At 43.9% G+C, this 215000-nt stretch overlaps 8 protein-coding genes and 3 long non-coding RNA genes across 29 annotated transcripts; 7 read left to right on the top strand and 4 right to left on the bottom strand.

Annotated features, from left to right (window-relative positions):
• Positions 1 to 11513: 11513 nt before the first annotated feature.
• Positions 11514 to 16780, bottom strand: nmi (N-myc (and STAT) interactor). 2 transcript variants are annotated; one of them, XM_060040120.1, is made up of 9 exons: positions 16618 to 16780; positions 16438 to 16506; positions 16180 to 16338; positions 15928 to 16044; positions 15638 to 15812; positions 14481 to 14587; positions 13438 to 13624; positions 13215 to 13318; positions 11514 to 12091 (listed from the first exon to the last, which is right to left on the bottom strand). In XM_060040120.1, the coding sequence occupies exons 1-9, from the start codon at positions 16630 to 16632 to the stop codon at positions 11906 to 11908; spliced, it is 1119 nt and encodes a 372-aa protein (XP_059896103.1). In that variant the 5' UTR covers positions 16633 to 16780; the 3' UTR covers positions 11514 to 11905. The 2 variants fall into 2 exon arrangements, with proteins under 2 accessions (XP_059896103.1, XP_059896104.1); XM_060040121.1 differs by lacking the exon at positions 11514 to 12091 and adding an exon at positions 12137 to 12294.
• Positions 16781 to 16795: 15 nt separating this feature from the next.
• Positions 16796 to 39570, top strand: LOC132448655 (protein mono-ADP-ribosyltransferase PARP14-like). Of its 6 annotated transcripts, none has more exons than XM_060040114.1 (25): positions 16796 to 17091; positions 22740 to 22843; positions 27572 to 27593; positions 27670 to 27834; positions 28275 to 28511; positions 28778 to 29014; positions 29748 to 31807; positions 31961 to 32069; positions 32168 to 32332; positions 32430 to 32597; positions 32713 to 32903; positions 33034 to 33070; positions 33312 to 33416; positions 33544 to 33606; positions 33837 to 34013; positions 34525 to 34697; positions 34845 to 34905; positions 35248 to 35367; positions 35568 to 35630; positions 35789 to 35965; positions 36297 to 36452; positions 36709 to 37338; positions 38265 to 38428; positions 38565 to 38739; positions 38869 to 39570. In XM_060040114.1, the coding sequence occupies exons 1-25, from the start codon at positions 16917 to 16919 to the stop codon at positions 39162 to 39164; spliced, it is 6030 nt and encodes a 2009-aa protein (XP_059896097.1). In that variant the 5' UTR covers positions 16796 to 16916; the 3' UTR covers positions 39165 to 39570. The 6 variants fall into 6 exon arrangements, with proteins under 6 accessions (XP_059896097.1, XP_059896096.1, XP_059896098.1 ...); XM_060040113.1 differs by having other exon boundaries at positions 36297 to 36494; XM_060040115.1 differs by lacking the exon at positions 36297 to 36452.
• Positions 39571 to 43226: 3656 nt separating this feature from the next.
• LOC132448654 (protein mono-ADP-ribosyltransferase PARP14-like) lies at positions 43227 to 66472 on the top strand. 6 transcript variants are annotated; one of them, XM_060040109.1, is made up of 26 exons: positions 43227 to 43545; positions 48487 to 48590; positions 51003 to 51024; positions 51120 to 51284; positions 52439 to 52675; positions 53076 to 53312; positions 53807 to 55866; positions 56015 to 56072; positions 56222 to 56323; positions 56411 to 56473; positions 56579 to 56746; positions 56862 to 57052; positions 57184 to 57220; positions 57453 to 57557; positions 57685 to 57747; positions 57973 to 58149; positions 58738 to 58910; positions 59055 to 59115; positions 59437 to 59556; positions 59783 to 59845; positions 59990 to 60166; positions 60327 to 60524; positions 60740 to 61369; positions 61945 to 62108; positions 63208 to 63382; positions 63519 to 66472. In XM_060040109.1, the coding sequence occupies exons 1-26, from the start codon at positions 43368 to 43370 to the stop codon at positions 63812 to 63814; spliced, it is 6024 nt and encodes a 2007-aa protein (XP_059896092.1). In that variant the 5' UTR covers positions 43227 to 43367; the 3' UTR covers positions 63815 to 66472. The 6 variants fall into 6 exon arrangements, with proteins under 6 accessions (XP_059896092.1, XP_059896090.1, XP_059896094.1 ...); XM_060040107.1 differs by having other exon boundaries at positions 56015 to 56123; XM_060040108.1 differs by having other exon boundaries at positions 43228 to 43545; positions 56015 to 56123; positions 60327 to 60482.
• Positions 66473 to 67379: 907 nt separating this feature from the next.
• On the top strand, positions 67380 to 73785 carry LOC132448323 (uncharacterized). The gene is made up of 4 exons (XM_060039488.1): positions 67380 to 67627; positions 70392 to 70591; positions 70857 to 71093; positions 71696 to 73785. The coding sequence occupies exons 2-4, from the start codon at positions 70426 to 70428 to the stop codon at positions 73783 to 73785; spliced, it is 2493 nt and encodes an 830-aa protein (XP_059895471.1). The 5' UTR covers positions 67380 to 67627; positions 70392 to 70425.
• A 4-nt stretch (positions 73786 to 73789) lies between these two features.
• LOC132448657 (protein mono-ADP-ribosyltransferase PARP15-like) lies at positions 73790 to 75547 on the top strand. The gene is made up of 3 exons (XM_060040122.1): positions 73790 to 74363; positions 74491 to 74665; positions 74795 to 75547. Exons 1-3 carry the CDS (start codon positions 74232 to 74234, stop codon positions 75088 to 75090), a joined length of 603 nt encoding a protein of 200 aa, XP_059896105.1. The 5' UTR covers positions 73790 to 74231; the 3' UTR covers positions 75091 to 75547.
• A 6138-nt stretch (positions 75548 to 81685) lies between these two features.
• On the top strand, positions 81686 to 109236 carry LOC132448322 (protein mono-ADP-ribosyltransferase PARP14-like). Its single transcript, XM_060039487.1, has 21 exons — positions 81686 to 81915; positions 85743 to 85846; positions 86728 to 86749; positions 86823 to 86972; positions 87409 to 87645; positions 88037 to 88273; positions 90366 to 91922; positions 92021 to 92122; positions 92210 to 92272; positions 92379 to 92546; positions 92663 to 92853; positions 92989 to 93079; positions 98572 to 98748; positions 100055 to 100174; positions 100345 to 100407; positions 102272 to 102448; positions 102837 to 102992; positions 106488 to 107117; positions 107662 to 107825; positions 107983 to 108157; positions 108278 to 109236. Exons 1-21 carry the CDS (start codon positions 81741 to 81743, stop codon positions 108571 to 108573), a joined length of 5055 nt encoding a protein of 1684 aa, XP_059895470.1. The 5' UTR covers positions 81686 to 81740; the 3' UTR covers positions 108574 to 109236.
• Positions 98563 to 99919, top strand: LOC132448658 (uncharacterized). The gene is made up of 3 exons (XR_009523404.1): positions 98563 to 98748; positions 99533 to 99696; positions 99862 to 99919. It is a non-coding gene; the product is annotated as an uncharacterized LOC132448658 (long non-coding RNA).
• A 4431-nt stretch (positions 109237 to 113667) lies between the features above and the next one.
• ubxn4 (UBX domain protein 4) lies at positions 113668 to 121963 on the top strand. The gene is made up of 13 exons (XM_060039624.1): positions 113668 to 113940; positions 114538 to 114640; positions 115006 to 115034; positions 115306 to 115424; positions 115645 to 115837; positions 116338 to 116473; positions 116968 to 117022; positions 117427 to 117591; positions 117938 to 118065; positions 118273 to 118375; positions 119166 to 119297; positions 120020 to 120219; positions 121183 to 121963. The coding sequence occupies exons 1-13, from the start codon at positions 113859 to 113861 to the stop codon at positions 121319 to 121321; spliced, it is 1584 nt and encodes a 527-aa protein (XP_059895607.1). The 5' UTR covers positions 113668 to 113858; the 3' UTR covers positions 121322 to 121963.
• Positions 118102 to 119166, bottom strand: LOC132448395 (uncharacterized). Its single transcript, XR_009523352.1, has 2 exons — positions 118595 to 119166; positions 118102 to 118405 (listed from the first exon to the last, which is right to left on the bottom strand). It is a non-coding gene; the product is annotated as an uncharacterized LOC132448395 (long non-coding RNA).
• A 3967-nt stretch (positions 121964 to 125930) lies between the features above and the next one.
• LOC132448391 (R3H domain-containing protein 1-like) lies at positions 125931 to 179926 on the bottom strand. 8 transcript variants are annotated; one of them, XM_060039616.1, is made up of 27 exons: positions 179777 to 179926; positions 152231 to 152538; positions 151047 to 151455; positions 149622 to 149657; positions 149015 to 149107; positions 147413 to 147545; positions 147042 to 147120; positions 146666 to 146725; positions 146186 to 146326; positions 145552 to 145660; positions 144736 to 144831; positions 144575 to 144603; positions 144410 to 144463; positions 143863 to 144080; positions 141570 to 141980; positions 139044 to 139210; positions 137983 to 138084; positions 136296 to 136586; positions 135507 to 135627; positions 133325 to 133482; positions 132796 to 132947; positions 131414 to 131521; positions 128955 to 129126; positions 128460 to 128604; positions 128257 to 128354; positions 128069 to 128143; positions 125931 to 127768 (listed from the first exon to the last, which is right to left on the bottom strand). In XM_060039616.1, the coding sequence occupies exons 3-27, from the start codon at positions 151413 to 151415 to the stop codon at positions 127766 to 127768; spliced, it is 3420 nt and encodes a 1139-aa protein (XP_059895599.1). In that variant the 5' UTR covers positions 151416 to 151455; positions 152231 to 152538; positions 179777 to 179926; the 3' UTR covers positions 125931 to 127765. The 8 variants fall into 8 exon arrangements, with proteins under 8 accessions (XP_059895599.1, XP_059895601.1, XP_059895600.1 ...); XM_060039618.1 differs by having other exon boundaries at positions 128955 to 129124; positions 131418 to 131521; XM_060039617.1 differs by lacking the exon at positions 179777 to 179926 and adding an exon at positions 157786 to 158189.
• A 12826-nt stretch (positions 179927 to 192752) lies between these two features.
• Positions 192753 to 196523, bottom strand: LOC132449018 (uncharacterized). Its single transcript, XR_009523481.1, has 3 exons — positions 195910 to 196523; positions 195740 to 195800; positions 192753 to 192863 (listed from the first exon to the last, which is right to left on the bottom strand). It is a non-coding gene; the product is annotated as an uncharacterized LOC132449018 (long non-coding RNA).
• Between the last annotated feature and the right edge of the window lie 18477 nt (positions 196524 to 215000).

The raw sequence follows: 215000 nt of genomic DNA, 5'->3' as shown, positions 1-215000 counted from the left end.
GTACATGTCAAGAACGCAAGTGAGGCAACAGCCCAAAGTGCATTTCAACGTTAATGGATCAAGAAATTGCAAGCAGTTTTTTTGTATTTAAAACAAACAATTCTGTTTGGTATGTCTAGTATAAGTCGTGAATATACATTTCTCAGGGGTTTAAACAAGAAAGCTGAATTACAATCCATTAAAAGCACCAAGTATGAAAAATGAGAGGATAATTCACGCTGTGTGTTGAAAAATCTCCATCAGTCCGATGAGATGCCATTTTTCTCTCATCAGGGGCCTCCCTCATCCCCCCATCCAGTTTGGCGAAACATTCTTCTTTCTCCTCCTCCTCTTCCTTCTCAGCACTTACCATGCACACATTAAACCTGTTGTACTCATGTCAAATTAATCCTAATTTATTTATAGCACTTACTCATGGCATTGACACATTTTAAAAAGACTCCACCGTCAATGTAAGCATAGTGTAGTGTTCCGTTGGTGCTCCACTTCCCAGCATGCCCCGGGGCAGAGTTGGGCATCTTTTTAATCAGTTAATTAGTGTGCTCTCACTAATCCTTTTTCATTTACTGTTGGGTTTTGTTGTTGTATTTGTAATTTAAGTTTAATTTCTTGTTGTGCTTCATTAAATGGTACTTTAATCTCTTGTGTTTCAAGAATTCTCTCTGCCTGAGTTGATGCCTCTAAACAAAACCCTGGACCGCATCATATAAGTAGAATTTGAACTTCAGTGAGGTAAAGGACACTGCATTGCTGATCTGGCAGGGAGGCTCTTGTTTAATTAGTGTATGAGTGCTACTTGGTAAAAGCTAGGGATGGTGTTGGATACCAAAAGGATATCCTTACTTGTGGAAAGCATGCGCTGACTCTAAAACACAGAGTGATGGAATATGATTCATATTTAATTTTTCAAATCATTTCTCTATGGGGAGGCTGTCTGGCTATTTGTTAAAAGCTTTTTTTAAGGTACGGTTGAATTGTTAGAATAACTGAATCTTAGGGTAACTTTATTCTTCCTCTAAATATCAGACCTCAAGAAAAAACAGTAGCCTAACTAAAACCCTGAGGATTGATTGATTTACCCTACTTTTTAAGTAAAAGCTGTTTTGATGACCACAGACTACTGGGATATGGCGAGAGGCATGGGGCCACATCCTGGTACATAGTGTGCACACCTGTATTTATATTACGATTATATTCATGTCTGTATACGGAAAACATGGAATTGCTGCTTTATTAACAAAATGCTGCTTGCTGGTCTTTAAGGTCCATTTGTTGTTTTGGTGGTCAGTCAAGGTTCCCTGGCAGCCAGCTAAACAGCACATATCTGGGTGCATTCATGCTGAGGGAATGTGAACAGAAAGACCACCACCAGCTGCCACTGGTGAATCCACCGCCTCTCTACGGTGTCCAAAAGATCTGTCAACCACTCCAAATCACTGTGTGAGGGCGTATTTTCTCTTCTCCAAACTACATTCCATAGCAAACAGAATGGAAGCGTGTGGTATTATAGTAAGGACAGACGAAAGGTGGCTTTCAGCGCGTTGAGTTGAAGGTTATCCACAGTTCAGCCTGCTTTTACATTTATTTATTTTAACTTAACAATTTATGTACATACTTCGTTAGAGGAGTACTTCTCCTCCAAATCAACATTTGACTCACAGAAACGAAGATAGACCTTGAATATGATACATAGGGATTCAACCTTCACATTTTCTTTTGTCTTACAGCCTGACAAAGAGTCATTAAAAAGTGAATGCCAAATGCATGCCTGGGGCTGGTATCATTAGAATATGACCCCTGTGATTGGCTACATTCACAGCTCAAGTCTCTCATTGTTTCACTGCTGTCTTCATGATTTTTTACCCACCGGCACAGACGAATAAGTTGATATTTCCCAGGTATTGTGCAACCCCATTTACTGGCAAATCCCAGATTTTAATATTCATGTGCAGTTGGGTGACAACGTGCCGTGGGGGCCAGACAAGTGGACGCACTTTGGGGTGGCTCTCCAGTGAGATTAATAAATGCTGGGGACAACCCCATGAGCACAGAGCCAGAGAGGTGGCCTTTGGTGCCCTGAAGCCAGATTAAATATTAATAAGAAGAGCTTGTCATTAAACGCTCCTCTCATAATACACTGTGAACTTCATTGGCTTCCACAGGAGGCCGGTCAGAGAACATGAGGATGGAAGCCTCGTCCTCCCTTAGCCAACCATTTGAAAGATTAGCTTCCGGAGGTCATTCCGGCTGGTGTCCTTCACAGCCAGCACACTGTATTGTCACTGTACAACGCTGATTCCCTAACTCAACTCCCACGTAAAAATAAGGAAAAGACTGAGAAAAAAAAAAGCACAAGCCTCTTTATTGTTTTGGTGCGTGTGTTGAAATGACAGGGTACTCGATGGAAATGACAGTAATTCAGTTCCCGCCTGTCAGGGACCGTGTGATGGGCCATTTGTCATTTTAACAGCTTCTATGATTAACAGGATCACTGGTTGAGTCATTGAAGTGTATTTTTTTTACTGCTTGTAACAAAGTGGGAGGAATATGGTGGTCCATTAGCCTCACTGAATGGCAGGGATTGTGGGTAATGGTCAAGCTGTGGCCAACAGTTCTTGATCCAGAATCCCCTAATGGATAAATCTCTATCATAGCAGTCATCTACATAATTATAGCCGCAGCGCCTGCTCATGTTTCGTATTCTGTTTGCCAACCCTTGATATGCCAACCATTTCACTGTAATTAAGTGATAAACTGCTCTAATATAAGCATATGCTCAATATGTCTGGCTACTCTTTATCCCTTCTATCTATCTCTCCCTATTCTCTCTCAAAGTCACATTCAGCCTCCACATTAAAAACAAAACAACACAAGAAGTCAGGAAGTCTTTTAGAGCGGTAACAATAGTGTGTGTTCTTCATGTTCGGATCAGATATGGAAATCTCGAAGAGAAAGTATCAAAGCAATGATTTCACCGCAGGTTATCAATGTCTTAACGCATATAGCACCATTAGTATGCCGCCGGGAGAATTGCAAATTGGTAAATGAGGGGTGACATTTCAAATGAAGGAACCCGTGTTAATGCTGATAAGAATTAATGTCATTTAATTGATGAACAGGGATACATTACTTATACTGCTCTAGATAAAAAAAAAAATGACCAATGCACTTTTCTGCTCCCATTGTTGAAATCCTTTGACCTTGTGTTTTTAAGTAAGAGGTCAGCTTCAATTGGTCAGAAAGGAAACGAGAGAAGGGATCATTAAATCCCTTCATGCTGCTGAAAAACCAAACAAGGTGCCAATATATATCTGATGGAACGCTAGGCCTGTGACCCCTGCTGACCCGGTCTGACCCTTGGGACCCTGGGGACCCCTGGCGCTAGCAGGGGGACACGACAGACACAATGCAAAATGTTTAGTCAAGCACACACATTTTTTATGCTAAAGTAACGTTTTGATACCTTTTGGAGAATCCTGGTTGATTATTGCTTTAACTCAGGTATGCGCTATCAAATATACAATACTCATTAATACTGTGGTATTGGACTGAGTTGTTGGGGAGGACCAAGTAGTACTCAAGTATAAAGGAAAGACTATTCTCCCCAATTTGGACTTATTAATTATTTCCTCACACTAAAACCCTTCGCTGGTGAAATTCAATATTAACCTAGTGTGCCTATTATTTGGCACACGGCAAGCTATTAGCTATATGTGCTTCTTCCTGTTAAGTAGCCCATTCATCTGGCTTATTTACCTGACAGGGATAGAATCGACTGTCGGGGTGGAAACAGTCTTTAATCCTTTAAAAACAAAGTTCATTCTTGTTTTTAATCCATTATAATCTATATTCATGCTTGTCTTGAATCCGTGCCTTTCACTGATTACTTCAATTTTTCATTTCAGTTGAGTTGGCGAGTTTAGCCTTTCTGCACATTCTCTGCTTCTTAATGTCAAAGATCCCTTCCGCAATGGACACGCATCATCTCTTCTGAGTTATGATGTCACATTTTACTGGAATGGCAGAACCCACCACGTTTACATATGACACAAAACACTGATAGGTTATTGCAAAATGAAAAACCCCAGCGCCAGCACGTGCTACCATGACATGTTTTTCATGTAACAAATAGCATCCAAGGAACTGAACATGGTGAATAATGTGAATCGCTCTGTGTGTAGGCATGTGTTTGGAACTGCTCTGACCTGCCCGCTTGGCCCTCGCCGGTGAGGATTATGATAGCGCAGAGCCCTCATTCCAGACGAATCTGATAACATAACTCTTGACTCTTGCAGCCGGGCGGCCACCCACGGAGCTCCACATGACCTTCACCCCCGGAAGCGAGCAGGGGAAACATTACTCCAAGAAGACCCACGGAGCCCCCCGGCCACCACGACACAGCGTCACGCCATAAATCGCCACGTTCACACTTTACTGACGCTAGCCGTTTGCCCCCCCCCCCCCGACTTTTCATCACTACCGACAAACAAGGTTCATCCATCAAGAGCAGTCGGCACGGAGACACACGCAGTTGAACCCTGCCGCCCTGCCGCCCGGTCTGTGTTTACCCGTCAACCCCCCCTCATGTCCTTGGGGACTTGTGCCTGGGTAGGGGTGAGAGCTTCTCGGACCGCTGGCGCTATGCTAGTAGGACCCAGGCCAGGTCAGCTAAAGACCCACGGCAGGAGGGGCCATCTGTCAATGGGGGGGGGGTATTGTAGGCAGGAGGAAGAACAGAACCGGGTGGGAGGGAACAAGGCCACATTGGAGTGCCTGGAGCCTCCGTTCTCCTCCCTCCCGAGTCCCTCCAGCATGGCCAAGGTCACGGCACCACCACCACCTGACGCTGACCCGCTTTCCACTTTGCTTATGACTAAACTGCAATTTCCTTTCGGGAAAACCCAGTGCGTTGTATACAGGCTGCTGTATTCGTTTCCCTTCTCCATGTAAATACAAATACATCCGCAAACATGCACATGTATACACCATTAATTTCGGTTAGCTAGCTACCAATAGCTTGTATCGTAGCTCTGGATAACAGGCTGTTCTGCCATTTTGTGAATCTACATTTATATGCTGCCTAGTATCTACCTACACCTATTTAATTTGCACATTTACAAAGCAATTGTATTTTGTTGCTTGCTTATGTTTTGGGGTCTGGCACCATTTGACAGTGGAATATGTGGTCGGGGGCCAGCTCTCCAACGGCAGTATGGACCTTCCTGGCAGAGCCTAACACTCCCTGAGGCGCCATTTGGTAGCCATTATGGTACGTCGAGGGGAAACAGGCAGTGATGATGGTGGTGCTGACGGTGGTGGTGTTGGTGGTGGTGGTGGTGGTGGGGGACAGAGGGCAGTGATGTCGTGCCATAGGGTAAGGCATAGCTGTTTTGGAGCAGCACATAGGAATCCATAGAAGAGTCAAGCCTTGTATGCTAGCCATTAGCCTTATCAGGCAATTTCAGCTGCACAACAACAGAGAGAGAAATACAAACACATTCAAACTCCTGAATCTCTTTGAAACGCAATCAGCTTTACTACAGCTCATCAACGTACACAAAGTCACCCAAATATAAAAACCAAACGAAATGTCTGAAACACAGCATTTCTAAGAGATGGCCTCTTTAAATTACTTTGAAGCCAATGATGCACCTATGCATAAATAATACCCAAATGATTACAGAGGAAGATAACAAGAAATATTAGAAGGAGCAGTGATGACTGGTCTACCGTCTGAGTTTGCTCAGCATAAACCAGGGGAAGAGTTGAATTAAGTTCTAGAAAGAGATTCTTAAGTCAAAGTACAGATATCTTACTTACTCATATACATCCATAGGAATATCACAAAAGTCATAAAGTAGTTGGCGCCACACAGGGGGCCACGCCTCCCTTTTTGAAAACCTCTGGCTAAGACCTATGCTATGACTTGTTTGGCTATGTTTAACAAGGGCCGGTACACTCAGACCCAGAGCAGCAGTGCAAAAAACTTGAGCAGTGTGGGCCAACTGCTGGTAAACCCTCGACTACACAATGCTTCACAGCTTGATTGCGGTTGTAAAGTCGCCATTGTGAATACCAAGTGGCCGTATCACATAGATCAACACGGTGCATGGAGCACTCTGCCGGAAGAAGTTATGGGAGGCCCGGAGAGGAGGAACAGGGACCCTAATGAGGTGGAGCCGTCGCGTCCAATACTTGTCGTCTGATAGGGCACGCTATAGCAGAGCATTGACATCTCTCTCTCGCTCTCTCTCTCCCTCTCGCTCTCTCTCTCTCTCTCTCTCTCTCTGTCTCTGTCTCTGTCACTGTCTCTGTCTCTGTCTCTCTCTCTGTCTCTGTCTCTGTCTCTGTCACTGTCACTGTCACTGTCACTGTCTCTGTCTCTCTCTCTGTCTCTCTCTCTGTCTCTGTCTCTGTCTCTATCTCTGTCACTGTCTCTGTGTGTCCCTGTCCCTCTTGTATTTTTAGTACTGTATCTACTAAAAATACAAGAGTATTGTACTGTATCTGTACCGGGATTATGTAAACATATACATATATATATATATGAAACTGAACTGCACCCAAGTGGATATTTTCATGTGGCGGTGGCCCAAACCTCAAATGACCAAGAGGCTTCAATTCCAATTTTCAGAGGGAGTTGATGATTTGTGATTGACAATGACAAGCTCAAACAAACCATAAGTCATGTGTATCTCTACTGCGATATGGTTATTGATCCATATAAACCGAGGCAGTATTACAGAGTGGACTGCCCAGCAGCTGCCACACTGCAACATGTGAGGAAATACAATCGGTGTGTTTGTGTGTGTGTCAGGGTTTGTGTGTGTGCGTACTGTATGCCTTTGTCTGCAGCTATCTCATGTATAAGGTGTGTGTGTGTGTGTGTGTGTGTATGTGTGTGTGTGTTTGTGTGCGCGTGTGTGCGTGCCTGCTGTATGCCTTCATCTGCAGATATCTCATGTATAAGGTGTGTGTGTGTGTGTGTGTGTGTGTGTGTGTGTGTGTCGTGTGCTTCTCCATGAGATTGAGAGAGCAGGATGAAACCAAAGACAGTTTAAAAGGACTGGAGAAAGGTGCAGATGGAGAAAAGTATTTATAGTACGGAGGCAGTTATCTGTATCACCTCTCAGCCGGCACTATCCAAGAGTAACGTAGTAAACGCCTAGCAAGGCACTCGTCTCCCCATAAATGCATCTTGTTTCCATAGTAACCTCTGTGCTGTGTGTTTACGGTGGACGCAACCCATTTCCTGGAGGTATGATTAAAGGATTTGTATCTATCATTTTTGTTTCACGGCAGCCGAGTCGAATACAAATTTGTAATTCGGATGTATAGATCGCCCAGGTGGCCATGAGTTTCTGTCTCAAAAAATGAAACTAAACTTAAATTAGGAGAGGGAGACAGAGTTTCTTATGTTTTATATATTGCTTACATTATTTAATTTATGCTATGTTTGGTGGCAGATGTACTGAAGAGGATTAGGGCCACACGTAAAAAAATAATTGAATTCTGACTTTATTCTCAGAATTCTGAGAAAAAAGTCTGAATTTAATTAAATTAACTTTAAAGTCAGAACTACGGGTATCTGTATGGACCAACCTCTGAGAATTCTGACTTTAAAGTCAGAATTCTGAGATTAAAGTATGACTTTAAAGTCAGAAATATTTTTTTTTTCTTATGTGTGGCCCTAATCCTCTTCCGTACAGATGCCACATGGATGGATGTCTTATTTATTGTGTAAACATTTAGGAAGTTGTTAAAAAACTTAAATATGGGTTAATGGCTAGTCAAACGATATGGAATAATGTATAGATTCAAACACCCAGATGTTGGATGTATTAATCCATGCAGTACTAGAAAATTCCTACATGTTGAGTGAAGACCTGCCCGAAACATTGCTATGCCTAGTTACAAGACATGTCAAAACATCCCTTCTGTTGATTGCAAAACTATTTTGTAGGAGTGCGTAGCAAAGTGTGGAAATGTTCCCAATTTGCATATATATTTTGATTCCGACTGACACCTGCCATGCAATGAAATGAATGTACTCACAGCATTGCAAAATTTAATTTATTACCGGTAGCATGTTTTTTTTTTAACTTCTCAGAATAAGAAAGAAAAAGAGAAGAGAATAACCGACTTCTCTGGGCCTGGACCTGAAATCCAAGCAAGAGGTGAGCAGGGACGTTTAGCTGGGGATGGGAGCCAGAATTCTGGCTGCTGGCCTCGGGATTGAAAAGGGCCTTACTAATGCGGCGTGGGCAGCCCCTCCTTCCCCCCAGTGGTGTTCTGGCGGCGGATGGGGATTTTCATTAGCACTGGTCCCCCTCCCCCCCCCCCGCCTCCCAGCACTGGCACACAAACACGAGACACAAGGCTGTTAGGCATCCTTAGAAAGCTTTACAAAGTGGAACATATGTCATAAAATTGTAGACAGTAGAGTGAATTAAATGTTTGATTATTAGAACAGTTGTGCGTGCCTTCATAAAAGCATTAAGGGGCCATTTCAGACTTGACAGCCACTGTGGGAAAGTATAGGCCCATTTTCACATTTGACATATTTTTAAGCGAGAAAGTCTATTTCTCACTGGATCACTCTCTGTCTCTATCTGTCCAGGACCAGTGCCAGTACCAGTGTGGTGTCGTTGTATATACATGCCTCTATAGGAGCTGGCTAAGGGGTGGACAACATTGAGGGTGGAGGTGGCAGAGAAGAGCACACCAGACCAGAGTGCTGCTGCACTTGGCTTCCGGTCAGTCAGTCAACCTGGTTTTCATTCATGCTATGCAGTTTCCGACCGTACTCTGCAAGGTACACAGCTGCAAGGGACAGCATTTACAGTTGTGTTTGGCTAGTAGTACTACTCACAGTAGTAGCCGTGGTAGAAGCAACATTAGTTGGAGCAAACATGGGACTGTGTGTGTGTGTGTGCACATACACATACATAAACACACACACACACACACACACACACACACACACACACACACACACACACACACACACACACACACACACACACACACACACACAAACAATCCACCCATCTCCCAGACATCCATCAGCTAATTTGGAATGTTAAAACAAAGGATTGTGTGCCAACAGGAAGGAATCTATCTTGGGGCCTGTGTGTTGCCATGGCGCCGGTGTGGGGGCCTAATCTGGCCGAATTCGCTTAGTGCCTGCATCTCCATCCCCAGGCCGCAGATGCAATAAGCAACCAATGAGCAGCTACAGAGTTTTTGTATAGGTGTGGGCCGAGGCCAGCTGTTTCGCCATGCGCTCCGCTCACTTCATGAATTATTCACGCCAGTGAGGCATTAATCTTGTTGAAAAAAGATGGCGCACAGGCAAAAGGCTAAATAATTCCAGCCCAAGACATTTGTGTGTTTCGCCTTGCTTTGTTTTGGTGTAGCGCTGGGGGTCGCCAGCAGATTGTTTCTTGGTCTCAGAGTGGTTGGGAGCATCTTGCATGGTTTTATTGAGCAATATCCCTCAACGCACAAATACAGAAGATAAGGAGGTGGGTGTTGAGGGAGATGGTTCGATGCAATTCACATTCATGTCTTTATCTTTTTCACTCTCTGTGTCAACTCACTCCATCTTAATATTATTGACTTGACGAGCCCTATAACACTCTTCTCCTCCCTCTCTCCCTTTCGCTCTCTGTCAATCTTCTCGATCTCTCTGTATATCGTAGCTAACTATTTTTCCTTTGTTTTGCTTTTTCACCTCACCACTGCATCCACTACAATAATGTCGGAAGAAAGCTGCCATTAAGCTACTATATATCTACAATTCCTTTCAAATGTATCTCTCGCTCTTCCAGCGCCGTGCTTCTCATACTTGTTCACAGTGGTGGGGCTGTGACCGAGAAACAAATAGCCTACAGTGGTGTAAACCTCCCGGTTTGGGATGTAAACCTCTGGGTCTGCGGTGTAAACCACCAGGTCTGCGATGTAAACCTCCAGGTCTTTCTGTGTAAACCTACAGGTCTACGGTGTAAACCTCCAGGTCTTTCTGTGTAAACCCCCAGGTCTGAGGTGTAAACCTCCAGGTCTTTCTGTGTAAACCCCCAGGTCTACAGTGTAAACCTCCAGGTCTTTCTGTGTAAACCTACAGGTCTACGGTGTAAACCTCCAGGTCTTTCTGTGTAAACCCCCAGGTCTACAGTGTAAACCTCCAGGTCTTTCTGTGTAAACCTACAGGTCTACGGTGTAAACCTCCAGGTCTTTCTGTGTAAACCTACAGGTCTACGGTGTAAACCTCCAGGTCTTTTTGTGTAAACCTACAGGTCTACGGTGTAAACCTCCAGGTCTTTCTGTGTAAACCTCCAGGTCTTTCTGTGTAAACCTACAGGTCTACGGTGTAAACCTCCAGGTCTTTCTGTGTAAACCTACAGGTCGGCGGCCAGGCTCTCGGAAAGCAGCCACAGGCCTGCTTGTCAGAAGACAGTTACGAGGTGCCCGGCTGGCACAGCGGAGAGAGGCGGCCGTTCTCTTCTTTGATTTACTTTACAAGAGTCTGCCAAGCGTGTCCGAAGCGGCCGAATCCATTAAGTTAGCGTGATAGTTTGGCTATCACCATACTTACCCACCCCCTAATAAAGTACAGCTGCTGGCAGCAAAGATCGTACTACATTAACTTTCCTTTTTAAAAATCCCAAATCATCGTGTTACGATAACCTCCATCCATACATCAAGTTACTGCTGCAGTTTGGTTAAACCGGATCATGATATTTTTTGGCCAATCAAGAGATGGCCTAGGTTGCACTTTTAGGGTTTTAGTTGTTAAATTAGCATTTGAAAGGAAGCATATCCCTGCAGTGAGCCATCTGAAAAAAAGTCTCAATGTATGAATTTCGCTTAATTTTCTTTTCCCTGCCTCTTGAGTTGTGCTAAACCTTTTGATCTTATGCTACCACCTAGTGGGCACATAGTGTAAGTAAAGATTCAATTTTCTCAGTTCTACAATCGATTGTGTATACAGAATGTAAAACTGATCCGGCAGTTTTACTTAGACAATCTTAATAATGTCCTTCACTTGTAATTAAGTAAAGTAGTAAAACATTGTAATCTAGCCAATGGTTTCCCAAAATGCTAAATTTCATCCATGTTGTCTTCATAAGGGAGCTGTGTCTAGTGAGTCATAATCATGTGTAAAAGTTGCCACGTCATGATGAAAGCATTGCTTGCTTGAGTGCATTAACTATTTCTGGTTTTAACTGACTGATATTGACGGATATTCTCATCCTCAATTGTAAATAATGTAATTATTCTTATAGGCTTCAGTGAAATTTGGTTATATGATATGATGGTTATATTTCACTGGATTCTATAGTATGCTTTCTTTATGGGAGCGGCTAATAACAATCAGTTAAAAAAATATTATTAAGGAATTCAACTTTTTCTCACTTGCTTAAAACATGAGATGTCATTATGTTTGTCAACATATGCCACAGGGCACTCAATCTATACGCGTAGGAGAAGACAACAATTTGTAGTCGTCCCAAGGTTTATTTTGTGCTTTTATTGATGTTATTTGCCCTGGTTTCTGTTTTTAACCTTTACACAGGAGAAATCCTTAATTTTGTGTTTGTTCCATTGTTCTATGCACTTAATATAATTGATATATAAACGAACTTATTAATATAACATTATTCATATGTATGTCTGTTGCAAATTTAGCTTTAAAGCCAAACTCATCAACTATGTTCCTGAGTTTTCCTCTTCTGGAAAACGAAATATAACCTGTATATTATGATTTGAAAGCCTTGAATAATAGCAAAAACGTAGCTACATAGAACAGCGAAAACCCACCACATTCAACTTTTATTTTTTAAGATACTATAGGCCTAGCGCCATTTCACACTTCTCCATTGGAAATCATGATTGAAGTCAATTATATGACATCAAACAAGGCCAGCAGCTCCTTGCCCCTGGAGATGTACTTGATGCTCTCAATCTCCCCGCCAGAGTTGGTCTGCTTCTGGAAGAAGATCTCCAGGATGTCTGCCATGTCTTCCTCATCTTCCACGTCCCTGATTTTGTCCAGCAGAACAGTCCTCTCTGGGGCGCCACAAAAGGCCTGTGGTGGGGAAGTATCAGAGGTCGGTTAGGTCAGAGTTTCCCCAACAGCTCTTTGACGTAATAGAGCAATACGTTGATCGCTATTCAGGGCTATCGATTTTATACTTTTTCATATGGTGTCACTCTTAACAAATTTGGTCGCGTTGGCTTTTTCACTGCTTTGTCCCAGTATTGGCATGTTCTTTGTCATGGACCATCCGTCTGTATATATTCATTTGAAAAGATGAACTTACTTTAAATTATTGTATTTATTGCACAGGTGGTTTTCTTTTCGCCAGTGCCTCAACATCTCTTTCCTCATATAATTAGGTAATTTACTACAGTTACGATTTTTATTTTTATTTTCTGGTGATCCGTCATTCTGAATGATGGATCAAAGAAGGTGTTATTTTAGTGTATTTGTTTGCCGGATCTTATCTTGAATAGCTCTAGTGCTGCGGCGCAATCCACTTAAAACTTGCAGTGTACAAACAAGCTTTATTTGCTGTGTTTTCACTGGAACCTAAATGGGTTGTGTTTCCAATGATAGCGCTCACACCAGCACTGCCACTCTGTGGCGTCTAGCTCTGCCCAAAATGTTCATTACACCCATTCATATACAACACAGAGCCGGCACCTTAAATGGGATTTTCCAACGGGTTTCGTTCTTTCTCTTGCCCTGACGCGGCACTCTGTTGCTGCTGTGTTACCGCTTTACATTGAAGCTCTGTAGTAACAGAGTCGCGCTCGGACCAAAAGTGGATCCAAAAGCCAGTGACTTTCTCCACACACTGGTGATTTTTTTTTTCTTTTTGAAGCGTTATTCCGTTAAAACATGTGAGCAAACCAATTTAACCATTTCATGATTTAAATGGGATAAAATTACGACCTCAACTAATGTCTGCGTCGCGACAGCCCGGTTACATTGTTGGGAAAAACCATAGCCTTTAAGAATCTTTATTCAAAAAAGGCATACTGGGGAAAAGGGCTACATAGGAATAACTACCTGGCATCCACATAATAAATGGTCGCAGTCTTGGCCCCGTTATTAATAAAACTTAAGGAACTATGTATTCAACACAACAACCACAATGAATCAATTGTGATCAAAGCTGACAGAGACAGCCATTTCTACATCTTACCTGGAACCCATCCAGATGGTATTGGATCACAGGTTCAACCTTTATAGTCACATGTGCGTCCAAATCAACACTGTACATGCCAATCAAAGCCAGTCGCTCAGCAACTAGACCAGAGAAAATGGGTTATAAATTATTATTTGCTACATAGAAGTATACATGATTATTTATAATCATCATATCTTTTATTCTGTCAGTGACACACAAACACACACAGACAGTCTACCTCCAGTATTGAGGAAGGTGACTTTGCCCGTGCCGGTGTCTGGGTCATACTCCACCCTCTCCACCTCTCCTCCTCCTCTGCTAGGCCTGGAGAAACTGGACTCCAGGTGACCTCTGATCGCCTCCTGGCTCATGTCAGACCGCACACCAGAGAACTTCAACGCCTTCTTTGACACGTCAAGCTGGATCTAGTGTGGGGCAATAAAAAAAAAGTGATTACAGAGTTTCTTTAAATGATCAAAGCGTAGCATGGCTTTAAAGGAATAATAAAGGCTAAAGAATGTTGAGATGGTTGTAAAACGTTTAACAGGAATTTAACAATTCCTTCCATGATATATTTTTCTGATGCAAAATGTTCATCTTTCTTGTTATTTGTCGTGTCAGGCTTCCTGCGTTTGGCTTCAGTGGGCTATTTTCCTACGGTACCCAGAATGACTTTCGGTATCCCCCTCTATTTTGAGATGGGGGATTTGGCCATGACTTTACTAGCGAGCAGAGAAAGCGAGTGAAAATTAGCAAAGAAGATTCCTTGGTGCGCAGTACCCGTTTGTGAAAATTGCAACAAGATAAGACTCAACATGATAACAAGTCTAATCACTTAATGATAAGATTTGCTATGACAATAACAATTCTCATATAGAACCAGTAAGGAAGAGTCCAGTAGTTCACTTAAAGGCATAGGTTTTGCAAACAAATACCATGATATCTTTAGATTAGGACTGATTCTGTAAAATGTATGTCATCTATAGAAATGAATGTGGGAAATTGAAATACAAAAAAAATAATGAACTGTATGATAGGACCCTGGGTTATATATCTTAAGTGTTTAAGACTAGTTTATCTTTATTGTACAGTTCGGTTTTTTGTTTGTTGCAAAAAGACTTAATCTCTTATTTATTGAATCAAATTGAGCTGATGCTTTAAACATGCTTTATAGCACATGATCTTGGTAAATTCACGTCAACCCCATGGAAGTTACAGATAAGTACATTTCAATTTTGTAAACACGGTTAAGGTTAGAGTTTAAAGAGAAAAGAACAGTACCCCGAACTTGACAGCAGACCCCAGGGTCAGACTCTTTGGTATCACATCTAATGTATCCTTCTCAACAGGAACAGGGCACTTGGCCATCCTCAGAATCTGGGAAGCCACTGGAAATGATCAGTCAGGAGATAGAAACAGGTTAAGAAGGATTCAGAAGAATACAAAGTAGAACTGAACTACAATTGAAGTTTTGGTCTCAGAACAATTGTCCGAGAACATGTCCAGGTTTTCAGCTTGTGCAACATGTGTTAGGAAAGTAGCTAGATGATCAATCATCTTGTTACAGGTGGGTTGGTAGACATTAATAGTGATTTATTAGCAACTTTATCCCCTAAAATTAATGTATTTAAGAACTACACTTTGTAAATGGCACTTGGCATGCCATGTGATTTGAACCCGCCTTGACATAAAAAGCAGAACAATTAGCAGACTCTATCAGTTGGGTTGTCAGCAACGCTTTGCCTGGAAACCATAAACGTTATGATCTGCCCCTGTGTTTAACTTTGACCATATCCTCCTGGGTGGTGATCCTTCAAACCTAGTCAATTCGCTGATGTCAGTCGGCTGTCAGCCACAGGCAGACAGCCGAACTTCGTGCTCTCATGCAATCCCAATGAGAGCGACACGAACTTCGTCTGAGCAAAAAAAAATAAAAAAAGTAAAAAAAAAAAAAAAAATTCATGTGCACGCAGAGACTATGGCGGCCGAAATTAGACTATGGCGAGGCGCCATAGTCTCGTCAACAACCTGTTGCCATGCCTAGCCCCAACCTCTTTCACAGCCCTCCATCCGGGGGTTAAAACAAAGGGTTAACCATCGCACTTTGCAGCAGGTACAAGTAAAAGTATCTTCATTATCATACCGATATAGTGAGAACATTCTTTGTAAGAGTACTGTTGCAGAACGATCCCATTACAGGGTAACTCGCGAGGGTTGTGTCTGACTAGGGCCGACCAATATTCATTAAATATGAGACATGAAACGGTGCTGTCCACCATTCTGTCACCACGCCTACAAACACAATTACTGTTTTTTTTCCACAATTCACGCAGAGGGGGATAATGAATTAGCATATCTTCTGTATATTTAATTTAGACATTTAATATGGTACAACGATAGCGATAGGACAATGCACGCATAGTGCGACGATGGCTTACCTTTCTTTTCTTCGAAGGTGATGAGTGCCTGTCCTCCGGTGAGTACCGTGGTTGGTCTCTCTGTGATGGTGTGGTATCCACTGATGTGCTCGCCCACCTCGCCCACCTCGCTGTCCTCCTCTTCCTTTAGCACTTCACTAAACTTTAGCTTAATGTCAGGAATCTTGGCACTGAACTGGATGGACGTAGAAACACAACATATTTATAGAGGGCTGCAGCTATTTCAGTCCAATCACAGATTTTATATCAATTGATGTATATCAAATCAACATTCATTGACTGTTTGGTACCTTTAATTGCTCTGTTAATTGATCAACCCGGGTTCTTTTTAAATCTAAAGCATCTTTGCGGCCACTTAGTCGGTCCATCAAATGCTTATTTTCCTTCTGAAGTCTGAGGATGTCACCCTATGCAGTTCGAAAAAAGTAGTTGACAACTCATTTACTGATATTTGTTGCATGGCATTTCAGTGCACTAAATATGTAACACAAAAAACAACAAATCCTAAACCTAGCCTATGTGACTGTTTAAAGCAGGCTGACCTCTATGGCAAACGTGGCCTTGTTGCATTCCTCCAGATATTTATTTTGCTGTTCAAGAGCAGCATTCATGTCATTATTCGCCTTGGTCTTGGCCTTCTCTTGCTTGGTTGCTTCCAGAACGAGGTCGGCTTTCACACATGTGGCCTCTTCCACTTTACCCTTCAAAATATACAGGGTTACAGCTAGTCGGAGGCAACCACAAATAAGTTCAAGCATAGGGAAACACCATTGACTTATTTGAGCTAGGGCCAGGCCTACCTTCCACATTTCCAGCTCTTTTAATGCATCGGCGATTTCCCCTCCTTCCTCGCCACTGCCAGCATTAAGCTGAAGAAAACAATGCAGGCCTGTTATCATCGTTGAACGCGTTAACAATTGTTTTTTAGCCAGCAATACAATACGTATGTTCCACCAGAAGACGCCTTTCGTCGTGTTTACCGTGAAGTGGTTCATCGTGTTCGTCGATCAGTATCGTTGATACTGTGATCAAAAACAAGTGTCAGAATTGTGTTTTATTCTAATAGGTTATAAGTGCACCAATTAAGAACACGACAAGAATAGTTTACAAATCGGTCAAGATTACTTACCGAGTAGGCTCGTTGTTTTAGTCAATAGGGGGCGGAGAGTAGGCATTGCCTGGAACAGAAAACGAAACAGAAAGCGAACCCAAGGGGTTTTCCAACCCATTGGCAAAGCTCAGATTAATGTACGATGCTGTGTTTTCTGAACGATGAGGAATGGCAGGGAAAACTCTTATTTTGGAGGGTCTAACTGCCGATTTGGATGACCAAATCAAATCAAAGTTGGCATTGTACTTCAAAAACAAGAGGCGATCTGGAGGCGAGATATCAGAACTCCGTGCAGATCCGACTGATGAAAGAAGAGTTGTACTTGTCTATGTCGACGACAAAGGTAGGTAGCCTACTACAAATTATGTGTTTGAACCAGGGCTGTCAAACGATTACTATTTTGAATCAGGATTAACCGCATAGTATCGGTGAGTTAACAAGCGATTAAACACATTTTTTCAATTATATTTTTCCAATATTTATGTATATCAAATTATGTATCAAGTGGAACAATTATTGTGGCCTGAGCATTATTTAAACCACTTCAAGGCTCCACCCAGGGGAAAAATACTATAGTTTACAGCATTTAGGCCAACTACAGTACAGCCTGGCAAGCCAGACCCATATCAGAAGCTGGCAGTGTGGGCGGGATGAACGGGAGGGAGTTCCTACAGCTTAAAGGGACACTGTGTAAAAATTACTCCCATCTAGTGGTACAATTGTATATTGCATTCAAACTAATAGTGCTCGCTTGTCCAAAAACTACGGTGGGCAGTATGTGCCAAGAAGCTGTGACATGACACCTACTAGGCTACCTCATCGAGTCATTCGAGTGATGATGAGGTTCGTGGACAACTGGACAAATTAGATGGACAAATGAGATCAGGTTTATTGACCAAGCATTCTTACAGACAACGAACTTGACTCCAGCAGTTGTGGACTTTCCAACATGACAAATAACTATACAGATGATAAATAACAGTAGGTCATTTAATGTCAGATTACATAAAATGTCATAACATAAAAGTTCACATAGCCTTTGGTAGTCTTGGAGTTACCGATAATCAAAACAATAATTCCCATAATGCGTGCGGCTGAGCACGCATCCTAATCAACGCATTGTAACCCGTTGATTTCAACAATGTAACAGTATTCTAAATACCAACAATTTACATTGTAACTAATGGAATCAAATCAAAATCCAATCAAATCAAATCAAATTTATTGTCATTTTGTTGATTGAACAACAAAACGAGAAGGCGTTTCTCACGGATCAAGATCAACATACATTTCAAACAAACAAACAAACAAACGTCCCAATGATGAATAAATAAATAAATAATAAATAAAGTCCAGTGAGAAGATCTGGGACGCTGGTGCATTGAGCATCCTGACAGCTTGAGGTAGGAAGCTGTTCCGCAGCCTGGTGGTGGAGCATCTTAAGCTGCGATAGCGTTTCTTGGAGGGTAGGAGCTGAAAGAAGCTGTTCAGTTTGTTTACGTCCACCCCGTCTCTGCTGCTTCCTCCTCCGGGCAGTTGCGGGCACGGTGTCACAGTGTCCGTTAGTATCCTGTGTTTGCGTAGTATGTCCAGATGCCAGCGAATGCCAGTGATGTTACTCGCTCTCAATGTCCTAATGTTTAATATTGTTTCCCTGTCATAAACTACGTTCGTCGTGGGACGTCTCACACTCAAACATTCAATCTCAATCTCACAGATCTCAAGAGGGGCCGCTGCGACTGTGCGCGCCGCCAGTTAGTCGCCCGGCAACGAGTTTACTTCCTCGTCTCCTATCCTGTTCCTAATTCCTCCTCTCGATCTTCTTTTCCTCCGTATTGTCTTCTTTATCAGAGTTGTTGGTATAAAATCCAGTTGTTCGGGTGATAAATCAACTGTCTCGCAAGCGAGTTGAAGCTCCAGAAGGTCCGCTCTAGCCTATAAGTGCGTCTCGGTGGATTTGGATACGTGGTGACCACAGCAGAGAATAAACCTCCATAACTTGATGAAGAATGGCTTTTGAATTCCTCCAACGCATTTGACAGTATCCATAAGTCATAAGAATATTGTCACGATTTAAACTCGACAAAAATGTGAAAAAGTAAATTAAATATGTAATAAAGTAGCCTTTCAATGACGAGTCGCTCAAACATAGCGCCCCGCATCTCGTTGGCATGAAAAACCATGTTATACATGCTTTGCTTACACATCGTCGTTTTTTTGGCGACGATGATTCCTTCTCCTGTGGCGTGGCATAACTATGGTCTTTGAAAAAAATGCGGTGCATGTTCAAATTTGCCGGTAAAACTCGTCTCGCTAAACTAAGCTCTGTTCCACCGTCACGCTGGCTCAGAGTGAAAACGCGTTTGCAATTCCTGTACGACGTAGTGCTTTTTGACCCTCTCGGCAGCTCATAGACCGGAAGAAAATGGAAGCCTCCATGAAGCTTACCCGTCCTATGTAACCATATTGATATTAATATTAATTATTCTTCGCTCAGGAGGATAAGTGAGATTTTTGGCAGAGATAATTTTACACCAATGAGGACTTATTTATGAATGAATATGTTGATTTGAGGTAATAAATTACTCAAAATATTACATAGTGTCCCTTTAATGAAAGTTACATTTAAGACTTTTTAAGACTTTTTAATGCCACTTGAAAGGAAATTTAAGACCAACGACACAATAAACACTCGTAGAAATTTTTATTTGAACATATTTCCATTATCAGTAGGCTTTTTGGACAGAAACAAAAATGACCTCTTGCGCACCGACGGCCGTAAAACAAATGTTTTGTTGGTTCCGCTCTCGTGATTGCGCAACATTACTGCTATTGATTTATATTAGGGCTGTAACGATACACCCACTCACGATTCGGTTTGTATCACGATTATTGACCCACGGTTCGATGCATCCCACGATTTTTTTTAATTTAAAAAGCATTTTATTTCAACAACACTTACATAATAACAATTAACTTAATGTCACATTTAATAACAAATCATTTGGAACACTGAACAGATTTGAACAGAAAGAATACTATTAAAGTATAGCTAAATTAATAAATAAATAACCAAAGATTGAAGTTGGAGCAAAAACCCTAAACTAGTTTGGAGGTTTAGTCAAATATCCTATTGGCGCTTCTTATTAGGCTATGCAGCTTAAATAATGACATAATCAGGCCGTATAGAATGTGTGTGAGTGACGTCAGCGAGTGAGTGGACGAGCGAGGAGAGCGAGCGGTAGCGGTTTGTCTAGTGAAGAAGCGAACGAGTCCGGTAGAATAAAGTACCCATCCTGTCAATAATCGGTGGCCGCTTCATTCCGACCTATAAGCAGACCAACTGCCGGTCAAATCACACAAAACAATAGAGACAGGGATCACACAGGCAATTTTTTTCAGCTTGGCCCACTCTGGATAAATGTCGTTCATATCGCATATGAGGACTTCGACGGCTGTGGGGAAATGAAATCCTCTGTAGCCACGGAGAGCTGTCATCACAGAGAGGACATCTCGTCGCAAACTTACGGCATCGATAAGAGGGGGCGGTGTCAGCAGACTATTATTAGAAAATTTCAACCTGACAATTTGACCGGAGAGTTAGAAAGGTCGTATTGCGCTTCTGCCTTCTCACACTGCGAGACAGGTTCGTGGCTTTGAGTGTTGCGAATTCGGTTTCGATACGCATATGTTACAGCCCTAATTTATATATATAAAAAATGTTAACTATTCTTTTTTAGATTTGAGACTAATTACAATCATAAAATCCTACTTACCATGTGTAAACATTTTTAAGACTTTTGAAAGATGGATTTAAGAATTTTTAATGCTATTTAAGGCCTTATTTTTCAATTTATGAATTTAAGACTTTTTAAGGATCCGCGGGAACCCTGACAGTTGTCTTTCAAGTTCCCTCTGCACGCAATAGGATACCGCTACAACCAATCAGAGCAACGAAGAAGGTGACGTAGTCAGACATTAAAAAGAGTAAAAAAGTAAAGTAAGTAATTAAGTAAAAAGAGACATTTTTAATTGAATAGCAACGATGACAAGACGGAAAACAGGTAACTTATCAAGGTAATTTTCCCGGTATCTGAGAGGAGATACGTCATCTCCGAACATCCGGTGGAGTTTCGGCGGTGTTCGGAAGCGTTTCCACATACGTATGTTTTTCGTGTCCGTGCTTCCGTAAATTTACGGAAGGAGTCGCTAGTGTTTTACGTACGGGCATGAATTTATTTACGGACAAAAGATGTTAGGAGAAATCAGCGGATTGCTTACTCCGGGTAGGAAATGAGTGCCGAAATGAAGGAGTTCAAGTACCTCGGGGTCTTGTTCGCGAGTGAGGGTACTATGGAGCGTGAGATTGGCCGGAGAATCGGAGCAGCGGGGGCGGTATTGCGTTCGCTTTACCGCACCATTGTGACGAAAAGAGAGCTGAGCCGCAAGGCAAAGCTCTCGATCTACCGGTCGATCTTCGTTCCTATCCTCACCTATGGTCATGAGGGCTGGGTGATGACCGAAAGGACGAGATCGCGGGTACAAGCGGCCGAGATGAGTTTTCTCAGAAGGGTGGCTGGCGTCTCCCTAACTCGGATTAGAGCCGCTGCTCCTTTACTTAGAAAGGAGTCAGCTGAGGTGGTTCGGGTATCTGGTAAGGATGCCCACTGGGCGCCTTCCTTGGGAGGTGTTTCAGGCACGTCCAGTGGGGAGGAGACCTCGGGGAAGACCCAGGACTAGTTGGAGAGATTATATCTCAACACTGGCCTGGGAACGCCTCGGGATCCCCCCGTCAGAGTTGGTCAATGTGGCCCGGGAAAGGGAAGTCTGGGGCCCCCTGCATGAGCTGCTCCCCCCGCGACCCGACCCCGGATAAGCGGATAGGAGACCGGTACTTTGGAACATGAGGATCGACATATACAGAGATAAAAACAAAACCAACAGGCTTGGAAAGAGATCGCTGAGGAGTTTGGCCTGCAAGGTACTTAGCCTACAAGTTTTGTGAAAAACATAAAAACTTTCATACTGTATCTCCGTAAAACGACGGCGAAAGTTAATTTTTTTGAACGTATATTACGGACATACCGGACAGAAATTTTACGGAGGGGAGAAGTCTCGGAGGAAAAACGGACATTACGGAGAATCACATAGGAATGAATGGACTTTCGGTCGGAGACGGTTGGATCGCATACGAGAATGTACGTATGTGGAAACGAGGCAAGGCGTTCTACGCATAGCTGTACAGCGTGTGTAGTACGGTCAAGTCGTAGACACTGAACAGAAATAGTATGTACTAAGTATTCGGATTCAGCCCAGGTCTTACTGAAGGCATTTAATGGTCAAAATATTATTAATAAATATTTGAATATTAATATTAATAAACAAACAAATTTCGAATATTATTTTTGGGCAAAAGTCAAAGCCCTAATGTCTAGTATTATAATCCCTTGGCCGGTTGTGGGCAGGTGGTGGGCCAGGCCGATCAGAATTTTCCCGGTGGCTTTTAGTGCCCCACTCCGCCCCTGGAACCAACTGATATTGAGGGAGTTTTATTGACTCACTCAGTGTGGGGGTTGAATATTAAACTTACGGAACACCACATATTTGGGAATTGTAAACGGGCAGTTACTTAGTAGATTGTATACCAACAGTTACAGGTGTAGTTATATTCAAATAAGTAGCACCACAGATTTGGGAATTGTAAACAGGCTGTCACTTACTGCAAGTATAATTTAATGTAAAGTAGGCTAAGTGGAACAAAAAAAAAAAAAATTAATTCTGATATGAATGTTGACATTCTTTGGGCAAAACCTTTCAAAATCACAGTAAAAAAAATATATATATATATAGAGAACGTGCGTTAATGTGTTAATATTTATTGTCACGTTAAAAAGATTGCGTTTACGTGTTATTATCGCACTAATTTGAAAAGCCCTAGTTTTAACGTTTGGTCTTGCTGGATTCTAATTATGTTGGTTTTTCTTTTCCTAGATCGAAATGAAGTTTTGTCGAGAAAGACTCATCAGGTTGATCTCAAAGGTTCACTGGGGGTAGTAACACTGCACGTTACACTGCCACAGGATGTCAAGCCAGAGGTAAATCACAAATGGCACCACATTGATAAGATACGTTTAAAGGGACACTGTGTAAAAATTACTCCCATCTAGTGGTACAATTTTATATTGCATTCAAACTAATAGTGCTCGCTTGTCCAAAAACTACGGTGGGCAGTATGTGCCAAGAAGCTGTGACATGACACCTACTAGGCTACCTCATCGAGTCATTCGAGTGATGATGAGGTTCGTGGACAACTGGACAAATCAAATCAAATCAAATCAAATCAAATTTATTGTCATTTTGTTGATTGAACAACAAAACGAGAAGGCGTTTCTCACGGATCAAGATCAACATACATTTCAAACAAACAAACAAACAAACGTCCCAATGATGAATAAATAAATAAATAATAAATAAATAATAAATAAAGTCCAGTGAGAAGATCTGGGACGCTGGTGCATTGAGCATCCTGACAGCTTGAGGTAGGAAGCTGTTCCGCAGCCTGGTGGTGGAGCATCTTAAGCTGCGATAGCGTTTCTTGGAGGGTAGGAGCTGAAAGAAGCTGTTCAGTTTGTTTACGTCCAACCCGTCTCTGCTGCTTCCTCCTCCGGGCAGTTGCGGGCACGGTGTCACAGTGTCCGTTAGTATCCTGTGTTTGCGTAGTATGTCCAGATGCCAGCGAATGCCAGTGATGTTACTCGCTCTCAATGTCCTAATGTTTAATATTGTTTCCCTGTCATAAACTACGTTCGTAGGACGTCTCACACATTCAATCTCAATCTCACAGATCTCAAGTGGGGCCGCTGCGACTGTACGCGCCGCCAGTTAGTCGCCCCAGTCGGCAACGAGTTTATTTCCTCGTCTCCTATCCTGTTCCTAATTCCTCCTCTCGATCTTCTTTTCCTCCGTATTGTCTTCTTTATCAGAGTTGTTGGTATGAAATCCAGTTGTTCGGGTGATAAATCAACTGTCTGGCAAGCGAGTTGAAGCTCCAGAAGGTCCGCTCTAGCGTAAGTGCGTCTCGGTGGATTTGGATACGTGGTGACCCCAGCAGAGAATAAACCTCCATAACTTGATGAAGAATGGCTTTTGAATTCCTCCAACGCATTTGACAGTATCCATAAGTCATAAGAATATTGTCACGATTAAAACTCGACAAAAATATGAAAAAGTAAATTAAATATGTAATAAAGTAGCCTTTCAATGACAAGTCGCTCAAACATAGGAGCGCCCATCTCGTTGCCATGGAAAACCATGTTATACATGCTTACACATCGTCGTTTTTTTGGCGTCGATGATTCCTTCTCCTGTGGCGTGGCATAACTATGGTCTTTCAAACAAATGCGGTGCATGTTCAAATTTGCCGGTAAAACTCGTCTCGCTAAACTAAGCTCTGTTCCACCGTCACGCTGGCTCAGAGTGAAAACGCGTTTGCAATTCCTGTACGACGTAGTGCTTTTTGACCCTCTCGGCAGCTCATAGACCGGAAGAAAATGGAAGCCTCCATGAAGCTTACCCGTCCTATGTAACCATATTGATATTAATATTAATTATTCTTCGCTCAGGAGGATAAGTGAGATTTTTGGCAGAGATCATTTTACACCAATGAGGACTTATTTATGAATGAATATGTTGATTTGAGGTAATAAATTACTCAAAATATTACATAGTGTCCCTTTAAATGACATGCGTTTAAAGTACAAGGCGTCGGGCTGCAGACCCATAGCCTCAGGCCCCACTCCAGCGTTGGGACGCATCTCCATCGTCTCCAAGAATATTGTGTACTAGTATAACAGATGTACTAGTATTACTCGTTGTGATGAAGCATGCCGATTTTCCTGTCAAGAGAAATGCAGCGAATGCTTCCATAAGTATTGAATGACAATTAATGGGACTCCTCAGTATCTCACAGGTAAGGTGTGGTTATGAGCAGTGTGTGTGCAGGCACAGCCTGTGTGCAGTTGTAAACATTTCATAGTGATTCCTGAAAGTTCAGAAATATTGCTATTTAGTCAAAGTTAAATAGTAATTTCATTACTCCAAATCAATATATTACCTCTAGGTGGCAGTAGAAGCTCATTAACAGGTAAAGAACAAAGAAACTAAATTGCGAAGACAAGTGAGCTGGTCACGTTGCCCGAATTTCACGCAGGCAATCGCCAGTGCGGCAATGGTTAATCCCTGACAGAGGCAAAGGTAAACAGAACGCAAGTGTACACAACATGTACAGCTACTGATCTGAACGGGCGTCTGGCAAAGTATAATTTAATCTGAAAGGAAACCCTCAACCCTCATTGCACAGGGTTTATACAGAAATTCTTGAGTTGAATTTAGGCCTACTACCTTTTAATACAATTTTTAATACCTTCACAATATTTTTTAATACCAGCACGACTTCAAGAGAGAGACCATAGGAGTTGGATTAATCAAGATGTCCCAACGAGACTTGGTCCATAGTTTTTACAATATGTCACAAAGTAGACATAGACAGAGAGTGCCAGAGAGAGTGTTTTTGTGTCCAGTGTTGAAGTTAAGTTATAATTACCTCGTTAATATTGTTATTACAGTGCAAAGGTTTTACATGAAAAAGTACTGCCTAGTAACGCGTTACACACAACACTAGCCGCGTTTACATGGACACTTCTGATCCGATTCAATTTCTAATCGGAATAGATCTATTCCTATCATGCAATCCGAATGTACTGTATGGCATTTACAAAAGTGGTAAGCTTACGTTCGTATGTCTCTGGCGCACAACCGTTATGTGCCATATGCCATATTTCTGCATCCGGTACGACATGAACTAGGGCGTGGCTAGGCTCCCATGATGCGGAAGCATATCTCTCCTTGATGTTGCCCTGCGCCATTGAGCAGTTTACATAGGAATGAATGGGCACTATTTTGGAATCCGGTGTCCATTCTATAATAGTAGCCTATGTCCATGGTACCAACCCATACAAACTCTCTACACTCATATCGCAAAAAAACATTCCGAAGTCATGGAAATGGGTTTGACGGTGGAGGTGGGCCTGACGCCGCATTCACACTAGAGGAGTGTTCACTCTCCTGGTAATAACGAGACGGCTCGCCAGGGATGACGCTCACTTGGCTGTTTCAGACTACACGATTCTCAGATATTACTGCGATTTGAGGGTTATGATAGCTATTAGCACGTCAACAGCTGTTGGCTCCAAACTTACCGGGTAGGTCAAGGGCGTCTGCTATTTCTCGCCAGGCTGTTTCCCTTCACCCTATCGTGGAACTCCTTGTGGACACGTCGAAAATACAGGGACGTTGCTGCCACATTTCAACCAAAGTTATCTACATAATGTTCTATTTTCTCTTGTTTTCTTTATTAGCATTCTTCTTCTTGCTATTGATCGTTTTCATTTTGGTAGTTAATGTGTACTCAGTGTAATGCAGTGAAGTCAGTTGGTAAACACTGCGCGTGAGCTCCCGCTGTTCGTAGGGTTCCCTCACGCAACTGGGGGCGGGGTTCCCTCATGTCAACAATTGATACATCATGCGATTCCCCAAAAACTTCTGACATGCCAAACTTTCGTTGTGGGGTTTTCGAATGTCGCAGACGAAAACATTGCATATCGCAAGGATGTCACATTACAAGACCTCATCTCGTCACCGACTTTTCAAAATCGTGTGTACGACTTGCAAATTTGTCTGTGACGAACGAATCAGGGCAAAATCGGGCTGAAATCGTGTAGTCTGAACCAGCCTACGCGTGTTCCCGACAGCGACCGCTCATGTTCACTTGAGCGGAAAAAAAACGGTTGGGAATCTAAAAGTCCTTCAGAGCAGGGGTTTTATATCCAATAAAACTCAGAACTAACCAGAACTTAGTAGAATCAGTTTCAAGTTTGAATGCCTTTATTTCCTTGATGCCTATCACCTACTATACTTTTGCTTTTATTTATGAGAGAAGCACATACAGAATTGCCACTCTATGGAAGGCAACACTTCTCTTTATCTAGAGCTGGTTTACCAGTACACAAAACTGTTTAAAACTGAGCAAAGTCGATGCCAGCAGACAGTTACTACGTCAATCATTAGTTATATGATGGTTGATTCTTTTATATTGGCTAAAACGTTCATGTTCCGCCTATTCATGCCACTAGTAAACCATTCCAACTGGGGCCGAGTTGCCGAACGGAAGTAGAATCATAACGGCGTCATGAGGTGTCGTTCAGGCGAACTTTCCGACGCCGACGGATGACCGAGGGCATGTCTGACGTACAGCCTGCAGCCAATCAAATCGCTTTCCGCTACAAAGTTGATGTGTGGATATAAATACAAAAGATGACACAAACAACAGGTGACAGGGGAGGTCCAAAATATATAATACCGTTATGGGCTTTTTGACGCATCCATGTGTTTTGCCGGGTTGTATTACAAAGGCGATTTCATTGGCCAGTGTATTTGAATATATTTGCATAACGCGATCTGATTGGCCGACGAATCCATCGTTGCCTGAAAAGTTGAACATTTCTCAACTTTTTGACGCAGCCCACGGAGCCGACAGAACAAATGGAGCCACAATGCATTTCGAGAGCATCCCATGCAAAGTCAATCAGATCCGTCGAAGGACGGAGGTAGTGTGAATGTGCCTTGAGCCTGGAGGTCTGCAGCTAGGCCCGTTTCTAACATGTAGCTGATTTAGATTGACTACAACATAGTCTTGGGTCCTTCATGTGTCACATGTGTATCATATCATGCCTGCTTAATAACAAACATGTGCCCTCCTTCTACAGCCTGTGTTATCTTCTGAAGAAGGTAAGTTCCATTTTCACTCACTGTGAAATTTTCATTGACAAGGGATTCAAATGATGTGATATATTGACCTTTTCAGACTTCGTCTGCTATGACGAGGCAAAGGAAGACGCGGCACTACTGCGTGTCACCAGTGAGCGCTGCCGGGAGTCCCTCGAGATGTTCTTTGAACAGTGTATCAAAGATCCTATTCTTAGAAAACATGGGAAAAACACATGGATCCTACAAATGTCAAATAAATCAGGTAATCCAATTATTAAAAACAAGCAAGGTGATACTAGTATGGGATTATCATGCACTCTGCACTGACAGGGTTTATCAATGATAATCATTCATGTGAATGCCAATTCACATGACTGCAAATAATTATAAGTAGATTATAAATACTAGCAATGCTTCATCCAATCAGTATACTTGATTTATCAAGTCTCATGATATAGAAGTCATGTTTGAAAGACCTACTCAATGTGATAATGCAGCATAGATATACGTACTTTTCATAGCAGCTTGTAAATATCAGCTAACAAGTAATTTGAATCTTCATTATCTTTTCACACACGCACACACATGGTTTCACACACACACACACACACACACACACACACACTCGCACGCACACATGCATGCATGCACGCACGCTCTCTCACAAACACACACACACACACACATAAAAAAAACCCACAGACATGGAAAGTGTGTGTGCCAGCAATCCGCAGCAGTATGGCATATCGGTGGATGTGTACGAAGGAAAGGAGGAAGAAGACTTGGTGGACAGTCGACGTTATGTCCTCAGCGGCTTGGACGACTGCTGCCCCTCCGACACCATCTCCATGTACATCCACAGCTGCAGCCAACGGGCGGAGCACAGCTGGGAGGCCGTGGGTGGAGACAGCATCGTGGTGACCTTCAAAGAGGACATAGGTGGGTACCAGTAACTACAAAGTGACCAGACCTTAAAGGCTCAAAGGAAAACAAATCAACTGTTTATTTCATAAAGTGATGTTGGGTTGGTTACACAGTAGCGTTATGCATACGATGTATAAATATGGACTCAAATTGACCTGATTGAAAATAAGTACATTTCTTTGCTTTCATTAGTCGGTAACAGTGTGTAAATTGAGTAACAACAATGATAATTTCCGTGTTTATCTATTATATCTAATCTAAGAATGTGTGTGTGCCTGCAGATGGGTGCCAATTCATGACAAAAACTTTCACCAAGAGGTTTAACAACAAAAAGATTGAGGCCTGTCATTTGGAACTGACCAAATCTGTTATCGTACAAGGAGACATGAGTCAAATGTCTGAACAATTCCTTACACTGTATTTCTCAGACAAAATGAGGAGTGGAGGGGACATAATTAAGTCTTTTGTCCATGTCAACCAAAACAAAAGCATTGTAATTACCTTTGAAGACTGGAAGGGTAAGCTCAACTCTTAAAAATGTCACATTTCACATTTAACTTACAGTATGTCCTGTTACATTGTGTAATCGATTGGTTGTGTACATTTTGATTGATAATAATTAAAATGGCAATCTCAAAGATTTTCCTGTTAATAAATGTCCCTAACTATCTATCACTGATAAATTATTGCTTATTGCCAAAGGTATCGCCAAAGACAACAAAACTTAAATATTAGAGATTGCTACTTTAAAGGCTCACACTACTGGTTATTATGATGAACAAAGATATTTATGTATGGATAGTATGCGTATCATTACACAATACGGTGAAAATAGGCAAGGCAAGGCAAGGCAACTTTATTTATATAGCACTTTTCATACACAAGGCAGACTCAAAGTGCTTCACATATAAACATTGTCATACAATAAAATAATAGATAAGTAAAAGAAAACATGCAAGAAATGAGTAAAATAGAAAGTGCAATGTATTTAAGAGAAAATTAAATTGAAAGTTAAAAAGGCTTTTTAAAATTGAAAGTGCAGTGTATTTAAGATCAGATCAACAGTCTCTCTCTCTAATACTGTCTTTAGTGACATTACTGATGATTACATTGTTGATACAGTAAAAATAACCATTGTTTTAAAACTGTTGAGGATGACCATGATAATTATAATAAGTTCATAGTTATCCTTATTATTCAGTTTATTTTCGTTCATTTCTATAATTTGATATAACTCTCTCCTTTCAATAGTTGCTCAGAGGGTGGCTGAACGCAAACACACTGTGATGGAAAAAGTGCTTGTTGCACAACTCTTCTACCCTGACCTCCAGTGGGTTTTGACAGGACAAACACACCTCCAGGACAATTTCTCAACTGATATTGCCATCCCAGTCACACCTGACCTCCTGAGTTTTATCAATCGCAATGAGATCTTTCGAGAGGAGCTCTCATCTGCGCTTCAAAGGGTCCAGGCAATAGTTTCCTTCAACATTATCTCCAAACACCCACAATTAGAGCTGAAGATGTCATTGAACAAGTATTCCCTCGGTCATTTCCGGCATGGCCCCTCCTGGGAGACTAATGCTCGAAGAGAGGTTCAGACTCACTTGGAGAAGTACATTGTGGAGCACATCCCAATGAAGGCTGAGGTCTGGCAGAGAGTTAAGGGTAGTTGTCCCGAAGTCAATGTGGCTACCGCCCTCATCTCCTTTAAAATCTGCTCCTCAGAGTTATTGGTTGTCGGGAGATGGGAGGAAGTAGAGACACTTGTGAAGGAGATCAAGAGCAAGATGGAAAAGGCCAGTGATGAGCTCCATGTAGTGAAAAACACCATAGAGAAAGAGATCCAATTCGACTCCAAAGAAATGTTAGACCTCACGTTGGATCTTGTTAGGGATGAATTGGTAAATGTGGACCTATCCAAAAATAATGAACACTTTACCATACATCTTAAGGGGCTCAGTGAAAAGGTGGAAATGGCAGAAACCCTAATCCAAAAAGTCCAAGATACTTTGACTTCCAAAAAGCTTGATTCTTCCCAAAACCTTGTACAGTTTTTGCAGTCCCTTGACTTAACGAAGTTCCAAAATGATCACTTTTCTCTTGACAACATTGTCGCTGTTGTCATCTGTGGCAAGGAGTCTGTCACAGTTCTCGCTAAGAAGGGAGACATTGTCAGGGCTGAAAATAAACTGAAGGAGGTAATCAAGCAAGAAGCTCTTTCTATTTCCGGGGAGTACAACAAGGAAAAATTTGGTGAGCAATGGAAAACCTTTAATGCGGAACTCAAAAAGGAACTTGATGCTACTCAGAACTCTCAAAATGTTCTCATTGAGTTTTCAGAGGACAAAATTAAATTATGTGGATTCCGTTCTGTGGTCGACATTGTCATTGCCAAGGTTAAGGGATGTCTTGAGAACAAGAAAGTAGTGACAAAAGACATCCCTCTGAAAACACTGCAGGAGGTTGAATTTGTTGAGTCTTTCATGAATCTCCCAGCGGATCCTCAGCTCAAAGCCTTGGGGGTCACCGTTTTGCCCTGCCGATCTCCACAATCTCCATGCCTCAAAGTCACAGCTACAAGTGATCAAATCAAAGAGGCCATACATGTGGTGAAAAGTCACATCAAAACAATAGCAACCAGAAAGTACATGTACTCAAAAGCTGGTGAGGCAAAGATCCTGAAAGATAATATCTCTTTACTCAAGATGCAGGCGAAAGGCTTGTGCTGCAATCTCAAACTATCAGAACAAAATATCCCTCAGCGGTTCAGCTATTATCTTAAGGGCGGTGTGACATTGACACTTTCTCAGGGTAATATTGCCGAACAGACTTCAGACGTTTTAATTTGTCCACTAGTCAACACGTCCTTCAACAATCCTGTTGCACAGCAATTTCTAAAAAATGGAGGACCTGAGATTAAAAATGCTATCGTTCGACTTGAGAGGTTGAAGCAGAGTCTTGTCACGGGAGATGTGATCATGACCATTGTGGGCACTCTAAAGTCCAAAAGGCTCATATATGCAGCAATCCCAGTTTGGGGAAAAAGCAATTCAGATCTGAACTCCACACACCTTGTGACAGCAGTCTTGCAAAGTCTTTTGAAGGGTGCCAACCACCAGTGTGGCTCTTTGGGCATGCCAGCACTAGGATGTGGAACTTTTGGATGTCCAGTAAAAGACAGCTGTGAAGCAATAATGAAGGGAATAAGTGGCTTCATTGGTTTGGGTTGTGGATCAATGACCACCATTCATCTGACTGAGTCTGATCCCAAAACAGTTGAGGGATTTAAATCTGCCCTTGAAAGCTTGGTAGGTGGTTCATTTAATTAATTTTTTGGGTCAAGCTGTATTTTAACAAATTGCTAATGTGAATTTTGGTCCTAAGTCCAATGTTCATTATGAAAATGATTGATGTTATCAAGTGACACTTTTTCAAACTCTGCTTCTTACCTTGTGACACAGGGTTACCATCCAACAGATCCCACCAAAACCAAGATACCACTCATTCCTTCCTCACCAGGTGCCTCCCAAACTGTAGCCCTTCCACCTCTGCAAGTGTCAAACACAATAGGTAATGCATTTTTATCTACGTTAGAAAGGAGCAGTGCTCAAGGACTAATGACCACAATGAGATTTATTTTGTAAATGTTTTCAATTGTATCATGCCAGTGATTGGAAGAGTCTCTGTGATCTTAAAGAAGGCAGACATCACTAAGGAAAATGTAGATGTCATCGTGAATTCAAGCAACAAGAATCTAGATCTGAACACTGGTGTGTCTGGGGACATCCTTAAGGCAGCTGGACAATCTTTGGTGGATGAATGCAAAATACATGGTAACTCTATAAGCAAGATCCTAGAACAACATTTTTAAGTCCATCTGAAATTTTCAAACAAAAATTCAACATAACCATTTTAACCATATTTTCATAGGTCCCCAGGCTGTTGGCAATGTTGTGCTCACGGGTGGTGGAAACCTGAACTGTAAACATATCGCTCATATTGCCGGACCTGCAAAGACAACTGCATCTATACTCCAGGTTCTTCAGCTGTGTGAAAGCAAGCAAGCTGCCACTGTGTCTGTTCCTACCATTGGCACAGGTGAAATAATATGTTAATATTCAGCATCTTTCTCAGTTCCAAAACATCATCCACATATACAAACTTCAAAATGAACCGGTGTATTGTACTGAACACCATGACAATTTTCTGATAGGAAAAGGTGGCTGTCTCCCTGAGGATTCTGCGAAGGCCATTCTACAGGGCTTGAGACAACATATATTATGCACTCCCTTATCCAGCCTTAAAACGATCTTTGTAGTGGCCTATGAAGACCGGACTTATGAAAGCATAAAGAAGTATTTCATCAAGCCGAGATATAGTAAAACCTTCAGGGACGGCATACAAGTAAGAATAATTGACTATTATTTAAGTATTTTAGCTTTTATGGTAGTTCATTGATTCACTTGTCATTTGTAATAAATGTATACCCCTTAGTTTTAATTGAGGTATTTTTTGTTTGTTACTGCTTTTGTAGATGATGGCTGTACCGGTTGCACTACCTCTGAATCAAGGTTTTTTCTTATTCTTCTTTAAATGCCCATTTAGGCTGAATGAAAAACTCTAGCAGTTGTAGAAGTCCTTACGATTCCACAAAGTTCAACTAAAAGTGAATCTGTACCAATAGATTTGTACAATTATTGCATTTATTTGCGGTTACTAGAATTTGCTTAAAGTTTAAAGCATATATTACATACTTGTCACATGTGACACTAATGTGTCTTAAAAGGAACTATCTTTTGTATTCAACTCTAGTTAAGATCAAGAGTGCCTTGATTGAACTGAAGAAAGGAAACATAACTGCAGAAACTGTGAAAGCCATTGTCAACAGTACAAATGAGGATGTAAACTTAAAAAATGGTTTGTCACAATTTCATTATTATTTTTTATTGTGTGGTGTGAGAACTGAATGGTGTCTTCCCAGTAATGCAAACTCTTAGACCAAATCTCTGAGTGATCTTAAAGTGATTCTAATGTGCTTAACTAGGTGTGTCTGGGGCCATTTTGAATGCTGCTGGATCTGCAGTTGAAGTTGAGTGTGTCAAAATTCGTAAGTATCTGCCCCTTTTAGCATATACACATAAAAATGGCAATAAATATTCTAAGAAATAAAGAAATTCCTACAGATATAATAAATTTGAACAATGAGGATAGTTTAACTACTGGCATGAACTTTATTATGATATGTACCTAGTTAAGGAGCACGTTGTCCTCAGAATATAAGTTAAATTGTGAACTCCAATTGATTGAATGCGACAGACTCACTTTTTCTTGTCCAAGGACCCCTGAGAGGCAACGATGCAGGAGTGACCAGCGGAGGAAGCCTGCAGTGTGACTTCATCATCCACATAGTAGGCCCGAAAAGTTTGGAGCAGGCTGTTGAGCGTGTGAAGAATGTGCTGAAGCACTGTGAGGATAAAAAGATCCCCTCCGTGTCATTCCCTGCCATTGGAACTGGTAATTCATACAGCAGATCTTCATGGCTTGGTGCTAGATTCAGGCTGGGTATCACCACTGATTTCCCCAACCGATGCCATTTTGATTCATACAGTCCTTATTTTATTTTATTTCATAAAATTCAATATAAAATAATCGGTAAGGGATATTTCAGTTGGATATGGATATGAAAGTGGTTCCCAGAGAGTACTTTACTGTACTGTAAATTATATAAGGAATCCTCTAACCTGGTGCATTGTTAAAAGGATCAATGTTTACATGAGGAATTGTCCTCAAAGCATTTCAATTAATGTCATTTTTATTTAACATGACCACAGTACAGCAGTCACACAACTGTCTCTTCAGTGTCCAAAAAGACAATAAAATGACTTAAAATTATATAATAAAAATAATAATTAATCTCTGGATTTGATCAATCGATTTGATCCGATTCGTTATTTGAACCCAGCCCTAATCTAACTGAATTAAAGTAATGTAAAATAGTATACTAATAAGGCTTCTGTTGTTGCAGGCGGGGGTGGAATGAAATTCCAAGATTCTGTTTTTGCTCTGCTGTCTGGCATTGAAGCCCATTTTTCAAAGCATAAATTCAGTGCTCTGAAGCAGATCTTCCTAGTGGTTGACCAGGTCAAGGCCATGAAAGAGTGTCAGCAGGTCCTCCTTTCCTGGACACAGGTGACACAAGTATGTAAATTGTCGATTCTATATTTATGAGCAGCCTTTGTCAACAGGGAAGATCAGAATAATGAAAGTAATTATTAAAATTGTCATCAGCATTATTATGAAGAAATATGTTATCATACTTGCTGTCCAACCTTGTTTATCAATAAGGATCTGTGTGATGATGACGACAGCAATAATGAATCTTCCGGTGACGATGATAATTCAGGAGGTCAGACATTTATTTTACTTTTTGTTGTTCAATACAAAACTTGAAATTATAAATTCAAACATGCTTGTTATAGTAACCACATATTATTAATCTCATAGCATAATTGTCTGTCATATTTTTGCCAAATAGTGATATGTAACCTAAATCTACTCTCCTATTGCTGCTGATTCACTGTGCTTCATTGGCTATATCCTATGCCAAACAGAGTGCTTTTTACATTCCATAATCACTATCTGCCTAAGTGATCTATTGGACATAGGCAATTATGCTATGAGGCTTACGATATGCAGTGTTTGCATGATTACAAAATTGCTTACGTCTGCTGTCTCTCCCTCACTTTAGCGACCACTGCTGAAATGTTCATTGGGCGGGTGAAAGTGAAACTGTTTTGTGGTGACATAACAAAGGAAAAAACGGATGCTATCGTCAGTAGTACCAACGCTAGCCTGAATCTAAATTCAGGTAAACAATTCAATGGCAGACATTTTGGCCAAAATATTCATCATAGGCCTATAACTATACTAAGTTAGCATTTGGTTAACCAAATTTAGCATCTGAAGACTATCGATGCTATTATTTTTCCAAGTTAACAACCCTATAACCCCAGGACATCAGAGGAACTAAAAATAAAAATAAAGGTGTACTTCACTCTTTCTTTACAGGTGTGTCAGGAGCTATTCTCAACGCAGCTGGACAAGCAGTGGTTGATGAATGCAACAATTTAGGTAAATTACAAATTAAAATGACATTTGTATCTTATTTTGATTAAATTATTGTAGCTTTCAATGGGATTACTTTTCAGACCTATTCACAACTTGTTGGATACATTCTTAAAAAATGTGTGCTTTTGAATGCGCAATTGTGTTTCTTCTTTGATTTGAAGGTAATCAACCTGGTGATGGTGTGGTCATCACCAAACCTGGCAACCTTACAGCAAAACACATCATTCACATGGTGGGCCAGACCAAGGTGAAAGACATTATCAGCTCCATGCTCAAGGTCTTCAAGATGTGCGAGGACCATAAAATCCAGTCGGTTTCCTTTCCAGCACTTAGCACAGGTAGGCCGACATATTGCCAGTATTGCTCATCTCTCACATTCATCTTTAGGATAAAAAAAGGTGTTCTAAATTGACAATTCTATTAGTCATTGAGTGACAAATAAAAAGCACAAACATTCTGGAATCATCAATATATCAAACTTATGTAGAATATATAATGATGAATAAAGTTACTTGTACAATACGGTCCAGACAAGTCTTGAGTCAGACTGCTGTGGGAAAAAAATCTATCTTGTGGTTCATGAATATTAGCATTTTATTGCTCCTTTGGTTGTACCTTTAGTGATGTAACTAGAACAATTAGTATTTCTGATTGCTTACTTTTTCCCAGGTGCTGGAAAACTGTGTGCTGTGGATGTTGGCAATGCAATGGTCACTGCAGTAGAAGACCACATAAAAATGACCAAAACACCGTCCCTTAAGGATGTCCATATAGTGATTTTCCAAACCAACATGTTCCAGGATTTTCGGAAGAGCTTGAAGAAATGTAAGATATTGACACCAACGGTTAAAAGAGTGACAGCACAGGGTAAACAAATCCATCCAAACTTCTGAATCCATCTTTGGGGGTTAAGGTTTCTGCTGTATCTTTCTGCGCTAGAATCTAGAGGCAGATCTAATATAAGATTCACCAATTGATGGTCTCTTGTTCTACTTCATACTATTCCATACCATTGCCTTATAATTGATGTAGCTTTATTATTTTACCTTACATTAATGAGTAAACTCTATTGTCATTGCAGCAAAAATAAGTGCCCCCCAGGGAGGAGCTGTGGCCCCTACCCAGCAGCCTTCCATGTGTCTGGCAGGTGCCTGCGGGGATGTGTCCTTCCCCAAAGTGAATGTTGAGGTTCTTGGCTGCTGTTCGAGTGACCTGGCAAACGTCAAAAAACTTGTGGATGATTTGGTGACGAAAGAGTGGAAGCTGCACCACATCAGCTCCCCCTACCTAGCCCTCCTTCTCCCCTCAGAGAAACAGGCCATCGTGGCTCTCAGCCGGAGCCTCCAGGTGTGCGTCAGTGTGTCGGCCCCGGACAAGGCGACCATGTCTGGGAAGGAGGCCGACGTCCTGACCATGGTTCTCCAGATCGAGAAGGATCTGCAAAAGGCCAAGGAGCGTGCGACCCGGCAGGAAGAAGAGAAGAGGCTGTGGAAGACGGTGCGCTGGGAGGTCTGCGACAGGGAGGCCTGGGCAGAACTGGACCCGTCTGTCAGTTTAGATCTTGAGCACGCCTTGCATAAGAAAGTGCCGAGCATCAGCTACACCCTGCAGAACCAGACCTACACTGTGAACCTGGACAAGATGGAGCGGACCGGCAGGAATGGAACCATCGCTAGAATAAAGAGGACCCTCAAGGCTGGTTCTGAAATAGGTACAGTCCCTTATAATAAAGTTTATTTTATTATTGTTTGGTCACTGACGGTTGGTTGCATTAATTGCATTAACTCCTTGGGTCTCCAAGGAGACAGGGGCATCAGAAGAAAATAAGTCGCACCCAACTTACTTTTCTGACTCATCACACACAATGTTTGCATCGGCGTCATCTGTAGAGATTAAAATAAGTTTAGCGAGGTACAAGTTTGTTTGTTTGGTCCACAATTGTGCCATTTCTTAGGACATCTTATGCCGCGTTTCCACTGCAGGGTGCGGAACGGATCGGATCGCAAAGGTGCGGTAGGGAGGGGGCGGTATAGCCCAGCTCAGTTCCGAGCTGGGCTCAGTCCCGAGCGTTTCCACTGCCGACAGTACCCTTTGTAGTAGGCCGGATGTCGATCGCCGCGGCAGCTACGTAAACATCGTAAACAACGTCTTCCTCCCCAAGAATGCAGACGAACGTCTCCACCTCCTTGTTCGCCCAAGCAAGCGTTTTACGCGACATGTTAATTGTAAAGAATAATACCTCAAGGCTACTGTTTGTTTGTCTTTATCCCCGTGTCAAACGGAAGTGATGATTCTGTCGACCAATCAACGGAGGGGGTGTGTAGCTAGAATTTCCCGGGACCCTTTCAGGCGTCTCGTCTCGTTTTCAGTACCCCAACGGAGGAGTCCTGAAAACGAGGCCAAAACGGGTACGGCTAAGTCCCGGTCACGCCCACTTTTGGCGGTGGAAACGGTACCTGATCCGCACCTTTGCGATCCGATCCGTTCCGCACCCTGCAGTGGAAACGCGCCATTACTTAGGCTGAGTAATACCATATTACTTTTCCGCATGAGGTGTGCTAACCCCTTAAGATGTTGGGCTTACAAAACATGCGATAGCAAAGCATTAACATGTGTCTTGAATGTGTCATGTCTTAGCTGTCATAGAGCCACCAAGGAATTGGGACAGGATGGATGACAAGACTCTGGACATAGTGGATCTGTCTCCAAGCTCTGAACAGTACAAACGGGTTCAGGCAAATTTCCTGCAAACATCCAAAGATCCCAATAGTGCCACCTCTGCAACATTTACAGTGGTCAAGGTAAGGAGGAAGCATTTCAGATAAATAGGTAGATAGACAAACAGTTGCGCAAAGCATTAAATTGACAGTTGGAGATATAATTATCTCACCTTCTCTCGTGTGACTAATAATATAAATATTAACAATATTAATACAGATACAGAGGATTCAGAGCAAAGACCAATGGCAGAGATACGCTGTGAAAAAACAGATGCTTGATAAGAAATATCCCCGTAACAAGAATGAGATGGACCTTTACCACGGCACTACAGCTAAGATCTGCCAAAAGGTCAACAGCAATGGCTTCAACAGAAGCTTCTGTGGAAGAAACGGTGAGAGATGCATCTGCACACACATACACACAAACACAAGTGTGTAAATCTATTTTTTATTTATTCTATTTTCCTCAAGATAATCATTGTTCCTTTGTTTGTATTATAATTTCTTTGCATTCTCCACAGCTACTGTTTACGGCAACGGAACCTATTTTGCCAAGCAATCCTGGTACTCGTGCAACGACACATACTCTAACCCGGACGCCCAGGGGCTGAAGTACATGTACCAGGCTCGGGTGCTGGTGGGGAAGCCCTGCCTGGGGACTCCTGGCATGGTGGAGCCGGCCCCCCTGGACCCCAATAACCCCTACTCCGGCCTCCACGACTGTGCAGTAGATAACGTCCAGAGCCCCTTCATTTATGTGGTGTTCTGCGATGCAGGGGCATACCCCGATTACCTCATCAGCTTCAAGGCTTCTTGAAGCTGCACTCCACCACGCATTCTTTTAAAGGATTTGTATAATTACTCAAATATCATTCAAATGGACTGCCATATTCAAGCTCTTCTCTTTTCAGATTTTAGATAAGTAAAACAATCATGGGAGAATTATTTTTTCAGGGATTGCTTTGTCAATATTTTTTTATATATTCTCCCTTTTATATAATCCAATTGATAATTTAAATTATTTAAAAAGACTGTCCTACTGAATTTGTTCTGTTGACTATCAGAAACTCTTATTTAAAAGGAATGTGTTGATCCTGTTGTTTTAATGTGAAACAATCCAAGGTCAATATATATAGCGAGTTAAATCACAATTAGCCACATTTATTATAATATATATTTTTTTTTCTGCGAAAAACTTTTGCAATAAATCATGGTGCACCTGGGATCATATCTAAAGAATGTCCAAATAATGCATTTAACCATAAATGCGTCGTTCTTGAAATATAATGAGCTATATATGAATATAAAAAATCACCTCAAATCAACCTATAAAAATGTGTGTGGTGTAAATGCTCAAATTGTATGATCAAAATGTATGAGGACAAAAGTTTGTTGATAAATAATGAATAATTAACCTCAAGGAAACTTAAGGAGCTAGTGAACCCAAACCGTTTAGTTTATTTTGACGTCATTCGCAATGTAATTTAAAAGCACTACGCTACCCAAAATCCTAAAATGTAACACAGCGTCTTTGATTGGTGGAATTCGCTGTTACTATGGAAACCTTTACCGCGCCCTCAGTAGTCAAGTCGTCGATTGCTGCAACCACTGGCTCCTTCGTTTACCACTGAGCAACCAGGATTTCCCTTTCTGACATGATGCGGTTTTTAGAGATGAGGACAAGATCTCTCCAAAGGGGTGAAAATCATTTAGTGTTTCATATAGTGTATATAGTGTTGTCATCGACGTGGCAATTTGAGAGTCTGTTGGGCGCCCCTCAAAGCAACGTTCATCCCCATTATGTAAGGGATAATGTATAGAACGCCAGTCATTATCGGGAAAATTAAGCCCCGACAGGGCACACAGGACACCGACGCGAAGCAGAGGTGTCTTGCCTCGCCCAGAAGCGCTCTACACAATATCCCGCTTATTACATGGCTACTTGCCAAAACTAAAAAATAACTTCACACAGTGTGTCTTTTTGCAATTACCATTCGTATGGTTGATCCGCAGAGAAATAGTCTGCATAAGACGTTGACGTCGCTAAGCAACCGAATACGCTGGGATTGATAAGTTACCGGACTACTCGTGGAGTGATACCAAAGACGTGAATCAGAGGTAAAAAATGAATTTTCCTTGACAGCGGTCATTATATGCTTAGCAACGGTCAATTATCGAAAAATAATTCACTGCCGGAAGTCGGGAAGGCCCATGCAAGTGAACGGAACGATCCACAGCATTGAGGAGAGCCGTGTAATAAGTTATAAATAACGGACCAAAACAGTATTAAGGTCAGTGTTCATCCATTTATAAAGCATTTACTTTGCAATTACTGTTTTAAATGCCATGGCTAGGGCAAATGCTGCTATGGGGCAAATGCTGCTATGCCCTAGCCATGGCTAGGGCAAATGCTGCTATGTACTCACATCAAAAGACATTGAATATTGCCCTCCACTGAAAAAGAGTCAGTTTCCACATTCATTTGTTAGCACTACAGTATATTAATACAAATATAGAAAATACAATTTAAAAAATAGATCTAAACATAGTATAAAATGCACACCTACAGGTGTGAAGTTACTTGATATTAATTATCTCAAATTAGTTATAGTAAGTGAGTACTTTTGAATAGTTACCTTACGTAATTAAACCCATATTACAACTCCAGTGCTCATCAAAACCCTTAATGGTGCTACATAATGATATTTGGAACATTAATATAACAGCAATCAAATTAGAAATGCTGTTTACTGGCCTTTGCTAGGGAAAATGCTTTCCCCAGCTCGGGTGCCCACATTTTTTCGGTTGTGAGCTACTTTCAAAATGACCAGGTCAAAATGATCCACCTACATTAAAGCTTATGCTATTAAATGCTAAACATGTATACCTGTTACCTGTCTTCCAAGTGCCTCGTGGCACATAGGGCCTTTTCAGAACCTTTCCATTTCTCTCGGTCCACTGCTGCATCTCGCACCTCTTCCCATGAGCCCAAGCCACCATTGCCTCCTCTCTTTCTCCACGGCCCTTCTCCACAATGTCCAAGGTCTTCCTCTCCTTCTTTTCCCTTCCGGTGCCCACGTCATTGCCACACTGCCATCACTTTCTAAATTTTGCCTCATGATATGGCCGATCATCTTCCATTCATTTATTTATATACTGAGTACATACTCTGATGACTTTTGCACCTAATTGAGTCTGCCAGGGTTGCATAGTCCGGACAGTAGCAGCTGGAAGCTATAGGCTCAAGCAGGCTTCCAAATGAGCATCAGTGATGGTGGAATGGTATTTGGACTTACTAATGATCATGTGGGAAAAAGGCTGACTGGCAAGTAGAGCCAAATAATGCAGTCAAGGAGATAGCATGATTCCTCATGTATGGATACTTTTCCTATGTGAGTAAGTTCCCAAATTGTCCATGAGCCCTGGACTTAAAGGGGCAGTTCGGAATTGTGCACATCGGACCTCTTTTCCAAGTGAGCCATTGCCTAGCACCAGCGATCTCTGCAACTAGAACGACTGAAATAAACGTGTAGAAAACGGTCTCCAATGATAAATAACACACTGGCTCACTTGGAAAGGAGGTCCGATGTCCCAACTACCCCTTTAAGCTTAATATCAGCTTGTATTGTCAAAAACTCACCTTCCACTGCAGATGTGTTCAGTGCTGTTCATTTATTTATTTTAGAACATAAATGTAGTGATTGGCTCGATTGGGGGCGGCATGAGCACAAAAAAGTCATCTACGCCAATAAGCAGTTTTCTATGATCCATCTCATACCCATGTGTGGGGAATTGGCATATTGGCGCCCCATCCGGCTGCAGGCGTCCCTGCTTGCTGAGAAGGTGCCGTGCACAGAAGCTGAGGAAGGGGAGGGGAGGGGGACAGTTCACCTCTGCGTCTTCCCAAATGGGGGGGGGGACAAGGTGAAGAGATTGGTATTGGGGGGACAAGGGGGGGGGACGGGGTATAAACTGTTAGCGCGGATTGAAATTCCTATTGAAGACCTGCAGGTTTATGCGTTAAACATACGGAGGAACGCGCCCTGACCCAACATTGCATGAGACGTTCAACTCAGCTAAAATCGCCACCCAACATCATCCAAAATTTGATGTCAACAGACCAAAAATAGTCGGAAAGCCTATAGGCCTACTATAGATAGTTAATGTGACTGTTGGCAGGTAGGCTTATTTCTTCTGCCTACCTTTCACAGCTGAATAATAATTCTAAGGAATGAAACGAACGTTCAGACATTCATTGGAAAAAACTGTGCACAACATGCTGCTTTCCGTGAGAGTCAGGTACCAATGGAAGAGAAAGGGAACATCTCACTTATAAAAGGTGTCATCAGTCACACGTGAATCCATGCCATATTTGGCGCAACATCGCCTCCTCCTGGACAAATACAGCTACATGCATTCATACATGAATGGCACGCGCCTGGTATAGAGCAATACTCTAGTTGGGCCAAAGTCAGTCACACCTCGATTTTCTTGCAATTGAGAAATAAAAGGTTCTCCTTCACTCGTATTGTTATGATGAAACATGGCTGTTTGTGCCTCCCCCGTTTTTCTAAAACATTCTCTTTAACTTGTGGAACTTGTTTCTTCTACAGGAGCATACTATCGTGTCACAATCTCTTGGCAGAATATGAATGGCATTTTAACTTAGCGGAACAACACTTAGCCCTCTATAGGGTCGGATTTATCTCAAACCCTTAACACACTTGTGGTTCCACTTTACCTTTCACAATATTATAGAGTAGGCCTATGAAAGCTAGTAGGAGACAACCTCAAATAAGTTTAAGCATGCAGGTAAACAACATGGAATTACAGCTATAGAAAACCATGCATGCCTGTTTTTTTTCATCAAAGTAGGCTGTCGTTGTTTTTGTCAATAGGAGGCGGGCATTATTTGGAAAACGAAACAGAAAGCAAACCCAAGGGGTTTTCGCACCCATTGGCAAAAGAACGCTTACATTAAAGTGCGATCTGCGACGCAGTGTATTCTGAATGTTAAGCAATGACAGGGAAAACTCTTATTCTGGAGGGTCTAACTGCCGACTTGGACGATCAAATCAAATCAAAGTTATCATCGTACTTCAAAATCAAGAGGCGATCTGGAGGAGGCGAGATATCAGAACTCTACGCAGATCCAACCGATAAAAGAAGAGTTGTACTGGTCTATGTCGATGACAAAGGTAGGAACTATAAATTACGTGTTTTAAGGTGCGTATTGGAAGTTAGATACTGCAGTGAAGAATCATATAGGAAAAAAAATCGAATACACGATTATTTAGTTTTTATTAATAAATCTACACTACAAGTGGCATCGTGAGCCGTTTTTGTGATACAATTTTACTTCCGCATCTCAAACGCTCGTTTTCGAGCGTGACGTAGGAATTGGTAGACGGACGTTCTAATCATCATAGACTACATAGGCAACATAACAACAATAGATAACAGTTTCGGACCACTTCCGTACAATTTTGAGCCAGCTAGCCGTGAGGGAGAACAGCAACCACCTAAAAGGGGGAGACACCATGGCAATAGGAGGGAAATAGAGTTGTGGTGTCAGGAGAATTATGGTGAACCAGGAGCGGCTGAACATCAACACGGCCACGGAGGAAGAGCTCATGACCCTGCCCGGGGTCAACCGCCCCGTGGCGCGGAGCATCGTGGAGTACCGGGACTGCATCGGGGGCTTCAAGAAGGTGGAGGACCTAGCGCTGGTGAGTGGGATAGGCGCCACCAAACTGGAGATTATTAAAGTGGAGATCTGCGTGTCGAGTAGGACCAGTTCGTCGCAGCACTCCCCTGCCCTATACCACGAAGCTCGCTGAACATACCCAGGCTTTCTTGGGAAAACCTGGCTCGACAGACCCGCAACTCGCAATCAGAGTTAAATGGTACCACGAAGCTCACTTTAGATTCAATTAGTAGAACCAGGTTTTCCGCTTTAGGTTCAGTGCGCGTTCACGTGAAAGGGGCGTTTTTTGCGTCATTTTTCTCACCTTTACGATAGATCAAGCACTAGTCTATATGAGTTTGAAAAGATTCTGCATATTGTCTGTAAAATAACTATGCCAAATGCAGAATTGTTCGCCATTAATCCAAATAGAATGATGATGATTTAAAAATGCATAAGCAACGTCCATCCTGCCTTATTCTATCATTTAGGGAATTCACTTTAAATACACCCTATTTAAGAAATGTATAGCATGTTTTCGACCGCTGAGAGGTAGCGGCTGTAGCGTAGTGGATTAGTATAAGACCCGAACGCCAGCGACCGGGGTTCAAATTCGCCGGTCTATCATCATGCATTTTACCCCCATGTGGTGCCAGCACGGCCTTGAAAATATGGGTTCAAGTTCGAAATAAGCACAAAAATATAATTCCATAAGCTTTAGTGAATAAGTATTCCATATGCATGAGAATTAGGACTTTTTATGCTTCACATAAATTTGCATCACTTGGGAGTCGAACCCCCCGCGCAGAAATTCAAGACTGACGCGCTACCTCCACTCTAGCACACTGTCACGGAGATACAATGCGCAACAGTAATCATTGTCTACATAAGGTCCAAAAGGACGATCAAATAACGAACACCCTCTGATGAGAATCTGTATCTCTCATGAAGAACCCCAATTTCGTTGTTTGCACAATGACAATAAAGTCTGAAATCTGAATATCGTCAGACAATGCCAAGGGATCGGTTCTGTCCCGTAAAACCCTCTGTCTCCGGAGAGACGCCTGTACGAGAAGTGCGCCGGGGTCCACGGGAACACCCACAAATGGTGACGCCATTGTCAGAGGAGGGGCTAGGAAGCTGCGCACGCCGATTTAAGTAGCCGATCTCCGGCTAGACTAAGCCGAAAAACTGCTCCCGACCAGGTTTGGTTGCGAGCATAAGTCACCATGGTGATACAGCGACGCTAAAAGAGATCGACTTTCGTGGTACAACTAACCCAGGCTTGGAGCTCAACATACCTCGCTAACCCTCTAAGCGAGCTTCGTGGTACAGGGCCCAGGTTTGGTTGCGACCATAAGTCACCATGGTGATACAGCGACGCTAAAAGAGATCGACTTTCTTGGTACAACTAACCCAGGCTTGGAGCTCAACATACCTCGCTAACCCTCTAAGCGAGCTTCGTGGTACAGGGCTCCCGTCCTCCCTGCGGAGAGAACAGGTGTTGTGCCGAATTTTCGACCCCCCCGCATATTACGACCCCCCTTCGCGTGAACGCGCATTCGCTTATTGTCAACGCCCCATACTTTAATTTAGTTCGAGGCGCTCTTCCTTCCGACAATATTAGTCTAAATTAGTGTTTATATTCTATCACAACATCACAAGTTGAGCAACTTATCACAGAAAGCGATGGCATATTTTAGATTGTAAGTTTGAAGACGAACACATCGCAATGGAACCTCCGACGGCGACGACCCATGTACGCTACAACATTCACGATAATGAACTACGAGAGCACTTACATACGTAATAGTTAAAAGTAATACATTGATGCATTATGTTATTTACTCATATTAATTTTGACAACCTCTTGGTAGCCTACCCTGGAAAGCACATTTAACTGTGACTGATCCAAAACTAAGGAAATCCTTTATAGGTAGGCCTACAGACTCACTGAGCACAGCCTCGCCTTCGAGACTGGATATATTCAATATCCAGCCAATTTAGCCTGCCATATTCATCACCCATCTCCTATTTCTTGTTTGCAAAGTCTGAGAAACGTATTGACGGTCGAGTGTTGAGTGTTACTGAAAAGACAACATTTTCTTCATTATGAAGTCTTCGGCTTTGAACTTCAGGTGACCATTCTCCAATTATCACGAAAGTTTAGGTGAGTGACAGCTCACAGGCCTCTGGTGGCCTGTGAAGGATATTGGATATATTCAATATATATTGAATGTATCCAATATATATTTTGGATGCATTGAATATATATTGAATATATATATATATATATATATATATATATATATATATATATATATATATATATATATATATATATATATCCAGCCAATTTAGCCTGCCATATTCAACCCCCCCGCCTATTTCCTGTTTGCAAAGTCTGAGACACTTCAATTTTTTTGGGCTTACATCGTTAGGTCACAGGATGTGACTGTAGAAATGTCAGACGTGTAGTCACAACAGGGGACATTTGGCAGGTGTGTGTGTGTGTGTGTGTGTGTGTGTGTGTGTGTGTGTGTGTGTGTGTGTGTGTGTGTGTGTGTGTGTGTGTGTGTGTGTGTGTGTGTGGGGGGGGGGCGTTGTATTCTCACAGCCAATTCATGCCGGCAGAATTACTCACTCATTCAAAATGCTCCCAGTGTTGATGCCTACCATGTCAATATATTGAACAGTACACATTATGAATATGTGTATGGATGTACATATGTATATGTATGCATGAAGTAATTGCAATTAACAACTTCTGACTTTGAGGAATATTCTAGAATAGACTTCCTTTCCGAAATCCTATATAACATCAACAGATATCAAAGTTGAACACACATTACATTAATGAGCCCTTCAAAAGTTTGGTGCAAGTACAAAAGTAGTGTATACATTTACATTTTTTTGTGATAATAACCTGACTGTAAGGAATACGAAGGATGCCAAGAATAGGTTTCAAGCGCAGAGCATGATAGAATGTTTATTAACACAATTCCCAAGAAGGAGGCTGGAGATGGGTCAAGGGACAGGCAGGAGGTCATACACAGGAAATTTGATGGGTAGGCGAAGTCCAGGCAGGGAGCAGGCTAGGAGTCGGAGACTACATTAGTCAGGCAAACTGGTCGATGCACGGTAATCCATTATATATAGGTAATATTAAAAAAAGGCACAGTACGGTTGTGGTGAAAACAAACAAGAAATAGGAGATGGGTGATGAATATGGCAGGCTAAATTGGCTGGATATTGAATATATCCAGTATATACAGTATATATTCAATATATCGAAAATATATATTGGATATATTCAATATATATCCAATATATCCAATATCCTTCACTCTCTCGAAGGCGAGGCTGTGCTCACTGAGTCTGTACCTAGTAAAGGATTTCCTTAGTTTTGGATCAGTCACAGTTAAATGTGCTTTCCAGGGTAGGCTACCAAGAGGTTGTCAAAATTAATATGAGTAAATAAAATAATGCATTAATGTATTACTTTTAACTATTACGTATGTAAGTGCTCCCGTAGTTCATTATCGTGAATGTTGTAGCGTACATGGGTCGTCGCCGTCGGAGATTGCGATGTGTTCGTCTTCAAACTTACAATCTAAAATATGCCATCGCTTTCTGTGATAAGTTGCTCAACTTGTGATGTTGTGATAGAATATAAACACTAATTTAGACTAATATTGTCGGAAGGAAGAGCGCCTCGAACTAATTGAAAGTATGGGGCGTTGACAATAAGCGAATGAGCGTTCACGCGAATGAGCGTTCACGCGAAGGGGGGTCGTAATATGCGGGGGGGGGTCGAAATTCGGCACAACACCCGGGCCGCGGTGCGCCTGGCCACCTGGGACCTTCAGCGCTGCTCCAGTGAAAAGGCCAACAACCCTGGCGTCAAAGAGGTCGTGTGTATGCCCCTACTGGAGAACGAGTGAGTACAACTAACGTGAGGGTTTGCAGGCTCGAAAGCCTGCTCCATCCTTTCTCCGATCGGGGAAACTGTGAAATCGGAGATGGTCGGACAGGAGGTCGGAGTTTGAACAACCCCCACAGATACAAAACCTCATCTCGTCGATTAGAAAAACCCAAAAACCACAGGGGGGGGAATACAAGACCCCTCACCGCGGTAACTACTCACAACTACGCATAGAGCTGAGGCAGCAACAGCGACCGCGTCTACCAATTCCTACGTAATATGACGCGTTTGACGTATCACATAAAAAAACAACGGTTTTTGAAGCCTTGCTCAAAATAGTCACTTTATAACTGGATTTTTTGCCGATATACTTTTTTAAACTGATAAAATCCTGCATTTTAATTTCAAAGAGCAATTTTCAGAGAATTTTATGTATAAATATTTTTAAAAACATTAACTTCCAATACGCACTTTAACTTTTAGCCTCAACTGGATTGCTGGTAATTATGTTTGTTATTCCTTTCCTAGTTCGAAACGAAGTTTTGTCGAGAAAGACTCATCAAGTTGATCTCAAAGGGTCACTGGGGGTAGTAACACTGCATGTTACACTGCCAGAGGATGTCAAGTCAGAGGTAAATCACAAATAGCACCACATTGTCCAGATACGTAACATGCGTTAAAAGCCCATAGCGTCCAGCTGCATACCAAAAGCCTCAGGCCCACCTCCAGCGTTGGCACGCATCTCCGTAGTCAGGACTCAGGAGAGGCGATTTCTCTAAGAATGCAAGGGTAGCTCGGCTTCTCCTAAAATGTAAAAAAATTAATGGTAAAATATTAGAGCTGTCAGTTAAACGCGTTATTAACGGCGTTAACGCAAACCAATTTTAACGGCGTTAAAAAAATTATCGCGCGATTAACGCAAATATTTTATTTACAAAAAAAGAAAAGCATAGCAGCAGTAGCCTGACTGCTATGTTCAAATGACATTTGTTCAAAGCAGTCGTTTAATTGCACTATAGGCTCTTTTTTTGTATCGTCCTGTTTTGATCAGTATATGCCAATGTTGTTATCAATAAAAAATAATTTGCACAAGACAAGCCGATGCACTTCACCATGTTGATAAGAGAATTAAAATGAGAAGAATTATGGGACAAAAAAATCAAGGGATATTTAGCATAGAAAAAGAATTTGCGATTAATCGCGATTAATCGTGAGTTAACTATGACATTAATGCGATTAATCACGATTAAATATTTTAATCGCTTGACAGCTCTATAAAATATATATGCTGGTGTTGTGTTAACATTTCATTGATGCGTTAGAACACGTCCATCTCGAAGAGGAGTTCCGTCAGAATCCGCTGCTTATCCCAGGTCGACTGACTCGATTTCCCTCATACATTCCCGTAGCGTCAAAGTGCATTTTGCCTGCTGAAGCTCAGCGTCAATCGACTTCATGGGGCTGCATAGAACAGCTTTTTTTAGTGCGTCGAAAGTCTACGGTAATTGGATAATGCTGCGATTATGTCACACCCACGGACGCTCAGCATCTCTGGGGAGAAGGGTCTGGCTGCAGCCTGTAGTATGACATGGACATCAACATCCAACTGCTCAACTGCTACGTCAATCAATCCCTTCTTCCGTCTGCCACGAACACGGCAGCTGTGGGGAGGCGTGGTTTATCCCCGGGCTTGGGAAGTTTCAATCTCTTTCAATCTCTTCTTTCAATACCTAAACCTAACCTTAAACCGAACCACTACCTATCCCTAACCCTAACCACAACTACCCTAACCCTAATCACTACCTATCCCTAATCACTACTACGCTAACCCTAACCCTGCTGCGATAGCTTGTTAGTTCTTGATTTTGGATGTTTGATGTTCTTTCCGTTACGTCGTAAAAATATATAATTTACCAAGCTACATGGAAAATAATTCATCATGAAAAATGTCCAACTATATCGACGTTTAAAATGGACATAATTTCCTACTCAAATCATCGCTGGCATAAAACCATGGACCTATCACGTAGCAGATGACCAGTTGGACGTGGATGCTCCATGTCCTACAGGCTGCAGCCAGACATTATATTCTCTGGGGATAAATGGAGGAGTGGCCTGGCCTGGACGCTGGTCTTCTGCGTGATGATTGGAGGGTCTGCGAAAAACTGAGTTGCTGTTTGATTTACAGCAATTTTGAACTATAAAACGTTGCCGTAGCTCTCTTTAGTTCTCAGTCCCATCGTGGATTTTGCAAGCGAGTCGAAAGACAAACTGCAACCTATTTCTTGATATTAGCAAGGCGAAATTGCCAGACAATTTTCATCGTACATTTCATACACTTATACACACAATTCCTTGATTCAGTTTAACAACATTCCCACATTTCCTTGTTAGAGTTCAACATTGTTTTGGTGGTTGGCCATCACTTTGATTCAGGGAGCCTGAGGTCTGAACTTCAACTCCTGTATTCAGATCAGGACTTGTAGGGTGACAAGGGAAAGCTGTGTGATTTCTTGGTGTCAGATGAATTATGAATTCAAGTGTTTTCAATACATTTATAAATGATTGATGTTTATGTGGTTGAATGTAGTTATTATTAAGGTAAAGTCATTACTTAATCAACCAGCACTTATTTTATCTTTTGTTCATTGATACAGTAAGCTTGGGTGCCGCACACAGCATCTGAGCTGAAAAGACAGCCTAGCAAAAAGGAACGCTATCATTACGATCTATTATAATTAGGAAAATCAATTCAGAATTAATTTGCCAGAAACGTCTACCAGAAACAAAGTTCTCCTTTGCTGGGACCCACGGTGGAAATCACTAGCGTAAGAACATTTCAGACGTCACTTCCTTCTCCAAGTTGGTGACCAGAACCGATCAGACCGTGGAGGTGGTTCTGAGCCTGGAGATCTGCAGCTAGATCCTTCTCCGAATTTGTAGCTGATTTAGAGTGATTGACAACATAGCCTTGGGTCCTTCATGTGTCACATGTGTATCATATCATGCCTACTTAATAATAAACATGTGCCCTCCTTCTACAGCCCGTGTTATCTTCTGAAGCAGGTAAGGTCCATCTTCTGAAGCAGGTAAGGTCCATTTTCACTCCCTGTTTTCATTGACATAGAGATTCAACTGATATGATATAATGAACTTTTCAGACTTCGTCTGCTATGACGAGGCAAAGGAAGACGCGGCACTACTGCGTGTCACCAGTGAGCGCTGCCGGGAGTCCCTTGAGATGTTCTTTGAGCAGTGTATCAAAGATCCTATTCTTAGAAAACATGGGAAAAACACATGGATCCTACAAACGTCCAATAAAGCAGGTAATCAAATTGTTAAAACAAGCACAGTGATACTAGTATGGGATTATCATGTATAAATAGTGAGAAAATAGTTAAATAATAGTAAATAGTGTAAAAAGCAGATCTGCTGTTACAAGTGGTAAAAATAAATTATCTAAATAAGAAAAGACTATTCAAAGCCTGAACGGCAGAGGGAACGAAAGATTTCTTAAAAAAATTCCGTCTGGCTCTATGGACCCGAAATCTCTGTCCAGACGGGAGCAGCTCGAAGGCTGAATGAAGTGAATGTCAGGGGTCTATGGTTACTTTATTAGCCTTCCTGATCACTGCTCTATCAAATATTGTTGGGAGTGGTTTTTGTGACTTGCCAATCACCTTCCCTGCAATTTTAGTTATTTTGGTGAGTTAGTTTTTATTTAAAACACTCAGGTTCCCATACCAGGCAGATTTAATAAAATAAAGTATTCGACCTGGCTTCTATAGGTCATCTCGAGTATGTGCTGGCTGAAATCAAAACTCAACTTCCTGATTAAAAACAGTCTTTGGTTGGCTCTTTCAAAAATGCTGCTTGTGTTCTGATTACAATTTAGGTTATGTTCAATTATTGTGCCTAAGTATTTAAATTGTTTCACCTGTTCAACTGGCAGGTTGTTAAGGATGACAGGGGGGTTGTTGCCGTCCCCACTGGTTTTTGATCTTATTATAACTTATTTTGTTTTGACCACATTGATTTCTAACTTTCTTGATAGACACCAGTCCTGAAGGACACTGTATTGGCTGAGGTATGCCTCCTCATGTGTGGCCTCATCCTTCAGGAGGAGGCCAGCCAGGGACATGTCATCTGCACATTTAAAAAGTTTAATGTTACTGCTGTGACTATTGGTGTAGATCGAGAACAATATAGGAGACAGCACACAACCTTCCACCAGTGTTTAAAACAAGCTCAACAGAGTAGACCCCATTCATAAAAACTCTCTGAGGGCGGTCAGTTAAAAAACTAGATATACTGTATGTACTCACTTTGTATAACAGCTTGTGAACATAAACTCTTTTTTTTTTAATTTTAATCTTCAATCTCTTTCCAAATACACACACGCACGCACACACACACACACACACACACACACACACACACACACACACACACACACACACACACACACAAACCCCCACAGATATGGAAAGTGTATGTGCCAGCAATCTGCAGCAGTATGGCATATCAGTTGAGGTGTACAAGGAGAAGGAGGAGGATGGCTTGGTGGACAGACGGCGGTTTGTCCTCAGCGGCTTGGACGACTGCTGCCCCTCCGACACCATCTCCATGTACATCCACAGCTGCAGCCAACGGGCGGGGCACAGCTGGGAGGCCGTGGGTGGAGACAGCATCGTGGTCACCTTCAAAGAGGACATAGGTGGGTACCAGTTAGTACAAAGTGACCAGACCTTAAATGCTCAAAGGAAAACCAAAATAACTTCTTTGAGATGAAAAGTGATGTTGGCTGGGTTACATAGTAGCGTTAGGATCTATCTGGGTTAAAATCGTGGCTTAAATGCGTAACGATTTACAAGATGTATAAATATGGAGTCAAATTGTCCTCTATAGGTGACAGGCAATTTGGGGTTACCAGATACATAAAAAACTAAGCGTTCTGGCAAAACCCCCCTTGTAACATGGATTTGATTGAAAATAAGTACATGTGTTTGCTTCCATCAGTGTCGGTAAGGTAACAGTATATGTAAATTGAGTAACAACTATGATAACTACTGTGTTTATCTATTATATCTAATATAACAATGTGTGTGTGCCTGCAGATGGGTGCCAATTCATGACAAAAACTTTCACCAAGAGGTTTAACAGCAAAAAGATTGAGGCCTGTCGTTTGGAACTGACCAAATCTGTTATTGTACAAGGAGACATGAGTCAAATTTCTGAAGAATTCCTTACACTGTATTTCTCCAACAAAATGAGGAGTGGAGGGGACATAATTAAGGCTTTTGCCCATGTCAACCAAAACAAAAGCATTGTAATTACCTTTGAAGACTGGAAGGGTAAGCTCAACTGTTAAAAATGTCACATTTCACATTTAACTTATATTATTTCCTGTTATGTCGTGTAATCGATTTGTTGTGCACATTTTGTTTAATAATAATTAAAGTGGCAATCTCAAAGATTCTCCTGTTAATAAATGTCCCTGACTATCTATCTATTGCTGAAAATTATTGCTTATTGCCAAAGGTATCGCCAAAGACAACAAAACTGAATTCTTTGAGAATGCTACTTTAAAGGCTCACATTACTGGTTATTATGATGAACAAAGATACTTATGTATGGCTAATGTGCATATCATTACACAGCACGGGGAAAATACTGTCTACAGTGACATTACTGATACATACATTGTTAATACAGTAAAAATAACCGTTGTTTTAAAAATGTTGAGGATGACCATGATAATTATAATAATTTCATAGTTATTATTATTATTATTGATTATTTTGTAGTTCATTTCTATAATTTGATATAACTCTCTCCTTTTCCATAGTTGCTCAGAGGGTAGCTGAACGCAAACACACTCTGATGAAAAAGGAACTTGTGGCACAACTCTTCTACCCTGACCTCCAGTGGGTTTTGACAGGACAAACACACCTCCAGGACAATTTATCAACTGATATTGCCATCCCAGTCACACCTGACCTCCTGAGATTTGTCAGTTGCAATGAGATCTTTCGAGAAGAGCTCACGTCTGCGCTTCAAAGGGTCGAAGCAATGGTTTCCTTCAACTTTGACTCCAAACACCCACAATTGGAGCTGAAGATGTCAATGAACAAGTATTCATTGGGTCTTCTCCGGCATGGCTCCTCCTGGGAGAGTAATGCTCGAAGAGAGGTTCAGACCCACTTGGAGAAGTGCATGGTGGAGCACATCCCAATGAAGGCTGAGGTCTGGCAGGCAGTTAAGGGTAGTTGTCCCGAAGTCAATGTTGCTACCGCCCTCATCTCCTATAAAATCTGCTCCTCAGAGTTAGTGGTTGTCGGGAGATGGGAGGAAGTAGAGACACTTGTGAAGGAGATCAAGAGCAAGATGGAAAAGGCCATAGATGAGCTCAAAGTAGTGATAAACACCATAGAGAAAGAGATCCAACTCGACTCCAAAGAAAGGCTAGATCTCACGTTAGATCTTGTTAGGGATGAATTGGGGAATTTGGACCAATCCAAAAATAATGAAAACTTTACCATACATCTTAAGGGGCTCAGTGAAAAGGTGCAAACGGCAGAAACCCGAATCCAAGAAGTCCAAGATACTTTGATTTCCAAAAAGCTTGATTCTTCCCATAACCTTATACAGTTTTTGCAGTCCCTTGACTTAACGAAGTTCCGAAATGATCACTTTTCTCTGGACAACATTGTCGCTGTTGTGATCTGTGGCAAGGAGTCTGTCTCAGTTCTCGCTAAGAAGGGCGACATTGACAGGGCCGAAAATAAACTCAAGGAGGTAATCAAGCAAGAAGCTCTTTCTATTTCCGAGGAGTACAACAAGGAAACCTTTGGTGAGCAATGGAAAACTTTTTACGCGGAACTCAAAAAGGAACTTGAATCTACTCAGAACTCGCAAAATGTTCTCATTGAATATTCAGGGGACAAAATTGAATTATGTGGATTCCGTTCTGTGGTCGACAATGTCATTGCCAAGGTTAAGGGATGTCTTGAGAACAAGAAAGTAGTGACAGAAGACATCACTCTGAAAACGCTGCGGGAGGTTGAATTTGTTGAGTCTTTCATGAATCTCCCAGCGGATCCTCAGCTCAAAGCCTTGGGGGTCACCATTTTGCCCTGCCGATCTCCACAATCTCCATGTCTCAAAGTCACAGCTACACGTGATCATATCAAAGAAGCCATAGATGTGGTGAATAGTCACATCAGAACAATAACAACCACAAAGTACATGTACTCAAAAGCTGGTGAGGCAAAGATCCTGAAAAATAATAACTCTTTACTCAAGATGCAGGCGAAAGGCTTGAGCTGTAATCTTGAACTATCAGAACAAAATATCACTCAGCGGTTCAGCTATGATCTCAAGGGTGGTGTGACATTGACACTTGCTCAGGGTAATATTGCCAAACAGACTTCAGACGTTTTGATTTGTCCACTGGTCAACATGTCCTATAACAATCCTGTTGCACAGCAATTCCTAGAAAATGGAGGACCCGAGATAAAAAATGCTATTGATGGATTTGAGAAGGCGAAGCAGAGTCTTTTGGCCGGAGATGTGATCATGACCAATGCGGGCACTCTAAAATCCAAAAAGCTCATATACGCAGCAATCCCAGTTTGGGGAAAAAGTATTTCAGATCTGAATTCTACGTACCTTGTGAGAGCAGTTTTACAAAGTCTTGTGAAGGGTTCCAACCACCATTGTGGCTCATTGGGCATGCCAGCACTAGGATGTGGAACCTTTGGGTTCCCGATAAAAGACAGCTGTGAAGCAATAATGAAAGGGATAAATAGCTTCATTGGTTTGGGTTGTGGATCAATGGAGACCATTCATCTGACTGAGTCTGATCCCAAAACAGTTGAAGGATTTAAATCTGCCCTTGAAAGCTTGGTAGGTGGTTCATTTTAAAACAATTTGGCACAAGTTGTATTTTCACAAATTGCTAATGTGAATTTGAAAAGTCCAATGTTCATTATGAAAATGATTGATGTTATCAAGTGACACTTTTTCAAACTCTGCTTCTTACCTTTTGACACAGGGTTACCATCCAACTGATCCCACCAAAACCAAGATACCACTCATTCCTTCCTCACCAGGTGCCTCCCATATTGGACCCCTTCCATCTCTACAAGCGTCAAACACAATAGGTAATGGATATTTATCTACGTTAGAGAGGAGCAATGCTCAAGGACTAATGACCACAATGAGATTTATTTTGTAAATGTTTTCATTTGTATCACGCCAGTGATTGGAAGAGTCTCTGTGATCTTGAAGAAGGCAGACATCACTCAGGAGAATGTAGATGTCATCGTGAATTCAAGCAACCAGAATCTAGATCTGAACACTGGTAGTTCTTTGTTCTTTTCTTATGAATATTTCCATAAGTCCATTCAGCCTAGTAACAAGATTTCATCTATCATGCTATGCTTCACAGGTGTGTCTGGGGACATCCTTAAGGCAGCTGGACAATCTGTGGTGGATGAATGCAAAAAACACGGTAACTCTACAAGCAAGATCCTAGAATAACATTTTTAAAGAGGTCCATCTGATATTTGCAATTAAAAATTCAACATAACCATTCTCAACATCGGGATTTTTATAGGTCCCCAGGCTGTTGGCAATGTTGCGCTCACGGGTGGTGGAAACCTGAACTGTAAACATATCGCTCATATTGCCGGACCTGCAAAGACAAATGCATCTATACTACAGGTTCTTCAGCTGTGTGAAAGCAAGCAAGCTGCCACTGTGTCTGTTCCTACCATTGGCACAGGTGAAATAATATGTTAATATTCAGCATCTTTCTCAGTTCCACAACATAATCCACATATACAAACTTCAAAAGGAACCAGTGTATTGTACTGAACACCATGACAATTTTCTTGTAGGAAAAGGTGGCTGTCTCCCTGAGGATTCTGCGAAGGCCATGCTACAGGGCTTGAGACAACATATATTATGCACTCCCTTATCCAGCCTTAAAACGATATTTTTAGTGGCCTTTGAAGACCGGACTTATGAAATCATAAAGAAGTATTTCAATAAGCTGAGATATAGTAAAACCCTCAGGGCCGGCATACAAGTAAGTTTAATTGATGATTAATTTAAGTATTTTAGCTTTTATGGTAGTTCGTTGATTCACTTGTCATTGGTAATAAATGTATACCCCTTAGTTTTAATTGAGGTATTTTCTGTTTTTTACTGCTTTTGTAGATGATGGCTGTACCGGTTGCACTACCTCTGAATCAAGGTTTTTTCTTATTCTTCTTTAAATGCCCATTTAGGCTGAATGAAAAACTCCAGCAGTTGTAGAAGTCCACAAAGTTCAACTAAAAGTTAATCTGTACCAATAGATTTGTACAATTATTGCATTTATTCGCGGTTACTAGAATTTGCTTAAAGTTTAAAGCATATATTACATACTTGTCACATGTGACACTAATGTGTCTTAAAAAGGAACTATCTTTTGTATTCAACTCTAGTTAAGATCAAGAGTGCCTTGATTGAACTGAAGCAAGGAAACATAACTGCAGAAACTGTGAAAGCCATTGTCAACAGTACAAATGAGGATGTGAACTTAAAAAATGGTTTGTCACAAGTTCATTATTATTTTTTATTGTGTGGTGTGAGAACTGAATGGTGTCTTCCCAGTAATGCAAACTCTTAGACCAAATCTCTGAGTGATCTTAAAGTGATTCTAATGTGCTTAACAAGGTGTGTCTGGGGCCATTTTTAATGCTGCTGGATCTGCAGTTGAAGTTGAGTGCGCCAAAATTCGTAAGTATCGGCCCCTTTTAGCATACACAAAAATGGAAATAAATATTCTAAGAAATAAAGAAATTCCTACAGAAATAAAGAATTTGAACGATGAGGATAGTTTAACTATTTGCATTAACTTTATTATGATATGTACCGAGCATGTTGCCGAGCATGTTGTCCTCAGAATATAAATTGTGCACTTCAATTGAATGATTGTGACAGACTTACTTTTTCTTGCCCAAGGACCCCTGAGGAGCAACAATGCAGGAGTGACCAGCGGAGGAAGCCTGCAGTGTGACTTCATCATCCACATAGTAGGCCCGAAAAGTTTGAAGCAGGCTGTTGAGCGTGTGAAGAATGTGCTGAAGCACTGTGAGGATAAAAATATCCCCTCCGTGTCATTCCCTGCGATTGGAACTGGTAATTCATACAGCGGATCTTCATGGCTTGATGCTAGTTTCAGGCTGGGTATCACCACTGATTTCCCCAACCGAAACCATTTAGATTCATGAAGTCCTTATTTTATTTATTAGCACTTTTAGATCATTTAATTGATATAAAGTGCATTATAAATACAATTTATTATTATTATTATTATTATTATTATTATTATTTGATTTCATCAAATTCAATATTAAATAATCAGTAAGGGATATTTCAGTTGGATATGGATACGAAAGTGGTTCCCAGAGAAATTTGCTGTACTCTAAATTGTATAAGGAATCCTCTAACTTGGTGCATTGTTAAAAATATCAATGTTTACATTAAGAATTGCCTCCAAAGCAGTTAAATTAATGTCATTTTTATTTAAAATGACCAACACACTACAGCAGTCAACACAACTGTCTTTTCAGTGTCTAAAAGGCACTAAAATGCCAATAAAAATATTAATTAATCTCTGGATTTGATGAATCGACTTGAATCCGATTTGTTATTTGAACCCAGCCCTAATCTAACTGAAGTAAAGTAATGTAAAATAGTATACTAATAAGGCTTCTGTTGTTGCAGGCAGGGGTGGAATGAAATTCCAAGATTCTGTTTTTGCTCTGCTGTCTGGCATTGAAGCCCATTTTTCAAAGCATAAATTCAGTGCTCTGAAGCAGATCTTCCTAGTGGTTGACCATTTCAAGGCCTTGAAAGAGTGTCAGCAGGTCCTCCTTTCCTGGACACAGGTGACACAAGTATGTCAATTGTCGATTCTATATTTATGAGCAGCCTTTGTCAACAGGGAAGATCAGAATAATGAAAGTAATTATTAAAATTGTCATCAGCATTATTATGAAGAAATAAGTAATCATACTTGCTGTCCAAACTTTATCAATAAGGATATGGTTGATGATGACGACAGCAGTAATGACTCTTCCGGTGACGAAGATAACTCAGGAGGTCAGGCATGTTTATTTTACTTTTTGTTATAAATACAACACTTGAATAACCCTAACCACATATCGTTAATCTCATATCATAATTGTCTTATTTTTGCCAAATTGTGATATGTAATCTAAATCTACTCTCCTATAGCTACTGATTCACTGTGCTCCATTGGCTATATCCTAAGCCAATCAGAGTGCTTTTTACATTCCATAATCACTATGCTAAGTCATGTATTGGACGTAGGCAATTATGCTATGAGGCTAATGATATGCAGTGCTTGCATGATCACAAAATTGCTTACATCTGCTGACATCTGTTTCTCCCTCACTCTAGCGACCACTGCTGAAATGTTGATCAGGCCGGTGAAAGTGAAACTGTTTTGTGGTGACATAACAAAGGAAAAAACGGATGCTATCGTCAGTAGTACCAACACTAGCCTGAATCTCAATTCAGGTAAACAATTCAATGGCAGACATTTTGGCCAAATTAATCATCATATAACTATACTAATTTTGCATTTGGTTAGCCCAATTTAGCATCTGAAGCTAAATATAAATATATATAATAGCATTTGATGCTATTATTTTTCCAATGTACGAAAAATGTTAACAACTCTATACCCCCTGGACATCAAAGGAACTAAAAATAAAAATAACAGTATACTCATTTTTCTTTACAGGTGTGTCAGGAGCTATTCTCAGTGCAGCTGGACAAACAGTGGTTGATGAATGCAACAATTTAGGTAAATGACAAATTATTTTGTCATTATTTTTGATCAAATTATTGTAGTTTTCGAAGGGATTACTTTTCAGACCTATTCACAACTCGTTGGATACATTCTTAAAAATGTGGGCTTTTGGATTAGCAATTGTGTTTCTTCTTTAAGGTAATCAACCTGGTGATGGTGTGGTCATCACCAAACCTGGCAACCTTGCAGCAAAACACATCATTCACATGGTGGGCCAGACCAAGTCGAAAGACATTATCAGCTCCATGCTCAAGGTCTTCAAGATGTGCGAGGACCATAAAATCCAGTCGGTTTCCTTTCCAGCACTTGGCACAGGTAGGCTGACATATTGCCGGTATTGCTCATCTTTCACATTCATCTTTGCGATAAAAAAAGGTGATATAAATTGAGAATTCCATATCTTGTTGTTCATGAATATAAGCATTTTATTGCTCCTTCGGTAGTACCGGATTTCTGATAACTTACTTTTTCCCAGGTGTTGGAAAACTGTGTGCTGTGGATGTTGGCAATGCAATGGTCACTGCAGTAGAAGAACACATAAAAATGACCAAAACAACGTCCCTTAAGGATGTTCATATAGTGATTTTCCAAACCACCATGTTCCAGGATTTTCGGAAGAGCTTGAAGAAATGTAAGAAAGTGACACCAACGGTTAAAAAACTGACAGCACAGGGTAAACACATCCATACAAACTTCTGAATCCATCTTTGGGGGTTAAGGTTTCTGCTGTATCTTTCTGCACTACAATCTAGAGGCAGATCTAATATAAAATTCACCAATATTTGCTTTGAATCACGTTTGTTGATGGTCTATTATTCTACTTAATACCATTCCATACCCTTTATTATATTACTTTACATTAATAAGTATACTCTATTGTCATTGCAGCAAAAATAAGTGCCTCCCAGGGAGGATCTGTGGCCCCTACCCAGCAGCCTTCCATGTGTCTGGCAGGTGCCTGCGGGGATGTGTCCTTCCCTAAAGTGGAGGTTGAGGTTCTTGGCTGCTGTTCGAGTGACCTGGCAAACGTCAAAAAACTTGTGGATGACCTGGTGACGAAAGAGTGGAAGCTGCACCACATCAGCTCCCCCTACCTAGCCCTCCTCCTCCCCTCAGAGAAACAGGCCATCGTGGCTCTCAGCCGGAGCCTCCAGGTGTGCGTCAGTGTGTCGGCCCCGGACAAGGCCACCGTGTCTGGGAAGGAGGCCGACGTCCTGACCATGGTTCTCCAGATCGAGAAGCATCTGCAAAAGGCCAAGGAGCGTGCGACCCGGCAGGAAGAAGAGAAGAGGCTGTGGAAGACGGTGCGCTGGGAGGTCTGCGACAGGGAGGCCTGGGCAGAACTGGACCCGTCTGTCAGTATAGATCTTGAGCACGCCCTGCATAAGAAAGAGCAGAGCATCAGCTACACCCTGCAGAACCAGACCTACACTGTGAACCTGGACAAGATGGAGCGGACCGACAGGAATGGAACCATCGCTAGAATAAAGAGGACCCTGAAGGCTGGTTCTGAAATAGGTACAATCCCTTATAATACACTTTTGTGAGTAAAGCGGGCGATATACTTAAAAACAAGTTATTTTATTGTCCTGTTGCATACAAACTTCTTCTACACTCAATGTGGTTTGGTTTGGTCACTGGTTGGTTGTATTAATTAAGACCAGTGGGGTCTTTAAGGAGACTGGGACATCAGATGAAAATAAGTCACACCCAACTTACTTTTCTGACTCGTCATCACACACAATGTTTGCATCGCTGTCATCTGCAGAGATTTATATTATACATATTATACCACCAGATATGAGTGTGATTAGCATTATAAGCACAGATATGGGGCCGATTTTCGGAAATGGCTTGTAAGGCTAATCACACTCACACCTGGTGGTATAATATGTTCCTTTTAAATAAGTTGGGCGAGGTATAAATTTGTTTGTTTGGTCAACAATAGTGCAATTTCGTTCTTATGACATCTTGCTTAGGCTCAGTAATACCGCATTTCTTTTCCACATGAAGTATGCTGACCCCTTAAGATGTTAAATGCTAAAAATGCGATAGCGAAGCATTAACATGTGTCTTGATGTGTCATGTCTTAGCTGTCATAGAGCCACCACCAAAATGGGATAGGATGGATAACAAGACTCTGGACATAGTGGATCTGTCTCCAACCTCTGAACAGTACAAAAAGGTTCAGGCAAATTTCCTGCAAACATCCAAACGTCCCACTACGGCCACCCCTGCAACATTTTCAGTGGTTAAGGTGAGGAGGAATAGGGGTCGGCGGTATATCAATATTTGAAATATATCGATATCTTTTCAAACGAGATATGGGACGAGACGCTATCGTCAACATCGATATAGTTCATTTGCGTTGAAATGACAGAGCATTTGATTTAAAAAAAGCGGTTCCGAGCCGCGTCTGCCGTCTGCTATTTCCTCACTCTGCTTCAGAGTCCTGCTTCAAGGCCTCACGTGCAAATAAAGAAATCATTATTAGTGACACATCTACGACATATGCCTGCATTTTAAAATCATGAGAGCAGTGCTGGAGCGGAGCCCCCGGCCCCAACCCGTGAAGTGAGCTTGAGTGTCAGCGGAGTGCACTATCAGACGTAGAGGATTCCACTGATGAGGCCTTGCAGTATTGGGACGAAGTTGCTGCTTACATTGATTACAATACACCTAAAGATAACTCTTTTGGTGTGTTATCGTGGTGGGGAGAGCACGGCCGTTAATTTCCCAGTATTGCCCAGATTGCCAGAATTATCCTCGCCATCCCTGCTCAGTGCCTCAAACGCAGCAAGCGATCGAGACTTCTCAGGTGCTGGATATGATATTCAGGGGCGGAGGAGTCAACTAAAACCCTCCACAGTGGATGATGTGCTTTATTTTCACAGCAGTGTAAAGCACGACACCAAACACCAGATAGTGTAATTCCCCGGCCTTCCATCTAATCTGTCTAATTTATAGAGGCTCTGGTCGGGTGTGGAATAACACCCAAATTTAGAATTGAGTTTGCAATCAGCAAGGCAGGTTAACGAGCACAGCAACGCAGGCAGGCTGGAAATGAAAGCACAGTGGCGCCTTCAATGTAGAATGACGATTTGGAGCGTGGCATCTGCAACAAATTGATTGCGTCAACAAATATGTATCTTAGATCGACATTCTGCTTGAAAATATCGAGACAGGACTTTTGGTCCATATCGCCCAGCCCTAGGTGGAAACATTTTAGTTAATTAGGTAGATAGACAAATACGTGCGCAAAGCAATAAATTGACAGTTTGAAATATTTAGTTGTTTTTCATTCATATGGACCTTCTCTCGTGTGACTAATAATACAAATAACAATTATAATACAGATCCAGAGGATTCAGAGCAAAGACCAATGGCAGAGATACGCTTTGCAAAAACAGGTGCTTGATGAGAAATATCCCCATAACAAGAATGAGATGGACCTTTACCACGGCACTACAGCTGAGATTTGCCAAAAGGTCAACAGCAATGGCTTCAACAGAAGCTTCTGTGGAAGAAACGGTGAGAGATGCCTCTGCACACACATACACACTCACACAAGTGTGTTTTAATACTTCTATTTCATATTTAGTTCATTTTCCTCAAGAAAATCATTGTTCCTTTGTTTTTGTTATAATTTCTTTGCATTTCTCCACAGCCACTCTGTACGGCAACGGAACGTATTTTGCCAAGCGATCCTGGTACTCGTGCAACGACAAATACTCTAACCCGGACGCCCAGGGGCTGAAGTACATGTACCAGGCTCGGGTGCTGGTGGGGATGCCCTGCCTGGGGACTCCTGGCATGGTGGAGCCAGCCCCCCTGGACCCCAATAACCCTTACTCTGGCCTCCACGACTGTGCAGTAAATAACGTCCAGAGCCCCTTCATTTATGTGGTGTTCAGCGATGCAGGGGCATACCCCGATTACCTCATCAGCTACAAGGCTTCTTGATAAGGGTTAGGGTAAGGGTTTCTTGACAAAGCTGCATACCACCACGCATTATTAAAAGTAATTACTCAAATTTTCATTAATTGACTGGCATATTCAAGTTTTTCTCTTTTCAGATTTCGGATAAGTAAAACAGTCACAGGAGATTTTTCTTTTTCAGATATTGCTTTGTAAAGTAATTTTTAAGATTTTCCCTTTCATATGATTCAATTGATAGTTCAAATTAGATTAAAATTGGCCGTTATATTGTACTTTTTGTTTGTTCTTTCACTGTTCTGTTGGCTACTAGACTACTACTGCACGACTAAACTTTTCTTAAATAAAAATAATGTGTTGATGCCGTAATCTATTATAATTGGCTTTTAGGACATTTTATTCAATGGCCAATCAATCATGGTGCACCTTGAATCATGTCTAAACAATATTTGAAAAAAGCATTTAATCATAAATGTTGATCACTTTCTTTCTTGACATGTAAATTGTCCTCCATGGTTCATTTCGTCAACAGACCGTTTCTAGAATACGAATTCAAAATGCTGTAAAGATTTTAGTGTATGGTGTAAAAGCTCAAATTGAATGAACAAAATGTGGGAGAAAAACCTCTGAATGGTTAAACTAACAGGGCATTTTGGGAAAAGACCACACATTAGCATTAGGATGATATTTATTGTTTAAAAGCATACAGAAACTTGTTAATTAATAAATAATAACTAGAATGTGTTTCGTCCTAAAGAACTGCGAGTGTGTGGTTGCTAAAAAGCTAACGTCCAGCTAACGTCAGCGCTAACATCACCGCTGCCTGAACGTCGTAAAAAGTAGTTCAATTCGGTGGGAAATGACACCAAATCTGGCAACCCTGCCTGCATGTCCTCCACACTCTAACCTCAGCGTAAATCAATGGTACCAATTGAAAACGATGCCGATATGGAACTTAAACTGTGATTCTGAAAAAAGTATAAAAGGTAATCGAAATTCATTTTTCAGATTATTGAAGATACAAGTGTGTTGATTTGTAGGAAAACATAATATGAATACGTAACTGGAATACGAGACTGAATTCACATGTTTAAAACTGACAATCGCAACCACACTCGTTTCCTTAGTAACCACACCTCTGTGGGAACCGGCAGAACTGGCCTTAATGGGCGCGGGAGCGGTGATTGCAGTCAGGAACAAAGGAACGTACCATGTCGCTGACAACAATTGATACACTATTATGAAACACTATACAAATACGCACACACACACACAATATATGACAAAACTTGTATTAACTAGCCGTGCCCATAATGAGATGTACTTTCTCTGTACCACCATTTGTACCACGTTGGTCCTTTTAATGTCGATTTAAAATGCTCTTACACACTTAATTACATTGCTGCTTTAATCCGGTCACCAATTTATGCATTGCACGGCCTTGCTGTGCGTGCAATACAATGTAAAGTTGTGTTGTTTGTTTTTGAGCGGGTTTGCTAAAGAGACAAATGTAGCAAACCATAACAATGACTATGGGCCCTATTTTAACAGTCTGAAACGCAAGTGAGAAGCGCCAAGCACAAGTAGCTTTGTGGGCGGTTCTATGGCGATGTTGCCACACACATATGATATGCGGTAACTGTGGTTCTATTTAATGATCTACGCAATACATTAACAAACATAGTTTCTTACCAGTATTGTATCCATTATCGTTATCGACTTGTGTTCCTAATATGCATGTTTCCCCCTGTTAATATACATTGCCATGGACTGTATTATGCGTTACGTGTTAAGTTTGCGTGTGTTTAAACAGTTGGATGCACACACGTGCTCATGCATTCATTCATTCTTTTTAACACTCAGTCACGGTGAAACAAAGTTTTCTCACGATCAAATAGCCCAAAGTTATGGGCTTGTACACGATGTCTGTGTCAAGAAAAGATGTGTCTGCTGTACGGTGTTGGCAGATGCATTGATTTAAAAGTACAACTTATTACCGCTGTATCAGCTGTTCTTTCACAAATTATTTATTAATATAATTAATGTGTGGCTATGTCGATGAGAGAAGCAAAATGTATGCGCGAGGTGCACAAGCAACATTATGCATGCGCCCTTAAAATACCATCTGAACAACACGCCACTGACTTTAAACCAGGTATTTCCTGGTTTGGGGCGCAAGTGATTTCTGAAACGGCAAAATAGCACCAGGGAAAGTTTGCGCCAGAATACTTCTCCTCCTTTCGCCGAACCGCCCCTTGGGGCGCAAGATCATTCCCTAATTTACCGACGCGTGGTGGTGGAGGGAAAAGAACGCTCTGAGCCAGTTGCAAACTAGCAACAATACATGCGTCAGTGTAGAAAGTAAATTGCGCCGGATGCAAGATAGGGCCCTAAGTCTTACAAGTCAGGTAATTACGTAACAAAAGCAACACGCGCAGGTGGTGTACGAGGCATCTCGAACAAAACATAAGTAAATGCAGAACGGCAGTGGGAGACACAAGGGGTGTCCAATTTCAAAGCCTGTAGTATAGAGCTTTGTGATTGGCCAAGGGCATGTTGCGGGAAGCCACACAATGGGGATATAACGCGATCCCTGATGACTGTTCAGGAATTCTTCACAAACAAACTCGGGTTTGGTTGTTACTCTATGCAAGTTGTAATAAAGCCTTAATCTTTCAAACCTAATCCTTCTCAACCTCTCGTATTTTGTTAGCATTAGATTGTGGATTTTTATCCACAACATCTCCACGTGTGGCCAATAGACTTGATTCTAGGGCAGAGCTAAGGCTGCCTAAAGAAGAACCAGGAAGCTTGTAAGTAAGTTACATTTTTGTATTGGAAAAAAAAAGGAGCCGCATATTATCTTGCTGCTGGTGGGTATTGTTGGGAAAAACGGTCTGTCTAGCTACTGGACCAGATAAAATGAGACGGAGAGGTAATAAAGTCTATCGGCACGAGGACCTTGGATTTATTAAGTAAAGTGGCAACGGTTATACAGAGTCATAAAGCGTGAGAGATCGAATATGTCTAAGTCCCTAATCAGCGCTGATGGTTCGTCTGGAGCTTCGCCTCCGTGGAAGGTCTGCTTCAGAAGAAGGTGAAGAGTCCCTGTGTGATGCAGTCTTATGCTGTATTCTCCTCTCGATGAGGTGTGTGCGTTTGAGATGTGTGCGGTTCTGTGTGTTTTGGCTCCCAGGCCCTGAGAGAGCTTCGTAACGGGGAGAGTTCCTCGTGTCTCTGGTGTGATAAATTAAAACGGGGGAGTGCCCCCCCGAAGTGTCTCGTGTCGTGTGTGATAATTTAATGTGGCTCTCAGGCCCCTAGTATGGGCAGAGGTATCTCTTGGTTCCTCCTAACGGGGAAGAGCTCTCAAAATGTCTCCTGTGTGATAAATTAATGTGGCTCTCCCGTTCTGGAGATGATACTGGTGCATTGTCTGAGTGTCCACCATCTGTCTGCCTGGGAGATGGGGCCTTCAGCTCCGGCCTTGACCTGACTATATATTATCATGTTTGTGTTATGTGTTCGTTGGGTTTAGAGCAAGAGTCGACTATATATTAATGTGTCCATGTGATGTGCTCATCAGGTTATTTTTCCCAACAGTATAGAAACAAACTCAAACTCATGTTTTTAGCATTTAAGTTGGTAGAGCTGATTCTACCTCTCTGTTCTTAGGGTTAGGGTTAGTATGTGGGCAATCTGCCAGTTTCGTTTACCAGTTGACATTTGACATAATTCTAGGGCGGAGTTACGGCCGCTTATAAAGAAGAACCAGGAAGCTGGTGAGTTGGTTCAATTTTTTTTGTTTTGAAGAAGGAGCTGCAAGTTATCTTGCTGCTGGTGAGTATAGAAACTAACTTAAAATCGTGTGTTTAGCAATTTAGTTTGAAGAGCTAATTCTAACTCTCTGTTCTTAGATAGTTGGCATTCAGCCAGTTGCGGTAACCAGGTGTTGACAATAGACTAGAATGTAGGGTGGATCCAAACCTGCCTGAGCTGGGTGTGAGCACTTTGTAAGATACAGGGAAAGCTTCCAATGAGAAGTGCATGAATGCATGAAGGTAATATTATTGCCTTTTATTTTACAATTGTAAATTGCGTGTTTGAAGGGGAATTTGGAACAAAGGCAGTATGAGTCTCTGTTGTGCGCACTTGCGTTGCGCTTCCGTGGTTCCTTTATCCAGGGGAATCCCTGGGGATTTCTGGGGAAGCAACAGGTAAGGTCCATACATGGAAAGATGTGTCACACTGTAGAATTAAGTAACCCCTTACTGGCAAGGGTGATGTCTCCAATGGTAGAGATAAATGAGCTGCAACGCCAATTGTTAGAGACATGCGATATAGCCAAAACAAGGGCATTCTTACGGTTATTCATAGTGCCAGCCAAACAAAGAACCAGTCGAAGAAAGACATAGGGAGTCTCTCTGCAGCAGTCCCTCGAGGAAGACCTGCAACTACTTCTCCTCCCACCCAATCGTAGCTACATGCCTTACCTCCATCATCGTCAGGAAATATGTCACCGGAGGAGTACGCTACCGAGGACCCTCTGCTCGGCGCCGCAACCCACCCAACTGCGCTACCCAACGATCTCTACCTCCACTGACCTCGAAGGGATGGGGCGGGGGGACTCTGGAGCTGTCACGAAGGCAGACTCCATCTCAGCCATCACCTCCCTCCTGACTCTCCACTTCCTGGCCCTTACAGCAACTTGGATCCCCACAAAGGACACTGCCAGTCCACGCAGTCCCCTTCACTCCTTTCTATCAAGCTCTACATTGCGGTGATCCACTAGGTCTCTTCCGTGACTTATTCGATGAGATGGATGCCCTCCACAGCTGCTCATTGTCCTGGGTGACTTCATAACATCACTACCTTTGACCTAACACTTTTTCCTCTTTTCCTCCCACCAACGGGGCCAGGAACCAATTTGACCTTTGGACTCCCTCCGTCCCTTCCACTCTAGACCAGCATGATCCTTAACCCCCCCCCCCCCCGCCCCTTGACCCGATCCCCTCATAATTTTTCCAGGCTGTCCCGAACGACATCCTGCCATTCCTCATCCACTCCTCATCAACCCTCATCAACTCCTCATCAACCCTCGACCCTGCTTTCTTCTTAAATTCCTTTCTAAAACTTTGGAACATTCCCTCTATACAGCTGTCTTATTTCCAAAAATAAAAACAGTTTAACCTCCTCGATCAGTCATACTTCAAGACTGCAAGCTCCACTGACACGGCACCCCTCTTGGGGACTGAGGCGCTCCCTGCCAACAGAGCTCGTTCTCATTTTCCTTGACCTGTTCCTTGAACCAGAGTATCCTCCTCGCTGGCCTGATGCGCTGAATAGCACCAATCAGGTCACATGAAATGGCTCCTTGTCCAAACCCTGCAATATTGACACCGATTTCCCTCAAGGCCTACTACTGGGACACCTTCTGTTCTCCTTAAATACTATCACTGCTAAACTATTTCTCTGACGTCTTAAACTGATTGAAATATGCATCTCAGAATGTCTGGCAGACATTAGCAATTGGGCGACTGCCCATCACCTGAAGCTTAACCTCAAGACTGAGCTCCTCCTTTTGCCAGTTAAGGACTGCCCCCACATGGACTTATTGTTCGCTGTCAAGGACATTGTGGTACCATCAACAACAGCATGGAACCTTTGTGTGGTACTGGGCAATCAGCTATGCTGCATCAGCACATCACCATGGTGGCCTGATGCTGCAGATTTGCTCTCTACAACATCTGCAGGATCCTGCTCTTCCTCATGAGGGAAAGAGCTCAGCTCTTGGTCTAAGCACAGTCCTATTGTATGTTGTACGTCCTGGCACTTAAAAATAGTACTTAGCATCATGTAACGTCTTATCCTAGCTGTCTTTGTTGTATACGGGTTAACGTAGCGATTGTGTTTGCTTGGTACTTGTTTCTATGAACATCCTTATGCCGCGTTTCCACTGCAGGGTGCGGAACGGATCGGATCGCAAAGGTGCGGTAGGGAGGGGGCGGTATAGCCCAGCTCAGTTCCGAGGTCGCGTTTCCACTGCCGACAGTACCCTTTGAGGTAGGCCGGATGTCGATCGCCGCGGCAGCTACGTAAACATCGTAAAAAACGTCTTCCTCCCCAAGAATGCAGACGAACGTCCCCACCTCCTTATTCGCCCAAGCAAGCGTTTTACGCGACAAGTTAATTGTAAAGAATAATACCTCGAGGCTACTGTTCGTTTGTATTTATCCCCGCGTCACCCGGAAGTGACGATTCTGTCGACCAATCAACGGCGGGGGGGTGTAGCTAGAATTTCACGGGACCCTTTCAGGCGTCTCGTCTAGTTTGCGGTACCCCAACGGAGGAGTCCCGAGAACGGGCCGGAACGGGTACGGCAAAGTCCGGGTCACGCCCACTTTTGGCGGTGGAAACGCGACCCGACCCGCACCTTTGCGATCCGATCCGTTCCGCACCCTGCAGTGGAAACGCGCCATTACTGTACCATGAGCGATATATTTTTGTCTCTTTCTTCTGATGACTAATTGAAAGTCTCTTTTGATAAAAGCATCTGCTAAATGCCCAAAATGTTAATCAAAATACATGTATTTACTCTCTGCAGAACTGCTTAAAATGTCAACTCTCAACTAATTTGAATGGAGGAAGACTTGCTGGACAGACGGTATGTCCTCAGCGGCTTTGACGACCGCTGCCCCTCCGACACCATCTCCATGTACATCCACAGCTGCAGCCACGGGGCGGAGCACAGCTGGGAGGCTGCAGGTGGAGACAGCATCGTGGTCACATTTGAAGAGGACATAGGTGGGTACCAGTTGACACAAAGTGACCAGACCCAAAATGCTCAAAAGAAAACCAAAATAACTTGAGATGAAAAGGGATTTTGATAAAGTTTTGATTAATTAAGCGTTCTGGCCCAACACCCCCCTGCAACATGGATTTGATGTAAAATATGTATAGAAAATTTCCTATAAAATGTCTTGTGTCTTTACCAATATGTGTACATTTGGTAACAATTATCTCAACTTCTTTGTATCTATTTAACCTAAGAATGTGTGTGTGCCTGCAGATGGACACCAATTCATGCAGAAAACTTTAACCAAGAGGTTTAACGAAAAAAGGATTGAGGCTTGTCGTTTGGAACTGACCAAATCTGTTATTGTACATGTAGACATTAGTCAATTTTCTGAAGGATACCTTGCAGTGTATTTCGCATTGGAAATGATGAGTGGAGGGGACATGTTTAAGTCCTTGGTCCGGGCCTACCGAAACAATAGCATTGTTATTACCTATGAAGACTGGAAAGGTAAGGTCAAATTTGACTTATGTTCTGTTACATTGTTTAATCGATTGGTTGTTTAATGATAGTTAAAGTGACAATATTGAATATTTTCCTGTTAATAAATGTCTGTTAAGCCCCTATCCATCGCTGAATGAGATAACAATGGTTATTGAGCCTTTTGCCCACAAATAAAAGCCTTTGAATTTGAAGTATTATTAGTGTTACAAACTGGTTGTTAATGGTGAGTTTGTATCCCTGGGGCAAAAATGACCGCCAAAGGCAGTGTGGCATTGCCAACTTCAATTGGTGTTGGACCTCTCTGTCCATTTTTGCTATCCACATGGTCACCAACAGGCGCAGACAAAAATATCTTTGGATGCAATTGGCTAGGCCTTCAACCAATCAAAGCAATGTTGGAAAAAGCTTAAAGTGCTAAGCTTTTTCCAGTTGCACGGTATCATTACAATACAGTGCAAATACTGTCTTATATCACTGAAATTTCTAAATTTTGAAATACAGTTAAAAGGAAATGTACTTTTCTGCCTCATAATAGTCGGGAATGACCATTAGGGTTATAATTGGTGGTCTTTCAATTTTATAATTTCTGATTCTCTTCTTTTCCACAGTTGCTCAGAGGGTGGCTGAACGCAAACACACTCTGAAGGAAAAAGAGCTTGTTGCACAACTCTTCTACCCTGACTTCCAGTGGGTTCTGAAAGGGAAAACACCCCATCGGTCAAAGTTCTCAACTGATATAGCCATTCTAGTCCCACCCGAACTCCTGAGTTTTATCAGTCACACTGAGATATTCAGAGAAGAGCTCACATCTGCACTTCAAAGGGTCCATGCAATGGTTTCCTTCAACATTATCTCCAAGCACCCACAATTGGAGCTGAAGATATCAATGAGCAAGAATTTATTGGGTCATCTCCGGCATGGCCCCGCTTGGGAGACTAATGCTCGAATAGAGGTTCGGACCATCTTGGAGAGATACATTGTGGAGCACATCCCAATGAAGGCTGAGGTCTGGCAGAGAGTTAAGGGTGGTTGTCCCGAAGTCAATGCTGCTACCGCCCTCATCTCTTTTAAAATCTGCACCTCAGAGTTAGTGGTTGTCAGGAGACGGGTGGAAGGGGAGACACTTGCCTTGCTCAAGATCATGAGCAAGATGGAAAAGGCCAAAGATGAGCGGCAAGTAGTGAATAGCACCATCGATCTCGAGGTGTTCCTTGAAAAGGTGCAAACAGCAGAACTCCTAATCTATCAAATCCAAGAAATATTGACTTTCAAAAAGCTTGATTCTTCCTATCACCTTGCAAGGTTTTTGGAACCCCTTGATTTACATAATTTCCAATATTATAACTTTTATCAGGACAACATTGTGGCCGTACTGATCTGTGGCAAAGATTCTGTCACAGTTCTCGCTAAGAAGGGCGATATTGACAGAGCTGAATATAAACTCAAGGAGGTAATCAAGCAAGCATCCCTTTACATTTCCGGGGAGTACAATAAGGAAACCTTTGGTGGGCAATGGAAAACCTTTCATGCAGAACTAAAAAAGGAGAACTTTCGAAATGTTCTCATCGAACTTTCAGGAGACAAAATGGACCTTTGTGGATTCCGTTCTGAGGTCGACAATGTCATTGCCCAGGTTAAGGGATTTCTTGAGAACAAGAAAGTAGTGACAGAAGACGTCCCTCTGAAAACATGTCAGGAGGTTGAATTTGTTGAGTCCTTCATGAAACTCTCAGCGGATCCTCAGCTCAAAGCCTTGGGGGTCACCATTTTGTCCTGCCGATATCCACAATCTCCATGTTTCAAAGTCACAGCTGCAAGTGATCATATCAAAGAAGCCATAAATGTGGTGAATAGGTACATAAGAACAGTAGAAACTAGAAATTGCATGTACTCCAAAGCTGGTGAGGCAAAGATCCTGAAAAATAATAAATTGTTACTCAAAATGCTGGCAAAAGGCTTGGGCTGCAATCTCGAACTATCAGAACAAAATATCAGCTATGATCTTAAGGGCGGTGTGACATTGACACTTTCTCAGGGTAATGTTGCCAAACAGACTTCAGACGTCATTACAGTCAAAATAAGTGCACCCCAGGGATGTCTGGCAAGTGCTTGCAGGGATGTGTCCTTCCCTAAAGTGGAGGTTGAGGTTCTTGGCTGCTGTTCGAGTGCCCTGGCAAACGTCAAAAAACTTGTGGATGACCTGGTGACGAAAGAGTGGAAGCTGCTCCAAATCAGCTCCCCCTACCTAGCCCTCCTCCTCCCCTCAGAGAAACAGGCCATCGTGGCTCTCAGCCGGAGCCTCCAGGTGTGCGTCAGTGTGTCGGCCCCGGACAAGGCCACCGTGTCTGGGAAGGAGGCCGACGCCCTGGCCATGGTTCTCCAGATCGAGAAGCATCTGCAAAAGGCCAAGGAGCGTGCGACCCGGCAGGAAGAAGAGAAGAGGCTGTGGAAGACGGTGCGCTGGGAGGTCTGCGACAGGGAGGCCTGGGCAGAACTGGACCCGTCTGTCAGTATAGATCTTGAGCACGCCTTGCATAAGAAAGAGCAGCGCATCAGCTACACCCTGCAGAACCAGACCTACACTGTGAACCTGGACAAGATGGAGCGGACCGACAGGAATGGAACCATCGCTAGAATAAAGAGGACCCTGAAGGCTGGTTCTGAAATAGGTACAGTCCCTTATAATACACTTTTGTGAGTAAAGCGGGCAGCATACTTAGAAACAAGTTTATTGAATTGTCCTGTTGCATGCAAACTTCTATACTCAATGTGGTTTGGTTGGTCACTGACGGTTAGTTGCATTAATTAAGACCAGTTGGGTCTCCAAGGAGACGGGGACATCAGAGGAAAATAAGTCGCACCCAACTTACTTTTCTGACTCATCACACACAATGTTTGCAGAGCCATCATCTGCAGAGATTAAAATACATTTGGCGAGGTACGAGTTTGTTTGGTCCTCAATTGTGCCATTTTGTTCTTACGACATCTTACTTAGGCTGAGTAATACCGTATTACTTTTCCACATGAAGTATGCTGACCCCTTAAGCTGTAGGGCGTACTAGAAATACGATAGCAAAGCATTAAAATGTGTCTTGAATATGTCATGTCTTGGCTGTCATAGAGCCACCAACAAATTGGGACAGGATGGATAAAAAGACTCTGAAAATAGTGGATCTGTCTCCAAGCTCCGAACAGTACAAACGGGTTCAGGCAAATTTCCTGCAAACATCCAAAGTTCCCAATACGGCAACCTCTGCAACATTTACAGTGGTCAAGGTAAGAAGAGATAAATAGGTAGATTGACAAACAGTTGCGAAAAAGCAGTAAATTGACAGTTGGAGATATATTTATGTCACCTTCTCTCGTGTGACTAATAATATAAATATTAACAATATTAATTCAGATACAGAGGATTCAGAGCAAAGACCAATGGCAGATATACGCTGTGAAAAAACATATGCTTGAAAAGAAATATCCCCGTAACAAGAATGAGATGGACCTTTACCACGGCACTACAGCTGAGATCTGCCAAAAGGTCAACAGCAATGGCTTCAACAGAAGCTTCTGTGGAAGAAACGGTTAGAGATGCCTCTGCACACACATACACACAAACACAAGTGTGCTTTAATACTTGTGTTTCATATTTATTCCACAAGAAAATCATTGTTCCTTTGTTTGTGTTATAATTTCTTTGCATTTCTCCACAGCCACTCAGTACGGCAACGGAACCTATTTTGCCAAGCAATCCTGGTACTCGTGCGACGACACGTACTCTAACCCGGACGCCCAGGGGCTGAAGTACATGTACCAGGCTCGGGTGCTGGTGGGGATGCCCTGCCTGGGGACTCCTGGCATGGTGGAGCCGGCCCCCCTGGACCCCAGTAACCCCTACTCCGGCCTCCACGACTGTGCAGTCGATAACGTCCAGAACCCCTTCATTTATGTGGTGTTCAGCGATGCAGGGGCATACCCCGATTACCTCATCAGCTTCAAGGAGTCTTGATAAGGGTTAGGGTAAGGGTTTCTTGACAAAGCTGCACTCCACCAAGCATTATTTAAAAGGATAAGTGTAATTACTCAAATGTCATTCAAATGGACTGCCATATTCAAACTCTTCTAAGTAAAACAATCATGGGAGAATATTTTTATCAGGTATTGCTTCGTCAATCCTTTTTTTTATCTTTTCCCTTTTATATAATCCAATTGATAATACAAATGACATTTAAATTGATCGTCCTACTTTACTTGTTCTGTTGACACTTTTCTCTTAAACAAATGTGTTGATCCTGTTGTTTTAATGTGAACAATCCAAGGTCAGTATATAGCAAGTTAAATCACAATATGCCGCAATCTATTATAATTGGCTTCTTTCTTTTTACTGCGAAAAGCTGTTGCAATCGATCATAGTGCACCTCGAATCATATCTAAACAATATTTCAAATAAAGCATTTAACCATAAATGTTTCTTACTTGAAATGTAAAGAGTCCTCCATGATTCATATGTTCAACAAAACGTTTCTAGACTAAACATCCCAAAACCTATAAACACTCAAGTGTGTGGTGTAGAAAGCTTAAATTGTATGAACAAAATGTGGACAGAAGTTTTTTAATTAATAATGAATAATTCACTACGAGGAAACCTAAGGAGTGAACCCAAACCGTTTTGTTTTTTTAACGCGGTAATATATGTATTATTGTCAACATAAAACGAATCACGAATAAAACATGTCTGAAAACGTGTTTATTCACAATGTTACGTAAAAGCACTACACTACCCAAAATCTTAAAGTGTAACATGGCGTCTTTGATTGGTGGAATTCGCTGTTACTATGGAAACCTTTACCGCGCCCGCGGTAGTCAAGTCGTCGATTACTGCAACTACTGGACTCCTTCGTTGACCACAGAGCAGGGATGGGCAACTGGCGGCCCGCATCCTCACTCAGTCAGGCCCGCACATAATCAAAAAAAAAAAAAAAACTTTTTAGAATTGATCGAGTTACAGAAAACTCGGTCAAGAAAGATGAGAAGAATTCATAGAATTCAAAGGCAAACCCATGCGTCTAGTTTGCTTAGAAAGGATATCAGTCATTAAAGATATCCACATAAGTCGCTACTACAACTACTACAACTGCAATGAATGATGTCACATTCAGTTTTGTGACATCATTGAATGATGATGTATGTGAGCCCTTTGCACTGATAAAAATACTAACCATTCATGTGGCTGTTTGAGCATGCAAACCATGAAATAAATTGTTGGTTCAATTAACATACCGTTCATAGGTTATGATTCTGGAAGATTTTTTAGGTGTGTAACTTTTATTGTGTAACTTCTCTCAGCTTATATTTAGTTGAAGTGTGCAGTCATGTGGCCCTCTGATGGTTATGATGAAAAATGTGGCCCTCTTTATCATGAAAGTTGCCCATCCCTGCCACAGAGCAACCAGGATTTCCCTTTCTGACATGATGCGGTTTTTAGAGATGAGGACAAGAGTCTTCAAAGGGGTGAAAATCACTTAGTGTTTCATATAGTGTATATAGCGTCATTGACGTGGCGATATGAGTCTGTTGGGGCCCTAGGAAAAAATTCATAGGGGCCCCCGCCAACAAACGTCCATCACCATTATGTTATAAATAATCTGCACAAATATAAGGCCAGTGTCCCTTCATGCATAAAGCATTTATTTTTCAAATGCTGTTTTACATGCCATGGCTAGTGCCAATGCTGCTATGTACTCACATCAAAAGACATCGAATATTGCACTCCACTGAAAAAGAGCCAGTGTTCACAACATTTGTTACCACTATATTAGCCGAATACAAATATATATTAAAAAAACAGATTAAACATAGTATAAAATGCACACCTAACACAGGTGTGAATTGACTTGGTATTAATTACCTCAAATTAGTTACAGCAATTTAGTACTTTTGAATAGTTTCCTTAGGTAATTTTATTAGCTCTTTGGTCAACTGTTGTTGTTTTTTAAATGTGCTGTACGAATAAATGTACTTTTACATTCACATTACAATGCTACAATTACAATTACCAGTGCTCATCAAAACCCTTAATGGTGCTACATATGGTATTCCGAACATTAATATAACAGCAAACAAACTGCAAATGCTGTTTACTGGCCTTTGCTAGGGCAAATGCATTCCCTGGCTCAGGGATGCCCACACTTTTTCTGGCCTGTGGGCCAGAGGGGAAAAGAATAGACATAAAAGGCACAGCATTACTTAAACCCCAGCTAAAACATTTTTTACCACATTTCCCTCATCAGGGATGGCCTCAGGAAGGGGAAGTAAATCTGCCTGGGCTTGACCAGGGAGAGCATGAGAGGCCTCCAGCCCAGCATGTGGGGCTCCAAGCGGGGGGGGGTTCACCTATCAAGCACACACACACCCACTCAAACACGCACAAAGGCAACACAAGATTAATCAAAGTACCTATGGTTAACAAATGGACACAGAGAATGATTTAATGCATTTCATTACATTTATTTTGATCATTGACAATGCAGAATTCTGATAACAAAATTGAATGCACTACGCAAAGATTAAGGCCATGCATTCATTTTTTCATTACCTTCTTTATTCCTCTCAGACATACTCTAGGGTAGAAACACACACAAATACAGCACATTAGTTACTGTGTTTATATACCTGGATTTTAAATATATAATATAAATATAGAATAATATTTTTTGACACATTGCGGCAACTTGGCTAATCTACTTGAAAATTGCCAAAAACAATGCGTAAATGCTTCTATTCACACGACTGATATAAAAATTAGGCCTATGCACATTACTTGCATGAATAGGTTAATCATCAAATTGTTGGTTTCTCCATTAAGTAGTTTATAATTTACGTGAACAGAGAACGGCAACTTACCTCTAGGAAGAAAATCGCACAATATTGGACCCTGGACATATTATAAAATGGACAACGGATTCCAAAATGGCGCCTATTCATTCCTATGTAAACTGCTCAATGGCGCAGGGCAACATCAAGGAGAGATATGCTTCCGCATCATGGGTCCATAGCCACGCCCTACTTCATGACGTACCGGATGCAGAAATATTCTTGTTTTTTTAGCATTGTAGCATTAAGCGAGAGGTCTGAGGCTGAGCGATCGCAGTCGCATTGTTTACCGACCATGGAAGTACAGGTTACTTTTCCCCTGATGATTCTCTATATGTTTAACAATTATTATTTTTGATTTGTTTGCACCTTTTTGACTTTATAAGAAAAGCAACTTGTATATACCTTTTTGAATGTTAAAACAGAAATAATAATTACCACTCGTTTTTTTATATATTTCTGTTTCTGAAACGAGAATCAAATGCCCAATATATACACAGACCCATCAGCCTGTGTACCCAGGAAACTCACAAGGTGTTAGGAAGCAAAGGAGTCTCTGAAATGACCCCACATGGTATCATGGACCCATTATGTGTGGGTGCAATAAATAAGACAGATATGATGGTGGTGGCGGTGCCGGCAGGTTTCAAATACAAGTAATACTGAAACAGAATCTCAAACTTGATCCTGAAATGTATTGAACATGAAATATTGTACATCGATTGCGGCTGTGGTCGCAATCGATGGAGGAGGCAGTCAGGTGTGCAGGAAGACAACAACAGGAGTATGATGGACAGGGATCTGACATGGACAGGGAATTTTTTTATTGAAACATTCAGAGGAAATCAGGCCTACTGTAGGCCTATGTAAATAAGATTAAAGATGTCTAGGATAGTATGAATGATAACTTATTGATGGGCACCTTTCAGGCCACTTAAGCACACCTTACATGCATAATTAATAAAATATTAAAAACACTTGGGTGGAGCATGTTTGTCACTTATGTGAAAGCTGGAGTAACGGAATAAGATGCAGCTGGGCAGGGCGCCGAGAGGTGATTCATGAGGCATGATGGTGGCACAGCAGACAAGTAGGCCTACAGGAGCATGATGGACTGGGATCTGATGAGGAAACAACGATTTTCTAACTTAAGATAAAATCTACTCTGAAGTTTCCAGTTTCTGCAAACAGAAGAGGGGTTTAGTTAAGGCTTTAAAACGCTTGAGGTGGCGTTTTGAAAAGAAAAACATGCATTTTTTTAGGACATGGCATAAAGATAATTATGAGCCTCTGATTGATATCCAGACATTTTTTGCGGAGACACATTCCTGTTCCCCACTTGTATTGGAGTGAACGGAGATATCTACTTCTGGGTCCCTTGAATCGAGGGACCCGTCTACAGCCCGCTTAAAAAGCTGCAATACCAGGCTTTGCCGCTGAGCCCTGGTGGATTGCGGAAGTATGCACTTGGGGGGGGCTTGTATAGAGTGGCGAAGTCACGCCCCTTCCGGTAGAGCTCATGGGACCTATGAGATCGAAAAATATGAATGTGCGTCAATGGAGAGAAAATAATTATTTTCTGGTCCCAGTCTTTATATGCCCTGGATTACACATATGTTGTTTGTGGATTTAAATGATAATTTTTCATGCAAAGAAAACTAAAAAAATTCGTGAAGAAGTTTGATAATTTTAGGTTTTATGTGAGGCCGCTTTGTGAACTACAGCTCTTCGCTGCTCTCGACGCATATGATATACGTCACCACACCCGCACTTGGAATTCGGCACAGAGATGGCGATCTCTGCTCCACTTCACCACTTTTTTTCAAGGTGAGAATAAAAGCATAGAAAGAGGTGAAAACCACTATAAGTCGGGGCAAGTGGAGAGTTTTAGTTATGTGCCATCTCTATGTGCCATCTCTGTGCCGAGTTCCAAGTGCGGGTGTGGTGACGTATATCATTGACCCAATGTAGGACTGCGGTCAAGTCAGCTATCATTCGTTCATCCGCGGTTAAGCTAGCCACCACACGCTTTCAAAATAAAAGCCTCAGAATTTAGAAGGGGGGGCCCACAACCAACCTCAAAAAAAAGAAGGAAAGGAAGAAAATCATCATATTTTCTATTTTCTTTTATTTTGTACACAAACAGAGTTGAAGCAAGACAAGTCTGAACGCGTAAATACAATTAAGTGTTAGGAGAAGGGTTGCGAAAAGAATTTACCCAAGCGGCTCAAATAAAAGAAAAAGTGAAAAGACGCAGGTAAGTATTTTTAAGACCTGTGAGAAGAAGTCAATAAGTAGGACTGTGTTAGAAGCGTGTGATTTGGAGAACAATCTATCTTTTCTCTCTCATAGACTCACTCTCTCTCGCTCTCCCCCTCTCTCTCTCTCTCTTTTAAAATTAAAAACTGTCTCTGACATTGCTTATATAATGTGTGTGTGTGTGTGTGTGTGTGTGTGTGTGTGTGTGTGTGTGTGTGTGTGTGTGTGTGTGTGTATGTGTGCATGTCTGTGTATGCCACCTTGCCTTGGCTTCTTTCTGAATAGCTGCCTGAAAGGGTTTAACAAGATAAGAAGGAAGAAACACGAGAAGAATCAAACCCAACAAGATGACTCATTGACGAGAAATGAAGGAAGAAAATACCCTGTCTATTAGAGAATCACACAACAGTACAAACATGCTTACCCTAACTCTGAATATTCTGAGGACACTGTACTCAGCAGATTATCTTTACCTACCTATCCACCATGTCAGTATTTTTTTTCTCTGTTCTCTTTTAAAAATCAGATGAGGTGGGCCCCATACATATCTCCACCTTCGGCGCCCAATTTGCTAAATCCGCCACTGAGTGGGTGCCTACTCCTTTTGCTAAGGCACATAGCCTATAGCAAGTAGAGCATTGAAGATGTTAAAAAGTTTGGGTCGGTTATTGTTCACGTGTGTGTGTGTGTGCGTGCGTGCCTGCCTGCCTGCCTGCCTGCCTGCCTGCGTGCGTGTGTGTGTGTGTGTGTGTGTGTGTGTGTGTGTGTGTGTGTGTGTAATTATGGTTATCAGTAGATCATTTGTTTTGTTCATAATTAAATTATTTAAACAAAATGATTGTATTTTGTGTCTTTGTTGAAAACATCCAAAGTGCAAGTGGGAAAAGTAAGTAAAGAGTCTAATAGCCTACCATAATATGTGTCTGTGCAGTTATGCCTCAGTAACCAATGTCCAAGTTTTGTTTTAGCCAATTGGTTACTCAAGCTAGGCATATTCCTAGACTCCTATATTGGTTTAGGACTGGCTCTCCAAGAGTTCCTTTGTTTGTACATATTCAGACGCATACAATTTTACAAAGACTTTTGTGTGATTATGTTTGAGTGTTTTCTTTAAAAAATATCTCCTGTAAGTCAATATCATGGTATTCTATGGCAGGCCTATATGGAAGGCACATTAGAGGGGTGTCTGGCCTATCAGTTCATTTGGCATGGGGATACACATCTGACCTTCATGATTTGACCAAATGTATTATAATAGCTGAAATTGAGGGCCACGTGTGTGTCTAAAAAGCATTCCGAGAATGAAAGTAGCACGAGCTTGTCGACATGTTAAGGATAACAACCACTTCATTTCATATATCCGCCTACTCTCGTTTCAACCAATCAGATACAATGATGGAAAACCGCCCACCCCGTGTATATCTGTCCACTGCCCCACTGCCTGTTCTGCAGAGACCTATACTTATACCCATTGGCAAAACAGAGCTCACACTAAAGTGCGATGCTGTGTATTCTGAATGTTGAGGAATGGCAGGGAAAACTCTTATTTTGGAGGGTCTAACTGCTGATTTAAACGATCAAATCAAATCAAAGTTAGCATTGTACTTCCAAAACAAGAGGCGATCTGGAGGTGAGATATCAGAACTCCGGGCAGATCCGACCGATAAAAGAAGAATTGTACTTGTCCATGTCAACGACAAAGGTAGGAAATTACGCGTTTTATCTGGGGCTGTCAAACAATTACAATTTTGATCTTTAATCACGATTAACCGCATAGTATCGGTGAATTAACAAGCGATTAATCACATTTTTTAATTATATTTTAAATCCACTCAAATTGAGATATCAAATGGAACAAGTGATCTTGCATGTAATTGCCGTAACAAGCAGTTCCTTAGTACAATTGTAAAGCAACAGTTATTACATGTGTAGATATATTCAAATAAGTAGCACCACAGATTTTGGAATTGTGAACAGGCTGTCACTTACTGCAAGTAGCCTATAAGTAAGGGATAATGCCCGACGAGGTGTCCATTATCAGGAATTAATGGACGACGTGGAGGCGTGAACCGTCCGACGCGAAGCGGAGGACGGTTGCCTCCGCGAAGTCCATTAATTCCTGATAATGGACACCTCGAAGGGCATTATCCCGCTTATACCACGGTCACTTACCAACGGTGACCAAATTAAGACCATTAATTTATATTTTCATGCGTTTTACAATCTGAATATAAAGTTTTCCACAAAACATACATTTGTTTCCCTGGTTACGCCTGAGGGTCCGACTAATACCCGGAACCACCATTACACGCCCGGTTGGGTTCTCATGCAACGGAAACGTTGTTCACTCCTCCAGTAATTAGGACGGACCATAGCTACTACGACTTTAGAACAGGAGGTAGCGGGAGGTATTATAGTCCGCTGAGCTTTGTTTTGTTTCCCGTTGCTATGGTTACTACTATTTTAGAGACGATACGCCAGCTAGCGCATTAATTGAGAACGGTAAACAGACAATTTGACGGAACTACTTGTCCAGGTGTCCGTATATCAGGAGTCAATGCACACCCTGCATCCAATCAGAATCGAGTATTCCCGCAGACCGTGGTATAAATGAAAGTAAGTGGAACAAAAAGAAGAAAATGAATTCTGATATGAATGTTAAGCAAAACCTTTCAAATTCAAAGTATAAATATAGCTGCATGCAGCAATGTGGGTGTCAAGCATAATTGGACTCGATAAGCTAATTCTGCCAGACGGACGTAATCGGCTGGGTGGCTACATGACGACCTTCTCGGTAATCGGTAAACTTACTCTGCCGGACGGAGGTAATCGGCTAGGTTGCTACATTATGACCGTCTCGGTAATCGGTAATAACGACGGCAGGTGGGATGAAGTACAGCATTATGCGAGTACGCGTGAATGGAGACAAAATGGAAAAATGACCCTACCTAGTGGTAAGGGCCCATGACGAACGTCTCGGTAATCGGAAAACTAACTCTGCCGGACGGACGTAATCGGCTGGGTGGCTACACTACGACCGTATCGGTAATCGGACGGACGTAATTGGCTAGGTGGCTACATGACGACCGTCTCGGTAATCAGTAATAACGACAGCTGGTGGAATGAACTCCAGCGTTATGCGAGTATGCGTCAATGTTTACCAAATGGAGAAATTACCCTACCTAGAGGTAAGGGCGCATTATCGTCTGCCCGTCAGAACAAATGACACAAATACATAGGGGTATTCGGAACATATCCCTAACAGAGACACAATGTTAACAAGCATCCGTTCTTGAGGTGGTTCATGAAGCATCTAATGCAGTTAGAATTGCAGTTTATATTGTAAGTGGGCGGAATGGTAAATGAAGTCATTGTTGTTTGACGTCTTTTGACGAGGTCAAAGGTCACCAAATTGTTTGGCTGTCCCCAGAATGATGTCATGAGTCTATGTAGAAAGTTTGGCTACGTTATGTTAAACTAAAGAGTTGCTGAGAACAGGTTTACTTCCTGTTAGGCGGCTTTGCTGTCAAGTTTGATTGGCTGTCACGGCCAAATGGTTTGGAATTAGAAAAAGCTGTTTGGCAGGTTTGTTCGGCTTGTTCTGAAGATCATATAGGGCAAGTTTCATGATGATTGGACATAATCTAGCAAGTTTGGCTATGATATGTTAAAGTGTTACTGAGAACAGGCTTACTTCCTGTTAGGCGGCTTTGCCTTCAAGTTTGATTGGCTATCACGGCCAAAAGGTTTAGAATTTGAACAAGCACTTTGGCACGTTTGTTCAGCTTGGTCTGATGATCACATATGGCAAGGTTCATGATGATCGGACATAATTTGTGGCCTGTGGATATGTAATGTTTATATTGACCACTTTCAACATGGCGGCCAGGCTTTGCCGTCAAGTTTGATTGGCTGTCACGGCCAAACGGTTTTGAATTAGAAAATGCTGTTTGGCAAATTTGTTCGGCTTGGTCTGAAGATCATATAATGCAAGAATCATGATGATTGTACATAATCTGTGGCCTGTGGATATTAGGGATGTGTCGGTCGCGACTGATTCGTTACAACGAACTAATCCCGAACGTGAACGACAAGAACTGGTTCCCCAAAACAAGAAGAACTTGTTCTTTGATTCTTTTTTTTTAACATAAACCAAACATATGGTCACGTAAATAAAATATACAAACGAACAGAGCTCCGTCTCCCCGCGACTTATATTGATTGAGTCTACAACTTTCTCAAAGATTCAGCCAATGAGAGGTAGCAATGGTGTTGGAATGGCACCTGGGTAAACCAATGACAAGGCGGTACCGTCGAATATGCGCGCTTTCTCTGTCTGACGTATCTTGGGTCATACCATTCGACGTGGGGCCAATCATATATCCCCCTACATTTTTTCGAAAATAGACTTGACCTCCATCTGTTTATTGGATAAACGCATTTCCCAATCCCAGGAGTCTTTGCTCCATTCTACGTCAATTTAAGAACAAACAAAGAAATTAAACAGCTGTTCGTATTTTTTATTTATGACCATGCAAGTTCTTTAATGCCTGAACAATGAAGAATTAAATGTAAAGTAAAATAAAATTATAAATGTAAAACCATGAATGAAATATAGAGAGTAAGCAAGTGGTATAAATATTGGTGGGACGTTCGATATACTATGAAGCAGGCATCTCCAAACGGCGGACTGCGTTCTTGACGGTCCTATCCGGATCCATGACCAATTAAAAAAAAATTATAAAAAAATGTTTTTTTATTTTTTATTTTTTTTAGGATGTAATGTGACGTAACGAACGAATCAAAACGACCGAATCAAATAAAAAAATCGTTATAGTGAACTGAACTGAAAGAACTAGTTCCCGGAAAAGAATAATTTTGCCCATCCCTAGTGGATGTAATATTGATATTGACAACTTTCATCATGGCAGCTAATTTCTGATGTTGCAATGGGAAAAAAATTATTAGCTAAATGGGGCGGTCTGACAGTATCACCAAGCATTGAAAATAAGTTTGAAATACAGTCATGTTACGAGAGAGGAGTTAAAACACGTCTTTGTTAATTATAGCGCCCCCTAGAGGTCAATGGTCACCAAATTTATTGCATGCCCTTGCTATGTCGTCATTGTTCTGTTATGATATGTCAAAGGACTGCTGAGAAATCGGCTTAATTGCAATTTGGCGGCTTTTCCGCCAAATTTCTTCGCCTGTCGCGGGCAATCGGTTTTGAATTTAAATATGCACTCAAGTTTTTTTATCAAGCATTTTCGCAACATTTCACCAAGGTGTTCAATGGGCTGCCATAGACTCCCATGACAGAATAATAATAGGAATTCATACAAAAACAATAGGTTACATACGAAAAATAAAGAGAACGTAAGTTAATGCGTTAACATAAGGCTATATTAATCGCCTTAAAAAGATTGCGTTAACGCGTTATATCGCGCTAATTTTAACAGCCCTAGTTTTAAGGTATGGTCTTACTGGATTCTAAGGCGTTTGTAATTATGTTGTTTTTTCTTTTCCTAGATCGAAACGAAGTTTTGTCGAGAAAGAATCATCAAGTTGATCTCAAAGGGTCACTGGGGGTAGTAACACTGCACGTTACACTGCCACAGGATGTCAAGCCAGAGGTAAATCACAAATAGCAGTAGCACCACATTGTTAAGATACGTGTAAATGACATGCGTTTAAAGTAGGCCTAAAATAGCTTCGGGCTGCAGACCCATAGCCTCAGGCACAACTCCAGCGTTGGGACGCATCTCCATCGTCTCCAAGAATATCGTTTGTAAAGGTGGACAATATTGCGCAGTAGGCTACAACGTTTTATCGCACTTATCGATAATAAATAAGTAATAAATTAATGTATTATATTCTGGTGAGCCATCCGGGAATAACCAGACGGGAGCTCAGGTTAAAGGAGTTTAAATTCTTGTGCAACAGATATGCTGGTAATGACGAACTGGTTGTGATGAAGCATGCCGATTTTCCGGTCAGAGAAATGCAGCGAATGCTTAAGTTCCAAGTATTAAATGACAATTAAGGGGACTCTTCAGTATCGGGTCACTGGTAAGGTGTGGTTATGAGCATAGGTATGCGCAGGCGAAGGTTAAGAACAACAACAAGCAAAGAATAAAGAAACTAAATTGCAGAGACAAGTGAGCTGGTCACGGTGACGTTGCCCGACTTTCACGAAGGCAATCGCCAGTGCGGCGATGGTTAATCCCTGACAGAGGCAGAGGTAAATATAACGCAAGTTTACACAAAATGTGCGGCTACAGATCTGAGCGGGCGTCTGGCAAAGTATAATTTAATCTGAGAGGAAACCCTGAAATCGCAAAAAACTATCCAGACGTCACAGAGAGGGGTCTGACGGTGGAGGTCGGTCTGAGCCTGGAGATCTGCGGCTAGACCCGTCCCTAAAATGTATTTGGTTACTATTTTGGTCCTTCATGTGTCACATGTGTATCATATCACGCCTGTTTAATAATAAACATGTGCCCTCCTTCTACAGCCTGTGTTATCTTCTGAAGCAGGTAGGTAAAATGTTCACCCACTGTTTTCATTGACACAGAGATTCAAATGATATGATATGATGACCTTTTTCAGACTTCGTCTGCAATGACGAGGCACTACTGCGTGTCACCAGTGAGCGCTGCCGGGAGTCCCTCGAGATGTTCTTTGAACAGTGTATCAGGGATCCTATTCTTAGAAAACATGGGAAAAACACATGGATCCTCCAAACGTCCCATAAAGCAGGTAATCAAATTATTAAAACAAGCAAGGGGATAATTGTATGGGATTATCATGCACTCATGATCTGCACTGACAGGGTTTATCAATAATGATAATATTTCATGTGAATGCCAATTCTCATGAATGACACATGTAAAATAATTACTGATAGTAATTAAGGTGCAAGGAAGACAATGCTTTATCCAATCAGGATACTTGATTTCCCTTATTTTTCAGGATATAGAAGTCATGTCTGAAATACAGACTCAATGTTATAATACAATAAAGAATTATGTACTCTCTTTCCACACACACACACACACACGCACACACACACACACACACACACACACACACACACACACACACACACACACACACACACACACACACACACACACACACACACACACACACACACACACACACACACACACACACACATACACACACCCCACAGACATGGAAAGTGTGGCTGCCAGCAATCCGCAGCAGTATGGCATATTGGTGGAAGTGTACAAGGAGAAGGAGGACGTTGGCTTGTTGGACAGACGCCGGTTTGTCCTCAGCGGCTTGGACGACTGCTGCCCCTCCGACACCATCTCCATGTACATCCACAGGTGCAGCCAACGGGCGGAGCACAGCTGGGAGGCCGTGGGTGGAGACAGCATCGTGGTCATCTTCAAAGAGGAAATAAGTGGGTACCAGTTGGTACAAAGTAACCAGACCTTAGATGCTCAAATGAAAACCAAAATGACCAAGAGATGAAAAATTGATGTTGGCTGGGGTACAAAGTAGCGATATTGATCTATCCGGGTTTGAATCGTGACTTAAATGCACAATAATTGACAAGATGTATAAATATGGAGTCAAATTTACATCTATTGGTGACTGGAAGTTTGGGGTTACCAGGTAAAGTCAATTAAGCGTTCTGGCAACACCCAACCTGCAACATGTATTTTCTGTAAATTAGTAGGCTACGTTACTTTGCTTTCATTGGACTGTCAGAAACAGTGTGTAAATTGAGTAACAACTATCATAACTTCTGTGTTTATCTATTTAATATAAGAATGCGTGTGTGCCTGCAGATGGACACCAATTCATGCAGAAGACTTTCACAGAGAAGTTCAACAACAAAAAGATTGAGGCTTGTCGTTTGGAACTGACCAAATCTGTAATTGTACAAGGAGACATGAGTCAAATTTCTGAAGGATTCCTTATACTGTATTTTTCCAGACCATGGAGAAGTGGAGGGGACGTAATTAAGTCCTTTGTCCATCTCAACCAAAAAAAAAGCATTGTAATTACCTTTGGAGATTGGAAGGGTAAGCTCAACTTTAAAAAATGTCCCATTTCACATTTAACGATCGATTGGTCGTGTACATTTTGTTAGATAATAATTAGATAATAATAAATAAATCATCCAAAGTGCAAATGAATGCTTATGCCAAATGTATCGCCAAAAGAAGATTGCTACTTTCAAGGTAGCATGGTCCTACCAGACTCTCGTAATTAATTTTGTCTGTTGAAGTTTAAAACTATTGGATCTGCCCAGTGCCACTCTGGATCTGTCCTAACCATTCGCTAACGTTTGGTCGGGAATCACGTTGCGCGCAGGCTGTAAACAAACCAAACATTGTGCGTTAAGATGTCCGTCAAGGAGAGCTGACTTTAGCGTCATTGTTCTCAGCCACTCCCTCTGTTCGCTGATTGGACGCAGAAAATTTGGACAAAGAATACCGACTAACCTACCGCAGACCCAGACGTAGTACAGAAGGGAAATTAAAGTTGAGCAGAAGTACCCAGGCGGGCGGAGCCAGGCTACTTTCAAGGTCCCATGGCATGAAAATTTCATTTTATGAGGTTTTCTACGAGCACTAGGCATCCTGCTCCGCCTTTGAAAAAGTGAAAGCTCCGATGCACCGATTTGGAATTTGGCCCCATATGTCGTCATAATTGGCCAGGTTACCTCCCCTTTCTCTGCTTTGCCCGCCCAGAGAATTTGGCCCGCCAATGAGACAATGAGCTATGACCGGTCGAGCGCCAAATGTGTGTTTGTAAAGTGTTGTAAACTTCTGTGTTATTTGGGTAACCGTTCTGCTGTTATTGTTATGGCGCGTAGCACGCAACATAAGGTAAGGTTTGCGTAAAGTTCCACTTTGGTGAAAAGACTAGACTGCTTTGGGTTCTCTGACGTCTCTTGTACTTCCACAACGAGACTCGTAGAGGGGGTTGTCTCGGCCATGGTTGAGAAGGAATAGGGGAAAAGGAACTTTGGCTTTGAAGTCCTCCTGAATACCAGGGCAAGCCCCAGCAGCGGGGCTCCGGCGGGAGATAATCGCGGGCAACAATCCCTTTCTCCTCCATGTTGCGTTTCAATCTGGACTTCAGGGAATCAAAGCCAAAGCTCCTTTCCCGCCAATCCTTCTCAACCATGGCCGAGGTAACCCCCACTACAAGTCTCGTTGTGGAAGTACGGGGAGTCCGCAAACCGCAACATTCCCTTTCTCCTCCATTGTCGACGCTCAGTCTGTACTTCAGATTGACGTGGAAGTGGAAGAACCAGAGACGTCGGAGAACCCGACGCAGTCGCTTGAGATTCATAATATCATCTGGAGGCGCACACAGCTTTCGGCCGTGATAATATATATTATATTAGGCTATATAGATCTGTATATTATATTTTAGTTATAGAGCTCCAGGACTCCCACCGGAGCAACCGGAGTATTCTAGAATATTTTATGAAACACGGCCAAAAGCTGTGTGCAGATAATATGAATAAACGACTGCGTCTCTGGTACTACATCATTGCTCCTTTAGCGCTCGTGTGACCTACCAGTAACACCGGTAACACGGTAACGTCAAAATTCATACCGTTGCGCAAATGCACACCGGTGTACTCTCTATACTGTTTATACCATACACCAATAAGTCCCACCCACTGGCACTGATCTGTAATAGGTCTGTAACGTCAGTGGGTCCCACCCCCTAGGCGGGTTTGAAATTGAGGAGTGCTTTTTAAGAGCTTTAAATTATGCAAAAATCCTAATTTTGCGTCATTTAAAACAGGAAGTGTTAGAGGTAGATATGGAACCCTCCCGTCTTAGGGGAAAATAATGGAATGATGCAAGACCAAAATATGACTTGGTTTCGAACGATACAAAGCTTAATGCAAATCGTGTCAAAAAGTGTCCCTTTAAAGGCATTACTGGTTCATGATGATGAACAAAGACATTTAGGCTTATGTGGGTATCATTACACAGTGCGGTGAAAAAACTGTCTGTAATGACACATTTCTTGCACAAGAACAGTCTTTTGAAAATTTGAGGATGACCATGATGATTATAATAAATTCATAATTATTATTATTATTTAGTTCATTTCTATGATTTGATCTAACTCTCTGCTTTTCCATAGTTGCTCAGACGGTGGCTGAACTCAAACACACTGTGATGGAGAAGGAGCTTGTTGTACAACTCTTCTACCCTGACCTCCAGTGGGTTTTGACAGGACAAAGACATCACCGGTCAAAATCCTCAACCGATATAGCTATCCCAGTCGAACCTGACCTCCTGAGTTTTATCAGTCGCAATGAGATCCTTCGCGGAGAGCTCACATATGCCCTTCAAAGGGTCCATGCGATGGTTACATTCAACATTTTCTCCAAGCACCCACAATTGGAACTGAAGATGTCAATGAACAAGTATTCACTGGGCCTGCTCCGGCATGGCCCCTCCTGGGAGACTAATGCTCGAAGAGTAGTTCAGACCATCTTGGAGAAGTACATTGTAGAGCACATCCCAATGGAGGCTGAGGTCTGGCAGGCAGTTAAGGGTAGTTGTCCGGAAGTCAATGTGGCTACCGCCCTCATCTCTTTTAAATTGTGCTCCTCAGAGTTAGTGGTTGTCGGGAGATGGGAGGAAGTCGAGACACTTGTGAAGGCGATCAAGAGCAAGATGGAAAAGGCCAGAGATGAGCTCCATGTAGTGAATAACACCATCGAGAAAGAGATCCAATTTGACTCCAAAGAAATGTTAGATCTCACCTTGGATCTTGTTAGGGATGAATTGGTAAATGTGGACCTATCCAAAAATAATGAACACTTTACCATACATCTTAAGGGGCTCAGTGAAAAGGTGCAAACGGCAGAAACCCGAATCCAAGAAGTCCAAGATACTTTGACTTCCAAAAAGCTTGATTCTTCCCATAACCTTATACTGTTTTTGCAGTCCCTTGACTTACAGAAGTTCCAAAGTGATCACTTTTCTCTGGACAACATTGTTGCTGTTGTGATCTGTACCAAACAGTTTGTCTCAGTTCTCGCTAAGAAGGGCGACATTGACAGGGTTGAAAAGAAGCTCAAGAAGGTAATCAAGCAAGAAGCTCTTTCTATTTCCGGGAAGTACAATAAGGAAAGCTTTGATGAGCAATGGAAAACCTTTCATGCAGCCCTAAAAAAGGAACTTGAATCTACCCAGAACTCTCAAAATGTTCTCATTGAATTTTCAGGGGACAAAATTGAATTATGTGGATTCAGTTCTGTGGTTGACGATGTCATTGCCAAGGTGAAGGCATTTCTTGAGAACAAGAAAGTGGTAACAGAAGATGTCCCTCTGAAAACGTTGCAGGAGGTTGAATTTGTTGAGTCTTTCATGAAACTCTCAGCGGATCTTCTGCTCAAAGCCTTGGGAGTCACCATATTGCCCTGCAGATCTCCACAATCTCCATGTCTCAAAGTCACAGCTACAAGTGATCAAATCAAAGAGGCCATACATGTGGTGAATAGGCACATAAGGACAATAACAACCAGAAAGTACATGTACTCCAAAGCTGGTGAGGCAAAGATCCTGAAAAATAATAAATCGTTACTCAAGATGGAGGCGAAAAACTTGGGCTTCAATCTTGAACTATCAGCCACACTAGATGCCTCCAAAACTTTAGCTCTTCCGTCTCTACAAGTGTCAAACACAATAGGTAAGGGATTTGTATCTACATTAAAAAGGAGCAATGCTCAAGGAATAATGACCACAATGAGATTTATTTAGTAAATGTTTTCATTTGTATCATCCCAGTGATTGGAAGAGTCTCTGTGATCTTGAAGAAGGCAGACATCACTAAGGAGATCGTAGATGTCATCGTGAATTCAAGCAACCAGAATCTAGATCTGAACACCGGTTGCTCTTCACTGTTCTTTTCTTATGAATATTTCAAAGGCATTCACCCTTGTAACAAAATTTAATCTTTTACGCTATGCTTCACAGGTGTGTCTGGGGAGATCTTAAAGGCAGCTGGACAATCTGTTGTGGATGAATGCAAAAAAAACGGTAACTCTACAAACAAGATCATAGAACAACATTTTGAAATTCTTCCCTCTGATACATTTATTCACAAAATTCAACATAATCATTCTCAACACCGGGATTTTCATAGGTCCCCAGCCTGTTGGCAATGTTGTGCTCACAGGCGGAGGAAGCCTGAACTGTAAACATATCGCTCATATTGCTGGAGCTCCAAAGATCACAGTATCGATACTGAAGGTCCTTCAGCTGTGTGAAGGCAAGCAAGCTGCATCTGTGTCCATTCCTACCATTGGCACAGGTAAAATAAAATGTTAATATTCAGCATCTTTTTCAGTTCCACAACATCATCTACATATACACAACTTCAAAAGGAACCGGTGTATTGTACTGAACACCATGACAATTTTCTTGTAGGAAGGGGTGGCTGTCTCCCTGAGGATTCTGCGAAGGCCATTCTACAGGGCTTGAGACAACATATATTATGCACTCCCTTATCCAGCCTAAAAACGATCTTTGTAGTGGCCATTGAAGACAGGACATATGACAGCTTAAAGAAGTATTTCAACAAGCCGAGATATAGTAAAACCCTCAGGGCCGGCATACTGGTAAGAATAATTGATGATTAATTTAAGTATTTTAGCTATAAGGGTAGTTCATTGATTCACTTGTCATTAATAATTAATTAATTCATACCCCTTAGTTTTAATTGAGGGATTTGCTGATTGTTATTGCTTTTATAGATGATGGCTGTACCGGTTGCGCTACCACTGAATCAAGGTTTTTTATTTTTCTTCTTTAAATGCCCATTTATGATTATTGAAAAACCTAGCAGTTGTAAAAGTCCATACAATTCCACAAAGTTTTGCTAGAAATTATACTGTACCCATTGATCTGTTAAATTACTAGCAATATTGCATTTACTTGCTGTTACTATAATTTGCTTCAAGTTTAAAACATGGTTGGCTTTGTATTCATATTTGTCACATGTGACAGTAATATGTCTTAAAAAAATCTATATTTTGTATTTGACGCTAGTTAAGATCAAGGATGCCTTGATTAACCTGAAGCAAGGGAACATAACTGCAGAAACTGTGAAAGCCATTGTCAACAGTACAAACGAGGATGTCAACTTGAAAAACGGTTGGTTACGCATTCATAGTTATTTTTATTTTATGGTGTGAGAACTTTATGGTGTCTCCCCAGTAATGCAAAATCTTAACCCAAATCTCTGAATGATCTCAAAGAGATTCTAATGTGATTTACAAGGTGTGTCTGGGGCCATTTTAACTGCTGCTGGATCTGCAATTGATCTGCAAGTCGAGTGTGCCAGAATTCGTAAGTATCTGCCCCTTTTAGCATACACATAAAAATGTGTATGCTAAGAGAACAAATAAACAGCTGTGTTTTCTAAAACTGTGTGTTTTTAAAGATGTTTATGAGATGAGATGCTCATGTTCTTTTACACATTTTAAACATAATTTTTAAACATTTTAAACCAGGGCTTGAAAACAAAATTATTTTTCAATTGTTCCACTCCGAACGGAACCGGTATATTTAACGTTTTCGTTCTTGCGCGTTCCAGAATGAATGGAAAAAGCTCCCGCAAGGGCTGAGATGGCAGAGGACAGCTGATTTGGTACGGAACAACAGCTGTTCGCTTCCACAGGGAAAAACAAAGTAACTCCAACTTACTTACGCCTTCTAATTAACGTTCAAAAGCTATTAAATCTTCAACTAAATATGCAGATACTGTCAAAATCGGTTTCAGGGAGTATATAGGGATTATTAATGTTGTTTTTGATGGTGCGTTTTTCTGGAATGAGTATTCGAATATTCGCTCGGAAAAACCAACGAGTATTCGAAGCCTGAAAAATGGCATTCGGGCCAGCCCTAATTGTTATTGACAGTCAGACTCGATTTTTGAAATGAGTGTTTTATAATCTGGCATTTATCAAATAGCTGTGGGTAGACAGCAGTGAGGGCTGTCATCAGGGAGCAGGCGGGCTGTCTGATCATGTCATTGAAACTTGGACGCGGACGCAGGTTAAGGGCACGCCCACCAACAAGAAACAATGCAAAGGCGATATAGTGGACTCGGTTAATTTAGCTCACGTTACCTTTGTCGAAGATAGAGCTCAGTGCAACTGTTGCTTCCAAATCGCCTCTCGCCAGGGTGGTGGTGGGAATTTGTGACAACTGAGCTTAGCGGGCGGCGAAGTGAACGCGGCAACCGGAAATATTTTAATTTTTTCATGAAATAGGCTATGCTTTTGTGAAATGCATAGGCTATTTAGAGAACGAACAAAAACGTCATTAACCGGTTTTGGGGATTTCAGAATAACGTTTCTGTTCCGGAACAGTTGAAGATTTGGTTTTCGTTTCCATTTCCGTTCCACGTAAAATTCCGTTCGTTTTCGGTTTTCGTTTTCATTCCTTGAACCGATTCGGAGCCCTGGTTTAAACATCTTTGTGCGTTTTTAAAGATAGTTTAATAATTTAAAGGCCCACTATGCAGGATCAGGCATTTCTTCGCTGTTTTCTTGGTTTGGCACGCACTTTTCTCTACACAGCGCCCCTACAGCTTCGTAGTAGATAATTTACATCACTGTCGTAACAACTCGTTGACGACACTTCCACATGCACTTCTACGCAAACCATGTGCATTTGTTTTCAAAGAAGCCGGCGAATGCGTGGAGCCATGTCCGAAGTAGATGTTCATAAAGTGTAGACAAGGTTATAAATTTTTTAAATGGTGTATTTGTATTGCAATAAACAGAAATCCATCCTTGTTTATAGTTGACGGGGAGAATTTATATCCTAGATTAATATTGTTTTATCTTAGGTTGAACAGAAAAATCAGTGTAAGAGTGTTGGCCAACATAATAATCTGAATAAACAAGAACCTGGATTTGGGGATTCAGCCTGTATCTGGGGGACGAGACAGACGAACAGCAAAACACCCATGGAAACAAAGGCGTTTCCATGGTTGCAACCAAGCAAGCTAGAAACATACAGGGCTTACAACAAAACGGTCGAGAAAACACATTTTTACAGGGCTCTCAACAAAATGGTTGAGCAAACACATTTGTACAGAGTCTATCAACATCAAGAATACCACGAAGACAAAGTTCACTCAAGGGTACTTTCAATTTCAAAAGCAACATGGCCAAGTCGGCGTCTGATTTGGAGTCTTTTTCTTTCAGTTCACGCTATTTCTGAAAAACTTGCCCAACGTTTACTCGTGTCTGGCCTCTCTGTCGGTCAGTCTCCCTTTTCTCTTCTGTTCCTCCGACATTGGGTTTCTCTGTCTCTTTTTATTCGGCTGATCTATGATGAATCTAACAATCCCTTAGTTACTTGTGTTTATATCGAGCCGGGTGTTTGGGGGTCTGTGCCGTAAAGCAATTTGTTACTTCGCGAGACCCGAGACTCCCGCGAGAGTGGGCGGCGGGTCGCCGGCAGAAACCTATTCCCTTTCTCCACCAAGATGCGCAATGGGGAGTTGAAACAACGAACAATCGAACAAAAATGTATAATAGAACCATCGCAATGACTTTTAGCCTGTTATATTAAGGTAAATCAAGCCAAAAAAGTTGCATAGTTCCCCTTTCACTCGTGTCTGGTCTCATTTCTGGTCCATTCTTCTTTTGTTCCACCGACAGTGGCCTCTTGGGTCCATTATCAGTCGATTGATCCATGATGAATGCAACAATTGCCTCGCAACTGGCTGTTAATATCTAGCCGGTGCCATGTTTGGGGGTGTGTCTGTGCCGTAAAGCATTTTCGAAACTACAATCTGACTACATTTTCGAGGCGTGATTGGATACTTCCGCTGCGTCACATCCGGATTGTGTCGGTCCGAACAGAGCAAGTTGCATATGCGCTTTTTCCCTTGGAGAGGCGACAAGGGGCAATGACCCACCCACCAAACGACCCAGAAATGGTTGCAGAACCATCAGAATAACTCTCAACCTGCATAATTAATGTAATTTTGGCTAAAAAAGTTGCATAGTGGGCCTTTAACACTTAAATTTGACGCTGGAGTCGGCAGGTCTCATACCGGCATTAGCTAGCACCTCTTTGCAAAAGACTGTGGCAGGGAAGCATTTTCAGAACCAAGTTTTTTCTCACGTCGCGCCCCATGAGAAAAAACTCTGGCACCAGCCTTTCGAGTGTCACTTGTGATGTTATTCCCTGTCTCGTAGCACTTAAAGCGTTCCCGTTCGTCTTTGTGATTGTGTCATGTAATTTGCTAGTCGTTGTTTATTGTAAGCCACATTAGCCTCTTTAGCAAACCAGCTCGGAAACAAACAACCCAAAATTACATTGTATTGCACGCAGAGCAAGACCGTGCACTGCAAGACCGTGCAGTGCACGGTCTTGCAGTGCCCCCAAAAGGGGGCGTGCCTCCATGCCAGAAAGCTGGGAGATTTCCCCACTCGCAACTCGGAAGGCTGGTGTCCGAGGCATCTGGAACACACCATAAGTCTGAGCAAGGGTTAGGAATTCATGCCCACCGAGAACACCCCTCAATAAGTTTGTGAAACAGCTTGTTTGCGCTTAAACTACTTCCGTAATAGTGTGACGTCAGGTGCTGCTGAAGTGCAGAAGTCGCGCCTTCCTGCTACCCACAATGTTTAAAACTGACCAATCACAGTAGACTTAGCCTAGCCTTAAAGGTGCCATGGCATGAAAATCTCACTTTATGAGGTTTTCTAACATAAATATGTGTTCCCCTATAGCCTGCCCATGGTCCCCCAGTGGCTAAAACTTGCGTTCGGTGTAAAACGTGCACTAGGTGTTCTGCTCGCCTTTGGAAAAACGGAGGCTCAAGCGCGCTGATTTTGACTGTGGTTTCATATGTCATCACATAGCATCTAAGCTCCTCCCCTTACTCTGCCTGGCCCGCCCAGAGAATTTGGCCCGCCAATGAGACAAGACCGTGCGAGCGCCACATGTGTGTGTGTGTGTGTGTGTGAATACACACACTGTAACGTCTCTTGTATTTCCACAACAAGACTGTAGTGGGGGTTATCTCAGCCATGGTTGAGAAGGAATTGGAGGAAAGGAACTTTGGCTTCGACTCCCTGAAGTACATGAACTGCGACATGCCGCCGGTTGCCGCGAGGCACCACCGCCGTGAAGCACCACCGCCCGGCAGCGGTCAGCCGGCAGCAGGCAGCCCGCGGGATATCTATGTATTATATATTATTTAGATATAGAGCTCCAGGACTGTAACACAAGTGTTGTACACTTCCTTGTTATTTGGATAACCGTTCTGCTTTTGGTGTTATGGCGCATAACACGTCGGACTCTCGTCTCTGGTATTTCTACAACGAGACTCGTATTGGGGGTTATCTCAGCCATGGTTGAGAATGAATTGGGGGAAAGGATGTTTGGCTTTGACTCCCTCAAGAACATGAACCACGACATGGAGGAGAAAGGGATTGTTGGCCGCGAATGTCTCCCGCTTGAGCCCCGCTTCCCGCTGCCGAGGGACCGCTGCCGAGGGACCACCGCCTCGGCGCTGCAGGAGGCGGAGGTGCCTAAGTGCTGCCCGGCAACAATCCCTTTATCCCCCATGTCGCGGTTCAGTCTACTTCAGATTGCTGTGGACGTGGAAGAACCAGGAACGTCAGAGAATCCAACGCGGCCGTTTGAGATTCATAATATCGGCTCACACAGCTTTTGGCCGTGATAATATTTATATGATATAGATATCTATGTATATGATATCATTTAGATATAGAGCTCCAGGTCTCCCGTGTGTTCTAGAATATTTACAGAACACGGCTAAAGGCTGTGTGCACCTCGCCATTGCGATACATCCACTGTAAACAGAGCGCATGGTACCGTGGCTGCAAGCTGCTCAGGGCCACACCCCCACCCTCCTCCTTGACCCGCCTCGCTCCTCCTCATTTGCATTGTAGCTACATACACCAAAACAGAGCATTTGGGGGAAGCTCAATGTGCGACTGGCTCGGAGTGGCTGTAACTCTGCACCACGGCTGAATTTCGGGAACGTCTTTGAATACTGTGTTAGTGGCCCACTAATACCTATATCAAAGCATCCATAAAATAGCATGTCATGGCACCTTTAAAGCCATATCATAGAAACAACGTTTTTTGAAAGATGCTGAAATTGGTTTTGCAGAAATGAACAGTGTGAGAATAATAAGGGGTATTTTTTAACATGCAGGCATTTAATCCAACTAAAGTAGTGCCCCCAAATGCAATTATTAATCTTAAAAAGCATGATATGGGATCTTTAAACTGCACACCAATTGTAGTGATTGTGACAGACTTTATTTTACTTGCCCAAGGACCACTGAGGGGAAACGATGCAGGTGTGACCAGCGGAGGAAGACTGCAGTGTGACTTCATCATCCACATAGTGGGCCCGAGAACTGTGGAGCAGGCTGTTGAGCGTGTGAAGAATGTGCTGAAGCACTGCGAGGATAGATGGATCACCTCCGTGTCATTCCCTGCCATTGGAACTGGTAATACATTGCTTGACACTAGTTTCAAGCTTATTATTATTTTCACGGATTTCGCAAATTGATTCAATTTTTATTCATCAGGTCACACTATTAGATTTTAATTAATCATATTCAATATTAATCAATCGGTGAGGGATATTTCATTTGGATCTGGATACGAACTTTACTGTGCTGTAAATTGTATAAGGAATCCTCTAACCTTGTAGCCTGGCTATTGCCAGACCAAGGTCAATCGTAGATTGCACGTTGGTCTGGGGAGGCTGCTGTAATTTTTCTTCAGCACAAGAGGCGTGATCAACGGGCCTAGTTCAACTGACTCTGTATGCAATTGGCTGCTTGCTGTCGCTTCCCTGTCGCCATTGTGTTAAACCAGCCAATAGCGCGAAGCCAGCTTGGTGATTGGCTCCCGCAAATACGCATCGGAAGCAGAAAGAAATGTATTGCTCTTCTTCAGACCCTTCTGCAGGGCGAATTCAATTCGCCGGCAGATTGGGCTGGGGGTACCCAGTCTACCAACCTGGTGCATTATTTAAAATATCAATGATTTCATTACGAATTGCCCCCAACGCAGTTATACTTTTTTTATTTAATGTGACCAACACACTACAGAGGTCAAAAGAACTGTCTATTCAGGGTCCCATACAAAAAATAAGAGAAAAGGCCAACAAAATTAATAATTGATCTCTCTGGATTTGGTGAATCGATTAAAATCTGATTTTTAATTTTAACCCAGTGCTAATCTAGTTGAGGTAAAGAAAAACTAACTCTGCTTCTTATCTTGCAGGCGGTTGTGGAATGAAGTTCACAGAATCTGTTACTGCCCTGCTATTGGGCATTGAAACCCATTTATCAAAGCATAAATTCAGTGCTCTGAAGCAGATCTTCCTAGTGGTTGACCAGGTCAAGGCGATGCAAGAGGGTCAGCAGGTCTTCCAAGCCTGGACACAAGTATGTCAATTGTAGAATGTTTATTCTACACCCTGCCTGTCAAAAGGGCAGATCAGAATAATTAAAGTAATTATTAAAATTGTAAATACAATATTATTCATATCAGTTTTAGTATGAAAAGATATGTAATAATACTACTGATTTCCAACCTTGTTTATGTTTAAGGGTACGGCTGATGATGATGACAGCAGTAATGACTCTTCCTGTGACGAAGATGGAGGAGGCAAGACGTTAATTTTACTTTTTGTTCTTAAAAACAACGCATAACATAAAACATACATGTCATAGAAATGTCACAGAATTTGCATGATTACAAATTTGCTTATGTCTGCAAACTTATTTTTCTCCATCACTCTAGCAACCACTGCTGAAAGGTTGATCGGGCCGGTGAAAGTGAAACTGTTTTGCGGTGACATAACAAAGGAAAAAACGGATGCTATCGTCAGTAGTACCAACGCTAGCCTGAATCTCAATTCAGGTAAAGAATTCAATGGCACAAATTTAGGCCAAAAAATACATTAAGTGAGCATTTGTTAAGCACAATTTATTACCTGAAGGCTATTGATAGTAAGATTTTTCATATAACAACTGTATACACTAAGGACATCCAAGGAAGAACGTAAATAACAGTTTACATTTTCTTTACAGGTGTGTCAGGAGCTATTCTCAGAGCAGCTGGACAAGCAGTGGTTGATGAATGCAACAATTTAGGTAAATTACTTCAAATTCTAATTATATTTCTATCTTCTTTTGGTTAAAGGACACATATTATGGGGTTTTTCCAACAAGTAAACATAGTATATGAGTTCCAGAAAACATGTTTTTGAATCTGATTGCTGGAAACAGCTTTTAGGAAAAAATATCTTTCCTACCGCTATAAATATCTTGCCTACCGCCCTCTGTTTCAGTCCCTTCAGAATGCTGTTTCTGGTGTCTGTATGTTTAATGCAAATGAGCTGCTGCCCATTGCTTAAAAGTGAGCTCTCAGAGTGAACCACAGCATGGAGGAGAAGTGATTTTTGCCGTTTGTGGACTCCTGGAGCTCTATATCTATATAATAATAATAATAATAATGACAGAATATATAGGTATCTATATAATATAATGTCTAACATCACGGCCAAAAGCTATGTGCACCTCCGATTCGTTTTTTATAACGCTTTTCTAAATACTCAAAGACACTTTAAAATAAGAAAGGAATACATACAGACAGTACAGGCAATCAAACAAAAGGGAAAAAAATAGACAACACCACAACAATAGGCAACACATTAAGAGAGCGGGAGAGAGTGGAAGATGGCGGAGGATGATTTGTCAAATGTTGTAGGTGGTCCTGAAGTGATAGGTTTTAAGTTGACTTTTGAATGAACAGAGTGTATTAGAGTATTGGATGGCCAGAGGGAGGGAGTTCCAGAGGGTAGGGGCGGCGATGGCGAATGCTCTGTCCCCCAGGGTGCGATACTTGGTCTTGGTGATGGAGGTGAGAAGGTTGGCATCAGCGGAGCGTTGGCGGCGAGTGGGGGAGTGGCGATGGAGGAGATCTGTTATGTACGAGGGTGCAAAGATGTTTAGCGCTTTGTAGGTGGTGAGGAGAATCTTGGAATTGAGGCATTGTTTTATTAGAAGCCAATGAAGTTGACGGAGGATGGGAGTAATGTGTTCTCTGGAGGGGGAGTTAGTAAGCAGTCGGGCAGCAGAGTTTTGTACATATTGCAACTTTTGAAGAATAGTGGAGGGGCGGCCATACAGAATGCTATTGCAATAGTCGAGTCTGCAAGTGATGAAGGCGTGGATTAGTGTTTCGGCAGCTGAGGATGAAAGGGTGGGTCGAAGGCGTGCAATGTTGCGGAGGTGAAAGAAGGATATTTTTCTGACATTATGCATCTGACGTTTCTAGTACTCCCACAACACGTAAAGACTCGTGCTGGGGGTTATCTCGGCCATGGTTGAGAAGAATTGGGGGAAAGGAATTTTAGCTTTGACTCTCTGAAGTACAGATTGAACTGCGACATGGAGGAGAAAGGGATTGCACTCCCAAAGCTGAGCAGCCAGACTGCCGCCGAGCACCCCCGACGGAGCTGCCAGACTGCTGCCGAAGCTCAGGGAGTCACATGGCAAACTGACAAATTAGACATTGATTTTGTATGGAATCTCCCTGCTTCTGAAATGCGTGAACATCTCTGCCCAGCGCTCGTCCCCTGGTCCACAAAATCGTATCTATGCTCTGATTGGAGGGGGGTGGGGAAGTGGGTGGTAATATTAAAATGCCCCCTTCCTATGTAGGAGAGCTGCCGAAACTGACTCGCTCGTTTGGTAACTGTAGGCGGGGTACTTTAAAAAATGCGTAACTCACTCAAAACATCATTTACGGACTAATTTCTTACGTGTGGGAGCACCAGAGGCCCAAAACAACACCCCAAATCCCAGGAAAAGTGTATCTTAATGTGTGCAATTTAAGTCATTGTAGGTTTCAAAAGGTCTACTTTTAAATTGAGACCTATTGACAACTCGCTAAATTCATTTTTACAAATGTGGGCTTTTGGATATGGAATTCAGTCTCTACTTTGATTTAAAGGTAATCAACCTGGTGATGGTGTGGTCATCACCAAACCTGGCCACCTTTCAGCCAAACACATCATTCACATGGTGGGCCAGAACAAGGAGGAAGACATCATCAGCTCCATGCTCAAGGTCTTCAAGATATGCGAGGACCATCAAATCCAGTCTGTTTCCTTTCCAGCACTTGGCACGGGTAGGCCGATATTTTGCCGGTGTTGCTCATCTCACACATGAATCATTGCAATGAATGTGTTTTTTTTTTAATCGACAATTCGATTCGTCATTTCGTGACAAAAAATAAGACAACTATTCTGCAATCATCAATATATCAAATATATTGTAGAATATATAATGGTGAATAAAGTTATTAATACAATACGCTGTAATCAGAATCAGAGATTGATGTAGACCGGATTGTTGAGTCACGGATCCTGCCGTGGGAAACAAACTTTGTGTTTTCCAGGAATATAAGCATTCTATAGCTCCTTTGGTAGTACCTAGAACAAGAACAGTCAAACGTATGTCTTTACGTTTACGTATGCCTTGTCAAAATAATTTTCTAATTGCTAACTTTTTCCCAGGTTCTGGAAATCTGTGTGCTGTGGATGTTGGAAATGCAATGGTCACGGCTGTAGAAGAACACATAAAAATTACCAAAACACCGTCCCTTAAGGATGTCCATATTGTGATTTTCCAAACCAACATGTTCCAGGACTTTTGGAAGAGCATTAATAAATGTAAGAAAGTGACACTGGCAGTTAAAAAAGTGAAAGCACAGGATATACACATCCATCCAAACTTCTAAATCCATCTTCAGTGGTTAAGGTTTCTGCTGTATCTTTCTGCACTAGAATCTAGAGGCAGAACTAACATAAAATTCACCAATATTTGCTTTGAATCATGTATGTTAATGGTCTATTGTTCTACTTTGTGCCATTCCATACCCTTGCATTATAATTAGGGGTGCAACGGATCACAAAGCTCACGGTTCGGATCGGGTCACGGTTTTTGAGTGACGGGTCGGATCGTTTTCGGATCAACAATTAGGTAATAATCCTGCTTCCTCTAAGCATGGTCAATATTTAAAAAATGTGCAATCTGAGGCATTATTCCTTCTTTTTAACATGGATAGGATAGTAAATAATCCCTTAGCCTGGATTTACAATTCAGGATGTCTGCATTGCCTGGGGAGAGTTTAGAGTCTACACTCTCCCAAGGCAATGCAGACATCCTTATCTTCTTTTTTTTAGTTTGGTAGCGAAATACAGTTTCTGTGGTGTTTTATTTGGCATTTTGTAAATCCATTGATTTCGGTTCGGAGACTCATTGCTCATTGCAAGGGGGGTTGGTTGTAGTCTTTTCGCTCGGTTTTAGCCCTACTGTTGATACGGCGAACCGAGCGAAAAGACTACAACCAAACCTAAACACGTCCGGTTCCGGTTCCGGTTCCGGTTTACGTTTCAATGGGATTTACGGAACGCCAAATAAAACACAACAGAAACTGTATTTCGCTACGATACTTGATGATGTTGTTGATACCGGAATTGTCCTCTAAACATGCGCTGATCACGTCAACGCACAACTTTTTTTTTTTTATCAGCTGATCCGCGGATCACTTGCGTCCCGAACCGTGATGGTTGATCCGTACGGATCACGGGAAACCCGTGAACCGTTGCACCACTAATCAGGGGCGATTCTAGGGTCAGAGCTTTAGGGGTGCTGAGCACTCAATGAGCCCCACTGCCACACCACCCACCCTTTTTTCACACAAAAACTAAAAATATGTCTATTGAAAAATAACTTTATCATTTTAACATTGGTTCAACTAACTCAAAAAATTGTTTTTCTTTTTTTGGAGCCCTTTCCAGAGCACCATCTTTATTGTGACAGTTCACACAGCCCCCTGTAACAAACACAAAACTCTCTTCACTCAGCTGGTTTTACTGACCGTTAACTCCATGTGCCTCATTTTGTATCAACAGTCATTAGATTAGATTAGATTAGATAAGATTCAATTTTATTGTCATTGAACAAAGTAACAGGTACTTGGACAACAAAATGCAAGTCATCTTCTGCAAATTATTTACAAATGGCCATCTCTAATCTACTTGGTTGCACACCTGTCTGAACTTTCATAAAACAAGCTTCACATCTAGAGCAAGAAAAAGAAGGTAAACCCAAAAAGTTAAAAATACTTTACCCAGGACTTGAAAATACTTAGAAATTGAATATATACAAAAAGAAAGAGAGGGAAATCTTTGATAGTACTTCCCCTGAATCCCCATCTGGCTCTTCCATGTATGCAGGTAATACACTCTACTTTGGGAGAGTTAATCTATGTCGCCGAACTTTGAGGGTGGCAAACCTGTCAATGACCCTTTGGTGTTCAATTCTTTCAAGCAACTCCTACTCAATGGACATCACAGCTAGGTGCTGGAGTCTGCTTTGGCCTATGGTCCTCCTGAGCCATGTATGGAGCCGACGCAAGGCACTAAAAGACCGCTCACATGTACAGCTGCTAACTGGTATTGTCAAGGCAACCTGCATAACAGCTTTCAGTGAAGGGAACATTTCAGAATCTAGGAGTTTGTACACTGCTAGCATGTCCTGAACTGTACCTGCCTCACTCTTGCGCTTTCTCCTTCTCCATCTTTCTCTCTTTCCCTTGACACTGACAATAATACACAAATATATTGCAGGAGAGTTGAGGTCAGTTTGTCATGTCAAATTTTTTTTATGGAGACCATTTACAGATTCTAAGAATATGATCAAAGGCACACAGAGGCGTGTCATTTTAAATATCTTTATTATTATTATTATTGGGCTTAGAAACACAATAATGTTTTAATCACAAATTCCTTTCACAAGAGAAGCTGTTCTCCATTGCGGGTTTGAAAAAAGAAAGAAAGCAGGGGACCTTTGCCTACATAAGTAATTTGATACAACATAGAGATAGCTGGTTTATATTTATGTTACTTTAGCTTAACACTTTTCAGAAAAAAAAGAAAAAGAAGATCCCTAGTCTCTCACCTGAATCCGTCTTTTTTCTTTTAAAGAATTGTCGTATGTCCATTGCTCACTGGCAGGCCACACACACACACACACACACACACACACACACACACACACACACACACACACACACACACACACACACACACACACACACACACACACACACACACACACAGAGTGTAACGCTAGGAGTTAGCATATACTACTACGCCTGCCTGCATGAATGTTATGTGATTATTATTGTTGCAAAGCCTGGTTCAGGTTAAATCCTCTGTAAAACATGAATGAATACAGCAAAAGAAAAACATTTAACTTTAATCATTGTCTAGTTTGATATTCAGACACAACTGAAAAATAACTGATATAAATCTATGAATAAATAACAATTTATTAAAAAAGCCACAGTGAGTGTTTTCACACATACTGGTGGTATACAGTGCTATGTCGTTTCGTTTTTCAGCTGTACACACGTATGTTTTCACTTGGGTCCAAACGCCGCACCACCGGCAGGGCTTCATGTTTCCATGACCACACACACACACACACACACACACACACACACACACACACACACACACACACACACACACACACACACACACACACACACACACACACACACACACACACACACACACACCAGAAAAGACACGCCTGACGTCATGTTGACATGACTCCCGATTGTTAAAATGAGTCTCAAAGTAACGATAAACTTTAACAACAGAGACACACGTACGCACTACACAGGTAGGCTACTTGTGGCGCTGCTGTTTTTGCTTAATAAATGGACCGCTCCAGTTCGACGGTAGCCGTGCTATTGGTGCTAACCGGGCTACCGAGCTAACTGGTAAACGGTGCCTGGACTCCAGCACTCACCGGAGCGTTGCAGGTACAGAAGAGAAGGAGTGGGTGAGAAGAGGATGATACCATTTGCTAAGCGGGGATGTTTTCATTTTCGTCCTTAACATATTCCTTTTAAACCACAAACTACAGAGTATGTTTTGGACATTATTTAACAATTTCAAAGACAATCTTTCTTCAAATTTTTTTAGAATAACAACATTTCTTACTCCCAAGTTTTAGGGGTGCTGAGCCCCTTTTTAGGGGTGCTTCAGCACCCCTAAAAATGGGCTAGCCTCGCCCCTGCCACTAATTATAATTGATATAGCTTTATTATTTTACCTTTCATTAATATGTATGCTCTATTGTCATTGCAGCAAAAATAAGTGCCCCCCAGGGAGGAGCTGTGGCCCCTACCCAGCAGCCTTCCATGTGTCTGGCAAGTGCTTGCAGGGATGTGTCCTTCCCCAAAGTGGAGGTTGAGGTTCTTGGCTGCTGTTCGAGTGACCTGGCAAACGTCAAAAAACTTGTGGATGACCTGGTGACAAATGAGTGGAAGATGCACCAGATCAGCTCCTCCTACCTGGCCCTCCTCCTCCCCTCAGAGAAACAGGCCATCGTGGCTCTCAGCCGGAGCCTCCAGGTGTGCGTCAGTGTGTCGGCCCCGGACAAGGCCACCGTGTCTGGGAAGGAGGCCGACGCCCTGGCCATGGTTCTCCAGATCGAGAAGCATCTGCAAAAGGCCAAGGAGCGTGCGACCCGGCAGGAAGAAGAGAAGAGGCTGTGGAAGACGGTGCGCTGGGAGGTCTGCGACAGGGAGGCCTGGGCAGAACTGGACCCGTCTGTCAGTATAGATCTTGAGCACGCCTTGCATAAGAAAGAGCAGCGCATCAGCTACACCCTGCAGAACCAGACCTACACTGTGAACCTGGACAAGATGGAGCGGACCGGCAGGAATGGAACCATCGCTAGAATAAAGAGGACCCTGAAGGCTGGTTCTGAAATAGGTACAGTCCCTTATAATACACTTTTGTGAGGGGCTAAAGCAGGCGGCATACTTTGAAACAAGTTTATTTTATTTTCCTGTTGAATACAAACATGTAATGTACTCAATGTGCTGTTGTTTGGTCACTGACGGTTGGTTGCATTACTTGCCTAATTAATGCAACCAACCATCAGTGACCAAACAACAGCACATTGAGTACATAACACGTTTGTATTCAGCAGGAAAATAAAATAAACTAGGATGAAAATAAGTCGCACCCGACTTACTTCTCTGACTCATCACACACGATATTTGCTTTCCTGTCATCTGCTGAGACATCTTACTTAGGCTGAGTACTTACTCAGTACTTATTTACTACTCAGCCAAAATATTTTTTCTGCATGAAGTAGCTGACCCCTGAAGAGGTTGGGCTTGGTGACAAAAACATTAATTTACATTCCAAATGTGTATTTCTATTATATATTAATTTAGGGTATACTGGAGCTAGAAATGAAATAATCAGAAAAAAAAGCATCAACATATGTCTTGAATGTCTCATGTCTTAGCTGTCATAGAGCCACCAACAAATTGGGACAGGATGGATGACAAGACTCTAGACATAGTGGATCTGTCTCCAACCTCCCAACAGTACAAACAGGTTCAAGCTAATTTCCTGGAAACATCCAAAAATCCCTATAGTGTCACCTCTGCAACATTTACAGTGGTCAAGGTAAGGAGGAAGCATTTCAGATAAATTGGTAGATAGAAAAACTGTTGTGCAAAGCAATAAATTGAAAGTTGGAGAGATATATATTTAGCTTGTTATGTATTCATATGGACCTTCTCTCGTGTGACTAATAATACAACAATTAACAATTATAATACAGATCCAGAGGATTCAGAGCAAAGACCAATGGCAGAGATACGCTGTGAAAAAGCAGATGCTTGACAAGAAATATCCCCAGAACATGAATGAGATGGACCTTTACCACGGCACAACAGCTGAGACTTGCCAAAAGGTCAACAGTAATGGCTTCAACAGAAGCTTCTGTGGAAAAAATGGTTAGAGATGCATCTGCACACACATACACACTCACACAAGTGTTAATACTTCTATTTCATATTTAATCTTTTTTCCTGTGTCTTTCATGTGTGTTAAAAATTTTTTGCATTTGTACACAGGCACTCAGCACGGCAACGGAACCTATTTTGCCAAGCACTCCTGGTTCTCATGCAAATACAAATACTCTTACCCGGACGACCAGGGGCTGAAGTACATGTACCAGGCTCGGGTGCTGGTGGGGATGCCCTGCCTGGGGACTCCTGGCATGGTGGAGCCGGCCCCCCTGGACCCCAGTAATCCCCTCTGCGGCCTCCACGACTGTGCAGTAAATAACGTCCGGAACCCCACCATTTATGTGGTGTTCAGCGATGCAGGGGCATACCCCGATTACCTCATCAGCTTCAAGAAGTCTTGACAAAGCTGCACTCCTTCTGTACCTGTGAAGGGCTAACAAATACATTCCTTATTGAATTGAATAGCACTCAACCGCATATATTTTAGAAGGATACGTGTAGTAACATGTTAATTATATTACAAAATAACGCGGGAATAATAATTTGTGTGTCTATCTCAAACAATTGTATGTGTTCTTTATTTGACGTCTTTGTCTATGCCCAGAGATACCTAGTTTCTATGAAATATTACTCAAATTACCTTCAAATCGACCATTGTCAAGCTCTTCTCTTTGCAGATTTTGGATAGGTAAAACGATCTTGGGGTAATATTTTTTTCAGGTATTGCTTCGTCATTTAAGTTTCTATATATCTTTTATATAATCCAATTGATAGTTGAAATTACATCTAAATTGACCGTAATCTTTGCACTATATCAGTGCAGGGCTGCCAAGTTTCAAAAACTCCAGCCAATCAGATCGCTTGAAAACCTGTTCCTATCAGATCACTTTATGTAGAAATAAGTAAAGTGTGTGTTCATATGCTCAATGTTATAATTTCATGTTCTAAATTGGTTTGGTTTATTTTCAACATGTGGCACTTCAAAACAATCAGATTTGGGTCCTTCTTTTGTTTAATCTTGACTGCTGATGGCTTTCTTGAAATGTATTGAATCCATGGACCTATCCATGGACAGAAAACGGCTAATAAAACGCTTGAGGTGGCGTTTTGAAAAGAGAAAATGTACATTGTTTTAGTACATGATATAAAGATAATTATGAGCCTTTGATTGAAATCAAGAAATTTTTTGCGGAGAAACATTCCTGCTTCCCAACTTGTATTGGAGTGAACGAGGATATCTACTTCTGGGCCCCTTGAATTGAGGGACCCGTCCACAGCCCGCTAAAACCATAGACATGGCTAAAACGACTGCAATACCAGGTTTGGCCGCCGAGCACTGGTGGATTGCGGAAGTATGCACTGTTCCTGGGGGCTTCACACTTCCGTGTATGGTGAAACGGTCTTGATAAACAAAAGTAGAAGATATACTTCCGTTTCATTATTTTGGACTTCAATGTAAAAGCTCAAATTTTACGACAAAATGTAGCTGATTAACCTCGGAACGAATAAACCGATGGAGATTTTGTGGGAATTGATATAAGTATACAAGTATCCCACAAATTGCTTGAACTATTTATTTCATTCCATTGTTTCGTTGATATGCATTATTGAAAAGTTTCAAGCATATGGATTTAATGCAATATCCACAAACAGTTCAAAATGGTACCATGAAATGTCTTGTTTATTGTATTAACCAGTTCATTTCTCTTTTGCGAAAGTCACCAAAAGCTTCCAGTCAGCCAAGAGCTTCCATGGAAACTTTCTACCCATGTTAAATAGATTTAGTTGGCAGTTCCTTTTCTGCCCATTCTTTTTTAAACTTGTGGAAGCACTTTGCAGTACTGGGAGACACCATTTCTAACGGCAATGGAGCGAGATTCTAAAAATATCAAAAGATGCCCAAAGCAAATACCTTTAACCCATAGTTGTGTTTTATCAAATTAAAAAAAGTCAGTTTCATTGACCACAAATTGAGCAGAAATATTTTGCATACAAATCTTTAAATAGTTTAACCACATTAAGAAAAATACATTTGTTAATTTTTTTTATTAGTGAAGCCACAAGTTTTGCACATTATCCAAACAGAATACCTGAAATGTTGATATTTCAACCCTTTCGGGTTAAAACAAGAGAAAAGGACAACCTAACAAGAGTGAAAAGTTTGGGTTAGGTGACCTATAGTTCAAAGATGTCCCTGGTCAGGTAGACTAAATGAAAGTGTATTCCCAATTGCTCCAGGACATTTGTGTAATTTACTTGTGAGCTCTCCCTCAAGCCTAGAGAGACATCAGTGTTGAACCACCAACTGAAAGAGGGTATTTGCCATTAGTATGAGTGACAACATTTCATGGCTATTAATTTAGTTCATTATATTTAGCCGATTTGAATAGACTTTTCTAGCAGGTGAGGCTGTCAAAGAGGCTGTCAAAGTTCACTCATTCACACAAGGTTTATTGAGAACTATGATTACTGATATTACCATTTTCGAATCAAGCGATTTATTGGAATAATTGTCTTTGTCACCCTGTAGTCATGCCATCAAATCTGTTGGGCAAAGTACCGCTACTGATTAATCCAGTAGACTCACCAGTCAAGTCCCCCTAGTTAGAAAATGGAAGAAACCCAGTTAGTCATGTTAATTATTCTGTTGTTACAAATGAAGACTAATACTTTCCACATATTGCGATCCAAGTTACTGGCTGCAGTCTTGGATTTTATAGTTCTATATGAATAGATTCAATTTACTAAACTATTAATCATGCTTCAGAAGAATTAACCTTTCTTGGATGGCAGATCTACCACAAGCCTCCATTGCCACAACCTCCAGATGGCTTACGACCTACGGCAACTCCTCGACTACTGCAAGCCAACAAATTGGCTCTTGCACACCAGACATGCTCCAATACACAAGTCAGCTAATGGCCTACAAGGAAATGCTGAAGCTAGTGTTAGTGATGGCGATAGAAATGGACAAGCTTGCGTGTACAAATATGCAACTAGAATTGCAAGGTTCACAACCCAGTTGCATAAGTGGTCACAACCGTTGGATTGTAAGCAAAGGTAAAAAAAAAAAAATAGAAACTTCCCACAAACTAGTCAACATGGTCAATTGAAAGCCTGTACAAAACGACCCTGGAATAGTCAAATGCAGCTTTACTGCGGATGAATTAAGCCAAATTGCATAAACATCCAATGGTAAAAAGTATACAAATGCAATCAAGGTTGCACTCACACTAGGCCATCTGGCCGTGACCGTCACAACTGTGGCCTGGCCACGGTAGGCTCTTGTACATACGCCATCACGTCGCTAGCATCCAAACAATTCTACCAAACCTTCACCAACTAGTGAAAAATGGAACAAAACTTTAGCACACACCCAGTGACTAATCACCTTGTCCATGGGTGTTCCAACGTGGTTTACCAGAGGGCCTTGTGGACTTAAAGTAAGCCACACATTTGACAGAGACAGCACGGAATGACGTTAAACTAAGCTAATCTACAGGGTGCTAGTGCAATTACATGAGCATTTTGCACAATATTTGTACTCCAATGCTACGTAAAGCAGGCTTCTTCAGAAACCCGTAGCCTGCTACATTGAAGGGCAACTGTAACAAATCCTGACCAAGACCGAAAGATGGCTCTGGAAGCCACTACGGCCCACGCAGCAGATTACTGCGTGGACCGTGGTGGCTTCCAGATCAACCCTTCGGTGGACCATTCATACACATGTATTCCGAGGATGTTTTGAAGACACTGGAGTCCCATGGCACTAGATTCCTTTGAAGACTAAGTTGGTATGGGGGGGCCCAAAGGGGGCCCCCCCATAGATCTTGTCAGTCATCTAACACCTGTTAAGAAAAACACACACATCACAAGATACAAATCAGCAAAGCTAGGTTAACAAACAGCGGCGACATGCATGTCAAGGTGCAAAGAGCAGGGATACTGATGGCTTGTGTCCGAGGAGACAGCCCAAAAACGTCAACATTTAATAAAAGAAAATAACTTTTACTCACTGCGGTGGTCTGTTTCGAAGTGCCATGTTGGTAGCAATATTTGTCTGGGCTGTTCAGTCAAATGCCCACAAAAACAAACACGCAACAACGCATACTTTCAGTTTGTATAAAGTGACAATAGTGATCTGCAATCTAGATCAAAAACTTTCAACCCTCACTAAACTCAACCTCGATTGACACAGGCCGATGCGAAAAGTAAACCAAACCCTTTGTGTTCACCTTTAATATAGGGGTGCGTGACAGGTGATCTCAATTAAGAGCTAATCAGAAAGAACACACTGATTGGCCATGAGTGAGACGTTCAAAACGAGGACGAGGATTTAACGGAATTGTTACCATTCAAATTCAAATTTCTTTATTATTGGATAGGGTATGATATCAATGATTTGGGCTTTGAGTAGGCCTATATTTCTTAAATATATTTCTTACATTTTTTCACCCCTTCGCCTTTTGAATATGAAATCTATAATCTCAGCCTCTCTATAATTTGCCCAACACATATTTTATTGTTCAAATAACATCCCATCCTTATTTTGCCATTCATATTGAATCTTTACTGTCTTTCATTGTACAACACAATCATCTAATAATTATTCATACCGCTCTTCCATCTCCTTGGCTGCATTAAGACGAGGCTCGGGTCAGAGCAAAGATCGGGATCCACACATGATAAGGGATAAAGTTATTTATTAGAATAAAGTAAGTATCATGAAATCTGTAAAGGGATTAGTGTAGCGTATGGAAGATTAGAAAATGTGCGATTATATGGTTTGGACAGAAAACCAGTACCAAAATCACAAGGACAGACCGAGCCAGAACGGAGGAAACTTACCCAGACAGACAAAACAAATACTGGGAACAACAAACCATCTTTACGATGTTGGAAATACCCAAACAAAATGCAACAAACCAAACCTGAACAGCAAACCAACATATGTGACCAACCAACTGAACTACTGACCAAACACACAATTCTTTCGACTAGCCTATGTATATGGGCAGTGGAAAGTGTGCTGTGGGGATGTTGAATAGTGTTAACATAAAACAAAACATGGAACCAATCCAAAGGTCCAAAACCTTAAGGAACCACCCTAAAGAGAACCCAAGAGGGACCCGTCCACACTGGTGGATTGCGGAAGTATGCACTGTTCCTGGGGGCTTCACACTTCCGTGTATGGTGAAACGGTCTTGATAAACAAAAGTTGTAGACGATATACTTCCGTTTCATTATTTTGGACTTCAATGTAAAAGCTCAAATTGTATGACGAAATGTAGCTGATAAACCCCGGAATGTATAAACCGATGGAGATTTTGTGGGAATACAACACGCTAGAATTATGATAATATTTATTGTTTGAAGGCGGAGAGAAGCTGTTAATAATGATAATCAATCATCATAATTAAGGGTTTACAATTTTTTACTTTGGAGTCTTAATGTATTTGTCATATTTGTGTTACCTGATTGCAGTTCAATGGACACAACATTTGTGGGAATACGTTTGAGCTTTTAATTTTGAAACCATCATATACCGGAAGTCCTATATATACTGCGGAGTAGATGTTAGCTGTATGTTCTCGGTTAGCGTCAGTAACTTTGACTTGGTTTTAAAGATTAATGTAACTAGTCAGTGGGGTTAAAGATACAGAAAGAGACAACATATTCTACAAATATGCGTTGGTTTGAAGGCTCCATTCCTGCTGCCATTGCCTCCGCCAAACAACAGAGTTTGGTGTTTGTCGTTGTGATCACAGGTATGTTTCTAGATGTTCTAGCTAGCTATAGTGTCCAGCGCAGCACACAGATTAACGATGTTTACCAGCTGTCACCCTTTAATACACAAACACTTTAAAGAAATGACAACTGGTGTGCTATTGTTGCTTGCGTTATAGAATATAAGACATATCAACGAGTTCCCAAGCTATGCGTTTGCTTCCGATGACTACACTGTTACACAGAGCAGTGTCATCCAGAAATGAAAGGAACGAAACTTTAAATATCAATGGAGTTTGGCTTTAGAGTCATGGTCCTGCAATTTCTTGGCTTATATCCCCGGTAGACCCGTGCATGACCTGTACATCCACGTCATGAACGGGGCGACCCTCTATTATGTAGTTGGATTTGACCATTTCCGATCTTTCATTAACCAGCTTTTTCCACACACGAACAATAATATCAGCCAGCAATAATACCATCGGCATTCATCCGACCCTCTCATTTCTATCCGTCTGTAAACATACAATCTCAAAAATGCAATGCCATATAATTGTGGTGGTCTAACCTTAGTGGAGTTGGTATGGAGACAATATGATAACACAATTGCTTCTCGGAATTCCTCACACCTCCAAAAGGCGAAGATGAGCAGTCCGCGCAGTTGCAATCGAGCTGGGAGGAAGACAAAGTGTCAGAAGCGGCACATAATTGCTGTGTGGCAATAAAAGTGGATGCAAAGAGGTATGGAAGTACATGTGAAAGAATCACATGAAGACTTGCTGCATGCAGTCTCCAGTGAATACTTCCTTCAGGACTGTTAACTGAATGTAAATTAGCACTTCAGGATGAGTAGAGTATGCACATTTGCCTCATGAGGTATAAAGAGCGGTTGATATTGTAATAGACAGTAAAACCCACAAGCATTACAATGCTGTATATTTCTGAGAAAAGATTAACGTTTCAACATTCAGAATGTATTGACACTAGTTGTTTGATTGTTTTTATGTGTTCAAAGTATTTGACCAATACAGCAGTTAAATCTGAATATAACTTGAACAAAAATGTATGCAACTTTGGACTTTCTGACTCTGCTTTGTCTTTTGCAGTGAGACATGCACACAATTCTCCCAGATCTGTATCCTTCTGTTGGGTTACCCAACCAGAATTCTATTGCTAATAATGCTTCCCCCAGAGAGCAGGCATGCCAGGCCTGCTCCTGGTATGTCAGATGGGTGACGCAACATGATCGCTTATAATCCTAAAAGTGTATTCATCTATGCGTCTATCAACTTGTGTTTCAATTTGACACAAAAAAAGAGAAGCTTCCACTGCCCCACACACTAGTGTAGTTCAAACCCTTCTAATGGTGAGCTCTGATGCAAGGTTGTGCCTTAACATCATTGAAGACCCTGTGGTGTGCGTACCATCAAGCTTCTTCATCGGGGAGAACGGGATTCCTCTGGAGGTCGTCGCTGGCAGTGTGTCTGCAGAGGAACTCCTCAAGAGGATTACCAAAGTCCAACAGGTAAGGGGAGTTGCAAAGGTAGCAAAATATAGAAAATATACTATCCTGGTGCTGGTTGGGACGAAAACACCCATCATCATTGACAAAGAGAGGTCGCATATCTTGATCATTTGTCTCTACTATGACTTGCTTTTTGTTCAGAGATGTTTATGGCACACTAATCAAGCCCGAATTTGCCTTCAACTGTGCATTAATTCCCCGCCTCGGTCTCTTCTGTCAGATGCACCTTGAGCAGATTAGCAGCGGTGGAGCGGCAATGCCAGAAGTTCCCATGGAGACCACAATGTCCGCCTGCGTAGTGCCAGAACCCATCCTGGCACCTGCAGCAGCAGAAGACCCTGCTGCTTCTCCTCCAGAGGCTGGGAGGAGCACACCCCTGCCATCTAATGCCACAGCCGCAGGCCCTTCAAAAGGTCAGTGACGAGGGGAACACAAACATCTGGGGCAGGGAGAGCCAGCTTACTACAGCTCCAGGAGTAGCGAAAGCCATCCCCAATGAGTGGCATTTATCTCTGTGGTCACTTTTCATTATATAGTGTTGGATTAAAGCGTGAAGCTGCCTCCAGTGTATTTCTCTTCCTATTTTTCCCGGAGTGGACATTTAAAAGGACATACTTGACGGATAATGTTATATTTCCTACACATTTAAAAAATATTTGTGTCTCTGTAGCGTACCCCATGCTCAGTGTGTTGTAAAACATAGAAACTCCACATCAAGGAAAGCCTTAATGCTATTCAGTAAGCTTAAAAGCCCCACTCTGGAGTAGACTTATTCTTTTTTGTTTTATTGATCTATTCAATTCTTTTCCCAACCTTTTTCAACCATGCTGCACCATCAATGCGATTTGTCTTTGATACATTGCCGATTTTACCCTCCGCATTTGTGTGGATAAACTCACTTCATTCTGCCCAGAACCTCTCTCAAGGCAAGCGGGAGGAGCCGGCTCCCATTCGGAGGCAGCCGCCCCCGGGGAGGAGAAGAGTTCATCGTCAGACGAGGCCGCGCACAGCTCTCAGCCCCAGGAGAACCTCGACACAAAGGTGGACAGGTAGGACTGTGGACACGTGCATACGCTCATGCTCTCAGACAACGGCTGCACTGTGGAGCCCATCGGTAAAATGTATGTATGAACTGTGGCGGATTACGATTTAAAGCTGCTGTTGGTAAGATTGGATGAGGGTTACAAAGACGGAGAACAGTATTTGTTTATAAACTAACCCCCTGTCCTGCCCCCTCCCTCCCAACGTCAGTGGGAAGACGGGGCTCAACTGTGATGACTTTATGCACTCATGATTTACAGGCAAAATAGATGTCCTCAATCAGGGAGAAGAGGCCCTGGTTGGTAAGAGATGCCCTGGTTGGTAAGAGATGAACTGGGATTGGTCAAAATGTAAATGGTCTAATAAGGCAGGTGCAACCGCATTTCCCTCATTTCACAGGAGGAGCATTTCACTCTAATAGCTGACGGATGCAATCAAATGATTGTTTTAATCCTCGCAAACTACAGTAGAAAGCTTTGTGTGTTGTGTTTCTACTGCTCAGGTTGACAAAGAAACTGGAGGACAGACGAGAGCAGAAAAAGAAGGGAGAGGAAGAGGTACGCGTTTTGTCATTTTATTTACTGTGCAAGTATTGACAAACCTTTTCTGTTGGCCAAGACGAGTACCCCTCTGACATGTCATACGTTTATGAGCACCCTTTATAACCGTCAAACTAGTCACAATCCCTTATCACAATATTGTTGAACCTAAACTAAATAGCAATACATTTATGACACTTCGAGAGACTGTATAGTTCATATTTGTAACGTGGATATGATCATTCTTATTTTCACCGAACTTTTTACAGAAAGTAAAGCTTTATTTTCCTAACCCTTGTATTCGGTAGTTAAGGTTCATACTGATATGCTCACCATGCAAAGCGAGGGCCAGGACAAGGAAGGGGACGAGGTGAGCGGGTGCGGTGTGGTCACGTGACGGCCGCGAGCGTTGTGTCCCCCAGGAGGAGGTCCGTAGGGAGATGGAGCGGAGGAAGCAGGGCAAGGAGATGCTGGACTTCAAGAAGCAGCAGGAGGACGACAAGACCCGCCGCATCATGGACGAGAGGAACAGGGAGAAGGCGGAGGAGAAGGCCGCCAGGGACCGCGTGAAGCAGCAGATCGCCTTGGTAACACACACACACACACACACACACACACACACACACACACACACACACACACACACACACACACACACACACACACACACACACACACACTCTTTTTCTCTCACTCGCTTCCATACTCTTTGTTACCTATGGTGTAGGCCGACCAATAAGCGCGGCTATTGCACATTTGACAGACAATATAACGGTGACTTTGGGTTGCAAGTTCTATTTTTAAAGTCTTACTAGTTATTTTTGGACAAAATGAACTCTTTCTCACCTTGCCGGTTGTCACGGCAGAAGCCCCCTCTCGGTTCGGGTCTTGACGCAGCATAAGCTCGGGGTCATTCATGCGCGTTGTCCACAGGACCGGGCAGACAGAGCGGCCCGCTACGCCAAGAACCAGGAGGAGGTGGAGGCCGCCAGGCAGGCGGCGCTGCAGGCCAGGCAGGTGGAGCAGGAGGCGAAGAAGGATGCTGCAGTCCGGGAGCGGAGGTGAGCCTCTGGGGTTCTCATTAAATGTGCTGCAAGTTTTTGGTCCTTTACACTAGCATGACCTCTGTTTAATTCACGTCAATGGACAACACGGCACAAAGTGCACAGATTTATCCGTTTGCGCAAGTCCAGTTATTTAAATCGTTTAATTGTTGAAATGAGAAGAAAGTGTAAGTTCCTTCAATTTGTGTGCGTGTTCGTTCACAGTGCCGTAGCGAGGATACAGTTCCGTCTGCCGGACGGCTCCTTCTTCACCAATCAGTTTCCTGCAGAGAGCCTGCTGCGAGACGCCCGGGAGTTTGCGGTCCAGGTCAGAGGGCCAATCCGGCACACAGCCCACCTATGCAAAATGAAAGCTTGCAAGAACTCTCGTAGAGCATTCAACTGTTTTCGAAATTTTGCCAGGTCACCGTTTAGACGGGACAAAAAATATATAGTATTGGTTCTTGGTTATATTAGTTTGGTTCTGTTGTATTTGTTCATCTGAAGGCCAAACAGTTTTCTACGTCATGTGTCGCCGTGGTCACACCTTCGAATTGCCTGAATTGTGACCGAACAGAAGTAATCTGCTCCTCGTCCAGTCCAGTCATCAGTGAGGGTGTTGGACAGCTGAAAAACAGGGCGCTGTAACGCATATAAACAGCTCGACACCGTTTCTCCTTTACCGACGGTGGAGGGAACCACACATCTAGTTAAATTGTCTTCCATTTGTATCTTACCCTGTATGCTGGCCTTGGGCAAAGTGTCCCTGGCAGCACACAGTGTTCTGGCTCATCCAATAAACCCTCCTAATTCCCCAAAACAGTGCATCTGACATGCACCAACAACCTTCACCGCCATTTAAATAAATAATAATGTGGTTGTTCACTGCATTCCTCACCGGGATAAGGCATAGTTCCTTCTTAAGGGCAAGTCCTCAGCTCATAATAAGAAGGGCGGCCGTGAGGAGACATGCTACCTAGTGGTTTATTGTTCTGGGTCGAGGCCTCCTTAAAGAGTTGTCCTGCAGCCGCCTCACTGTTCATGTCGCGTGGGCGGCGCTCCAGCACCCGTCGGTGGCCTCTTTTGACACGCTTCCCCTTCGTTTTGTTTCTCCTCAGGAGACGGGCCATCGCTACGGTAACTTCTCCATGGCGACCATGTTCCCGCGCCGCGAGTTCACCAGCGAGGACCTCAACAAGAGCCTGCTGGAGCTGGAGCTGGCCCCCAGTGCCTCTGTAGTGCTGCTCCCAGTGAGTGCACCACCACCACCACCATCTTATACCAATCCACGTGAACGGTTCAGTTGTATCTTGGTGCAGCATTTGTCTTATTCGTTTTTTTTCCTTCGTGGAATTGTCGTCAGGTCACATGTTTGTGCCCAGCTTGTCACATGGCCAGGCCCTCAGGAACCTCCCATTATTGATCCTCAATGCTGTTTAGATCCCACTGAGTCACGAGTGTGAAGTCGATTGTGTACACACACACACACACACACACACACACACACACACCCCCCCTAGCAGTTTTGTTATGATCAGGCCCCTGAGGCCGGTTGTAACTCCAGGTGTGAACAAAATAAGGTGTACGGAATTTCCCAGCACGCAAAAGGGGCATAATGACTCCTCTCAAAGCCGAACTGTGTCAGACAAAATAAACACTGCGTGTTTGTTTTCGACTTGGCACGGCTTGTGACATGGCCGTCATCTCCGACCACACTCTAGGATGCATGGGAGTTGCCCCGGCGAACTCGATAACGACAACCGTGTCGGCGTACGCATGGTCCATTTCACCAACCACCTTTTGTGTCGCACGCATGTCTGTGGTACAGGGACGCTCCAGCCGGGGTTGCTTCCCTCTAGAGCTGGTCATCTGAGACCCAGGGTATATCGCTGGCACGTGTCTTGGTGTGGCTCCTCTGAAAGGTCCTGGCAGTGAACGTGTCGCCCCGCTGTGTCTCGCCCCAACCGTGTAGCAGTCGAGCAGAGCGTCCAACACGGTGCGCCAGGCCCAAGGAGGCGGCTTCTGGGCCATCCTGGAACACATCCTCTCCCCACTGCTGGCCGTCTGGAGGTACATCAGCGGCCTCATCGCCCCAAGCCCACCCCCTCCGGCCGGGGAGGCCACCGGCAGTGGGCCCGCCCAGCCTGGTGCCTCCGGGGGCCAACCAAACAGGTGAGCGGAGGGGCATTCAGGCATACACCTCCTTAAGACTTTTTCCCAAGTGGTGGTGATCTTTCCCGATGGAAAGTTTCTTAAATACACAATGCGATGAGCGTTCTTGTCTTGTTGAGGTTCAGAATTTCGACCAAGAGTGAAGAATTGACTAAACCTGAAAAATGTAGAACTATGTTGCACATCACATGATTCTCACCTTCAGATATGGCCTGCCTGCACAGGCCACTTAGTGGCTATAAGTATTTATTTCTTTATTTTCTTGCTTTCTGGCGTTTCCATGCCTGATGTACTTCAACACATTGCACAAGGCAGAGGATGTTGGTCGTTAATTAACCATGAAGTTCTCTGCCTATCGCCACCCAATGTTATGTTCTGCAGACCAAAACGCTGATGATTATCTTATACCCCTATTGATTCTGTGTCAATCTAGCATCCTCTTAGGTACATTTCACTCTATCGAATCGCCCCTATACAAATGAGTAACTTGAACGGGATAACAAAATGATTTTCTCGATGGAAAGTAAAATGGCATAACAAATATTCTAAAATACGATTCTGCACTGAGAGCTGTCGGTGGTTGGATCATGTTTTGGTAATACACTGGCCAACCACAGGATGGTGCTGTCGGGTTGTATTTGTATTCTTGACTCATGTTCGTTATCATAGTAGCTTCTTTAGAACGAACCCTAGAATCTCACACGTTTGTCATCAATTGAATTATCTAAAGCTAACATTGTTAATTTCAGATTAAGTTGGATCTTATGAATAGAAAGGTGCTAGGGGAGATTTGAGATTTGTAAAGAGACATAAATACTACCACAAAAAAGCTCCTACATTTCCCCGCCATTGAGAAGTACCAATAGTTGCTGTCATTTCCATCCAATGAGTCTTGAATGATTGATCTTAACTCTTAACCTACAGCACCTTTTTACTAAATAATCCATTCATTCCGTCACACAGAGAAACCCTTCGCAAGCGCACACATGAGAAGCGGCAAGAGGAGTTCAAGAAAGACGGCAAAATCTACAGACTACGGACACAGGAGGACAGCGAGGACGACACAAACACCTGGAACGGCAACTCCACCCAGCAGATGTAGTGCCCCCCCAGCTGCTTCTACCTGTCTCTTATCCCCCCCCCCCCCGTCCTCTGTATTCCTGTATCCCCCCCCCTCCCCCCCCCAAGTAACGAGGCGTGGGAGGTCTGTCAAGTGCGCGACTGACTTTTTAATGCATTCTGCTGAATTCTAGGGCTATGTTTATGCAGGTTTTGGCCGTTATGCTCTTTCCTGTTCATGACTGCTCCCGCTTGTCGCCTGCATGGGTAGATAATAATCTAGCTAGACCTCCTTTGGGCTTGGGGTGTGTGTCTGTCTGTATGAGTGAGCGAGTTATGGGGCGAGACAGCGGGGGTCTTATTATATAATAACGGTGAGTTTCTGGAGGTCTTCAGTGGCCAGTAACTCGTAAAGAAGATACTAGTTTGCAGCCGAAGGAAGAGTGATGTGTGTTATTTAATATAGCAGTAACCCTCAGATGTATAAAATGCTCTAAATTAAACTGCGTGAGGGGTTCTGAATGCGTTGTCTCTGTAGCTGTTGGTTTTCTACCACAAATTTTGCCGGACATCATGGTGCAGTACGGGCAGAACGTTGTTTCTACAAATTAAAAAACGATGGACGACCACTGTATGGCTCTGATTTAGCCCTGAGGAAAACAAAGTGCCCTGTTTTTTCAATGAACTCCGAGTCATGTCGTTCTTTTAAGATGCATACGCACAGCTTATTTCTCCATATCCAAGATGCAGGAAGAAAGATAAAATCAATACAAATAATCTTGAAAGGAATCAATTCAAAATACATGAATCAAAGAATGAACTATGCCTTTAAAATGCATGTATCTAAACACAGCATTACCTGGATGTTTTGTCTCAAATCGTAGATTCTTCTTTAGATTTTAATTATAGCAGTTGTATTGTATTTTTCAAGATATGTTCCTGTTGATTTAAATTGGTTCACTTTCTGTATATCCTAATGTAATGTTGCAATTTAAATGCCTCAGATTAAGTTAGATCACACCACAATAAACATGAAAGCAAGAGCATTTATTGGTTTCAGCTAAAATATTAAATTTTTGGCAGAAATGTTGAGTTTGCAAATTGTGGTCTACTTATTGTATTTTAGTGTGACGTGGTTTATCCCAAGCCACAGCCAGGAGGGGGTCAAGCTCAGTCTATAGCCTACATAACAAACTGACAAAGCATTCAGAGAAGACAGTCAGTCTTCAATTCATGGGGTAGGATACATTACGTATATATGAGATGACACTTCACCCTTTAACTAGCTACATTCTGGACTCCCTCGCATTAAAAGGCTGGGAGTGAGTTAAACAAACAATATCTGGATTCATGATACTAATCTAAAAATGCTACTTTGGTGCACATACCATCCGATTAATTGTCAGTGGCCCCCCCACCCACAGCGTTGAGAATTAATGGAGGACAATGGGGTAGGTTGATGGCATGTACTGAGAAAATGAGGATGTTAGCCATAATCATGTCTGTGACATTGCACACAGTAGCAAAACCTGCACATAAAAACTTGTTATAAAGATTAGAAAAAATTAACCCTAATATATTTTTACTAACATTGGCCTCAACGATCAATACATATAACAGATCGCAATAAAGTATATGACTATTCACTTGATTCAACCTCATTACTAGTTGCTACTAAATTCTACACACTTGACCTTTAAACTTGCGATATGTAAATAATGTTAATAAATATCAAATTACTCACTGGCCACAAGATGGCGCTGTGGTCGTATTCCTATCCTTGTGGAAAAAATGAAGATGAGAGTCGGATGATGATAATAAAGCCATCAGTCTAGTAATTATCCTCATATAGGCATTATGGTTCAAATCACGGTTTATAAAAAAGTAATTACCCACAGATATCTACTTTGTCAAGAAAGCCGAGGTGGTTGAGTTCTTTCACAAGAAATGTTCTGATGGCGGCTCATACTAGCAGGTCAGGCCATGCCAATAGGCATATTATGGTCCATCCTTTTATTACTGCAAATACACACCGAAACGGTTATTTGGTATTCCCACTTGTATTTTTGTACTGTAAACAGCCCAAGAGCTAGGCCATTTCCCCCAATGCCCAACCTATTTGATAGATAATAACGTCCTTAGTAAAATTGGTCCTAGAGACAATGAAGTTGTGATCAGAACGGACTAGAGGGTTTTCGCAGATGGTACTCACATATTTTGTACTTTCATCCAAGGGTGGCAAAGCATTAGGAGATGTAGAGCTTCCAAGAAACAAACCGGGAAACCCTGGACATTGTCCATTTTCTTGTATAAACTCATGGCTTAGAAATTGAAGCAAAACTAATGTCAAATATAGGCCCCATGTGTAGTTGACAAATGGACACAGAGGTATATAGCATGCTCGATCTAGAGCTTGATCATGAAGAGCACACATCAACATATTTGGGACCAATAGTTTCAGGCGAATTATGAGTATGCTATGTGCAGATAGATTAGCTAGCTAGAACACTATTAATACCAGATATATTGCAATGATTGGAACTCATCTTCCGTTGAATCGAAACCGCGACTAGGATTCCTACACCTTTTATCGCAGGTAAATCCACCAGAAAGCCTTCTATAAGACTTCAGAACACACAAGGTTTTTAATAACATCCTTTGGTTGCCAATGAGCTTTTTTCCCAGATGTCACAATTCATTTTATGACATCGGCCATGATGAGTGTTGGATGGTGAACAGTTGACTGGAGTTTTGACTGGACTAAAGAATAATCAGTGACTATGGGTTGGCATCTTCATCCAGCTGGATCTTTCTCCTAAGTGGCCCACCGAAGTATAATTGGTTTAAGAGAACAACATTAATTCCTCCCCCACTTTCAGCTTGCACAGTAGGCCTACAAGTGCAGGCCAGGGCAGATTACAATGGAGTAGGCGGGCAGCCTATCCACGAGGCAAAGTAGATAAGTCAAAATTTCAGATTTTATTTGTATTTTCCCTTTGAGGGCGACCAGCGTCTACCTAAAGGTGGCGCCCTAGGCGACCACCTATTTGCAAGGGGTCGGCAACCTTCACTATCAAAAGAGCCATTTCTAGTTCCTTCCACCAAATAAAATGTGTCTGGAGCCACAAAACCTATTCGACCCCTAAAATGAAGATAACACAGCATCTAACGTTTTATATTTATTTATACTACATAGCCTATAAAATAACCAATAGTTTGTTGCATTTATGAAATGTGTTTGCATAGGATGTGACGTTTACTTTAGTTAACAAAAGTTTACTTTTTTTTTTTCACACTTTATTTTTCTATTTTTGTGTCACAGTATCACCTTGATCTCCAATATGACGTGTTCCCTTTGAAAATAAGTAGTTAATTTTATTTTTTTTTCCTCGACGCTACTTGGAGCCGCTGCAGAGGTTGAACAGACGCAGGTTTCCGACCCCTATGCCTTTGGCCTGCCCTAAACATGTAGGCTATATCGGCCGTGGTTGAGCACCGTGAGTTTCATTACCATCATGTACCATTTCGCCTGCATATTTCTGTCAGCATGTGTAACTCGGCAAGTGCTCGCAAGCATACCGATATTATAGACCGATGGAGACGGGAAGGGGGGCGCAGATAGAGGTTAGGCAAGCCTCAGACGATCGACGACGTTGGACCTTCTGCAGGTCACGGGGTGGCGAAAGAAGGGAAGGTGGCCTGCTTAGGAAAGTGCTCTGGGACATAGCGACCTTGCAATTTATCGGCCGTTGTCAAATTGCAGCGTCTATCTTATTGTGCTTGGAGATGTTCCCTCCACACGCACTGGGTTTTGTGTTTAGGGCTACTTACCGATGAAGCCCAAAATATGTCCGTATCGCCATTAAATCAACGGAAATCAGCGGATATTAAAATATCCGCTTTAAAAATGACTTGACGGTGCACAAACGGCTTAATGTGTTGTCCGGTGTCCTATGGTGAAGTGGAAGAATAGAATAGAATAAGCGGCAGTCTGAATGGATGACCATAACCAAACAACCCATGGGTCATTTACCAGAGGAATTTCCCCGTCGCTCAATTGCACCGGGTTGACGCGTAGCCGCGTGACCCTCCAGATGTTAACCTAATTACGCATTAATAATCTCCCGCTCTGGGTGGAATAATGCCTTCGCTTCTCGGGCGGACACGAGCCCGTGCCTCGAGGGGAGCAGCTCATTTGATCCGTTTTCACCACTTTCTGCCTAGCGCCGTCTCCTCCGGGCTCTGCGCGAGGGCCACGGGCTGCTGGATTTCCTTGTGCCAAATTGCTTTGACGGTATTGGAGACAAAAATATTACCATGGAGGGCAGCTCGCCGTTTCACGAGATTAGGCTGGTGGGAGGTTAATGTAGCAGCCAAATAACCCCATAAAACGGAAATTGAGATGAATTGTGCACTGTAACGACTAATTTAGGCAAGACCCTCATATTGGCATACGAATGCACACATCTTTAGAAAACCAAGCACTTGGCATATCTGCCGACATTCAGCGGGTAATATTTCGTTGTGTTGATGAAAATACATTTTAATCGCAGATAAACATCAAACATTTGCACTTGATTTTGACAAATATAGCTGGAACTCTCGCGAGAGACTTTTGGAAAGGCCTTCCTGGTCTGGGAAAAAACACATAATTTGGTGTAAACATTTATTGGTTTTCAAACTGAAATAAAAATGACTTGCACCAGCATTGAAGAGCCTTTCAGAATCCACATTTTCTTTGAGCGAAACAAAATGAACAAAAGAAAGTGAGATATCTATATTTATAGACATCTATAGCTATACATAGCTATAGATAAATATATCTATAGATATATATATATTCTGTTGTATAAATGTGCAAATGTTTTTATTTTCCAGTGACCCAGTAGGTTTAATGCAAGACCTTCTGATGACAGATTTGACACTATTGGCCTTGTACTGGGGAAAGACGAGATAGGTGGATGGGAAAGTTTTGAAAGCGGAGGTTTGCCAAGATAAAACATTGGGTGGTGGAGTGTTTTCTTTCCCTATGTGTTGAACTTTGTTTCATTAAATTAAAAACCAGGGCAAGGAAGAAAACCAAAAAGCCATCGTCATTCTCACCTGTGCCTGTGACCAACACGTATAATGTTGCCTGTGATTGGATTCTTCAGCTACTATATAAATTATTTACAATAAACGGGTCTTTTACATACACAGACAGGTGTCTTCCTTTGCGTGTGTGTCTATGTGGAGAGTAAAGCAGTAGACTCGGGAAAGAAGGCACGACAGTAGACCCATTGTGTAGCAGAGGGAGGGGTGTGTGTGTGTGTGTGTGTGTGTGTGTGTGTGTGTGTGTGTGTGTGTGTGTGTGTGTGTGTGTGTGTGTGTGTGTGTGTGTGTGTGTGTGTGTGTGTGTGTGTGTGTGTGTGTGGCGTTGTTCTGACCACAAGAGTCTGGGCGTTATTGTGATGTATGAGTGAGGGTCGTACTTGGATACCCTGCCCCCTTCCCCACACACACCTGTGGGTTTGGGCTTGGGGAGATGGGAAGGCTTTGGTGGAGCTTAGCTTAGAGAGAGAGCGAGAGCAGAGTGTAAGAGAGGCAGCAGAGACACTCCAGAACAGGACAGGCTTTTCACAGGCACCGCCATTGAACCGAGCATCAGCTCAAATTCAAAAATATAATTTTATAAAGCAACAAAAACAAAAACAATTTTTAAAAAGGAAAACAAAGGAGAGGGGGAAATAAAACCAGACTTGCCTTTTGATATGTTCGATTTCTTTCTTCGACAAGGGCAGAAAGCGATTTCAATTAGAAATATATTAACGGCATGTTTTGGGGGTTTTGGGGGGCTGAGGCAGGGGCCCGGGGAACAGAATATTGGTGCATTTTCAGCTGTGTTTTTCATGTCCACCGATTTTTTGCGCAGATCTACAAAGACAAAACATTCCCCAAAAAAGAGTCTACAAATCAAGTGTAAAAACAAACCCGTCCTACGACAAACCAACGAGGAGCGCAAGGGATGCTGGGAGGACCACCGCGGAGCCGGGCTACCGGTGTGGGGGGGGGGGGGCGCGACATGGGCCGAGGGGTGGCGGGAGGGGGAGGGGGCGCGACTGTCCTTAAAAAGGTTTGTTTGTTTGTTTGTTTTTAAAGCCAGAGGTCTGATGATGGTCGCTGCCGTTCCGCTGCAACAACAACAACAACCACCACCACCACCACCACAGCGCCCCCCCTGTGTTTGGGGGCCGGTCCACCCCGGACCGACGACAGCTGGGCCAGGAGCCCTGCTCGTAGCGAGTCTGAGTGCGGGGGACTTGCGGGAGACGTGAGGGGTGGATTTATGTTGGTCACCACCGGCCCCTTTGCCGACATTCCTGGTGGTGGCGGTGGTGGTGGTGGCGGTGGTGGCGATGGGCGGGGCCTAGGGGGTCCTGGGGGTCCCCCTCGCTCCGGCACCCACCTGGTGTTCGCGGCAGCTCGGTCACCTCCAGGACGCGCCGGCTCACTGCAGGAGGCGAGAGAAGAGGGCCACATTCATCAGGGCCACACAGAAAACAGGGCCGCCATCTTTCAATGCAAATTTTCCGTTTGTCCTCAATGATCGTCCATCCTCGGGGCGTCTGAGGGACGCCGGGTAACAAGGTGAGCTTTACGGATGATCGCGCTTGGGATTTGATCATTATGCCCCGAAAAAAACAGGATACATTATTTCCGGACGATATTAATGCAATGTAGTATAAACTCGTCATGACCTCTTTTCGGTTTTTGATCATCATTTTAAATTCACGAGACGGGATTTGCTTACACTGAGATCGGTGGACAGAGCTTTCCTCGGCGGCTTCCTCCCGCGCCCGCCGCCATGCCTCATTCCCATCGGCACCTGGCAGAGGGAGGAAAGGGGCGGAGTCACATACGGGAAGGATATGGACCAATCAGAAGCAGGACGTTTGGCAGTGGTTACAGAGCGAACCGTCAACCGGCTGCGTTGGGTACCTGGTGGCCGGGCATCATCGGGGGCGCGTGGAGGAGGGGGGGACGGATCTGTGGGTTGTACTGGAGGGGCTGCCCGAGCAGCGGGTACCGCGTGTCACCTAAGAACCAAGACCCGACACATTTAGCTTCCACCGGTGCGGACACACGTATGCTCGATAAAGGTTACCCCCACTCAAGGCACAGGCCGTGTGAACGGGTCTTACCGTGGCCGGGCAGGAAGGGTCGGGAGAACTGTGGCATAAGCGGGGCGGAGGACAGACCAGGACGGAGGTTCTTCACATTGGTCAGGTGGGTGGGCGTGGGCGACTGGGCGGGCGAGGTGGCGGGGCTGCCCAGCTGAGGACTGCTCTGGGGTTCAAAGTCAACACTCGGTCAGCTGGTTTGGTGACGTTTTTGAATTCTCCTTATGAATGTATTCTATTGGGCATATGCACTTCATTTACAGAGAGTCCTTGGGTGCCCTGAAAGCGCTTTTAAAATAAAACGTATTATTATTATTATTAATAATTAATAATTAATAATTAATAATTATTAATAATTATTCATTATGAATTATTATCATCAAAATTAAAAATCACCCATCAAATTGTTGCTATGAAGAGCAATATGCGTGTGCGCGTTTGTGGCCCCTTCTCACCCATCGGCTGCACCCACGCATGACAACGTGCGGGTCAAACCAGGGCGAGGGGCCGGCTTACCTGCGAGGTGTCGAGGGACGAAAGCTCTGCGGACTTGGGCAGCCTCTGGTGGTCCAGACTGTAGTACTTGTGGTGCTTCCACTGGGGGGGGGAGTGGGGGCGCGGCTGCTGGCCGTGGGGGAGCGTCAGCTGCATCATCACCATGCCGCCGCCCGGGGGAGGGGGGACACCTGTCGGCAGGGGGGCACACCCGCACGCGTTAAAAGCGGATAGCGCCCGCCGCCAGGTTAGCGGCCGCCAGGTGGGTGGGTGGAGCGACAGCTCTCCGGACACACACGGGCGTCGGAAATGTGAGTGACTGGGAAGAGGGGGGGACCACTCGCAGCGGATATTCAAATAGAAGAGACACTTCCAACGTTGGAATATTTAATTGGGTCCAGTTATGACGTGCACATTTAATGAGGAAGGATGACTAAAACGTGCCAGTGTGCCTGAATCTCTAAATGATTTGAGTAAGTCGATGTACTACGAGCCGCATGCAGCAACGCACACCATCTTATCGCAAAGATAAGCATGTTGATCGGCACCAGGCCAAAAACAGCCTCGAAACTTTTGCCTGAAGGTCGTAAGCCGGTCCCCAGGAAACCTGCGACGTCAGGTCCCGGCTATTGCATTCAGTGGCAGGGTACGAGCCCGTTATTATACTGCTGCTTTTAAAGCGGCTGTTTGTCGAGTCACGCGGCGGCGTCCTCTGCAGACACTGCGTCTGCGTTTCAAGGGCAGCCGTGGTGTAAATACCACATAATCACATCAGAGAACTTAAACCCGACTTCCATTTGAACAGCGGGCTAAAAGAGCTTTTTACCATTTAATGTTTTTCCATATTTTAGGAAGGTGTCGACGGCGCAGCGCCCTCGAGCCGTTATTCCCGACACGTCTGCTCTGTTCCCGGTGTGAATAATGGGACGACCGTTCGGGAAAGACTGCTTTTATGTTCAGAGTCGAATTCACGACGACTCAAATTAGTGAAACGTGAGCAAAACGGGAGCCAAGACAAAGTCATGTAATCGTCTGGGAAGTCAAGGAAAATCCCCCAAAAAGTGGAGTAATTAACTACGCTTTTGTTTCAATCAAGCACGATCCGATGCCGAGTTGGCAGAGAGCGAGTGACAACACGGAGCTCTCAACGGTGGACGGCCGGGGAGAATCTAAACGTTAGCGAACGTTAGTGAACATTGAAAAACGGAGTTCGCCTTGAAACCCACTCCGCCGCTGGATAATCCCCGCACAGAATTAAAAACATTCTGACCACCTGCTTGGGTAGAGCAATCCAATTTTGGCGTGCTAAGGAACATTTGCCTCCACGGTATAATTAGCTCCCGAAGAAGGAGAGGGGGGGGGCATAAAAGCAGCAAATTAGAATTCAGAGATCCAGCGGTTCCCTTCAATAAGGACCTGGCCGGGCAGAAAGCTGCAGAGGAATGACTTTTTAATTACCACCCCATATCTGTTCAATAATTAGATCGTTAGGGCTGGAGAGTGTAATTTCAATTAGCACCTTGAAGGCCTCTTTGACGCACACACACCCACAGCCGAAATGGAATTGGGGGGGGGGGGGGGGGGGGGCAAAGCAGCAGAAGAAGGAGAGCGGATCACAGTCGCCGAGACGTCTACATCACTACCGTCCTTTTGTTTGCACCTTGCATTATTGGGCTTGGCTTTGGAGATGAGAATCTAGCTCGCCCCCTTCAGCTTTGAATGGAGTCAATCCATTTTGATTTGCCAGAGAATCTCGTTGTGAGGTAATTTCTCTTGATGACAGGCTCTCCTTTTGTCTCGTGAAATCTAATTTCCAGGGCTGGAGGAGAGGATCTTGTGCTTTGGAGAGGAGAGCACCGCGGACACTGCCGGGGCTTAATAAGGGGGCCAGAGGGCATCAACCGTGGCAAAGCCAAAGAGCCCACGCGCCCACGCACACACACTCACCCCCCTTTCCCTGTTAAATAATCAGTGCACTTTTGGTAGATGTTGGATTCATCAGTGGTGTTGCTAGTCTCAACATGCGCCATCCTTTGCTGCTAGTCACAACATATGCAGATGTTCCAAATAAAAACAATTAAAAGGAGGGGGAAGAAAAGACGGATGACTTTCTGCATTTCCTCCTGTGGAAACCAATTCAATTCAAAAGCCACACGCATTCACCATCATGTGGTACTTGTGAAACGTATTGACCGCCACCGATCGACCTAGCTCGGCTTATATTGGACATGTGCTCAAGCTCGTCTCAATTGGACAAGTAAAACGATAAAAAACACCCATGCGCATAATCCAAACAGCAACCATTTTTTCTATAATCTGCTGTTCTTTAGGTGTAGCATATTTTAGGACCCAAATAACACTGAGGTGTATTCGCGACATGACGGACCAGATAAAACTCCAGACCACGTCCGGAACCGGTCAGAGAGAGGACGCGCCCGTCGGCGGTGGGAGGCGGCCACGCGGGGGGGGGGGGCTGGTAGGTACCTGAGCACTGCTGGGTGGGGTGCTGCTGGGGGGCGCAGGGCGACGAGGCTCGCGGGAACTGCATCTGCTCCGAGCCGGGAGGGGGCAGGAACCCCATGGAGGAGCTGAGCGGGGGGGGGGGGGGGAAGAGACGGAGACAGAGACGGAGACAGAGAGACATGAGCAGCTTGACTGGCACGTTGTTTTTCTCCTTCTTATAAAGCGGGATAAAAACAGGCTTAATTAGCTGAGCGGAAGGGGGGGGGGGGACCCAGGCGATCCATGTCATCCCACCGCATGAGAACCACGATAAATATCCCCGCCAGGTGCCGGTGGGGCCAATCTCTGGGTGGCGGAGGAGTGAGTGTGGGGGGGGGGGGGTGCAGATCCAATTTTCAACGAAAAATCGAAACAAATCAACGGCCATGGGCATTTATCATAACACATCACCGCGGTAACCAAATTGCGGCCGCGCCGCGCCTCAGATGTGCGGCTTTGGCGAGGCTCCCGGGCGCTGATTTAATAAGGACACCGGGAGCCAGGTGAACGGTGATGCGTCAGCCCGAAGGCCCACGGGCAGCTGCCGGAGACGGGCGCCGCGAGGAATAGCGCCGCGTCGGCGCAGCGGGGGCCGGGCGTGAAGGATGGCAGGCAGAGAGCGCCGCTCACCACACGGGACCGCGGCGGTTATATTAAGACCCACTGGATATCTGCTCTTATTAATCATCCAGAGCGTGGCCTACTAAAAAAAAAGGGGGAGGGGGGGGGGAGTGTAGCAGATGGCGCTGGGTGCAGTTGAGCTGCGGCGCCTCAAAACGTTGCTTGGTGATGACAGAATGAACAAACGGGTGCGGTGAGTGAGCGGTGGCGTTCTGACAGAGCGCGCTCCCTGCGCGGGATGGGCGCCCCCGGAGCTAACCGATGTCCTCGCCGTGTATCACAATGCGTGTCAAAATGTTAGAAGCCCGCCCATTATCTTGTGCCGCGCCGATATCTGACCCTACAGCGGAAGGGAGTGCTTTACTATTTTAATTCACCGTTAAGCCATATTACGGGAGGTTTAAATATTTCGCGTAGCAGCCTGTTCTGAAACCAGCATGTTTTCTGTTTGACTGGACAAGAGGGCGATATATTAAATAGCTACGAGTAGACAAGGAAGCAAAGCAAGAGTTATTAAGGCTACGGGTGAACCACGGGTTAAGATTGTGCCGTGGATTTGATGAAACATCACAGATTGAGTTGCTTATTAATCATGGTGGCGCATTGTGTGGGAGGGGGCTCAGTCTGTCCGCGTAGGCTGTCGGTACAAGCTGCGATCAGCACATCCTGTGCAGGGAGCTCAGTTGGTCACAACCCCGTCTCTAGCGTCTTATGGGCGGCGGCGGCGGCGGCGGCGTACCCCATTGAGTTCTGTTGGCTGGGCGTTAAAACACTGTAGAACACCTGGACACCCGAGCCAGGCATGGGGCCCTGGTTAGACTGGCTGGGGATGAGGACGGGCTGCTGGTAGGACTGCTGGGGCACAGCCTGGGACCCCTGGGGCATGGACACCTGCCACACACACACACACACACACACACACACACACACACACACACACACACACACACACACACACACACACACACACACACACACACACACACACACACACACACACACACACAGTTATAGCCTGGGGATAGGTTTTGCCTTTACACGTATTTTTACAGACGGGAAAGTTACAACAAGCTAACTGTGTGATTGCTTTTATTTTTAATGAGGAAAATCAAAAGCATTCCTGAATTCCCAAGACTGTGCTGGATTCAAATGAGGTCAAACTAATCAGGCTCGAGCAGCATATCTTGATGATCGTTTCCTTTTTAAGGACGGGAACACCACAAAAAAAAGCACACAAAAACCCTTCTCGTTTGTAAGGGAACACGCACCTGATAAGACTGCATGGGAAACTGGACCATCATGCTTTGCATCTGATTTCCCATATTGCTGTGCTGGCCGCTGACCATGTTTTGACCCTGTGGCTGTTGTACAGCCATCATACTCTGTGGGTAGCTCTGCGCTTGGCTTGGCATCACAGTTTGGTAACCTGGAAGGGAACGGGCAAGGGAAAAGACACGTCTGAGCTTCAGCACAACGTTTAGACAAGCCGACAGATTGTGACTGCCGAGCGCAATACAGGGAACCAGCGACGATAGGGTTTTGATGAACGCAGTCTACCATCAAAGTATTATTCCTTCAACACAACAAAACATTGAAAAAAAAAAAAAAAAGTACACGAGAAAACCAATAACATGAAATCACATTATAAAGATCCTTGGACCGGTTGGGTTCGACACGTTTTCTTGCTTTTCATCTTTCTATTGCCGACGTATCAGTGTCAAAGGCAGCGGGCAGCGTGTGCACCGACAGAAGTGCTACCGGCGAGGGGAAAAATTCAATACGTACACAAACACATGGAATAATATCTCTCCCTTCACTGCAGATGGGAAACAGCACAGACAGGTGAAAATAAATAAATAATAACAATAATAAAATCAAGCCGATAGCAGCCATGTGCAGGCTGGGGGTTTGGTGGGCAATTTTCAATTTTCTCCCAGCTTTGGGTGAGAGCGACGGCAATCAATTCAGCCGAGATGAGACGGGAAGTGGGACAAAGGGACCGGGAGGCCCCTGCAGGGCGAAGAGGAGGCCGGCCGAGGCTATTTTTAGGGCCCCGTTGTCTCGCTTTCATTTAGGGACCCAGCACAAATCCTATATAGAATTAAACATTCTCTCAGCGGGCTATTGAGCGGTGAGACAAAAAAGAAATCCAACCTTGGTCAGACCCACTTGACAATTGTATCCATCAGTTCACAACCCATCTGACCTGGTGCTCAAAGAGGGTTCCAAGGAGCGTTGTGAAGCATCAGACCGCCATCTCTACCACCTCCCCATCATATTATTAGTGTCCGTCGACACAAAACCCATGCATGGCGCTCTTCTACAAAGCAACACAACGTCCAGCTCAGTGAGAAGCCTAGCCCCCAAAAGACAGTGCAGCAAAACATGCTGTACTCGCACCCGTGAAGATCCATTAGTAAATCAGGATGTTTAGGCAAGGGTGAGCGACTCCTTTATTACAACCATGCATCATAACGCCAAGCGTTTGGAAATGAGAGCAAACGCGCGTGCACACAAAAATCGTTTTCTTTTTTTTTTACTGACGGGAGACGGAAAAATCGGAAATTACGCAAAACAGTTTGGGTGCTCAGTGCCGGATCTTCTGCCGTCCAGGAGAAGAAGAGGAGGAGGAGGAGGAGGAGGAGGAAGGAGGGGCAGGAAAAGAGACCGGTTCACTGTGAGAATCATAGGGCCTCTCAGACAGCGCCCCGGCCCCGTCCCCAGACACTCAGCGCGCCGACACCGGCCGAACCAGCACCCCGCGTGGACCACCTGGAAACACTCACAGGGCAGCTCGGGAAAGACAAAAGACCCCAACACCTCGCATCTCGTTTCTCCCAAATAAAAAGCACCGAAAACACTTGCGTCCCCGTACCCCCCCCGCCACCCGCACCGCATATCCATCCTCCCAGAGTAAAGAGCAGCGCTAGGGAGGAAACAATGCCCCTCGTGTCAGACAAGGAGGCAAGATAATGGCACGGGAAGAAAAGCCAGTGCGGCGCCGGTGTAATTAGCCCCGTGCACCACGTCTCCGCCCCCCGCCGGGGGGGGGAGGGGGGGGAGGCTGGGGCCCCCGCCGCAGTGCCTGAGAGGGGTCCATTGTGGGGCTGCCACGGGGACACATAACCGGAGCAAACACGGGGCTGATGAGAGCCTCCCAAACAAACAAACAAAGAAGAACAGACAACACCACAAGGTAAACACCTCACAGGGAGAGGACGGCGGGGAGGGAGAACAACACAAACAATGAACAATAACGGGAGGAAAAATAAGGGCTACGGACGACGTTAACCCAGGAAAAAGCTAATGTGGCACACAAGGTCAGGGAAATAGACAAATGGCTCCCCGCCACGGAAAGAAATTAAACACCCATTTAAAGACACTGGTGGGGGGGGGGGGGGGGGGGGGGGGAGTCTGGGTGTCTCAGATTACTTCCCCCGGGGTAATTACCTGTCTGCTGGGAGGGGTTGATGGTCTGGCTGTGGGGGCCGCTGTACTGGACCGTGCCCACCGGCCGGTACGGCTGGCTGGAAAGAGGGTACTGTCCAGGCGCACAGTAGCAGGCCGGCATCTGAGGAGACAAGGAGGGGGGTGTGAGCAGGGGCACCGGTCGAAGCCTACATGGGACGCTCCGATGTCAGCAGAGCCCCGCTAGGCCCCCCCCCCCCCCCCCCTTCTCTGTGGTAAAGTGCGATAAGGCCTCCTCGCTTTTGCGTTTTGTTATTTCGCCAATTAGGGAGGGGAATACAATGAGTACTTTTTTAAGATCCGTGGGTCGCCGACTCGACGACAAGCGAAAAAGATGGTGCGTTACTTAATCTGGTCTATTATCCTAACGCAGGTACCCCCGCATTAAGTTTTCATAGGCAAGATTGGCAATTACTTATTTTATTGAACCAATGGTTCGTGAAATAGAGAGACCCGATTTAGCGTCGCAAAACAAGCATTTCAGATGTGCAGCAGATTAGGGCTTTTGTGTTAACTGCTCAAATCTCCCACAAAAATCCATTGGCGCGGATTAGAGGAAACAAAACAAGCACCAAGCACCCCTTAACCGCAGAACATTTCACGGATGCGTACGGAAATCACGGTGTTCCGCTGAAGAGCAACGGCAGACAAACGGAACAAACAATAGAAAAAAGTAAAACATGACACGACGAGGACGGCTAATGGTTATGCTGTTGTCAAGTCGTCATGGTTACGGGGGGGGGGGGGTGGGGGGACGGACGACGTTCCTACCTGCTGCATGGGTTGTTGCATGTACGCTTGCTGCTGCTGCTGCATGGAGGGCTGGTTGACGGCTTGGGGGGCGGCGTTGGAGTAGGCGGGGCCCGCCACAGACTGTCCTGGGGGCGGGGCCACCATGTAGCCTGCCGGCGGCGGCTGCTGCAGCTGCTGCTGCTGCTGCTGCGGGGGGGGGGGCTGGAGCACCACGGAGGTGGGGTACATGGCAGTGTGTGCCTCCCGGCTCTCACTCGACGGCTGGCGGCCCAGCCCCATGTGGCTGAACTGGGGCCCCAGGTTGTCTTGCTGCGGGGCCCCGGAGAGAGGGAGAGGGAGGGCAGAGGAACAACAAAGCGCGTGCGTCAGAAAGGACCCAATGACATGCTGGCGTTGCTGCAACAGCTGAACGATTTGAATAAATGATTTGGGGGGATAATGGGGGGGGGGGGGGGGTATTTTTACAACGTGGTTTACGTTCGTCGTCCTGGAACGGCGACGGGCCGTTTTGGGAATATCAGCGATTCTATTCAGAGAAATATTCAATTTAACATCTGCCGCCGGATTAATTATTCATAAGTGCCTTCTACAAATTTAAAACCCTCATCAGCGGTTCAAGGGGATTTCACTAAGGCAGGCAGGTCGGCGGTGTGGCAGACTGTCATCAGGCGGGTAAAGGGCAGCCCAGCCCATTCATAATGACGCCATTACTCGTGTATCGACAGCTCAGCTCGACCACGTCAACGTCGACGCTCAACTCTTCATCTGCTTTTAAAAAGCCTCTTAAAATGCAAACTATGTAGATGAGACGTGGGTGAATTTAAAAAAAACTCTAAATCATATCCGTCTCAATCAAAATTTCATCACGTTTCCAAAATTGATACTGATATACATATAATGGATTTAATGATCCGCTGACAAGACACCCAACACATCAATTTCTCGTGTTTGTTTTTGCCAGCGAGTACACCCTGCCTACCGCCCCTGGTTTTCCAGTTACGAGTCATCCATCATAATCCATGTCAAATTATACAGCCCGATCCCAGTTGGCGGGGAGCAGTGCCTGGGAAGCGAGCCCCCTCTTGGGCCCGGGCACCGCGGGATACACACTCGCTACAAACAAAGACAGCCTCTTGATACGTCTTCAGACACGATGAGAACGCATTGATCACGCTTCATGAATGACAACCGACGCCGAGAGAGCCGCGAAGCGCGCGCTTAATGGGACAGGGGGAATATGGTTAAAGAACTGGATATCTTCCTCCATTAGCGTCGTGTCGACCCACAGTGCATCACTAGGAGATGCCGTTATGCGGTCTGGCAGGACTAGATACTCAGCTACTACTCTAAGCTTTAGTCTGACAAAAAAAATACCAAACACTAGAGAACCTAACTCACACGTTAGACTGAATGTCATCCATGAATGATATTATGGTGTATTTCACCATGATAATAAATATTCCAGCCTCGTTCTTTAGGCATGTCTTTGAATATTCCCCCTGCCCTCCCAAAAAAAGTTTTGCACGATGACTACCGAAGGACCCTGTGAAAACACCAAGTGAGGGACGCTCGACCACAGGAAGATAAGAAGACAAAGAGGGACCAGAAGTGTGTGTGTGTGTGTGGGGGTGGGGGGGGGGGGCACCACAGTGGAAGAGGAGGGGCAGGGGGATGAGGGGAGAGAAGAGAGAAGAAAGGCAGGTACCACAGTGTATGGTTGGTTAGGGGAGACGGAGAGGAGCTGCGGTGTGTAAGAGACCGTCGAGTACTGGACAGGCTGAGTGGAGGGCTGGAAGGACCGGACCGGCTGAGAGAACACACACACACACACACACACACAGATCCCACACGTAGAGCACACAAACACACACACCCACACACACACGAAGAGAGAGAGGAGAAAAGATTTATTTTTTAGACGAGGACAAGAGTGGAAGAAGGGGAGGGGGAGGAGGGGGAGGAGGGGGAGGAGGGGCTAGGCAACGGGTGGTTTAGTAATAGACGGGATATGGATCCTGTCTCAGTAAATTAAACATTTAAAGAAGAAGAGCTAAGTGTCCTAGTGGAGCAAGCAGAGGAAAGGGATATTGGTAGAGGCAAGAAGTATAAAAGGCACGGGCAAAGAGCAAATATGTGAAATAGCCAGTGGAAGCAGTCTGCGAGGAAATGGTAATGAAGAGAAAAGTCCCCTCGTCAGTGGAAACATTTTTCAATCAGGAGTAATGAAAATCCTCGTTGGCTTGTGCAAAATCTCTCTAATCTGCATGAACCTCATCAGCCCGGGTCCCTCTGAACTCGATGGCGCACTTGTCTCCCAAGTAATCACAAGGGATTCGCTTCCCCCCCTCCGAAAGAAACTGCCCTTCTGTTCTGCCCCCGTAGGTTGTGTGGCAAACAGAGGGGTCGACGCCATTCCCAGTCCTGCCATTAACTTTAATGAAGCCCAACCCTTAACACCCCCCCCCCCCCCCCCCCCCCCCCCCCCCACCCCCGGCTAAATGGAAAAATAAATACAACAGATAAAGTTAAGTTGACAAGGAGCAACACCGTGGCGGTGGTGAAAGGATGAACGTACGTGTGTGTGTGTGTGTGTGTGTGTGTGCGATTGTACACGCAAGTAAGTGCAAGTGCGCACAGTAGTTTCTATTTCTGGTTACAATTTAATTATGTGCAGTGCTGTGCAACATGTTGGCCATCCAGGAAGTAATTGGGTGCGTGTGCGTGGCAGGGTCGGCGGAGAGCGAGGACGGTGGGCGTGGGGCGGACCTGGGAGAGGAGGTGGTTGGCCGGCTGGTGCTGGTGGGGGCCGGGCTGGGCGGAGGGGGGTGGCGGCGCGGACAGAGGGGGGTGGGACTGCTGACTCCTTCCCTGCTGGGAGGCCAGGCCAGGGTTGTACACCACCGCCGTGCCGTCTGGGTTGACAAAGGGCTGGCCTGAAAAGAGGAGAGTGGGGGGGGGGGAGAGGGGGGAGAGGGGGGAGACAATGGATTAAAGTCAAAAAATGAATCCGCCTTTGGTTAATGGCTGCATACATGAATAAATAGGGACCCGGGGCTGTCTCAATTGAACATCAAAATTCGGACTTGGCGTCCGTCCTGTGAGTGCGTTGGAATCTATTAACCGATGGGACTGGGCTTTCTCATGCATCCGTCTGCCTGAGTCTATGGGTAGATTTGACCAACTTCCAAAAATCAAATCACGGTTTTCTTTTCAAACTCTGATGTATACACTCAACTTTGAGTTAGGTTTATCCTAACGTGGTAATACTTGTAAATACCATCAGGATCTCAAAAACAAAAAGTGTAGTGAACAGGTAAAACAAACGACGCATCATTGCCAATTATGCACCAAATCTAACGTAATCGTCATCCACTGTAACCAAATGAAGCCAGGGCCATCAAGGCATCAAATGTACTGCTTTACATCTGCCGAGACGTCTTTACTATAATAGATCAGCAATTGGGATTCGCATTAGCGATGCCCGCCTTCACTAGTGTTTCCCTGAAGCAGTTCAGAGCCCCACGGTCCAGCACCGCACTTCTGCGGACGCCTTCAAAGTTAATATTTACGTTTGCCTAAGCCTGGAATACGAGGGACAATACAGTCAAGGCACATTGGGTGCGAGAACCACAAAAGATCCAGCTTAAGACTTGTTCAAGTCATTTTTTGTCAACATTTATTATAATTCCTCCCTCCCTCCCCCGTCTTACTCGAGGTTTATTATCTGAATTGCTAATGAAAAATAATACGCCTAGTCCTCTTACGAATTTCCTGTGCTGATATTTCATGAATCCATTCATGCGTGAAATCCGCGAAAATGTTCACAAGGAGCTACAGGCGGATAGTGAGCACACGCTTTTGAAAAGATATCTTTCTGTCGCGGCGGCGGCGGCGAAAGAATAGGAGTGTGCTTGACAGGAAGTAATTAACGCCCATTTATCCGTGCGCCGGTGTACCATTAGCATTCTGCCGGGCTCCTTCCCTTGTTCCCGTTACCGGCGAGGCGAGGGATCAGCGAAAATCCACAAGAATGTGCTCCGCCAGCGCCATCAAACCTCCCCAGGCTCGGAGACGCTCTAATCTACGCCTCCCGCGCGCAAAAGGAGCGCGTCTGCAATCGAGGGGGGGGGGGGGGGGGGGGTTTTGTTAAACTCCTTCGTAATAAAAACGTTACTTCCAGTCCGAGCCTCTGCTCCTCAAGACGACGTCACGCTGACCCAGGAAAAAAAACACCTTGTCGTTACGGTTTGTGCGCCCGCAGGTAGTCAAATTAACTCTGGGGAGGGGGGGGGCGGGGGTGGATTTGTGGCACGCTATAAAGAGTTCCTATTTGCAGACTCCTTACGAAAGGTCAATAAGCACTTTCACACCCTGGTTGACTTCGAAAGGAAAAAAGGGAACGATAGAAAAACGCATTAGCGCCAACCCGTCCAGGCCGGCCTTATCAGGCCTGTGCATATTTAAAAAAGGTGCACGCCGCTAAGGAGGAATACATTAGGCATGTGGAGGGCCACGCCGTCAATTTCTCCTCTATATTCAATTAGGTGTACAGTACGGCTTCATCATTTGTGTCCGAGCAAACCCCGGCGGAATGTGTTTGGGCCGTCGCCGGCTATATTGATCTTGCTAGACGGCTATCATTTTTCAAAGTGCCGACGGAGGCGATCCGCAGCACGGGGGTGGGAGGGAGGGAGATCGAGCGGGGAGACGTGTGTGGGGGGGGAGTGTGGGATCTCATTTGCATGTAAGGCTCATCATTAGATGTAGACCTCCGTGTGGATTTGGAAGGATTTGCCGACCAGAGACAGCGCGTTGCTCTGTCTTTTTTTCTGAAAAAGGGCAATCAAAGCGGCACAACTACTTTTAATTATTTTACTCGGAGAGAAAAGACTCGTGACTTAATGGCTTAGAACTTGCGCATTAATAATGCATGATGCTCAGGTGCTCTCCTGAATGGACCCCGCAATTGAGTTGGCAGGGGGGGAAAACAAAGAAAACACACCCCTCAACCACGGCAACTCTCGTTCAGAGGATTTATTTCCTCCAGAGTCTATCCAAGGAAGAAAAAACAGCAAGAGTTGGGCCCGAGGTGAAATTACCATAGCGACGTGAGTACGGTTAGTTTGAAGGTTAAAAGGAGCAGAAAAACACACACTCCTACAAAACACACACACTACCGCGCAGGCAGTCAAAGCGAGAGACCGACCCCTCCGAAGGCAAAGCCAACAACAGGGGAGGGATTGGGCTAGTCCCCCTGGTGGGGGGGGGGGGGGGGGGTCAGAGGTTACCAACCTGTGTGCGGGTTGACCAGGATGCTGCCTGGGGGTATTCCTGCGGCTTCCAGCGGAAGCAAATAGTAGCTAGTAGTGTTAGTCGTGGAGGTCGGTAGCGACGGTGGCTGCGTCGGTTGAGGAAGAGGAGGAAGAGAAGGAAGAGGAAGAGGCAGAGGCAGAGGCAGAGGAAGAGGCAGAGGAGGCGGCAGGGCCGGGGCAGTCACGACGGCCGCCGCCGCCGCCGCTGCTCCGCTCCGGCCCACCTCGTACGACATGGAGCTACTAGTGCAGAGGAGCGGGTAGGCCACCGGCCCCGCCCCCCCGTGGCCCGCCGGCTGGCTGGGCGGCGGCGGCGGCGGGGCGGGGAAGGGCGGCTGGGAGCGGGAGAGCGATCCCGTAGAGGAGCCTATGCTACTAGACGACTCGGAACCTGGGGGAGAAGGAGGGGGAGGAGGAGAAGGAAGGCCTTAAACCTCCGGTGCAGAGCAAAGACCTCATGCATTAAGAGGGATGGGGGGAGTGGGGGGGGGGGGGGGGGGGGGGGGGGGGGGGGGGGGGGGGAACATGCAAGGGCGTTGGTAGGATGGAAATGGCATGAAGGGCGATGAAAGCGATGGCTGCCGACACGGTGAGAAGGACAAGAGGCTGGTGGGAGCGGTTAAAGCGACTGCGGTCGGGAGCCATGTGCGCCACATTGAGGTCAAATATCGCCGCGGAATTTATAAATCTAATTATAATGAATTATATCTAATTATCTATGGTAATTACCCATGGGAGAGCTGCTGCCATAAAGCGGGTCTGGGAGCATAATGATGTCACTAGCTTCGTAGCTTGACATGAGATGTCATCTTTTCCATTAACGTCTAGGAGCCGTCTCCCTGCGTCTCTCCCGATACACGCCGTGGCAAGGGCACGTGCTCAAGCTCGTTTACCGATGGGACAATAAAAGGTAATGTGATAGAATGGGGCGAACGTAACTCTTTTGATGGGTCAATAAAAATCCATTGTTTGCATTGGCAAAACAATGTTTTTACTTGGGGGACGGACGGACGGGGGGGACGGACGGACGGACGGACGGACGGACGGACGGACGGACGGACGGACGGACGGACACTGCAGCCGTGTCAAGTCACCCATGGATCTCAACAGACTCCTACGTTACATCGGTCAAGGTGGCTTCTTGTTCATTCGTTAACATACAAGTCAACTTGGAGCAGCGCAGCTTTCGGAGAGGGAGCCCACAGCGAGGAAATGAAACAATTTGCAACGCAAAAACATGAAAAGCGAAAGGAGTTTTATGATACAGCAGGAACGGTGAAAAAATGCTAGGGTGAGCGAGTGCACCAAAAGCAGAGGCGGGAGAGGTTGGGTGGGCCGCAGTGTTCGGCGCGCCCTGCTACGGAGACCTCAGCAGGTGCCCGGGGAGCAAGAGAAGCGCTACATCAATGTCCTGGTCCTGAGCCCCGGACAAGCAAACCAAAAAAAATAAATAAATCGGATTGATGCGATGCAGGCCGGGCTGATTAAAAATGCATGGATTTCATTTTATTCTCGCCCCTGCCTGCAACCCCTGCTTGTACTCGTACAGAGTAAAGCAGATTCCAACAACTCAAATGAATGTAATAAATAAACGTAAAACTCAAACAATATGGTGCAGCGACAACAAAGAGCCAGGACCACGGGCTTTGCCTTTGGCAGATGCAGTTGACTCTGGACTGGCACTCTCTGGCCAGTCCCGGGCTGAGGTGAGCGAAGCGCCAGCAGCCAAAGCCATTGGATGAATGTGTGGTTGTCTGTGGCAGGCAGTGAAACGTCACCGGCCAGGATTGGTTGGTGACAAATGGTTGTTTTTCTCTGCATGCCGGGTAGCAAACGTTTACATCAAGCCGCTCAAGTCAGCCCTTGCATCTTTAATCTTTCTGAAGTGAGATGGTCAATGGAATAAGTTTCAGTCTCAGCAACAACAGCCTGAGTGAAACCATGGCTTGTACAATTAATAGCCATGTACACAAGGCAATTTTCTGCATTTAATTATCTATATTTCTTAAAGCTTATTTTTTATTACTAGGGTTAAAAACACAGGGAAAACACCCACCGTGTTGTAACCTTGAACAAAGCCATTTTCTCTCTTTCTGATTGGCCACGAGACTTCACATGGTCGTGTTTGGATGCAAACATGGTTGCGCGCGCGCGTGCGTGCGTGCGTGGGACCCTTTAGGTTCTGAGAGCTGGGCGCTGTGTGTGGTGCGGGCCGTGGCCGCGCGGCGGCCGTGGCCGCGCGGCGGCCGTGGCCGCGCGGCGGCCGTGCTCACCGGTCTTGGAGAGGCGGCCCATGCTCTTGCTGCTGGCGGAGCTGTCCCCGCGCATGAGCACGGAGATGCCGCTGAAGCTGCTGGCCTTGGTCATGGCCGGCCTGAGGTTGCGGTTGGAGCTGTCCGAGTCCGTGCTGCTCCACGGCCGCGGGTCGCCGTACTTTGGCTCGTTCTCCGAGCTGCTCTGGCGGCTGTTGGCCGAGCGCCCGTCCTTTAACCTGGAAGAACACCGCTTGCCGGTTAACCACGTGCTGGTGGACCAGATTGAAATGATCCGAGACATGTGTTGAACTACAGCGGACACGTGCTCCTGCAGAAGGTTTACTCATGGTTCAGTCAACTTAAAATGAAAATGAATAAATTAATCCACTGTTTGTTGCTACCAAATATGTGAAAATCAAACATGTGTTGACACATTTGGTATCTATTTGTGCGTGGCTCTAAAACAAACCAAGGTTCCACTGTACGGTTGACTCAATAGCTATATTATACATCTATCTTTGCTCCGTGCATTCATTTTTCTGTTTTGGGGAGGAAAAAAGCTCACCTAAATACTTGGCGTCTCTGCTGGGTGCTGTTGCAGACGTCATCTTCTTGTATCCTGGGGGCATACAATATTTTCCTTAAACCGGAGCCAAGCTGTTAGAAAACGTGCGTGTTTTACTCAGATAGACCTCGTCAGATCATCAACCCCCTTGAGGGTGGGACGTACCTTTTATCGAGTGCAAAGCCGTCATGACCCTAAAACACAGAAACACCCCAAAAAGTTAAAAGAGGGCCGAGTGCATTTGACAAAAAAAAGCAAAACACGTGTTCATGGACAGATGGGACGGCCGCGGTCCATTTGCTGAAGGGGAAAAGGGGGGCACTTGCATCTTGAGCGAATATCCTGTCTCTTGCCCGCTGGTACTCCTCCTCACGCTCCTCGATGGACTTGCTCCTTCGGTCGTCTTTCAGCCGCATGCGCATCTGCAACAAAAACACACGACGCCATGTTGGAGAACGGGCTCGGGTGGGGCACCTCCCCATTATCACACTGCAGGGCTCGTTTGAGTTCCAGAATATTCATTAAAAAAAAACAACGCGCGGATCGGTCCACATCAATGTTTTAGTCTAGCGTTGTAATAAAATTTCATTTGGCTTATCATAAGGGGTATGGTTCAAATAGATTGCTTGTAGGAGTAATATCCTTTCATTTTGCCATGTATCTGATGGACAAAGTAGTAAAAAAAAAAATTTCTCCTAAATAAAGTCTCAAAACGCCCGTTAGATTCATCCTTGAGGCAGTGTGAATATGAATTGGGTATTGTGATACGATAGTTTTTCTTCAATGATTAATTCTGCTCCCTGCTCAGAGCTTGTTTTAATTAATGGCGAGAATGATAATAATTCGAGAGCAAATGGGACGATTTCTCTCCTTATCTCCATGCACACACAAACACACACGCACGCACGTGCACGCAGACGCACACAAACACACACACGCATTAAATCACACACATCCCAGGGCCTGGGGAGTGAAGATAGCAACTCTAACGTCAGCGTTTCAACAGCTAACAGACCAGACAAACACTGAAAGGAAGGTTTTTTTTCCCCTTCACGTCTGGTACGAGGCAGATTGCCTGTCTGCAGTGGTGTTGAGCAGGTGTGCAGGTGTGCAGGTGTGTGCGTGCGCGTGTGTACACCCACCATGTTTTCATCCCTGTCTGAGCTGGAGTTGTCCCTTTTGAGAATGTAGCGTTTCTGGAAGTCATCCGTCTTGTCATCTTTAATGTGTTCCGAGAACTTCTGATCAGGTCTGCGGGGCGGGGGGGGGGGGGGGGGGGGGGCGGTCAACATTTAAAGTAGTCACAGGGGTGTGCAGGAATAAAACCTAAGATGTGCACGTCTCATAAAACCCAGCTTCCCCTTGCAACACCTCCACCCACACCCCATAGCAATATTGAAAATCGCAGATAATTAAGTTTCCACTCAGCCCCCGACCCCCACCCCATAAAAAAAATCATTTTGCCAGGGCTGCACGGAAAAAAATCTGTTTTGCCGGCACGGAAGATATGGGCGTCTGTAATTTCTGCAAGTCTAAGCCGTTTGAATTAAAGCAGGTTGAGAAATTCAATTCCTCGAGCAGAGGCGAGAGAATGATTGTGTGTGAAGAGGTGTGTGTGTGTGTGTTCAGAGATGTGTGTGAGTTCAGAGGTGTGTGTGTGTGTTCAGAGGTGTGTGTGTGTTCAGAGGTGTGTGTGCGCGCGCGCGCGTGCGTGCGTGTGTGTGTAGAGGTATGTTTAGAGGTGTGTGTGTGTGCGTGTCTGTACACATTACTCACATTCTGGTATTGCTAGTTTTGTTGATGATGACAGATTTGCCGGTCTGATCGACATTGTGATCCAGGCCGAAGTACGCAGCGACTCTGTGCAGCAGCATTCTATGGTAGGAGGTCATCGGAGGGAACTTCCTCTTCTGGCTTCTGAGGGAGAAGGAAAACACGGTAAATGGATGGTGGGGGGGCTAAGGACCATAGAGAGAGATAGAGAGCGCGGGAAGGGAAGAGAAGCGAGCGAGAGGAAAAGCGCAAGAGAGCGCGAGAGAGGGAACGAGAGAACTAAATCAATAATTAAGTGCGGACTAAAAGAAGACGATTAGAAAGGGGTTTCTTAAGCGGCGGTGGCGTGGCGGCCGCCCGCGGTCAGATCTCATTAGCACTGCCGGCGCGCAGACCCGTCTCTGGGAAATTATGCACGGTTTAATAGAGCCGACAGGGGCGCAAGCTTATTCCGTGGAAATGTGACCCAAAAATACAACTTACTCGTTATTACTGATGAAGTCGAGGATGTCCTGCTCCAGCTTCAGCAGCATCATTCTGTCCCTGGGTGGGATTTACAGAACAAAGAATTATTCACAGACTCTTTCAAAGACATTATGACATGGTGGCTTCCTAGACAGTTTTTGTAAGCGCTAGGGTTAGAAACAGGGGAAATAACGACCATATGGCTCTTTAAGCGGAACTTAAAACACCCCGTTAGATGACGAGGCCCCTTATGCAGGGCACGGTATAACAGGTACACCAGTACCGCTCCAGAAAGACAGATAATTTGTCTTATAAGCGTGGTCCTCATCCCAGCAAACACAGTGGACTGGCCCCAGCCATCAAAGACTCTTTCAGCGGGTTTGTGTGTACACACCTGGGGTTGTTTTTTAGCGTGTTCACCAAGAACTCGTGGAGATCAATCCCTGTGGAGTCTGTGTATTCCTGACTCGAGTCTGGAGGAAAAAGGAGGGAGGGAGGGAGGGGAAAGGGGGAGGGAATAGCAGGCTTGGTTAGAGATGGTCATTGGTAGATATTTTTTGTTCTAGTCTTAAAGGAATAGCGTACCGAAAGTACATGCAATGCGAGTTGCCAACGAACAAAACACAAATGAGTCTTTATGTTTGGGATGCCTTAACCACCGGTGTTCATGGTTACGAGCCCACCTGCTGGACCTCATTATCACCAACCCTTAAATGGATGGCGATAACGAGCCCCAACAGGCGGCAGTGTCGGGAGCACCCCCACCTCGAGACAACAGCTTCCTGGTCAGCTTCTCGGGCCGCTCCTGCTTGTCTCCGGCCTTCTCCTGCTCATTCTTGGTTGGGGTCGGAGGTTCCTCTTTGTCTAACGATTGGCTCAGCTTGATGGAAATTTCAGCCTACAAGATAATGCAAAAATATAAATGACGAAATGTGACACGGCCAATGTTTTCAAGACCCCACGTTCGATGGTTAATTTTTTTACCAACAAAAATTGGTAAACAATGAATAAACATTATTCAGCTGAAATACAAATGAATAGTGTTCGCCGGGATCTGCATTGGGTACGGCCAAACCCAAGCAGTCCAGATTCTAATACAAGGACCATGGAAGCCAACGTGGCCAAGAGTGTGCAACCCTTGCGGTTTGAATTTGAGGGTGTCAGCAGCAACCATTCATCAGTAGACGCCTAAAGGCTGTTCTGGCGGAACAAAGACAGAGGGGTGGGAGAATACAAACTCAAAAACGTAGGATAAAACTAAAACTATACCCAAGTACTAACAGCCTGCGGGGAGTATGCTCAGTTTTACAATTTATTTATTTCCCTTTCTTTTACTACTGGGACCAACACAAACAGTGCTGAAGGGTTAGTTTCCAAAGTTCCTCGCTAGTACTCCGTTAACCAGGCGAGCGGTGTGGTAGCCAGGCGGGGGCACCCTGAGAAAGCCCCCATCTGTATCAGTGAAGTGGCAGATTGTGCCACTCTCAATCCCCAACGCTCCAGACAAAACGTGACCCTACGGAGCGCGGGCCCCGGCAGATTTTCCCTCCGTACCCCCATTCACTCCTTATTAAAGAGAATCTGCAGGCTATAAAAGGCCTTCCATTTCACCATTCAGCGCGGATACAAAAGCAGTGCCGAGCGGAACAAGCCGGCAACAGGCTGTTGTTTTTGGTTCTCTTTTTCGTGATAAGTGGGGGCCAAAGCTGTGGTGTTTACACAGTGGACAATGGCGGCCTGGAGTAAATAGCATCTAGTTAGCGACCGGCTCAACGTGCAGGAGGTGAGGAAAGAGGGTCTTAAAAGAAACCCTATTCAAGCCCCGTTGTCAATCATAATACGATACAGGGGAATATGTTAGGACATTTTTAAAAAAGGCACAAAGAACTGAAAGCACTCGTGTAAAGTGCATTTTTTCTTCAGTAGACAGTGTAATAGAGATGATCTTTCCTTTACGGTAATAGAGCCACACTACCCAACATCCAAAATGTTGTCCCAAGCCTGTTCCAGGTTTCAAACCTTACTTTTACACTGGGCAAAATGAGTCCGACCTCAGCAAAGGAGCAGATCTGTGAGACTTTACAACCGACTCACTTTAGGGTTTAAGTGCAGCTGCTCTGTAACACCCCTTTCTGCACCATGTGTTTGAACGTTATGGGGCGATGAAAACATTTCAGAAGCACTCATGGGCAGTGAAATGTCGTTGGGCCCCAAACTCCAGCTGTGTGGTGGAAGAAGTTGTGGGTTGGCTGGGGTAGGGTGGGGGGCTTATGGGTGAAGGACCAACAGGAGATGGGTGGTAGGAGGGGATAGGAAGAGGAGGGAGAGAATAGAGAGGGAGAGGAGGGGGGGGGGGGAGAGTTTTACCTGGTGTTCTCCAGGCAGATCAGTGGTAAAAGGGGGAGAGGAGGACTCTTCGCAAACAGCCAGGCTCCGAACTAACTTTAACTTTGAGTTAGACTGGGGGAGAGTGGTGAGGGTTAAGAAGAGTCAGGATGGGACAAGAGAGATGACACCACCACACCAAGCACAACCGAGGAATAGGGGGTTCGTTTTCAAAGAAAATAAAAAGGGTTGGAAATTAAAAGTCAAGCTCAGTTAGAAAGGAAACCATTTCCCCGTGCGATGCAAGCACAAACCCAAATTACGGATGAATTATCGATTGTTGATTTTTAAATACAATACAAAATGACACACTTGGTCAAAGATGCAGCATTGTTAAGTGAGTCATGAGTCCAAGTAGGTGCATGAAATGTAGAAGACAAGAAAATAACAAAAATGCATCTACAGATACTCTGAATACCCGATACTCCTGAACACGACATGTCATTATCCATTACAAGATACATTTCCAAAAGCCAAACTCACAAATGCAAGTCACACAAAACACAAAAATCCATCTACATGGAACGAGATGGGAGCGGGTTGGATGACAAGCAAACACCGGTTACAGACATGCCTCTTGCGACTGTACCTTGGCCCGTTTTCCTGACTGTCCAGGTGTTTGCCGCTGTACGGTGGTAGGCAATGAGACAAAATGGATCAGATGAGACGGTGAGCGGCACACGGCACCAACGTCCTCAATGGCCTTCAACAGCGACCGTCAAATCCATTTCAAATCTACAGCGTACGACCGCGATGCGCTCTCTCGGTGTGCGCGTGTTCGTGTGTCTGTGTGTGTTTTTCAAATCTTTTTGTACAGACGGAATGGCTCGATCGTTCAAGGTCACAAGTCTGTTCCAAGTCATCTAAAAGGCGGTCACACTATGCAAGCATCAAAGTGGCACTCCTTGTCCAGCTGCGAACAACAGGATTAGAGGTTCTGCAGGGAGATGGTGCAGAGGATAAAACCCTGAGGGCTGATTGGTCGCGAAGGTGTGGCGCCACAAAAGTTTGCCTTTTTTTTTTTTAGAGCGAGAATATCGGCCATCTATGGGGAGCCGGTCACAAACGGCTATTCTCAGCATCCCGTGTGCAGCGAGCCAAGGCGCGCAGCGAAAGTGGCGGCAGCAGATGGCGGCGATGACATCCGTTGTGCCGCCCCAAAGAGGTGGCGGTATGGGAGGCATTGGTTGGATGCGCAGGGAATCTTATTTGATGTGAGCTCATGGCACATGAAAACACCGGAGACGGGGGGGGGGGGGGGGAGAGAGAGAGAGAGAGGCAGGGGGGGCTTTCACGGCGGGTAGAACTGGTGCACAAAAGTACTAAAGGGGAAAAAGCATGCAGAGATCAGAATGCTTTGAGGGCTATTTAAGAAGAGGTGCATGCTGGGAAATGTCCCCGCATCGACGCGGTTGTGTGCCGGTAGAAATGTTTTTTTAAATAAAAAAGGGCCGGCCGTCACACGTCGCCCTCCCTCACAGCAGCGCTGCGGCCACCATTTTAACCTTCAAGCGTACAATAATAACGGGGCCGTGGTTTCTGTGGTACGGCCTCTGCAGGTTCTCATAACTCAATTATCTGACAATTGATTGGTTGTGCTTCGCCAGGAGACTCCCAAGGGCCCCTGAGCCCCGTGTTGTATCGGAAAGCAATTATTTCTCCTCTACTGCTCCGCTCGCCATTACTAAGCCCAATAATGGAGCCAACACCCCCCCCCCCCCCCCCCCCCGACGTCCCCTGTTCTGCCCCCCACACATCCCCTGAATGTCCCTTAGCACATATACCTTTAGTTCACTCCCATGGCACACAACAGGGGCCCCTTCAAGCTGAAACCCCAGACCTACTATGAGCAAATTGGAGTGGCTCAAGGTTGATTGGAGTCCTTGATGGGGACGCTGGGTGCACGGAGAAAAAAAGAACAGGCAAGGGCCTACGGGGAAGAGCGGGGGGGCCTCAACACTACACCAGAGGGCCTCGAGAGAGAGGGGGACCTGAAGACCCCGGAGCTCCTTACCTGAGTGTCGTTCCTGTCGGGGATGCAGCTGGCGTCCCTGCCGGGCTGGGGGGAAGGCGGGAGCAGGGGCGGCGTCGGCTGGGACAAGGGCGGAGGCGGAGCCTGGGCTTGGGGCGGAGCCTCCGAGGTGGGCGCGGGCTCGTCGGCCGGCAGCTGGGGCGGGGGCTCCCTGCCGTCGCTCTTGGTGGGGCTGACGGTGGCGCCGTCGGGGATGTTCTCGTCGCTGGCGGAGGCGGCGGCGGTGGTGGGGGTGGCGGCGGCGGCGGCGATGACGACAGCCACGGCCGGCGCGGCGCGGTTCTCCTCCGTCTCTAGGCCTCTCATAGTGTTGCGAGTCTCTTTTACAGTGACAGTTTCAGACATCCTCATGAGAGAAGGCTACTTGGAGCGTCTACCAAGAGCTGGAGACCTGAGGGGGGAGGGGGGTGAGAGAGGATGACCCATGAATGATATCGCTTTGGAGGACATTTTGCCATTCAAGCACCGTCGTTCTTAACCTAAACACTTTCTTTTAAAAAAGGGGGACTTTTGAACGTGTGATTCCAGACTTCGCTTCAAGGCCCCCCCGCCCCCATTAAACTGAAGGGCGGCCCCAGCCGCGTCTGAAGACACGCGGTGCGTAGCCAAACCCCCCCCTGCACCCAGGGGAACGTGACTGCGCTCCCGTTCCCCGGGCGCTAATGAGTTGCGGCTCTGAAACAAGCCTCTGTGAAGGCGTTACGGGGCCTGGAGTTATGCACGCGTGGCACTGTGCTGAGGACATGTCACAACTCTTGACAGTTTGCGATGATTGGGGGGGGGGGGGTGTCGGCCCCAGATGGCGCATCGATCCCTGACACGCCACAGCAGGCTGCGCTCGGATACAATGTCGACACTCCCGCATGCACCCTGGGCCCCCCTGCACCACACCGCGGGGGGTCTCTGGTGGCCCCCGGGGAGCCTTCCTTCTTAACACTTGGGAACGGAGGGAAGTAATAAAGCCACCTCCCCCCTCCCCATCAGTCATCTCCCCTGGCAACCTGCCACCACACTGGGATCCTTGACATCACCTCCAACACCCTTCTCGTCAGAAATGCGGTCCGGCCTGTCTACGTGTGTGCGCCTTCAGCCTCCGCCGCATGGCTAACGGTGGAGAAACCGACACCCATAATGCGTGTGTGCGAGTGTGGACGCCCGGCGCTCACCGGCTGTGCTGCTGCGGCTGGGTGCGGGCCGTGCGGTGACGTGGCGCCAGAGAGGAGGCTGAAGCCCGCAGGGTCCCTGTGAGCACTGCTGCTGCTGCTGCTGCTGCTGGTGCTGCTGCTGCTGCCGCTGCTGCCGTGGTGGTCGTCGAGGTGGTGCTGGTGGCGTGTGCGTTGGTCACCCAGGTGGCGGCTTGTCGTGTTGCGCGTGCTGGAAGCCCTGAGGAGGAGGCCCATGTCCCCATCAACAGCGCTGGGTCCAGCTCACAACGGCGTCGGCCTCTGGCAAGCCTCTCATGCCCCTTGGTGACCTTGGAGAGGAACAACGACAGAGTAAGACCGGAGGCAAATTTTTTGTTTGGATGAAAACCTCCACGATCGCCACATTTGCATTAATGCGTCTACCTTGATGTTCGTCTGCATTAATGTCTGATCTTAAAGCTGCTTGAGAGATTTAAAAAAAATCACAGGTCATTTCTACTGTTTGCGCAGCGCACCGAGTCCCTGTAAGCTACGTGTGAGCTACGTGCTCCCAGGCCAAGCCGGAGAGGTGCGGCAGCCCGCGAGCCCCATCTCGTATTCAGGAAGGAGGACCGCTCATCTCAGGGGTCAGTCAGAAGGTCAGGCTGAGTTTAGGTGAGCACCTGTGAAAATATGTTTCCTAGGGAACCAGGTGTCGAGGTAGATTGAGAGTTTTAACTTTCTGCACGCCTGAAGGCTGCCTAACCCCTCCGTCTGCACAAAACTTTATGTTACGATGATCGTGATTCTAAAAGGGTATTTTATCGCCCCCGACGCACAAAACCATGTCCGACCGACACAAGACGAGCACATCCCGATGAAACATAAAGAGACCGCCTGCTCGTCAGCCATTTTAGAAAGGCATTTTGGATGGCCGGGAACAGTTAGGTAAACACTCGCTGGCTTCTAACTCGGGCGAAAGTAGCGCATTTATCACGCCAATGGAGCCGACACAGGGGCTGCTGCATTATTTAAAGTGCTGATGGCCTCGGCTGATTGGAATTCATGAGGCAAGGCAGACTGGAGCTGGTAGTACACCGTCAATAGAGTGGACAGGTGTGAGCGAGCAGAAACACACACACACACACACCAACAATAATACACTCCAACAATGCAAAATCCCCATTATTACAAATCGGAACCCATCCGATTTGTTCGCGTACCAATTGCATGTACACACGCCGGTCTTGTACTTGTGTTGCACACACGAGCGCGCACGAACTGCGGTGTGGCATCAATCCCGTCCATCAGGTGCGTGTGGAACATGTCAGTCCTTTGCCACCCTCGCCGCCCGAGTGACAGGCCTTCCTACCCCCGTCCTCCCAAACACTCACGTCCCGACTCTCACCTGGCCGCCAAATAACGCAGACCCACCGGTCAAGGGCACCCGGTCCTTCTGAGGCAGCGATTTGCCTCCTCGCTGCACAGGGTGCTCTCGATATCATAGCGTTTAGACTTGAAATCGGTTGCCTCAGGGAATCGTAGGATCGCCGTGAATGTATGCCAGAGGATACACATCGATAGTAGACACTGCTGGCGCTCAGAGTAAGAACCTCGCAGTGATATACTCCTTCCGTATCGCGCGGGCCCCCCCATCCTTCCCTCTCATCCCTCTCCAACCTCACCACCAACAGCACAGAGAGGCTCGGAGAGAGAGAAAAAGAGAGAGGGAGCGAGAGGTGCTGAGAGCGGGAGGGAGAGAGAGAGCGAGCTGCTGAGAGCGCGAGGGAGCTAGAGAGAGAGATTGAGATTTGAGGCAGAATAAACACGCCTACGCCTGGTCGACCTTTTCTCTCCAACGCCCCCGCAGTGAGGTCTCCACAGATGGAGCCTCTCTGGGACGGATCGACTCAGGGAGGGGGTGATGGCTGATGGGAGGGGGGGGGGGCTGCTTTAGAGGAAAAGGCTACGAGTGCTATGAAGCACCAATAGGAAGCCACATTACAAAAGAGCCCTTTTTCTTTTTTTCCACGAGATAAAATAAAAGGATCTAAAAAAAAACGTGGCGACTTTGTTTCCGACATCGCCACACAATTTACAGTTGACAGATGGAGCAGTTTACAGAGCGCCGTATCAGAGGAGGCCAATCGCCGTGTCGTTCTCCGGGCAGAAATACAAAAGGGAAGGCCCGCACTCCCGGTGCACGTTATGCCTCCGGGGGCTACTGCGCCCCGCCACCCAACCACTCAACCCTTCCTTCCACTCTCCTTTTATAGGCGGGGGTGCGGGAAGAGATATTGGCAGCCCAGCCAATTTGTGCTACAACATGTAGTCGTGGATACTTCTCGCCGGGTGCAGCGGAGCATAGCGCGATGGCCAGACACTGGCCGAGTGGGATGGAGCAGGTTCAGGGCTAACGACTGGGGTGCGGAATGGGGGTAGGTGAGGCTGTGCACGGAAATCATCAGATGAAACCCGGGATCAGGGCAGAAGCACCCCATCAGGAGCGGTTGCCTTCTACGGGGTGTGTGAGTGCGTCCGGTGCAAGCTTCCGCAGTAGTTTGTCCATCGAGCGACTGCCGGAGTAGTAGTTAGACATTTTTTTCTTGTATTGCGCGGAGAACAGATCTCGGGGAAGATACAAATGAGCTACCCGTGTCCGTGTCGGCGAGTGACAGCTCGCCGCGGCTCGGTTATTGATTGTGCTGGGGCTGGATAAATAAGCCAGCGACGTGTCCCGTCGGCTGTAAAATGAGAGCAGTAGTGGTGGCATCTCACACTGCGAGCCCTCAACTGATGGCGATGACAGCCGGCGGGATAGGAAAGGGGGGAGGGGGGGATATGGGGATTCAATCTCGCACTACACTGAAAAAATTATCCAAGACGGCTAGTGATGTCTTGGTTAAAAGCAACCAATAAAAATGTATCTTCTTTGCATATTGAAGTTTTAACCAATTTCTGTTCATATTTTATGTAAAAAAAGAAAAAAAACGACCAAGAGTGAAAAACAATGTTAAGAAGGAAAAGATATGCCTATAGTCAGTTTCAAATGAACACACACAGACTTGAGGACAAATACACTGGGGTACAGCGTCCTTATTAAATATAATCCCCCTTAGCACTGAGTGAACCATTATTATTTCAAAGTCAATTAAGAGTTATGGATGATTGGCAGATGTATGGTGTCGCGGATGAATACAAATGCAGAGAGCGGTGGAGCGTTGAAGCCCCGCCTCCCTGCACAGGACGAAGGGGAGGGGAGGGAGGGCGATGAAAGGCAAAAAAAAAAAAAAAAAAGGAAAAACTCGTCCCTGCTGGTGGGGGTCTGACTCTTTAACTGCATCCTTTCAGAGCGATACTCTCTCGGCCTGAGACACACCGAGTTCCTTGGCTTTGGATCCACACAAGCCGAGACCTCACGCTGTTCCATTCAAAAAGGCAAAGATTCCAACGCACACGCACGCACACCTCAATGTGCGCGAATCGCACTGGGGCATGGACCTTATTGATGCCTGTGAATTAAGAGATAAAATAGTCCTGAGGCAAAGGGAGGGGGTTGCTTTTGCCTACCTACCTAAACCCAATTCCATCTGTTCCCACACTCTAAGCTGCCCTGATCAAAAGCAACAATGTTCCAAGACAGCGGGGAGAACATAACACACAGCAGCCCGGTCACTCCTATGGAAAATTCACATTCACAGACATGTGGATTCAAAGAGTGAGTCGACTCACTCTTTGAATTTTTTTCTTCAAAATAAAATAATAAAAGTATTTATGCACAAGCAAAGATTTAAAAACGACACATTAAATAATGAGTTAAAATATGACTGCAGATTTAATTCCAATTTACCATTGACAAACTGTTAAATTAAGAAATAAAGTGAGATTTTCGTATAGATTTTTTTGTAAATGCTAGACTATTTTTTTTTCATGAGCCATTTTGCTGGAAGGCGTCCGTCAATCAACCCACAAGAGAATGACTGCTGTATGAACGCTATTAAGAACTTCCCGTGGAGGTTAAACGTGTGCCCAGGCTACATTCAGGCAGCAATTATACCACTTAATTGCCTTCGTGAGCCTGATATTCCCTTGCCTTTTCCTTTAATCTTAATGCAATTTTGTCTGTTCCTGCCCAGTGTTAAGCACTATCTGGAGTGGATCTCTTGGGTTGGCTGCGGATCGGGCTCACACACACACACACACACACACACACACACACACACACACACACACACACACACACACACACACACACACACACACACACACACACACACACACACACACACACACACACACACACACACACACACACACACACACACCTACCTACCTACCCTCCCCCCGCACCCCCCCTGAGAGAACAATTGATCAAAAGAAACAATGGCATAATGGTGACGTTTTATTCAAACATTTAAATTTACAAGTTTAAGACACAGACCCTTTATTAGACGCCCGATTACCGGTTCTCCGGCAGTGGGAACCATCTACTGCCACGGACAGCCATTAACTAGACAAAACCAAACAACCAATAATTTGCATTCTCCTCCCTTTCTTTTTGTCCCCCCCCGGGACTTAATTGCCCCCCGCCTCGTCTCAAATCATATTCAGTGTCTAGAAAAGCTCAGGCACAAGTTGCGCCGCTCTACCAATTAAGCCTCGGTTCAGACATACTTAGCATAAAAATAATTTGCTAATGGTTCCCCCAAGGCAGACTACATGACTAGGAGCCGCTGCAATTACCAATGAGCCATCACCATCGGAAACCGGGGAAACGCGGAGAGACGATCGCTATGGCCTCTCACCAGCCCAATTGACCTTATTGAATTTAGACAAAAGGCAAATTTCCATTTTCCGTTGTCAAATTAAAAATACTCAAGTGTTTAATGACGGTGTGACTCGAGAAACCTTTTGAATGTCTCACAGAGAGCACAAGTCTTGCGGCTAACGGGACTTTCAAGCATGTCAAGAAAAAAAACACTTTGTCAGCGAGCCTCGTATACATGGCCTCAAATCTAGCCCGGAACGGGCATTCACAATTTGAAGAATGCAAAGCCTGACGCTCACCCTGTTGCATGCGTTTCCCACTCTCGGCCCCGTGTGCCAGTACAACAAGGGAGGAAGGAGGGTGAATTAGAAAGTCAGCGAGCGCTTTGGGTCCTAAGACCGCCGCGCTTTTCGCGCCACATGAAAAAGAAAGGAGAGGGGGGGTGCCGCACAGACAAGGTTTTCCCTTCCTCACAGCCCCTTCTCGTCTCCGGTCTACCCTCTCTAACACGGCTGTTTGGGCGGGAAAGAGCCCATGTGAAAGCTTCAGCATGCTGCGTGAACGGCAATCATTTTAACAGGCTCGGAGATCTATGTGGCAAACAAAAGAAATAGGCAAGCAGGTTAAAAATGTAAATGTGTGGAACTTTATAAACGTGTTGAAACGTGTGCCCCGTCAACCCCTGTGCACTTACTCATTTCCGAAAGCCAACACATTTTTCTGCAACAGTGACCCCAGATAAAAGGCGAGCAACACAGGAATGCAAAACAAATGCAAAATGCCTAAAAAATTAATACAGGCGATCGACAAGTTTCTACAACGCACATACCTGCCACATTGTAGCCTCCATTATTTCCATTGGTCAGGGGTTTAGTTTCCATAGTACCAGAGGCTGCATTGGGTGGCAACGTCGCTGCTCAGAGAAACGGTCCCTGACACAGCCCCCCGTTCAGCTCCCGCTCCCCTGCACTTCTCTCCCTCCGTCTATCTCTCTCTCTCTCTCTCACTGTCTCTCTCTCTCTCACTCTCCCCTCCGTCTCTAGCGCCTGCGTCGCTCCGCGCGCAGCTCTATCTCCGTCTGTGCTCCGGTGGCTCGGCGCTCATGGTCGAGACTCTCACTCCGGAGCCTCGGAGACAGCGCCAAATCAACGGCTGGGCTGCGTGATGTCAGCAGCCGGCTCAGCCACTCAGGTTGCTCGACGCCGGCTGCCGTCGCGTCACTGGCTAAATTGAGCTCTTCATTAGCGATACGGACGCTGCCGAAAAAAGGTGCTGAGTGGGAGTCGTGGGAGGTTTACCTATACCTCAAGCCCTCCCCCGTTTCTCCCACCCCTCCCCCCCACCCCACATATTATGAGCACCGCCCCCCTCCACCGGACGAAAAAAAAAAAAAAAAAGAGTTGTGTAAGATGGTCCATGTTGGACTGGAGTGCTGTTCTTTCCGAAAGAAAGCAAAGAAACTTAAACTGGCAAACTTTGACTAGGGTTACAGCTACCTGTTTGTAAGCAAATCGCCATAGCGATTGAATGTTACTTACTGATTCACTTGACTGGTTCAGCACTACGCATCAGTGGAATTCACGACATATTAAAACATCGTAGACTATGCATACACATTATCTACATAATAGGGGCACTGCCCGTCTCTGAATTTTGAAGTCGCCTCGTGAGACCATCCTGATATTCATGGTTCACGTGGAATATCAATCTGGCATCAGTTAGGCAGCAATTGATTTCCAGACATAGGCGCAGACTCAATTTGAAAAATACCCTCAAGAAAATAAAACTCTTTTGCACTCTTGACAATTGCCGAAGTCTGTTGGAACAAAGGCTGAAATAATATTCAATGTTTTAGTTCGGCAGACTGTGCCATCCTTTTGAAACACCCTCCTCTAGGTCTTTAAATTTAAAATTTTGGCAAGACTCTTTCAGGGGATGGAGGCAAATGTTGCGTTTAAGAGAGAAACTGTATGTGAACTTGTGAAATTAGGGTGGTCGCACAGGGGACTACCGACTTGACAGCTCAATAAGAGTACTTTTTGATAAACTATAAAATAAAAACTTTGGCAACTAGGTTACCGAAGCAAACTGACGTGACATGCAAGCTAAATCACACCATAACATTTGAAGATGACGGAGGTCAATTCTAAAGATATTCTACAGAAATCAGGCCGCTTCATTGAGCGATCTAAAGAAGGATACGAACCGCACAATCAGCGGTCCATTTCACGTTGTATAGCGGTGTTGATCGCTGGGAACAGACAAGGGTTCGCCTACCCAATATCTTTCTAACTTTAACCCGGTTTGATGAGTTCAATATGTGATGGCTCCATTAACACTTGACTTATTATTTTGTTGATTTACAATCAATTGCCTCTAAAACAAATCTGAGTAAGTCAACAAACACATCTTGTTCAATACATTTTTCCTCACGCTGTAGCACAATGGGTATTTGTTATGATTCAATCTCATTAGATCAACAGTCATTAGTTATTTTGCAATGATAATTTTCCCTTACCCATGATTATATTTTGTACAATTCCAATGTCGTTAAATAAAACTAAGACAGCACGGTTCAATAGAGATTTGAGTAGACCCAGTTCTCTAAATGATATTTCACTACATTTCAGAGTACAGCCCTGAGATCAGATAGAGTATTAATATGGATTGAATTAACCATAGTGGTTGACCACCTACTGGAGTAGGGATAATGTTTAGGCTTCAACAAAGAGTCCAGCATGAGCCTACTAGGTCTTGAATCTAGCAAACACAATAGCATGTCTTCAAGAACGCATTTGTGAGAATAGCAAGGCTTCTCACGGGAAACACACATAAAAAACATAGTTACACACTTCACAGGCTATGTGAGTGATAGCCTATAAATAAACTATAAACTGAAGACCCAATTAAAAACACAAATGAATGCATGAAATAAACATGCACTTAAATGTAGCGACATTCAGCACAGAGCAATCCAGGGGCTAAGGAAACGGCGTCTTTAGTTCCCCAGGGGGAAAAAAAGTTTAAAAAAAACTCCACGCCACAAATAATTACTGCATACTGTGCAACATGACGTATTGTAAACAAATACGACTTTCGTACCTTCTGTATTACCGTTTTGCAAGGGCCCCCCCCTCCCTGCACACTCTTCACATCTCCCTCCCCGCCACCACTAATAATATATTACCATGTCTCTGACGAGGCGTCATCACGAGCTGTTGTGTTCATTAAATTTGCTTACATTATTCAGCGCCGACATGGGGAGTTGCATGCGACGTGAGATGATGTTTGGCAATAACAGTGTAGAAAAGCGACCGTAATAAGCAGATGATGGAGAAAAAAAATTATCCGAATCCAATTATGAGATTGGGGGGGAAACAAGCACTTAAAAGAGAAGGAAAGACTTCATCCAAGTGCTACTATGAAAATCTGTTGCATTTAAATGGCTGGGATAAGTCCAAGATTAATACACATCTCCTCAAGGCTCGATGTGCTCGTCATGTTTGCGTCGGCTGTCGAAATACTGTCCAACATGCCAATGTCAGGCCACAATATATTCACTATAGCAACTTGAGGTTTGTTCACATGTTATTGTTGACGGATTGCAGGCAGCAGTGCATTATAGGCGTGAAGTAAAAGCCCGATGCGGCACTAGTTTGTTCCAAAACCCACCATTTTGACTGAACCAAAATGTCTACCTAATGTTGAGTATATTGGGGTTTTCAGTGCCCCGCAACATTCAAGTTTAATATTGACTTTATCAGAGCCATTCAAATTACATTGTTTGCTTATACCATGCAAATCACGATTGTCTTTCCTAAGCATTACCCTCCAGCCTTTCACATTTTTAACAGGAGAGAATCTTAAAATATTCCATGAAATTAAAGTTGTGATTCAAAACTTGGAAATGTACACAATGGCGGCAAACCAGCTACGTTGTCGTACTCAAAGCAACTTGGTTTATTACAACATTATTACAACAATTTGACGCCGTGGCCACTGGTTCAAGTAAGGCAAGCATGTCAAGTTAAGAAGAATGGATGGTCATTTACATTGGAAACATTAATTACACGTGATCAAGACATTTTCATGTGCTGTCGTTTCCATCCCGTTCTTCCTACAGATACTCTCAAGCTCCCATCTGGCAAAGTGCTTTTTGAAACCAACAGCCAATGTTACAGTGAGAGTGCTGGCGTTTGACACTGCCTGTACCACTGATTGAGTACTTTTGGTTAAACTGGTGGCTTTGATTAAAGGCTTTGATTCAAGACCTTTAATAAAGCCTACTGAAACATTTAGATGCTTTTTCTGCAAGATCACAAGGGCAAATATCGGTGTTATTTCATTCCCAATGTGACAAGGAAATAGAAAACAAATGTAAAGATTAATATATCGAAATTGGAGACATGGTATTGAAATGCAACAGCAATATGGGATTGATCGGTTTTGGTGGTAAAGCGAGGACACGGGTATGTAAATATGAAAATATGGTGGTTTTACACCATTGAGTTCCCCAAGCCAAGCCACAACATCTCTACCTCAGAAAATGTTGAAAACTATTGGGTCCGCAATTAAATACTTGATCAACAGACAACCAATCCCAATAGATTATTCTCGGTCAAGTATAATTTCTTGCTTTCAAATGTGTCCAATTACAGAAGCAATAATGTCAGTTTACTTGACCTTAAAATATTAAGGAAAAAGGAGTACAGCATTAACAATGTAAACATTGAAAACAACCAACACTAATTGGATTCCTCAGAGAAGGGAATATAAAAAGATGTGCACATTAGCAATTACCAATAATCAGATAAAACCTGAGTTTTATCACACTCACATAAATGTGAGTGTGTATGTACAAAGCTTTCCCCAACAGGGCTGTACAGAATACAGAGACTGACTAAATGATTGAACTCCAACAATACCACTGACACTGATGTTCTGCAGCATCTCAGAACAATGCTAAGCGTTTGAAAATGGGATCTCTGCTGCCTCTGCCATCAAGGACAGTGTTGTATGGGTTCCCAGTGATGACAAAGGACAAAATAAGGCCAATTTCACAACTTTCAAGAAACTCACTCAAGAGTAGAGAGTAAACAACCGCTTACAGCTACACTCAGCTTAATTGTACCCCAATAACTTACAGCCAGGAACACGCTGTGGAAGCCTCTCATTCACATAACCAGGGACGACGGATAAAGATGTCAGCTGCTGTGATATTGGTCGCAACCTCATGAAAGCCCATTGGGGAACAATATTTCTTCCTCTAAATCCCATCTCCAGAAGGTCATCCAGAGTATCCCTTCTTGCGACAGCCCAAGTTGAGTCACTATGTGGGTGTGGCAGGGTAGCAGAATAGAGTCATGTCATGAGGGGAAGTCAAAGGAATGATGTAATTTTGGGTGATTTAAGGATAATGGATCAATAACAAATCTTCAAGCACACAACTCATCAAGCCTGGAGTGTCATTACATCTCTCCCCTTATCAACTGTCCATAACATCCAGGCCATTAAATCGGTAATGAAAAACATACACAACAGTTCCCCTTAAAATTAAACCTCTTGACTACTTTACCAAGATTGGGGATTAAGTTAATTGCTGTGATGCTGTAACACGCATGACATCCCAAAGCAGGGGTTGATAAGGTAAACCCAGCCACAGCACAGTCTCCCCCTTTCTCAAGTGAGAGGAGTCTGTACAGCACAGATGCCCTCTCAGCGGTCCACACCTCAGTGAGCTGACTGATCAGTTATAAGTATTCCATTGGAATATAGATGGGAGTTTAACCGTGATACACACCCCCGGCGACCAGGGCGGCTGCCACTGCAGTGCGAGTAATTGGGGAATATTCACTCATACTAATTAATCAAAGGCAAACGCAAGCTGGCGAGAAAATTGATTCCAATTAGTACCAGTTTGTGCAAGCTCCCCAAGAAACCCAAGAATGGAATGCCAATAATAACATATTCCGCAAGAACAGCACATATTTTCTAATGTTTTAACTTTTATTTTGGTGGCGATAATATTGGTTATAATGTAGCAGTTGTGCTATGCAACCTGGTGTGCCAAATTAGCATATCATTCGTGGAGCTGGAGCAAAACACCAAATTGGGAGAGTAGCAAGAGTGGAGCATAAAACTCATTTAGCTAGATCCGCACATCTCTTAAATATAGCCATAAGTAGTCCTGGGTGCTAATGCCAAGGATATATCATTTACGAGCCATTCAGAATAATCCATCCAGTCCATCAGAGGACGGCAAGACTTCAACACCACACTAATCACATGACTATCTAATTGCCCTCGCCGGCTCCCAGGAGGAGAAAATGATCCAGCGCTGGCGTTATTCAATTAAAAAGGAACATGTGTCAAGCGCAGCTCCAGCGTATACGAATTATAACCCAATATTCATAATGAATCTAGGATTGTGTCACTTTGCAGCTCATTATAGATAGTAATAAGTTGAAAAGGTAACGTTAACATGGAGCTATGCGCTAAAAATAACTCTTAGGAAAACAAGGTGTTCCTGTAAATATACCCGAATTTTTTTAGGAAAAAACCCTTCGGTATTTGGCTCTTAAAGAAAGTCCATCGAGCCTACTATAAGTATACTTTTTTTACGATAACACACCCAGGAACAAATTACATATGATTATCATAATGCATTACCGTTTCAACTTAAGATGGTGGCCAACTGATTCAACATGTGCAGTTCTTCATGGCAGAGTTTCACAGAAAAAGAGCGGTTTGGTTAGTCCAAGAGGAAACAAACGCCCTAGTTGCACGGTGGATTGACTCACCTTCAAACAACCTGTCCTGTGCATTTAATTGTATTTTAAAGCAGACATGCATGCCTTTGATGGTAAATCTACCTCAAAGTAAAACTGATTGTATTAGCCTGCACTCATTTACAGCATAAAAGGAACACCTGGTGCCAGACAGCCTGGATTATTGGCAAAACGTCCTTACAAATCATACAATGCCAGATAATTCAAACTAAAGAAACTGATAATGACAGGTCTGAATGGAGCACTTGGTTGGATCAGGTGAATTTGGTTCATTAGGGTATACATAGCTTGGCTTAACTCGTACTTAAAATACAAATTTCCCCATTATTGGAGTCAAGTTAATTTATTAAGTTTTATGAATTGATGGATCAATATTTGAACCATTATGTTGATTCAGATCTTTGCTGATACTGAGGACAGAATGATTACATACAAAACGAGATACTGAGTATGTTATCATTCACGGATAACAATTCTCTTTGAAAGATCCCGATGGAGCACTGTTGAGTTACTTTTGCAATGAGATTCCTCATTAGAGCCAACCTGAAAGATGCCTCATTGTTGGTCGAAAAGTGTTTTGATCAGCTCTCAACAAGCTTTCATAGGTTACTGTATAAACACTGAACATGGACTAGTTCATGTGATTGCATCTATTTCCGGAATGGAGTGGTGTGGATATCTGATTATGCGCATGAGTAGAATGAATTCCCCTTCCTGAAACTGTAGAGTATGGGTCTCAAAAGGTTTCATAACCAGTTTACGGTCAGGCAAAAAAAAATGCTTTAGTGTAAACTTGGAATTTAAAATACTGGTTGTAACCATAACCAGGTTAGAATTTGTGAAGAGGGAGGCAAAATTAAAATATAATAAGAAATCTAACTTTTGACAACATATAAATTGTGAAGGAGATGAGTGAAGGCGCCTGGAGAACTAGGTCTTGATAACAGCAAATTTTAACAAATGTGGCTTCATGGAACGGGTGGCCCGCTATGAAGCCACTTCAGTGACTTGGCAGGCAAAATCACGCTGGCTCAGCTTAGGAGAAGAGAAACCGAGAAGCACATCTAACCAAGCATGTTGTCACACCCACTTTTTTTTTTTTACTCAGTCCACACTTAGTGATTTGGAGATTGAGCCATTAACAGATGGCATACTTACAAAAAAAAAAGAAAAAAAGCTGTGGAGTCGAGCAGCATCGATATAACCGCATCCAAAAACATTTAATGAGGAGTGAAGCCACCAGCCAGAAGATTCCCCCAGCCTTCTGTAAGTGCCTATTCTAGGTTCCATCACTCCTCCTCCACAATGGAATCTGCATCGATGTGGTTGTGGCTCGGCTTTGGAAGGAGGATCATTACAACTAAACAGGTGCAGACCGACTAAAAATAAGAAAAATGTACGCCTTAACAGAAAAAGATCGAAGAAGTTTTCATTCCACTTCTGACTATTATTCTTATTCTTATTTGAAGGTGGGTCCACAGGTCCTTGCCCCTCCCCATTTCATACGGGTACTTGAATCTCTAAGTATCAATTTCCCCATTTAAGGCACAGACAGCTTCTCAGAGACAGTAGGGAAAGGAGCCTGAATAACTGAATGCTGAACAGACATCACATTTAGTTCAGTACTTCAAACCCTGTGTTCGAATTCAATAACACCCCATTTCCCCTGCCGACGAACAGAACTTGTAAAATAAAATAAAACCAAGTACGGTACAAGTTCAAAAACGATTTCTTTCAAGACCCAACATGGTCTTAGCATAATGGGAGAAGCCACCACTTTCACCCATTGTTTATTCATTGTTTTATTCTGATAATTGATTAACATTATACCCACACACAACTGCCAAGCATTGGGCAAGACCTTGAATTGCAGTATCTCCTCCCCCACTTTGCTGACAACGAAACAAAAGACATCAAAGTGTTTCACATCACTCATGTCTCTCCGACACTATAGCAGGAAAGAAAGAGGAGAGAGAGAGAAAAGAACCAGAAGAAGAAAAATGAAAAAGAAATGTCCATCAAATAATTATAGCTTGTCCTGGGTTTTCAGAATGCTGTTGTCTTTTTCAGACACAAAAAAAAAAAGTGAGTGATAAAAAAACAAAACAAACAGCCAGCATTCAGATTGAAAACACCTGGCGAGGGGGCTTGTGAGACAACACAGCGTTCGACCAATTCATTTGCATAATAAAGAGAGCTTAATGGCAGCGTTTACTAATTAAGCCTCAAATTGTAATTTGCTTACAGAAAAGGGACAAATAAAAGGGACAGAGAGGGAGAAAGGCGAGCAAACACTAGGAGACAAACACCATTATTTACACACCACCCCCTCCCTCCCCCCAAGGACATACTGATTCCTGAACATTTCCGAGATATAAATAAATAAAAGAGAGAGAGAGAGAGAGAGAGAGAGAGAGAGAGAGAGAGAGAGAGAGAGAGAGAGAGAGAGAGAGAGAGAGAGAGAGAGAGAGAGAGAGAGAGAGAGAGAGAGAGAGAGAGAGAGAGAGAGAGAGAGAGAGAGAGAGAGAGAGAGAGAGAGAGCTAATGAGGTCCCTCGGGTGTGAGGAGATCCATCTCCGTTTGCTTGAGAACGTGACAGAGCTCCTGTGGACACGGTTCCATCCTCATTAGACGTGAGGGGGGGGGGGGGGGGGGGGGGGGAGAACCTGCGGCTGCAGCCGACACACTGGCTGCTGCATGTGTCACCGAGCGGTGACACGCCGCTCCGTGCCGCCCTGACACGCTCGCTGAGACGGAGGACAGGTTGGTGCAGGGGGAGGAGGGGGAGGGAGAGGACGGATGGGGGGGGGGGGTTGGCACACAGGGGGAGTGGCGGGAACTGTGGGACAGTGTGCGTAATGCATCCCGACAACTAAACACTGGCTTGCATCCCTTGTGTCTGCTCCACTTGAACGTCAAATATTATGTAGGAGTCACAACGTTGCCCGGTGTCTGGATGGACAATCACAGCACAGGAATATGACAATGGTGGTAACATTCCGTCACAGCACGAGAAAACCGACCAAAGACATCGGAGGAATGGTGTTGTCGGAGACGAACAACAGTGTTTCTCGCAGAACACGAGCCCAAGGTGAACTAAGCTTTGACTTGACTGGAAACAACCTCTGGTACACCATCTATTGATCCAAAGATCACTCCACCACAGGCTTTATATAGGACCTTGGTTTCCTAGCAACAGCAACATGCCAACACCACCATTTCTCACACACGCACACACACACACACACATAGTCAGACACACACAAATAAGATTGGGCACAGCTAATGTCTAATGCCCACTGACTAGATTGATATCCCAGAGGAGAGCACCTGCTTCGAGACCACAGCGTCTTTCTTGCAATATGTTTCAGTCAACAATTCCTGAAGGAGGAGAGGTGACCTTTCAGTAAGGCAGGTATGGCGCACAGAGGAGCGACTAAGGAAAAAGGGCAACAACTATTTGTCGAGGACTACCCAGTCTTTTAAAGGACTGGAACATTCCCGGTCCTCTTCCAATTCCTGGTCCACTAATGTGTGAAAGAAAGGGGGGAGGGGGCTCCCTTCCAGACAGAGCCGCTTTCTTGGTGAAACCGCATAAGTCTTGTGCGTTTCGGCCGACCGTCCAGACGGATCCGGCACCCTAAACCGCACTTTTCTGAAACCACCTCCCAGGGTGGTTTCAAATATATCCGGACCTATGCGGACTCGTGTTAGGATTTGTGTGGACGCATGAAACGCAAACGGTGACGTCATCGCCCCACCTCTCGACCCTCTAGCCTTTAGTGATTGGCTGGCCCGCGGCGTCTCAGAGCGACAACAATGATGGCGGACTACATGCTTGCGACGATACTACAGCAGATAATGTCCCTTGTTGGGGGTTCCTAATGCAATATTTACTGTTGCTCTTCTAACAAAATAAGCTAAAAGGGATTAAGGACAGACGCATCAAATCTAATTAGATCCTCCGCGAAGCGCTACCAGCAGCGCCCCTTATGGGCCTGGAATGTGTAATACAGCGTTTCTACAACTCGATGCTGTTTCGCAATGAATCTGTCTTAACAGAGATATTCCTGAACCGCATAAAACGAAAACTGATCGTTTTCGTCCGTATGGACGGGGCCTTAATTAGAAAGACATAGGAAAGATAGGTAGCAGTTAGAGCCCGGCTCATCAGCTACAACAATGGCTTGGTGTATGTTCTGGGGAAACGGCATAGTAGATATAATAAAAAGGAGAGTCCCATTGCTGTTGCCAGCACTCACGAAAGGCCTCGTCAATTCAAATTACTTTGTCAGAACCAACTGTTGTCTAATAAAAAATATATATATATCCAGCTGACAAATCATTATAAAAGGGGTTCGCAATCCACAAAGACACTTTGGTTTGAAACACATTATTATATTATGAATCTTTTTTTAACCTTGGCTTCTGGTGGGTGTTCCCTTTCACTGCACCATCCGGCAGCAGACTATTGGAAATTTCTATCCTCCGGCCACCACAGCTTGCACCTTAATATTGTTGAAATTTAATTGGTTCTGTGACCCAGTTTTGGAAGATGGATAGTGTGTGATTGAGGAGGCATTTATCCATGCCACACAAGAAGGATAGCGGTGTGTCTGTAATAGTTTTACAACCCACAGCTGGGTCAGTCCAAAAGGTGGCCACACTGTGACTGAAGCATGAACCTGAACTAGAGTGAAACTTGCTTTTCCTCACCAGTGAAAATATAGGTCTCTTCTTTCAATGTGCCACACGTTTCGTAAAAGCCAGAGGACATAAATAAAAAATAAACCAAAAAGGGGGAACATCTTTCAGCGGTGTCTTAGGCAACGTCGCTTTCAGAACCCTAATGGTAGTACGAGTATAAGACGCACTGCCAGTGAAACGTATAGATAATAGTTAAACACTAGAGCCCGACCGATATATCGGCAGGCCGATATTATCGGCCGATATTAGGCATTTTTCTAACTATTCGGTATCGGCATTTATAATGGCCGATAAATGAATATAAAAAAAAAAAAAAAAAAAAAAAAAAAAATTGTCCACCAGAGGGCGCTCTAACGCCCAAACCCGCCGATTCAGCCAGTTAGGCAGAGTGAATGACGGAGATCGACGGAGATCATCGGTGTTGTTCATGTGTGCAAGTGTGTTCATGGTAAATTGGCAACTGTCACGAGACATACATTGCTTGAATAACAATTAAAAGAACATCCCCATCAATTCTCTAAAGTCGATAAGCATGACTTAATTCATGACTACCATGTCCAGTTTTACTGTTGTTACGTGTTAGCTGAGAGTGAAAAGGATTTAAAGGATAACTACAAATAACCAATGTTAGGGAAATATGTTTGTTTTGTTGCGCGTTTCTGGATTTTTTTTTAATATATATCGGCCGATATATCGGCATATCGGTTTTTTAAAATCACAAAATATTCGTATCGGTATCGGCCTTAAATATTCTATATCGGTCGGGCTCTATTAAACACATAACCTTAGCTATGAATAGTGCTCTTATTTTTCTGGGGGTAATGTGTAGGCTTCTAATGATAAGCGCTACACAGGAGAAGAAAGGTTTCAGAAGGCGACAGACCCACTATACTGACCCAGAGAGCAGAAGTAACCCCTTAAGAAAGCCGTGGCATGTTACTCAGATATCGCTTGTTAAGACAAGGAAAATGCTGCCACAATTGTGATTAATGTGTATGTGAGGTAGTATGATTTGGTTCTGATGCCATTGAGATTTCAGTGAGCCCTACTGCGTGTCTAATTAGTACATTGTTAGTGGACCCACAAAGAGTGATTTGCTTTCAGGGGCCGAGGCCTCTAGCAACTGATTTCTCATTCACAGTAGGAGTTCGCTGGGGTTTGCGTGCCATGGCTATTTTTCAAATTGCCCGACAGGAACCAGCTGTGTGCAGATCTCAATCACATTAAGACTCGGGTCTGTGATTCCAGAATCTTCTTCGTTTATTTGACAAAATATAAAACTGTCAGTACTGATGACCAACAACGTCTACCTGCATTCAGCTTAACAAGAAAAAAAAAAAGTGCATTGGAAGCATCACAGTCACACAAGCATTTAATGCCTCTAGAGAAGGGGGTATGTAGACATAAAAACACCAAAAAGGCCAAATAGTCCAGACTGGGAAAAGACCAGATGGGGACGGCCAGTGGATTAAGAGTTAGTGGACCCAGTGAGAGGGTCTTTGGATGTATCTGGTGTTTGCACTGGTCACCAGACTGCTAGGCCTAAAAAAAAAAAAAGTTTGGTTCCTGTTGGTTGTCAGTTGAGGTCATGGGTAGGTAGGGAATTTATTTTATTTTTTTATTTTATTTTTTCCAGCGGCAGCGAATGATAGGTAGGTTGTTTTCATTTAAAAACGAGAAAATTCGCTCATCCTTGTACAGAATGAAGAGGTGCTGTACCAAAACGTGATTATAGTTTGCATAAAAAAAAAAAAAAAAAAATTGACAGGGTCGGTCGGAAACCGGAACCAAACAAAAAAAAGGTTTAGGCCCAATGACTTCCTGGGGATGGTGGGGAGATGTACATCAAGTTCCAACCAATACCGAGAGCCCGTGGGTTGTCCCCGTGCCATTAATAATCAGTTGACAGATACAGGCCAGGGAAGGAGGGCGGGACAGTGGTAAACAAAACCAAGGATCAGATTAGTTGTAATGCCATTCGAGAACATTACTAGTGCTGTAACAAAAGGAGTCAAACCAAAGACCGATTCTATAGGTTTTTTTCTTTGATTATCTATCTGAAGCAATAGGGGTTGATCAGACTCTGTATTAAGATATGCTGAACCATTAGTTTGTCTTAAGAAATGTGGTCGTTAACTGGAGCCACAACAGTAAAGTAAATCTCCCTTTCAGAACATGCTAATAAACGCCAACAATACAACCATATCTTGCAGTAGCATCAATTCAAAGCATTTAGTAGCCCACCATAAAAAAAAGGGAGGTTTTGTCAGCAGGTATCCATTCTTATCTGTAATGCGTTGACAGGTCGGATTTATAACAATGTGAAGTAGGGTTGGCCGTTCCTGGTTTTACCAGTAAGGTATTGAGGGCTTATATCGATTTCATTTTATGCAAACCGACTGTACTGGCATTTGTCATTAAAAGATGTTCTGGCAAATTAAAAACAGGTTGGGCTGGTCAAACATTTATCAAACCAGTTTGATACTCCAACACTGAACTGTACAGATAGATCCATCTTTACCAACATATGGCACACATGGGTCTATGACGAAACTGCTGACAGGTGGAACATAGAGTTATAACTGCCTGGCACAAACTAGACTGTGTGGACGGCAATATTTTTACAAACACAGCATATCACACACCCTCAAAATTCTCAATTCTCAAAAATGTACCTCACACAAATTGCAGTTTCGATCTTGCGACTGAAGTGTAAACAAACATGGCGGATGGTGGCCATGCTATAACATTGCTAACCTTTCAATGTTGTTTTTTTTCAGAACAGCCTATATAACTACTGAAGAACTATGTAGAAAGTCATGGAGAAGGTGTGTTAATGGACTGATAAAGCATTGCGCCTATTGTGTTTCTGGCAACACGTTAACTCACTTGAATCTGAACCACGCAAACTTAAATATCACTGCCAGGCAATGTAAAAATTTGTTTACACGTTAAGAGACAGATGTGCACATCCCGCTTAGTGCCAAGCATTTACCTCACATTTACTTTCCTTTACCAAAAGGAAGATTGTATTGCTTTTAAATCACAAGCAGGTGGTGATAGCTCAGCTAAACAGCAAGTACCTTCATTGAATGTGTATGCAGAAAGTGAGCTGTAGGTGATTTTGTTTTTAAGATGGTGACATGGGAAGGATGAATGAAGACAGCCGCATGCAACAATAAGTTCACATCTCAGTGTAGGCTACAAACACGATTAACTATTTACAAGTGCAAAAACGCTAACATATTCTTTCTGCTGACCACTTGTTTTTTATCCAGACAAAAGCCTCGTAAGGACATTTCCTCTGCGTCTCTCTCGTAGATCGCACCATCTTTCTACGTTTAATACAACTGCATGCATCACCTTCTCTCACACGATCAGCAGCTCGCAGATTTCACTTTCTCTTCAGTTAGAACTGCTCATGATGATATCGGTGCGTTGTCTCTATGGAGACAGCGCAGCAACACCTCTACCCAAGCCCCCGCCCCCGGAACCGTCGCATTTACAACGGAATGAAACCCAATAAACTGCCAATGTGTGCAGGGTTCGGGAGGGTAAATTGTAGGGCTGCAACTAACGATTACTTTAATAATCGATTAATCTGTAGATTATTTTTTCGATGAATCTTATAAAAAAAAATTGACATTTGTAATTAGGCCTGGGTAAAAAGATCGATTTAATCGATTTTGGATCGATTTCGTTTAAATTTCACGCTATCGATTCACAGGGCATGAGATTTTTTTTTTTTTTTTTTTTTTTTTTTGTAAATATGTTGAAAAAATATGAATTTAAGGAGTTTTATAATACTTGAATATTTTATCTTAAATGGTATAATCTTTACAATGGTTATATTTATATCTTTTAGGAAGATGGAGGCAGTTTTGTTTATAGTTGCCTGGATTGTCATTAATGTAGCCTACAAAATAAAAATGTCTTTTGCAGTGTGTTGCATGGAGATAATTTCATTAATATAATGAATTAGGCAGGCCATCACGTTGAATAGAATGTAAAATCTTGCTAAGGATGTTAATTAACAGTCACAACTACAAGATTTTAGTCACAATTAATGATTTTAGTGATGAATTAATGATGATAGCCTATAAAGAATATTTCCTTACAACTTAAGAAAATTATCATTCAATCTAGGAGCAGATGGAACCGATTCGGATTGAATCGAATCGAATCGTGATTAATCGATTTAAAGCCTTCAGAATCGAAATCGAATCGATTCAGGAACTTGGCCATGATACCCAGCCCTATTTGTAATTGCTGCAGACTGAAGTGTAAATACACCAGGTTATTGCTCCAACGTCCTGGAACTATTAAAAGTAATATACAATTATAAAAAAATAAAAAAACATAAACACAAAAAAAAACATACAATGTATGATATACATTTATATTAGGGCCCGACCGATTAATCGGCCTGCCGATTTAATCGGCCGATTATAGCCTTTTTGAAAATAATCGACATCTGCCGAAAAGACGCCGATTACAACCGATTTTATTTATTTTTTTAAATGTTATTGCATTTAGTATCCAGATTGCGCTCCTACTCGCCTAGCTAACTAACAACTTTAGCTGGAGTAAAAAAGAGGAGATTGAATTTTACCGTACAACATGAAAGCACGCTCGCTCAGGCAGCTGCGCGCTCACCTCACCAATGTACACAAGACGCGTTGTTTGAGCATGTTGTGCCTGTTTTTCTTTAGGTCCCAGGCCATGTTAATTTGTTATACTGTAGACTAACGGTGAGACCATACTGCTCAGCACGCACGTGTTAGTCACTGCTCACGAGCGCAGCACATTGGGAGTTAGTTATTTATTTTACATTTTAAATTACACTAATTTTTGACTGTAAATGTATTCTAAAACACTCAAAGGTTCTGCATTCAATTCACATATTCGTCAAAAGTGTTTAAAGTATATTTAATGTATCAAAAACTACGTTTTATATGCTTTTTTCTTCTTTTTTTTTTTAATCGGCCGATTAAATCGTAATCGGAATTTTTATCTGAAAATAATCTGCATCGGCACTCAAAAATCAATATCGGTTGGGCCCTAATTTATATATATATATATATATATATATATATATTTTAGGGATGCACCAAATATTCGGCCACCGAACAAGTTCGGCCGAAAATGGCCCAAAACATAGTGTTCGGTTTCGGCCGAAGGAGTAAAAAGGCCGAACATAATAAACCGAACATTTTTTTTTTTTATATAAAAATAAATAAAATTTACTCATTTATTTAAAGGTACATTGTTCTTAGATTCTTGCTATAATGTCTGCTGGAATGTTAGAAAACGTTCAGTATTAAATAAATATTTTGTATCAAATTTGGAATTTTTTTTTTTTATAGAAAAGCAAGACAAAAAAGTTTATAAAGGACATTTAATTGTTTGATTTATGCAATGGTGAAAAATTAAAGCAAAATGAATGAAAAACATTAAAAGCCACATTCGGTATTCGGTTTCGGCCTTCGGCCAACTGTTTCAGTATATTCGGTTTCGGTTTCGGCCAAGAATTTTAATTTCGGTGCATCCCTAATATATATATACACACACACACACACAGTATATAAGGGATGTCCATGGTTAACCGATAAGATCTTTAACCGTTAAATACTAACGGTTAAAAATAAATTAAATCATCTTAATTTCTCAGATGACCGATCGTTAAATTTTCTTGATGTTGATACCATTTTCTAGACTCTTTAACGATCCAAGCCTTTATTGATACCACTATTGATACTTTTCTATTATTTTGTTGAAATAGAACTTGTATTATTGCTTTAATTGATGATTTGATGATCATAGCTCAAGATAGGATGTTAAACTGGTCATAATTCCATTTTATATTGCTGGGAAAACAAGGTTTCGCCCAAATCTCAATTATAATTTTTTTTGTATTGCATTGGAACACATCAATCATATTACCGAGCTGACCTGAACACATCACATTTTACACTGTTTGCTACTTTTTTTTAAGCTAACTAGCTCTATATCCTGCCGATTTTAACATGGATTTAAAAACTGGATTACTATTTCTAACTGAGGGGACTTTCTACACCGTCCGGTTGTGTGATTACTACCGCTGCTTTGAATGACTGTTGATGCACGCGGTGCCGAATCCGATCCCGTCTGCACACCGTCTGCAGCAGCAGCAGCTGACAGAGTTTTTGGTTGGACTAGACGGATACTTAGTTGAAGGAGATTTTTTTAACCCAACGACAGTGAAGGTACAACACTTTTATATCGGCCTACAGTCCAGGGTTAAGATATGACCAAAATACAAACTGTGGTTGCTCACACTAAAGCTCGCTGTGGGCGTGCATTAACCATGAACCAACCTGTCGTGGCTGGCTGTAAACAGTGCCGGGCCTACGAGTGACGTATTAATCGCGCGACTCAACGAATCGATGACCAAATTCGTTGCCAACGCTTTTAGCAATCGATTTTATCGATTGTTGTAGCAGCCCTAGCAAATTGGGGTGCTAGCTCAAGCAGGCAATTTACCTCGGGCAGTGTAATGGCTCCGACCATTCCGCAAAAAAGGCGTGCATAAAACGTCATATTTGGCTGTGTATGAACGCTCAGTGAGAGAGGGCTGTATCTGTGTAGAACGGCTCCAAATAAGCAACTAAGTCAGTAAAGTGCAATTGTGTTCTGTGTTGTTCTACATTGTTGTTCTACTAAGCAGAGGATGCGTGGTGATGACGTATATACAAGAGGCAACCGTACTCCGAGTCCGGCCCAGTTGAGATTTCCTAGTGTGAGCACAGGCCAGCGGCACAGCGGGGGGGAGGCAATCGTACTTGAGTACGGTATAGGTCAACTTTTCCTAGTGTGAATGCGCCCTTAGTGGAGTCATTGAAGGGAGTCATGGGATTCTTTCAGTTAGATACTCACAAAGTAAAGCTTATTTTGGCAGTTTTTCCCAAATTATTGAAATGTGAAAAGAAACTGCCCACACACACAGATCAAACATTGACCTCACAAGACAGGTTGATAAATAATGAGTGCCAAAACTACTATTTCAATACATCTGCAACAAAAAATCCGCCCTACATGGGAACACTGCCGAGTGTTTTAAAATATATTTCATTTTCATCTAAAATCCTTTGCAATTACAATATAGGTCTGCAGTGATTAGTAAATCGACAGAAAATCATATTTTGATCAGTTTAAATAAAAATTTACGAAAAAAGATTTCCTTCTTTGTGCTCAATTCATATATTTAGTAATACAGTTCTGCTTAGGAATAGCTCAGTTTTTCTTGGCTGCTTGTCAGAGAAAGCAATTACATTTAAGACATCACTTTGGACTCTGGTCACTTTTGAGTGCATTTTCTATCATTGATTCATTAACCAAAAAATAAAGTTAGCAACTATGAAAATAATGGTTGGTTGATGCCCTAGTTTACGATATAAGATATTGCGCACCTCTAATCTACAGTGTGCACCACAAATTTTTTTATCAATTGCTACAACCCAAAAGCTCACTACAGTTCATTATACAATCAATATGGTCCTCTCTCAGCCATAATGCAAGCTGTGTTAGCTGCAGGCCACTGTATTAAGTTTCACCTTGAACCAACAAAGGCAACAAAAAAGGGCTCACATCAACAAACTTATGGAGTGCTTTGCAAATTGGCTTAAATGCCTACCAGCGAGAGCGTTGACCTTATAGATTAGCCAGTGACACCTGACCCTGTTCAGCAATTGGATAGTCTCTGAGCTTCTAAACATCCTCTATGTCATGAAGGTAGTAGTAGTTACTTACAATTTAAAATCCAACCAGATAACCTATGAACACTAGGGCTGTAACGATACGCGTATTGAAACCGAAATCGCGACACGCGCCACGAACCTGTCTCGCGGTGTGAGAAGGCAGAAGCGCGATACGCCCTTTCTAACTCTCCGGTCAAATTGTCAGATTGAAATTTGCTAATAATTTGTCTAAATAATAGTCTGCTGACACCGCCCCCTCTTATCGATGCCGTAATTATGCGACGAGATGCCCTCTCTGTGATGACAGCTCTCCGTGGCTACGGAGGATTGCATTTCTCCACAGCCGTCGAAGTCCTCATTTGACGACATTTATCCAGAGTGGGCCAAGCGCGAAAAAAATTGCCTTTGGGATCCCTGTCTCTATTGTTTTGTGTGATTTGACCGGCAGTTTGTCTGCTTATAGGTCGGAATGAAGCGGCCACCGATTATTGACAGGATGGGTACTTTATTCTACCGGACTCGTTCGCTTCTTCACTAGACGCACACGCTACCGCTCGCTCTCCTCGCTCGTCCACTCACTCGCTGACGTCACTCACACACACACATACTGCCATTCTCGCGCACACACATAGGCCTACCTTACTCGTAACACTATGCCTCGTTATTGCGACGTTCGTGGTTCATGTTTTTTCTCATCTATTGAAAGTTAGGATATTAAACATGTTGCATTCTATACAGCCTCATTATTTAAGCTACATAGTCTAATAAGAAGCGCTAATAGGATATTTGACTAAACCAACCAAACTAGTTGAGGGTTTTTGCCTACCTGCAAGCATCCTCCAACTGCAATCTTTGGTTATTTATTTATTAATTTAGCTATACTTTAATAGTATTCTTTCTGTTCAAATCTGTTCAGTGTTCCAAATTATTTGTTATTAAATGTTACATTAAGTTAATTGTTGTTTAAATAAAATTATTGTTGTTTAAATAAAATGCTTTTTAAATTAAAAAAAATCGTGGGATGTATCGAACCGTGGGTCAAAAATCGTGATACAAACCGAATCGTGAGTTTGTGTATCGTTACAGCCCTAATGAACACTAAAGTAAAAAGTTGGTTGCGTTTTATGCTCCAGACTTTCTAAAACAAAATGTCAGAGAGTTGAACAGGTGGTTCATCAAATGGACAGAAATGTTTTGGGGAAAAACTCAACATATTGCTTTCCGGTAGCGGTCAATAATACAGCAATAACAGCATATTGCGATCCTGGCTTTTATCATGCTTTGGTCTTGCTACCGAATAAGAACAGTTGAGGAAACAGTATTAGTGCCTAGTGAGACCACAAACAAAGTGTTGCTTGACACAACGCAAGAACATCTGAGCGGAACTATGATTGGGCATCAATGGCGGTATGGTAGGTTAGGTTATGCATGATATGTTAAATGTGTAGACAGCTGAGGTACTATGGGCTTGACTGTCCTTTTAATCATAGAAATCACAGCCCACAACCCAGAATGCGTTCTACAATGGGAGGGACTGTTATTAGGTTACGTTTCACACCCACAACAAATCCTCCCATAGTTCAATTTAAATCACACTTGGAGCAGGTCTTGTGAACTTTGGAATTGTTGGTGGGTTGAACTTCTAGTTAGAAAGTCGTTTTAATATTTCAAAACAGAAAATTAGGGGAGGTGATAGTTCTGGTGCAATGGTGTGCTCTTAAAAGGTAAAAAGGCTTAATTGATTCTATTCTTCAAGTCTAGATTAGGTAAACCTGTGGCATATACAGGCTTTAAACAGATATATACACGCACTGTATTCTACTTGTAAAGAGTATTCAAATAACTTCCACCTTGCTTGTATTTTAATCCTACAAACACTAAACATGCGCAGACAAAACAGACCAGGGTTAATCCCCTGAATATCACTGATATAACAGGTCTAAGCACTGTCAGTGTACCATGTCCATAGGCCTTGCACTATTTAAATTACGGATATGCGTCTAGTCTCCATGGCAAGTAGAAAACACAACAATAATGACATTTTCTGCAGAAAGGAGTTCATCAACCAATCCTAATGCTATTCGTTTTCGACCTCGCATTGTTAAGAAACATGTTTTTCCTTCTTTAACATATTTTAGAAATCAGGAGGAAATAAAAAGATATGCAAATAAAAAGATAAACTCATTTGTGGTGTAGAATAATGTCTGAGAAATGAATTAGTAAATACGAGTAACGACTAGATCAGATAAAAATACTGTAAGAAATAACTACTCTCCACAACCAAATAATTGTGGATAGATTACCAGAGAAACAGCCTTAATTTCTGCGAAGTCAACAGTGTTTCCACTACGATTTCCTTAGGCCTGAAGTAGTTGTAGGGGTTACTTGTCAATTTTATGCAAAGCAGATAAACAAACATATCAGTGCATTTAGAGGTTTACAAAACAACCTTCATTATAAACATATAGTTACAATAAAAGTGATTTACGACGTGAACTACAATATAAACTAATGAGCATCCTAATTTGTACACTGACCAGGGACCTATAACATAAGTGTTGTATGTCATGCAAATGTATTAGGAGTAGGAACGGCAAAGCTTTAGTCTTCAGTAAAACTGTAAGAAGACACCCTCGTATTGGAGAAATAGATTATGTATTCTATAACATTCAAGTATTATTTCGCACCTCTCAAACATGATGTAACGCCGCCTAAAATAGTTTCGACGCAGAAAATAGTGTGAACCCCATTTAAAAGCGTAGCAGGCCTCACATGGTAGGACATACGTTTAGCTTTCCCAGCTAGCTAGCTACATACTGTACAATCTTGGCTAGCAAGGTGTAGGAGGCCATACACCGCTCCACCGTCAAACTCGCAGGGTACATATGTTGCATATGGTTTGACGATACTTAAGGAATACAATGAACAACACATGAATTGTACATATTTTGGACCCACGTGTCAGTTTGACAGCAGCTTTGTTTTCATTTGACTCGCTAGTAAGCAATCTAGTTGGCTAGCCAATCATAATTAGCCGAAGTAGCACAAGGCCTCATACAACCAAACCACATACAGTCCATAAGTGTGGTGTCAACAACGTGTCCCACACCGCACTCAGTGCTTGAAAGGACACTATACTTGTTAAAATGAAACCGCAATACAGCCCGCCAGCGACATCACTATCGGCACTACGAATTGAGTTAATGAAAGCGGTCAGTCAGTAAGCTTGTAGAACAGAAAACCTCTCAACTTATCAGATGTCAGCACTCAGCACTTTTCTACATGATGTTGCTCTTGTCGGAACATGAGAGTAGGCCAAGTGTATTAAATAGGTTGGAGGGTGACTTCAGAGTATCGATGATTGTATATAATATACATAGAACAGCCGTTTCATGCTTTACAAACAAGCAAACTTTGCCATGCATGAATGCTATTGGGTACATGCTATTAGCTACTTTACTTAGCATTGGGGCTAATGTATGAACGTAGCTAGGCTAACAGCCACAAGCGCATTTAATGTTCACGATCACAGAATATTGCCACAATGGTTTGATTTACTGTCCTCGTTATACCAACAAGATCTGCTTACCTTTACTGTTTGCCCGTGTTACAAGTTGATGGGTAGTGGGAGGCTTTATATTTTCTCTCTTTACAGTCTGAATCGGCAGCATTAGAGCATAGCGAAGGGCAGGCAGAGCGTCTGCAGCAGCTGGCCGGTGGAGGGCGGAGGGGAAGAGTAAAACATATGGAATGACATCTTTCCTGTCCAATCACTTCGTAGACAATACTTATATTTTTCTTTAATATTCATTGCTTCATCTTGATTAAACAAAACTGTGTGCAAGCAGAAATGTATGGCACAAACCCCAATGACGTTTAATAAATGAGGTGGTGGAACTCCCCCCTCACCCCAACAGCAATGTCCAAACTTTGCGTAGGACAATATTCAATGCTGTATTGATCCCAGATGGGAAATTTGCAAGTTACCAGCTCATCAAGCGGGAATTTGTCCCATAAAGGGCCTTATAACGGTTGTCCTGGTTTATATTCATGTAGGTAGGCTAAGGCAGATATAATTTCCCTGACAATGACCTTTGCTGTTCAAAGGAAAGATTACCCCCTTGAAAGTTTATTGATAAATAATATATTAAAAACGAATATGGAGCTGTATTTATTTAAAAAAAAAACTGTAATTTTAACAATACAGAACAGACTAGATTTACCGTTTAAGATAATAAATAAAAAACTCGAAAGTGGCCATAAGGTAGCCTATACATCTGGCAGACCTCAATGCTGTAATGTGTCATAACTCTGAAATTCCACACATCAATGTTTACAAGAGCAAATTTGGCGGTTAACTAAAAAAAAATGGCCTTAAATACCATGGGGTTGTTGTTTGGACAAAACCTTTACTCAGATATGGTTGGCAAACAATAAGTGAAGATGACCTTGTCTCATTTATGTAGTAAAAAAATTACACTTGGACAAGGACACAGTAACTTAAAATCTGTTTACTGATACAGTACGCACAGCCCCTCAGCGAAGCCAAACGTACAGTTCAGGGCAGATCAACCATGCCACTATTCCCCAAAATAGCAGTGCTGTATCAGAGGGCAACTTCTGACATGCTCACTTCTAGGATGACTAAAGCAATATGGAGTCCTGTAACTGTTATTTTACATAACAACTGTGTGGGAGGCCGCTGCTCATCATGAGAGCACAGAGCGGAGAGAGCTCTCTCTTTTTGAGCTGAGGAGATGTGTGTGTGGGCAGTCACCTACCCAAAAAGACTTTGGCATGGTGTCATAGAGTGTGGGTTTCACTCTTTAAAAATGATGGCACAGTCACCATAAGCACTTCAGTGCAAGGGTGTTTATTTGGTGAACCCAGCACTGTGTATAAAGGAAAAAAAAATAAAAAATCTTGGTGGTATGTGAAAGGGACATTTCTTGATTGATTTTCCACAATGATGGACTTTTGGTGAGAGCTCTGTCGATCTGTTTAGGACCCCAAAACCCAGAGCTACAACGTAGTGGAACAGATAGAGAGAGATGTGCAAAGCACTGCAAGTAATTGATAAGTTGATATGTTTTACTGCTGACTGCCCAAAGGTAACATAAACATTTGGAAATTGTGTTGTAATTGAGTTATTGACTGGCATTACGGTTGACTCTATGGGCCCTATTTTAACGGTCTGAAACGCAAGTGAGAAGCACCAAGCGCAAGTAGCTTTGTGGGCGGTTCTATGGCATGTTGCTATTTTACCGGCGCATTAATGACTCTTGCGCCCGACGCAAATCTAAAAAGGGTTGTTCTGAACTGAAGTAGCCTAATTACCCGTAGGTGTGGTTTGGGCGTAACGTGCAATAAACCAATGAGAGTGCCAGCTCCCATCCCCTTTAAGAGCCATGAGCGCATTTGAATCTGACGAGTAGATATTTTGACAGCGCGTTTGCAGTCTCCGATGAGACAGATGCATGACCACATGAATTTCAAACTTCAAATGGCTCAGTTTATGGCCAAATAATATGGCCTAATTCACACATGGAATAGCGTTATCTTCCACAACTTCAGAAATACTGAGTCCTCAAATAAATTTCGGCAAAGAAAACTTAACACACATAAAACACATCATACATAGACAAAACCGTCTAAAAACACATCTTTTTAAACAGACATTTTCAATCTAATTCATTGTCTCCCACCCATTTCACCCCACTTGTGTAAATTGTTTCAATGTATCTTGTTCTTGTTTTTTTTGTTTTTTTTAAACAGTAAGGTGACCTTGAGTGCTATTAAATGCGCCCTCAAATAACATTTATTATTATTATTATTATTATTATTATTATAAGATAGGGCCCTATATGTTTGGATTTATCAGATTTAATCGAGGCTAACCATAGCAAGGCTCGTACTGTTTGCCGATTACGATCGAGTAACATAAAAAGTGTGTGTATGCTTTACCTCAACCTTATTCATAACCATTAAAGGGTATGTCTTCTCCATCACTGTACCGCTCCTGAGATGCCAATGGATGGCGGCCGTGACAAGTAGTCGTCTTTAAATTGTCTCCTGGGCGATGACACACTTTGAACCTGAATGGTTGGAGTCAAGGTACCACCGGGTCACTCCGGGCTTCCGGTCTTTCATGGCCTGTATCCAGGTCAAGTCCAAGTCCTTCACATCCCCCTCAACGGGCAGAAGTGAAGCTTTACATCCTACCAGCTGGCCATGATTTTTCAAAAAGGGTTTTGAGGGTCCCTGCCTAGTCCCTGGACTAGGCAGGACTAAACATGGACTAAACATAACAAATCATCATCTACAATCAAAAGAAAATGAATGGTATCAACCAGCAACGAGCGTGGGATGTGCTGTGTACTACACCCGATTCATTATTTTGACCAAACATAGATGCGTCAGGCCATATCTGGGCTCCCCGCTGCCGTAACGGCCAGGTTAAAATTGAATAACAGGCAGTTTCCTTGCCTCCAGCAAGGCCATGCCCGCAGCTGTACGGAAATCATAGCCACGGCCCAATCCCCCAAAGCCTTAAGTGCATTCTGTATTTAACAGGCCGCTGCCCCGGCAAAAATGTAATGAAACTAATATCTGATACTTATGGTAGATGCTGCGGCATTTTTAACACATAGTCTACTATTGAAACCCAGTGTAACTAATGCAGCAATGTGTCTGTGTAACATAGCCTCTGCAAATTGGGATACAAAACATATTGGAACACATCGTAACGATGTCCAAGTGCTTTAGGCTGTAGTTTTACTTTAACTCAACCATAACCAGATAATGTGATGCCCACTCTGACATACAAGGGAGAGTATGTCATGAGAGCAGACATGAAAGAAAATGTATTTTAGTTTTTTAATGTCCTACACACATGGGGTTAGTATTTGCATGAATATAGAAATATGTGGTTACTTGGATTGTCCTATTTTTCCAAACACTGTTAATCCTTCTGAAAAGCAAAAGCATGTTATATTAGGGTGGTTGAGAAGGTTAATTGTAGAAAATTACAAACTATTTTGTCTTATCGTTGCAATATCATCCACTTTTGCAGAAGAGATACGAGGAGTGCATCAATTGATGTGAATCTGATGTGTTCACACACTGCTCAAGTGTAGATAGAACACACCGGTGGTTCAAAAAATAAAGAAATAAAATAAAAATCCCCTTTGTGTCCCAGAACAATACAGTCATCAACAGGATGTGACAGCCTTTGGCTTATCTTGCCGCTCCATGTTGATGGCTAGCCTGGCTTTACAGCCGCAGCCCAATGGACTGACACCCCATATACAGTTATTGTCTCCTGATCCTTCACTGACAGTGCAAATCCATGTCTGGGCTGTCACCACCCTGAGCGCTCACAACAAACCCCAACAGAGCGGATTTCTGATGCCCCTTCTGCTTCTCCTAAATACGTCTTCTCCTTCGGGGGCTCCATGTGTCCCTGCGCTTGTGGCTTTCACCACGGACAGATCGTAACCCCTTTCCACAGCACTCGTTATTTATCTGTAAATTGATCGGCTACCCATTCCTGGGAAGCCTCTACCCACCCTCACCACTCACACCTCCTCCCCATCGCACAGGGGTAGGCTTTAGCCTGCTCTCATTTGGAGCCGCTTTAGGTTCATATAATGGAGCAATCTACCCCCCTCTGAGTGTTTATGGAACCCCTGATGGCTATTGCAAGCGGTTGTCATTTTAGAGAAATTCCGAGCATATTGGCACCCTGAATCGACTCGGTTCTCAGAAATGGTTGACCCAACTGATCGTATTTACCTCACTGTTGATAGGTTTTGTATCATCACCTCACCGCCAAGGGGATTCAGATTATGCTCCAATACCAATATCAACTTTTTTTCCCCCACCATTATCCAAGAGTAAGGTGTTTCATTGAAGACTAAAGATTGCGTTTACGCGGCCCGATGATCCGTTTAGTCTTGAACGCTGCCTTAAATATGTGTGGGCTTGGGCCGTTTTTGTTGCACATGGTAATCAGTGTTTTTCCTGCACATTTAATCGTCATTATTGGAACTAGTTGCATGACGGTTTTTCTACCGTGGAACACGCAGTACAAACTGATGACAGAGCGTGGAAGTGGATTTGCAAGGCAAAATACATCAGATGGTATTGCCAAGCTGTGTCTGTCCTTTTGGCAAAGTTTGGTCTTAACAATGCATGCTTAATTTCATAAAACAGCGGATCTGGTGACAGCAGCATAAGTGATGAGAAAAAACAGAATCCCCAAAATTTCAATTAAACAGGCATTTTCATTGTGGCATTTTCCAGGGCCTTTACAGGAATAGCCAGGAAAGTGACTGTGTTTTGGGTGAGTAGGAGTGTGGGAGCAATGTATTTTATGTGTGGAGCCCCAGTTGTGATTCACCTCCGCTGGGTGAGGGCCAGGATAACGTCGGGACACCTACACCCTCAGCCCACTCTCTCCATAGCTGCGTTGCCCCTCAGGCAGTTAATGCACATAAAAGGAGTAAAAGGAGGATAAGGAGGAGGGGTACACAGGGACGGAAATAAAACATCTCTCTCTGTATCCCTTTACGTTCTGCTCTGATGAAATGTTCTGGTGTCCGTGGATTGGCAATGCCTGCTTTACACAGAAAGCTATTGGCTGTGTAAAATAATTGAAAAATATAAAAATGTGCACATAATTCGAAGAACGTTAGTTCTTTGTTTATCAAGACACTTGTCAACAGGATGGAAGAAAAACATAGCCAGCGTCAAGGTTTTCAAAACTTGATGGTTGTCAGCCCTCACACACACCTTGCACCTTCCTCCCTTCTTAACCTTTCCACGGTAGAATTCGCTGCACTGCATGAATGTGATTCATCTGATGGGGAAAGCTGTACAGGGATCCCGCTGCCAAGGAATTGAACACCCCCAGACCCCCGCATTCCTACACACTCTTAACACCCACCCACCTCCCTCTCAGCCAAAGCTTCTTAAAACAAGTTACAAACCAGGAACTGGAGCGCTTGGCTTCTTTCAACAGCCATTGATTTTGCTTCTTGGAGCCATAGCAGGCAAGCACCCCTAGGGTGCTCTGGCCATTACACCAATGGGGAGAAGTCTCCCAGTTTGTCTGTTCTGTGTCCTTTTTACTTCCTCCGAATGAGGCCATGTCAAGGTCCAGAAACAATGAATGGCTCTCTTTCCATCCCCTCTGGAAATGTCTGCCTTGCGCCTTGCCACAAGGGCCATGCGTTTCTGACATAAAGCAGACCACCACGGTGATCCCTGCAGCATAACCAAATCGAATGACAAGACAGCTGCAATAAAGCATGACAGGAACGCCGGTGAACCCGACAGAGAAAGGTGTATTGAAGGGAAGGTAAAGGGCAGCTGTGCTCAAAGGAGAGATACAATTACATTTGTGGAGGCCAAGCCAAGTGGAAATGGAGCTACTGCCTAGCAATTACCGGAGAACATGCAAATTGGAGCCCAACGTGGCAAGCATAAGTGATGGAACTGACATAGAATGGAAATAGGCACGTATAGACAGTTGTTTTCGGTAGAACAGCACTGCACAGACCCAGGCGCCCACCAACAATTAAGGGAAGTAATTAGTTTGAGGCGTGAGCTTGAGTTGCCGTGGCATCAATGGCTATCTTCTTGATGAACCTGATGGATCGTAGCACAGCGTGTTGGCGACATTACAGAATGACAGACTTAGACTAAGGTAGCAGAGGGTGTATTTAAATGTTGAATTGTGCCTTTATCTTATTTCCCTGTGCTTTTCCTGTCCAATGGTGTCAGCATCCGGCGCCAGGTTCTTCACAAAAGGCTAATAAAGAACCCGAGTGTGGCACCAGGGGCAGAAGTGAGCTGCTGATTTCATGTAACACCATTAACTCCACCGCCAGCAGATGCCCTCTCCCAGTCCTGTATCGGGGCGAGTTCAGCACGGCAAGGCACACACACCGGTTTCATTTATCATTTCCTTCTGCAGGGAGAAATAAATCACGGGCCGACAAACAGCGCTGAGTGTCCGCGCAACAATTGATCCGTCACGTCACGCCAAAGTGCAGTGTCACAGAATTTTAAAGTGTATCATAGGGCGAGACAACGGATGAATTATAGGCCCTGTGCCTTTAATGAATTGTCTTTCCTCAGGGGGTGTGATTATCTTGTAGAGTTCAATGAGTGGTTGTCACCAGATGGGACCCGGGCGCACTGTGGTTTCTGCAAAGCCAGGCCCTCGTGTCTTGGGAAGATAACATTTAGAAGTTCTGCATGCTGTTGTCAGGCAACTGCGGCGCAGTATGCCTGCTGTTTGGGGAAGACAGAGATGATTAATGCTCAGGGAGGCAGTCGTCACCTGAGTGAGAGTTATCCATTGTTGCTTCTCACATCCAGCTGAGTCCCTAGAGTTTCATCAATTAACCAAACGTGAAGAAACGACCGGCAAAATATGGTCTTGTTTCTAGATTCTAGAGCCTCTGACAAGAGATATGGAAAATAGCCTATTATAATTGTCCCTGAATCCAACGATATATATATATATATGAATATATATACATATACATATATATATCTTTTATATATATATACATATACATATATATATCTTTTATATATATATACATATATATATGGTTGCATGGTGTTTAATGAAGCTAAATACGTCAATGCGGAAAGTACAAAACTGACTGCGGTAATGAAACCACCATTGAAGGTAATAAAGCCGACAGCCTTGATTTAGCGGATCCTCGCCAAACAGATGATTGCCGTCTGGTGAAAGGGAGGATAACAATAGCTGATAAGAAATAATTATTATATTGATAATGTACATTATGCGTGGAGGTTTTCTGAATGGCACCGATTCAAGGGTTCACTTTTACTTCGGTCCACTTCGACTAGTTGAATGTAAAAGAAATGGTATGGCTGTGTGAATGCTTTGATCACACTTGTTCTAGAGATGTAGCTCCGGCAACTCGTGGTGCGTTTAATTGTGGCGATGAACAAGAAGTGATAATGAAGAAAGCCAGGGTTTTACAAATAAGGTGTCAGGACGCCGTCTGGAGCATAAGAAAATGAAGGATTTGAAAGCAAACTCCTTTTGCAACACGTCTATTTTCTAACATAGTGAGGATGCTGCCTCCTCCATACTTTGATTTCTTTCTTGTTTTGGTGTCTTGAGGAGACATGTTACTTATCAAACATGAAAAGAAACAACCTGAGTGTTGACCTAGCGCCAAAGCTTTCAACGCTATTTTTTGTCTGTCTTCTATATGGAAACCCTTGAAAAGAATGCCCAATGATTTCATTCCATTCAAACATTATGGACAAATTAATGTTCAAAAGACTTAGAAATGAAGGAATGTTTATACATTCAGTATAATGGGAAATAGAGCAGAGGCTGGAGAGGACATATCATTGAGATTATTGGATCATATCCAGTCCTGAGGCCTATATTGTCCCACTGTTGTTGAGCCTTTATTAAATGTGGGGCCGTCACTCGCCGCCACAGACAGATTTTGCCTCCAGAAACACTATTTATTAACATGGCCCTTTTGTAATCTGCTCACAATCCAAATTGATTAATCTCAATTTGACAGGTCGCTGTATTCCCCGTAATTAAGTCCAATCATCACATTAATATTCTCTGTGCGTTGCATGGATTCTTATGAACTCGGACTGGTGAGGCTGTCAGTGCTGCCATATCTTATTAGCGCTCCGAGATCACTTAAAAAAAAGGTTCAACGGAGAGAGAAGAGAGGTAAGACAATAAAGGGGGTTTACTTTTGATCTCACTATAGAAACTTCCAATGGAATTTAACAAGCGGGCCCATTTTCACAGAACAAAGCTCATTTTAAATGATGTGTAATGTTGGATTTCCTCATTATCTGGCGAGTGAGGGCTTTCCGACGCCTTGGGTTTACACTAAGTCACTCCCCGTTTCTCTTTGTTCATAATGGCTGCTTTCCGAATCCAACCCATTTTTAAATGACAAACCATTTGCAAGTCTTTGGTCCTGCCGCTCAGGCACCAGTGTGTCAATACTGATCGATAGACATCTAGGAGTATGTCGCCAGGGGACTAAAAGCTTGCAGAACTTCCCTGCGACGCCTGCTGTAATGGACACAGGGGTGGCTGGGTCAGTGTGGCCCGAGGAATCTTTACCAAGAACAAAGTCTGGCTTCTCTCGTTCTCTGTATCAAACAACAGCACAGTCACACCGAGCCAAAGAATCCAAGACTTGCGTTATACTTTTGATGTTTGTTTTAAATAAAGATCGAGAACAAGTGTTTCTCATTAATGATGGTGCAAAATGTCAGGCACTCGACGGAAGCTCAGGCAAGCAAGGTGACATTTATTCTCGTCGGCTCCGCCTTCATCGGTGCGGTGGCAAAGCTGTCCTTGACACCGTCTCCTCCTTACTTTCTTTTTTCTGTCGGTCGTTCAATTAACCTTTGCACAGATTAAAATGTTATCCTCCGCCGCCTGAAATTAGAGAATGGAGGCAGGCCGTGTTAGCTCCTCATACAGCAGAGGGCTAGGCGTGCAACTGACGAGGTTGCCACACTCATTAAGTGAAGACGGCCCCTTTGTTGGTTTTTCTTGGTCAAAGCATCGTGAGCGGTATAAGCGCTAACAGGTTGCCAGTCTTTTCGCAGAAGCCCGCTGCTTGTCTTGGCACGACTCTGACAAATCGCTGGGGCCAGATTATGGAGCTCAGCTGCCGACGCAAGTCCTCCGCCTGTTGCTGTAGTCCCGCGCCCAGCGCCTGGCCCGCACAGCTCTCCGCCATCCCTCCAGCTTTTTGACATCTTTACAAAGACAAAAAGGAGGCGGGGGGGTATTTATGTATGTGTGTATGAGTCTGTATGTGTGTGTGCGACTGTGATTGCATGTGCATGCACTTCTATTGTGTAAAGATTGTTAGGAGAAGTAGTCTCAAGGGAGAGGAAAATCAATAAAACCAAGCTTAGCTGTCATGCTGGGACTTTCAATGTCGATCCAAAATGAACATATTAAAGTGATGCACTAATGCACTCACTAGCATGAACAAAATGTTCTGATGGAAATTGCAGCCGATTCTTAAAGAGTAGGCGGACATGTCCACGACCACAACTCCCCCAAATGGGGTTGGACGATTGCGTTTTAACTGCAGGTTCAACGCAGAAACATTTTAAATCAGACATAATGGTTGGTAAAAGGCGTACTTTTTAAACACTCAGAAACTTACAACGGTTTATTGTTCTATTCTTTTTTATATCAAATGTGAGGTATTTTTGCATTGAGAAAGGGCAAAACTTTGTTTCATTTGAGAGATTTCAAACCGTTTATCTCGTTTCTTAATATTAACTGGATGAGGATGCCTACCAGGCTGCAGCAGAAATAAAGCACCTCGATTCACAAGCAATAACAGGGATTTATTGTTATTCTGGGAAGACCCCTATACCTCCTGATGTTGTGATTCTTCCCTCCCCAGCGCCAAAGAGCAACGTATCGTAAAGGGAATCGCTTGGAACACATCCACAGCCTCGAAGCTCTCCAGACGATGGCTTTTCATCGCTCTAAGCGGACTTGACAAAAAAGGTCAGGAAAATACACTCTTGTCTCTTGTACCTCATCATTGTGTCTCCATCACAAACACCTACCTGCACACACACACACACACACACACACACACACACACCCACACCCACACCCACACACACACACACACACACACTGTCCTCCCTCTTCACCCCCGTCAGGGGCTGCCCGTACACGTATACATGAACACCGTTTGTCAGCGGAGAGCCCCCACAACCTAAAACCGCTGACACTTGGCTTTATGAAAGATTGATGTGGTGCCGCCATCCTCCCCCACACCGTCACTTTTTATCCCCTGGTGTTTTGTCAGAATCTTTTTTTTTGAAAAGCAGGTGCAATCCCTGTTTGCTATCTTATACTCTGAATGTTGTATGACTGCCGAGTGCAACAGCACCAGGGGGGCTGACTACTTCAGGAAATGGTGCTTTAACTATGTTCCATCTTAGCCACACAATCGACTTGGCCCAAAGTGCACAGCAAACACTGCAGCGGAAAGTGGTGATGCTTCTTAATGAATGACACTTTTAAATGTGTGAATCCATAGTGACCAACCTGCTGTGAACCTGGACCGAGATGAGATCAGATTCTTTAAAGAAGGGGCTTAATTTTAGCTTCTTGGAAGAATGGCAACTGTTCCTTTAACAGACTGATGTTTAATGACCTAAAATGTGATTGAGAAAATTTTATTAGGTGAGTGCTGCATGCAGCGCGCTCAACTATTGTTCTTCGTAAGTTTTATTAGGTGAGTGCTGCATGCAGCGCTCAACTATTGTTGAGCGCTGTTTTATTCTTTCTTTCTTTCTTTCTTTCTTTTCTTTATTATTCTCTACAAACTTTGGGACCTATCTCCTTCCTCAATTTTTCACCTAGAGACTCCATTCAAATTATCAGATATTCAGAATAGCTTGGAATTGCCCACTTCTTTTCATATTTTTTAAATATTTTATGCTTTTTAAGATATCCTACTATCTTTTTTTTAACATGGGACTCAATGGGAGGACGACAGAGCCGTCCTCAGATACTTCAACTGTTTAAGACGTAACTAAATCAATTTCTAACCGTTTATCTTCGTTCAAACATTTTAACAAATCTACACACTTGTATCTTCAATAATATCCAAACGGAATTTCGATATCATTTAAACTTTCTTCAGAATCACAGTTCTAGTTGCAAACCGCCCCGCCCATGTCACGCATGTCACACGCCAAGCCCTGCCTAGAGAGTACACTACGTCATCGTGGTTTATTCAGGGACAGTCGGGATTTCATAAATTCGGTCAAAGCAGGGCCTGGATTTGCCTGGATGTAGGATTTAATGTTGTTCTTCCTATAGTAGCTACTACATAAACGTTTACTAAACAAACGTTTCAAGATAAATGGAAATATTGAATTACTTGAAATGATTATTGATGTGAGGACACATTATTCCACTATAGCAACAATGTAGCCTAAAATAATTTTTTAGACTGAGAATTTTTTGTAACCACTTTTTAGCCAAGCTCAATCTGTTAACCTCTCTGTTTAGCTGTATTCATACTGACTATTTTATTTAATCAAATACTTACCTTTGTCAGACGGTTTTAGGCCTATCTCCTGATCAGCCCTCTCTAAAATATTGCATTTCTATAGAGGGCATCCAGTACACCACCATCTTTGGTACTTTCATCTTTTGTTATCTTATCTGTATTATACCTGACCTATTTTCTCACCCATACTGGGTCATGTCCTATGTATTGATGTGTCATAACCTTTGGTACTGTATGTGCCTGTTTGTGTGGAGTGTATTTTGGGACTTGTCCAGGTAATCAAGGGCAGTGGTACAAAACAAATGCAACCCCTTCCATGGAATATCATAATGATTGAATAAAGCCAATGATATATAGCAAATAATGAAAAACATTACCAAAAGAAAAGTTTATATTATTTAGCAACAATGAACACTCTTCTGATCAAACTATGTAATGCAGACCAAGCCATTCCCCTGCAAAAAAAAGTACAATTATTATCTTTACATCCTGCAGTGAAGAAATGGGAGATGTCCACCACTGCCTTTTTTTCTTGATCCATGAAAATGTTATGAAGTGGATGATCCTGGTGGTTGTTCTGAATGGCCTCTCACATCTTCAGTGTACATCTCTCCACCACCAAGAAGTTTACCCAGCTGCCTTGTATCTTTGTGTGTGATGATACCTCACCAGCAGACTGGAAAAAACGACAAACTTGCTACCTCAGATTGATAAATTATCTGCGGCATCTTACTACAGATAAAATGACTCAAGGACTCAAGAATACATTTTTCATTTATTAAATTAACAATATAATATAATCTGTAACCATGATGACTTAAATTGAAGGGAAACATCTTCGATGGTGCCCTCCATTTAAGGACAGCATGGGCATGGGAAACATCTTCAGAATCATCTTCTCTGTCACTCCTGAGCATAACATGTTACTAAATTTTTCATAGTTAGCATATTCTTGAGCATAGTTGCAGCAGGATTGGGTGTGAGCAATACACGCAAACATTTGTAAAAAATCAAATCAAATATTGTTAAGATATCTTTGAGATGAATGTTCATTGTAGTTACTTGGAAGACAGAATGACTACAAGCTATCAGTGATATTTTCAAAAAATACTCATCCTTCATGATGCAAAGCCTGCAAGACCAGTTCAGGCAGACGACTCAAGTTGCGCCCATCCTGATCAGCTGATCAGTCACATGCTCTCCTCATCCAAATAAGGCGGGCTATTTAAACCCCCCAGCTTACCTGCACATCCCTGGCTATAATGTTGCTGACAAAATATTTCTTACATTAGAGCTATTGACAGCCTCACACAAGTACGGCATGTGCTTCTGTAGACCACATACCGTACTTGTTATGTGTAGGGGAAAAGGGGGGGGAATTTTTTTTTCCCCTCAGAAATATTTTACAGTAAATTCAGAGTGATCATACCTCCATGGCAGGCTTTCCCATCCAAGTGGTTTCTGAGATGGTACTGTAGACTGTGAGGTTGTGTTGTCCGAAAGGGACAACAAGGACGAGTCACACGCCTCTGCTGTGGGAAACACTGGCTCCTCGCTGGCCAGGAAATAGGTGGGATGCTGAACAAGAACCGAAGAACAATTGACCATTAGATTCAAGGTACACAAGGACTATTAGCATTATTTTACATCATTCACATTAATTCATTCAACATTTCAACGTTACATAACTTCCTATTATTTTTTGCTATCGCATAAGACTTTGTCACGTTTGTCATTTTCGATATAAAGTTACGCACACACACACACACACACACACACACACACACACACACACACACACACACACACACACACACACACACACACACACACACACACACACACACACACACACACACACACACACACACTTTAGTGTAGGATTTATCACACATGTTGAATGCTGACAATTAAGTTGCCAAAATACCCAAACATTGCAACAATATAACTTTTTCTCTTAACTTTGCTATCTCACAAGACTTTGTCACATTCGTCACTTTCGATATAACCTTACACACACGTGCGGACGGACACGCGCACACACACACACACACACACACACACACACACACACACACACACACACACACACACACACACACACACACACACACACACACACACACACACACACACACACACACACACACACCCTCTGCAGGGAAATACATTTGACGTTTCAGATTCTTCAGTTCAATTCTATTTACATTTCTGCATTTTTAGCAATTATTTGCGCTTTTCATTCAGCGGTCACTTTATTTTTTTTTCCAACCATTTACATTTTCTTAAATGGTGTGCAATTTTACATTGTTTACTCCATTTAGACTTTTGAACTTTTGTTCAAAACCCTTCACTTGATTTAAGCCATTTAACGTTTCTTTATGTCTTAATCAATGTGGCTTTATTACAAAATATTTTCAACCTCACATTGCACTACAGCACACACCGCATTTTCTGCAGGAAATGCTTTTTCTAGTTCTTCATAAGTTTTATTCTCGTTCTTTCTTTCTTATTCTCTACAAACTTTGGGACCTATCTCTAACTTTGAGGGCTACTTTTAAAGGACGTTCAGGCAGTGTTGCCAGATTGGGATGTTTTTCCCGCACTATTGGGCTACGGCTCGCTAACCTCTTAAACACATCTAAATATTCAGAATAGCTTGGAATCGCACTCTTCTTTTCAGATTTCTTAAATATTTTATATTTTTAAGATATTCTACTTTTAAAATACTATATATTTTTTTCTATCTTGTACTTCAACTGTTTAAGACGTATTTTCATAATATCTAAACGGAATTTCGATATCTTTTAAACTTAAATCAGTTTTAGTTTCATACCGGCTTCGTTTTCAGCTGTTTTCATTGAAGACGTCTGCCCATTCTGACACACCTACTTCTTAAGACATCGTAACTCAATTATTTGTCATCCGTTTACCTTCGTTCAAACCATTTAACAAATCTACACACTTGTATCTTTAATAATATCGAAGCGGAATTTCGATATAATTTAGACTTTATTCAGAATCGCGGTTTTAGTTTCATACCGGCTTCGTTTTCAGTTGTTCTCATTGATTTACTTTGACGAGCGTGAGGACGTTCAGCAGTGTTGCAAGATTGGGCTACTTTTGAAGGACGTTCAGGCAGTGTTGCCAGATTGGGGTATTTTTCCCGCTCTATTGGGCTAATTGTAATCACGCACCGGCTCGCTATTCTCTTAAACACACACACCCACACAGACGTTTCTTTATGTCTAAATCCATGTGGCATCATTATAAAATACTTTGAACCACACTTTGCACTACAGCTCTCACAGCATTTTCTGTAGGAAATGCATTTTCTAGTTACCTTTGGTTTTCCTTTGTTCATTGTTTGGAATGTGATCCTATTTTCTAAAAAGGGAAACTCTAATTAAGATGTTGTTTGCAAAGAATCATGGGGAGTTTTAATTTCAGCAGAGGTTAACCTGTCTAGGCCTTGCTACCATGGCTACCATTTGCCGAAAAGCTCTGGTTTGACTTCAGTGACATCCGTTTCATTTACATCTAATGAAAAGCCTATAGACATATCTTATAATGTTATTACTTTATACCATTGATATTGCAAATTGCCCTTATATTGTTTATGTAGTCAGGGAAATTACACATACCTTTACTTATTACTGGATAAAAAGGAGAACACTTTTTCATATTTATAAGCAGCCTAATGTTTTGCTAGCAAGAATTATTTTCATCTTCATTTTTTTTTTTACCAATTACAAGAGAATGTGTGATAGTTTTAATTACAAAGACAAAGTTTACACGTACAAAAAGAACTAATTATGGAGCCTAATGACACTAGTTTCCCATAAGCAGTGTTCCAATGTGTGGGATAGCGCGCAGTTCTCATTTGGAACATTCACAATCAACTTGTTGTCTACAAATTAAAACAATCACACCTCTAACAATCTCCGCCGCCATCTTCCAGTGAACTCCCACACTCAACACAAGTTTGAGGCTCCTGATAATAGCTTTGTCTTTGCCAAGGCTTTTTGTTTGCTTGCGCCTTGCGATCAACATGAAAGAAAATAATAAAAGGAAACAAGTTGATAGGCTTTTGTGGAAATGCCTCTTGATGTGAATAAATGTATTCTATTACCTCGTTAGACCACAAGATATTAAAGCTCACATTATTACCTACTGGCACCACACATTCCTAGACTAGTTAGTCTGCTGATACACATAGAGCGGTCCAGACAACACCATAGAAGGTGTTGATAAATCAGACCCATTAGGCATGGCATCTTAACCATTGAATCTAAACTGAAGATTTACCTTGGTAAATAAGACCCTGTAGGTGTGGCTTCTCTACCATTCTACCCACACCAATATCGACAGAATATTTACCTGGGTAAACTAGACCCTGTAGGCGTGACTTATTTACCATCCCGCCCCCACACCAATATAAAGTGAATTTTTACCTTGATTCTGCAGATGCTTCATGAACCACCTCCAGAGGGCTCTTCCGTCTACCTTGTATCTCTGTATAAACCACAGGATGAACCTTTACCGCTCTCCGAGTCATACCTAGTCCCGGAACCACGATACCAGAGGCATCGAGTTTATGCGTCATCACCATCCCACTCCTCACCTGGGTTTGGGGACTCAAGTGACTCGAGTCCCCGTCTTTGCATCGTTTCATTCGGGGGTAGGGCCAACATTTTAGTCCGGGGCCAAAACAAACAACGTGAATGAATCTTCATCCCTCTGTCACCATCCGTGTTGATGGACGTAATCAGGTGGTTGTGGGCGGGGCCATTTGGCAGTTACGGAGACTAAGTGTTAATATCCCCTGCAGACTGGTGAGCGCCACGAGCACGGCGCGCATTAGTGACGCCGGCGTGTTTGCGGCGTGTGTGATGGTGTGCGTGTGTCAGATGAGCGTAATCATGTCCCTCTGTTCTCCTCCACGTGGGCAGCACCAGAAGAACCGCGGCAGTAATTGCTAGTTATTAAAGCGGATAATCAGCTCCGGTGTGCAATGTAATATGATGAACACGGTGGATGTACAGCTCTCGGAGGACGAGGAGGAGGAGGAGGAGGCTCGGATGAAGAGGAAGATAGGAAAAACACGTTTTGCACATGCCAAGGGGCTTCAGGTAGCGGGAGAAAGGAATGAAAACGTTTCTTGTTTTCTGACAGACCGAGGGAACGTGATGGATCGCGGTGTCTTCAAGAGGCCATTTCCCATCAGGATCACAGTGAGATTGATCAATTATTTTTTTTCTTCTTGATCAATTATTTTCAACTTCCCCACAATGCAATTCGGTGCTGCCTCAAGACATCCATATGGGCACGTTACCGCCCACACATGTAGTAATGAGTATCTTTTGTTCAACGCTGTCAGTTAAAATGGCCCGTATTATAATTCTCTGCAGGTTTATGCCAGGCAATAATAGTGATCCATCAAAACTGAACTGGGACTACTTGTATCTTACAAGTGACACACAGCCATATGTTCATATTCAGTTGAGCGTGTTCCTGGAGCGATAGATTTGTGAAAATAAACAATCCATGGCAATGCTATATACTGTAATAGATAGGTTGTACAATGCTGAGTACATCACAGATTTATATTAAGTATTCACTTTTTTATTATTTGGTCAAATGTTATTAGAAGTGCTTCTGTTTGTTTTGTCCAAAAGCTTTGGCTGGTATAATCTTTCTTATAGTTTTGTTTTTTACAAATGACGTCAATACAGACAAATCTATTAAAACAGTGATTTGTGCTGTCCAGAAGTTCCACTAGCTTTCTGTAGTGTAATAATATCATGTGTGTTCTTCTAACCTCATTAAAATACAGTATACCATTTCTTCTTAAAGTCCTAACTGTAATAAAAGTAAGCCTCTCATTTCCCCGGCAAAAGAATTGCACATGGCTACTGCTGGAATGAGCCCAGTAAGTCCTATGCATATACTGAAATCCACATTATGAGACACGTGATGAAAGCGCAATATTGCTATTGCAATATTGAAAAGCAAACCAAGTACACTATCTAGTGAACTAGCAGGGGAAGGAAAGATCACTGCAAAAATTAACTTTGTTATTTGACTGACCAGGGGAAGTCAAATAATCATGGTTGGGTGTCTCATGCACTGATCTATTATCTACCACTGTACTCAGTAGATACATGACATCACTGCTGTTAACCATTCCATTGGGCTTCAGTCATCAGGCTGCACCGCACTTAGATCAGTGATTATCAAAGGGGTCCCATCTCTCCCTGCTATTCACAAGAAGATGTTAGGGGGGACCCAAGATCATTTCCAAATTGTCAGAAAGTATTACTTTCCATATTCCATAAAATGGAAATAACACATATTTGTTGTATCGAAATCATCAGAAATGTATTTTTAGTATGCCACATTTCTTACGGTCTCAAGTAAAAAAGGAAATCATGTAAAAAGTTAAAGAAAAATAGTTTGGAGAGAGGCCTAGCACATTTGAAATGGATTACACCACGTGTGGTGGGGAGACTGCTAGCTTTCTTGTGTGTGTGTGTGTGTGTGTGTGTGTGTGTGTGTGTGTGTGTGTGTGTGTGTGTGTGTGGTGGCAACCCCGGTCGTCAGCGGCTGAGATTTGAGAAGGACACGCTGAAGCAGGGTTGTGGGTTTATTCGTGCAGCTCACGTGAAAAAAGGTAAAACAAAAGGCAACATAGGTTCTTCCTCATATGGGGCAAAAAGGGGCCGTCTCCGGGTCTGGTCCGGCGGCGAGGACGGCGTCTCTATCGCTCCCGTCTTCTCCCACTCAGTCCTGTGGGGAAGTGTACTGGCGTTAGTACGGGTTGGTGCGTTCTCCCCCTACCTCGTCTCTCCAACTCGGCTGTCTTCCCCGTCCGGTGCGTGTCCGGTCCTTAAGAGGCCTCTGCCGTCTCCCTCCCCCAGGTGATCCCAATGCCCGTGATTGTCCGGGTGCGCTTGATGCGCAGGCCGTCCGTACCTCCCTCGTACTACCTGTCCGCGGAGAGGGCGCTGTTCCCGGTGCTGGTGCGGTTCGACCCCCCCAGTTGGCGCGGGGTTACCACAGTGTGTTTGGGAGTGTTTTTGCGTGTTTGTTTGTGTGTGTGTGTGTGTGTGTGGGGGGGGGTGTGTGTGTGTGTGTGTGTGTGTGTGTGTGTGTGTGTGTGTGTGTGTGTGTGTGTGTGTGTGTGTGTGTGTGTGTGTGTGTGTGTGCGCCGTTGCGAGAAGGCGGGTGTGACAAGGGGATCGCAAATCTTGGGCCAAATCGTTGTTGGGTAGGCAAGCTAAATAGTCTGAGAACCGCTGGTTTGGACAACTTAATGCCATAAAACACAACCATCGCGCCTAAGCCATTTGTGTCAGCCAACTAGCCAGCCTGTGACAAATGTTTGTCTGCTCCTGGACCATGAGATGACTCATTGTCTTCCTTCACGAGGGCACACCGGGCCGCTTTTGTGCTGAATGTACTTCCATGTCTCTCCTGTTGTATATAGAGTGTTGTCTATTATATCAGCCACTGTTCAATTAATACCATGCTGCCCAAGACTTGCTGATCGGACTGTGCTATTTACATGCTACGGGATGATCTTTCAATAGAATAAATGCTAACTGATGTGTCGAAAATACTGATTGGCTAAAGAGATTGAGAGTGTTTTAAATGCTAGTGTTGAGTTGATGACGCCAACAGAAGTCCTGAAAACCTATCTTTAATATACGTGTGAAGGCAAACAGTTTGCCCCAAAGAATGCCATATCTTTTGATCAGTGCAAAAATAAATTGGTCTAAATTAGTTAATTAAAAGGCAAATTTCCGTTTTTGAGATCAAGGTCATTTCATCTCTGATAGCTGAAGCTAAAAAAAGTACACGTTCATGGCAGGCTCTGATCGATGGCAGACGGGGGCCCTGTGTTTGGGTGATTGTAAACACAGACTTTGATTGGGTGATAGTAAACTGACACGCTGAATGGTTGATTGGAAATCGACACAGTGAATGGAGGTTGTAAATGACACTGTCGTTGACGAGAGATGGTCATGATAATTAATGTCTGAACATGATCATGATTGACAATTATAGTCTAGCCTACTTATAATCAACTAATAAACTAATTAAAAACAGAAATAACACTAATGGTGTTGCAAGAACATGTAATGCATACCGATGCGTAGCACGTTCTATCCGGAGCACGGGGTCATGTTTGCCTGTGTTGTGTTTACTTTTCATTTGCAGGCACTCTTAGCCAAAGCGACTTACAACGATTCACACACAGCTGACTCTTCGGGAGCAGTTGGGGTTAGGTGTCTTGCTCAGGGACACCGTGACACTCAGCGGAGCCGGGGATGGAACTAGCAACCATATGGTTACAGGGCCCCCCGCTCTACCTCCTGAGCACAGTTCTGTGTTCTTTCTTAGCCATTAAAATTGTCTATAACATGTGATGATGTCATCACGCTGTGAAAGAACTATAAATGTTGGCAATCCAATATAGAGGGAGCAGCTTATATGGATCTCCAGGTGTATCTGTGGGCTGTATCTAGATAGAGCATCGTGTAATATGGCATTTTCTGGGGAGGAAATAAATGGAGACATTGCCGCAGGTGTGAGAGGGGATAACTCAAACTTAAGCTAGGTTAGGTTGAGAGCATGTGCTGTCATGGTATCTGAGCTGGGTTTACACATATCCTTATGGTACCAGAAAGCCATTAGGATATATATGCATTCATACTTGACATATACGGCTTGGAATAAATCCAACTCTCTTGTACAGGTCCCTACAGATTTAGATATTTCAGAATCCGAATTTACTTCGTTGCCAAGTAAGTTCAACACATAAAGGGATTTGGTCTTGGTGTTTGGGAAATAAACATAGTAAAGAAACAAATATAAAATATAAAGAAAGAAAGTTTTGTTTAGAAATAATCGGTCAGATGGGATCATTGCAAAGTAATCCTAGGATTCATACTGCAAGGATTATAGATGAGCAGCAAAAATGCTGATAATCATAATACACTTAATATCAGAATTTCAGCAAACGGTTTTAAGGTACAAAAAGCGTTGTGATATTTTTTATGGCAAAAACAAATGCTACTTTAGCATTTTTATTCTTAAAGTTATCCGCTGACATTTAGAACCACATGTATTAATCATGCAGTCTTTTGGCGCCGTGATACTGCAGGTGCAGAACATTTATCCTAACCCTTCACACACACACACACACACACACACACACACACACACACACACACACACACACACACACACACACACACGTTGTGCGTCTGTCTTCAGTCCATTATCTGTCAACAGCCCGAGTGAACAAAGTAGGCCTACCCAGTCTAGACGATTCCTTCCACCCGCGGTGTTCAGGCATGTCTAGAACAGCACAATAACATAAGGGGGGTCTTTCTCCGTACCGACGAACATTATGAAAGACGTGATGAAACCCGGGCGAAACCGCCACGTCAGGCCGCACGTCGGCCTCCCCGATGTGCCGGCTGCGGCTTCCGACCGCCGGCGCTAATGACACGGCTGTTCCACCTGACCCTAATCGACGCATCACTCTCACGCCACACCGTCGTAATGGACGCCGTTCGTCACGTCTGATTAAATTGGGAGCGTTGTGATTCATCAGCATGTTGTTATTTATTTATTTTTTCCGAGGGAGAGAGAGAGAGATTACGGCCCCCCTGAGGTATTGACCGTTTTTAATTGCCGGTGTGCACAAAACAAAACACACACACACACACATACACATGCACACGCGGAAAGATTGTGGAGGCTCGGTCGTGGAAATCAGCAAAAGTGTGCATCAGCGATTTAACATGCCTCCACACACAGATTTAGCAGAAAGATGATGGCGTACTTATTTATTTATTTATCGTCTGACGCCGCCACCGCAGCACTCAATCTCAGCACTATTGTGAGCCCATGTAGGGCTCTTCACAGCTATCCCCCACGTAGAGAGGGAGAGGAAGATAGGGAGGGAGGGAGAGAGAGAGATGGGGGGAGAGAGGGAGAGAGGGATGGAGAAACAGGGAGAGAAAGAGAGAGGGCGAGAGAGAGAGCAAGAGAGAGAGGGAGAGAGGGAACGAGAAAGAGAGACAGAGAGAGAAGCGATAGAGAGAGAGGGAGAAAAGAGAGAGAATGAGAGAGAGGGCAAGAGAGAGATAGAGGGATAGAGAGTTAGGGAGAGAGAAAGGAAGAGAGAGAATGATAGAGAGAGCAAGAGAGAGAAAGAGACAGATAGAGGGATAGAGAGAGAGGAAAATGGAAAGAGGGAGAAAGTGCAAGAGAGAGAGAGTGTGAGAAACAGAGAGTGAGGGAGAGAGAGGAAGAGACAGAGAGAGGAAGCAAGAGAAAGAGAGGGAAAGAGAGGATTGGGGAAACTGATCTGTTTTGTTCCTCGCACTGCTTTAATGGTTTTTGAAAAAAATGTGCACATGCTTCCTAATTCAATCACTATGGAAATCAGAGAACGCACGTGTTAATTTATGTAATGCTACTCCTGCAGAGCACTTATGGAAATCTGCTGCCTATGAGCCCAAATGAAGAAGTGATAATCGCCGGCATCGAGGTGTGTTATTCCAAAGAACCGTTGTGGATTACATATTAACAGCCCATCCATGTTAGCTCCGTTAAGAGCACCAACTCCCCCATCGGCCCGCTCCTCCAAGTCTCCCATTGAACATCATTTATGAATTTGCGCATATTTGGTGACTGCTGACATCAAGCATTTCAACAATCAAAATAAGGCAAAGCTGGTGTGTGGGAACAAAATGTTCAGTCCATAAAAAGTGTGTTGATGTGATAATGGAGGCTTTCGGTGTAAAATATGCAAATGGCGGTGGCTGCGCATCCCCCCCCCCCCAGTTGAGATCTGACATCACTCCGCCACAAAGGCAGCGCAGGGACTGCAGTATATACTGTAGGTGCCTCCCATCTGCTGGCAGGTGACTGGCAGCCCCCCCCCCCCCTCCCCCCTCCTTTATTCCATTGCTATTTTTTCATTTGACAGGCTTCACACTCGCCACTGCCGAGAATTGCTGCGGCCTATACGGGGGGCTCCACCGTACTCCAATCCATCCCTGCCCCCCAACACACACAGCTCTCCGCCCGGACCCCTCTCTCTCCCCTTCCCGCAGGCTCTGCGGTAGAGGGGGAGGTGGGGGGGGGGAAGGGGGCGGGGGGGGGGCACCGGGGTGGGAGAGTGGGGTTGATGGGGGAGAACGGGCAGGACGATTCAGGAGACAAAAATAGAGCTCATTACTCCATTACTGCCACCCATCCTCTGTTGCTAGGCAATGGTATCAGATTAACACTAATTATCATTTTATCACATCCAACCACCAGCACCACCAGCCAGCATACCCCCCCCCCCCACCCCCGACACACTGTCAGTTTTCTTTATTTTCTTTCTTTCGATCTCTCCCTCTCTCTTCTCTCTGTCGCTCTCTCCCTCTTCTCGTCTCCTCTCGTTCCTTCTCCTGCTGTGAGCGCCCCCGCATAGCGCTTTCCGTAAGACCGCGTCTTATGAGAATGAGTTTGATCGTTTGCGTTGGGGTATTTATCCACATATGAAACAAATGGCTTTAAATATATTAATGTGGGAAGGCTTTTGTTTTTGTGTTTCTTTACGGATTCCGAGAGATGAGGCACGGAACGGATTTTGCCCGGGAAAAAAAATAAGAAAAAAATAATCAATCGGCTAAAGTCACATCTCTAAAAGCGCTGTTCTGCCGTGTTGGTTCCAGAAAGCACAACGGCTTTAGCGTTATAAGATAATAAGAGACCCCGTAAATGCATCTCTGAGGGCCCATTTGAAGTTGACCGGGACCGTATTCCCCATCAGACGTTTCCTCTCGGACAACAATGTCCGCGGGAGGAGATTGTCCTGAGGAGATTGATTTTTGCCGTGCACGCGCGAGAGCAAGCACCGTAACCCCAGGGGGTAAATCAACACTTAGCAGACCAACCCCTTCCCTCCCCTCCCCTCCCCACCACCCCACCCGCCACCACCTCTTTCTATTCTTTTTGTACCTAAATGAAAATTGGGCGAGGTAATGCAAGCTTTTCTGCATTAAGTGTGGCTGTAGCAGCCACAGCATGCTTTTACTCTCTGCGTATCATCTCTCTGTCTCTCTCCCTCTCTTTTTCTCTTTCTCTCATTCTCTCTCTCTATCTCGCTCTCTTTCTCTCCCTCTCTCTCCCTGACTCTATCTCCCTCTCTCTCCTTCTATTTCTCTCTCTCTTTCCCTCTCCCTTTATCTCTTTGTCTCTCTCTCTCTCTCTGTCTCTTTCTCCGTCTTTCCCTCTCCCTCTATCTCCATCTACCGCTTTCTCTCTCTGTCTCTCTCGCTCTCTCTCTTTTTCTATCCATCTCTATCTCTTTCTCTCTCACCAACCCTCTCTCCGTCTCTATCTCCCTCTCTCCCTCCCTCTCTCTGTCTCTCTCCCTCTATTTCCCTCCCTCTGTCTATCTCTCTCCCCCTCCCTCTCCCTCTCCCTCCCCGGCTCAGTCAGAGTGATTTATTCCTGTGGAACTCTGGCAGCCGTGTAGGCCACAGCTCGGGGGCATGCTCGCATTGTTCCAAACCTGGCCATTGTTTCTCTGTGTTGGCAGTAATGAGAGCCTCCGCAGGAACACAGCCCTTCTCTGCTGTCAGGGTGAGCAATGCGGCCGCAAGAGCCGCGCACGCACACACACACACACACACACACACACACACACACACACACACACACACACACACACACACACACACACACAAAAAACACGCTCTCTTTATATATATATATATATATATATATATATATATATATACTTGCAGACACATATGTGCATGCAGACACATGCATGCACACACATACACACACACCACAGGCTCGCACACTTGACAGCGCACACACTCGTACGTATGCAAACTCAAACATACACGGGCATACATGCACAACCCCAGACACAGGCAAATATATTCTCACAAGTAAATACATGCACACATTCAGACACTCATCCTCATTACATTTCGCCGCAATTTTGCATTTGCACACACACACACACACACACACACACACACACACACACACACACACACACACACACACACACACACACTGCGCTGTAGTGGTGTATGTTGTCTGCACATTCTCATCTCGGCACACACAAAGGCATCAAAATGGAAGTAACACAACTGTCGTCGTACAAACATATTCCATACACCACACTCGCACACACACACACACACACACACAAACACACACATGTTTAGCCGCACTTTTCATCATGCAAGATATGTAAGATTGCACACACACACACACACACAAAGGGAACGCACACACAGATAGACGCATGCACCTTCCCTCACAGGCTAGCAGCACAGACACTGTTCACATGCCCCAACAGCCCATAAATCATAGTGTCATTTTACACTGGTCTCCAGCAGTTCCGGCAATTAGCAACCCCCCTTCCTCCCTCAACCCCAATCTACTGCAAGGGAACAAAGTGAATGTGTGCATTCATATTTTACATATTCACAAAGGAGCCAAAACTTGCTGATGTTTACCGGAGACCTTTGGAATACTTTGACTAAGAGGAGGGGCAACATTTGTTTTGCCCCTCTGAAATTGATACGTTATTCCAATTTAAAGCCAAGGAAACCTCCGTGTAAAGGCAACTTCTTTGGAGCCTTTATTCATATAGTGGTGTGAGAAGCTCTGAATTAAAATACAATACGAGTGCTAATGATTGTTCAACAGGACTCTGGGCTTCACTTGAAGCATGAGTATCTCGTATCTTTTTCTCCTAGTAGTCAGCTCACACAACCTTTCTGTTTCACCGAGCGATGAAATAGCAATACTAGTTTTTCTCGTGCCGCCAATACATGTTCTCTTGTAATGTAATTTCGGACTTCCTAACTCCCTCCTAAGGCCTCTACAGATTGCACAACTTTCTAAGTGGAGAGATCGCTGCAGGGCACGCATTACACAACTCTCTTTTAATTGGGTATCTTGAAGTCGTTTTGGGTTTCACACAACATCACTGATCGGCGACATGGGGCTCACACATTACAGATGTTTTGCAAGGAGGAATCTCTGTCTGGGCTCCCCCAAACTATGTTTAGTCCTTAAAAACACGCAAAAGTATGTCTTCCAAACCCTCTTGTTTACCTTTCGCCCCCCCCCCGGCTCTCGGTGGCAGGGAGGTCGTCGCCACTGAGTCATTGTCGGTTTGCGAAACCTTTCACACTCAAGGATTTGGACGAGCAGACACGACCAGATATTTAACCTGAAAGATGTCTCTTGTGGCTCTGTGACTGGCATTGGCGAGCCTCCCAGATCATGTCTCTGAGCGGTTCACACTATACAATCATCGCTCACGCCTCTGAGCCAAGGGTTTTGTCTCCAATTTCCAAAAGAAATGTCTCGGCGACTGGAAACTCCAGCTTGGATCTGTGTGGTGTGAACTCGGCATTAATGCGGCTGGCTCTTCACCTTGTGCTTGAACTATCTGTCTTTGATTTATGACGGTGCGGTGCGGAGCCTCCATCTTGGCCCCTGGCTTGTCACTGCCACGCTATAATTGGGCACGCCACATGACCCACCTAGCCGCTGTTGACGTTTCCTCCTCGCAACCCTGGTAGCCATCACTCTTCTGAGAATAATGGAAAAAAAAAAAAACAGTTTCCCTTTCTGCTCCTCTGTCTCACTCCACTGGCACCCTTAACCCATTGTCCTTTTTTGTGTGCGCTTTTTGTGCGTTGTTCTCTGGCCAGCGAGACGTAACGCCGGGGGTCCATTTGCGTCTCCCTTAATTGCTCTGGCCTTTCTTGGAAGGCAAACAACATTTGAGGAGATTGAAGAAACATAAAATAATAAGAAGAAGATGGCGATGATGATGATGATGATGATGATGAAGATGATGAAGCTTATGATTATGGGGGATAAAATAATGTGAGGAAGGAAGAGAAAAACCAAGATAAGATGAGAGCTTTCGCTGGGTGGAGGTTGTAGGGATGGAGGTGTGTAGGGTGTGAGTTGTGTAGGGGTTGTAGCGGGCCAGTGGGTGAGGGGTTTCCACGCTACCAAGTTAAACAGATCAAAGCGACACAACACACAAAGCAGTTCAAAAGGGTGATTTATTTTCAGGGTAAATAGATATCGCCAGGGGAAAAGGGTAATCCAAAATCCGTAGTCCGTATCCAGGTCTCTCACACTCTTAGCCGTACAATGTTCACAGAAGCTCGCTAAGATGCTCTCCCTCTTAGGCCGTACCGAGCTTCCAGGCGATCGCACAGATCCTGCCTGCAGCTTGCTAGCCCTAGATCTGGCTTGTGGTAGCCTGCTCTTCTCTTTAAAAGCAAGCACTCTGGCTTAATGGCCTTCAGGTGTATCCGGGTGGAGGTGTTTATGGGTGGAGGTGTTTAGGGGTGGAGGTGTTTAGGGGTGGAGGTGTTTAGGGGTGGAGGTGTTTAGGGGTGGAGGTGTTTTAGGGTGGAGGTGTGTGAGGGTGGAGGTGCGTAGGGGTGGAGGTGTTTTAGGGTGGAGGTGTGTGAGGGTGGAGGTGCGTAGGGGTGGAGGTGTTTTAGGGTGGAGGTGTGTGAGGGTGGAGGTGTAGGGATGGAGGTGATCGCGGCAGAATGTGATTAATGAGAATCCTTCCTTTCGGAAGCCCTGCGCCCTTTGAGGAGACAATTACAGTGTGTTCTCCCTCTCTGCGCCATCACACACCCTGAGCATCGTGTGTGTGTGTGTGTGTGTGTGTGTGTGTGTGTGTGTGTGTGTGTGTGTATCTATATATATATATATATATACATAGATATATATATAGATATTGATGTGTGTGTGTTCTTGTGATACACCTGACCTGACCCTGGCGGTGAGTGGCCTCAAAGTGTCAGCTCTCCCCCTTGACCCCGTTCCGTCTCCTCTGCTTCCCCCCCCCCCCCCCCCCCCCCCCGTTACCTTCCTCTCCTCCCCTTGCTTCCCCTCCTCCACACCTTACCTTCCTCCACCTCATTGTGTCATCTTCCTCCACACCCCAGGGTGCCGTGTGGCGCGGGGAATAGTTCCCCGCCATCCATCTCCTCTGCACTGCGGTCCACTCTCGGGAGAGCTGGATGGATTCATATGTGTGTGTGTGTGTGTGTGTGTGTGTGTGTGTGAGAGAGAGAGATTGTGTGTGGGAGGCGACAGAGTGGAAAGGGGGTGGGGGGGGGGGGGGGGGGGGGGGGGGGGGGGGAGGGGGTGTAGCGTTGTCGGTTTTGCCACCCCCCCCGTCTTTATATAACAAGGTAGGCCAACATGTAGGTTATGCAACATTCACCTTAAATGCGCTCAGCTTTAGCTTCATTGGGCGTGTTGGGTGCAGCACATTGTCTCCAATTTTGTCTTATGCTTTGTTTGCACTTTTGTGATACCTCCATGCCAATGGCCCCCACCACCCTAGCACCCTTGTCACGGGGGGGGGGGGGGGGGGGGGTGCAGTCCGAATGCAAATCCTTCCTCTTTCAAATGGTTGAAAAACAGCCTGTTTGTTCGTTGTGTGTAAATTACACTTTACCAAAACTTCTCCCAAAGTATCCCCCTGTGTGGCTGCGAGCGACGTGGAGTTGTTTTTTAATCACTTGTGCCGAGTCTCGCCACTTCACCGTGACAGTTTCCGACGCTAAACAGAGTAAGTGCCCTCCTGATGACATCTCCCAGAGCGAGGATTCTAACTCATTAACTCTCAATAACTCTCGAAACCAAATAAATGACTGGGTTTTTCGGTCTGGTCTTTGTGTGTGTGTGTGTGCGTGTGTGTGTGTGTGTGGTGTGTGTGGTGTGTGTGTGTGTGTGTGTGTGTGTGCGTGTGTGCGTGTGTGTGCGTGTGTGTGTGTGTGTGTGTGTCTGTGTGAAGCTGTGTGCGTGCTGTGAATCCTGCTACAGGCCTTCTCAGGTCATTTCCGAACGTCCGCAAATACACCGGGGACCGCTGAGAGCAATTTGCTGCAGAGAGGAAGCTAGCGTAGCGCTGTTAATTACCCATGTTCCTGTTTGGGTCTGAACAAGGTAATCAATACGGTAGGGGGGGGGGGGGGGGGGGGATTGGCAGTGGGGTTGGGTGTTTGGCCCAGGGGAGCAGATCACAGCCAAAGACTCACTGTACCACATTCTACCCCCCCCCCGCCCCTCACCCACAGGAGGTATTGATGAAGGCCACCACGCCTCTGGTTTTCTTAGTCAAGCAACAAAGGAGGAGCGGGCGTGAGCACTGGGTCCCAGCAGCGACCCTGCTCATCCAACGACCCCGAGCTCCGAGCTTCGATTCAGAGGACGGTCCATTAGCCGTCTCACAAAACATAGCGGTGGGTGGTCTGTAGCAGAGTGTACCGTGCTGCTGCCACTGCTGCAAAGCGCCTTCATCCCTCTCTCTTTCTCCGTCTCGCGCTCTCTTTCCAGCCTCTTCTAGGGTTCCCATGGCAACGGCGGTTGGCGCTAAAACTTTCTTTTCCCTCTCTTTCCTTTTTTCTCTCTCGCCGGGCTGTCAGAGAGGGAAGAGTTCAATGGATGAGACCAGAAGAGGCTTCCGTTGGCAGGTTCCGTGGGCTATTGTGTCTTCCTGAGAAGGTGAGCCTTGGAACCAAAGGGTCCTGGTACCATGCTGTATAACCTCAGAGTCCAGTTCACCCCGTCGGCCTCTCTTCATGAGAGGGTTATTGCACAAAAATAGAAAGAAATTGCCAATAACCTACCGGAGCCTGGAAGGTCAAACCAGGCCGATATCAACCATCGCCATGGAGGCCAACCGTACGATAGCAAGCGTTACTCGATCCGCAAACCAGACACTCATAATCAAAATGTAAAAGAACAACAACCTCCAGACACCGTCCCCGAACCTGCTCCGTAAAATTAATCAGTGGTTCCCCATAATTACTCCCAGCTGCAATTAACACAGCGTTTCCCCGACGCGTGTTGCTGCACTGATTACCCTGTCTTTGGTAGATGGTGGATGGAGAGGTCGAGGGATGGGTAGGTGTAGGATTCTATTATACGACGTCGTGGGTAGGTGGTGGGCGTGGGGGTCATGGTGCACAGAGGCTCCTCACCAACGTCACCTGTCAGTGGCAGTTTGCAGCCGCTGTGACCCCAGCATCTAACATGGGGCTACGCAATTACAGCGCTATGTGCTATTATTCTGATGAGGGCCAGTCGAGGTGAGGGCTCCAATCTATGCTTTGCGTGGCGTGTGTGCGTTGTTGCGTGTTTGTGTGTGTGTGTCTGCATGCGTTTGTCTCTCTGTGCACACGTGTGTTTGTGGTTGCTGCATGTGTGTTAAGAGGTAAAATGGAGCGATTGATTAAGGCGAAAGTTCGATTCATAATGTTGCTTACCTTAATATAACTCTCTGTACCATCAACGTTCCACCAGGCTCCAGTCTTTAATGAGTAATTAACCTTTAGCGCACACAGGGAACATGTTTAATCATTTCTTGAGGAACGACAGCAAGTGGATAGAGAGGGGTGTAAACAGAGTGTGTTGCCACAGAAAGAACTATTCAAGACAGGCGCATTATACTTGACTTATATGTAAGTCATGGAGGACAATTATATATACGATCAAATGACCTTTAAAAGACTTCAAGAAGAAAGGCTGTCTTCATCACTGTATGGTTTGTAATTGTTAGAACATTTTGGACTGTGCTGTTATCTTACCTGTGTGTCACTGGGAAATGGCTGCAAAACAAGATTACCATTACGTACATTTCAGAGATGATTTCCAATGTGTACTCAAAAATATTAGCGTTTACATATAAAGTTTGAGATTATGAAGATTATGTAAAGGTTAAGTATGTAAGCATAAGTAAGAGGCGTGGGATAATTAAAGTGATGTACAACAGAAATGCACAATTTACTACTAATGATGTTATCTTCTAAAGGGTTCTAAAGGATTATCTAGACATACATTAATTATAATAAAAGATGTTCCATGATTTCCATTGGAATCGAACACATTTCCTTCTCTTCCTTCAAGCCAACTTAATGGGTGGAGTCTTTTTTCCGAATCTGGCGCCCTAGCTAAGTGGGTGACCAATCATGATATACTCATGTGGCCAAGCCAGTCACAACTACCATACACCAACATTGCGGTAATGGTGTAGCTGAATGAAGTTTTGAGGAAGTAAAACCTGCACAAAACAGTGAGACCCAGTAAGACCACTAGTTTATTAGCTGATTTTGAGATGATTATTAATATGCTCTCTGACAAGGTATTCGGAAGGTGTGTAGTGGATACATTCCTCTGTGATATGTTATTATCATTTTACATTTTAAGATCCTATCCTGTCGCCCATCACTTTAAAGGTTTGCTGGTGCATTATGGGAGGGTCCTATGCTGCTGATATGCTCCTGCCTAGAAAATCCACAGGAAGTAATTTGCCTGTATCTTACACCATGCTGATCTACGCCTTGTAGATACATGCGATAGTTTAGCTCTCTATATGGAGATGATGTCTATATATATAGTTGCGCACCACATACCTGTGGTGTGCAAGGCTGTAAATCTGTGAGGGTGGTGCTGGTTCTAGTGCTGCTTCTGCTTCTTTTATAGTCTACATGAAGATATGTGGTTGGATGGTTCAATTGCGGTCGGTTCAGCACCACACGCAGTCTCTGAAGCATTCAGCACCACGGAAAGTACAACACGCTCAGGAGAAAAGAATCTACTCGAAAAGCTAATGATGGTGTTATTTGATACAGTTCCCACCACCATTCTGTTCCTCTGAAGGGGAGTGTGCTTGTTCTGAAAGGAATTGTAGACTTCAGAAACGGCACCGCAACACTGCACTGAAGTAGCTGCCTTGGTTATGTTCTCGACCAACTGTGATTTTGGTGTCTGGCTTGCGCTCCGTTGGTCTTTTCCCTCGGCCATTACCAGGGTGTGTGCACCAGTGGGAGCATGAGAACGGAGCCGCTGAAGCCCCCCCCTAAAATAAGCAGAAAATTAGATGTTTTATTGGCGTTGCATGCTCGCGTGTCCCTGAGAGGGCGTGAGGGAGAGAGAGAGAGAGAGAGAGAGAGAGAGAGAGAGAGAGAGAGAGAGAGAGAGAGAGAGAGAGAGAGAGAGAGAGAGAGAGAGAGAGAGAGAGAGAGAGAGAGAGAGAGAGAGAGAGAGAGAGAGAGAGAGAGAGAGAGAGAGAGAGAGAGAGAGAGAGGAGAGAGAGAGAGAGGGACGGCTCCCCCCAACACAACTCAGGGAGCTAATTCTCCTCAACGCGGCGCTAATAGCATGCCAGGGAAGGTGTGAAAAAAAAAAAACACAAGAAAACGACAGCAGGAAAGAAACGTCGACTGCAAAGTATGCAATTTCACCTCCCAGTGCGACATTTTCACACTCGCAGATTTCCCTACTTCCAATTAGCGGTGAGAGAGAGAGGAGACCGGAGTTCAGAGCCCCCCCAGAACATGCCCAAATTTGATCCGAACACATGGCAGGAGACCCTGGGGCCGGCCGGCGCGATTAGAGCCGGCTGGCTGAGTGAGGCCGCCGGGTGGGGAAGGTTGGGAAGTTCGTTAGCTGGATGAAACAACACATCCCGCCCTGTGTCCGGCGGCGCTCTCCCATCGATCTCCATGCCGCCTCACCCTGGGAATCAATCAAATAGAGCTTTCAAGCACTTTGTGCCAAAGAACGGGGGAATGATTAACTTTTATGCGGTTGACAATGGCGTCCGGGTGGCGAAATTGATTGTCTTTTTTATTTTTTTTTCACGTCTGGTCTGTGAGGCCCACCCGATGTATTATACCGTAACGTTAAGCCGTTGGTTTCAATAAAAAGAGACGCAAGGGACAACGGATTCAATAAGCACCCCCAGTCTTTCCTTCCTCCCTCACTCCAAATACCTAAAGGTTGATATTCGGCTCTGACGATCAACGATGTAACGCTGTAGGAATCAAACCGACTCAGCCGTTCTTTACCGAGCTACTTGTTTTAAGTGGATCAGAGTTAACAACACAGCGCCACCCGCTAACCGACTCAACCCCGCTAACAGTATGGAGGCATCTATTTGGACCCTCTGAAACAACCTCAAACTAAACATAAAGGCGGCTTTACTTGTTTCCTTCCTTGTGGCAAATGAGCAGGCCACCCGTCGCGGGGTCCTCGCGAGAAAAGGTCAATTTGAGAGCCAGCCAGGCGTCTTATTGGACTGTGGGGGTGGGAGCGGGGTGCACGGTCACGGGGCGGGGCACACAGTCACACCGACCCCCCCAGGCACTGCTGTCGTCATGGGAGGTGGGGGGTGTGTGTGTGTGTGTGTGTGTGTGTGTGTGTGTGTGTGTGTGTGTGTGTGTGTGTGTGTGTGTGTGTGTGTGTGTGTGTGTGTGTGTGTGTGTGTGTGTGTGTGTGTGTGTGTGTGTGGGGGGGGGGGGGGGGGGGCAACGGAACCCAGGAAGATGGACTAGCTCCTGTCCAGCACCCTGTCGACCACCGGGGCTGAAGACCTGCTCCTGACATTACCGACATTGGAGCGCTAATGGGGGGCCAATGCTCCCTAATGCCCTTCAGTAATAAAGTCACGCAGAGGGCTCCCAGGAGCCTGCGGCCGCTCGTCCATCCTCAATCTAAAACACCGACTGTGTGATGATGAAGCCCCGGCCCCTTTCAGGGCTGTGTGCGTGCAGGGCCTCGATCACACTCACTAGCACCGCTGGCCCGGGCCACTAAATCACCGGTCTCTCCGCGGTGCCCTCCCACAAGTAGGAGACTGGGAGTGGGTCCGTAATTAAGAAGAGATCCCAGCCTCTGAAGCTCAGGAGGAGCATTTAACTGTGTGTGTGTGTGTGTGCGTGTGCGTGTGCGTGTGCGTGTGTGTGTGTGTGTAGGAAATGTCTGGAGCTCGTAGTGCTAGTAGTGATGTAGTAGTGCCATGGGAAGAGCTAATGTCGCATTTTGCTATGGGACTTTATGTGTCTGTATTTGTGCATTTACATTCCATTGGCAGGTTGGTATGTGTGTGTCTTTGTGTGTGTGTGCGTGTGTTTGTTCGTGAATGCATACAAACCTGTGTGCGTGTGTGTGTTTGTGAATGCATACAAACCTGTGTGTGTGTGTGTGTGTGTGTGTGTGTGTGTGTGTGTGTGTGTGTGTGTGTGTGTGTGTGTGTGTGTGTGTGTGTGTGTGTGTGTGTGTGTGTGTGTGTGTGTGTGTGTGTGCGTGCTGTGCGTGCGTGCGTGCGTGCGTGCGTGCGTGCGTGCGTGCGTGCGTGCGTGCTGCGTGCGTGTGTGTGAGTGAGTGCATGTGCCCCCATTGCCTCCCTTGCAGCCCCCATTAGGAGGCGCTCCTGGGCCGGGCTGAGCCTGCGGGTGAGGACGCCCTCACTGCGCTCAAGGTGACTCCTCCAGGTTCCTCCACTCAGGGAGCTGCCAGGGCAGCACGTGGGCCCGGGTCGCAGTGGGAGGTGGGGGGCGTTGGTGCGTGGGTGGGGGTGCGGGGGCGGGGGTGGGGCTGGGGGGGGGAGGTGTCGATTGCAGATGGAACGAAAATGGAGCGATCATGCAGATCAGGCAGATCATGAGTGTGTGTGTGTGTGTGTGTGTGTGTGTGTGTGTGTGTGTGTGTGTGTGTGTGTGTGTGTGTGTGTGTGTGTGTGTGTGTGTGTGTGTGTGTGTGTGTGTGTGTGTGTGTGTGTGTGTGTGTGTGTGCGTGCGTTTGTTTGTAAATGTAGATGCGACCCACACCCCGCGCACCGTTTTGCATCGCCAGAGTTTTTGGTGTTAATGTCCGCGTGCAAGTTCACATTTGTCTTTGAGACCGGCTGGTGTGACGGGAGAAGGAACGGGCTCAAGCAGCAGTCGCTGATGAACATGGTGCTGGAGCCACAGGATTGTACAGTCAACTCCGTACGAGTGTGTTCTGTCAGGGCTCCAAAGAACAATGAAGGGTGTTGTTTGCTTTCTCGTTCCCCAAAGTAAAATCGTGTAAGACGAAATAATTTGTATTTGTTATAAGTTGTCCACTCTTACAAACAGCTGGTTTCTGTGCCTTTTTTTTTGAGAATTCCCTCTCCCTCCCCACACCCCTACATCAAACACATACACTGACAGAACACCTAGCGCAATGAAGATACATCACATCGTAACAATGTGGTCTTTGAGACACATTGCCATCGCCTGTTTACGTCGACTGTTTAAGTACTCAAGAGCTTTAAGGAACAGCCATCGCAAACTAGACGCCTTCATGTGTTTCCACGCTGTCACTTTTGTTCATACCTTTCTTTTAGTTGTGAGATAGTTACGTCGAGGTTAGTTGGGTTGTCTCAGCCTTGGTTGAAATAAGAGTAGGTATGGATTTTGACATGTCTAAGGCAGAGTTTGGCGTTTGGAGTTGCTATTGAGCAAAAAGGGTGATTCTGAGGCACGTCAACAGACTCGCTGTCGTTTCGTGGCGGGGAGCCTTGGCCCTAATTCAATCAAACACGTGGGATTATTTTTTTGCTGCGGTTTACAAGAAGTACAAAATGCAGCTGTCACGGTACGACTTTTTCACGGGAGAGAAAAAACGCATAAAACAAGAAAAACACAAAAAGAAAGTGTGTTAATATCTCCATGTTTTCTCCTGTCATGGACGCTGGAGGTGAGACGGTAATGTCAGCTGACGTGCGCGTCGTTTCGCGCGGGTTCCCAGTTTTTGCTGGGCTGTGTTTTGTGACACGGTGCGTCCCTCACCTGTCCGAGCCCTGCCAGGACC

Source organism: Gadus macrocephalus, chromosome 20 (assembly GCF_031168955.1).
Source record: "Gadus macrocephalus chromosome 20, ASM3116895v1".
Classification (NCBI taxonomy): domain Eukaryota; kingdom Metazoa; phylum Chordata; class Actinopteri; order Gadiformes; family Gadidae; genus Gadus; species Gadus macrocephalus.
The sequence above is the reverse complement of the archived record's forward strand: the minus strand, read 5'-3'. Positions and strand labels throughout refer to the sequence as shown.

Bases quoted from the DNA above. Each gene is read 5' to 3' on its own strand.
- nmi (XM_060040120.1), bottom strand. The intron at 16,045-16,179 runs GTCAGCCTGCTT...CGAACTGCATAG, and splicing joins AGGCCACGTTTGCCATAGAG to GGTGACATCCTCAGACTTCA. The intron at 14,588-15,637 runs GTAAGCCATCGT...GATCATTTCCAG, and splicing joins CACCTTCGAAGAAAAGAAAG to TGGCTTCCCAGATTCTGAGG.
- LOC132448655 (XM_060040113.1), top strand. From the start codon at position 16,917: ATGGCAGGGAAAACTCTTATTTTGGAGGGTCTAACTGCCGATTTGGAT. The intron at 22,844-27,571 runs GTAAATCACAAA...CTCCTTCTACAG, and splicing joins CACAGGATGTCAAGCCAGAG to CCTGTGTTATCTTCTGAAGA. The intron at 32,598-32,712 runs GTGAAATAATAT...ATTTTCTGATAG, and splicing joins TGTTCCTACCATTGGCACAG to GAAAAGGTGGCTGTCTCCCT.
- LOC132448654 (XM_060040107.1), top strand. From the start codon at position 43,368: ATGACAGGGAAAACTCTTATTCTGGAGGGTCTAACTGCCGACTTGGAC. The intron at 51,285-52,438 runs GTAATCAAATTG...AAACCCCCACAG, and splicing joins ACAAACGTCCAATAAAGCAG to ATATGGAAAGTGTATGTGCC. The intron at 55,867-56,014 runs GTAGGTGGTTCA...CTTTTGACACAG, and splicing joins AATCTGCCCTTGAAAGCTTG to GGTTACCATCCAACTGATCC.
- LOC132448323 (XM_060039488.1), top strand. From the start codon at position 70,426: ATGGAGGAAGACTTGCTGGACAGACGGTATGTCCTCAGCGGCTTTGAC. The intron at 70,592-70,856 runs GTGGGTACCAGT...GTGTGCCTGCAG, and splicing joins CACATTTGAAGAGGACATAG to ATGGACACCAATTCATGCAG. The intron at 71,094-71,695 runs GTAAGGTCAAAT...TCTTTTCCACAG, and splicing joins TACCTATGAAGACTGGAAAG to TTGCTCAGAGGGTGGCTGAA.
- LOC132448657 (XM_060040122.1), top strand. From the start codon at position 74,232: ATGGATAAAAAGACTCTGAAAATAGTGGATCTGTCTCCAAGCTCCGAA. The intron at 74,364-74,490 runs GTAAGAAGAGAT...ATATTAATTCAG, and splicing joins CAACATTTACAGTGGTCAAG to ATACAGAGGATTCAGAGCAA. The intron at 74,666-74,794 runs GTTAGAGATGCC...ATTTCTCCACAG, and splicing joins AAGCTTCTGTGGAAGAAACG to CCACTCAGTACGGCAACGGA.
- LOC132448322 (XM_060039487.1), top strand. From the start codon at position 81,741: ATGGCAGGGAAAACTCTTATTTTGGAGGGTCTAACTGCTGATTTAAAC. The intron at 98,749-100,054 runs GTAATACATTGC...CCATCACTCTAG, and splicing joins ATTCCCTGCCATTGGAACTG to CAACCACTGCTGAAAGGTTG. The intron at 107,826-107,982 runs GTAAGGAGGAAG...ATTATAATACAG, and splicing joins CAACATTTACAGTGGTCAAG to ATCCAGAGGATTCAGAGCAA.
- ubxn4 (XM_060039624.1), top strand. From the start codon at position 113,859: ATGCGTTGGTTTGAAGGCTCCATTCCTGCTGCCATTGCCTCCGCCAAA. The intron at 113,941-114,537 runs GTATGTTTCTAG...CACCTCCAAAAG, and splicing joins GTTTGTCGTTGTGATCACAG to GCGAAGATGAGCAGTCCGCG. The intron at 115,425-115,644 runs GTAAGGGGAGTT...CTCTTCTGTCAG, and splicing joins GGATTACCAAAGTCCAACAG to ATGCACCTTGAGCAGATTAG.
- LOC132448391 (XM_060039616.1), bottom strand. From the start codon at position 151,415: ATGAGGATGTCTGAAACTGTCACTGTAAAAGAGACTCGCAACACTATG. The intron at 149,658-151,046 runs GTAAGGAGCTCC...ACCACCGTACAG, and splicing joins CCGACAGGAACGACACTCAG to CGGCAAACACCTGGACAGTC. The intron at 146,327-146,665 runs GTAAGTTGTATT...CTTCTCCCTCAG, and splicing joins GACTTCATCAGTAATAACGA to AAGCCAGAAGAGGAAGTTCC.